Source organism: Eschrichtius robustus, chromosome 15 (assembly GCF_028021215.1).
Source record: "Eschrichtius robustus isolate mEscRob2 chromosome 15, mEscRob2.pri, whole genome shotgun sequence".
Taxonomy (NCBI): domain Eukaryota; kingdom Metazoa; phylum Chordata; class Mammalia; order Artiodactyla; family Eschrichtiidae; genus Eschrichtius; species Eschrichtius robustus.
This window is the reverse complement of record NC_090838.1, coordinates 54836633-55124990: the sequence shown is the minus strand read 5'-3', so window position 1 is coordinate 55124990 and position 288358 is coordinate 54836633. Positions and strand designations below refer to the sequence as shown.

General features: G+C 41.0%; 1 protein-coding gene across 3 annotated transcripts; it reads left to right on the top strand.

Moving 5' to 3' along the window:
• The first annotated feature begins 173814 nt into the window (after nucleotides 1–173814).
• Nucleotides 173815–269057, top strand: PELI1 (pellino E3 ubiquitin protein ligase 1). Of its 3 annotated transcripts, none has more exons than XM_068564828.1 (7): nucleotides 173815–173868; nucleotides 257036–257175; nucleotides 259844–259973; nucleotides 263321–263422; nucleotides 265659–265856; nucleotides 265947–266135; nucleotides 266713–269057. In XM_068564828.1, exons 2-7 carry the CDS (start codon nucleotides 257105–257107, stop codon nucleotides 267277–267279), a joined length of 1257 nt encoding a protein of 418 aa, XP_068420929.1. In that variant the 5' UTR covers nucleotides 173815–173868; nucleotides 257036–257104; the 3' UTR covers nucleotides 267280–269057. The 3 variants fall into 3 exon arrangements, with proteins under 3 accessions (XP_068420929.1, XP_068420930.1, XP_068420928.1); XM_068564827.1 differs by lacking the exon at nucleotides 173815–173868 and adding an exon at nucleotides 218633–218720; XM_068564829.1 differs by lacking the exons at nucleotides 173815–173868; nucleotides 257036–257175; nucleotides 259844–259973 and adding an exon at nucleotides 218414–218720.
• Nucleotides 269058–288358: the final 19301 nt, after the last annotated feature.

Genomic DNA, 288358 nt, shown 5'->3' with positions numbered 1-288358 from the left:
TCCATGGATGTATGGATAAAACAGCACCAATGCTTTCTCATTAAGACAAGCATTTCCTAATAAAATTCTTTGGGATAATAGTATTTTATCAAAATATTTAATAATTGTGTGATATATTTATGTTATTTTGATGAATTGTGTGTTACTACTAATTGTAATGATAACTCATTCTGGAAGAAAATCTTCATGCTGTAGACCAGCGCTGTCCAATAGAACTTTCTGTGATGATGGAAATGTTTTCTATTTGCTCCATCCAATACAATTTCCATCCGCCACGTGTGGCTATTGAATGCCTGAAATGTGGCTAGTGTGAATGAGGAACCGAATTTCAATTTTTATTTAATTAAAAAAATTTTAATAGTCACATGTGGCCAGTAGCTACAGTATTGGACAACACAGCTTTAGAGCTTTATGGCCACAGAAAAGGAAAAAAATTAAATTTGAATCTCTATACATTTTTAAGAGAACTATGACAAGGTGATTAATAAAATATTTAAATCATAAATTTATGTTATATTAGGGTAAAGTTCTATGGGGAAGAGAAATGGAAATACAAATTCAAGGAGATAAAGAAGTAATGTAAAATTTCTGACTGTTAAAGGAGTGAGCATTCATGATATTTTTAAAAGGATGATGGAGGGTATCAGTTATTTTAATGTTTAAATTCTATTTGGATACATTTAAATCAGTGACAATAGAAATTTTTAAATGTTTAAACTATTAAAATATTTCAAATTTACAATGGACTTTAATCTTTTGCAGTTATTTAAACTTAAGATGAAAAATTTTAGATACCAACATAAAAATATTTGAGGGGAGTGCATAGTGTCTCACGATTCTTTTGAGGGATAGGAAAGCAAAATGCTTGAAGACCCCTGAACTAGATGGTGTCCATTGTTCCTTTCAACTCTTTGGATTTTGTGGATGTGGTCTAAGAGGTCAGTCTAGGGAGTGGGCACTGTAAATAATATAGGAAAACAGCCCCAAAGGTAAAGCTTCCCTTACAAACAGGAGTCCTAACAAAAAAACAAAATCCAAACAAACAAGCCAAAATACAAACTCCCCTTGTCTCTCTCTTACGCGCACACATGTGCACGCACACACACACACACACACACACACACACACTCCCCCCAACAGACCCCACTTCCACACTGGGAATTCTGGTGCAGGCGGCTCATGAACCACACTTTTGAGAAACATGGTCTTGATTAGCAACGTGGGGTGGTCTGGCCAGTGAAAAATCTCCGGAGGTGGGGCAGCCTCAAAGAGGATCATTAAAGATCAAAAATTCCTTTTGAAGTTGTTTGAATTGCTGCAGCCTAAACCCCCTTGGCCTGAATAGAACCTCAACAGACACACACAAAGGCCTCCCATGGGTGGTTGGTTTGGTTTTGGTGGAAATTGAAGCAAGGGCCTGAGTTCCACATCTGGGTGCAGACCCAGGACAGTGCACGCAGGTCGCAAAGTGACTTGAACTGAAAGAATCCAGCAGAAGCAGAGACTAGGAAGCAGGGGTGATCCCAAGAACATAAGTCTACTCTCCCCCTCCCACCCAAGGCAATAGCCTTCTCATGGAAGTGGGCCTTAGGTTGGGGTTCACATGCTTTGCGTTTTGTGAGGCACGATGAGCCCAGCTTGGTTATCCTCATCCTCCCATGGCATCCCTGCAGTGTTGCACAACTCCAGGTGTCAGGAATGGTTCAGCCCATTCCCAGTGGCAGCAGGAGGGCAGGAGGCACAGAGGAGACTGAGCAGGCAGGGCCCTGAATGACCTCAAGTCACCGCAACCACCACCCACCCCTGGTGCTGAAGGGAATGGGAAAATATTCCCGTGACCCAGTGAGTGCTTCCCATGCAGGTGAGCGCTGACAGCAGGAGAGAGGGTGCTGGGTCATCCTGGCAAGTGAGTGGTGAGGAGAGTGTGGTCATGTTGTGGGACCTGGGATTCCAGATTGGCAGCTCTGACTCAGCCTCCAGTTGGCAAAAGTCAATTGGCCTCCCTTTCGCAAGGGCTTCCACTCTCAGCTGGGCCCTGCCCAGGTCAGGCAGGCGGGAGGCCTGGTGCTCAGCACTGGCCCTGGGACCAGCTCCCAGGAAGCAGCAAGGGACCCAGGCGGCCTTGGCACCATTTCAAAGGCTGGCTTCAGACACTTATCAGTGGGCTTTTGTATAAGGCCCAGGCTGAGGTTGCATAAGAATGTGCAAAATGCCAGGGAAGTCAGAACAGCTTTTTAAAAATAAGGCTCAGACCATAGGCAGGGTGCTTCCACACCACTTGGGCCTTAGTAAAGGAAAATGCAAACATTAGCCCAGAGGTGGAGAAAGAAACAAACACTACCCTGTAGGAAGATGGGGGGATGACTCAAAGAGACAGGGGATGCAGAGAAAGGCAGGGTCTGCACTTTTTTCTTTAACTGTTGTGCCATTTGTCATCTCTGAATGCCTCAGAGCCTGGTGTCACGTCACATGGTGAATGCCTAGGATAAGCTGAAAAGAGCTAAGAGTCAACAGCAGTGCTGATGGCCACTATGGAGAATTCTGGAGATTTTAAGCTATGGTGACAAGGACAGGGAGGCATGCATGCATTTAACAAACATTGAATCCTTGAAAAAAATCTAGAAAACACAATCATTCTCAACCTTTATTTTAATGCAACTCACATGACCTTTACCTGCATGAGTCACCCCATAGACACTGCCAGATTTTGACACAACTGTCAAATTTGTGTGCAATCCCTGGCTCTCTAGCCCGCATTCCATCTCTTCCTCTCCAGCTTAGGAGCTCAGGAAGAATGCATGTAAGATTATTGTCATTATAGGGTAAACTTGAATTGCTGTAATTCATTAAAACAGTAAATTCTTTGCAAAACTGAGAATGAAATGAAGTTGCATCTCTTTCATCAGTTCTTTTACTTTGGCTCCAGCTTCATCCCCTCTATTGTAAGGATGACCTTCTCTCTTTCCCCAGGTCATTTGTCCTGTGATAAGCCCAAGAAGTCCAGGTTCCCAGGATGATTACCTGGAACCCAATGGTCACTCCTGGTCTCTTGGGCCACTGGTGCCACCTCAGATGCATGCCTTCAGGCTGGGGGCTCCTCAGTCACTGCCAAACCCAGGGCTCTTGGGTGGGCACCAAAGCCAGCGGGGCCAGAGCCTGGACAACAGCTTGCATGGTTGCTGCCGTTGCTGCCAGTTTGAGCCCCAAAGCCTGTCCTGGTTGCTCACACTTCCTCTAACCCTGAGGCTGGGACTTCTCTTGTTGCTGATCCTGGAGTTTGTGGCACAGCCAGCAGCCCTGGTACAGGTCCCACTGGCAATTGTCCTTTGAGCCCAAGACAGGACAATCCCTGGCCCCTTGAACGCTATGCTCAGCTAAAGCTACTGCCCAACTGGAGCCACAGGGAGCCACTTCCCCTGGGCAGGCTGGGCCAGGACAGCATGTGGGGACAGGTTCCCATGTCTGCCTCTGGCTGACTGAGGACCACAGTTCCATTCTCCTCTGCATTCCTACAGCCCAAGCCCACAGCCAGTTCCTATCACTGAATGAGTTATGTGTCTTTCAAGGAGACAAACTCCTCTGGGTTTCCGTAGCAACAAAGTCCTTGGAATCCATCTCGTAACCAAGGGGTTGTGATTCAGTCTTTGAGAACTGCTGAACTTGGAGATGGGCCCTCAGCACAATGATCTGCTCATCCCCAAACAAAGCCAAGCTCTGAAGGCATCCTCCATCTTGTTCTCAGAGGACCATGTCTTGTTCTCAGAGGACCGTGTTGCAGTGGTATCATGCTGTGACATCAGCCATGAGTATTGGCCACAGATCGTGTTAGTCAGGGTTCCACTAGCTTCTGTAACAGTTAAACCCCGATTTCAGTGGTTTAACACATTAGAAGTCTACTTATCACTCACATAAGGGTCCAGTGCCAGATTCCCAGTCAGCAAGTGGCTTTTTGTCATGTGGCTATTTCCATCATGTGGCTCTTTCCATCCTAGGACCTGAAAGTCCTCTGCATCTAACTGGTGGATGTAGAGAAATCACATCCTCTTCTTTTTTTTTATTGTGATAAAATATACATTAAATTTACCGTTTTAACCATTTTTCAATGTACAGTTCAGTGGCATTAAGCACATTCACATTGTTCTACAACCATCATCACCATCCATCTCCAGAACTTTTTCATCTTCCCAAACTGAAACTCTATACCCATTAAACACTAACTCCCCATTCTCTGCTCTCCTCCAGCCCTGGGCAACTATCATTCTACTTTCCATCTCTATGAATTTGGCTACTCATGTAAGTGGACACATAGAATATTTGTACCTTTGTGACTGGATTATTTTATTTAGCATAATGTCTTCAAGTTTCACCCATGTTGTAGCACCTGTTAGAATTTCCTTCCTTTTTAAGGCTGTATAATATTCCATGATATGTGTAAACCACATTTTGTTTATCCATTCATCTGTTAATGGACACTTGGGTTGTTTTTACCTTTTGGCTCTTCACACCCTCTTCTTAGCCATCTTAACCTGCAAGTGACACCTTTCATTTGATCACATTCCTTAGGAGAACCTATTACATGGTCCCACCTACATACAAGGGAGGGCAGGAAATGTAGTCCCTGGCTCGGTAGCCACTTCCCAGAAGTAATTAAGCCTGTAGAAGGTGAGGCACAATTTGTTGGTGGACAACTAGCCTTCCTTCCCATCCCCTCACCTTTGTACTTCCTATAACAACTATTTAGCATGGCTCAGGAAAAATGTCTTTTTTTCCAGTTTCAGTTCCTAACAGGACGAAGGTTCTGAAGTCTAAATGCGCTTTCAGTAAATAACTGTAGTAACATTTGTGTAGTCTTTTGCATTTTTCCATGTCCTTTTCATATGGTGTCGTGGTTCTGATTCTGTCTCTATTTCTTTCTCACCGGCTGATGTTTATAGAGCCCGCAGTGCTACAGTAAATCCAATAAATAGTAATTATTAATCTTCACAGAAACACGAGGTATGATTATCTCCCCATCTGTACAGATGAAGATACTGAGGCTCAGAGAGATTACGTAACGTGTTCAAAGTCAGCCAGATCATAAATGGCAACTCCATCTCTCTGTACCTCCTGCTTAGGGAGCCATCCTCATGGATTTGAGAAATAACCTTGATTTCCTTCAAAGGACACTTTGAGCCCCCAAACCAAACTCTGCCCCCAGAATACCCTCCTTGCACTAGAACTGATGGACTCTCTCCTCCAGGACCCAAGCTGAGCCCCTCTGGAGAATGTGGTAAGAGAGGGAGGAGAGATCCTGTCACGCAGGAGCCTGTCCTGTGTTCCTGGTCCCGAGGAGCTTCCCAGGACCCTTGGAGCACAAAAAATATCTTCCGATGCTGCTGCTCTCACCACTTTCCAACAACATTCCTGGAGCGCCTCCTGTGTTCCAGGCCCCAGGGATGTTCGTAGGAATACGAAATGATCCCTCTCCTCCAAAGAGTGCATTGACCAACCACCATGAGACAGACACGGGAACGAATGCTCTCATATCATATGACACGCAATATAGACAGACAAAGTGCTGCTGCGGGAATTTGGATGAGGGAGGAATTAATTTTGCTTTGTTGTGGCAAGCTACAGCAAGAAGGTGACATCAGTGGTGGCTGTGGACAGCTGGGAGAGGATTGGGGAGAGCTATTTTAGATACGAGGGACAGTAAAGTCTCGATGGTGTCAAAGAGCATGGTGTGTTTGAGGATAAAGAGTAGGTACTCTGAGGGTAAAGCACGAGTTGAGACAGGGTGGGGGAAGAGACTTGGGGAGATTGGGTGGGTAAAGGGCCATGATTCTGCAGATGAGGCAAGGAGATTATTAACTGGGGGCTAATACCACCAGAGCCATCTTATACAACACTTCCTCTGGCTGGGATGAACAATGGGAAATGGAACTGGTCACCCATTTCATTCCAACCGCACTCATTCTCAGAGGGCAGGCTCAACCCAGCCATCCTGGGGTCATCCCAGACACCGCGTACCAGGGTCATTCCAAGCAAAGGCTAGCAAAGAGACCACCTGAGGACATCGGTAGTCCCATAATGACCCTTCTCCCTTAGTCTATAGGTGAAGGACTCGTGATAGACTTTCTCTCCCTAGTTGGCTTACAGGGCCAGACTAAGCTGAATCCTAAGTTGGTTATCTCGAAGCCAGGGTCTCTATCTGATACCTGCAAAGACAGGATTTAAGCCTGGGGGGGTGCCAGGACTACTGTGGCTTCTCTCCTGCCCCATGGACTGAGTGTGAAGAAGGAAGCAGAAGGAGACAGGAAAAAAGGTGGGGGAGGTGACAGGAGAATAGTGTCAGAACCCAGTTCACCATCCACGGCAGGCACTCACCAGCACCCCAGCACGTGAGGCCTGGCTTTCCCACCCCCCTTATGTCAGAATGGGACTCCCAGACACGTTTTTCTAAGTAATTTACAACTAGAGGTGGAAAGCAAAGGGATTCTGGGTTGACAGTGAACCTGTGGTGAGAAATCAAAATCTGAAGGCAGCACCTGCCCCGCCTAAGAAGCGGAAGCCCTTCTCGCATGGAGGCTGTGGGCCAGAGGTGCTTTACTGAGAACCCACTTGTGCCAACCCTGAGGGTACAGTGATGAAGGGGACATGCTTCCTGCCTCCAAGGACTTCACAGTCTGGTGGCAAAGGCAGACAGGTACACAGCTCCTAGCCTCCCAGGTGCCATGCATTGTGGAAACCTTGATGAATTCTAGTCTCTTCAAATGGAAAATCTAATCAAGATACGGGGTTATCTGGCTTCCCCTTCCACAAACTGGTCCTCAGTGGGATCCATGTCTAATGTTATGAAAGACACACTATATCATCCTTAACTACTCATAAATGACACTGTCAAACTGATACAAAAATCTATTCAGAAAAACAACTCAGATTATCTCATCAACACATGTCATTCTGTTGGCAAAGGCTCTAATTAATTATTTTATTTTCCTCTCCAATTTTGTTCTAGTCTTCAAATGACTTTATACAGCAAAGTTCTGGATTCCTTAATTCCCCTGAGCCCTGCCAGGTCTGGGGCTGTGGTAGTGTTCAATGGTGCGGCTGCTGAAACATTCCGAATTCAAGGCAGGCCCATGACTGGACTTCATAAGAAACCACGAGTCTAAGCTGCTGATACCTTAGCAGAGCAAGTTTTTTAAGATCCAGGATCTATTTTGAAGGAGTGGAATAGAGGAAGTTAAGAAATGACATTGATAAGGATAAAAGGATCTTTGGATGAAAGTTATAGGAAGGTGGGTTTGGGCTCAAAACAAGGAAGAGTTTATCATAGTTGGAGCCATCCAAGACTGGTGGAGGTAGTGGGCTTTCTGTTGTTGACAGAGGCCAAGCAGAGGTGTGATGACAGTCAGAGGTTCTTATACTGGGTGGGAGGTTGAATGAGATAAACTCTACAGCCCTTTGTGCTGAACTTAAGTCTTCTCCCCGCTTTCAGGTGATGGAATAAACCTGGCCTGGCAACATCACCTCTCCTGGGCTCCATTGTATCATTGCTGAGTTGGAAAGAGGGAGCAATTGTCAGATCCCCTGCTGGCCACTGTGGGTGAACCCCAGACCATTATCCCTGGACCTAGTCTTGGGATCTCTGCATCCTCAACTCCATCTGATGACTCTGAAGCTGCTTCAGTCCTCAACACTGGAGACCAGAAAGGCTGGTTTGTCTTGTTCTAATTATTATTTAGATGACTTTTTGGCTCATTCCTGAGCAAGGCTTAAATCAAGTCAGACCTGTTAATTGAATCAAGGTTATATAATCATATTTGGGCATTTAAATGCAAACCAATTATGTTGGAGCCCAAGCATCTTATATACAAGGAGGGAGTTCTATTACATGTTGGGAATGTATGACAATACACAAAGCCTAACCCCTAAAGTGGAGGGTGGAGTACTCCAGGGCACTCCTGTTTCGATGAAGTTGTTGTAATAGTTATTGCTCTGGGCACATTCTGGGAAGATACTGGAAACATCTCAAACAAGTATGACATTGACATTACCCCAGCTTGTCAAACCCATTACATTTGGAACATGTCTTTCTGTAGCATTTGTCTTGGCATATAAATGTGTTATCAAAAATTGTAGGAGGCATTACAAGGAGCCCTCTCTTGGCCTTTCGGGTCCTCAGCATTCCCTCCTCCTCTCCCTTGACAAACATATGCCATAGGGCCCAATTAGGCATTTCTGTTTTTCACTTGGGCCTCTTTCTAGTTTCCAGGCTGAGTCTGCAAGCCTCCAAATCTTGAAGTCCTCAAATATTAGCCTCCTCTGCAAAGAGAGAGGAAAACAAGGAGGAGTAGGTAAGGAAGTCATTGACAAGTTGAGGGGGGACTAGTAACATAAAGCAACACATCAGGAAGAAGGCACCAGACTCAAGACTGAAGTGTTTGTCCCTAAACGCTCTAAGACTCATCCAGGCATAACAGCCTTGGGGGGCCTCTAGCCCAGAGGCTCCCTGTATATTCTGTGCTCTGCGCTTGGCGGGTGAGATACCAGATGCCTGTTTTCTGTCCAGTGTTAAGAACTGAGCTGGCAGGCTTTGTCAGGCTCACTCAGCCTGAAAATCAATCAGATGCCATCACTGGAGATGAGGAAGAGGCATTTTCTGCTCTCACATTTTGTCTATGTCTCTGACATGAAAGCATCAGTTGCCTCTGAAGAGAAGCATTCTGGGGAGAGTTTCACCTTCACCACCATCCTGGTTAGGGAGCTCTTACAGCCTTGGAATTGCAAAAGTCAGGGAGGGGCCACTCACTAGAGGTGGGGACCTTGCTGCAGGTTTCGTTGTAAACACATGGTTGAAATGTATCACACGTGGGCAGGCATGCTAGTGTGTCCAAAATCAGCCTCTAGCCAGAGGACACTGACTTCAGCAAGACCAAATGAAACAGCAAGCTGATTTTTTCCAATAGGTTTCATCAGACCCACAGAGGACTAACCCTAAACCTGATTTTGGATTACCCTTTTCTTGCTAGGAATTATATTAAATGATTCTATCTGGAACTGAAGGTCTTGATAGACTGGTGTAGCTTCTCAGTCTTTTGAGAATCTGCTATCAAGGGCTCATACTTATCCCAGGTCAGCCCTTAACCCCCTCCCCTGCAGGGCACCTGTGACACAGGCAAGCGCATGATGTCTGGCAAGGCTGGCAGGACTGTTAACTTTAGGTGAGAATGTGGGTGTTACCACGTCAGAGTAGATCTGAGAAAATATTCCAAACCAACCTGGCCACACTGGGAGCTCAGTCCCTAAGAAAGAATCAAGATAAGGGCGACCATCTTACCTCTGAGAGGGCAGTGCAGGGTAAAGGCCACGCCTGCTAAGTGCAGAGCTCAGGGAAGACGGAGGCTCAGCTGGGCCCTGCTCAGTCACTTGATGGACTTCCATAAACGCTACGCTGGAGACTAGGGCGTGTGAAGTAGGAAAGAACACCATCTCTGCCCTGAGCTCTGAGATGGTGGCTGTAAGCCCCCAAGATGCCTACAGAGCTGAAAGGTGACCTACATGTTGCTTGGCTGAAGGATAATAGACTCAGGCCTAAACTTATTTGCCTCATTCACCCAGAGAGCTCTGACCAGGAGCTACTTTCAGATGACATAGATCCCCACAAGGCATTTGCCTCTTGCCTGTGACACTTCTAAGAGTGACTCTTGCCACATGACTGTAGTGACAAGTAGAGCTTTTCTCCAATGATGCCACTGAGAATTCCAAACTTCCCAAAAAGGAAGAGGCTATGACTGGGAATACAGACTTCCCAGTGTGTATCCTACTTCTTATACTCCCAGACCTGTGGGCATAAAAGGAAATCTTAGAAGGATGAGTATCCTGAAAATGAAAAGAAAAATACTTTTCAAGTTATGAAATCTAGCTGTTATCATTGCTAGTTTAAAATACATGGTGCCGCTTAAGTTTCTAACACAGGAGGTGGCCAGATTCAGAGTTCGAAGTACCTAAGTGGTTGTTTTGGAACAGGTGTTTTAAGGACACTTAGTGGAGAATATTGGGGCAATAGGTTGGTAGTCACTTTCCCAGCAGTGCTCTGAGGTCTTGGGTTTCATAAAAGATAATCATAATTTCTCCTTTTAAGGAAAATTGAGTCTAAATGTAGTTTTTCCTTCCTCTAACTCCTTATTTCCTAATCCTATCCATTCTTCAAGACCTAGCTCAAATGCCACCTCCTTTGATAAGCCTTCCATGATTAACTTTAGTTGGAATTTCCCTCTCCCTCGTCTAACTCCCATGGCACTTTATCTACACCTCTCTGATGGCCACTTTCCACTTTCTATAAAGTAAGTTACACACTTGTTTTATGTTAATACATTTCAAAAGATTGAAATCTTACAGAGTATATTCTTTGACCACAATGGAATTAAATTAAAAAGTAATAAAATAACTAAATAATTCTAAATATTTGGATATTAAATAACATACTTCTCAATAACCATGGATTAAAGAAGAAATTTTAAGAGAAATTAGAAAATATTCAGATTGAATGTTAATGAAAATTCACTATTACATTTCAAAATTTGTAGGGTGCAGGTAAAGCAGTGCTTAGAGAGGAATTAATAGCACTAACCTGATCATATTAGAAAAGAAGAAAGGTTTAAAATTAATTATCCAAATTATCACTTTAGAAAGAAACAAATAAGGAAATTAAACCCAAAGAAAGTAGAAAAAAATAATAAAGACAGAAAATCAATATATTAGAAAACAAATTATAGGGATTTTCAACAAACTTGAAAATTGGTTCTTTGAAAAGTTTCATAAAATTTATAAACACCTAGCAAGACTGATCAATTTTTTAAAAAAGAGAGAAAATGCAAATTACCAATGTATGGGATGGAAGAAAGGCTATCATTACCAATCCTACAGGCATTATAATGGTAATAGGGAAATACTATGAACAACGTTACGCCAATAAAGTTGATAACAGGTGAAATGAACAAATTCTTTGAAAAATACAACTTACCAAAATTGACACAGAAGAAACAGAAAATCTAAATAATCTATATTTTATAAAGAAATTGAATTTCACTATAAGAGGCTTGCCACAAAGAAAACCCTATGCCTAGATGATTTCACTTGCGAATTATTGATTAAGGAAAAAAATATAAATCTTGCATAAACTCTTTCAAAAAGGGAGAAAAAGGAAAAGTTTTCAAATTCATTTTATGACGTCAGCATAACCCTGATATCAAGACCTGACAAAGACATCTAAGGAAATGAAATGACAGACCAATATACCTGTGAACATAGACACAAAAATCCTTAACAAAATATAAGCAAATGGAATGCAGCAATACATAAAAATAATAATTCATTGTGGCCAAGTGGAATTTATCCCAGGAATATACATAAAATGCATAAAACCTCTCTTTAGTAAATTTTCTTTGAACTTTTAAATGTTATGGACATGTTTTATTATATTGGTTTCTAGCATCTGTTAAGAACCAATCTCAGGATTACATAAAACCTCTTTTACTATTTTTGTAATTTCCTGTGTCTATAATTATTTCAAAATAAAGAGTAAAAAACAAACTAATCAAAAACAACAACCAAGTTCAAGAACACCATGACAAATCTTTATTGCAAAATTATACTTGAATGAAGTATTACATTTCTTGTGGAAATCAGCTCTATTACAAATTTAGAAACCATTTAAATATGGGTTTGAAATATCTGCGTATTGAGCAATACTTATACATGTATGAAATAACATTATTTTCCCCAAACATGTTCTTTTTCTTTATTTCCCATATTTAATCCTAGTTTTAAGTGCCTTTTAATTTCAAAATTGTCCTATCTTTGTAAGATAAAATCTGAAACTTTAATATTTTATTTCTTGTTGAAAAATAATTTTCAAGCCATAACTCAGGGAGGGGTAAAGCTCTGAACGCAGGTCCAGCTTGCTGACTTCTGTAAAAGAGGCCACAGCACAGCATCCCCCCATATTCCCTTCTGAACTGGCCCCCTGCAGTGGCGAGAGTAGTTTGTTGGGTCATCACTGTGATCTGGTGTCAGTGGAATTGGGGGAGAGAGTGGGAAGATGGGAATGGGCCCTGTATTTGTGGCTAAGGTTAGTTGGACTTCATACTCCAGGCAAAAGAGAGTCACTAAGGCTTTTAACAGTAAGAAACACCATTAATCTCTGTTTAGGAAGGTACCACATTTCATCTAATCTAAGGTACGTGATTGTGTAATCTACCATTATTATGAGTACCTCTAAAAAAGAGGAAAGTGCAGCTCAGAGAGATTAAGTCACTTGCCCAAGGTCACACAGGTAGACGCTGGACTTTGAATTCAGGTAGTCCATCTCCTGAGCCAGCACTCTTTAATGCCACACTATTATTCACACTCACAAAAGGCAAAGGAGGCTGACAAAACTGTAGGGATGTCAAATAAGATTAGGTCATCCATGCCCGGCACAGGAACAATTTGTAAAGGGAACGGTGTGGTGGGCAGAAACCAGGTTGCAGCAGGTGGCGGAGAGACTGGGTTTGAGGAAGGAGAAACACCACGGTGGACCTCTTTCATGAGGTGCAGCAATTAAAAGGAGTTGGTGGTTGAATTTTTTATTTTTATTTTTATTTTTTTTAGAGTTGGGAAGGATTTGGGCAGCCTTACTGGTTGAGGAGAAGGAGCCAGGGCAAAGAGAAAATAACCAGGGCCGGGAAATCTGCAGAGGTAACAGGAATAGGATCAGGAGTGGAGGTGAAGCCTGGAAGAGACAGGGGACACGTCCTCTTAGGCTGAACACACGGACCCAGGGCTGTTTGGAGGTACCGGCACGTTTACGGGAGCAGGAGGTCGAGGGGCTCATACACTGTTTCCTTGGTGGAACAGGTGGTGAGACCATTAGCTGAGAGTGAGGGAAGTAGGGCCTTGATGATGAGGTGCTTTGGTATGGTGACTATGGAAAACAGGAAAGAAAGGGACAAGGAGCTAGACCCCACATTCCCCCAGGAATGTCCTCCAAGACTTTAGCCATATTATGCATTTCCAACTCATTCCACAAAGCAACCTCTGCTGCCAAATGCCTGACTCATCCTGAGAGGAACAGTCCACATCTCACCTGTGGGAGTAGCTTGCGGACATGCTTGGCTGGTGCCATGGCATTACTGGAAAGCAGATTTGGTTCCTTTCTTTAGGAGGAATGATTAGAAAAGAGTGTAGTTTCTAGATTCCTAGATTGAATCCTGGCTCCGATATGCCCCAGCTCTGTGACTTTGAGTAAGTGACTTAACCTCTCTGTGCTTCAACTCCTAATCTGTAAAACAGGGATAAAAATAGTGCCTATCTTATAGGAGTGTTGTGAAGATTAAGTGAAGTTATATATATGAAACATTTTAGAACTATGCCAAACACATAGTAAGTGCTCAAAAATGTAAGCTATTATAATGAGATCTTATTCTGATCTCTTATCCTAGTTGGCCTTGAAAGAGGCAGAGAAAGGTCTGGCTGAAGCTATAATGGACCAATAACTCATGGGAAGGCTCTAGAAGTCACTTATTTTTTCAACCAGCCAATGCAGATTTTTCTCTAGCTAGTGTCCTATCAATTATCTGCCAGATGCCAACGCAGGATGCCTGGCTTGCACTGACTGCTCTGGCCCCACCCCTCCTCTCTGCCATCTCCTCTCTAGTGTCCAAACATTTCTCCCTTTCTCAGGCAGAACAGTTTTCCAACCCTAATGGTCCCAGGAGAAGCTCAGAGTCTGCTCTTAAGTGCCATGTCGATGAATTTCTTCCCTCCAAATTCTTTTCTCCTTCATATCATTGTGATTAACTCTTTTATGTGTGTGTGTATTTTTTCTTTTGAATGAACTTTCAAAGAGTGAGATCACATCTTTATTCCTTTTTATTCCTATGGCCACTTTGCTTTCTTAAGATGGCTGTGCTCAGTCACAACATCCAAGGGATTTTCATACACAACAACTAGTTCTCATCAGTATGTAGACCAGGAAAAAAGACCACTCCTGAGGGCACCAGCCTGGCCACTCTTAGACCATTTCCCTGAAAGTGATGATGCTTCTCTAGACTCGAGGTGACTGTCCATCTCAAACGTGTCATCATCCACATTCATGCATTCCACAAGTGTCCACCCGGAGCGTGGAACTGTGCTGTGTGCTAGGCTGAGAGTTACAATGGTGTGCAACCAACATGGTGATCTCTGCTTTCTGGCAATGTGACCCATGCATCTTCCCCCTAAAGTAACCACTACTATGACATCTGTCACCATAGCTTAGTTTTGCCTGTTTTGGAACTTTGTATAATGGGATCATAGAGTATGTGTCATTTTGGGTCTAACATCTTCCACCCAGCATTACGACCATGGGCTGCACTGTATTGCTCCCTGTAGCAATGGCCTGTTCTTTTTTATTGCTGTCTAGTAATCCATCAACCAACTATACCATAATTGGTTTATGTACCCAAGCTTTTATTTGTTACTCCTTTACTGGATCGATGTGAACAGATGAGAAATAGCTTATGAGCATGGAGGCAGAGAGAAGCTTGAGGAAGTTCATTGTTAGGAATTCACAGAATTGAAGGGGATTTTTTGAACTCTCATGGGCCTTGAACTGGATTTTGGGGGAAACTTTAAGTCTCTAGGGAGAAGGGATGCTTCTGGGTTATACTGACTCTGTGGCAGGCCCTCTGCTAAGTGTTTGACCCTCTTTACTTCAGCTAATCCTCAATAACAACCCCTCTAGGCATTATTAGCTGCATTTTAAAGATGAGGAAGCTGAGGCTCTTTGAGTTAAACGACTTTCCCAACAACTGCAATAAGTATGTAGAAATATGGGGAAGCATAATTAGAAATTTTAAAAGTTGAATAAATTTGTAGTTAAGATTGATAATTATGGGCACAAAGACTGGAAGGGATAGATATATAAAAGATTCTTAAAGTTCCATTAAAAATTAGTGAAATCACAGAAGCTTAAAAATTTCTTTCATTATTATATTGATTTTTCAATGAAAAAAAGTGATTTGGAAAAGCACTTTGAATCCTTCTTTGCACCTCCCAAACCACCATGCTCAAACTTTGCGACTCAACTTAGCCTCCTTCACCTCACTCTACTTTTCTCTTTCCCAGCCTTCAGATCAGATAAGACTGCCTATCTAAGTTACCATATGACCCAGCAATCCCACTACTGGGCATATACCCAGAGAAAACCATAATTCAAAAAGACACATGCACCCCAATGTTCATTGCAGCACTATTTACAATAGCCAGGTCACGGAAGCAACCTAAATGCCCATCAACAGATGGATGGGTGAAGAAGATGTGGTACATATATACAATGGAATATTACTCAGCCATAAAAAGGAACGAAATTGGGTCATTTGTAGAGACGTGGATGGATCTAGAGACTGTCATACAGAGTGAAGTAAGTCAGAATGAGAAAAACAAATATCGTATATTAACACATGTATGTGGAATCTAGAAAAATGGTACAGATGAACCGGTTTGCAAGGCAGAAATAGAGACACAGATGTAGAGAGCAAACATATGGACACCAAGGGGGGGAAAGTGGGAGGGTGGTGGTGGTGGTGGGATGAATTGGGAGATTTGGATTGACATGTATATACTAATATGTATAAAAGAGAGAACTAATAAGAACCTGCTGTATAAAAAAAATAAATACGTTAAAAAAAAAAGACTGCCTATCTAGTTTCTCCTGTGACCTTACATTCTCTAAATATACGCACACCCTGTTTTGTGAGATGAGGCCTCTTTTTGGAGTGTCAGCTCTTTGCTTAGGAAGCCTTGCTCTGGTTTGATAATTTTCTGCTTTACACTCATAAAAACTACTGGGACATTTATGGTTCTACATAAATAAAAACATTAGCACCCTGTTGTGGAGATGGGCCCCTCCCCACCTCTAGCATGTGAGTCTGGCTTGTGCAGCCTGGTGCAGTGGTCTTCAGAAACCTCCAGCCTCACACAGAGACCGAATCGGCCCCTTGGCACATCACAGCTTCTGAGACACGGACAGGCACCTGTGCCACTGGCAAACCTCTGTTTTCTAGGTTGATTTGCCCACTTATTATTACAGATATTGACCCAGCTGTTCTAATGAAGACCTGACATAACAGAGGCTTAAACCAAGCAGAAGTTGATTTCTTTCTCCCCTAAGCAATCCAGGATGGATAGAAGGGCTCCATCTTGTTGGGGACCCAGGTTCCTTCTATTTTGTTGCTTTGTTAAACTCCAGTTATTGCCTTCACCTGCTTTCTCCAAGGTGGCCTGCCACCATACCTACATCTCAGCCAGAGAGATGGGGGAAAGGGGTAAGGAGGCCATGACCCTCCCTTTAACATCCTGACCAGGTACTGCACTCATCAACCCTTGCTTAGGAGGTAGAGCTGCACTGCAGGAACGTGGCCACAGAGAGTAGTGGTTAAGCACTTGGACTCCAGGGCCAGGCCACTTGGGTTTGAATCCTGGCTATACCACTTGATAGCTAGTTCACTGTGGACAAATTATCTATTCATTCAATGCCTCAGTTTCCTTATCTATAAAGTGAGGCTAGGGCTTCCGTGGTGGTGCAGTGGTTAAGAATCCTCCTGCCAATGCAGGGGACATGGGTTCGAGCCCTGGTCTGGGAAGATCCCACATGCCGCGGAGCAACTAAGCCCGTGTGCCACGGCTACTGAGCCTGCGCTCTAGAGCCCGCAAGCCACAACTACTGAGCCCACGTGCCACAACTACTGAAACCCGTGCACCTAGAGCCCGTGCTCTGCAACTGCAACAAGAGAAGACACCGCAACGAGAAGCCCGCGCACCACAATGAAGAGTAGCCCCTGTTTGCCTCAACTAGAGAAAGCCCGCACACAGCAACAAAGACCCAACGCAGCCAAAAAAAAAAAAAAAAGCAAGGATAATGATGATGATAATAATAGTACTTTCCCCTCAGCATTGTTGAAGCTTAAGTGGGCTATTATGTGAAAATGTGAAGCTTTACATTTATATGTAAGTTAAATTTATATAAATTATATATAAATTTGTATATTAAATGTGTTGCTTAAATGAGCTATTACGTGGAAAGTGCTAAGAATAGTGTCTGCCATACTATAGGAGCCTTATGTATGTATATACATATATACATGTATACATTAACTATATTATTATGAAGGCTTTTTTTTGGTGTAGCATGAAGTCGTGGTGGTTGTTGGTGGCGGTGATGATGGTCATAATGATGGTGGTGGTGTTGATGGTGGTTGTAGTAGCAGTGGTAGGAGATGAGGAACCAGGTCATGTAGGTCCTCATGTGCTATGGTAAAGAGTTTGGAATTTATTCTGAGTATAATGGGAAACTGTTGAAACCTTTTGAGCAAGACCGTGAGGTGAACTGATTTATAATTTCAAAAGATCCCTCCGGCTGCTGTGTGCTGAGCAGACAGAAGAGGAGCAAGAGTAGAAGCAGGGGGATTAGTCGGGAGGCCCCTGCAGTGGTGCGGGGTGGCTTACACCAGAATGCTCGTGAAGGAGAGGGTGACGACAGTCAGGTGTCACCCAGAATGGGTCAAGCTCACTGGGGTCATCACACAGCCTTTGCATGGCTGTTACCGAAGCCTGGAAAACCTTTGCCCCAGAACATCCTCTGGCTCACCTCCATCCCTTTATTCATGTCTTTGTTCAAATATCGCCCCTCCCAGAGGCCTTCCCTGACCATCCTAGCTAAAACAATAAATTGCCCTACCCTGATGTATTATTCTTTATAGCACTTATCTAAAGTCATGTGATTTATTTTTTCGCTCACTTGTTTGTCTCTTTCCCCCGCCCTATAACATAGATTCTGTAAGAGAAGGGACTTGCTTATCTCCCGCGGCGCCTGACATATGGTAGGTGCTCAACAGATGCTTGTTGAATGAATAAATAAGTGAAAATTCAAAGTGCTGGTGAGAAGGCTGGAAAGCATCACCTCCAGAGGCAGCTGCACTCGCAGGAAGAAGGAGCCATTGTATCAGCCACCCCTGCTGGGTGGGGGTAGAGAAGACATGTAGGTGGTTTCAATTTAGCTCCGAGGTCAGGCTTTATGACTTATTTATTTATTCGTATCCCACCTCATTCCACAAAGGATTAAACGTGGCTTATAGGAAATGCACAGTGCATTCGTGAAATATAAATGCAGACTAAAATTAGGATGAGGGAAAAGACCAATCAGAATAGATTCTCTGGATGATAGGGTCTTATACACCTGAGATATCTGGGTAGCAAATGTATCTCTGAGTTTTCTGGTGGCCAAAAGCAGAAGGCACGAAACTTCCTATGAAGCTAGGTAAGGACACAGAAATGAAAGTAGGACTGTGGCTGGTGGGAGATTGTCGGTGGTTCCCTGTGGATCTCATTAGAGGAGCTGGGTTGGTGGACCCGGTCTTATATTTCCTCTTGCTCCAATATTTTGGGGATGGAGAGGAAGAGAGGGCTGGGAGGGAGGAATCTCTTAATGTCTATTTAGGTCTTCTGCCCATTTTTTAAAAAAATAAATTTATTTATTTATTTTTGGCTGCATTGGGTCTTCGCTGCTGCGCGCGGGCTTTCTCTAGTTGCAGTGAACTGGGGCTACTCTTCGTTGTGGTGCGCAGGCTTCTCATTGCAGTGGCTTCTCTTGTTGCAGAGCACAGGCTGTAGGCGCACGGGCTTCAGTAGTTGTGGTGCGTGGGCTCTAGAGCGCAGGCTCAGTAGTTACGGCACACGGGCTTAGTTGCTCCGCGGCATGTGGGAATCTTCCCAGACCAGGGCTCGAACCCGTGCCCCCTGAATTGGCAGGTGGATTCTTAACCACTGTGCGACCAGGGAAGCCCTGCCCATTTTTTGATTGGATTTTTTTTTTTGCTATTGAGTTGTATGAGCTGTTTGTATATTTTGATAATTAAGTCCTTGTCGGTCACATGATTTGCAAATATTTTTCCCAGTCTGTAGGTTGTCTTTTTGTTTTGTTTATGGTTTCCTTTTCTGTGCAAAAGTTTATAAGTTGGATTAGGTCTCATTTGTTTATTTTTGCCTTTATTTCTGTTGCCCTGGTAGATTGACCCAAGAAAGCATTGGTACGATTTATGTCAGAGAATGTTTTGCCTATGTTCTCTTCTAGGAGTTTTATGACGTCATGCCTTATATTTACATCTTTAAGCCACTTTGAGTTTATTTTTGTGTATGGTATGAGGGTGTGTTCTAACTTCATTGATTTACACGTGGCTGTCCAACTTTCCCAGCACCACTTGCTGAAGAGGCTGTCTTTGGAGATGTATTCTCTTGAAAGAGATCACATTCCAGGAATGCGGTGATTTAGACTAATGAGTTTAAGATAAGACACAATCAGAAGATGTGTTTCTATGCTTTCACTATAAAGTTCCTATCAATAATTTAACATGACTAGAAAACAAATTACTGTTTACATTCATCTGCATACTCTGAATAAAACTTCCATTTGTGGTCATCATCAAGGAAGGACAGAACAGCCTTTGAGAGAGTGATTGGCAGCTGGTGGCATGATGAATGATGTAGCATCATGAGTAATGATATAACCAGTATTAAACAACAGTATTAAGGAGGTAAGAAACCTATACTGTTTAATTACAAAGGGTTCCAAAGCACCATGGAACTGTGAGAAATAATGGTGTTGCTACCCTTTTGGGTGCTTGAACTTTACAAAGAATCTTCAGATAAGCAGCTTTACTGATTGAACAATAAGCGCAAACAGAAGTACCTCCTTCCTACCCATTATTCTAAATCTTCATGGATAAAGGGCTATATCTAACATGGACCTGTGAATTTAGTAATACGTTTTTAAACCATATGGTTTTTATAGACAGAGACCCCGAGGGGTGGCCCTGGTATCTCCTCTTATCTGTGCCAAGCTTGCTGCCTTGGTTCAGGAAGCAGCTGCCCACAGCCAGGTCCCCAAGTCTCTCATGAAACCATTCTCCTCAATTCCTGCAAATGCTTCTCAGCACCAGAAAGCCCATTCTGGTGGTGATAGTCCCCAAAGCAAGGAGTACTCTTTGCCAAAGGTGAAAAGAAGTATCCACCTCTAGAGGCTAAAAAACCCCTGGCACCTTTAAGGTAATGGTCATTTTCCAGGCTCTTAGCCCCGCCACGAGCCCACCCTGCTTCCTTTCTTGTCATTCCAGTTTTAAAATCTTTAAGTCAGCCTCGCCACTCTGTGTATGATGAATGTGTTATTGACAACTTCTGAAGTCAAAAACATTTGTCTCAAAAACTAATCACCGTCTTGCAGGTATGTAACCTCAGGAAATCTACTTAACTGAAGCTTCACTTTCCTTTTATATAATATAAGGACACTTCTCTTTATTTTGGTCTGAGAATTAAATGTGTTAACATTGAACTACCTAGTACAGTGCCTGGCATAGAAGGCTAGGTGTGTGATTAACCTCAGTCCCCTTGTCTTCTCTTTAGCGACAGCCACTTAAATTGTTTCTCAGCAGGTGAAGCTTGCCTATTTGGATTGTGAAAAACACACTTTCCCAAAGGTGTTTTACATCCTCTGGGCTCCACTGGGTCACGTTCTAGAGCAAGTGCTGGGTTGCAGGATCAGGGCTGTAGTTGCAAGGGAGGAGGGAGAACAAACCCAGACTGACTGTTTTTGCTGAAGCCTCCTGAGACAGAAGCAGTTTGAAAAATCACTGCTAATTTAGAAGGTTCAAAGCCAAGCTCATGAAACTTTCCCATAACTGCTAATAAAAGTCTAATGAGGAGAAAACAATCATGTTTTGGGAGACAGATTTTTCTACAAATACAGCGGTTCTCCAGGTTCAATATTCTCTCTGTGACAGGACAGGATGGAGGGCAGAAGGATTAGAGCTACAGTAATAACAACTCTCATTAGTTCAGCACTTGAGGGCTTAACAGAGCGTTTCCACCACACTTGGTCCTACAACTGCGTGAATCAAACAGGCCATGTATTATCTTCATCCCCAAAGAAGACTTGAGCCCTGGTGTCAAAATGCTACTCTTTCTGTTCTACCCTCTCCCCAGCATAAAGTCCTTGCATTCATTGGTTAGGAGAAACTGTTCTTTTTTCACTTGTACAGCAAGCTCAAGAAGACAAAGTCACACTGTGGCGACAAGGCACACTGAGCCATCAGCCCGCTTCTTCACGGACCTGGCTTCTAACTGGGCTTGAGATATAAGTGTGCCTTCACTGCATCAGACAGACTGAAGCTGGTGAGGGCAGTGTACCTGGCAGGCACTTTCTACAATTTTGTTTGAGCTCTTCTCTGTGCTGGGCACTGCCCCCAGCTGCAGTGCTTAGTTCCAGCTCACAGCCTAGCAGGGGAAGACCCGACAAGGGGAAAGAAATATTACATAGGAGAGCAAAGGGGAATTGGAGCCAGGCTGGTCACGAACTCCACCTGCCATTTCTTAAGTCTGCAGCAGGATCAGGGGGATCTTTTCAGGTTCATCTTTGTTCACCTTCCCAGGAGAAAGTCTCATAAGAAATGATCTTGCTGGACACTGTGGGAGGAAAAGAAGAAAGACCAGGCCGAGTGGATGGGCAAACCAGTATTGACAGTTCTGTCCAGCGCGGCTGGGGCTACTGTTCATTGAGGATGGAGAATCTGAGAAAGCACGTGGGCATTACTTTCTCAATGACAGGGATAGACTGTTGGTCTCTGATTCTATTAGACCGACCTCAGACAGAAGGGGGAGAGATGAAAAGAGAAAGATGTTGTCTTTTGAGACTGCAAAGATGAGAACATTTCTAGGCAGAGCATGAGGGAAGCAAGGTTGCCAGGTCAGAAGCTAGATTATAGGGAGCCTTTGTATGAATTAGGAAAAGGTGTCCCTTCTAGGTACACAGCCCAGTGAGCAAAGAGGGGTTTTGTGCAAAGGAATAAAAAGGATGCAGTCTCATACCAGAGTACATGGCTTGGCAAATAAAGCTCTGGCTGAGTTTCAGCCTCCACTCATCCCTTCAGCAGGGCAAATTTGTGCAGTATGCCACCTACACAATAGTCCATAATGGCCCTAAGGGTCAACTGAGTTATTACTGAGAGAATCTGAAGTTACTGCTTTTCCTGAATGGAGGGAAATATATATCACTAGGAACTCTACCTTTCCTGCTGAAGATTTTCGCAGCCTACTCTGAGGCCTGAGTTTGGCTGTGGGAAGTATCAGTGGAAGTTCTGACGAAGGAGGAGGAATTGTACACTACCTTAGGACCTTCCCAGACTGAGAGGAGGAAGCACGTTCCTGGTTCATGATGGATAAACACCCATGAGTGGAGGCTAAACTCCAATGAAGACCACACCTAGCATCACCCAGGGAGGGAGAATTGCCAAAACTGCAGGAATGAGGAAGAAGGCAGGAGACAGCATCCCTTTGGGGCCAAGGGAGAGACTCCTCCCCAGAGGTGAAACAGCTGTTCCTCTCCTGCGCAAGGCTGTGGAGGGAGGCAACTGCATTCCGCAGGCAGCAGGTCACACTCTCTGAGCAGATGTGGAGTGAGAGTCGAGATGACTTGAGCAGGGGAGGGGCCCATCACTGTCAGCCAGGTCTCAAGGCCCTGCGGTGCTCCACTTTCTTTCTCCCACCCCACCACTTTTTCTGTGACCTGAGCTGGTGTTTATCTGGGTCAGGCTGCCAGATAGGGCTTACTCAAGCAGGAAAACGCAGGCGCCCCGAAGTCTGGCTTTACAACCGACCTCAAGGCCCGGTCACCTGCCTCGACCCAGCTGGCCTTGACTGAGGTCAATGCATGGTTGAGAGAATACAGGAGGGGTGTGCATGTGTGTGTGTGCGTATGTGTGTGTGTGTGTGCAGGGGGTGATGTGGAATCTCCATAGAGGGAGTCCTAATCACTGCGTGTCTTCTCATCAGAGTCTCTGTACCTGAAACTCAGGGAACATGGCTCCTCAGGTGAGGTAACCCCTGTGGGAATCACCACCTACTCTCACCTTAGTGTGCCATGGTTGGAAGGAGTAGGAGTTATTGAAGGAAGAAAAGGCTCATGTTCAGTGGCTGTCCCAGTTGTGGGCTGAGGGCTCTGCAGGTGGCCTAGAGGGGTCTGACCTTCAGTGAGCAGGCTGAAAGGTGGTGGCCCCAGGTCTAGCTCCACTGATGAATGGGAGACCCAAGAGGACCTCCTCCTCAGTGTTCATCTTGTTTCTCTCCCAAGAATATTCTCCCTCACCTTTTATCTATCCTTCAGGAGTCACCTCGTTTCCCCTCCTCTGTTCCCGATAACTCGAGCCCCTCACATGCGTGTGACGTGGGAATGAGCAGGGCAGGAGAGCAGAGTCCCATCTCTGAGAGGAAGCCCCACGGCCACCCCAGAAGTCGCTATGTGCAGTCGTAGACAGGCGCTCCTGTGGGAGGGGTGAAAGTCGGTCCATGTCCCTGCCCTGCTCTCCGCAAGCTCTCCCTCTTCCTTTAGGGGTTCTTTGACCCACAAATGTCCCTGGAGCCTCAGGCTTGGCGTGGTGTCCTGTCAGCTCAACTCAACTCGGCCTCCCCAGAGATGTTGCTGGAACTTCACAGCCACACTGTCTTAAGTCTGGCTCCTGGGAGCAGACCCTGAGATGAGGTTTGTGAACACGTGTTGATGTGTGTGTGCACGAGACATTTCTCGTGGGAGCAGGGAAGTAGGCAGGGCAGGGATATGGATATGACCTCAGATGAAGCCCAGCTCCAGCCGGGCCCCAGGAGCTCTGGAGTGGAAATCATCCCTCAGTGTGTGTACCACCTTTAGGGAAGGTTGCTGAGCGTTCATCCTACAGTCATCCACGGCTACAGGTGACCCTGGGGATGGGGTTTACGCATTCCCAGGGCTTCCTGCTCCTGAAGGAGAAAGTGGCTCCATTAGCCCAAGGGCAGGCCCTTAAGGAAGCCACAGGTGCAGGTTGTTGAAAGCAAAGCCCACACAGCCGGGAAGAGGGATCTGGGAGGACGGGGTGGAGCACTAGAGCATCATCAGGATACTCGGAGCCCCTGGGAATCAGCTGCAATGGGTGGGGCCTGGGAGCAGACGAGGGGCTCCCACACTGGTGGCTGGGATGGCCTGTCAGAGTGGAGAGACTGGGCGCAGCTTTTGAGATCACCACAGGCATCCTTTCAATATCAAGCTTTCAGTGGAACTAATGGATTTTCACGGCAGAGTTCAAGGCTTTCTTTTCCAGAATTATAATTCTCCTTCCCACTCTACTCTGTCCCCTTCCTCTTATCACCTGTTTTTTTCATTCTTCTGAATTCCCATGTCACGTACTGTTTGTACCACTCTTGGGGCTGCTCAGATTGCCTGGCATCCCTATAGGGGTAGCTCATAGTAGTGGTTCAGTCACAGCCTTTGGAGATGGACTTGGGCTTGGATTTGGACTTGGACTTGATGCTCGGCTTAGCCACTTACCTACTGTGTGACCTAGAGCAAGTTACTTAACTTCTCTGAGCTTTACTTTCCTCTGTAAACTCTCATAACAGCAGTACCTACTTCAGGTGTACTGTGAGGATGAAAACGGGTCATCCGTGTAACGTGCGAAGCACATATATCTGGTGTGGCCCATACTTCCTAAATGCCAGCTACCGTTTTGAAATGATAGTCGTTATTCTTGTGTGCAGATATGTGTTCCACGGTACACTGCAGTGTCCTTGAGGACAGGCGCCAGCTACAGTACCTTATGTACCTAAGTAGGTGCTCATACATGCGTGGGGTTTAAACACAGAACATTCTGGGCAAGGAGAGAATACAAGGGTTCGGGCCCCACAGTCAGTTTCATAACAAAGCCCCGGATTTCCATGTTCCTCGCGTGGGACCTACTTCCCCGAATTCAGGGCCCGGCATCTGCCAAGAAAAGTGCCCCCTGGCACCATGCTGCCTTTTTAGTACCCCAGCACCAGGGACGTGAGGAGGGAGGGCTGCTAGCCCTCGGGGAGGGAGTACAAGGCTGTGAGCCAAGAGGCCACGGAAGAGGCTGGCGTCCCCTCACCCCCTGCCCGCCCCAGGCAGTGAGGGGGGCCTCCGGCGTCGCGCTCTCCCCAGGACAGCGGCGGGCCCAGAGCAGAGAAGGAGCAGGCCTGGCGTTTCCAGCCCTGGCTGCCCCCCAACTTCTCTGAGTCGGGCGCTGCCTTCCTGGCCTCAGTCCTCCGCCGGCCACTGTTTCCACCGCGGAGGAGATGGGGCCAAGCGCCGGGACCGCCGCTCCGCGGTGGGAACAAGGCTTCGCTTCATCCACGGCCCCTGCCCGGGGAGGGGGAGGGGGAGCGGGCGCGCGTCCTGCTGAAAATAAACCCAGGCCGACCTGGAGAACCGGGTGATGGGGCGGGGCGCTGTGTGAGGAGTTCAGGGTGGGCAGGGATGGGGGTGTTGGTGGCAGGAGGTTCGTCCTGGAGGAGATTCCAGTCATTCTGAGTAAGTGTCACAGAGCCCGGGAACACTAGGGCTGTGAACACGGAAAGGCAGGCACATGAGACACGGCCGCCTGTCGTGTGACACGCACGCTCAGTGTGAGGAGGACTGCAGCGCTTGCTCGCTCTCACACACATTCACATCCTCTCACACACTCTCTCACACTCTCTCACATACATGTTTTCTCACACACACTCACACTCTGCCTCACACACCCACACTCACACACTCCCTCACATGCACTCTCACACGTACGCACTCTCACATACTCACACATACTCCCTCACACACCCATACACTCTCACTCGCACACTTTCATACCCTCTCTTACACACACTCCCATACACACTCACACTCTCTCATACATACAGTCACACACTCCCTCACACACCCACACACTCACATGCACTCTCATACGCACACTCACACTCTCATACACACATGCACTCACACACTTTCACACACATTCTCACACTTTCACACTCATACACACTCACAGTCACACACTCTCACACCCTCTCTCTCTCTCTCACTCACACACATCAGTGTTCAAGATAGAGGGTGACAGATGGCCACTAATATGCTCCTCTACCTTTCACGTTCTCAGAAAACGAAGTAACCCATAGTCTCTTTCTATGTCCACAGAGGCTGGTCTAACCCAGATAACCTACCTCATTCCTTACCTTGTGCCAGAATGACGTTAGAACTTACCCGCTCAAGGCCTTCTAGGAACAGCGGAAAGTTAAAACTGTGGGGAAGACAGTGGGAAGTCGATGGGCCAAAACTTTTGCAGTTTCATGGACAATTTAAAATATCTGAAGAAAATTAGAGGGCTCTCTCTTTAGAAAAATGTGCTTAAAACCTACAGCTGCAATACCCCATATACAATTTCAGGGAGTCATGGGCCCTGCTCCCCAAGACCCATCTATCAGCCCTGGGTTAAGACACCCCATTCTGAAGAATTCAGTCCCAAGGAATAGAGCTGCCTAAAACCAAACACGAACAATGCCAGCACCACCACCCACCACACCCAGAGTCCTGAGCTAGATGATGTCATCCTGAGACTCAGAGAATGACAGGTGACAATGTCAAACCAGTGACACATCCCAAAGAGAAACCATCCCTCATGGAACACTTGCTTCCACGGCATCTAGCAGCTTTCTCAGAACCACCCATTTGGTTGCAGACCTGCCAGCATTCAGGGAACCACATTCCTGGGCCAGTGGGAGAGCAGGCTTGGAGTGGCTGATGAAACGTTCTGGGCTGACAGTCCCCAGACGTAGCAAATAGGGAGCTAACCTACTGTGGTGAGTTTCCCGCCCTGTGGAGGAGGCAGCAGCAGAACAATTCTACACAGAGTGCCCTTCTTGGGAACCTGGGGACTGAGTCTGGAATGTATTGTGATGCAAAGTACACACCCAATGTGCAGCAGGTGGTGTGGGGTCTCTGAAGGTGAACTTGAATGCCAGGGCATGGGATCTGGGGGCAACCATCCACTTCACCTTGCTTGGGACATGCACCTATGCATTGAGCTAACATTTATTGAGCGCCATGGTATACTGGATATAGAGAAGCAGATGCAGTGACACAGCCCCAGTCTTCAAAGTACTCACAGTCTTTTGGGAAAGAGAAATCTACACTGAACATTACAGGAAGGTGCCATGTGATAGATGCAAGCCCAAGGCTCTCTGGAGCTGAAATCCTACTGCTAGAAATCATCTGTGGTGAAGAAAAACCTTGTGAAGCTGGTGCCCACGTGGCCCAGAGTTGAGCTCTCAACCTTGGCTGTGCATCTGAATCACCTGGGAAACTGAAAACCAGACCACACCCAGGCCATGTAAATCAGAGTCTCTGGGGAAGGTCTCCGCCCTTAGCACTTTTTAAAGCTCCCCCTGTGATTCCAGCATACCAGGGTGGAGAGCTATGGGCCAGAGCTTCACAGCCCCTCTTATGTGGTCTTGCTCCAGAGAAGCCCCCTTGTTGGAAGCTTCATGGTTGATGAGTTAGGACCTTAGGGGACAGCCACGGTGGGAGATGGACAAGTGAGTAAGATGACACACAAAAAAAGCTTTCAAATGTTGTTTTATGTTCGTGTAACTCAGGAACCTGCCCCCTACTAGCCTTTTCAGTGTCCTCAGGCCTTGAACCCAGAGAGATTATGGTTTCCCTAACTTACATCTAAGGCGCAGAACTAACTCTTCTGTGATTGAATGGCAATGAGAACATCTCTTTCCTTCAGGGAAACCCTCTCTCAAGTCCCACTGAAAGGGTATGGCCTGGCCCTGTGGTCCCAGCAAGGCAATCATCATAGTTTATAGAACATTTCCCAACATTCCAGGAAATATGTGGGAAGTGGACTTTTGTTGGTATTGGGGCATGGGGGTCATGATTCAAAATATCATGGAATTAGTAGGAAAAGGCCGAATAGTCCAATAGAAATAAACACAGGGAAAATGACACATAGCTGCCTATCAGGATACTGTACACATGGCGAGTGAGGATAGAACTCTAGGTCACACACCCAAACCACACTTCTCTCTCTCTCTCTCTCACACACACACACACACACACACACACAGATTTTAGCAGCAGGCATTATCACCCAGGATGAAGACAAGAATAAATTCCTTTAATTTTCAAATGCTCAGAAATGCAGATCAGCCCTTGTTTTGTATTGGTTGGCTGTGAGACATCCTTGAGACACTGACCAAGGAGAAGCCACAATGGCAGGTAGTTCTGTGAGCCAGTCTTGGACTGGAGAGGTCTCAGTTGGTAGAAATTTGGGAGTCAACAGCATAAAGAGGGAATTTCAGTCCCTGGGCACTGATGAGATGACCCAGGGAGAGCATAGGTAGAGGATGACAGAGGCTGAGACAAAACCCTCCAGTTGCCCCAACACATGAAGTTGGATGGAACAGGCTAAGCAGATGGAGGCAGGGAGGGAGGAAGGAAAGAAACCAGCAGATAGGTTGACCCGGAAGCCAAGCTAGGGTCCAGGAGGAGGGAATGGTCAAATCAAAAAAGATTAGGACAAAAACACAACCATTGCACTTGGGCAGTCATTGGGGACCCCGAGACGGGTCATTTCAGTGGTGCCATGAAGGCAGAGGCTTCGGCAGTGGGCAGAGAAGTATTCTAGAAATTTGGGTACGATGGGGAACAGGGAGGTGGGGCTGTAGCCAGGGGATATGAGAGAATGGGAATTTTTCATGTGTATTTTCTTTGCGAATGGGAATGATTCAGGAGAGAGAGAGGTATCAAAGCAGCAGAAAAAGAAGGACTTCACTCCTTGTGGAGTGAAGACCTTGGGAAGATGAAGGGGATCATCCCATAGGAGGGAGAAGCTGACATTTGGTAAGATGAGGGACATCTAACTGTTCACGTGCAAAGGAAGGAAGTTAAAGTTTATTCAACTTTGCTGTGAGGGAAAATATTTCTTGATTCTTTTCCCCCCAGGTGGTGTGTGTATATGAGGTGAACCTGGGAGAAATCTCCTGTAACAGCAAGTGGAATGTAAGGTAAGTGATTCAAACTCTCCTGCCCTGAGCTAATCAGAATTTCAAAAGGCATATTTGGATGCCCTGTATTATATCAGAATGGTATGGGTGAAGCATGAGCTGTTCACCACTATCTGGGTCGAACTTATTAAACTGTAGAACTCTGAGCTCTCTTTAATCCATAAGATGAAAACAAATATTTCCAGACAGCAGCAAGAGTACAAAGGAGCATTCCATCAGTGTGACCTCAAAATCATAGAGTTTTAGAAAAAGTACAGCAAGTGTCATAGTCCAACAGTCAGGAAAGCCAAAACAACACCCAGATACTCTGTTTTTGTCTAACTTTATGAGAGAATGCTCTACCCTTTACCCCACCCACTGACAGAAGGATAGCCAATAACCCTTGAGCATGCACGTGACGATTATTTATGAAAATGTGTTAAAGTGTTCCTGGGACATAGCACACGAGATATGTCCTGAGATATGGTATATCTCTGGAAATGGACTATTGGTGATGAAATCAGTCTTCCAGAGAAAAAGTTGTTTCTTTATGTTTCTTCTCAAAAATGGAGGAAGAGATATCCAGGGAGACAGAAAAAATATGCAGAGAAATACATTATTTGTGTCAATTCTTGAGTGCCCATAGTGAAGTAGATGCAAATAGGCATTGCACAAACGAAAGAAGGGAGAGGCTTGCATGGGTCTGAGGTAAATAGGGACAGTGCTTGGGATCTTGCTTCATCTGGTAATCTCCCTTCAGAACCCACCCTGCAGCTTCTCTTTCCTTCACGTGGATTTCCTTCAGCATTTAGGCATTTGATCCTTGTCATGATTTCACAGCCTGTCTTTCCAGAGACATTTCCTGTTCTCTGAACACTGGCTACCACTCGTTGCCCCTCCTCCTCAACAGAGGGTTCTTACTCTTAAATTTGCCTCCGCAGCAATCACCACTTTCTTGAACGCCTTAATTAACACTAGTTGAATTGAACCAAAAAACGTGTCTGCTCTAGGCTCGGTAATGCTGCCCGAGGGTGGAACCACAAACTCTGCTTGCTTTTTCTTTACCCTGTAGTCTCTGTGTCCTCCTAAATTTGAATTAGACCGAGGGCTCAGAGAGAGCGGAGGGGTTCACTCTACTCAGGACTTACTGTGGCACCTGGGAGTTCACACACCACCCAAGATTTCAACAAAGTTTCCAAGGCCTTGTGAAGGGTGGGAATGAGTGGAGAAGTCTGGGAGGGGCCCCTCAGCTGAAAGCCAGAAGGAATTGAAAGTTTGCCAGCAAGCCCTAGAGGGTGACTCAGTGGGCAACAACTTTATAGAGAAGAGTGGTGAGTAGGGATGTGGCCAAAAGAGGCGTGAGGAGAAGACGCCTTCCACACATTAGAAAGCTAACGTGGCTTGGTGGTTCAGTCAGCATTTCTCCCCAGTTGGTACTGAGATCTCTCCCAGCCCGGCTTCCGCTTACCCTCCAACTCTGGGTCCTGTGGGACCCTGGTTCTTAAGAGGGTTCCTCCCTCCTGCTCTCCCAGTGACCTCCTCAACCATAACCAAGAGAGCAGAGGAAATCAGTCACCTTGGAAGCAACTGATATCTTGAGGGTACATGGTGACCACAAAAACAAAGAGTTGTGTTTGTGGTTTGGAATGTCATTCCAATTGCCAGGATGTGTGTAATCCCGAGTATGCAGAAGCTTGCTTGCGGTTCAATGGGGACAGATTAGAAACTCCGTCATGTGTTTCTAGGAAACACTGATACCCTTTTCTTTGGGGATTATTATTATTATTAGACCAAGATGCCAACCATGCTGATGGCCTCAGACCTGTTCCCCGTTGGCTTGGCTCTGGGGTATCCAGTAGCACTGACACTAGATGCTGTGCCAGTCTGGAAGAGAGGCCTGGATGCCTGTGGGGTCCGGTGGCACCTGAAAAGACGCTGGCTCCATGTTGCCAGTGTCAACCACATACACAAAATGTGACAAATGTGACTCTGCTCAGCACTCTTCACCAGCTAGATCGTCTCGTCCAGAAGGAGCTGGGTGGGTCCCAGTCTAACTCATAAAACCTATTCGAATACTAATTTTAAAGAAGCCGCAATTGCCAGTAAATGACCAAAAGTTATTGCCTATTTGTATGTGAGGAGGAGGAGAGTGTGGAACAAGGGTGGGAGAAAGGCTTCTCAACGTTTACCTTTTTACTTCTTTTTGAATTTTGAACCATGTGAGCATATTATATTTTTTAAGGCAAAAGAATAAGAAAAACCTCATTATCTCAGAAAGTTTCTTCTAGCCAAGAACCTCCAAATGGTGTTTCTTAAAGTTGTTTGGTGTACAGAAGTACTAGTCATATGTTCTGTATCAAGGACGTGCTATGTGCCCTTGGACTCAAGGTGACCCCTCCCCAAAGGTCAGAGACTCCCACACATCAAGCAGTGAGGGTGGGATAATGTCGTCCCCAGTTCCCAATAATCTCGTGGTCTCTAGAAAGGTGTGAAACGGAACGAGATGACTTCCTGAATCCCCAATCCTAAAGGGCATCCCCAGAGAGCCAAAGGGTTTTTTGTAGACCAAGGGGAGTAGTAATCAGCAGGGTTACCCAGGTTTGACACAGACACACCCCGTTTCCAACTGGAGACCAGCGGATGTGGTTTATTTACCACCCAAGCCATGGGGGCCGTGATGGAGTCCAAAGCAGAAGGAAAGCTGTGTGCCCCCATTTGTACTTGTTAATTATTACTTTTTTCCAGAACATTAAAGTAGTTGAAAAAATATTGAAAGATTGAAAAGTAGGTACATTAAAACTCACATTATTTTAAGTTTGAATATTTGATTTATACCCCAACAGAATTTACTCTGATTTTAGTTCTGCTTAATTAATTTAAAATTATTTAAGATTGTCACTTAGTCAAGAGAAACTGTCAAACATGACAATTCTCTCAATTAAAAATGAGAGAAGCAGAGAAGTAGATTTGGAAAATATGACTGATGAGTTTGCTTCCACTAAAGCCAGGGACTTACATTTTTCCTTTTGCCTCAGGCTCCAATATATTATGGCTCCGTAATAGTCTTTGTTCATCTTGGAATTTTTGCATTAATTTTTATTTTTAAAAAATATGGCATTGGGCTTCCCTGGTGGTGCAGTGGTTGAGAATCTGCCTGCCAATGCAGGGGACACGGGTTCGAGCCCTGGTCTGGGAGGATCCCACATGCCGCGGAGCAACTAGGCCCGTGAGCCACAATTACTGAGCCTGCGCGTCTGGAGCCTGTGCTCCGCAACAAGAGAGGCCGCGACAGTAAGAGGCCCGCGCACCGCGATGAAGAGTGGCCCCCACTTGCCACAACTAGAGAAAGCCCGTGCACAGAAATGAAGACCCAACACAGCCAAAAATAAATTAATTAAAAAAAAACAAAAATATGGCATTAAAATATTATTTTTCTTGATGACTGAGTTTTTTGGTGTCCCCTTAAATTTTGCACTGGAGGTGAGAGCTTCACCCTAGTCCTGACCCAGTTAACCACAGTGGCCCAAAGGCGGCCCTATGGATTGCTTCCTAGATCGATGTTGTCAGACTTGTATCTTCATTCAAATCCTACACAACCATAAACCGTCCTCTCAGTGCCCATGACTGAGGAGCCACTTGCCCTCAGAGAACTTGTCTTTGCATTACATCCTCATGATTTAAAGCGCTAAGCCCTGGAACCATCTTCAGTTATTCTTATTTATCACGTGTAAAGCTATTCAGAGGCTTGCCTGCAGTTGTCCTTCAGCCTTTGGCTATATGGAGCATACAAATGTAATTCCCTTAATCTCTTGCAAGGCCTTTAATCATTCATGACACACTTAGCCTGATCTGGTGTGCTAATGGAACCGCATCCTGACTAGGTAGATAACAGGAATAAAGAATGACACCAACAATGCAAGAACAACTGACGCCCACCTGCTTCTGAGCCCCAAGCCCCTAACACCATCCCCATTCCTCCTCTTGATGCTGCCTTGGGAGAAGGGGCATTACAGTGACTCCTTTTCATTTTCCCAGCTGACACCTACCCCCCCCAACCCCCACCAGCCAGATGTTTTACAGCTGGAAAAGAGGGTGGGCAGTAAGTTTCCTTTCTAAAGAGCTGTGGTATGAATATATTTTCCACATGCTGAATCATGAGGCTGTCGGTGCCCTTGACCCCAGCACACGGTTCCAACTCTTTGGCTGACTTAGGGAGTGGGGTGGAGAAGTGACTTTGATCTAGTAATTTAAGTTACTCCTTGCCTCGGTTTTCCTGTAAGGAGAACACTTACTCCCTTCTGCAGGCAGGGGACGGACTCAGTTACCTCTCACAGTCTCTTCCAACCACAGGATTCTATCGGGCTATTATTAGAATCGTCTGGACAGAGCTGCAGTGTGACATGAGGCTTCTAGGGTGTGCAGAACAAAATGAAAATGTTTACAGGTGTTTGGGGGCACCAAACCGTCTCTGACTGTCTTTCTGATGTCATTCAAGTTTACTAGGGTTATTTCTCTGAGCATTTCTTTCTGCTAAATGTCTCTGTTTATTTTCCTCAGTCTGTTCATTTCTTTAGCCTTTCTCTCATGTTTTCCATCTCAACTAGGTTCCACTTACATAAAGGCAGGGAAGCCTCATTCCTGCTGGTACCCACCACCATGACCCACATCGAATCAGGCAGAGCTGGTTGGTTCTCAGCCTGCTCTTTGCTACCTCGATGGGCCATTAGGCAGATGACCTAACCAGTCTTTGGGCTCCAAATTCCTCTTTTATAAAATGGGATGACAGTATGTCACTCATGGAATATTGCACGGATTACAGCAGATCAAATACAGAACACAGTGATCAGCATAGAGTGAAGAGTAAAAAATATTAGCTGTTTAGTGAATAAGTGAGCCTTTGCATGATAAAAAATAGCTGCACAAGAAATACGTGTGTCCCTGGTGCATAAATTCAAATAATACGGAAGTATACAGAGTCAAAAATGAGACTCCTTTCATTGATTGCCCCTCCTCACTTCCCTCCCTTCCTCAGCATTAATAATAATTCTTCCTTTGTCTCCTTTTGGGAGGAAGGAGTTAATTATCTGATATGTAAATATAGTCTTACTGTAAAGATCCAAATGTTCAGAAGCAAACCACTTCCCAAAATCTGAAGAAGTTCCCCTTCATCATCTCTTTCACTCTTACCTCTGCCTCTGGAGGTAAGCACTCTTGACAGAGATTATCCCCATCTCTAGTCTGTTAATTTACATGTATAAAATATAGATACTATACATATGCATACACATATATACACATACACATTTATACACCTTTTTAAAAATACGTCTTTTAAAAAATATTTTACCAGGGATGGTAGGCCACTTCCAATTCCATCTAGAAAAGTGAAAACGTGCTGGTCACCCAAGAAAGCCCTGGATTAATGTCCCTGGTACTTTTCTGCAAGGGGGTGAGGGTGATTTTTTGCAAAGTACCAAGGAATCAGGAACACAGTTGTAAAGAAATCAAAACCTCTGAATACAAGCTTGGCCTTGCCCTTTGAGGTGGACCACTGCGAATGTCAGAGAGGGGGTATTTGGGACATTAAGGATAGAAGGAGACCTTGCTTCTCCTCAGGATCAAAGGTTTGCTGAGCAGAAAGATGAAGCATGCCACCAAGTCCAGGAAAACATATATTTTTCTAAGGGGAATGGTGAGTAAGATTTTATCTATAATCCATAAAAGAGAATGGGATGAATAAGTATACTAAAGATTTGTTATCAGCCCGTAGACCAGTGGTTCTCAACCCATGTACTGTGATGTCCATTCACAGGTTTGCTACCAAATTTTTATTCATACGTACAGTTTATTTTTGCTAAAACACAGGATGCATATTACTACAGTGCTATTTGGCAGATAAAACACTTTGTCAAGGAAATTTTCTAATGTCACGTCAAGTGGAGTACAATTCATTGCAAGTAAGAGGTACAAGGCATGATATAATAACAACCTAGAACCAAATGAAATTTGTAGATTTACTAAAACATGGGAGAACAACACAGGCTAGAACAACATAGTGGTTAAAGGTTCAGACTCTGGAGCCAGCTCCATGGGTTCAAATCCTGCCTCTTCCAGTTATGGGATCATGGGTGAATTTTCTTGTGTGTAAAGTAGGGGTAGTACTACCCAACCCATAGATTGTTAGGAAGATCATAGTATTTCTAACATGCTCAGAACTTTCCTGGCACATAAATATGAGCATTATCTACTAGATTATACTACCTGTTATTCACTATTCACTCAATAAATGCCTGGTATCTATTATGTGTCAGGCATTATGCTAAGCTCTGAGGATAAGTGGTAAGAAAAAAAAGAAACCACTTGCCCTCATGGACTGGGAGAGAAAACATTAATTAATTATTACACAAACAATATAAAATTGCAACTGTGATGAGTGGTGGTGCTTGGAGCCATGAGAGCTGGTAATAACCAACTGGGGGCAGGCCTTCTTGAGGAAGTGACATTAACATGCTATTTGATGCATTCACCAGGTAAAGTTTCACTAAGTAAAGATGGAAGGTCAAAGACCAAATATATATTTCTTATTATAAATCACAATGTCACAGGCAGGTAGAGGTTAGGGTCAGAGACATCCTTGAAAGGGCTGTAGATTCTGGGGGAAAAGGTGACAGACGGCCTGGATAAAGATTGTGGTGGAAACAAAATAAATGGGGCACACCATTTCCCTTCTTAGAAGAACCTCTGAAAGGAGAAGACCTAGGTACCCCACTGCCTCTATGGGCCACATCCATAGACACGCAACTAAGGCCAGGGTAAACCCATCAGCAATATCTTCTCAGCACCCATGGGTTCTGAGCAGGCATCAGAAGAAATGCAAAAGAGAAGCATGTGTTCTTTGGGTAATGTCTGTTTTCTCTCTTGGAGTGTTTCGCCAGGAGCAGGCGTACTCTTTACAGTACTGGAGGCAGCAGGTATGAGGGTGCAGGCAGGGCCACGCTGCACAGTCATGAGCGGCTGGGAGTTAAAAGCCTCTAAAATCAAGACTAGAGCCTGTACTCACATCTGATTCATTCAGTGTGCGTCTAGCTCCAGCTTAGCCTACACAGAGCCGGGTGTGGCAGCCAGGAGAGAGCGTTTAGGTTGGAGATAAACAGGGCTAGAATAAATAAGGAAATGGATGATGGGGGAGGAGGGCTGTGTATAGCAATTCCACCCCATCCTGTCACCAGATGAAGACCTGCTCTGAGAGAGGAAGGTGTGTAGGGGTTTGTTATGTAACTGTATGTAAACCAGTGAGCACAGAGTCTGTCGTTTAATCTATTTAACTTGATAGGTTCTACTTACCATTATCTTCTCCTATGCATAGAACTGAATCATTTCACTTCATTTAAGATCTTGGGCTTCGCTGTACACCTGAAACTATCACACCATTGTTAATCAACTATACTCCAATATAAAATAAAAATTAAAAAAAAAAAAAGGTCTTAGGTAAATGCTTGTGGTGTCAACTTTTTGAGGGGGAGACTTCTTACCTAGTGTCTGGTTCTTTCCTGGCTCCTGAGGCCCACATCAGTGCTAGGGTCTCCTTGCCTTAGAGAAAAGTCAGACAGAGGCCCCCAAACACCATCATTTTCTCCCACATGGTCTGGCCTGTACCTCGGAGTGATCATTTCGTTTCTCTCTCCTCTCACCAGGGTGCTCAGGGCAAGAGAACTGGGAGAACTCATCAGACAATAAACAGCCAGCCAAAGGGGGCATTGCTCACCTCTGAGGTGAGTACTGTTATTACCCCCATTTCACTAATGAAGAAACTGAGGCTTAAATAGGTTAAGTACCTGGTAAGTGAATAGAGTAGGAATCTGACATAAGCTGTCAGACTCCAGGGCTCATGTTGTCAACACTATTTATCCAGCTTTTCCAGGAAACCACCAAGGCCAGCTGTCCCCAGCTCTCCTTTTCCTGTTCCTAAGCAGCTGAGTGCATCTTAGTAGCTGGGGACTGCAGGGTATTAAACAGGAGATTGCACACATCTCATCGACTAGTGTGCCTGGACACACACAAGCTTTCCCCACCCCGGTTCTCAGCACCAGGGGTGCATTGTGGGTAACAGATCCCATCCTTCACCCATCTGCTTTGACTGAACTTGTGGCTGTTGGTGAGAGGTGGGTAAAAGAAGTATTCACTTACCCATTCATCCATCAATAGTGATAGAACACCTACCCTGTGCCAAGCTCAGTGCCAGAGGCTATGTGCCAGAGGAGATAAAGGCAGGAGTAAAACCCCTCTCTTCTAGGAGCTGACAGCCTGGTCAGGGGTAAGAGACAAGCAAATTTCATGGAAATTCTCATGGGGGTCACACCAGGTTGGGTGGGGACAGGACAGAGTAGGGTGGTCCAAGAAGGCTTCCTGAGGGCCTGAGATGAATGCTGAGAGGAAAGTGAGTAAATGAAGGACATTCCAAGTAGAGGGATCACTGTGATGAAATAAACAAGAAGAAATAGGAAGCTATGGAAAAGAAAAAAAAAAAAAAAGCAACAAGAAATGGCTAAACCAGTGGTTCTCAACTGAGGTGATTTTGTCCCCCAGGGGACATTTAGCAACATCTGGAAACTTTTTTCTTTTCTTTCTTTCTTTTTTTTGCTTATCACTCTGTGTGTGTGTGTGTGTGTGTGTGTGTGTGTGCGCGCACGCCTGCTACTGGCATCTAGTGGGCAGAGGCCAGGGATGGTGCTCAATATCTTACAACGTGCAGGACAGCCCTCCACAATAAAGAATGATATCTGGCCCAAGATGTCAATAGTGCTGAGGCTGAGAAATCCTGGACTAGATCAACAAACATAAAAACATACTATAGCACTTTGATAATTAATAACGTCATAGGGAATTCCCTGGGGGTCCAGTGGTTAGGGCTCTGTACTCTCACTGCCTAGGGCCCAGGTTCGATCCCTAGTCGGGGAACTAAGATCCCACAAGCCATGCAGAGTGGCCCGAAAAAAGGAAATCTGTAAAACAAAACAAAAAAACTTCAAAGCACATGAATAGACAGACCAATGAATATATATATTTTATGAAGACTATAAATACATTTAGTATATGATAAATGTGGCATTCCAAATCCAGTGACTCTTCAATAAATGGTGTTGAGATTCCTGGGTAGCCATCTAGAAAAAAATTAAGTTGAAGCCATACTTCACACCATATACCAGAATAAATTCCAAATGGATTCAGCATTTGAATGTTGACAAGAAAACCACACAAGTACCAAGAGAAAACGTGGGAGAATGCTTTTATAATCTTAGAGTGGGAAAATTATTCCTAATTATGACTCAAAAACCACAAGCTGTAAAATAACAAGCTGATAAATTCAGCTGATAAAAGTTAAAAAAATTTGAGCTTTTGCACACCAAACAAACAAGCAAACCTGTATAAGCAAAGTAACAAACAAGTGAAAATCTGCAAATATATACAACTCAGCAGACAGAGGGCTAACCTCCTTAAATCATGAAAATATAAACAAACCTCTAAAGAAAAGATTTATAAAAATATGAGCAAAGGGTATGAAAAGACAACACTCAGAAAAAGAAAACATACAAATGGCTGTGTGCTGAGATGCCTCTTTTTTTTTAACCTATTAGCTTGGCAAAAACCCAAGTTTGGCTGTGAGGACGACATTCCCATCCATTGCTGGTGAGCATGTCCACTAGTACAGCCCTAAAAGGGTAATTTAGCAATCCTCATCAAAATAAACGCATACACCTTCTGACCCAGCAACACTGCTTCTTAGAGCTGACCCTACAGGGAGAAATATTTGGATGCATATAAAGTGACATATGTACCTGATTATAAATTGCAGCAAAAGATTAGAAGCGATTTAAATGCTCATTAATTGAGAACTGGTTAACTAAGTTAGGGGTCAGCGAACTCTCATTAAACTGGCCCTCTGCCTGCTTTTGTAGGGCCTGCAGCTATGAATCGTTTTACATTTTTTAATGGTTGAAAAAAATCAAAAGAAGAATTCTATTTCATAACACATGAACATCATATAAAATTCTAACATCAGCATCTATAAGTACAGGTATATGGAATATAGCTGAGCCCCTTTGTCTACGCACCATCCAGGGCTTCCTTTACACTAGAGCAGAGAGGGGAGTGGTTTTCACAGAGACTGGATGGCCCACAAACCCTCAAATATTGACTCTCTGGTCCTGACTATCCTTGACTATCTGGTCCAAAAAAGTTTGCCAGATTAGAATATATCCAAGCAATTGATTACCACAGAGCTCTGAAAAACAATGAGAAAGCTCTTTATGAATTGCTATGGAAAGGTTTCTAGGATATTATTACTAAATTTTTAAAACACAGATGTAGAAAGTGTCAATTACATGTTATCATTTGAGTAAAAAAAGGGAGAGGAATATGCATAAAAATTATCTGGAAGGAAATACAAGAAATTAGTAAAGAGTGGTGCTTAGGGAAGTAGGATATTATATGTGTGTGTATTAGTATTACCTACTCAAAAAAGTAAATTAAAAATTATTTTTAAATATACACTGTGCCAGATGAGAACATGGATTTAGGCCACTGCAAGTGCTTGGGCCTGGCTGGAACAGAGCTTGTGAGTGGGGCTGGAGGTGAGGAGAAGGTTGGAGAAGTCTGTGGGGCCTGATAGGAAAGGGCTTGTAGCTTGGGCCAAGGAGTTTGCATTTCACATACCCAAGGACAAAGAAAAACAGGATCAATTTATGCTTTAAAAAACAAGATTCTGGAAAGCAGAAAAGGGTGGTTGGACAAGGCTTGGGCCGGTAGGGAGAGAAGGGGGTAGACTGGAGGTAGGGCATCAATGGCTGCTTCTGGGGGAGGACCTGGGAGGCTGGGGACCAGGGGTGCAAGGGAGGCTTACTTTTACTGTAAATGTTTTTGTCAGATTTATGCATGTGCATTCCTTTCCATGTGCATTTATTTCCTACAGAAATCATTTTGTTTATTTTTAAAAGAGAAGCCCTTCAGACCAGGTGTGATGAGGCCTGAACTGTGTCAGTGGTGGTGGGGGTGGAGGCGGGGGGAGCAGGGAGGAAGGGGAAAGTCAGGAGCAGAGTTGCCAGGACTGACTGGAAGTGGGGGTGATGGGCCTGGAACTGCACCCACACCTTCGAGGACCTGGGGAACAGAACCTTGTAGGGAGGAGGGCTGGAAGGTAGAAAGTTCACCTCCCCCAGGTGACTTCCCTCTGACTTCCTGGGGCCACAACACAGGCATCCCGAAGGTACAAAACATCACCCAGGCACTCTGGGCCTTTGTTTCCACTTTGACCCCAGCAGGATATTTATAGCCTGGACACGACCTGGCGGTAAGCCCCATGTTATGCAGATGATAAGGTCCAGCCCAGGCCACCAGGAATCCCAGCTGGTCCCTTCCTCCCATCTCCTTCCAGCCCTGCCAACCCCTTTCCTTCTCATTGCTCCAAAGGGGAGCCCTGCACAACCAAGCTAGGATATTCTCTAGGACTTCTGTGAGTCATTAATTTTCTTTTTATCTGTACATGCTATATATGCCCCAATGACAGTGCACCACAAGCTCTTTGGAGGCAAAGACTTAAAGGTCTTTTTGACCTCACAGAGGCACACCGTTTCTTTTCTGTATGGTAGGTACCCACGAATGTGCTGTTTGGCTGGTTGATGGGGACTCCCCAGTTGTCTTCTTAACAGCACTGCCAACATACCCGCCCTCCCAACACATTTGCCCTCCAACTCTGCAGAGCCCAACCTCCACCGAAGGAAACTCTCGCTCGTCCAAGAAGTCAAGGGTCTGCTCAGTGTTCACCCCCCTTCGCTGGTTCTCCACATTCAGCCCTCCTTTGCCCAGGTAGTACCACCCAAACAGAAACCCAGTAGCCAAAAGCTGTCTTTAAGCAAGTGTTCTGTTTGGCCTCTTGCACATGGAAGGGAACATAATAGTGAAAATGATAATAAGCAACAATGATCATCACTGTTTCAAAGAGACATCAGTGCCAGCAGTTCCAGTGAGACCCCGGGGTGTCAGTCACTTTATCTGCAAACAGAAAATGAAACTCACCTGCCTCTGTAGGTATAAAGAGTGCTTTTAATGCTTAGAAAGCTGGAAATTACTTTATAACTGCCATTTATTGCTGTTGTTCATAAGAGCGTTGCGATCACAGCAATCGGGATGCCAGTATGCTCTTGATACATATGAGGGTCAGTGCAATGAAATTAAGCGGGTACTAAATGTCAACCTCAGCTCAGATCCCTGGACAGAAAATAAACCCGTAACTCAGCTCCTGGGGGCAGTGAGGATGGATGGTCTCACCCTGAGAGGGGGCGGGGCCTGGAATGTAATGGCCTGGGGTCAGGGTCGGAAAGTCCCTCAGCTCCCTTCCCAGAGGGAAGGGCAGATGCTGGGCAGCTCACAAAGGAGCATCATGGATCTGCCTCTTTTTTTCCCCCACCTCCTCCTAAGGGAGAAAGTTCTTTTCCTTCCTGCCCCTCTGGGCAGAGCCGAAATTGAAAAGACCTTCTTGTTCCTAACAAGTTATATATAGCTCAGCAAATGACCGCTGGGTCTCCAGCCTCAGGGCTGGGAACTGCCTTTCGCAGCCACACCCGGACAGTTGTCCCAGTTAGCAGAAAAGCCAGGGGCGATCTTCTGGTGGCCCTTTATGCTGTGGCATAAACTGAAATAGCGCCCCACGTCTCTGGGAAGGAGAGGACCTCACTGCAGAAACAATTTTCCAGAAAGGGATGCGGTGTTAGCTGCCTGAATAACATGGGGTCCAGCGCCACCTAGTGTCTACTGTGGGGCTTGACGTGCGTCCCGCTCCTTTGATAGGGTGTTTTGGAAACTGACTAACCACCAGAGGGACTGAACTGAGGACACACGGTACCAGAGCACAGGGTTGTCCTCAAGCCCACGACGAGGGTCTATGATTTTGGTGGGAGAAGCTGAGAAGTTACAATTCTAATGCGTCATAGATGAGCGTGTGGGGTGAAGGAATGGGGGTGTCTTTCTCTTGGAAGGAAGCTGAGGTGACTCACAAGTAATATTTAGAGTCTTATTCCCAGAAGATTGGCTTGGGTTTGTCTGCTTGAATATTTTTGCTCACACTAAGGAAAAAAAATACTGGTGCTATTTTATGACTTTTATGCCTTTCAAACTAGGTTCTCAGTGTTCCCCCAGAGCCAGCATATGGGCTATTTACACAAGTCCTTGCAAGCTGTCTCATCACTGAACCCACTCCTACCCCTTGCTACTGTCTTTGTGGGACAAGCAGTCTCCTTTTATTATCCTCCCACTTCCTGGCTGCTTCAAACAATCTACTAATCAAAGCCACCGTTCACTCTTTGCTTTACATCGTTCATTTAAACCTCAGCACAGCCCAGAGAGTGGATGTTAGTATTCTCATTCTATATGTAAGAAAACTGATCCTTGGGGAGGTTAAGTGACTTACCCAGGATCTGTCAGCTAATAAGCAGAGGTGGGATTTGAACCCAGTTATTTAGCTTCAGATCTTTTGTTCATTTCACTAGAGTATTCCATCTGCACCATGAGGGGGTAGCCAGCTAGTGCAGAGGAAGCTGCCGCATCCAGGAGGTTCTGCAGGAGACAAACAGCCCTCCAGCTCACAGGACACTTCCTACTTTGGACCAGTCCCTGTGACCCCCAAGGCTTGGCTGGACTCTTGGTGTTAACACCCTCCTTCCTCACAGCATCAGTCCTGCTTCCTCCAACCCCAACACAAACTACACTCCTCCACACTTGGAACCAGCCCAGAGGAATAATGAGAGCAAAGAGCAGGGATCTGGCAGACGTTCAGAATGCCAGGAGAATCGTGGAGTTGTCTGACTCCCTGGGTCTTGGCCTCATCCAGTGGAAAACTGAGAAAATTCCCTGCTGGCAGTCCTCCCTTCCCCTCCTCCCCCACCCCCTTCACCACTCTCCACCAAATACACACACCTCCAGAGGAAGGTTAAGTCAGGCCGCTCTCTGGAGTCCTCTGAAACAAAATTGTTGCTTAAATATACAGATTCAGAAATAAAGCTTAAATGGGTAACACACTGTAGTAGGATACAAACGCCGACCTCCACAAATGGGGTAAATGTCCAGGCTGCCAGCAGCCCGTGAGAGGTGGTTTGGGGTATTGGAAGGAGCACAGGATTAAGAGAGCTAGACTTAAATCCTCAGTCTGTCAACCCCAGCTGAGTGACTTTGGGCAAGTTACTTAACCTCTCTGAGCCTCAGTTCCCTCATTTGTAGAATGAGGGCAATTTTTAAACTACCTACAAGGTAACAGATGAACAAGTGCTTTGTAAAGGCTGCAGGGTTGGGGGTAGCATATGAAGGAACGAACAGTGGGCATTAGCAGGATTTAGTTAAGAGATTTTTGTTCACTTTGCCCTTTCCTTACTGCCCCCTGACCCCGCCATCCAAAAAGAGAGAGGTCTCTTACAAAGTGTATCTTAACACACACACACACAAACACACACACACACACACACACACAGTCTCGCAGTCCCTGAGGGCTCATCACTTTTTTAGAGCTAACTGATCTTGGAAAACAGCTTTTCCAATAAAGACCCAGTGGCCAGGGACTGCTGGATACACTTTCTTTAGAGGAAGCAGGAAAAGCAGAAGCAGGAAGATCTACGGCAGCACATCCATTATTTGCAAGAGGAAGGCCCAGAAAGGCTATTTGCTTTGTTGCCGGCTAATAAAGATGGACGTTTGTGGCCAGCCCAGGAGCAGATGCGTCCACAGCAGCCCAGCAGAGCTAATGCATTCAAGGGGAGAGGAATAAAACCCTGAGGGGGAGCTGTTAGAGAGCCGGAGGTGGGCTGTGGCATCCTCTCTCCCCCCTGGTGAAGCCAGCTTGAAAACCTCTTGATTTCTTCACACGCTCCACTTCTAATTTAAGGCGTCTCCACCCAGTTTGGAAAACGCTGTGCCTCTGCACAGAGGGAGGAAAGAGCTTCCTAAGAGAGACTCAGGAAGAACAAAGACCTCATTAGAATCCGTCACTTATTCTGACTACGCATTCCCAAGAATGTCTATTGATGATCTCAGGTACAAATGAAGTGGTAATTAAGGATACGATGCAAATGATTTTCAGCTTAGTAACTCTCCTTGTAATTGAAATTTACTAAATTAAGTCTGAGATTTTTTTAAACTGGGTCTTTAAAAAAAATTCCCCCAGTTATGATACCCACTCTCCTCCCTGCCACCCACCCCTCTGTAATGTAATTACTTAAAAATAAGATCCACAGTGGGGTTGACAGTGCCCTGCCTATGGATATGTTAAAGTTGGCACTCGCTCTCTGAAATGCTGGTCTCCAATAAACAATCCCCAGGAAGCAAATGAGGAGGGGCCTTGCATCAAGCTGCTGTTGTATTATCACACATGGGACAAGGAAACTGGACATAGGGCTGGTGGCATTGGCAATGCTGGACACAGATTTCTCAGCTTCTCTCTCCTGGTCCTTTCCTCTGATCTGGAGCGAACTGAGGACGGCTCAGTGGAAGGAGTGAACGATTATTGCTCTATTGGGGTAGGAGAGGAATTGGAATCTTTCCGAGGTCCTGACAAGGGTGCTGACTCGGGAGAAGGAGGGTTTAGGGAAGATCAGAAAGCTGTCTCTGTTTTCTTAGAGGCCAGAGAGCCCAAGCTCAAACTGGAATACCCCTGGGACACCTCCAAATCCTGTCCTCTGCCACCTGGTGCGACCACCGCTCGCCTTAGCTGGTTTCTCCCGAGCGGAGGGCCATGCCCACCAAGCTCAGTCAGCCGGGTGGGAAGCAAGAGGAGCCTTGTGGCCTGAGACCGGGACCCCGGCGGTGCTCCAACCTCCCCCTCCTCACCCCTACTTTGGCCCTTGTCCAAACAGTAAAGAGGACTGAAAGTTGTCCGGAGGATGTCTGACCTTCCAGAAGAGCACATTAGCTGTTTCATGGAACTGAGATGAAAACACCTGTTTGCCTTTGAGATCAAGCTCCAGTTTCCTCAAGAGCAACCAGCAGAATTGATGTGGGAGAACAGGAGCGAGTCCCCTACAGCTGCCTCCTTCCTTCTCTTCCCCTCCCCTCGCCGCCCCACCCTCTGGGCACACAGCTTCCTGAAACACCTGGAGTTAATTGGCCCTCATGGTCCAAAGTCCAAGGCTGCAGTTCCATCTGAGAACTCAGTAAAACGCAGCTCTCTGGCAGAAAGCACAGGCTGAAGGAAAATGCTTCCTCCCACTGACCCTACCCCTTTATTTAAAAAAAATTTTTTAATGAGATATAATTGATATATACTAGTGTATTAGTTTTAAGTGTGCAACATAGTGATTCGATATGTGTATATATTGTGAAATGATCACTACGATAAATCTAGGTAACTTCCTTCACCTCACATAGTTACAATTTTTTTCTTGTGATGAGGACTTTTAAGATCTATTCTCTTAGCAACTTTCAAATATACAGCACAGCATTACTAACTATGGTCACCGCACCGTGCATGACATTCCCAGGACTTATTTATTTTATATCTGAAAATTTGTTCCTTGACCCCATTCCCACCCCTTTACATTGTGTGTGTATGTGTGTGCGCACGTGCCTCTGTTTTCTATCCATCAGTTCCCATCACTAGTGTTTGAAACTTTAGTAAATGTTTAGCCAGACAACTTCTGTTGGCAGAGACAAGCAGCAGAGTTGTTTCTGGAGAGCGTAATAGGTGTTTGTTCCGTTAGTAAATCAGATTTTAAAAAAAGACAGGCAATAGCAATCTCGTCTACAGATAAGCTCTCACTTAAAACACTGGCCTGAACTAACATGGGCGTGTTTTCTGTTGGGTCCCAGTGCCCAGTATGGGGCCTGGCACATGGAAGGTGCACAATAAATACTGGCTGGATGAATGAGTGAATAAATGACTCATGTTCACAAACTTTTAGTAGCTTCTCAATGGTACAGGGGAAATGCCCTAATTCTAGAATCTGGTATTTAGGATCCTGCAATCAGACGCCAGCCCACCTTGCCTGCCTGGCCCCCTCAGACACTCTCTGCATGCTGACCGCACTAGGCCAGACATCAGAATCACCTGGAGGGCTTGTTAAAACACACCCAGCAGGGGCGCACCCCTGGAGTTTTTGAATCAGCAGATCTGGGGTGGGGTGGAGGGTTTGCCTTACTAACGAGTTCCTGGATGCTGCTGGTGCTGCTTGTCAGGAACCACACTTTGCCCACACCTCTCCATTGCCACCAAGGGCACCCCTCCCCCCTGCATCCCTCCAGTTGGTCAAGGTCAAATGCTACCTTGTCACCAAAATTGAATAGGCGAGCAGAAACTGCTCCTTGACCCTTCCACACCTCCTAACGCTACAGACCCCTGCGCCCTCCAGGACACTTCTTATTTTATCTGTTCAGCTGTATCTCCCTGACCTTGCAGGTCTACAGCTCCTGCTTCCCTTGACCCACAGCTGCCCGATCTTCTGCTTCATTCTCCACGTTTTGGAATCCCACTCACCCTCTGATGCCAGCAGAAACCCCACTCTCGCGGCCTTTCCAACCTCTCAGTAGAGAGCGCCACCCCGTGGACTTGGAACCATATCTTCCGTGATACACTGACTTCTCCCAGTGCATCAATTTTCTCACCTCCCTCACTCTGATGGAGCTCCTTAAAGGCAGGAGGCAGGTCTCAAGCCTCTTCAACTCACCCCTTAAGGGCCTTGTGCAGTGTGGCCTTATAACCGGAGTGAACTAAAGACATGTTCCTTGCCTGCTCAGATTCCTTCAGCTCACTGAGACCTTAATAGGGAACTTAATAAAGTACCTGATACTGCACTCACACCGGGGATCCAAAGGTGACTAAAACACAGAAAGTGCCCTGGTATTAATATCTGTTTTCCAGTTTAAATGTCACTGCTCATTATGCCCGCTTTGCTTTCCTTCCAGCCCCTGGCCTGGGCTGCGACTGACCTACAGAGACCACTGGATGTCCTTCCTCATCTAAACAGGTGAGGGGTCCCCATCACTAAGACACAGTTCCAAGTTCTCGGCTTACTTGTTGTCTCTGAGACTCAGAAGGGAAGGGTGACTTTCGGTGGTGAGCCAAGTGATGTGACTCATCCAGGACAGGTGAGAGGCAGATGAAAGGAGACTTTCTGCAGCCTGCTGAAACATCAGTGACTAAGACCCAGGGAATGTACCAAGAACATTCTCAGTTCTCAGTTGTGGGCACCTGAAAGGGCGGTGCCTCACCCCATCCTCCTGTCGTTCGGGCTTACAGCTTCATGCCCTCACAGCCTCATGATCCTAAGAGTATGTTATAGAAACCCAACTTAAGCAAAAGGGGAACTTTTTGCTCACCTTTGTGTCTTAACTCAGGGAAGCTCATGGAATTGAATAAGGAACTATTGCATAGGAACCCGGATTTAGGGACCAAAACTGGTCCCAGGTATGCCAGGACCCTCTCTCTGTCCGCCCAGCTTTCATTTCTGCACATTTTTTGCATGTTGGCCTAACTCTCTCCTGCCACAGGTGGGAGAAAGGGTACCACGATCAGCCCAGTCTGGGTCCCACGCCTACCAAGGCCATGTGAAATGGGAGGGGGACTGTTCCCCAAAGGAGAGATGGGTGTCAGGCAGACCAACATCAGAGATCCACTACAAATAGTTATGTCTTATAACATTCCAGGCACTGAGTTAAGTGTTTTACATACATGATCTCATTTGATTCCCAAGCTGATTCTATGAGGCAGGTCCTATATAAGACATTTGCCTTTCTTTTTTCTTTTTTCTTTTTTTAATATTTATTTATTTGGTTGTGCTGGGTCTTAGTTGCGGCAGTCTGGCTCCTTAGTTGCGGCTCGCCCACTCCTTAGTTGTGGCATGCGAACTCTTAGTTGAGGCGTGCATGTGGGATCTAGTTCCCTGACCTGGGATCGAACCTGGGCCCCCTGCATTGGCAGTGTGGAGTCTTAACCACGCGCCACCAGGGAAGTCCCTGCCTTTCATACAAAAGAAAAGGCACGACACAAATTGTAGCTAGGTCCTTTCTGCCAGCTCCAGTGTTGGGCTTGGGACACTCGGTAAATATGGTCTGGAAATGAGAACACATTTTCTTTGGAAATAAACACATTGCTTAGGAAGAGGACCTGTAAACCAATGTTTTAACTCTGGTTGTCTCTATATCAGTAGCTAAGAGGCTAAGACCATAAATGTTGTTTATGTTTCCAGTTGTTAATTCTGGATAACTTAAATCTCTCTACTAAGCTACCAGCTCTCTGTGAATCTACATTGAAGGGATGTAAGTCTCATCATGGAAGATCAAAGGGGCTTCCTTCCCTGTCCCATCCAGTCAAGAATACACATCCTTTGGGATAACATTTAAAAGGACAGTCAGATTAGATCAGGATAAGGCATGGGATTCTCTCTCCAGCCAGAGGGTATCTGCCATCAGGAGAGGTTTTCATGGGTCCTGGGACCCCACTCAAAGAAGGCCCTCTCCTCTCTGCTTTATTTCTATAACCAGTTCTAACCTGTGCTTCCTTCAAGAAGAAATGGGCTTTGAGACTTGCTCACAGCTTTACCACTAAGAGAAAATGGATCATAACATACCCTGGTCACCGCCTGCTCGAGAGGTCCCGTGTTCCACCAGGGGTGTGGCTCTTTGGGTCCCAAGATTCTCCAGGGCTAAGAGCAACCTCTCCAGTGTTCGTACTAGACTGTGAACTTCATGCAGTTGTAGACTTGGCCTCTTATGTTCACCATCACATCCTGACTCCCAGCACAGTGGCTGGCACACAATAGGTGCCCAATAAATGTTTGTTGAATGAATGAATGATATTCCATTCTCAAGTGATGCCTCATGTAACTACTGAAATTAGTTGGTGACGATGAGCCAGGGTCACTGTGCTGGCCACTGTAGTTATAAGCAGAGGGGACCATCTTTTTTAGTTTCAAAATAGGGACCCAAGTTTGTCAAAGACACCCACCACCGGTCAGCCCTGAGGGTCCTACTACTTTGGTTTTCATCAATGCAAATGCCAACTCTTTTGGTAAATATTTTCATAAATTCTCTATAATATTCTGCCATGTATTTGTTCAATATAAACATACTGGTCACAAACTTCAAATCTGGGGCAAAGAACATTCAACTGAAGTCAGATGACCAGAGTTCACCAGTTCTATCTCCACGAGCAAGAGCTAATGTTTACTGAACACTTACTATGTGCCTGGTGCTTTTATGCATGATCTCATTTAATCTTCAAGGAAATACTATGTAAATGATGCTATAAACATCTTCATTTTACCTATGAGTGATGTGGGGATTCTAGGGCATGAATACATAGTTCAGTGCCACATAGCCACATGGTAACTAGGGCAATCGAGGCTATAATCCATCTGTCTGACTTCCATGCTGGTGTTCTCTGCAGCAATTCACGCTGTAGCCTTGCAAGTCATTTAACCTCCCGAGCCTCACTTTTGTCTTCCTTCTAATGGGTATAAAAATCATCTCACGGGATAAATATTATGTTGCTACATTGTGTAAACTGTAAAGCACCACTTACCTTTTAAGTTAACATCGTTATTGTTCCAAATTCAACACGAAGTGTTGGAAGCCAGCAGTACACTGATAAATGCTTTTTTTCCCCCCATAGTCATCTTGCCAATGCTTCATTCATCAACAAACTTTACCAAACACCTGCTTTGTGCCATTCACACAAAGATGAATGAGGGTGTCCTTGCCCTCAGGGGGCTCACAACCTTATGAGCATTTCCATTGCTTAATGAGGCTCAAGGTTGGATCTACACTCACCCCAAGAGTCACCATTGCCTGATAGCATCCTATTCCTCTGGAAGAAAGGCAAAGGTGAAGTTTGAGCCTAATGGTCAGACCCCTCCTACAAATGATGGTACAACAGATTGTTTAATCGGTTCAAATAGCTCCTTGCTTTCCTGGCCACATGACCTTCGGTAAATTACTTGACCTCTTTACAGCTCAGTTTCCTCGTCTTTTAAAGGGGGTGATAAGGACAATTTTTAGTAATATGTGTACAGAGTTTAGTTCAGTGCCTGGCATGTAGCAAATGTTAGCTGATGTACAGCCAAGGCAGTGGGAACAGCAATACTGGCTGCTGTGGGGACGAGTGTATGAGCATGTGAAAGGGGACACAGCGGCCATTGCCTAGAAGGAGGGCAGATCCTTAAGGAAGGGGGAGGGAGATGCACCCCCTCCTCAGTGAATTGGGAGGGGGCATTTGGAACAAAGCATCAGCACCATTAGACAGCCCTCACTTACACAAGGTAGCCAGAGAAAAAAGGGCCAAAGCACCAAGTAATAAAATCTGAACACATTTTCCACACTGAAAACTATTGTTTGTTTGCAGGTAGAGAGTATCAGGTATTTGTGTTATGCTTTCAAATTCATCATCTCATTAGATCCTCAAAACACCCCCCACCCACCAGGCACACATGAAGAAAATGATCACCCCCATTTTATAGATGGTGAAATTGAGATTCATGAGGTGAAGCCGTTTGTTTGAGGTCACACTGTTAGGAGTGATGGAATTGAACTAACACCCAGTGCTCAGTTCAGGGTTCAACACCATCTTCCCAAGCAAATCTTTGCGGAGAAAACTGAAAAAATGTGGACGCACATCTGAGTCACCTGGAGAAGCTTTAAAACTCCAGATTCCCAGGCCTTCCTGAGACCTACTAAATAAGAATCGATATGTTACAGGAGCTCAGGAAGCTCCCTCAGGGGAGCTGATGCAGTTGGGCTGGCGGCGTGGACTGGTGTCTGGAAGCCAGTCGCAGCAGCAATAATGCTGCGTTTGTGGCTGTAAGAGGGTTTGGAGGCACATACCCGCCCCAGGCAAGCCTCCGGCTGCTTTGGCCAGGACAACTGCAGTAGCCCACCAGCTGGGGTTACACCCATCAACAATGCTGCCACTTCTCTTGCCCTGCCCCGTCCACTTTCCAAATGCAACTAGCGTGAGCATGCCTCTATCCCCCACTGACCCACAGGCTCGCAAATCCTGCTTAAACCCTCCTGAGTTTTCCCAGACCCCTAGCCTGACTGACAAACACTGCCTGATTCCACTGCACTATCCACCACTCTCTGTTCCTCACAAGCCTTCTTTCAGTCCCTAGAAATGCAGAGATCCCCTCCTACCACAGGGCTTTTGCACTGCTGCCACCTGCAATGCCTAGGGCTCCCCATCCTACTGCCCCACCCCTTCCTCTAGTTAACGCCGCCTCCTTCTAATCTCAGCATTATTTCATCAGGGGAGTCTTCCTTAACCCCCATCTAGGGCAGAGTCCTCTGTTACATGTTCTCTTAGAACCAAGTTCCTTTCCTCAGCACTTCTTGTCACTGATTACAATTGTGCATGAAGAGTGTGGCTGTTTTATTTAGGTCTATCTCCCTTCACCACCGGCCGTGGAGAAGCGAGATCTTGGAGAAATCTGTCTCCTGTCTGCCCCGCTCATCAATGCCTTCTCATTGCTGGGGACTCAGTGAACACGTGTGGAACCGTGTTACATGATTTATATAATAGGACGGGCCAGGAGCCTGCTGCCTCCACCTCACCATCCCCAGGAGGTGGGACATTTGAAAGAGGCCTGTGTGATGAAGCCACTTTGACATTAGTGCCCCGTCAAAGTGCAAAGTCTCGAGGTTTTATTGCCAAGTAACACGCACAACAGACACTCCCGGCTTTGTGCTGCTCGTAACCACCAACCCTGACCCTGAGGGACTCCCACAGTCTTCTTGATCTCTGTTTGGGTTGAATTTTTATGAGGTGAATTATTTTTATAACCAGAAAAGGCCATAAAGAGAATTTTTTTTTCTCATTATCCTATCAAGCATTGTTTACTTTTTTTTTCACACACACACACTGTATTTTATTTTTACAAGAGATAAATAGACTGACACCAAACATTGTAAATGGATGACCACAACAAAAGCAACAATGATTGCAATTACCAAACATGAAACACACTCATACTATGTCATAATATTGACATTCAGTCCAGTAATCCTCCACTGTAACAGCTCCTTTACTTTGCAGTGAAAATTGATTTGTATATTCTTTGCCTCTGAGTCCTTGTGGGATTTTTTTTTTTTAATTCAAACAGAAAGTCACAAAAATTATAATCATCCTCATCAGTTCACTCAGTCCCATGTAATTAATTTTTTTTTATCTTGATCTTTTGTTAGCACTTTTATGAGTTCATCAGTTTTTCATTAGAGTTCTGAAAATGCTTATTCATTCAGTTCAGCAGTACAGTTACCAGAAACCTGTACTTGTCAGAGTCTTTTCTATGAATTCCTTGAAGATGAACCGCTTTTATAGGAACATATTTGCAAAAGCATCAGAGTACACCCAGAACTGTCTGTAAATGACAAAAGACTTAAAAATGACCACCGTTAAAGATTTGATGAAAGTTCATAATAGTGCAATTGACAAGGAAATTTAGTTATTTCTGAGATATACATTTTAAAGTAATAACTAGAATTATGACTTATAACATTATACCAGAACATATAAGATTTTTAGAAATTTCACGTAATGTCTGAAATATTTATATTAACATATTTCCATACAAATAACCCAATGAAAGTTTAGTATTAGTTGTTTTGTTTGTTTGTTTGTTTATACTGCAGGTTCTTATTAGTCATCAATTTTATACACATCAGTGTATACATGTCAATCCCAATTGCCCAATTCAGCACACCACCATCCCCACCCCACCACAGTTTTCCCCCCTTGGTGTCCATATGTCTGTTCTCTACATCTGTGTATCAACTTCTGCCCTGCAAACTGGCTCATCTGTACCATTTTTCTAGTTTCCACATACATGCGTTAATATACGATATTTGTTTTTCTCTTTTTGACTTACTTCACTCTGTATGACAGTCTCTAGATCCATCCACGTCTCAACAAATGACTCAATTTCGTTCCTTTTTATGGCTGAGTAATATTCCATTGTATATATGTACCACAACTTCTCATAAAGAGAATTTTTAAAGTCTGCCAGAACTGGGTAAGACTCTAGGGCTACATTAGTTTTGTCTCTAAAAATCATAAGTTGGGAGGAAGCGTAATGTATTTAATGTATGTCTTTAATAGAAAGTATTTTTTAAAGCCCTAGAAATTTCATTGATGTTTTTCTGGGCATTCTGAAGTAAGAAAAAGAGATAATGTTATGGTTCAAAGGTCCTCACTGTCCCCCACACAACAGTGTGTTGTTACCTTTGAGGGATGGAACAGAGAATTTGAGAGGCAGACCATTAAGATATAAGCGAACTCTCAGAAAAGGGGCAATTGCTGTCTGTCTGACTGATGGCACCTCCTGAGATGAGCAGAGCAAACACAGGAACCTGATTCTCTGTGCCAGGTGGTGCCAGCCCTTCCCCCTTTAAGCTCCCCCTTTCTTGGCCCTCACTTTCCTCCACTGCATCCTTCCCTATCCCCTGCCTCACCCCAAACCCTGCCCTGCAGAAAGGAAGGCCAGGGATGGAGTGAGATTATTTGATTTTGCACAGCATTTGTTACTTTTTAAAGCCTGAAGATTGAGTAGGTGTTTCTGTTTGGCTCTGTTAAAGGATAAAATGACTGCATTTGAATTTCACTCACCCGAGCTGGTTCCTCCCCTCTGCCTGCAATGACCCTGGATTCTGGCTCACTTCTGGCTTCTTACTGGTAAGAATCTCTTTGACTACTCGGTTAGTAGAAAGAAATATCAGGTAGCTGTTAAAGAATTCATGCTTTTAGTTGGGTCTGGAGGTCACAGCAGAAGGATGCTTTGGCAGGAGCAGAGCAGTTAATAATGGCAAGAAGGTCAGGGGACCCAGCCCCAGCTCATTCAGGCAATTCTCATCTCCTTTAGTGTCGGTGGCTCTTACCAAGTGACTTTTCTCCCTTTATCTCTGATGGGCCAGATCCTATGGTATCCCATCTGCTAACCTGTCATTGAGTTTTGAGCATTGGAATGGGAGTGGGTGATGGAAGGAAGAAATTTTAAGCACACCAGATTTTTGGAGAGTCAGAGGAAACAATTCTTCCTGGATTTAATGATCAGGTGGGCTGGGAGACTGGCAGGCAGATAAAAAGAAATGTGGTGGACTGGTGTACCCTTCTGGTTCTTCTCCGCAAAACCACTGTACAGAAATCTGTAAGCGTTTATGTGACCAGCCCTTATTCTGAATTGTATATGTCTACCACTTGATTATGATTCTGTTGGATGGGTTGATGGATGGATGGATGGATGGGTGAATAACAGCTTTACTCTCAGTATTCATCCACTGCAGCAGACACTGTCAGTGCCTTGCCCATATTATCTCTACACACCAAAGGCTGCTTATTTCGCATACCTGCCACTCTGTCTCTGAGAGCCTTTACCTGGCCAGGGGAGCACATTAGGCCTGGGAGCCAGAAGAGGAGAGTTAATGTTCTAGAAGTAGCCCTCAACCCATGGTGGATGGGAACTTGGTGGATAACGAGCCCAGCTTCCTTGCATCTCAGTTGGGGTGACCGAGGCATGTCTGCATTGTTGCATGGCAACCCAGTTGCCCTCAGTGGTAACTACTTAATTACATATCCTTTATAGCCTTTCTTTCCTTCCTTGTCTCCCTTCTCCATTGCCCTTCCAATGTTTCCTGGGATCACCTTCCAAATGAACTACTTGTCCTGCAATCCTTGTTTTGGAGCACGAGTCTGTGGAAACCCAAACTAAAACCTCCAACTTACTGATTGCTCTGACATATCACTGAACAGTCCCCAGGGGTCACCCTTAATCTTCTATCTGCTTCCTAAAAACAAGAATAATCTAGTTGGAAGAATAGTGACATTTAGCCTCGTTGGAATAGTATTAAACCCTGTCAAAGTGCAAATTCACTAGATTTTATTGCCAAGTAATGTGCACAGACAAACTTCCCCACCTTTGAGCTGTCAGTAACCCCCTCCCTGACCAGAGGGACTCCCACAGCCTACTTGATCTCTGGTCTGAATTTTCATGCACTGCATTATTTAGCCCACATCTAATTGGAATAGTATTAAACTCATTCTTAATTAATTCTCTCTGGAAACTCTCATCTTATTAAGTATTTAACAGAACTTCAGTTTCATTACTGAAGCTGATCAGAATCTGTTATTTAAGGACTGAAAGGAGGACGAATGTCAGACCCACAAGCCCATTTTCCTGGTCAACCTTCTCGGACGACATGGTTTTCCCATCTCTAAGGCAGGCATGTTTGTTAAAGGAACAGTCCTTTTAGCTTTTCTCTGATTATTAAGTTTCTAAATTCTCTACAGCTCCTCAGAAAACTTTTGATAGTTTCAAGCAACACTTTAAAGTGATGATTCTCTGCCCTAGGTGTGCATTGGAATCACCTGGGGAGCTTTTATTTCCAGGGACTCTTGGGACCCACTCCAGACCAGTCAAATGGCAGTGTCTGGGCAGCAGTAGTTTTAAAGTTCTCCAGGGGGTCCTAATGCGCAGCTAGGGCTGAGAACCACTGATTTAAGGGGCAGAGCTTCCGAGGCAATGAACACCAGCTGCCCAGGGAGCTGCAGCTCTGGGCAAAGCAGAAAGGGTTAAGAGTGTCATAGACGGCAGCCTCACGTGACAGCACACATCCTAATAATCCAGTCTCTGCAAGTGTGGCCCCTCCACGCTTCACTCCATCTTCCACTCACGCTTTGCTCCCTGCACTTGAGCCAAGAGGCCTCAGGAAGCCTCTCAACAAGCCGCCCATGCTCTAAGGAGAAAACATCCACTATGCAAGGCAGTAACCTTTTGTTCCCATCAGAGAGCAAAGAACTCTGCTCTCCAAGGAGATTTCAAATCAGGAATTTTATTTTCTTGTTTGAAAGTTTGTGCAGTTGAGCCTCATGCATTTTCATTTCTCATGCATTTTCATTTCCCTATCTTCCAATCTGGGTAATTTGTGCTCCTGGCTGAACCTTCGGGTATTTTCTCAGCCCTGGTGGATGTGGCTGCTTTTATCCCTGGGGCGTCATTCTAGAGAAGGAGTTCCTCATATTCCCAGAAACAAAGAAATCCAAAAAAGAAAAAAAAGAAAGAAAATGGAGCCTACAAGCTGTGACATCAGTCTACGACTGGCCTCTAGTAAGCCTGGCCCTTAATGAGCTTAGAGCCTTGGAGGACTTCTTTAAGCTTCATAATGCTCTCTCATAAAACGTTAAGAAACCACAGTGACCATTTGGGACTCCAAGCCAAATGGTAACACAATTTAATTAAGTAGGTCCATGAACTTTCCAAGATGTTTGTAGATTTTGGTGTGTACATGCATTTTTCTGAGGAGACAGTCTCGAATTCTCATACGGGTAATGTGACCCCACAAAGTTTAAGAATTAACGATTTCATGCTTCCTCCCTCTTTCCCAAGAGCCGAAACACAGATGTTTGACCTGAGGGACTAATTGCTGAAACTTTCAAACACCCTTGGCCTCCTCCCTCACCCCTTTACCATCCAGGGGCTCTGGAATGTCATAGCATGTAAATTCCTGGTCTAGAGAAAGGGGATATAAGGTCACAGAGCACCTAGAAGCAAAGTGTCAAGGGACAAAGTGACCTGGCTCTGAGGGTCCAGCAGTCCTTCAGCATAAAGACCTGGCATGGATTCTCAGGTGGCCCACGAGTTTCCCAGCAAATATTGTCCAAGACAAACGTACCTGCAGGCTGAGGGCCGAGTTAGTCAGAATAACCTCCCTCTCTTCTGCAAGTAAGTGTGGTTATTTTCTTTCCATGAATTCTTAAAAAGGCTTGAGAATGTGGTCATCTGTCACTGTCAGGCTTTCCCCTGCATCAAAGCGGACACTAATGAGCGGAGGGAGAGAGAGCTGGAGCCCTCACCCTGGCAGACACTTCACTCCCTCACCTTGGCCAAGTCTCATCTCCTCTGTTCTGGGGAAGTGATTAATGATGTCTCCCCATCAGGGAGGTGGCGCAGGACTTTGTAACTAAGTTCCACAGAGGGGATGGGAACCGTGAGTGTGGATGAGGGCATGGCGGGCGGGTAGGGGGTGCATAGGGAACCGACATCTCGTGACTGTCTACTTGTGCCAGGCCTGTGTTAGATCCAAGGATACTGCAGGGTGAACAGCTAGCTGCAGGGCATGCTCAAACGAGGGAGCAACCACAGCACAGAGCCGTACTGGACAAAGTCCCCAACCCCAAGGGACTTACGCTTGAAAGGGGCAGAGTAAATCTTTATACTGCTGGTGACAGTGACTGCCAATCGTGCCCCTTTCTCCTCTAGCAGCACTGTCCAGTAGGACCTTCTGTGATGATGAAAATGTTCTATATCCACCCTGTGCAAAGCCGTCACCATGAGCTACATGTGGCTGTTGGGCACTTGAAGTGTGGCTAGGCTGACTGAAGAACTGAATTTGAAATTTTATTTGATTCTTTTAGATTTGAATAGCCACATGGGGCTAGTGGCTACCAGTATTGAACAGTGAAGTTCTGGAGTAGCCCCCAGTTTTCAGCTGGGCACACGGTCACTTGAAATAAAGACTGTTTCACAGCCTCTCTTGCAGGCATGTGATAATGTTTTGGCCAATAGATGTGAGGGCACGTGGTGTAAGTGACTTCCACATTATGCCCTAGAAGAAAACGGCTTCCCCTGGCTTTCTACTCCTTCTTGCTGAGTGGAGTGGAAGGTAGCCATGTGCCATCTGGAACCAGGTGATGAAGACAACACCTTAGCGACAGCAGAGCAATCAGATAGAAGGAACCTGCATCCCTGAGGATGACTTCAGGTAGCAAAGTCCCAAGTCCAGCTCAGACGTATACGTGTGGAGAAGCTAAGATTCCATTCTTTTAGCCACTGTTATTGTGGGTCTCTGACATCGAGCTGCACCGATACCTATCCTAACCAAGATACTGTCCTCCTCTCTCTTACAGAGATTGTGGGGAACAAATGTCCTAGTTATAACTTTGATCATGCGATTGCAAAGCTTCTGTCAGATCTTCATGCAGCTTAAGGGCAGAACCCCGAAGTCAGAGACCTCTGCTTAGCAAAGCACCTTGGTGAGCTGGTAAATCTGCAAAGGTAGACGTGAGCTTAGTTGGGAGCAAGGGATGGAGAGCTAGATGCTATGCATGAGAAAGAAATTAAAATCCGGAGAAGACTGGCCCCTACAAAGGGAAGAAAGGCCTGGAGAGAGGAGAAGGATGGACCTGAGAAACAGCATCAAGATGGGCCCAAGGGATGGAACAGCCAGCAGGAAATTTCCCCAGGTGGCAGTAATTGATGGGCTTTCACATCAATGAGATCTGCTGTTCCTGTTGTCCCTATAACCTCTCCATTGCTCCAAACACTGTTATACACCACAGCTTCATGTTGTGCTTTGGAGAAAATGAAGGATTTAGGGCAGTGTCCAGCCTGGGACAAAACAGTGGGTAGAATGGAGCAGTTCTAGGAGGCAAGACACACAGTAGCTCAAGAATGCAGTGGAAGCAAGAAATCTGAAAAAAGAGGTGACTAGAAGATAAGTAAGCTCCTTGTAGGGAGGGGCACGCTGTCTTCCACCACATGTGGGATGGGGTCCTTGCCACTCTGCTTGATGCTGGAGAAAAGTGTCACCCCAGAAGTCTGTAATATCCAGGCAGCTGACACTGGTTTTGTGGTTCCCTGTGGCACTATCTTTCCTCCTGGCCAGCTCCCAAAGACCTGACAGCCAAGCAGAGAAGAGAAACAAATGTTTTCTTCATGCATGCTCTGCATTGGCCTGGATGAAAGGAGATCTCCTCCTCTTAAATCTAGAGCACACAGTCATTAGGAAGAGTGAGAAAATCTGTAATTGGTCAGAAGGCCAAGATGGAATGGTGAACCTGGTGTTTGGAGACATAGGGAGCAGGAGCTTGGGAATTCTGGATTTGAGAGGGGCCAGAGCCCTACGTCTCAACTGGCTCCTGAGGCAGAGCATGTAACACTTGCAGAAAAGTGTTTGCCGTTGTTACTGCTAATAGTAACACTTGTGTTCAACATCCAAATATACTCTGTTGACACTTGCTCAAGTGATGGAATTTTAGGAGCTGTACCTGGGGCAATAGAAAGGTGACAGGTTTCTATGGTAACCCTCCTGAATACGGTCCTATCATTATCTTTAGTCAGGTCAAGGCATAGACTGAAGGTTGGGATCCATTGGGAGAAAAACATTTGGGGATAATAATCATTGATGTTTATTGCCTTCTATGTGCCAATATTATTCTAAACACTGTATAGTCTATATATTCTTCACAACAAGTCCATGATGCATTTTAACAGATAAGGAAACTGAGGCTAAAGCAGATTAATAACTGGTGCAAAGTCACACAGCTAGTAAGTGGTCTGGCAGGGATCTGAACCCAGGCCAGCTGCCATCAGAGTCCACACACTTAGCCACTACCATTTTCTGCCTCTTTGCTCTGTGGGTGCTGTACTTGGGCCTTGGGTGCACACAACCCTTCAGAACCTTTCAGAGCCCTTCCACAAGCACAGAACCTAGAGCAGAGGACCATAACCTCAGATGGCAAATATCCTGTGAGGAAACCACATGGCTATTAATTAAGGTGCAGCTTAGAAGGTTCTGTTTTTGTTAGTTACATACATCTGTTTATCAGCTTAGTTACTAGTCACATCATAAAAACCATAAAAACAGTGTTTCCAAAGCATTTCTGTTATTTGACGTTTCAAGACGTTTGGATACCAGGCAAACAAGAATTTACTGTAATTCGAACAATAAAGGGTCATTTTTCAACCTCAACTTTAACTTTACTGAACATGTAGCTCCCTCATCTTGTTATTTGTTGCCTGCCAAAATAACGACACCCATTTTTATTAACTTTTCCATTTAGTGGGAAAATATTTCATTTAAATATACATGGATAGTAGTTCTATTGAATACAAACCTTAATGAAGCTCATTTTGAAGCATAGCAGAGTATCTGATTGAAGATTGTATACATGGTATATTTCTCTATGTCCTTTCTTAGGTTAATAAATACCTAGAGACCAGCTTAACTGTCAGCTTGACTCTTTTATTGCCTACCTATCCAAGTACCTAATGATTCTGGAAGAAGACAATTTCTTCTATTTTGAGATAGCATCTCTAACCCTAGAATTAGAATTTGAGGTTTATCTGATACTGACTTTGCATGGTCAAAAAATACTTTGGAGATGATGACATTAATTTTTAAAGAGGGAGGTCCAGGATGGTCATCCTGTTATATAAAATCTGTATTTTAAATTTGTAATGCATCTTCAGTTCTGTATTTTGGCGTATATTGAACCCATATAACTCCATTGGTAGAAAGCAAGGAGAAGGTTTTAAATTTTTCTGTTATATTAGCAGTTACATCAGATGTTGTAAAGGAGAAGATAGACTTGAGCAGCTTGTAAAAGTAATGCATTTGATTTTCATTTTGTCAGATTTGTAGAGTGATTTGAGGATTTAACCTCATCCTAAAAAGCTCTAAGTGAGAAGCATGTCAGGGCCTCAAAAGAGCTTCTCCCTGAAGGATTCAGAACTTGTACGGTATCATCAGCTAATGTCGGTGCCACTGGTGAAATCTGGTTTCTCAGAAAAACAGGATCCCAAGAAATGACATTTACAAACTGTGTGTCTAGCCAGTTTGGAGCAAGAATTCGCACATTCACACTGCAGTCCTCACTGCTGGCACAGACCAAATTGTGAACATTTTTAGCGTGAAGAGCTGGCACGTAGCTCTGACCCCTGTGGCTAGAGCCTGTGAAGAAACAGATAAGGGGTTGTACAGTTTGCTGCTAATAACCATGTTCTCTTGACACTGTGGATTTTTGCACAGAATTACCCAGAAGGCATACAAAATGCTCCTTACTTCAGTAAAACCCCCTATGAGTGAAAAATACATAGTGATCATTGGAGAGATTGGAGTTTCCTTTTTCTAAAGTTTTTGGAGCGGACTCCTAAGTTTCTTCCCACCCAGGGAAAAACTGCTACAGCACTTAGGGGGAAAAAAGTAAAATTTGTTTGTTTTCAGTGTGAGTCATGACAAACCTAGGGATTAGAAACTTAGGAAGAGGAAAACTTATCTGAGTGAGGATAGTAGCCAAAAAACTCAGAGCAGCGTTGGACAAAAGATCCTTTTCAGACGTGTGTGTCTGATGATGTTGGGATACCCTGCACCCAACTACCCACACTTTGTTGGGCTACACGATGCCTCAAAGGCTCACACCAGTCTCCTTTTAGGTGAAGGCACATCTCCACAAAGTCAAGTAAAATGTTATCTGGAAGAAGGGATGTGTCAATCCAACATTGCTGATTTTCAGACTCTCAGAGTCCCTAAGGGAGAGACTAAGGATGGGTAAGTTTGGAATGTGGTACTGAGTGGAGAAGGGAAAGGGGATCCAGTAATGGGTTCAGAGCATGAGATGGGCAGTGCCAGGCATGAAGGAGGACCTGGGTAGCCCAGGAAGCCTGGGTGCCTACGTTTTGGAAATAGGAGGTGAATAGAAGCAGATCATCCCTGGCTGCATCTCCACCGAGTCCTCATTGACTATGACACAGGTATACAGATACTTTAAAACCAGCTTTTCATAAGCTGTTGTTATGCAACACTTGTCCTCATCAGTCACAAAGCCTCAAACCTCGCTGCACCACACAGTGGTGTGACTCTTTACGTCATGTCTACGCAGTTCTGGTTTCAGTGTCTCTGCCGATCACAGGCATTCTGGATTGTTCACTTCCAAAGTGCTCTGAGCACAGGGGCAGCGGGGGTGCCTGAAATCAACAGAGGTTGAGACTCATTGCAACCATCAGCCCTGACCTGCTCACATGGATTTTCCTACCAGAGCTGCCCTTAATACCTAAATAAGCAGGTAACGTTTCCCCCTCCGGCCCCACTCCACCGCCTCCTGCCCTCTAATAGGGGCAGGAGGTGAGAGGAAAAATGTCAGTGAGTCTGAATTATCCTCAACCAGGACAAAAGCCCTGTAATAATCAGGAACCATTGGGGTTCCCCTAGATATTTGTTCAGCATCCTCCCTTCATGCTCTGCTTCGCAGATACATCACTCATCAGGCTCTGAGTCATGGAAAATTTACCAGCTATTTTACCAGTTGCATTACTTCACAGTGGGTGGAAGCTTCCAACTGGCCTGTAGCCCTCCGAGGCTAAAAAACAAGCCTATTTTCTACCATGTTGAGCCTTTAGGCTCTAGCAGTTAATATACCTGAGACCCAAAGGGCGTCCTTAAAATAGGGGAGCTCCAGATAGTAGCCCTGACCCGTAGACTGATCTGTTTCTTGCGTAAATTTTAAAAGTCCAAGTCTGTCTTTCCCCCTCTTTCTGGGAAGCTGACCTAAACAAGTAAGGATGTGCTATAAATGTCTTTCAAGACTTGACTTGTAGGTTCTAATTATAATTAAGGCGATAATAATATTACTTTGTATTTTCACTGTGCCTTTCTTCCAAAGTGCTCCAAGCGCTCTCAGCTGTGAGAGTCCGTTTGTGTCTACTTGCAGACTCTAATTACACCTTCTTTGGATTCTGGTTCCAAACTAATTTTCCTTCCCAGAGCCTGGGGCACAAGGTTTGTATCACCCGGGCTAACTGTCCTGGGTGTTTGACCTGCCCTCCACCTTGTTATCAAATGGAGAAGCTTTTCACCTGGTGGCTGAACCTGACCTTGCAGGGGGTAGGGTTCAGAAGCGCTGTGTGACTCCATACTGTCCCTTCCTGCCAGGATCTGGGAGCCTCTACACTGGCGCCCTCATTTCCCAGACTTCCCGGTGCCAGAGTGAGCTCGGCTTCCTGCCTCTGCCTCCACGGACAGGCCTCTCCTTTAAACAGGCTGGAATCCTAAGCCTGCCCTCAGTGGACTCTGCACCCTCCTTGTCCCAGCTCCAGGGCAGGGATGGGCTTGGGCCTGCTCATGTCCCTGCTACTTTGTGCCAGTGTGACTGGGGGCAAGTGTCACCCAGAAGCTTGGTTTTGTCTTCTGGGATCCCTTAAAACTTGCACTGTGGGTTCCCCCCTGGCCCTGGAAGGAAACTCAGGCAGGCCCTCTGACTTTTCTGGTCCCTCTGAGCTAACAGAAAAAGAGGCCTGTGGTCATTTAAGTCACAAAATAGAGTCTCAATCCAGAAATTAAAATGTCCAGTCCTATGTAATAATAAAAACTCTGAACCAGATTTAAAGTTGAGGCCTCTCCTGGCTTCTAGGTCAGGCCAACCATGGGAGGGAGGGCAGCTGTGTTTCACTTTCCTTCCCTACTTCTTCTCTTCCCTTAAACTGCTGACTGCATTTTCTGACCCCCACACTCCCAAACACAAACACACACACACACACACACACACACACACACACAGTTGGAGGAAAAGAGAGATCTGGAGAAGGGAGCAGGAAAGTTCTAGGAAAGGCCTTTTCAAGACTTGGCCAGTAGTACAGTTCAGTCTTCTTCAGAGACCTCCCCCCGTCAGCACCCCTGGGTTCTCTCACCTGTGGACCCCTGGACAACAAGATCTATATCCCAGCAGTTGCTTATACTCCCTGGAAATTCAGTGATGTCTCTGCTTCTCTCAGCTGAGGTCCCTTTACCCCACCCCTAGATGACTCGGGGGGCAACATCCAAGTCTCCATGCTGGTTTTCTCAGCATACATGGTCTGCTGCCTGCATTCTTTGACCCACACCCATTCACCCAGTCCTATCTCCTCAGTCTGCCATCAAGGCCGCTAGCCAGTCCATGTAGGTTTCCCAGGCTGGTCCAATCCACTGTGTCCCCCAAACTGAAGGTGACACACATTAAGTTCTCCATAAGCTCCTCTATTGTGAGGGGAGGCACGTGCATCTCTTCCACTTGTGTGCAAGGATGATGGAGGTCCTCAGCATACCATCAGCTTTCTCTAAAGTTCTCAGTGAAAATCTTGCCTCTTAACTCACTTTCTTAGGTCTACTTTTAAGTTGGATGTTGAGAGGACATTAAGAATAATCGAACTGGTTTTTTTTCTACACCTTTGTACCTAATTTTTGAACTTTGAACTTTGTATCTCATGTTGAATCGTGGTTTCTTTGGATGTAGCCCAAATCTGGTAGGAGAGGGATGCATGAGCAGAAATCCTACCTGGGCTCCCTTTGGGATTTTAACACCACATGGTCCCTAGAGCATTTCCAAGTTGGAGCTTTTATGAACCCATGGTGTTAAATCTCTGAGGAAAATGGAACTAGGGTTTCTGTATGTGTTTCCTTGTGAAAATCAGTATAGCTGGTCCTCCTTGGCCTCCACCAAAATGTACTTAGGCTTTCCAACAAGGGCAAGAGACCCATGGTATTTGAGTCCATTTTACAAATGTATCTTGTGAATGCCTGATACCCAGAAGGAGTTTATCCCATTCAGTCTCAATTCACTTCCCTAATTAAGATAGCTCTGGTATGTCTTGGAATACCTACCCCTTCTATTAGTATCCTCTAGGTGTCTAAAAGAACAATTTGGAGAAGCATCTAGACATTTTGAAAAATGATGGTCAAAGACAGTGCCCAGTATATTACTAATGTCCCTTCCTTATAAAGGTAACTATATGATAGAACACCTACTAAAATTCAGTACCAGAAAATATTTCTATCCATACTCTATTCTTACTCATACTTGTAAGCTTCCTTTTATTTGCCAGTGAGGAAATATATAACCTGATGTATTTCTCATTTTGCTTTGCCTACCAGGAAGCTCAGAACTAAATTGAATGTTCCATTGCAGTAACTAATTCATTCCAAGAAGGTGGTATGTCCATCTCATTCCATTTTCATTTGGTTTCCATCATTTCTTTCTCTCTTTAAATGTTTTGTTATATTTTTCTATATATTTTAACATTATAAACCACCTTCAGTCCTTTTCTTGAGGTCATCAGGATACAAATCCTAAATAAACATGAACAAAACTTATATTTGTTCATTCCTTCAAACATATTTATTGAGGGACTTCCCTGGTGGCGCAGTGGTTACGAATCTGCCTGCCAATGCAGGGGACATGGGTTTGAGCCTGGGTCCAGGAAGATCCCACATGCCGTGGAGCAACTAAGCCCGTGCGCCACAACTACTGAGCCTGTGCTCTAGGGCCCACGAGCCACAACTACTGAGCCCACGTGCCATAACTACTGAAGCCCGCATGCCTAGAGCCCGTACTCTACAACAAGAGAAGCCACTGCAAGGAGAATCCCGCGCACCTCAACGAAGAGTAGCCCCCGCTCTCCACAACTAGAGAAAGCCTGCGCGCAGCAACGAAGACCCAACGCAGCCAAAAAAAATAATCAAAATGTTATAAATATATATATATTGATTGATCACCTTCTACGTGCTCAGGATTTTGCAAGTCTTTCTCCAGAGGTGGAGAGGAGATGGCACCGCCAGCTGCCCTCCCTGCTCTTGGAACTTTAGCCAAACTGTAGAGAGAGAAACAGTGGAGAGCAAGCAGATCTTCCCTCCCCTCATAGAGCTCACAAGGCAGCAGGTTTGCATGCAGGGGGAGGGGCGCTAGAAACTCAGGGCCCGGGGTCAAGAACCTGAGAAGGAAAGTCAGGAGACGATGGAATCATGGATGGAGTTATGGAAGCCAAGGGAAGTGCATTTCCAAAGAAAAGATAACCCTGCTACAAAGAGACCAAGGAAGACAAGAGCTGTGCCCACTCAGGAACAAGGTCATTAGCTACTCTGTCCAGAGCAGTTTCACTGGAATATTGGATGGGCGATAAAGAAGTAGAGACAGCAAGTGTAGACAATTCCTTCAAGAAGTTTGGCTGTGGCAGAGAGAGATAGGGTGGTTGCTGGAGGAGGGTGTGATGGCTGTGCTCAGAGTGGACTCAGCCCCAACAGGGAAGACCACCTTGATACCTTCAATGATTATTTGAATTTCTGTTGAGTTCCAAGTCTTCTTGTGCTTAGGGTCAATACCAATTTCCCAGAAAACAGAGGGTACCAGGATGCCTGGGCTATCAGGTCAAGGAGACAAGGAAGGGTGCAGGCACTTGAACTGCTAGCTGGTTGGCTGTCTTCTCTTCTCTTAAATATCATGGTGGCTGTGGCTAGTGTCTTCCCTGAGTACCCAAGATCCCAGGAGCATCTAAGGACTCTATTCCCGACTCTGACGTCTGGCGCACTTGGCTGCCTGTCCACAGCTGGCCTCCATCCCAGCCTTCCAAAATCAGCACAATCAACTCCTCCACACAGCAGAGGGAGAGGGGTGCCAACAAGCCCCATGAGCACAGGAAATATTATTGCACTATTGCAGCCCTGGGTTCAAGTCCTACCTGGCTCTGTGCTGGTTGCTTTCTTTATTTACCCTGCACTAGCTTGATTCATCTTAAGGATGGCTCCATTGACCTAGGGAAGCAGTCTGCATTGTGGTTTTAATGTTGTGAGCCGAAGAAAAGAGGCAAGGCAGACAGAAGGCCCATGCAAAGCTTTTCCAAATTCACTCTCCAAATTGATGAAAGAAAGGCGGTGACTTTCTCCAAAATCACAGTGACTCCATATGTAATGACATGACATTTCACCTCCCCTTCCTATTCTATCATGCACTTAACTTGTACATCATATCAACATTCAATCAACTCCCATTTTATAATGAGATTTTTGCAATTACTTGCATTTCTTTCTTTTTCTTGGCTGCTAGGAGGATCATATTTTGGTTTTATTTTCAGATATAGCAACTTTCTTGACTTTTTCAGTTGGCATAATCCCTTGTCCACTTTCTTTGGCTCTCTTTTTACTTTGCTCATATTTTATTTATTTCCTGGATGTGACACTTTTGGAAGCTACTTTATATCTTTTTTGAAAATGAGGTAGAGAATAAATAAAAATCAATAAACGATAATGCATCCCTTTGTTTTGTGTATTCATTCTACTTTCAGCTTACACTCATTTGTGGTATAGGAGGGATCCTTAACCTGTTCTCAGCGATAAACTTGCTATTTCACTGAAGACTTCAGGCAGGTGTGTGTGTGTGTGTGTGCGCATGTGTCTAACAAGACACAGTATAGCATAACGGTTGAGAATGTGAGCTTTGAAGACAAACTGCCTGGGTTCAAATCCCAAATCTACCACTTACCAGCTGAGTGGCTTTAAGCGAGTTCCTTCACTCTGTGCCCCTCAATTTTAATTATGAGAGTAGTAATATTCACCTCAAAATGTGATTGTGAGGATGAAATGCTAATACATTAATATATGTAAAGTGCTTAGAACAGGTGCTCAGTTAATGTTAATGATTATTGTTAATGTGGGGCAGGTAGGGAGGTGATGCCAAAAATCTAGGTCTTTCCTCCTGGGACCTTAGCCAAAGTGTAGAGAAGAAGGAGAGGGCTGGGCAGTGGTAAATGGCTTAGAGATCACCCGACTCTGCTCAGCAGGCCTCAGTTTCCTTGCTCTGCACACTCTTCTCCTAATTTCCCTGTCTTATTGGTTGGACCAAAAAACTCCAGAGGGAGCTGTGTCTATTCCTCAGTTTAATCCATCTCTTGAGCTTTTAATTCCAATGGTTTCATTTTTTATTCTAAGACTTTCAATTTGGTTCTTTGCTATTATTTGTCAGTCACAGAGTCAGTGTTTATTGTTATAAAGTTATATGTGCTCATTGTTAAAAGAGGCAAATAGTCCTGTAAGGGGATCCTGTGTTCTCCTCCCCAGAGAAGTCACTTTCAGCTCTTTCAGCTGATTGTTTGGGGTTTACTCCTCCATCTCTAAGTAACACATTTGTGTTGTTGTTTCTCGTCTGCTTATTAGTTTGTTTTGGTGGGCGGCATCATGTTGCAATCCCACTGTAGAAAATAAGGGTTTAGTTCTCTTTCACCCTCATGCCCCACCAGCCACCCATCCTGCTCCATATTCCATCCTTCCAAGTTTTCTCCTTATTTAATTAGATTGATTCATTGTTTAGATTACTGTGGTTATGTAAACACCTTTGATTGCTGGGCTGTGTAATGTACTAAGAATGCTTTTCCTTTCCTGTAACAGTTTTTGATTTCCATGGAATCAGTAACTACTTCTCTCAATTGCATAGTTTTCTATGCATTTCTCTCTCATTTAATCCCAACCCTCTAACAGTTGTTTCAACCTCCTCTTAGCCTGTTGAAACGTATCAGGTATCCCATCAACCTTGTCTTCTTCTTATTAATTCAGAGAGGTTCTTCACATATTCAAAATACTCATCTTTTGCTACTTATGTTTCTTTCAAGTGTCTTCTCTCATTTTATATCTTGTTTTTCACTCTTTTCATGACGTGTTATGATAAATACATTTTTGTATATTCAAATTATGAATGTTTTCTAGTTTTACACATTTTGTGATTTATGGAAATTTTCCTTACTCAATGTTCATAAGAACATTCTCCATTTTAAATAAAATGTTTGCTTTGCCTTTTCAATCTACTTAGAATTGATTTCTATGTGTGGCATGATGTAGGAACTCTATTTCTCCATTTTTTTTTTCGGTATGTTAACCAATTGTCCTAGCCCCATTAAAAAATTGTTTTTCTTCTAGTGTTATTGAGATATAATTGTCATACAGCACTGTATAAGTTAAGGTGTACAGCATAATAATTTGACTTACATACATCATGAGATGATTACCACAGTAAGTTTAGTGAACATCTATCATTTCATATAAATACAAAATTAAGGAAATAGAAAAAATAAATTTTTCCTTATGATGAGAATTCTTAGGATTTACATATATAACATACATCTGTGTTAATTATATTTATCATGTTGTACATCACATCCCTAGTTCGTATTTATCTTATAACTGGAAGTTTGTGCCTTTTGATGCCTTCATCTAATTCCCCCTCCCTCCCACTCCCTGCCTCTGGTAACCACAAATCTGATCTCTTTCCCTATGAGCTTGTTTGTTTGTTTTAGAAGTATAATTGACCTACAACGCTGTGTTAGTTTCTGGTGTACAACATACTGATTCAATATTCCTATACATTTCGAAATGATCACCACAAGTCTAGTTACCATATGTCACCATACGAAGGTATTATATAACTATTGACTATATTCTCCACATTGTATATTTCATACCTGTGACTCATTTATTTTGCAACTGGAAGTTTGAATCTCTTAATCTTCCTCACTTATTTCTCTCCTTTCCCTACCTCTTTCTCTTTTGGCAACCAACTGTTTATTTTCTGTATCTATGACTCTGTTTATGTTTTGTTATGTCTGTTCATTTGTTTTATTTTTTAGATTCCACATATAAGTGAAATCATACAGCATTTGTCTTTCTCTGTCTAACTTATTTCACTTACATCATACCCTCTAGGTCCATCCATATTGTTGCAAATGGCAAAATTTCATTCTTTTCTCTGGATGAGTAATATTCCATTGTATATATACCACATCTTCTTTATCCATTCATCTGTTGATGGACACTTAGGCTGCTTCCATATCTTGGCTATTGTAAATAATGCAGCAATGAACATAGGGGTGCACATATCTTTTCTAATTAGTGTTTTTATTTTCTTTGGATAAACACCCAGGAGTGGAATTGCTGGATCATATGGTAGTTCTATTTTTAATTTTTTGAGGAATCTCCACACTGTTTTCCATAGTGGCTGCACCAAATTACACTCCCACCAACAGTGCACGAGGGTTCCCTTTTCTCCACATCCTCACCAACACTTGTTATTTGTTGTCTTTTTGATAATAACCATTCTGACAGGTGTTAGGTGATATCTCATTGTGGTTTTGATTTGCATTTCCCTTATGATTAGTGTTATTGAGCATCTTCTCATGTGCCTATTGGCCATCTGTGTGTCTTCTTTAGAAAAATGTCTATTCAGGTCCTCTGCCCATTTTTTAATTGGGTTGTTTAATTGATGTTGAGTTGTATGAGTTCTTAGTATATTTTGGATATTAACCCCTTGTTGGATGTATTGTTTGCAAATATTTTCTCCCATTCAGTAGCCTGTCTTTTCATTTTGTTGATAGTTTCCTTTGCTGTGCAAAGGCTTTTTAATTTGATGTAGTCCCATTTGTTTCTTTCTGCTTTTGTTTCCCTTGCCTGAGGAGAGAGATCCAAAAAAGTATTGCTAAGACCAATGTCAAAGAGCAAACTGTCTATGTTTTCTTCTAGAAGTTTTATGGTTTCAGGTCTTACATTTAAGTCTTTATCCATTTTGAATTTATTTGTCCCAGCTCCTTTTCTGATCATCCCATTCCTTTCTTTACTTATCTGTAATGCTTGCTATGTTATGAATCAACTTGTTCTCGTACAGTGAGTGTATTTCTAAGTTCTCTTCCATTGCATTGGAATGGTCTCTTTGCCTATCCCATCCCCATCAATTCTCCCCTCCCCCAAGTCTTCATTGCTAGAGTTTTACAGTCCATTCTTGCCATCTGGTAAGGCAAGTCCTCTCCCTCCTTCTTCTACTTCTCCCTCTTCAGGATTACCTCTCCTTTTTCTGGCCCTTTGCCCTTCCATATACATTTTATAAACAGCTGGCATTTTTCTGCAGAATATCCATGAAATATTCCCGTTAAATTTTTGATTGAAACTGCAGATAAACTTGGACAAATTGATTTTCATATTAGTGAATCTTCTTATCCTTGAACCCGATTTATTTTTCATCTTGACGCCTTTTAAACCTATCTTTTAATGAACTCATATTTTTACATCGAGGTCAAGACAAGTTTTTAACAGTAGTGTCACAGCTTGGGTTTCCACATTCTATAAATAATATGAGATTAGATGTCACCTTATACACAGTACAACTCCCATTCACCTCTGACTTTGAATTCTCTTTTTGCTTCTGCAACTTGGTGATTTTCCTTTTTTGACTTCATGCCTATTTATACATTAAAAACGCTTTGATTATATTTTATCCAGAAGTTCTTAAGTGTTTGGAGTGAGTCAAGGGCTTCCACTTGTGTGTTTATCATCTTTCGCTGAAGTCCTCCCTAACTCTCTGCCAGTTTCACAAATGAACCAGAGCTTTGGAAATTCTGTGACGAGATGTTATGACTTTCTAAGATTGGCCATGTCTGTCTGGGCTAATTCTCATCCTTCTCCTTTGGGGCTTCCTTACTTGTATGAATTGCCAACAAGGGCACATCTAATTCTTCAACATTCTGATGACTTTTAAGAAGCATTTAATTATAGTAGAAATAAACCTATTAAGAGCTGACTGTTAAGGTGGCGCATATTGTATTAGTCACTTCCTCATGGATGGAAAAATTCAGAAACATCTATGGTAATAGCCAATAGCAGAACTTTTCTGGACTGCAGATCACAGGTCTTCATTCTCTTCTTGAAGTAAACAAAAATGCTCATTAACCCCAGAGGCTATCAGACAAATACCCATTGTGCTGACCTTGCTTGACTCCTTTTAGAAACGATGCATACCATTAAAATAATTTGCAGAGCTGTGATCCCAGCCAGCAACTACAGTGTCAGTTTTCAGCAAGCTCTTGCTGAGTCAGATAACAGAAGATTTAACCACGTTGGTAAGAAAGTCAGATGTTTTAGTTACAAGCCACAGAGTTGTGTTGCTGGCTGCCTTCTGCAGAAAAATCACAGGCAAACATACTTCCTTTCTTGAGATGATCACACTCTACAGACCCATACTCTCTCCCCAGTACACAGTACAGTCAAGTGAAATATCTCATAGATGAGTTGGGAAAGTTCTCTAACAGAGAAGGGTAAGCAGAGGATATTTCACAGAGAATTTAAAGCACTGTGCTATCTTGAAGGGAACAGGAAACAAAGAATTAGAAGACAGATTTCTGTTTCTCAATGGACCCAAGTGAATTTCTGCTCTATGGGGCTAGATCTTCATTTGGTATCAGAATGAATGGGATTCTGAGAGTGTTCATAACTCTCAAAATAAAAATATGACAAAAGAGTCCTAAATTCCCGTGGTAAGATGATAAATCCTGTTCAAAAATAATAATAATAATGGAGTAAAAAGGTGAATTAAGAGGGAAATGGCCCCATTGGAGGGAGATTACCTGGTGTTTGGAGGAGTAGAAGTTGAAGCAGCCCTTCCTGGCCCCCTCCTCCCTTCCAGGAAAAGAAGATAGTCCCTGAGCCCAAGAAGGGAATGATGGTTTGGGCTCCAGGAGTCTTTGGGACGTTCAGGTTGATAGAGTCCCTGCTTCTTTGCAGTCACCCAGAGAGATGTGTCAGTCTCAGAGGAGAATAGCTAGGAGGTAAGCTGGAGGGTTGGGGAGGTGGGGGGACTGGGGTGCTAGGGGCTGGGGCTTCCAGCCCCTGCAAACACTGTGAACCTAAGCAAGGAGTGGGAGCAGCAGTGCAGCCCCCTCTGAGTGCTCGGACAGTGAACACATCAGCAAGTGACCAGCGTGGGCTAAAGGCCAGAGAGCCTCCTGGTTAGTTCTGCTCTGTGTGAGGGTCCTCAGACCTTCTCATGACCTGAGGAGAGTATGTTAACCCCAATAATGAATAAGATGTAGAAAGCAGAGGCTCAGGATAAGATGTAATTTGATTTAGAAAGTAATCGGGTAATTCTGTACCCAAGTGTGGTGTTTGAAAACACATACCTACCACCAAAAGCCACTTTTTTTTTCTTCGCACTTATATGCACGGCATGGAGCTAAATAGTCACATGCTTAATTCTTACAAAAATCATTTCAATGTACATATTACTATCAATTTAGACACAGCTTTGAGGGAGAGCAATGTCTGACACCCTACATCCTAGAGGGCAAAAATATTTAAACTGTTGAAAACAAGGCAGTGTGTGGATTTTGTTATGTAAGTAGCGTAACATATGTGACATAAATCACATATCTACCTGTTCTTTGTGCAAAAATTGCCAGCTTTCCATTAAGATAAAATATAAAAATGAAGAAAAACAGTGAGTACTCCCCTAGGAGAGGATGAACGAGATTCAGCAGGATCCTGGATTTTGGAATGACTAACCCACTCAAAACAATGAGCGTTTAGAGCCATGACCATGCACGGGCTGCCCCCCACCAAAATAAAACCCTCCAGTCATGGATTCTTCCCACTTTACAAATGAAGGAAATGAGTTGCAGAGAGGTTAAGCACCTGCTTAAGGTCACACCGCTGATAATGAAAGAGACAGGAATTGAACTCAAAATCATATGATTTCAAAGTCTATGAAATTTTAGAGTTGAAGTCAATCCTTCCCTTTCCCTACCTCCCCATGATGTTTTGATGACCTTCCTTAAGATCTGATCACTTTCTTTCAAGATTATTCATTCTCTGTCAGGAAAAAGAATTGCCTCTTGGCCCCCTGCAATGACATTCCAGGTTGGAAGCAAGAGAAACAGTTGCGGAAGCTGCACTGATATCCCTAGAGTTTTCATTCTTTCTTTCTGGAAGTAAGGTGCTGTTGGAAGCACACAGAACTACAATGTCTTCAGCTTACTGCTCCCAAAATGCAGTTTCAGAGCCACTTCCGTCCCCCCCTTCTCCAACCAGAGCCAGCCAGACGTCCTCCCGCCCACCTACCATGTGCTGGCCATGTGCAGTTAAGCTGCCTGTGCCTAGCACCTCGGCAGTGTGGCAACAGCTCGGGCCTGTCAGTAATCGGTTGCAGAAACCTCACTGTTCATCAGCACCGCTGCCTCTCGAGCTAGAAATAGCCCTGGTGTTTCCATGTATCATGAAGAGCAGAATAGGGGTGGATGTCGGTAATTTTTTTTTTTTTAAAAAGCTATTTGATACTAAACAGTTTTTCTTTTAGGCTGTGTACATGAGTTCTTTGCTGTGTTGATAGAGCCTCTGCACATTTGGGGAAGGGAAGCCTTATGCTGCCAGCCAGGACACAGACCTGGGCCAGCAGCCTCATAGCCCTGTTGTCGACCATCCCATCCCCCTTCATCTTCAGGGAAACGGGGTGACTCTTTTCCTCTTGCTGACGGTTTTGGTTTTAGACGTCCTGTTACAAATCTCCCTGCTCTTACTAGGAGACAGCCCTTATCACTCTGAGAACTGGGTGTGCTGGAGTGGGTATGAGGGGTGGGTGCGGGCAAACAATGGTTCTCAGAGAATGAGGCCCTCAGAGTGGGCAACACTCCACCTCTCTGCTTTCTCACTGAACGCTAAATGCGTTCTTTCCACACCCTCCTTCATTACTTTGTCAGTCTTCTTCAGAATGTGAGGATTCCTCACTGGGCTACCTCCTCCTTGGGGCCCCTTTGACATAGCCTCTTGCCAGAGTTCATTGTCAGCGAGAAGAGCTTGGCTAGATTTCAGCCCCTACTTCCCCCTTGTCTGGGTGCCTTGTGGAGGATGCGACCTGCACAGCCATACAAGGAATCTCTTGTCCTCTCTGCCCACCTCCTCCTGCCAGTCTAAAGATGGTCATTTCACACATCCACTTCTTCTTTCCACGGTCCATTTCCTCAGGGTCAGAGAATCAGCTGCATTCTATGAACCCCCCTCTCCCGAGCAGTTTTAATCTGAGAGCTACCAAGAAAGGAAGTGTCCCTAGACGCCAAGGATCCACATTACAAGAGAGGATTCTTGTTACCAGGTTGTTAGCTCAGGCACCTGTCACAGAGCTCGCAATTTTCAAACACTGTGGGACATCAGTCACCTAGCTTTCAAAATGTATTATTGCCTGATTCTCCTATAAAATCTCCTTTTCTGGAGTAGGATATAATAAGGGTTAAATAAAAACAGAAGAAAGACAATTCTAAGTCTTGAATAGACTGAAAGCCCTTTATTCATTCTTTGTTCACCAAATGTGTATCAAGTGCCCATTGTGTGCCAGGAACTCTGCCAGGTGCCAGGATACAAGAGTGAACCAAAAAAGACATGATTCCCGCCCTTATAAAACTGACATAGTCAGGGAGAGAGAGATTAAAGAATCCTACAAATGCATATAATTACAAGCTGTAAAAATTCTATGAATGAACAGTACTCACTGCCCTTGAGGACAGAGAGTATGTCTTATTTGTCTTGGTATTTCCAATGCTTTTTACTTAGTAGGTGCTAAATGAATAGTTGTAGAATCAATGGATGGCTGGATGACAACCGGAAAGAAAGAATGATTGTATAGCATAAGAATCATTGAAAAGTACATCATTAATCAGAGGTTGTGAGGACTGAGAGCCATTACTACTGGTCAATTTTCTCACCTTGGTTATTAAACTTTCACGGTAATCTGAGATGATCAAATCTCTCTGCAGGTCAGCTGTAAATTGGAGTGGTACACAGAGTCCCAGGCATGCATTATCTCCTCACCAGACCTTGTTTGTTACTCTCTGAAATTTTTTGACTAAATGTACATTTCTGGAAACAAAGTAATTTAAATAGTCCTTCAATAAGGACGGGCAGAATCTGCTGCAGGTGCTGTGTGATTTCTTTCAGCTTTAGTCTTCATAGCCTTCTTTAGGTTTTCCTCTGGGCTTATGTCATTGTGGTAATCTCTGAAGCTCTGATTTCTACTTGTTTTGGTTGAAGACTTTGGTTACAAGATACTGAAACACAAAGGAACTAAAATATTTGTAATTAAGGAAAGGGGAAATCTCCTAGGAGTGTCAGTTTAGAAAGTAGGCATAATGATTCTTTCTCTCTCTCTCTCTCTGAAACGATGATGCGTCTCATCTCTTCTTTGCTCTGTTTGTCTTCTCCATTCTCTTTGTAGGCTGCCTTTCTCTGCAAGGCTTTTGTTAGGATTACATTGAATCTATTGATCAAACTGGGAAGGACTGACATAGTGACAATACTGAGTCTTCCTATCCATGAACATAGAATATCTCTCCATTTATTTAGTTCTTCTTTGATTTCATTCATCAGAGTTTTGTGTATAGATCTTGTACATATTTTATGAGGTTTATACCTAAGTATATCTTTTCGGGGATGCTAATGTAAATGGTATTGTTTTTTATTTCAAATTCTACTTGTTCATTGATTTTATATAGGAAAACGATTGACTTTTGTATATTAACTTTGTATCCTGCAAACTTGCTATAATCACTGATTAGTTCCAGGAGTTTTTTAGTCCATTCTTTGGATTTTCTACATAGATGCTTCTGTCATCTGTGAACAAAGACAGTTTTATATCTTCCTTCCCAATCTGTATACCTTTTATTTCCTTTTCTTGAATATTACATTTGCAAGGATTTCAAGAATGATGTCAAAAAGCAGTGGCAAGAGGGGACATTCTTGCCTTGTACCTGATCTTAGTGGAAAGTGTCTATTTCTCACCATTAAGCATGATGTTAGCTGTAGGGTTTTTGTAAATAGTCTTTATCAAGTTGAGGAAGTTACAGCTTTTTCTAACACATCAATTTTTTTCTACCTTTAATTACTGTTATTTCTGTTAGCATCTTGCCTCCCTTGACTTGAGCTGTTCTCATTGGGTCTAGCACAAGGGCTGGTTCCTATCTATTCTTGGCACTCAAGGACCTGCCTACGTTCTTTGGGAGTATACCCCATAGGTAAGAAGCTCTGGAGTTCCCTGCTGAATCATGGAGTCCTTTGGGACAGTCCCTCTTCCTAGAACACTCTATTGGAAATGAGGGTCCAAAGGGAAGTTTGTTGTTGTTGTTGCTGCTGTTGTTGTTATCCAGGGGCTACAGGAGATGGGGCTGGCCTCCAGAAGCTAAGATGTAAGGAAACATTCCAACTGCTGAGGACGTGGGGGACAACTGAATGGGATAGAGGAGTGCCTCCCAGACATCCAACCCCTGTGGACAGCATATGAGTTAGAAGATGCACAGCTTGAATCTAAAATAAAGGACTGTTTTGAACATTCTTCTGGATGTCGAGCCTGTGCCTGGCCAACTGAAATAAACCATGGTACTCATCTCTTCCTGTTATAGTCAGTAGATTTGTCCTGTTTCCCTAGAAAAGAGGAGAAAGCCCAGGCAAAGGGGATAGGAAGAGGGAAGAGAAACATTCTATTTTGCTATGCACATAACCAGGGCATACAGCCTGCACAGCTGTACGGAGTGTGGCCCACCAGAGCCGGTTACCAAATGACTGCCACATCAGGGTTGGTGACTGCTGTGTGCTGAACCTTGGCCGGAGAGTGGGTGTCATATAGGTTATAGAATGTCTAACGCCACTTCACACCCTCCTCTCCCTCTGCCACAGCCACCCAGACCTTCTGTCCCCCAGTATGCCACGTTCCTTCCCACAACCCTGGACTTTGCACATGACACCCCTTCCTCCTCCATTCTCCTCTCCTCTTCACCTAGGTAATTCCCACTGCTCTCTTAGATTTTAACTTGAATATTGCTCCTCAGGCAAGGCTTCCCTCTGACAGACATCCATGGCACTGTGCCCTCTCCACCCCAGCACACAATACTGCAGCAATTTTACATTTGTCCGATCACTGTCTCCCACACCAGAATGTGAAGTTCCCCAAGGGCAGTGATTAGGTCTGTTTTGGTTCACAAGGCAGCTCCTGCCTAGCACAGTGCCTGGCACCTTGGAGGCCCCTGGTGAATATTTGCAGAGTCTACATACTTGACATAGAGGCTGGGAGGCTTAAGCAGGCAGCCGGTATTGGGGGATGGTGGGGAAGCTGATGCCAAGAGGGGAGTGTGCAGAGCCAAAATCCAAGTCAGGGTGTGGGCGACTGTGGGGCAGGGTCAGAACCCAGGGAGGAGAGGCCTATGTTTAGTAAAACATGGAGGAGCCCCAAGGCAGCTCTGGGGAGGCAAAGTACAAATACAGAGGGTCAAACTGACAGCGATCCAAGTGGGGAATAGCAGGCTAAGCAGGCAGGGGGGAGGGGTCAGCAAGCAGAGGCTGCTGCCCAGGGCAGGTTTCCGCATGCCTGGGTGGGCAGACCACATCTAATGGGCAAAGGTTAAAGAGCAGGTAGAATGTCATTAGAGACTGTCTAGAGCAGTTCCCAATCCTGGCTGCACATTTGAATCACTGGGGGTATTTTTTAATATAAAGACCCCAGGTCCATGTCCAGAAATTCTGACTTTTGTTTTTATCCTAAAGGGAAGGAGAAGCTATTGAAGAATTTAAAGGGGTGTGTGTGTGTGTGTGTGTGTGTGTGTGTGTGTTGATGTGTATTTGGATAACAGACTGGGGAGACCAGTTAGAAAGTTATTAGGCATGTGACTCAAGAATAGGTATTTTGCAAAAGCATCCCATATGTTTAAAATATGCAGTAGGGTTGGGAACCGCTGTTCTAAAACAATAGTCTTTTTTTTTTTTTTGGCTGCGTCGGGTCTTAGTTGAGGCACGCGGGATCTTCGTTGAGGCATGCGGGATCTTTCACCGCGGCGCGTGGTCTCTGTAGTTTGTGGCACGCGGGCTCAGTTGCCCTGTGGCATAGTGGGATATTTGTTCCCTGACCAGGGATCGAACCTGCCTCCCCTGCATTGGAAGGCGGATTCTTTACCACTGGACCACCAGGGAAGTCCCACAATAGTCTTTAATCTTGGCTGCGCATTGCATTCATCTGGGGAGGTTTTAAAACTGTTGATGCCTGGACCTCACTCCTAGAAATTCTGATTTCATTGGCTGAGTGTTGCCTGTGCATGGGGATTTTTCAAGACCCCTCCAGATGTTTCTAATATGCAGCCAGGGTTGAGAACCACTGCTTTAGAGACTTGCCTCTCAAGGTGTGGTCTGAAGACCAGAGTACAGATATCATCTGGGAACTTGCTAGAAATGCAGAATCTCATCCCAGACCTACTGACTCAGAATCTGCCTTTGAAGGAGGTTCTCTGGGGGATTCTTGTATATATTAAAGTTTGAGAAGCATTGGTCTAGAGAAGTGATTCTCAGAGTGTGTTCCTGAAAGCAGAAGCAGCAGCAGCACTTGAGAATTTGTTAAAAGTGCAAATTCATTGGTCACTGAATGAGAAACTCTGAGGGGTGGGGTTCAGGATTCTGTTTTAACAAGCCATCCAGGTGATTCTGGTGCATGCTAACATTTCAGAACTATAAATCTAGAGGGATAAAGCAATGTTTCAGACTGATAGTCCACTGGGGAATCTGGCCAGCTGAGTATTTTAGAGGCTTACAGGTTAACTCACTTCCCTAAACTCTGTGTGTAACTTTGGCTTCCAAATCCAAAAGACTGAGATGAATAACAGTTTGTCTTCTGTGAGACCCACCTTCCTCCCATCTTGGGACATTTCCGGTCAGAGCAGGGCTTGACATTTTTCTCACAGTCTCTCTGATCGCCCACTCAGGATCCCTGCCACAGGCTACACTGACTCCTGCCCCAAGACTGACTTGCTGATGAGTTTCATATGAAACAAGGAAAAGATGGGGCAGAGCAAGCAGGGAAGGGGAACAGCACAGCATGGAGACTCAAAGGCACAACCCAGGAACTAAGGAAGCAAACACTTGCCTGCTCCCAGGAAGTGGGTCCTCTCTGTGGCCCAGATGCATAAAGTGAGACCTGGGAAAGTGGGAGAGACCATTGCAGTTGACTTAAGGAAGGAGAGTTCTCCCTACAGGTGCATTTCTCTGGCTGCTCCCCTCTGTGTAACAATGTGCAGCCACAGGTGTGATTTGTCACAAAGTATCCAACTCTTTTCTTGTGACTTAGCCAGGCTTTGGGCAGACAGCAAGCTGTAGTAAGAGTGCAGATTTTGACAATGGAACAGGGGGCTAATGTCTCACACTAATGAGATCAAGGGTGGACTTTCCCTCTGTTCTCTGTTTTTGTGGATTTTCAAGCAATGTTCAGAAGGATCTGTAAATGTGCTTCAGGGACAGGATAGAGGGCTGAGTCTCCACTGGAGTGTTTAATTTGGTACAGGAAGAGGTTCTGTGTCCTCATCACCCTCCTCCCCTTGTAGGAAGTGGAGGCTTGGTGAGACAGAGTAAAGATATAGATACTTTGTTAGCATCAGAATGGGGTCATATTAATGAGGGTCATATATTTCTGTGATGGGATAATTGAGATATTATTTTGAGGTTTGTTCTTGCTATTTTTTTTTCCTCCCACATTCCAAGAAGGTAGCTGGGCCCTTTGAGTTTCCTTCTGCCAGAAGAATTTTCCAAAACTTGGAAATAGGCAAGAGAGAGTAGTACTAGGTGTTAAATGCAGTGCTTGACTTGACTTTCTGCTTCCTAAGGCAATTTTACAACTCTGTAGGGGTGAGGTTAACCTATAGATTTTTACTGGGTAGAGACACAAATAATTTCTGTCCAGCAGAACAGATAACCCCCAAAGTCATGGTTTATGGCCTTGTTGGACATTAACCAGTTTTGTATCTAACCCAGCAATCTAATAAGTTGTGTATAGATACGAGGTTCTCAAATGCTCTTTAGACTAGTTTTAACGTCTTACCAGTTCCCTCATAAATTGGAGTTGAATGTAATCTTTGACATGTGTTCATTTCATATTTACATGAGACTCATGCTTTTTAATCTTTTGAAAAGTTTTCACTCCTTCAAAAATGGTTTATATTACAGACAACCTCTTTTTCTGGCTTTTGTTTTTCAAAACCCTGAGCTGCTTCTGAGTTTATGCAAAGTGGGGAGGAAAAGAAGGCAGAAGTGGGGAGACAGAGTTGGGAGATTCCCCAAGGCTGGGAAGGTGATGGTCCCACAGACCCTAAAGTTTACGTTGACCTCGGGCCTACTCTCTCACAGAGTCCCAGAAAAGAAGCAGGATTTCCAGAGGGAAATGCTGAACAGGGCAACTAGGAGGCTAGAGCCTAAGCATGACGTTCCCAGCCTCCACAGAGATCCAAGTACAGAGCAACGGTTCTGATTAAAGTCACTGGATTGAAGGGGCCTTGAAAAGGGACCAACGTGAGCTAAAGATCTGAGGGTCTTTTGGGATCTTCACACCACCCTAGAGGTATTAAGATATCAATGACTGAGCTCAAATTTCCTGCCAGCCCAGTGGACCAGAGACTTAGAATCAGACAGAAATAAAGCAAATAAATGTGACATTTCTCAGGTCCCTGGATAATGGAATAAGATTCCTGCCTGCTCCATTAGCAGGAGAAAGATTTGTCCTACGACTTGAAAGTGTCTGAAAGACCCCGGAACCCTCCCACAAAGGGGAGAACAGAGCACCTGGTAAGGAGGTGTCCCTAGTCCCCTGGGGAACCTCATCAGCCACTTCAAATCCATCACAAATGCTTGAAAAATAGCTCTAACCTTCCTGGCGGGGGGGGGGGGGGCAGCAACTTGTCCACTGAAAGGTAGGCTCAGTCGAGTGTGCAGTCACAGTAATCACTCTAGGGTGATTTGAGAGAATGCTTGGGAGGGTCCCCTGAGCAAAAATACCAACCTCAGCCCCTAACCTTCCTCAGTCATATCTTTATTCCTTCAAATCTTCAGATTTTCAAACATCAGTACACGTATTTCTGGGAAACCATGAACCATATAAGTGTTTGTATTTGGTGTTTCCAGGTGGTTCAATGAAAATACCTGGATCAGAAACAGCTGGGGAACTTGATAAAAGTGTGTATTCCTGCACCCTGCCCCAGGCCTATCGAATCTGGTCCTCTGGGAATGAGAAAGGGGGCAGGTTGTCTGTACTTTTAACAGGTGTCCCAGGTGATTCTGATGTCCTCTCAATTCTGAAACCTTCTGGGGTGGAGTTAGGGGAAGGGCAACAACTTAACAATAACCATGTGGTGCAGGGGTCACTATCCTGGGGGTCAAACCACAAGGAATAGCCTCCACTGTCCATGTGACTCTCACCTGGTGTGAAGGGTCTGTGCATATGAGCTTATATGATTTCAGTGGAAGAGGAGGTCCTCACCCCATCAGGCCTCTCAAGCCTTGCTATTTAGAGTGTGGTCAGAGCAGTGTCGGTGTCAACATCACCCTGGAACTTGTTAGAAATGCTGACTCTCAGGCCCCACCCCAGCTCTATGGACTCAATTTGCATTTTAACACGATCCTCTGGTAATTCTCCTGCACATTAAAGTTTGAAAAGCACCGGCCTAAGGTGAGCGGGGACACTGAATGATTTTGTGTGTTGTAGCAGACGCCCTCTCCAGGCTCTGCCAGGAGCCCAGGTCTGCTGTTCTGTGTGGTTCTGGGACTCAGCCAGCCTGGGCCTCCCCCCGGGCAGCCAGGACCATGCCCGTCCCGGGCTTCGGACTCTACACCAGGAAGGTGAAGTCAGTATGGGGCTGCCGCCGCGTCTCCCTGGTTCCCCTTCCCAGGCAGCCTGGAGCTAGTGCCCATCTGCTCCTGCGGCTGCAGGGCCGCTCCCCCTGTAGTGGTCGAACTGCAAGGCAGTACGAGGAATGAGTGAAACTGCACCGCACCCCTTTGGCTGCAGCTGTGTAGGCAAGAGAAACAAAGGGGGCGCAGGGGTGGCATCTCTTAGCCCTTCCCCGCAGGCTCCCGCAGAGTTTGCTCCTTCTGAAACCGGTCCCGGCTGCTCAGCGCTCAGCCTCACCGTCCTTCCTCTTCAACGACGCCTGCCAGAAGACTCGTTACTCTGCTCCCAGTATGTGGCTGGCCAGGGGCCAGGGTCTGGCTGCTGACGGACTGACTAACCGCTTGGCCAGCAATGGCTTCCCCCTCCACGAGCAGCAGCTGGCGTCGCCTCGCCGCCCCGTGGGCGTGGCTGAGGCCGCTCCGGCATGGCCTTCAAAGGCTTCTTGGCTCCATTCTCTGTCACCACTTCCCGCCCTGCCCTCTCCCGTCCTCTTCTTTTTTTATTCATCTCTTAATTCCTTCTGTTTTTATTTCTCCCCAAACCCCCGCAATCCAATGTCCCCATCTACACATGGATATACTTCACTATCCCCAAAGCTACCCTCCTTTAACCCCACATAGCTTTCTAGCCACTGCCCTAGTTTTCTCTCCCCAAACGGTAAAGCTTCTCGGAACAGTAGTCTTCATGTATTATTTATCATTCCTCCTTTCCATTTGTTCCTTTACTCAGGGCAACTTGCCTTCTATCCTCATGGCTCCACCCAAACTGCTCTTACAAAGCACCCCATGCCCACCATGGTGTAAATCCAACCATCACTTCAGTCTTCGCAGCAGAATTTGATATAGTGACACACCCTCAGTCCTTGTCTCCCCTTGCATCCCAGACTCTGTTTTCTTCCTAGCTCCTTCTGGACTCCTTTTGTCAGCTTTCTCTTCTATTCGACACATAAATGTGTCAGTCTATCTGCACTCAGCTCTGGCCCCTCTTTTCTTTTCTCCCTGCCTTCTTTATTCTAAAATTTAGGGCCTAAATGGTTTCATTATAGAAAAATAAAGTCTTTTTTTTTTTTTCTAGAGCAGCTCAATGTGGGCTGAGATTCATCCCTGAAGAACAAGCAAACAAAAATCTCAATTTCTAACCGCGATAAGTACTTTGAAGGAAAAATTTAAAGAGAGAGAGCCTAGTAGAGCACCTAATTCATACTGATGTCTGCTGGGGGAGGGGGAGGGGAGGCCTTGCCAAGAAAGCAGCATTTAAGCTGACACCTGAAGGATGAATGGGAGTTAGGCAGGTGCAAAATAAAACAAAATAAAAAACAGCAAAGGCTAAAACTGATGACATCCACATTCCTACCTCCAACCCAGACTTCTCTGTGCTCTGTTTATACCTTCTGGACATTTCCATGGGGTTGTCTCTCAGGTATCTCCAACTTACTACATCCACAACAGAAATTTGGATTTCCTCACGTGTACTTGTTTTCTTTCAGACTTCCCCTCCTTCAGTAAATGGCTTCATTTTCCACTCGTTGCTTAAACAGAAACCTGGCAGTTCTTACCACTCACTTTCCCTCATTCCCCAGATACACCCCAATGACAAGACCTGTTACTTCTACACTAAAACATATTAATAATCCATGCCCTAGCTCCACTGCCACCAACCTGGTTTGAGCCACCATCTTCTGTCACCTGGATGACTGCAGTAGCCTCTCAAACTGCTCTCCTAACCTGCATGCAGGCCACGCCCCATCCATTCTCCATGCAACAGCCAATGTGACCTTTAAAAGTTGGGAAGTGCTTGAAATCCTTCAACAGCTTCCCATGTCACTTGCAATACATGCTCTATGCAGGCATGTGTGATCTGGCCCCTGGTCATCTTCCCAACCTCAGCTTGGGCTACCTTCCCCTCACTCACTGCACTGCACCATCATGGCCATCTTTCAGTTCCCCAAAGCCATTCCACTCTTATATCTTGTCACAATTTCAGTGACTAAGACATATTTTTTCTCTAAACCATTGAGTTCCCATTCTCCGGAATCATAGAAACTTATCTAAGGCAAGTTGGAGTTTCTCTGGCAGTGTCTAACTTCCTTGACGTTTAAGTTGTATCAGGTCACTGGGTTGGTGAAGGTCCATTGGTCTTGAGTCACCTGACCATGAGGGTGTCCACTGAGACATCCTTTTCTCTCCTAATTGTAGGCCATGGAAACCTGTTGGTCATCACTGAGATGCGTTCCTGGTCTCTTTGCCTCTTCACGAGTGGTCCGGGCTCTCCTATGACTTTCATGTCTCATTTGGGAGCCGGGACTCTGCCTGGTTGTGTAAGAACTGTTTGTCCAGACTCACTGCACAGCCATTCCTTAGCTAGGGTCTTGCTTCCTCTTGACCCACACCCCCACCTCCCACCAGATCTTCAGGACTAACAACATCTCTGGCCTCTTCATGTCCCTTCCAGTTCCCCTTCCAAGGCCTGGGGTAACTTTTCTAGTCCAGAGGAAACACTGCTCTTCTGAAACCCCACATCTCCCAAATATTTTGGCTCTGAATGGAGTCTGTACAGTCCCCTAAGGGCCATAGGGCTATTGGAAACCAAAGCAAGAAAGACTCATTTCTTTCTGTTACATCTGCTGTAAAGCAGTGAGTACCGAGCACCTTGGCTTGAGGGATGGGCAAAAGGGAGAAGTAATAGGAACATAAAACACCAGTAAAATTTCAGGAATATTATTCTGCCCCATTTCTTCAGTGTCCACCTCTGTCACTGTATTAGTTAGAAACAGCACCAGTAGTGAATGGATAGGTGGTAGGTGATAGATGGAATGATAGATGGAGAGAAAGGGAGAGACAGACAGAAAGAGAGACAGAGTTAGTTTCAGGAATTGGCTCACACAACTGTGCAGGCTAGCATGTCCAAAATCTGCATGGTAGACTGGAGACCCAGGGAAGAGGTGATGTTGCAGTCTTGAGTCCAAAGGCAGAATTTCTTCCTTCTTAGGGGGTATCAATCTTTTAAGGCCTTCAACTGATCAGATAGATGGGCAGGGAGAAGGAGGGATTGGCATTTGCTTTGCTGGTGGCCAAAGCACAGGCTTATTCTGCTTTGTAGGTGATCCTATATGACTCGCTCCATGGTGGTGTGGAGTTAATGGAAAATCAGGCAGACCCCTAGCCCACCTGATTATGACAGCTATCATAGCTGTGGAATTCCTGGACCAGTCAGTGGCCAAGTCCCAACCATGGTCCTGAACCTCCTAGATATCCAACTGCACAGGGATACAGCCTGCATCTTCTAGCTATGTTTTTTGTGCTATAGCTGTGTAAGTGTAACTCACATCCTCAGATACCTTCTAGGCAAAGAGGAGTATTATTTGTATAGCAGTCAGTATACAGTCAAGAGATTCAAGTAGGATCTGGGGGCCAGTACTTTAATAATCTCTGGAAGCAAAAATGGGAATTGAAGTAATTAATAAGAGCAAAGGCAATAGCTACTGGGATCCTTTTATAACCACATGACTCTCTTCAGTGTCCACTCTGCTTTGAGTGCTTTAACTTAAATCCTAAGGGGCAGCACTCATTCTGTTTATGTTACATATTATGTAACCAAATAACAAGAATCAGGCAATCCTGGTTTCAGATTTCACTCAGTCTCCCCTACCCGGCTCAACTGATAGTGAAATGTACAAACAAGACTAGTCTAACACCCTGATGTCTATAACACAAGCAAGTATGGTAGGAATGGAAAGATCATAAGTATTCTGTGAGTTCTTGAGGAAACAGCGGGTCTGATCAGATGATTATTAGCACTTTTACTCCTCCTCCAAGGAAGTGAGTTGAAACATTTTTTAAAGCGTGTTTTTTATTAATTTTACATTCCTAAATGTTCCAGACATTGGAAAGAATTGAACTAGACAGATTTTAAACATTCACAGGTTGATGCATCCATGTGGTTTCACCTTTGACCATTTAGGGGCAGCAGGTATATTTGTGTTCTGTCCAACTAAAAACTTAGTCATTTTTCCCCTTCTACTTTCTCCCTCCAAAATTCTGAAGACTAAATCTAGGTTCTATGAAATAGTGTAGCTCTAATATTGAGATTCAAATTTGTCAATTTTTATTTCCTGGGCATAGGTTAGATACTGAACTACTGAATGGTCCAGTTTTTAAGGTAAATGGTTTGGATGATCTAAAGAACATTTAAATCATCAATAGTACATTCCAAGTTACAAGAACAACAATAATAAATAACAAAAGACATAAAATAGCTGAAATCTATTGGCTAAGATAATTATAAAACTAGTCTAGAAAATAAAATATGACAAAACTATATAATTTCTATAAATGACATTTTTTTTTACTTGTTCAAATGATGAGGCAAATAGCTGATAAATTAATTAGATCTTTAATATAGAATGGGGATTTCAACTTGTTTTCCTAAGTTTGTAGCAAACAGATTAATTCCTCTTTGATGTCTTTATATTCACAATGGAGTATGTATGATAATACATCACATCACGTATATTCTGGGTCTGCTTTTAATAATGGGTATGATTAATTCTTTAAAACCATTCTTTTTGGAAGTTCTAGAGTTGGAAAGAATTGTTTTCTGACTGAAACCACTTAACAAGAGTTAATGAGGAGGCCCTGAACCAAGATGGCAGAGTAGAAGGACGTACTCTCACTCCCTCTCGCAAGAACACCAGAATCACAACTAACTGCTGAACAATCATCAACAGGAAGACACTGGAACTCACCAAAAAAGATACCCCACATCCAAGACAAAGGAGAAGCCACAATGAGATGGCAGGAGGGGCACAATCACAATATAATCAAATCCCATAACTGCTGGGTGGGTGACTCACAAACTGGAGAACACTTATACCACAGAAGTCCACCCACTGGAGTGAAGGTTCTGAGCCCCACGTCAGGCTTCCGAACCTGGGGGTCTGGCAACGGGAGGAGGAATTCCCAGAGAATCAGACTTTGAAGGCTAGCAGGATTTGATTGCAGGACTCTGACAGGACTGAGGGAAACAGAGACTCCACTCTTGGAGGGCACACACAAAGTAGTGTGCACATCGGGACCCAGGGAAAGGAGTAGTGACCCCATAGGAGACTGAACCAGACCTACCTGCCACTGTTGGAGGGTCTCCTGCAGAGGTGGGGGGTGGCTGTGTCTCACCGTGAGGACAAGGACAGTGGCGGCAGAAATTCTGGGAAGTACTCCTTGGCATGAGCCCTCCCAGAGTCCGCCATTAGCCCCACCAAAGAGCCCGGGTAAGCTCCAGTGTTGGGTTGCCTCAGGCCAAACAACCAACAGGGAGGGAATCCAGCCCCACCCATCACCAGTCAAGTGGATTAAACTTTTACTGAGCTCTGCCCACCAGAGTAACAGCCAGCTCTACCCAGCACCAGTCCCTCCCATCAGAAAACTTGCACAAGCCTCTTAGATAGCCTCATCCACCAGAGGGCAGACAGCAGAAGCAAGAAGAACTACAGTCCTGCAGCCTGTGGAACAAAAACCACATTCACAGAAAGATAGACAAGATGAAAAGGCAGAGGGCTATGTACCAGATGAAGGAACAAGATAAAACCCCAGAAAAGCAACTAAATGAAGTGGAGATAGGCAACCTTCCAGAAAAAGAATTCAGAATAATGATAGTGAAGATGATCCAGGACCTCGGAAAAAGAATGGAGGCAAAGATCGAGAAGATGCAAGAAATGTTTAACAAAGACCTAGAAGAATTAAAGAACAAACAAACAGAGATGAACAATACAATAACTGAAATGAAAAATACACTAGGAATCAATAGCAGAATAACAGAGGTGGAAGAACAGATAAGTGACCTGGAAGACAGAATGGTGGAATTCACTGCTGCAGAACAGACTAAAGAAAAAAGAATGAAAAGAAATGAAGACAGCCTAAGAGACCTCTGGGACAACATCAAACGCAACAACATTCGCATTATAGGGGTCCCAGAAGGAGAAGAGAGAGAGAAAGGACCCAAGAAAACATTTGAAGAGATTATACTCTAAAACTTCCCTAACATGGGAAAGGAAATAACCACCCAAGTCCAGGAAGCGCAGAGAGTCCCATACAGGATAAACCCAAAAAGAAACATGCCGAGACACATAGTAATCAAATTGGCAAAAATTAAAGACAAAGAAAAATTATTGAAAGCAGCAAGGGAAAAAGGACAAATAACATACAAGGGAACTCCCATAAGGTTAACAGCTGATTTGTCAGCAGAAACTCTACAAACCAGAAGGGAGTGGCATGATGTACTTAAAGTGATGAAAGGGAAGAACGTACAACCAAGATTACTCTAACCGGCAAGGATTTTATTCAGATTTGACAGAGAAATCAAAAGCTTTACAGACAAGCAAAAGCTAAGAGAATTCAGCACCACCAAACCAGCTCTACAACAAATGCTAAAGGAACTTCTCTAAGTGGGAAACACAAGAGAAGAAAAGGACCTACAAAAACAAACCCAAACAATTAAGAAAATGGTAATAGGAACATACATATTGATAATTACCTTAAACGTGAATGGATTAAATGCTCCAACCAAAAGACACAGGCTTGCTGAATGGATACAAAAACAAGACCCATATATATGCTGTCTACAAGAGACCCACTTCAGACCTAGGGACACATACAAACTGAAAGTGAGGAGATGGAGAAAAGTTATTCCATGCAAATGGAAGTCAAAAGAAAGCTGGAGTAGGAATACTCAGATAAAATAGACTTTAAAATAAAGAATGTTACAAGAGACAAGGAAGGACACTACATAATGATCAAGGCATCAGTCCAAGAAGAAGATATAACAATTATAAATATATATGCACCCAACATAGGAGCACCTCGATACATAAGACAACTGCTAACAGCTATAAAAGAGGAAATTGACAATAACACAATAATAGTGGGGGACTTTAACACCTCACTTGCACCAATCGACAGATCATCCAAACAGAAAATTAATAAGGAAACACAAGCTTTAAATGACACAATAGACCAGACAGATTTAATTGATATTTATAGGACATTCCATCCAAAAACAGAAGATTACACTTTCTTCTCAAGTGCGCACAGAACATTCTCCAGGATAGATCACATCTTGGGTCACAGATCAAGACTCAGTAAATTTAAGAAAATTGAAATCATATCAAGCATCTTTTCCGACCAAAATGTATGAGATTAGAAATGAATTACAGGGGGGAAAAAACGTAAAAAACACAAACACATGGAGGCTAAACAATACGGTACTAAATAACCAAGAGATCACTGAAGAAATCAAAGAGGAAATCAAAAAATACCTAGAAACAAATGACAATGAAAACACGACGATCCAAAACCTATGGGATGCAGCAAAAGCAGTTCTAAGAGGGAAGTTTATAGCTATACAAGCCTACCTCAAGAAACAAGAAAAATCTCAAATAAACAATCTAACCTTACACCTAAAGGAACCAGAGAAAGAGGAACAAACAGAACCCAAAGTTAGTAGAAGGAAAGAAATCATAAAGATCAGAGCAGAACTAAATGAAATAGAAACAAAGAAAACAATAGCAAAGATCAATAAAACTAAAAGCTGGTTCTTTGAGAAGATCAACAACATTGATAAACCTTTAGCCAGATTCATCAAGAAAGAGAGGGAGAGGACTCAAATCGATAAAATTAGAAATGAAAAAGGAGAAGTTACAACAGACACCACAGAAATACAAAGCATCCTAAGAGACTACTACAAGCAACTCTATGCTAATAAAATGGACAACCTGGAAGAAATGGACAAGTTCTTAGAAAGGTGTAACCTTCCAAGACTGAACCAGGAAGACACAGAAAATATGAACAGACCAATCACAAGTAATGAAATTGAAACTGTGGTTAAAAATCTTCCAACAGGGCTTCCCTGTTGGCGCAGTGGTTGGGAGTCTGCCTGTCGATGCAGGGGACACGGGTTCAAGCCCTGGTCTGGGAGGATCCCACATGCCGCAGAGCAACTAAGCCCGTGCTGCACCACAACTACTGAGCCTGTGTTCTAGAGCCCGCGAGCCACAACTACTGAGCCCACGTGCCACAACTACTGAAGCCCATGCTCCACAGCAAGAGAAGCCACCGCAATAAGAAGCCCGCACACCGCAACGAAGAGTAGCCCCCACTCGCCGGAACTAGAGAAAGCCTGTGAGAAGCAACAAAGACCCAACACAGCCAAAAATAAATAAATTAAATAAATAAATTAAAAAAAAAAATCTTCCAACAAACTGAAGTCCAGGACCAGAAGGCTGAACAGGTGAATTCTATCAAACATTTAGAGAAGAGCTAACACCCATCCTTCTCAAACTCTTCCAAAAAATTGCAGAGGAAAGAACACTCCCAAACTCATTCTACGAGGCCATCATCACCCTGATACCAAAACCAGACAAAGATACTACAAAAAAAGAAAATTACAGACCAATATCACTGATGAATATAGATGCAAAAATCCTCAACAAAATACTAGCAAACAAAATCCAACAACATATTAAAAGGATCATACACCATGATCAAGTGGGATTTATCTCAGGGGTTCAAGGATTCTTCAGTATACACAAATCAATCAAAGTGATACACCATATTAACAAACTGAAGAATAAAAACAATATGATCATCTCAATAGATGCAGAAAAAGCTTTTGACAAAATTCAACACCCATTTATGATAAAAACTCTCCAGAAAGTGGGCATAGAGGGAACCTACCTCAACATAATAAAGGCCATATACAACAAACCCACAGCAAACATCATTCTCAATGGTGAAGAACTGAAAGCATTTCCTCTAAGATCAGAAACAAGACAAGGATGTCCACTCTCACCACTATTATTCAGCATAGTTTTGGAAGTCCTAGCCACGGCAATCAGAGAAGAAAAAGAAATAAAAGGAATACAAATTGGAAAAGAAGAAGTAAAACTGTCACTGTTTGCAGATGACATGATACTATACATAGAGAATCCTAAAGATGCCACTGGAAAACTACTAGAGCTAATCAATGGATTTGGTAAAGTTGCAGGATACAAAATTAATGCACAGAAATCTCTTGCATTCCTATATACTAATGATGAGAAATCTGAAAGAGAAATTAAGGAAACACTCCCATTTACCACTGCAACAAAAAGAATAAAATACCTAGGAATAAACCTACCTAGGGAGACAAAAGACCTGTATGCAGAAAACTATAAGACACTGATGAAAGAAATTAAAGATGATGCCAACAGATGGAGAGATATACCATGTTCTTGGATTGGAAGAATCAATATTGTGAAAATGACTATACTACCCAAAGCAATCTACAGATTCAGTGCAATCCCTATCAAATTACCAATGGCATTTTGTACAGAACTAGAACAAAAAATCTTAAAATTTGTATGGAAGCACAGAAGATCCTGAATAGCCAAAGCAGTCTTGAGGGAAAAAAGCGGAGCTAGAGGAATCAGACTCCCTGACTTCAGACTATACTACAAAGCTACAGTAATGAAGACAGTATGGTACTGGCACAAAAACAGAAATATAGATCAATGGAACAAGATAGAAAGCCCAGAGATAAACCCACGCACCTATGGTCAACTAATCTATGACAAAGGAGGCAAGGATAGCCAATGGAGAAAAGACAGTCTCTTCAGTAAGTGGTGCTGGGAAAACTGGACAGCTACATGTAAAAGAATGAAATTAGAACACTCCCTAACACCATACACAAAAATAAACTCAAAATGGATTAGAGACCTAAATGTAAGACTGGACACTATAAAACTCTTAGAGGAAAACTTAGGCAGAACACTCTATATGAAATAAATCACAGCAAGATCTTTTTTGATCCACCTCCTAGAGTAATGGAAATAAAAACAAAAATAAACAAATGGGACCTAATGAGACTTCAAAGCTTTTGCACAGCAAAGGAAACCATAAACAAGACGAAAGGACAACCGTCAGAATGGGAGAAAATATTTGCAAAGGAATCAATGGACAAAGGAATAATCTCCAAAATATATAAACAGCTCATGCAGCTCAATATTAAAAAAACAAACAACCCAATCCAAACATGGGCGGAAGACCTAAATAGACATTTCTCCAAAGACATACAGATGGCCAAGAGGCACATGAAAAGCTGCTCAACATCACTAATTATTAGAGAAATGCAAATCAAAACTACAATGAGGTATCACCTCACTCCTGTTAGAATGGGCATCATCAGAAAATCTAGAAACAATAAATGCTGGAGAGGGTGTGGAGAAAAGGGAACCCTCTTGCACTATTAGTGGGAATGTAAATTGATACAGCCACTATGGAGAACAGTATGGAGGTTCCTTAAAAAACTAAAAATAGAATTACCATATGACCCATCAATCCCACTACTGGGCATATACCCAGAGAAAACCATAATTCAAAAAGACACATGCACCCCAATGTTCATTGCAGCACTATTTACAATAGCCAGGTCATGGAAGCAACCTAAATGCCCATCGACAGACGAATGGATAAAGAAGATGTGGTACGTATATGCAATGGAATATTACTCAGCCATAAAAAGGAACGAAATTGGGTCATTTGTTAAGACGTGGATGGATCTAGAGACTGTCATACAGAGTGAAGTAAGTCAGAAAGAGAAAAACAAATATCGTATATTAACACATATATGTGGAACGTAGAAAAATGGTACAGATGAACCGGTTTGCAGGGCAGAAATAGAGACACAGATGTAGAGAACGAACGTATGGACACCAAGGGGGGGAAAGTGGCGGGGGGGTGGGGTGGTGGTGTGATGAATTGGGCGATTGGGATTGACATATATACACTGATGTGTATAAAATTGATGACTAATAAGAACCTGCTGTATAAAAAAATAAATAAAATAAAATTCAAAAATTCAGAAATAATAAAATAAAATAAAATAAAATCTTTGTCTGCTAATTCCAAAAAAAAAAAAAAGTTAATGAGGAAAGTAAGTGTGCTATGGGGTGATATTTGTCATAACAGGTACCCATTGGTGGTGACACCTACAAGGGTTCCCATAATCTCTTAGGCAATAAAAGAAATGTAGAACTGAGTGATAATTTACTATATGAAAATATTTTGTTTTATTTGGGACATTGATGGCTTTCCCTACACTCCTGCATCAACATATGAAAAATTGAGGCAAAAGTATCTTTTTCATGCCAGCAAGTTCAGTTTTCTAAAAAATATCAGTTAAATTTCTAATTGTTAGAATAGTACCAGCCCCAATTAAAATGTAATACCCACAGTTTTCAGTTTTTATCCACTTAGGGAAACATGTAAACTGAAAACCAATTTCAAAGGGAAAAAGAACAATAAGAAAGTCCCATTCAAAATGGAGCCAAGTCATCTGGAATTGGGTTGGGTTCATTTTGGGTGGGTGGCTCTCCCAAATGCTTTCCTGCCATCTCCTTCGGCATTCCATAACTCCACTGGGGGCTGGAAAGTAAGTATGGATTCCACCCATAGGCTAAACACTGGAATAATCTGTACCACCAAGTTAGAAAAAGGAAACCCCTCAGTATTCATGCTGAGGAAACTACGTACGAGGTGAACTACTACTGCTGATCTACTAGCAAAGCAGTTGAAGTGTTATTTCCCAAGGCTATTTCTCTTAAATATATATATATTCATACATAGATATTTATATATATATATATATATATATATATATATATATATATATATGCCATCTACTCACTGTATCCTCACATAGCAGAAGGGGCAGGGGAGCTCTTTGGGGTCTCTTTTTATAAGCATATAATCCCACTCATGATGGCTCCACTCTCATGACCTAATCACCTCCCAAATGCCATCACCTCCAAATACCATCACATTGCAAATTTGGTTTCAACATGTGAATTTTGCAGGGACACAAACAGTTAGCCCATATATATGGCAGGCAGCACCTACTGCCCAAGGTGTGTTAATGTTTCTTCCTAACTAAGAAACTAAGGTCTGTAAGCTTACTAAGGTCAGCTTGTCATAATACATGTATCCTTCCTATTCATCAGTAGGTACTCAATTAATGCTTCTTTAAGGAGGAAAGGACATCTCACAGCCCAGCCTCACTGGTTCACAGAACCCTGAGAGAGCCACCCTTGGCTCTCAGGATGTCCCCAGAACTCAATTCTGGGGACACCCTAAGGCCAGTTTGTACTGAAGCCCAAGAGCTCACCTGGACTGCCCCTCGCTGACCCAGATGGAAATCCCAGTTCAGTGAGCCATGGCTGGCTTCCAGAGCTGGAGAATGAGGCAAACCACAAATCTCATGACTCAATGATCTTCCACGTCACGGATAGATCAGTGTTTCTGGCCCTGGCTTGGTAGGAGCCCAGGGGAGGATGCAGTTAATTCCCGTTAGTCACTCTGGGTCATAATTTCCTAAAAGATAGACCCAGCCTGAGGCTACAAGAAAACAGAGGCAGCTTTGGGCCCATCTCTGAGACACGTTTCACCTTATCTAATCCATTTTCCCTTTGGGTGAGCAGCTTCAGCTGGCAGGGAGCCTCATTTCCTTCCTCTCTGCTGGAACTCCTTGATTTTAGGCCTTTGTCTTAAGCTGTTGCAAAACTGATCTCTGACTGCGCAATATGACTGAGACTATTGAATCCCATTAAGCCCAGTGGTGGTAATAGATCAGATATCCATGTAAAGAGTTAATCCCTGACTTGTCACCACAACTTCCTTTAGACTATTATTAATATTGAAAAGAAGAATTCTTCTGTATACCATCCTGGTCTCCACTTATTTAGGACTTTTTAAATTGTTGTCACATAATGAGGTGACTTCAGTGTGAAGGCTTCTGGGACTGGTTTTTGTTGTTTATCTCTTTGTTCATGTTTGTTTCCCCTTTGGCACTTACCAGAAGAGCCAAGAACTAGAGAAAGAGGAAAACCCCAGTGAGTTCAATGATCCAAAAGGGAATAGGATTTAGTAGAACCAAAGGCTTATTGAAAGAGTTACAAAGGAAAGCACAACACTGAGATTGTGTGTGTGTGTGTGTGTGTGTGTGGTGTGTATCACAAGGGCAGAAGGAGAGAGGATGAGAGAGCAAAATGGCCTTGTGTGGGCAGGTGGAGGTGTGACGTGAAATACCTGTGACCAGACACACACCTGGCAGATTTGAAGCCTGAGAGTAACACACATGCTCCCTGTTACCCATCTCCTGGTATGTCCTCAATTAGCATCCAGCCTCCCACACTTCTTCCTGTGTCCTCTCCTAACCGAATTAGTAAAAGATTAAGTTCTCCTGAGTAAGTGGCAGAATCTCTTCAGGTGCAGTCTCTTTTGGCTAGGACCAAATATATAACATTACGGATAGCAGTAGGAATCCAGTAATTAATTTAAAAACAAGTCAACATTCGAAATACATGCAAAAGTCCCTAAAGCTGTAGGCCACATTCCAAATAGGGCTTAAATGGCTACAGGCAAGCTTTGGGTCCTGCTCCCTCCCAGTTTAGCAGAAGGATTTTCCTTAGCTAATAAGCATTAATTGAGCACCTATTGATGAATAGGAAGGACACATGGATTATGACAAGCTGACCTTAGTCAGTTTATAGACCTTTATTTACATGTTGCTATCGCTTCATCCTTGCTGCTAAAAACCTGGCCCAGGCTTATTACCTTTCATCTGGACCAGAACTGAAAGTAGTTTCCATCTCACAGGCCAATTCCAATTAATTGGTAGTGGCTACTAGAGCCCTATGTTGAAAAGGATTTTGTGTTTAGCAGGAAAGAGCGTGGTTGACCATTAATGGTGATCGCCATGGGCACAGGAGGGAAACTGCAGCATGCCCTCTGATCTACACCGTTGCATTAGCCTTCTAAGGGGTATGCTTACCTCTATTTTCTTTCAGGAAAAGGTTAACTTTTTTTTTTTTTTAATGTTTTGGGGTTTTTTTTAATTAATTAATTATTTTATTTATTTTTGGCTGTGTTGGGTCTCTGTTTCTGTGCGAGGGCTTTCTCTAGTTGCGGCAAGCGGGGGCCTCTCTTCATCGCGGTGTGCAGGCCTCTCACTATTGCGGCCTCTCTTGTTGCGGAGCACAGGCTCCAGACGCGCAGGCTCAGTAATTGTGGCTCACGGGCCTCGTTGCTCCGCGGCATGTGGGATCTTCCCAGACCAGGGCTCGAACCCGTGTCCCTTGCATTGGCAGGCAGACTCTCAACCACTGCACCACCAGGGAAGCCGAAGGTTAACTTTCTAAAAGATTATTTGACAACGTCTTATCAGAAAACTTCAACCCTACTCCACTTTAGCAACTCAGACCTGTTCTACCTGTCATCTATCGATCTCTCTATCATCTGTCTTTATCACATCTATTCAATATTTACCATCTCTTTCTATCTTTCTGTCTCCTCTCTCTTTCTCTCGTCACACCCGTCCCTTATTCTTTCAGCTCCATCACCCCTTTCTTCCAGTTCATCTGCTGCTCATCTCTACTCTTTTCTCCTAGCCCATCACTGACAACATGGCTGGACCCCAGGACACAACTCTTCTATCACTCTCTTGTGACCAGCCTCAGCCTCATTGCCCCCTTCCTTTTGCTGTGTCAGTCCCACAAACCCTTTTCTGTGGATCACCCCAACCATTTTCCTACTTCCTTCCTATGTGAGGGCCCCTGAGGGTAGCATAGGAATTCACAGTCTTGTGGTTTGGGTTTGACAATCCATGTCCTCTGACCTCAGCTGGGTTCTCAGCACTGCCACCCTTTCACAGGCCCTTGATCAGCATCCTTTCCTCCCCTGATTCTCCCAGCTGCCATCTTAAACCTTCACCACTACACCCCAACCATGGCCACCTTTCTCTCAGCAGATGACCAAGGCTTCTGTTTTAGGCAGTTTGGGCTGTTGTAACAAAATACCATAGACTTATGGGTGGCTTAAAAACAGACATTTATTTCTCATGGTTATGGAGGCTGACAATTCCAACATCAAGTTGCTTGCAGATTTGGTGTCTGGTGAGAGCCCTCTTCCTGGTTTGCAGATGGCTGCCTTCTTGCTGTTGTCTCATGTGGCAGGGTGAGAAAAGGCTCTGGTCTCTTCCTCTTCTAATAAGGACACTAATCCCATCATAGGGACTCTACCCTCATGACCTCATCTAAACCTAATTACCTCCCAAAGCCCCCACCTCCAAAATATCATCACATTAGGGATTAGGACTTCAACATATGAATTTGGGGGACATAAACCTTTAGTCCATAACAGCTTTTATTTCATTTTATTCCTTCAACACCCACGCTTGAAACTTCAGCCACTTCTGCAGTCACACTCACCTTCCAGCTTTTGCAAAGGAAAAGCTGGATTCTCTCCTGCCCAGAGCCTCCTCTGGAGCTCTGGATCCAATCTCTCCTGGGCCTTTGCTCTCTACTTTTTACTTCTTCTCCCCACTTCTGGTCCCTCCCTTGCAGCCTAGAAACATGATCAGGTCTCTCCCTTCTTAAAACTTCTCTTCCCAACCTGCCTGCCGCTGTCCCTCTCCCTCACAGCCAAGTTCCTGGAAAAGTCCATTCCTTCATGACCCCATCCACACACCTGTCTTACCTGTCCAGCTTATGGCAGACTCTGTCACTTTTATTGGCTTTCCAGATACCAGACCTTCCTCTTCTCCCTTGATTTTTCCTGCTCAAGCCCTACACTTTAAATGATGGGGTAACCTGGAGATTTGAAAGTTGGTCTGTTTTAGCACCAAAGGCTGATCCTGTAAGCCTCATGCCATGCTCTAGTCCTTTAGGAGCTCTCACCATATGAAGAGTGAGCATTGTCACACCAGAGGATAAAGAGGATGGAGAAGGTACCGCTGTTTCCAACAGAAGGAGAAGTAGGAAGAACATTCACATTCCACAAATTCCTAATCTGCACTGCTGCTTCTGTAGTGTCCTCTTTAACTCTGGCTAAAGAATGTGAAAAATGTGAATTTCCTGTTTGAATAAGATGCCTGTATTTAACTGCAAGTATTGTCACAAAAAGGGTACCTAAGTACCTGTTTACAGGGAGGGCAGCAGCCGGAACTCACCTGCCTGCCTGGTTCAGGGACCTGGAACGTCCAAGTGACCACCAGCGTTTTGCTCCAAAGAGGATCTGAAGGAAAAGGAAGACTTTTCTCCAAGTCCTGGACTTTGGGATTAGGACCCTCATGTAAAGGAGAAGAAGAAAGAAGAGAGTCCCTAAACTCTTTTATGAGATGGAGAACTTGCCCTGAGTGGGAGGGGTTGGGCTCAGGGTCCCAAAAAAAAGGTGAGAGAATCAACCCTGGCCCCTTTCCAACTGGTCTGGTTGGGACTGGTCTCTGGTTCATCAGACAGACATCTGATACTAGCAGGCCTATGCTTTCTGAGGCCCATAGGGAGGCCTGCCTCTCTATGGGGCCACAACCTCAGACCTGGGGCAGGAACAGCCCAAGCAGCTTCTCTGAGCTCTGGCAAATGTTGACATCCTGGGAAACCAGGTGGTGCTCGAAATCAAATACCTCTTTGTAACTCAGACCCTTGATTTCTTTCCCTGTGGCTGGTGAGGCCTAGGAAAAACGCTCTCCTTGGAAGTGAAGCCCAGAGATAAACAACTGAGAAGCTCACCAACCAGCTGGAGAAGTTCCACTTCCTCTGCAGAGAGTGGGTTTTGGAATAATAATGCTCTATTTCATAAGCTACATTCCAGTTTCAAGAGCCCAGTGACTGTAACCATTCATCTCCATAGACAATTAGTCTCTCAAAGTTCTTTTCAAACCCCGGAGGCTCTTGTATCTGCCCCACAGCCTCTCTGGATGAGGCTGTGCCATAGTGAGGTGGGTCCCAAGATGTGAAAATATAATCAGACCCAACATTCGAGAAACCAGAATGCTAATTTCCTAAAGTGCTTAGTCACTTTTAGCCACTGATTGCCTCCTCTGTGATTGGGCCCAGTGTGAATCTGAGTGAGTCATCTATTGGGATAAGCATATACAGGAGAGACCAGCAGGACTTTTTACCAGTCTCGGGTCTACTAGCTAATGAATTTGGCATCTGGGCAGTGTTCCTTGTACCTCATCATTTCATTCATTTATATATGTATATGGGAAGCGGGCTTTCACCAGACACCAAATGTGCTGGTGCCTTGATTATGGACTTTCCAGCCTCCAGAACAGTGAGAAATAAGTTTCTGTTGCTTATAAGCCACCCAGTCTATGGTATCCTGTTACAGTGGCCTGAACAGACCAAAACAGCACCTCTGCAAACTATCCACAAGTTCCAAAGAGCATGAAAGATATATATAGAGAAGATATATATAGACATATAAAGAAGATATATATATCTATATACAGAAGGAAATGCGTTAGGTTCAGAGAAAGAAGGAAAGTTTCTTGAGAAGGTGAGCTATGAACTGATTCTAAATACAAAGCAATGAATTGTTTTAGTTTTTTAAATAACTTTGGAATTTTTTAAAAAATATTTATTTATTTATTTAGGCTGCTCCAGGTCTTAGTTGCAACATGCAGACTTCTTAGTGGCAGCATGTGGACTCCTAGTCATGACGTGCATGTGGGATCTAGTTCCCCAACCAGGGATCGAACCCAGGCCCCCTTCATTGAGAGTGCAGAGTCTTACCCACTGGACCACCAGAGAAGTCCCAACTTCGGAATTTTTAATTATAAAACTGTTTATGTTAGGAAATACAGGTTAGAAAAAAAAAAGTTTAAACTCCCAGCTACCTCACCACCAAGAAGTAACTGTTGGGCATCACCCTGCAGCCCAGGTCCCATCTTTTTCCACCCTTCCCCTCCCTTTCTATCATTCTGATCTCCTTCACACCTACAAAGCATCCTCATTAGATTTCATTTCACAAAATGTTTTCAGTGCTAAAGCAAGTTTGAAAACTACTGCTAAACACCAGGGTCAGATAGGCCTCCCTGAATCCTGATTCCTTTGCATCAGTGTCCTTCTGGTCAGCCTCCAAAGGCAACCTCCTTAGCTTGGTCATTTGGGGCCTCTGCTTCTGGCCACCGTCTATCTTTGCACCCTGGGCGCAGCTCTTCTATTCAAATATTTGCATTCATTTGCAAACATTTTCATTCAAAACCTGAGTTTGTCTAGCTTTATTGGCCTATGAGTCACAGCAATAGCAGCTTCCTCCATTGCCCCACCTGAGCGCTGCGAGATCTCTGAGGCCACTCAGAGTCACACCCAGAAATTTCACCCCATGCATTGTTTGACATGTACTCACAACATGCCACAAACACATGGCCCCTGCCGTGTTCTTCCTTTCCCGTGCCAGCCACCCTTATGCCCCACGTTTATGCTTCTAGCCAAGGCCACCGCTCCTGTATGTACCCTCCGCAAATACTGTAATGTCTTTTCTCTCGAAGAGCCCAAGACTCAACCCTCAAGGTGCCAGCACTGTGTCCCCTGGAGTCCTTAAGGCACAGGTGGTAGGCCAGCTTCCACCCCCTGAACTCCAGGGGACATTAGTCACAGCTCTATGACTCAGATCCTTCCTGATAGCAGCTCCTTGGGCATCTGTGCTCTTTCAACAGGCTCAGACCAGAGTCCTTCCCAGTCTCCTGTCCCTGACCCCCCATAGGGCACCCTTGACAGTTTACTCATGCAAGTGCACATCCGAGAGCTGTGTGTCTGGCTGTACTTGGATGTACTCAGAGGTACTTGGATATATTCTAGTCTTGCTGGTAGAGTTTATATTCAAACCAGGAATCCCACTACATTCCCTTTAAGACCCTCAGACTTAGCACCAACCTTTATCAAATCTTCTCTGACTGTCTCAGGCTAAATAAACTTATAAGCCTCTGTAGCAATCATGGTTGTACAACTAATTTGGTAATTAATCATGTTTTTGCTTGTGACAACTCTTCTGTTCTTTCCTCAAATTGGTGTTAAAATGTTTATTGTACTAGAAAAAATATATTTTAAAGGAATATCTTTCTGATTCTGAGAATATTGAGCAAAGATATTCCCCTTCTCTATCAGTCCTTAAGAACATAGGCATAGCTTGAATAATTAAAAAGCATCAACATTTCATGTTTATGTCTTGCTCCATCATTGATGTAAGGACCATGGTTTTGACTGCTTTCCATTTGTAACCATGCCTGGTATTCAGTGGGCACTCATATACCAGGTGGTTCTTTCATTTTAGAGAGGTTTAAGGTTATTATTTGTACCTTAAGATAGCAGAGGATAAAAGACAAGACAAAGTAAAAGAGGACAGAAGAAGTTATACAAAACAAAAAATTCCAGAAAGAATAACCATGGAAGAAAGCTTACTTTAGCATTTTGGTGATAGGATAAAAGATTCCTGAGGTAATCTCCCTTCTTGTAGGTATTGCTTTAAATGCACATATTGAGTATCTCATTCACCCATCCCACAAATACATATTAAGCACCTACTGTGTATCAAACAGACAACACCCCTGCCCTCCAGAAACTTCCAGTCTAGTAGAGAGAGGCAGAGACTAAACCAGATCCTTTCAGACTGTGGTAAGTACAATGAAGGAAATAAATAGAATGGGGAGTAAGGATGCAGTTCCTTTAGATCAAATGGTCAAGGAAGCTTTTCTGAGGAGGTGATACTTAGGCTGAAACAGATGGTTGACAAAGCACCAACTACAGGCAGAGCCAGGAAAAGAATGTTCCCAGGGCTACTACATGCAGTCCCACAGGTTGTGCACTGCCCATGCACTCTGTTTACATGGACAACAGTGGCACCCCTGAGAGTTGTGCAGTGCAGCAGCTCAGAGTGTTTCAGGCACATGTAAGTCAGTTCACTTGCATAGTTAATTTCCTTTGCTCGAGTTGACTTGCACATCTACTGACATGCACTTAGTCCATCTGGACACAATGGCAATCAAATTAACTATGTGGTGGTTCAGACAAGTCAAGAAAATGACCCTCAGCAAATTGCAGGCTGGACTCGATTGATTGGCTTATGACTATATGTTCTCCACTTCTGGAGACATGGGAGATGAGCCTAGAAATTAACACAGTTTATGTGGGAAAAGCTTGAGGTCATTTTGGGAACCAATCCATTGTCTACTCCTACGGTCATAATGCCAGGAAAAGGAAAGATGAGTAATTGCTATCCAAGCCTAAAGCTGGTTTTCATGGTGAGAAATCCTCCCTCTTCAGGAATGATCAAATGTGAGGTTTGGAAAACAGCCTTTATAATTACAGACTATATGTTAAGTGCATGGCAAATTAATCATTTGACTCCATGGCATGGTGGTATCATAATGACAGGTTAATGGATTCCATGCTTAATTAAAAAAAAAAAAAAAAAAAAGGGACCATTAGACTTCTAGTAAAGTCAATACTGTAGCTCTTTGCTGGCCACAGATCCCCTGTTAAACTGGCCTCAAAAGCAAATGTATAGAGAAACTTTGAGGTTCTGAACTGGTTTAATGGGTTTCACAGAAGGGGTTCAAAGGTAGCTTTCTTGTCAATTTACAATTAGGCAATGGAGGCTTAAATAGAGCTCATATGCTGACCTCAGGTTGCTCTGGAAATGAGACATCTGGAAACTGACCCCCCTGTTCCCTGAATCTCTCAGCTGATTCTACTTCCTCTCTGAACTGTGCTCAGCAGTGTTTGAATCTGTCCAAGTCAGTTCTGAAGAGGAAGTTCCAGTCTCTCCTCCCCCACACGTCTGCGTGTAGAACCTGACAGGAGTTCAGGGGGCGGGGAGCTGGCAGGATCAGAGGGCAGGATGGGGCAGAGGTAGTGCTCCTGGGCAGGCACTGAGAATAGAGTCATGCACAAACAGGGGAAGAAAAAATTCAGGCCAGCTTTGGCAGGGGGATTATTCAAGGGCTTCCAATTGTGGAGAGCAGGATGGAGGTGTCCATCCACCAGTGCCAGGTGGAGCAGGGTTGTTCTGGAATATCTGATTCAAAATGGGTGGAAAGATGGGTCAGGATTCAAGACCTAAACATTGAGGGTTGAAGGACTGTAGGCTCCACATAGCTACCTAGGGCACGCTTGCAATCTTTACTGTACATAGGAGTCTCCTGGAACCTGGCTAAAAATGCAGATTCTGATTCAGTAAGTCTGGGGCTCTGCAGTTCTAACGAGTTCTCGGGTGATGCCAATGCTGCTGGTTTATGCATCACACTTGGAATACAGGGGCTACAGCACAGGGCAGGGTCCCTCCTCCTTTTCTCCTAAACATCATGGGCCCGAGAGGAACCGGGAAGCCTGGAGATTGGGCAATAGCACCACTCTTGCCCAACAAAACTGCTGACAGGATGCAGCAGCCCAGAGGCTGGGAGCAGTCCGAGCCCTCTCATTAATTCCAGGGCAGGGGCTGAGCAACTGGCTGCTGGCTGAGGCTCAGAGCAGAAAGAGCCTGATCAATGGCCGTAAGAAAATTATCAAACTGGAAACAAAGATGGGTTATATTTTGTGAATCAGAGGGAAAGGCTTAAAAATCTCTGTCCCTTTTTTTGTTTTTTTTTTAATATACACTTTTTAATATTTATTTATTTATTTATTTTATTTATGGCTGTGTTGGGTCTTCGTTTCTGTGCGAGGGCTTTCTCTAGTTGTGGCAAGCGGGGGCCACTCTTCATCGCGGTGCGCGGGCCTCTCACTATCGCAGCCTCTCTTGTTGCGGAGCACAGGCTCCAGACGCGCAGGCTCAGTAATTGTGGCTCACGGGCCCAGCTGCTCTGCAGCATGTGGGATCTTCCCGGACCAGGGCTCGGACCCGTGTCCCCTGCATTGGCAGGCAGATTCTCAACCACTGTGCCACCAGGGAAGCCCTCTGTCCCTTTTTAACACCTCAAATAAAAGATCCTCATCACTCCTACCCACTGTGGTCAGTGCTCTGACTGAGGTCCCTCTGCAGAGTGGAAGTCGTCAAAGTACATTGAACAAATGCTTACCCAGGCAGAGGGTGGGGTTTATGAGCTGTTGCTCTCTCGTACTAACCTTCTAGGAAAATGAAAAGGGAAGATTTCCTCTAGGGCCATTTTCCTGGGCTCTAAATTAGGTGCTTAATGTATGAACTTGGCTAGATGATAGCACCCTGTTGTTCAATTAAACACTAGTTTAGGTAGGTTGTTGTGAAGGTATTTTGTAGATGCTGTTGACATCTACAATCAGCTGATGTTAAGTAAAGGTCTTGACAGTCTGGGTGCCTCATCCAATCACTTGAAAGGCCTTAAGAGCAAAAGAGGTTTCTCTGAGGTAGAAATTCCACCTGTTAAGTGCAGCTTCAGCTCCTGCCAGAGAGTTTCCAGCCTGCCGCTCCACCCTACAGACCACAGACTTGCCATTCCCCACAATCATGGAAGCTATTTGCTTTAAATAAATCTTGTTCCGTATACATTTGATCCTCATTATTCACAGATTCTCTATTGGTGAATTTGCCTACTTGCTAAAATTTATTATAACACCAAATTAACACTCATGGTGCTTCCACAGTTATTCCTGGACACGTGTAGAGTGGTGAAAGATTTGTCACCTAATGCAGCTGTTTTTCCAGCTGAGGTCGAACAAGGTGACTCTCCAACTTCTTGTTCAGCTCTCAGACTGTAAACAAGTGTCCTTTACGTGGTCTATGTAGTGCCATGATTTTCATATTTTTGTGCTTTTTGTTGGCAATTTTGCTGTTTACAATGGCTCCTAAGCATCTTGCTAAAGTGCCGTCTAGTGTTCTTAATGCCAGAAGGCTGTGATTTGCCTTGTGAGGAAATATGCTTCATTCAGGCATCAGTTATAGTGCTATTGGCTGTGAGTTCAATGTTAATGAATCAACAGTGTATATTAAGTAAGGTGTCTTTAAACAGAAATACAGATAAAACAAAGTTATATTTTGATCGGTTGAGGAGAATGTGACCAGAGGCTCACAGGAACCTAACCCTGTATTTCCCCTAGGAACAGTGGCTCAGTATTTCCTAATTCAGTGTTTGTGGGGACTTTATGGGACATAACTACCATGAATAACGAGAATTGACTCTGTGTGTGAGTGGGGAGGGCAGCATGCACGCGCGCGTCCGCACTACTGGTTCTGTTTCTCTGGAGGCACCCGAACTGATGCAGGTGCAGTACCACCCTTTCCTCCACAGCTGGCTGTGCACTGCACAGATGATGAGGGCCTTTTGTCCTTTCTGCATTCAGATCTCTGACAATATTCTGCAGAAGGAGGAAACCAGTTCACTATAAACCATCTAGTGAATGTTAACAGTCCCCTTTTAAAAGCAGTTTTTCCCTTACTGGGTCATACTTAGGGACACACACAAGCCCTATAATTTGGATGTTATTCCATCTCCCTGATAAAGAAAGAAGTAGGCTAGATTAGGTAATAACTAGAATGCATTTCAGCATTTTTAATGTAATTTGGATGATAAGCCCCAAATTACTTTTCCAATATAAACCAATCAAGTCGATTCCAGTTTGAGTGACTTTACCAAAAATAAACTTCTTTATGAATGTATAAAAAGATAATTAGACTGTCTCCAAGGCATTGGGCCTATTCCCAACAATGAAGAGAAGCCAGCATGTCTCAGAGTGACATGCAGGCACCAATTTAACAACCCACTGCCCTTCCTCTCCCCACCCCAGTGGTCAGCTGTAGTCTTCTCAGAGGCTGTGGTTATGAGTCTCACTTGTCTGGTCCACAGCTGCAGGCTCCATTGCTAATTCTAAATTTGTCATCTTCCATGTTGCACTGTCTGACACAGGAGGAACTGACAAAGAGGAGTCATGTCTTCGTCAAATCCCACCCCGCTCCTGGAATACCACCCAAGCTCACGCCCTCCATGGCATGGGTCAGCTGTGCCAGCTCTGTGGATATCGTGCACTTTCCCCCACGTGCCCACTGACACCTGAATGAGGCTTGAAAAGGCTTATAAATAATTCTCTTTTTCCTTCAAGAACACGTCACAGCTAAGACTAAGCACCATGCATCAGCTTCCACTGATCCTGAAAGAAAATACTGTTTGAAAAAAGCTTCTTCCGTGCACAGCTTCAAGAAAATCAGAACACCATTCACTTCTCAGACCATCCATAAGGTAATTCAAGTGTCAAAAAGTGTTCAACGCAAACAGAGGAAGGGGAGAGGGAGCATAATATAGTCTGAAAATTTTTTTCTGAATTCAAAAGTGTTTCCCTTTTAACGTTTAGCAATTTTCATGACATGTGAATAGTATTCTATGCTGTTAAATGGTAGAATGGGAGCTGCCTTGTCCTGTGACTATTAAATTGATACACTAAGTAAGAATGATATACTAAATACAATTAAAATGAGTATCACCCTTCCACCAAATAAAAAATTGTAGAAATATATGTAGTAAACAAACTGATTGAGTCAAATTATTTCGACCAGAAAAAAAATGTCTAAATGGCTAAACAGGACTAACTCTTATTTAAAAAAACAAAGTCTGCTGGCCCCTGAATCAAGTTCCTCGCACTAAGGTATTATAGTTTTAATATGTTACTTCTCCAGGAGAAGAGATCCATTACTTGGATTTTAATAGAAGGTAACTTTTTTTTTTAATTATTTTTATTTATTTATGGCTGTGTTGGGTCTTCGTTTCTGTGCCAGGGCTTTCTCTAGTTGCGGCAAGTGGGGGCCACTCTTCATCGCGGTGCGCGGGCCTCTCTCACTATCGCGGCCTCTCTTGTTGCGGAGCACAGGCTCCAGACGCGCAGGTTCAGTGATTGTGGCTCACGGGCCTAGTTGCTCCACGCATGTGGGATCTTCCCAGACCAGGGTTTGAACCCGTGTCCCATGCATTGGCAGGCAGATTCTCAACCACTGCGCCACCAGGGAAGCCCCCTAGGAGGTAACTTCTTAATTTAAAGAAAGTAATGGCTAATAGCAGGATTTTAGTCATCGGCAGTGGGATACTCAGGAGATACTTTGGGGTAGGGGCATTTCTTAAGTTCAGTTACTATCTATTCCACCTGCCCATCAACCCAGTTGTGGGACCACCTACTGAGGATTTTGATAAAGGGTTACAATTGTTTGGAGAAAGACTTGAAAGCAAGGTCAGTCTGAAAGCAGTTTGGGACTGCTGCAGCTGGCATTCTGGAGAGGAAAACACACAACCCAAGAGATTATCATTTGTCTCCGCCTGACTCAAATGTTTATTCTTACCACTTAAAACCTAACAAAAACATTTTGAGGTCCATTTAAAGAAAGTCAGATTCCTGACTTTGGTTGTCCCCTAATCTTTTGCCTTTTTACTTTTCACAGATATCTAACTTCACAAAAATAAATCCTTTTTATGGCACACTGAAGATTTTCTCTCTGAAATTCCCATGAGCAGTGTTATTTATCTATAAAGAAGTCTCCTCCAAGAAAGCAGCAACAGCAAGCTCATGGTGCAGCCTTTCTTCCAGAACAGAGGGGCTCGATTCTCACTGGCATTATTAGGCAGACTTCATGAGACTTTGAAGTGGCCGCTGTACCAAATGGAAACAGAGCATCTGGTTTCCCATCTCAAGGTGATGCACGGGAGTGATGGTCACTCCTAACATTCGTTTGTTCAGGATATTACATCCCAAAATGTTCTCCTAAACATTCTCTTGTTTGATCCTCAGGACAATCCTTTGACATGATAATTGTCATCCCCTTTTTACAGGTAAGGAAACGAAGGATGTGAAGGGTTAAATGACTCACTTTAGATCAAACAGCTGTTGAAGGTGGATTTAGAAGAAAAAGTCAGGTCTTCAGAGTCCTCTCAGGGTAGGGGTTTATTCTCTGAGCTCATGCTGGAAGAAACCTGGGGCCTCACCAAGAGCAGTGAGACTAGTGCAGTCATTTGTGGAAGTCTTGAAGGTCAAGGTTTTGTCACTCTTCTGGTACAAGAGTGGTAAGTGGCAGCCTAAAGAGGTATAGGCTTCATTCAAATGTGCCTATGAGCTACCCAAGGTGAGCACCAGGATGTCATCCCACATGGCTTCTGGACCCTCCTGGGATGGTGCTCACATAGCACTAGCATTTTAGCAGGGCTTCGTGCAAACTAGAAAATGGCAGGCCAATTATACAAAGGTGTTCCTTCCCTCAGCTGACTCAGCCCTGGGCCGGGGCTCAGCTCAGCAAGCCAAGTGGGCTAGATCCAGCCCCTGCTCGAGTCCTTCACCCAGAAAAGGCATCATTGTCCAGGCACAGCTGGTACAACCATCCTGGGCCCACCCAGTTCAGAGAGCTCCCTTCACCAAGAGGGGATGTTTCTCAAAAGAAAGATAACCTTATTGAGAAGAACTGAATCCATACGGGACCATAAACACTGCACAGTTTACCAAGAAGGTGCGAGTTACAGTCTAAACTTAGTGTGGTTTGGGTAGTGATGACAGTCTTTCTGAGCTGGAGAACTAGAGCTCGTCACAGCCCAGCTCATCTCCCTTACTTGGTCCTCCCTCTTAGCTAAGCCCCTCTCTGTATCCCACTCAAGCCCATTTCTCCCATTAATTTAAGTGCTGCCTCACTGAATGGAAACTTCCTTGAACTGGAGGGAACACACAACTAGCAGAAGGGTGTAATTATTCGTTGTGAGTGGATGGGTGGCCACCCCCTTCAGCATGTCTCTGTCACTCCAAGACAGGCAACCCTGCTGGGCTAGGACATCTCCTCCAAGACTACACATTTCCAAGACACCAGCTGCCATCAGAACATCCTGGGTCTCTTCCCGTTCCTCCTCTAAATGTTCCCGGGAGCCCATATCATCCTCTAGGCCACTGGGCAAAGTCCAGCTGAGCTCATTAATCATATACAGTCACCTTTCCTTGCTCAGAGATCAAAGGCAGCAAGAGCTCACAATCCTCTATTGAATTGTGTTTTCATAGGATTTGAAGGAAGGAAGAATGGATCCAAGAGCAAAAAGGCAGCTCCAGGGCTTCCCTGGTGGCGCAGTGGTTGAGAATCTGCCTGCCGATGCAGGGGACATGGGTTCGAGCCCTGGTCTGGGAAGATCCCACATGCCGCGGAGCAACTGGGCCCGTGAGCCACAATTACTGAGCCTGCGCGTCTGGAGCCTGTGCTCCGCAACAAGAGAGGCCACGATGGTGAGAGGCCTGCGCACCGCGATGAAGAGTGGCCCCCGCTTGCCACAGCTAGAGAAAGCCCTTGCACAGAAACGAAGACCCAACACAGCCATAAATTAATTAATTAATTAATTTTAAAAAAGAAAAAAATAAAAAGAAAAAGGCAGCTCCACCTAACCCTGGAAAGGACCAGTAAGCAACTCAGGGTGCAGCTACTAAGAAAGTAGGAGGAGAGTGAGCTGGGAGCTACTCTTCTTCATGTAGAAATGAATCCTCAGACTAAAAGTTTCAATTTACACTGAACACATTCAATTTTTTAAAATTAATTTTTATTGGAGTATAGTTGCTTTGCAATGCTGTGCTAGTTTCTTGCTGTACAGCAAAGTAAATCAATCATATATATACATATATACACTCTTTTTTCAATTTCCTTTCCATTTAGGTCACCACAGAGCATTGAATAGAGTTCACTGTGCTATACAGTAGGTTCTCATTACTTATCTGTTTTATACATAGTTGTGTATATATGTCGGTCCCAATTTCCCAGTTCATCCCACCCCCCCTTCCCCACCTTGGTAACCACACGTTTGTTCTTTACATCTGTGACTGTATTTCTGTTTTGCAAATAAGTTCATCTCTACCATTTTTCTAGATTCCACATATAAACGATATTATACGACATTTGTTTTCCTCTTTCTGGCTTACTTCACTCTGTATGACAGTCTCTAGGTCCATCCACGTCTCTGCAAATGGCACAGTTCCATTCCTTTTATGGCTGAGTAATATTCCATTGTGTATAAATATGTGCCACATGAACACATTACATTTAAAGGTGCCTTGCCTTGCACTTATACAGTGTGCCAAAAGGGTGCTGAAATCATTTCCAGTCTTGTTCTGATAACTACTACCACCATGGTCCACATAAAAATGGTTGAGCAAGTGAGTATGTTTCAACAACTTGCCATCACCTTTTCTTTTTTTTTTTTTCCCCACCACCACCAACCCCCCCCCCACTTTCCCCCCTTGGTGTCCATACATTTGCTCTCTACACCTGTGTCTCTATTTCTGCCTTGCAAACCAGTTCATCTGTACCATTTTTCTAGATTCCACATATATGCCTTAATATATGATATTTGTTTTTCTCTTTCTGAGTCACTTCACTCTGTATGTTAGTCTCTAGGTCCATCCACATCTCTACAAATGACCCAATTTCGTTCCTTTTTACAGCTGAGTAATATTCCATTGTATATACGTACCACATCTTCTTTATCCATTTGTCTGTCGATGGGCATTTAGGTTGCTTCCATGACCTGGCTACTATAAATAGTGCTGCAATGAACACTGGGGTGGATGTGTCTGTTTGAATTACGGTTTTCTCTGGGTATATGCCCAGTAGTGGGATTGATGGGTCATATGGTAATTCTATTTTTAGTTTTTTAAGGAACCTCCATACTGTTCTCCATAGTGGCTGTAACAATTTACATCCCCACTAATAGTGCAAGAGGGTTCCCTTTTCTCCACACCCTCTCCAGCATTTGTTGTTTGTAGATTCTCTGATGATGCCCATTCTAACTGGTGTGAGGTGATACCTCATTGTAGTTTTGGTTTGCATTTCTCTAATAATTAGTGATGTTGAGCAGCTTTTCATGTGCCTCTTGGCCATCTGTATGTCTTCTTTGGAGAGATGTCTATTTAGGTCTTCTGCCCAGTTTTTGATTGGGTTGTTTGTTTTTTTAATATTGAGCTGCATGAGCTGTTTATATATTTTAGAAATTAATCCTTTGTCCGTTGATTCCTTTGCAAATATTTTCTCCCATTCTGAGGGTTGTCTTTTCGTCTTGTTTATAGTTTCCTTTGCTGTGCAAAAGCTTTGAAGTTTCATTAGGTCCCATTTGTTTATTTTTGTTTTTATTTCCATTACTCTAGGAGGTGGGTCAAAAAAGATCTTACTGTGATTTATGTCAAAGAGTGTTCTTCCTATGTTTTCCTCTAAGAGTTTTATAGTGTCTGGTCTTACATTTCGGTCTCTAATCCATTTTGAGTTTATTTGTGTGTATGGTGTTAGGGAGTGTTCTAATTTCATTCTTTTACATGTAGCTGTCCAGTTTTCCTAGCACCACTTATTGAAGAGACTGTCTTTTCTCCATTGTATATCCTTGCCTACTTTGTCATAGATTAGTTGACCATAAGTGCGTGGGTTTATATCTGGGCTTTCTATCCTGTTCCATTGATCTATATTTCTGTTTTTGTGCCAGTACCATATTGTCTTGATTACTGTAGCTTTGTAGTATAGTCTGAAGTCAGGGAGTCTGATTCCTCCAGCTCTGTTTTTTACCCTCCAGATTGCTTTGGCTATTCAGGGTCTTTTGTGTTTCCTCACAAATTTTAAGATTTTTTGTTCTAGTTCTGTAAAAAATGCCACTGGTAGTTTGATAGGGATTGCATTGAATCTGTAGATTGCTTTGGGTAGTATAGTCATTTTCACAATATTGATTCTTCCAATCCAAGAACATGGTATATCTCTCCATCTGTTGGTATCATCTTTAATTTCTTTCAACACTGTCTTATAGTTTTCTGCATACAGGTCTTTTGTCTCCCTAGGTAGGTTTATACCTAGGTATTTTATTCTTTTTGTTGCAATGGTAAATGGGAGTGTTTCCTTAATTTCTCTTTCTGGTCTTTCGTTATTAGTGTATAGGAATGAAAGAGTTTTCTGTGCATTAATTTTGTATCCTGAAACTTTACCAAATTCAATGATTAGCTCTAATAGTTTTCTGGTGGCATCTTTAGGATTCTCTATGTCTAGTATCATGTCATCTGCAAATAGTGACAGTTTTACTTCTTCTTTTCCAATTTGTATTCCTTTTATTTCTGTTTCTTCTCTGATTGCCATGGCTAGGACTTTCAAAACTATGTTGAATAATAGTGGCAAGAGTGGACATCCTTGTCTTGTTCCTGATCTTAGAGGAAACGGTTTCAGTTTTTCACCATTGAGAATGATGTTTGCTGTGCGTTTGTCATATATGGCCTTTATTATGTTAAGGTAGGTTCCTCTATGCCCACTTTCTGGAGAGTTTTTATCATAAATGGGTGTTGAATTTTGTCAAAAGCTTTTTCTGCATCTATTGAGATGATCATATTGTTTTTATTCTTCAGTTTGTTAATATGGTGTATCACTTTGATTGATTTGCGTATATTGAAGAATCCTTGCATCCCTGGGATAAATCCCACTTGATCATGGTGTATGATCCTTTTAATATGTTGTTGGACTCTGTTTGCTAGTATTTTGTTGAGGATTTTTGCATCTATCTTCATCAGTGATATTAGTCTGTAATTTTCTTTTTTTGTAGTATCTTTGTCTGGTTTTGGTATCAGGGTGATGATGGCCTCATAGAATGAGTTTGGGAGTGTACCTTCCTCTGCAATTTTTTGGAAGAGTTTGAGAAGGATGGGTGTTAGCTCTTCTCTAAATGTTTGATAGAATTCACCTGTTCAGCCATCAGGTCCTGGACTTTAGTTTGTTGGAAGATTTTTAATCACAGTTTCAATTTCATTACTTGTGATTGGTCTGTTCATATTTTCTGTGTCTTCCTGGTTCAGTCTTGGAAGGTTATACCTTTCTAAGAATTTGTCCATTTCTTCCAGGTTGTCGATTTTATTGGCATAGAGTTGCTTGTAGTAGTCTCTTAGGATGCTTTGTATTTCTGTTGTGTCCATTGTAACTTCTCCTTTTTCATTTCTAATTTTATCGATTTGAGTCCTCTCCCTCTCTTTCTTGATGAATCTGGCTAAAGGTTTATCAATGTTGTTGATCTTCTCAAAGAACCAGCTTTTAGTTTTATTGATCTTTGCTATTGTTTTCTTTGTTTCTATTTCATTTAGTTCTGCTCTGATCTTTATGATTTCTTTCCTTCTACTAACTTTGGGTTCTGTTTGTTCCTCTTTCTCTGGTTCCTTTAGGTGTAAGGTTAGATTGTTTATTTGAGATTTTTCTTGTTTCTTGAGGTAGGCTTGTATAGCTATAAACTTCCCTCTTAGAACTGCTTTTGCTGCATCCCATAGGTTTTGGATCGTCGTGTTTTCATTGTCATTTGTTTCTAGGTATTTTTTGATTTCCTCTTTGATTTCTTCAGTGATCTCTTGGTTATTTAGTACCATATTGTTTAGCCTCCATGTGTTTGTGTTTTTTACGTTTTTTTCCCCCTGTAATTCATTTCTAATCTCATAGCATTTTGGTCGGAAAAGAGGCTTGATATGATTTCAATTTTCTTAAATTTACCGAGTCTTGATCTGTGACCCAAGATGTGATCTATCCTGGAGAATGTTCTGTGTGCACTTAAGAAGAAAGTGTAATCTTCTGTTTTTGGATGGAATGTCCTGTAAATATCAGTTAACTCTATCTGGTCTATTGTGTCATTTAAAGCAGTGTTTCCTTATTAATTTTCTGCCTGGATGATGTGTCCATTGGTGTAAGTGAGGTGTTAAAGTCCCCCACTATTATTGTGTTACTGTAGATTTCCTCTTCTATGGGTGTTAGCAGTTGCCTTATGTATTGAAGTGCTCCTGTGTTGGGTGCATATATATTTATAATTGTTATATCTTCTTGGATTGATCCCTTGATCATTATGTAGTGTCCTTCCTTGTACTTGTAACATTCTTTATTTCAAAGTCTATTTTATCTGATATGAGTATTGCTACTCCAGCTTTCTTTTCATTTCCATTTGCATGGAATATCTTTTTCCATCCCCTCACTTTCAGTCTGTATGTGTCCCTAGGTCTGAAGTGGGTCTCTGGTAGACAGCATATATATAGGTCTTGTTTTTGTACCCATTCAGAGAGCCTGTGTCTTTTGGTTGGAGCATTTAATCCATTCACGTTTAAGGTAATTATCGATATGTATGTTCCTATTACCATCTTCTTAATTGTTTTGGGTTTGTTTTTGTAGGTCCTTTTCTTCTCTTGTGTTTCCCACTTAGAGAAGTTCCTTTAGCATTTGTTGTAGAGCTGGTTTGGTGGTGCTGAATTCTCTTAGCTTTTGCTTGTCTGTAAAGCTTTTGATTTCTCTGTCAAATCTGAGTGAGATCCTTGCTGGGTAGAGTAATCTTGGTTGTAGGTTCTTCCTTTTCATTTCTTTAACTATATCGTGCCACTCTCTTCTGGTTTGTAGAGTTTCTGCTGAGAAATCAGCTGTTAACCTTATGGGAGTTCTCTTGTATGTTATTTGTCATTTTTGCCTTGTTGCTTTTAATAATATTTCTTTGTCTTTAATTTTTGTCACTTTGATTACTATGTGTCTCAGCATGTTTCTCCTTGGGTTTATCCTGCCTGGGACTCTCTGCGCTTCCTGGACTTGGGTGGCTATTTCCTTTCCCATGTTAGGGAAATTTTTTACTATAATCTCTTCAAATATTTTCTCGGGTCCTTTCTCTCTCTCTTCTTCTTCTGGGACCCCTATAATGCGAATGTTGGTGGGTTTAATGTTGTCCCAGAGGTCTCTTGACTGTCTTCATTTTTTTTCATTCTTTTTTCTTTATTCTGTTCCGTGGCAGTGAATTCCACCATTCTGTCTTCCAGATCACTTATCCATTCTTCTGCTTCCATTATTCTGCTATTGATTCCTTCTAGTGTATTTTTCATTTCAGTTATTGTATTGTTAATCTCTATTTGTTTGTTCTTTAATTCTTCTAGGTGTTTGTTCCTTAATTCTTCTAGGTCTTTGTTAAACTTTTCTTGCATCTTCTCAATCTTTGCCTCCATTCTTTTTCTGAGGTCCGGGATCGTCTTCACTATCATTATTCTCAATTCTTTTTCTGGAAGGTTGCCTACCTCCACTTCATTTAGTTGTTTTTCTGGGGTTTTATCTTGTTCCTTCATCTGGTACATAGTCTCTGCCTTTTCATTTTGTCTATCTTTCTGTGAATCCTATCACCTTTTCTACACCCCTCCCTTTAAAGCTCTATTTTCTTCCATAATTCAGATTTGGGTTTTCATTATTTTGTTATAAGGTTTGGGGTGTAGTTATCTTTTTTTATGACATAATATTATATGGTGCAGATAGTGGCCCTGGATCCCTTACCATCAACTTTTGACAAGTAATGAGGTATCTAGAGAACCTTGGCATTTTACTGTGCTTTCAGGAGTATATCCTACTCCAGGTTAGATTGCCTTTGTCGTATTTACCTGCATCCGTTCAGCCAAGATTATGTAGGTAAAATATAACCAAAGTATGTTTTCTGATGACATAAGAGTTTGTGAAAACAATTTATAAGAGGGTTATGGTTTTTTAAAATGATTTTACCAAAAACAGCCTTTTGATATTATGTATAAACAGAGTAGAGTCACCAATGGGAGAGTAAACTCTACTCCCCTTTCTGTGATGACAGCAGCTGCCATAATAATTGTGCTAATACTATCCGATAGACAAGCCAGTAGTGTTCAACTAATCCAGCTGCGTACTATGAATTGAAGACTATGTTAGAAAACAACCATTACTAGAAAATCACTGACTGGCATAGGGTCAAAATGCAGAACAGAGAATTTTGTCAAGGTTGCTGCTTTGTAACCAACCAAAGATAAACTAGAATTTATTGACGTGCTATTGCACATCACAAAATCCTAGGTAGGAAAAATAGATAAATATGTGGTTCTGGAAAATATTAACAGAGAGTGTCTTAGTTAAGACTGCTATAACAAAGTATATAGACTAGGATGCTTATAAACAGTAGAAATTTATTTCTCACATTTCTGAAGCCTGGAAGTCTGACATCAGGATGCTGGCATGGTCAGGTCCTGGTGAGGGTCCTCTTCTGGATTGCAGACTGTCATCTTTTCCTTGTAACCTCACGTGGTGGTGAGCAGAGAGAGGAGGCAAGCTCTCTCATGACTGTTACAAAGGCACTAATCCCATTCCTGAGGGCTCCATCCATATGACCTCATCTAATCCTAATTACTCCCCAAAGGCCCCACCTTCTAATACTATCACATTGTGGGGGTAGGATTTCAACATATGAATTATGGGGGACATAAACATTCGGTCCATACGTGGAGGGCATCCAGGAATATTAAAATACAGCAAGCAAGGTTTGATCGCTTCACCCCTAGCACACTACTGGACAAAGAATAGGTGCTCAGAGAATGGCTGTTAAGGTAAATCAAGTTATGCTTTTCTGTAAATGGTGTGGTTATATATCTACAAATTGAGTAATTTGTGTGATCTAGAGGCAGATCATATTTCACTGTCAATTTCCTTCAAAATGTGTTAATAAGTATTCTTAGCCAATAGGCCATTTCCAGAAGAATGGATTTATATCACCAAAAAGCCACCAATGGTGCAAAATTACCGAAATTTTACTATCACCAAGAAAGAGGGTTTTAATTTCCCACAATGGAAATACTAAGAAAAAAAACCTCTTTCAAGGCATTTTTGGTATGGTGAGAATTTCAAGAAATTGTCAAATAGGGTAAAGGTGGGAGGAGTCCTACCTAAGACTCACTTCCTGTAATTCATACAGTTCCCAGACTTTTCTCTCCTGCAGACACCTGCAGGGCAGCTGCTTGCATTCGAGGCCTGCCGGCTTCCATGAAATGCTCCTGGCTATGCTCTGTGGCTGGGTGTCCCACTCTGACAGGTCAGTGTACAAAAGCTGTGAGCAAACAATGGGGCCTCCGCTTTTGCTTTCAAGCTGTCTGGGGGAAAATGCTGACGTGTCTTGCTACCCCTTCCTGTCTCTGTCTTCCTGTTAATCTGTGTGTGCTTTTATAACCTCCTCACTTATGACTCATTCCACTTCATCCCAAAAGAATAATGGGAAGGAATAACGAATTCAGACAACCTGTTAGTACCAGTTCAGGTGAACCCTTCTTAAGTAAGGCAGCCCAGAGTCAAAATTCTGGATTTAAAAGGACGAGGGGCAAATTATGGGGTGATTATTTACACTAAAAACAGTTTTGGAACACAGAAGAATAAAGCTGTGATAGAGTCTTAGAAATCATTCATTGCACTCACCCTCTGATTTCGTAGATGAGAAAATCGAGCCCACAGAAGGAAAATGACCAGGCCGATGACCTTCTCATTCCTAACTCATACTTTCCAGAAAGGAAAGTTTTGTCACAGGAATTTTCATTTTTTAGAGCAAGCAAAGTATGATTTCATTTGAAAATATTTATCTTATACACACATTCCTGGGAAAATACCTATGTATAGTGAAGGACCATGGCTCATAAAAAAGAGTGTGAATTTGTGTGGTACCACATTTATATATGTGGTTCTAAACCCTAGAATAATGGACCCTATTCCACATCTAGAGCAGTTTTCATACTTTCTATTAACAACTTATGTTTGGATATTATGAACAGAACCACCCAAATAGGCAATTAATGAACATTTTTGGGTTATATATTGACATAAATATATTTTTAAACCTTGAGAGGAGACAAACTATTAACAAAGTCAAGGTCACCTCATTTGTTCTTTTTTTTTTTTAATTTATTGTTTGCTGCGTTGGGTCTTCGTTGCTGCGCACGGGCTTTCTCAAGTTGCGGTGAGCGGGGGCTACTCTTCGTTGTGGTGCACGGGCTTCTTGTTGCAGTGGCTTCTCTTGTTGCAGAGCACAGGCTCTAGGCATGCGGGCTTCAATAGATGTCGCACGTGGGCTCAGTAGTTGTGGCTTGGGGGCTCTAGAGCGCAGGCTCAGTAGTTGTGGCGCACGGACTTAGTTGCTCCGCTTCAGGTGGGACCTTCCCGGACCAGGGCTCGAACCCGTGTCCCCTGCATTGGCAGGCGGATTCTTAACCACTGTGCCACCAGGGAAGCCCCACCTCATTTGTTCTTGATAAACTTGATGGGCATCCTCTCAGCTGCCTTCTTAACACTTTCTAGCATCATCTCTACAACTTGCCTGTGATTTTTCAGGTAGCAGCTGTGTGAGCAACTAGTCACGTGCATGTCCACAGGCTTGCGTGCGCGCACACACACACACGATGCTTCTAGGAACAAAAGCTGGCACAGAACATTAACTCAATTCAATAGAAAAGAAAATGCTTTTCTTTCTTTCTTTTTTAAACCTTGGTGCAGGCACCCTTCTTAGGGGCACGCTGTCAGTCTGGGCTTTTGTCCTGCCTGGCTCTTGATTTTTTAATGCATGCTGAAAGTGCCACTCCTACAAACGCACTCCATGGAGGCCATTTTGGCTTGCTGCCACCTGCCCTCACTGGATTAAGAAGCGCGGATCCATTGCTATTATGGAGCCTGAAGCAGAGCCAAGAAGAAATCTCAAAGGGCCCTCTCCCCAGACATATGCGAGTAGAATAAAAATGAGACACAATTGATGGCACGAAGCCTTCAGCACTCTTGGGGCAAAGTGGGGGGCTGTGTTGTAGGCTAGGAGGATGTTCTGGTTCTTGGGAGAGAAATGAAATTAAAACATGTTATTCTTTACATATGAAGTTCCCTCAGACCTCTTATCAACAGGGTGGGCCTTATTCTGTTGTTTACCATCAGAGAGGGACTTGGAATTCCTTATAGCAAACATACACATTCCAGGCTGTCAGGGCTGAGTTGAGAAGTGTCTCCATGACTTTCTAGTTTACCCAGGGTCCACATCCTGCTAATCAGGTAACAGAAGGGGCAATCAAATACACTCATTTATACTAAAGTGTTAGAGACTTGATGTGTTACTTCTCCCAGAGGTACCTACACTCCAGAGGTAGCTGCTTTCCAGAGGCCCGTGGAGAGCAAACAATATTTAACCTAAAGGAATATACAGAACTAATGGTAGAAGTTCAGGCACCAGCACTTTTAAATTGCCCTACCCAGGAAACCATCTATTAATATAAGGGTGGATCTAAATATATGTCTGATGCGGTGACAGGAAAAAAAGGGAGTGTCATACATAGCAAACCTAGAAGGGTAAGTCGTGACTTCTGCTATTTTTTTCTTCCTCCTTCCCTTACCAATCATTCTAGCCCTCATAATGGTTCCTGCAACTTCATGCGTCCAATGCCTTTGCCCCATGACTAAAACAGTTCTGAAGACTCAGCAAAGCATGTCACATGTTTTATTAGTAAAAATAAATTCAGTGGTGAGTTCAGTGCACAATGAAATTAGGCATCAAAAACAATGGCCCAGAATAGAATAAAATAGCAAAAGGTTCAGGGGAAAATGTCAGGCCACACAAAAGCTATATGAATAACACGCAAAGCTGCAGGAATCACTAACGTTTTTATGAGAAAGAAGGATACTTAAGCTATGATGCTTGATTGTTTTTTCCTTTTATTATGAGAGTAAAAAGAGAAAAAAAAAATCCATTTGGTTGTATCAGGGTCAGAGAATTTACCAGATATTTGCTGACCAACAGCCACTCAGGGTCTGTCATTCCTTCAGTTCCCTGCATCCTCACCTTTTACTGTGCTTTGGCTCCAGCAAGACACAATCAGAGCGATTCTACTTCAGTGCAGTGCCGGGGCGGGAGGAGTGGTCCACCCCAGAGGCCCATCCAGGGGTTCATGGCCTGGAGAAGACTTAAAAAACAATAATAAAACCAGCTAAAAAGCCAGTCTGCTTTCTATTATCACCATGGCAAGCAATTCTAAACAATGTCAGTAATAAACTGCTCTCTCCTCACCAAAAAAAAATCTTTTGTTGGTCTAGTCTCCAAACAATTGCTGCAATTGCACTTGAGTTTTAACAACATAAATGTAAGCTTCAGTTTAGCACATTTTTTATTGCTTTTCCTTTAGTAAACATATTCTACATGGAAGTTGATTCAGAGAATTAACTCTGTGCATTTATTTTGAGAGTAAGTACATAAGAAAGCTTGCTTTGGGCACAAGTGTCCATCCAGCCTGTCTGGTCCTTCAAATTCCTGCGTTCAAACAATTGATTCCAAATAAATAACGATAGCACAGTGATTGTAAAGACAAACAGAACTTGAGTTACTTCAATTCTGTCATTCTATTTGACCACTTGGAGTTTTTATTGTGTTTAAAGTTTCTGGGATTTATTGTGAAATGGGATTTTTATGCATTTCTCCTAAATGTAGCCTTATGTTGAAGACTTCCTATTTATTTAAACTGTTGTTTCATGTGAAAGAAACCTTCCAAAATTAAAATTAATGAAAAGTATTCTTTGATCAAAGGTGGATCGACACATCATGAATATGGGAAGAAAAACAAGTTTGACAAAGTCACTGACAGATTTGCAGAAGTTAATTGCAAAAACAGACACTGTAACATTATTATTCATTACTGTAAAAGACCAACAGGTAGGTCTAACTTTTCATCTCTGTCTTCAAAAATACATTAATGAAATTGAAAATATTACTTCATAACTCTTCCTTTTTTAGATTGTGACATTTATTTTATTTTTTTAATTGATATGGCACAAAGTTTCGTAAAGTAAAATTTCTTTAATGACTATTATTATTGGTTTCATTGTGTGATTATTACTAAAAATAATTTTGTCATGTAGGAAGGAGGTGTTAGAAATTATCAGCTCTGGGTGTCACATATTAGCCCTAGCACCCTAATCTGTTATGTATTCTGTTTGAGGGCTCCCTGACTCTCTCCCTCCCACACAGCCTCATTCCCATCTCCGCCCCCACTCCCCCACCCATCACTCCAAACAGGACCTGTTAGTCAAATGTTGGAAAAAGGTAGATCAGATGTATTTAAAATAATTCATCCTTCCTCCCAGGTTCTTCCAGCTTTCTCCCACTTTTTCTTATAGAGAGGAAGTTAGGTTACAAAATCAGAAAGGTTAAAACTCATTCCTCTACCCTCTTTTCCCATTTGTTGAGAGCAAAGACGAGCAGAAGACTGACCCTTCAGGACCTGCCTACCCACCTGAGTGAAGCTGGTGAGGGGATGGGAGCCAGGAGGATTCAGCTATAGCACAAGCCCTGCTTGGACTCTCGGACCCCTGTGTCAAGCCATGTCCAGCCAGGAGCACTCAGTGGCTTTCCTCTCTGGAGGTGAGTCTGATGACCCAAGTCTTAGCACCCTCCTGAGACCACGAGAATACTTGGTCCTGAGATGCAGCATTAATCAGCACTGCCTTGAGCCCACATCCCTCCTGCCCTCCACACTCAGGCCCCCAGCATCACTTTTATTCCCACAGAAAGAACGGAGTTTATATTTCAATCCACACACATCTCCCCAACCCCACCCCAACTCTGGTCAGCCTGATGTCCCTAACTCTGAATAATCAACTCAAAGCAGGAAGGAAAATATTTCCCACCAAAATTTAGCACAGGATTATCATCACTCTTCGGTTCTCAAAAGGTTCCTAAGTCATCCAACAGTGATTCATTATGTCATTAAGTGTCACATTTCCTTCATGTTGGAGACGGGGGAAAATTATGATACTTATTTTTCATTTTTACTTGCAAAATGTAATGAATTCCACTGATGACCTATTTCTAAAATCCACCAATCAAAGGAAATTGTAAAGTTCACCATAGTAACAGCTCAGTGTCAGTCACCCAAGCGAGAACCACACCGCTTAGGAGGCCCCCGCCAATCGCGGGGCAGAGTATTGTTACCATCTCATAGCAACCAAGAGATCTGCATGGCAACATCAGTTGCTATATAAAAGAAAAATTAGAAACAATATTCTGCTAGGGAGAAATAAAGGTATCAACTGTTAAGTCATACTTGAGTCACGTTTGTGAAGACCCATCCTAAAATATCCACCTAAATATAGCTCAGATAATACCTGTCAGATCCAAGAGTCCATGTGCTAGGAGCCCTTCACCCACCACCACCTGCAACCACCTGAGAATGGAAGAGAGGCAACTCTCCATAGAATAGACGGCCTCTGAATAGGAAGGGAGAGAATCTTTGAATACTAGGAACTGTAAGGCATATTGGTAGGGTAGATTACCCATGAATTATCACATTTAATCCCGTGAGGGAGGCAGGGCAGATATTATCATTATCACTCAATTCTCCATCTCCCCCAGACCCCAAATCTGTTCCTCCCCCAGCTTTCCCATCTCCATTAATGGCAACACAATTCTTCCAATTGTTCATACCAAAACCCTCAGAGGTCTCAACTATTTTCTTTCTCTCATGCTCAATCCAATCCATCAGCAAACTCTGTTTGTTCTGCTTTCAAGATACGTCCAGAATCCAGCCACCTCCACAGCTACACCTTGGTCCAAACCACCATCCTCTCTCGCTTGAGGCAATAGCCTCCTAACCTGTGTCCCTGCTTCACACCCCTGCCCACCTACAGTCTATTCTCAGCACAGCAGCCAGAGTGACCCTTCCAAAACATAAGTCCTTGGCTCATGACCCTCCAAGGACTTCCCATCCTCTCTCACAGTGAAAATCCAAGTCCTTACCGTGACCCACAAGACTGCACACAGCTTAGCTCCCTCTTGTTTCCCTCTGCACTATTGTCTGCTTTCCTCACCAGCTTCAGTCACACTGGTCTCCCCACTGTTCTTCCAGCACAAGAGGCTCCCTCCTACCTCAGGGCCTTTGCACTAGCTACCTCTCTGCATGGAACATTCTCCCCCCAGATACCCTCAAGTCTCACTCCCTCACTTCCTTCAAATGTTCACTCATAAGTCACCTTCTCAGTGAGCCTTTGTCTGACCTATTTTAAAACTGGACTCTGTACCCACACCCTTTACCCACATCCTCTAACCCCCTTCTCTGGCACACTGGGTACCTAGAAAAATGCCTGGCACTTACTAAGTACTCAATAAATATCTGATTATGAAAAATGGAAGCACTGTTTTACAGATAAAGTAACTGGGCTCGAGAAGCTAAATGATTTACTCAGAGGCTCACAGCCAGAACATATTAGAGGCCAGACTTGAAGCTAGATTTGCCAATGACTCCCCAAACTGTGTTCTGCCCACTCTACCACATTTTGGTTTCCTTTTCCAGATCTACCATCTCTTCTAATAGGTGTCATGAATGCGTTAATTCCCCGGGAAGGGAGGAAGGATTTCTGGGCTGAGGGTATGGCCAAAGCAGGAGTGTAGGGTGGAGGCGAGCTGGCCCAGAGCCTGAGTGATGCCCAAGGGACACTTGAAGGTGAGTCAGGAAGTGTGGCTGAGGCCATGTCAACTGCCAATGACACCCCACTGGTGGTGACCTCCCCCGCTTCAGGCCCCCTTCTTGGAGGTAGACCATTCAGCATTCTTATCCCTTTATTCACTCAGGTCAAAACCAAGGACTTAAATGGAATTTTTAGTCTGTAAAATGTTTCATCAATTCCTGCTAGTTTGTTCTCAAAGAGTCTCAGAGTTCTATTAAGTGTACATTGCATGACTGGTTGAAAAAAATTTTTTAAGTTATTTATTTATTTATTTATGGCTGTGTTGGGTCTTCGTTTCTGTGCGGGGGCTTTCTCTAGCTGCGGCGAGCGGGGACCACTCCTCATCGCGGTGCGCGGGCCTCTCACCACCGCGGCCTCTCCCGTTGCGGAGCACGGGCCCCAGACGCGCAGGCTCAGCAATTGTGGCTCACGGGCCCAGTCGCTCCGCGGCATGCGGGATCCTCCCAGACCAGGGCTCGAACCCGTGTCCCCTGCATTGGCAGGCAGACTCCCAACCACTGCGCCACCAGGGAAGCCCCCGAAAAAAATTTTTAAATCCAGTTACCAAATATGTTTTTTGGTCTATACAATAATTTTGGGTTTTGTTTTGTTTTTTAAACAGAAACCACCTAGTGTTATGGGATTATATGGAATGTCTTTTGATTAAAACTATGCTAAAATGCACCCAACATAGGAGCACCTCAATACATAAGGCAAAAACTAACAGCCATAAAAGGGGAAATCGACAGTAACACAATCATAGTAGGGGACTTTAACACTCCACTTTCACCAATGGACAGATCATCCAAAATGAAAATAAATAAGGAAACACAAGCTTTAAATGACACATTAAACAAGATGGACTTAATTGATATTTATAGGACATTCCATCCAAAAACAACAGAATACACTTTCTTCTCAAGTGCTCATGGAACATTCTCCAGGATAGATCGTATCTTGGGTCACAAATCAAGCCTTGGTAAATTTAAGAAAATTGAAATCGTATCAAGTATCTTTTCCGACCACAACCCTATGAGACTAGATATCAATTACAGGAAAAAAACTGTAAAAGATACAAACACATGGAGGCTAAACAATACACTACTAAATAACCAAGGGATCACTGAAGAAATCAAAGAGGAAATCAAAAAATACGTAGAAACAAATGACAATGAAAACATGATGAACCAAAACCTATGGGATGTGGCAAAAGCAGTTCTAAGAGGGAAGTTTATAGCACTACAATCCTACCTCAAGAAACAAGAAACATCTCAAATAAACAATCTAACCTTACACCTAAAGCAACTAGAGAAAGAAGAACAAAAAAAACCCCAAAGTTAGCAGAAGGAAAGAAATCATAAAAATCAGATCAGAAATAAATGAAAAAGAAATGAAGGAAACAATAGCAAAGATCAATAAAACTAAAAGCTGGTTCTTTGAGAAGATAAACAAAATTGATAAACCATTAGCCAGACTCATCAAGAACAAAAGCTAAAGACTCAAATCAACAGAATTGGAAATGAAAAAGGAGATGTAACAAGTGACACTGCAGAAATACAAAGGATCATGAGAGATTACTACAAGTAACTATATGCCAATAAAATGGACAACCTGGAAGAAATGGACAAATTCTTAGAAAAGCACAATCTTCTGAGACTGAACCAGGAAGAAATAGAAAATATGAACAGACCAATCAAAAGCACTGAAATTGAAACTGTGATTAAAAATCTTCCAACAAACAAAAGCCCAGGACCAGATGGCTTCACAGGCAAATTCTATCAAACATTTAGAGAAGAGCTAACACCTATCCTTCTCAAACTCTTCCAAAATATAGCAGAGGGAGGAACACTCCCAAACTCATTCTACGAGGCCACCATCACCCTGATACCAAAACCAGACAAACATGTCAAAAAAAAGAAAACTACAGGCCCATATCACTGATGAACATAGATGCAAAAATCCTCAACAAAATACTAGCAAACAGAATCCAACAGCACATTAAAAGGATCGTACACCATGATCAAGAGGGGTTTATCCCAGGAATACAAGGATTCTTCAATATACACAAATCAATCAATGTGATACACCATATTAACAAATTGAAGGATAAAAACCATATGATAATCTCAATAGATGCAGAAAAAGCTTTTGACAAAATTCAACACCAATTTATGATAAAAACCCTCCAGAAAGTAGGCATAGAGGGAACTTACCTCAACATAATAAAGACCATATATGACAAACCCACAGCCAACATCGTTCTCAATGGTGAAAAACTGAAAACATTTCAACTAATATCAGGAACAAGACAAGGTTGTCCACTCTCACCACTATTTTTCAACATAGTTTTGGAATTTTTACCCATGGCAATCAGAGAAGAAAAAGAAATAAAAGGAATCCACATGGGAAAAGAAGAAGTAAAGCTGTCACTGTTTACAGATGACATGATACTATACATAGAGAATCCTAGATGCTACCAGAAAACTACTAGAGCTAATCAATGAATTTGGTAAAGTAGATGCACAGAAATCTCTTGCATTCCTATACACTACTGATGAAAAATCTGAAAGAGAAATTAAGGAAACACTCCCATTTACCTTTGCAACAAAAGGAATAAAATACCTAGGAATAAACCTACCTAAGGAGACAAAAGACCTGCATGCAGAAAACTATAAGATACTGATGAAAGAAATTAAAGATGATACAAACAGATAGAGAGATATACCATGTTCTTGGATTGGAAGAATCAACATTGTGAAAATGACTCTACTACCTAAAGCAATCTACAGATTCAATGTAATCCCTATCAAACTACCAATGGCATTTTTCACAGAACTAGAACAAAAAACGTCACACAATTTGTATGGAAGCACAAAAGACCCTGAATAGCCAAAGCAATCTTGAGGAAGAAAAACAGAGCTGGAGGAATCAGACTCCCTGACTTCAGACTATACTACAAAACTACAGTAATCAAGACAGTATGGTACTGGCACAAAAACAGAAATATAGATCAATGGAACAGGAACAGGATAGAAAGCCCAGAGATAAACCCACGCACATGTGGTCACCTTATCTTTGATAAAGGAGGCAAAAATATACAATGGAGAAAAGACAGCCTCTTCAATAAGTGGTGCTGGGAAAACTGGACAGCTACATGTAAAAGAATGAAATTAGAACACTCCCTAACACCATATACAAAAATAAACTCAAAATGGATTAAAGAACTAAATGTAAGGCCAGACACCATAAAACTCTTAGAGGAAAGCATAGGCAGAACACTCTTTGACATAAATCACAGCAAGATCCTTTTTGACCCACCTCCTAGAGAAATAGAAATAAAAACAAAAATAAACAAATGGCAGCTAATGAAACTTCAAAACTTTTGCACAGCAAAGGAAACCATAAACAAGATGAAAAGACAACCCTCAGAATGAGAGAAAATATTTGCAAACAAAGCAACTGACAAAGGATTAATCTCCAAAATATACAAGCAGCTCATGCAGCTCAATATCCAAAAAACAGACAATCCAATCCAAGAAAGGGCAGAAGACCTAAATAGACATTTCTCCAAAGAAGATATACAGATCTCCAACAAACACATGAAAGGATGCTCAACATCATTAATCATTACAGAAATGCAAATCAAAACTACAATGAGGTATCAGCTCACACTGGTCAGAATGGCCATCATCAAAAAATCTACAAACAATAAATGCTGGAGAGGGTGTGGAGAAAAGGCAACCCTCTTGCACTGTTGGTGGGAATGTAAATTGATACAGCCACTATGGAGAACAGTATGGAGGTTCCTTAAAAAACTAAAAATAGAACTACCATAGACCCAGCAATCCCACTACTGGGCATATACCCTGAGAGGACCATAATTCAAAAAGAGTCATGTACCACAATGTCCATTGAAGCAATATTTACAATAGCAAGGACATGGAAGCAACCTAAGTGTCCATCATCAGATGAATGGATAAAGAAGATGTGGCACATATATACAATGGAATATTACTCAGCCATAATAAGGAACGAAACTGAGTTATTTGTAGTGAGGTGGATGGACCTAAAGTCTGTCATACAGAGTGAAGTAAGTCAGAAAGAGAAAAACAAATACCATATACTAACACATATATATGGAATGTAAAAAAAATTTTTTAATGGTTCTGAAGAACATAGGGGCAGGATAGGAATAAAGACACAGATGTAGAGAATGGACTTGAGTACACGGGGAGGGGGAAGGGTAAGCTGGGACAAAGTGAGAGAGTGGCATTGACATATATACACTCCCAAATGTAAAATAGATAGCTAGTGGGAAGCGGCCACAAAGCACAGGGAGATCAGCTCTGTGCTTTGTGACCACCTAGGGGTTGGGATAGGGAGGGTGGGAGGGAGACGCAAGAGGGAGGGGATATGGGGATATATGTATACGTATAGCTGATTCACTTTATTATACAGCAGAAACTAACACAACATTGTAAAGCAATTATACTCCAATAAAGATGTTTTTTAAAAAAACTATGCTAAAAACTGGTAGTGGTATGCCCACATTTTTTACCCTGATTCTGAAAGTGGATGATAAAGGGGTGGAGGATGAGATAAGTGGGGAGAGGGGAGAGACCACCCCACCCACACGCAGGGCATGGAGAGGAATAAACCTGAAGCAAGAACATTTGCCTCCATGACTTATGTTGGTGATTAGATAATGCTGGTATAGACACAAACACCATCAACAATCTTGTTGGGTACCTATGGAAGAAAAAAAAGTAGTCATGATTCTTCCACCAAGAAACTTGAAACATGAGACAAAATCAAGAATAATAGTAGCTACCCCTTTTTGAGCATTGACGTTGTGGCAGGCATTTTGTGAAGTACCTTCATACAGTTTTACCTTTAAACTTGTCAGCAGCCCTGGATGGAAGGAGTTATCTCCCTGTTTTGCAAAGTCAGCTCAGAGGAAAGGAAATGACTTGTCCAAGGTCATGCAACTAGAACGTGACAGAGTTGACCCACTTGCCTCCAGAGTCCTTGTTCTTAACTGTTACATCGCATCTCCTCTCTTCAATAAGATGAATTCACGTGGTATTTATAAACATGGAAGAAATATAAAATTTGGAGGTGACATAAGGAAACATTTTTTAAAAGCCTCAGCAAAATTACTGATTCATTTAAACCATCCAAGTAGGCAGAGTTTGGTAGGTATGTGGAGGCCCTGAAAGAGCCATGCCCACAATCCTGCTTCTCGTCTCAGTGGCGACGCCATCATTGCCTCCATTTAATGCCACAAAGTTAGCTCAATACTGATAGACAAGGAAATGCCAATGCCTTGCTCACAAAGGTTCAGGTTGCCAAAAGTTGTAGAACACAGGTTGTTCTGTAATCGATTCCCTGTTGATATAAAACTCACAAGTAAGGTGTTTCATTACACTGAGAACTCAGGATGGTTAGCTTTCTCCACATAGTGGGGGAACCAAGGGTGGGCACCAAAAGCAAATGGAATTTTGGGGGATGGAATGTTCCACTGAAACTGGTGGGGAGGAAGGAGTGGACTTGTGTTAAAGTGACCACTACTTCTGCATCACATTCTTTCTAGTATTTTTCCTCAAAAGCAAATCTAAACCTCAACAGACAAAAATAAAAGACCTGTTATGGATTCCTAATTTTTTAAAAAATCTAGCCTAACTTTACACTTGAATGTGAAGTCAACATGCTGTAGAATCTGGCTTTTTGACATAATCCGAGGCAGTTTCTACCCAGACTAAACTTTCTGGCTATTTAGCCTGAGAAGCAGACGTTCCTCTGTTCAAAGGTAGTTGTAGATGCATTACCTAATATCAGGATCACCTTTTAGCTCACTTCTATATTTTTCAAATAGCAACAGCTCTTACCTTTATGGTAAAGCTGTCCTTGACCACCTGGACCTGAATGTCCTTAGCATTTGTTGTTTGGACCAAGCATTAGTCACTCACGTATTTGCAAATGTTGTAGAAGGCAGTGTGACCTAGTGGAAGGGGACTCCCAGCAGTGGGAAGGAACTGGCCCTTGCCACGTGGAGACAGGTTGAGTGCCTCCAGTCTCATGAGGCTAGATTTGAGACTCATGGGCTCTAAGCACAACCTAACATAGCAGCAATCATTGAGATGTTCACCAGGTTAAAAAGAGACAACAGGTCCAAAATGGAGTCACTTGTGCTAAGACCCACATCAGCAAACCAAGACTTAATACCCAACCTAATTGCAGCCTCAACCCCTCCCAGGAATGTAATCTTAAACCAGTCAATCTGGAATTTCCAGGTCAGTACTAGTGAGGTAATCCCCATGATAGACTCCTTCTGTCCCCCAAAGAAAGATGAGGTCTTTCCTTGTCCCTGCCCACTTCTATAAAACTCTCTTATTTTGTACGGCTCCTCAGAGTACCTTTCTATTTGCTTGATGGGATGCTGCCTGATTCATAACTTGTTGAATAAAGCCAGTTAGATCTTCAAATTTACTCCACTGAATTTTGTTTTTAACACCCTGTACTAAAATTTCAATCAAGTCCTACCCCAAATTGCAGCCTGGTTTCAGCTGTGCTATGGGGAATTAAGGAAAAGGTCTGTGTCAGGCTTGGGATGGAGTAAGAGGAAAACAGTAACCTCTCTCCCAGTGCTATAGATGGAGTCTGGTTGGGGCAGGATGGCTCAGCCACGTGGCTAGAGAAGAAACTATTAGTTGTATTCCTAAACACACATGATCCCTCACATTCAGGACCTCTAAGAAATACCTGGGGCTATTTGTTGAGGGTTAGCTTCCCATAGAGCCAGGCAGAGGCTCAAAGCCATCATAAAGTGGGCATCAAATGTGACTCAATTTTGTGGTCCCAGACTGCTAAGGTCTATACGTATAGGTCACGTGAGTGTTTCTGTTCTGGTTTACTTTAATTGCTTAAATACATTAATTCATTCATTCATGTTTGTGGAGCACCTACTCTGGGCCAGGCACTGTTCTAGGCACTGGGGATAAAAGAGTAAGGAAAAAAAAAAAGACAAATCTGACTTCATGAAAAAGTCCCTGCCCACACGGGGGAAAAATACATTGCAAGGTACATTGTGTGCCTTCTAAATCCTAATCAGGAATAGAGAGGATTATCGATATTTTAATTTTTAAAGCTATGATTTAATTTAAATATGGTTTTGCTATACTATAAGGAAACCTGATTCAGTCCTTTAAAATTAGGAGGATTTAGTAGATGTGGCACATCAGGAATCTTTGGGAGCACATCTTCACCCTAGAATAACTTTCTGAAAAGAGAAAGGGCCCTCTTAAGATTCTTAGCTCTTCTGTATCCCTACCTCAGTGGTAACCATTGAGATTTCCTCTTGGCTCATGGCCAAAATCTAAATACTATCTTGGCCACTCACATCTGAAAAAAACAGAACAATAAAGTCCTTAGAAACAGACAGTCTTTAGATATTTCTTTTGAAAAGAGCACTAGAATAGAGCTTCTAAATCTTCTAATTGCCATTGCTGACGCAGTCTGTTGTAAAAATACAATAGTGAATAGGCAAGGACTGGAAAGTTCTAAATTGTCAAACATCGTTGAGATACTACAAATCATCTGTTTTAAAAAAATATCGCTGTCAGAGCCCGTGATCCTGATTACCGAGACATCTGTGACTGAATAATGCTGGTTATGGAAATTGTTGAAAAGTTATAAATAAATGTTAAGTAATACAGTACAGCTAATTCCCCAGGTGTTGTTTCTCTTCTCAAGTAAGGATCTACATGAACCAAGTGACAGCATACAGCTTTCCTGTGGGTGTAAGTCTCTAGAGATATTGTTCACTCACATTTGCTTATGTACTTTTACTTTATCAGTCTCAATAACATTATTATTTCTTGCTTTGTTATTTCTTCTCTCTAATCCACATCAGTAGCCTGTTCTTATAAATAATTCAGCAACCGTCTGGGCATTTGTTTGCAATATTATCTTATACTATGTTATGTAGGAGGAGGGAGGCTGGTAATGCTTAAATATGGGGAAGTAACGTTTCTTTCAATATTTCGTATTTGCAAAGTGGTTCTGTCACATCCTTTGCCTGTGAACTTGCACTGAACTTTCTCTTCCACAAAGTCTGGTTTCATGGACTCAAGCCTGCTGCAAAATTTGATATAACTGACACTTGATAAGAGGGTCCAGTCTAGTCAAATATGCCTGCAAAATGATCTACCATATTTTTAATTCCTGGTGAACTTTCATCTATTTATATATTCAAAGAGGCTTCGAAGGAAGAAAGTCGGATCATCTGTACACACTATGGGGCAAGCAGAACCTTTTCTTCCCCCAGAAAAATAATGGTGATCAAATGCTGTCTTTGCTCGATCTTTGTCTTTGAACAATCTTTCTGGCTTACTTCCCACAATACATCCTGCATATACTTGGAGGTATCGGGAAGTTCACCATAATTGCAAGGGACATCCAATCTAAATAGAGTTAAGGAAGACAAACTTTGAAAACAGAAAGAAGTCCATTTTGAAGGAGCGATACTTACACTTCTCTTGACTGCCAATGACTAAGAATATACCTTTTCTAAATTATGAAAATCTACTGGAATCCAGGTCAAGTGTTGACACAGAGCCCTTTGCACATGCTGTTCCCTCTGCTTGGAATGCTGCTTCCTTCCCATCCACTCTACCCCAACTTCCAATCTAATCTCAATGCACCCTTAGGATCTTAGCTTCCCTGACATCTCAGCAGAGGCTGAGTGCCCCCACCTATGCTCGCATGGTACTCTCTATCTCCACTTTGTAGCACTGTCTCCCTTTTTCTTTAGTGGTCGGTTGACGTCTGCTTCCCCCAATAGGAATAAAAAAGCTGTAGGAGAGCAGAACTGTATCAGTCTTATTTATCACTGGCTAGCCATTTCAAGGTAGTTGTTCAATAAGTATTTGAATGGATAAATCAATGCATGTGAGTGAAAATAACAGTATCATTTGTATGTTTGTTTACTACTTGTCAGGCTTTCTGCTGAGTATTTCACATGTGAGAATGAATGAGTGAAAGACCTTCAAAAACGAGCACTAAGAATATTAACATCATCTGAATGAATAGTAGATCTCCTCTTAAACAAGTTATGCCTGAAGTTTTTTTGTTTATATAAAATTTAGGGGAGGGCTTCCCTGGTGGCGGAGTGGTTGAGAATCTGCCTGCCAATGCAGGGGACACGGGTTCGAGCCCTGGTCTGGGAAGATCCCACATGCCACGGAGCAACTGGGCCCGTGAGCCACAATTACTGAGCCTGCGCGTCTGGAGCCTGTGCTCCGCAACAAGAGAGGCCGCGATGGTGAGAGGCCCGCGCACCGCGATGAAGAGTGGTCCCCACTTGCCGCAACTAGAGAAAGCCCTCGCACAGAAAACGAAGACTCAACACAGTCATAAATAAATAAATAAATAAATAAAAGACCGTGAATTTCTTAAAAAATAAATAAATAAATAAATTTAGGGGAAAGTTTCAAAGTCAGTATTACATGATTTACCTAACTTACAAACCAAGGAGAAACTCAAGTTTTATGGGTAAACTGATAAGAGCAAAGCTTGGGAAATACCATCCAGGATAATGTACATTTTACTCAGATTTTCAAAGAGGTATGTGGACCCCAAAAGGGTTAAAAACGAATGCTGTGTATACTATTTTGTGAACTGAATTTTTCACTCAGTACATCTTGATCATCTTATTACATCATCAAACTTTCCTCTGCAACATCTTTTCATGTGCCATTGTTTATTTAACTCTTCCTCTAAGATAGGGCAACCTAAATGTTAGGTTACCTACAATTTTTTGCTATTATCAACTCGTAGCTAAATCTTTGCATATGTCCTTAATTATTTGCTTGGAGTAAATTTAATATTTTGAAGGGATCAAATTATAGGGGCCAATATTTCCAATTGTATTTGAGAAGAACATGGATTCACACATATTTTACCCAGGCCTGAGATCATACCCTTCCTTTAATTCACAGAGCACAAACCTAACAACTTCAAAACATTTAACAGCATTAACAACACTTAGCATTTTAATTTACATTCATTGAGTTGCTTTATTATTTCTTCATCTTGCCTCAATCAAAGCAGCAAAATGTTAGCAATGTTTAATTAAAAGAAATTCTAAAGGAGCCATCTGGGAATGGCAGGACCTTGGCCTATGGTACATTCCTGACAGTGAATATTTAAAATACTTGTCATGATATTTCTTCTAATTCTGGAGAGTTTTTAAATGTATGCAATTGATAATCTTACAAAGCAATCATGAACCCCTCCACTGTGTTTCCAAGAAAAATCTCTAGTTTTCTAGACCACTAAGAATTTTAAAAGGTCAAAACTGAATATTTTTGATTTCTTACCTCCTAAAAGGCAAACCAGGCTATTTGATGGCATGTGTGGTCCAAAGAGAAAAGAGCTTCTAAAATTAGTATGAAGCCCATCCTACTGTGACATAATAATGAATAGAATCACTGATTTCATAACTAATAGGACTCGGGGTCTATGGGAAAGTCAGCTTGGCTGACATTCCTAGAGGAGTGAAAGTTCCTCCAAAGTTAATGGTAGAAACAAAAGATGAGGAGCCACGATGTTCCCACCTAGAGGAAACCTTATTGTACAGGATGCATTTCAGCAGTGGCCGTTCTTGAAGGGCAATGCATCTCAGATATTGAAATGCTATGGGACGCAGTAAAAAACAGTACAGCTAATGAACTTCACTGAACAACTTCATCTGTGATAGCTATTTGTGACGTCAGGCATTCTGGTATGTCAGTCATTACCTTGAAAAGCTTTTTTAAAAAAGTGATCCCAATCTCAGAAAACACAAATAGATCCCCAATCTGTAAAACCCTCACTGCTCTCTTTAATCTTTCAAACCTACATGTTGTCAGATAAATTTAATGGGTAAGACAAAGCTCTTAAGATGTATTTGGATCCCTTACAATTGAGATCTGATAATTAAGGGACTGGGAAGAAAAGGCCCAACAGACAAGAAATTGTTTCAAACGTTTTATCCCGTTTTCGTGTTTCTAATAAAATTTGGTTTCCAGAGATGATACCAGAAGAAGTAGAGGAGTGGCTTTAACAGTATTCCTGTGGGTTTGGGGTTTTTTGTTTGCTCATTTTTGTTGTTGTTGCTTTGAGTTCGGGGTGTTTTGTTTTGTTTTGCTTTGCTTTGCAAGTTCAGGTATTTAACTGTTGTTATTCTTCCAAAATGGTAGTTCTTCTCCCTTTAGTCCACTGCTTCAAGTCACTGTACACCACGTTTTGAACAACACCTAGCACAAGCCAAAAGCTTTATGAAATGGACACTGCTCACACTTGATGAAATGGAGCATTAAGACCCACTAGGGAGCTAATGATCCTCCACCAATGCTTTTCAGCAGTTTTCCTCTTGGTCCCCAGGGCTGCTCATTCTTCTTAGGATATACTCTTTACATATCTTTGACTATGGTACAGATTCTTTGAAGACCTTCCCCTGGTATCCCTAAGACAACTAAGTTTCTGAGACATTTGCTACATTAATTAATGCCACTCAAACTGTAGAGATTAAATCATCCCAGGCTTCCAGCCAAATGGAGACTCTTCCCTCTGCTAGGTCACCACAAAAAGGAACAGAAGCAAATGTACACACATGTAAAAATACCCATCAATTCCAGAACTGCTCACAACACAGTCCCAGAAGGCTATCTTGTTACTAAAAGATCCCAAATGAAAATATAAGAAAACAGGTTCCCCACCCAAAATAGGGTAAAGTTTCAACCTTTGGAGAGCCGGCTCCAGACAGGGTAAACACGATACTGTATGTGTTCAGAGCATGCTGTTATCTCATGGGCTGGCACAGGGACCAAGGAAGATCTGGCTTGGGAATCACAGGAATGCTGTATCTCAGGCTCATGGCTGCACTTGGCAGAGAGCCCAAACACACGAAAGTTCTATTGTCACGATCGTGATCTCACTGTGGGAAGACTCCGTGTTAGGTCAGGTGCCACATTTGAAATAAAAAATAAAAAGTATGCGTCTCTGAGCTAACAGTGTAGACCTGTGTGGACCATGCCATGCTCCAACCCAGAGAATCAAGACCAGTTTAGTAGAGCAGGAAGAGGTCATTTTCCAAACTGGTTGAATTCTAACAGAATTTCCTAAAGGACAGGAAGGAACTATGCTATATTTCCCTGCAAACAAAGTAGAGTGAGCAAGGATGAAGAAGCACTCAAGAGTGAGTCTTAGCACACAGACAAATTAAAGAAACTTGTAGGTGGAGATAAAGGCATCTTAGAGGTGGCATGGAGTCTCAAAGGGGTGCAGATGAAGGAAATGTTTAGAATAGTGCATCCACAGGCCAGGCACATCGTGCCTCCACCTGCTCTGCAACTCAATAAATGTTTATTGAATTGAATTAATATGATCCTTAGCTCTACAATGTAATCCAGGGCCTAATTAGCTAGTCCATGCAAGCCTTCAGGAAAGATCATTCTTAATATGCCTCCATTTTATATTTGGAGAACCAGAGACATGAAATGGTTAAGTGACATCCTCAGGTCACCCTATGAGTTGGAGGCAGAGCCAAGACGAGAACCAGATGCACAAACATCCACCGGCCACCACTGAGCTGGTCAGCCACTGATGAGGCCACTTGCTGAGGAGGCAGGAATCCAAGATAAATGGAATTTGAGGTCTACACTCAGAGATTTTTCAGTTCCCTCAACAGATGAAGAAACTTGAATTAACTCATCAGACTCTCCCGGGGGCTGGCTCAGGAAATTGGAACTTCCAAGGTCAAGTGATAAGCTATGGAGGAAAAGCTCTAAGATGGCACAAGGAAGACTAACTGAGGAGTGGCAAGGTCCCACAGAAAGGGTACTAGCTCTGCAGGCTCTGAATCCAACTCTACCACTCACCAGCTGTGACCTGAAGCAATTTACTAACTTCTCCAAGACTCAGTTTCCTCATCTGTACAAGGAAAATTATAATGGCCATCTTGTAGAGTTGATGTGGATACTGAAGATGTTATATAAACCTCTAACATGAAGACTAGTCCATAATAGGCACTCAGAGACAAACCAACAAACAAAATGCTAGTTACAGCCATGATTCCACAAAGAACAGCAGAGCTACATACATTTAGAGGACGTGTGAATGTTTCCACCGACTTGATGAAAGGAAATGTAAAATCATTAATAAACACATGGACAAGACATTCAACCTGCAGATCACAAGGATAATTTTTTCAATGTGGGAGAAATGCTGTCCAGCAGCTTATGAGCAGATGTCACCCTGGAGTGGTGCCCTTGACACAGGGCAGGATGCCTTTCACTGTCTCTTCTCCTCCCTCTCACTCTCTGTTATGGCTTTTAATATATGATGTTCATCAAATACACCACATACTGCATGGTGGTGTATCCATATACCATACAGACTGCATTTTTACTACAGACTCCCAAGATTGAGGGCAGATGTAATAGGCACTTAAATTTGCCCAAAGACTTAAGAAAGGGTTAAATTACTTAATGCTTCATCTAATGGTAGGATTTGTGACAAAATTGGCTACTGAAAATGCATTTGGGGGTTCTCACCTTCCAAACCCAAACTGCATTAAACCAGCATGTTGAGCTGCATTTGGAATTTTATTTGACAATATAATGGTTGATATTATCTATACCTCCGTATGAAACAGAAACCACCCCCTTTCCACATGCAACTGATTTCAAAGGGAGTTACACTTCTGAGGGAGAGATACTCCAGAAATCTGGGCCCAGGAGCCTCTGAAACTGCAGATGTTAAATAGTATCTGTGTTGAAAGAACCTCAGTGGTCTGCTGATAGCCTTGAAATATTCACTGGTTACACCTCTCTTGACCCATGAAGGTAGTCCAGGTGCCATTTAAAGATCTGCAGTAATAGGGTGACCACTTAGGATAATTTAAGAATTATCTGCAATGAGCAATCACATGAAGAAAAACAAAGCAAAACAGAGGATAGTGAAAACAATCGACTCCTACAGCAAGTTTAAAATCTTTGCAACCTTCTCACTCCTTTAGGTTGATCTAAGCCAGAAGACTTCAGGTTGAGGAAAGCCAGGAATATAAAAGCCAGGGTAGGCTTTTAAATTAAATTTACCAATTTATGGTTTCCTTTAACACGATCAAAGCTAAACTTTCCAAGGGAAGTTTTCTCAGTAATAAAGGCAAGCCATTCCACCTTCAAAGACTTTTTCATGTCTATTCAACAGCTTTGATTGCACAGTACCCTGTTTTCTTCAGAAATTAAATTTCACGTTTGTAAGTTTTGATTAACAAACTAGTGCTAGTTTCCCAGATTCATGCTCAACCCTGAACAGCCTAGGGGGACACTGTGAAGTTAGGGAAGTTTGTAAGGGCTCTGCCTTCTCTGCCTTCCCCTAAATGTTGGGGTTTCACTCAGCTCCATCTTCCCATCTTCCACCCTCTTCTTATCTTACTTTTCAGATATCCAAATACCTACTGGACATCTCTGCCTGGATATCCTATTCTCAAATTCATCATGCACATTAGGGAGCTCTTCTTCTCTACCACATGTACTCCTATTCCTCCTTTTCATTTTCTTTTACTGGTGCCAAGATTCATCCAGTCACTCAGGCCGGAAACCTGAGCACAACATAAGAGCACAGAGGAGACTCCAAAGATAATAGCACTTTACTGCAGGGTAGGAAATCAGGGAGGTATTCCAAGGGGCATAATGTTATTAGAGACACAACAAAATGAGAAAGAGCATAGCATGGGTATGATTTGTCAGGATAGAATGGGATCTGCTGAGATCACAAACTCCATAATCTCAAAGGCTTTTCTTCTCATTAAAAAAAAAAATCCAATTCCAGTTGGTCCACGTTCCTGCAACAGAAACTCGGGATCCAGTCTGCTTCCATCTTGCAAACCACTGTCTTAGATTCCTGCACTTCCTGAATTATAGACAAGAGAGAATGACCACGAAGAACTCAGATCCCCTCTTACCTTCCTTGAACCAGAAGTGCCATATCCCTTCTGCTCACTTTTCTGTTGTCAAGAATTTGCTCATTGTCCTAACCTAACTGGGAAATATCTTCTTAGCTGCCCAGGAAAATGAAATGAAGTAGTGAACACAGCACTGTTTCCAAAACCACATGTTTAGGAAACCATAGGAAGACTGGAATGCCTGGAAATCAATGGGGGGTGGTGGGGGTAATATGTCTTGTGGGGAAAGGGTGGGTGGACAATGTCAGAAGAGATAGGAAGGTAGGTAAAGTCAAAGCCAACATAACTAGAAGGACTGGGTGGGGTTCAGAGCCTGAGTGCTGTGCTGTGGATAATGGGATTTTAAAGATGGGAATAGTGCAAAGACAGGGAGACGCGGTCGATGGAGAATCCTAGAGCTAAAACTTCTCAACCTGAGACACCCCAAGGAAAGTGCCAGCTCCTGCTCCTAGGGCCTGCCTGAGGTTCCTGTTGCTTTAAGAGTCAGTGGAGTGCAGAGTAGGGTCTGGGACTCAGCCTAAAATCAAACAAACGAAAAATCGAGTTGTGGTACTGTGATCATTATCGCTGTGTGATCCTTCCTCAAGCGGATTGGTTCCCACACTTCCCCACTGGCACCCCCCTTCTCAGCTGCATCCCACCTCCCACTGCAGGCTGACCTCTCTGTTCCTCCCTGTTCCGTCTGGGTTCAGCCTGACTTTCTTCTTGCCTTGGGTGGATGTGGTTTCTTGCCTCCTTTGCTTCTCATGGAACTCCACCTCCAGCAACATGTACTCTAGCTGACTTCCACTGTTTTACACTCAGCTGTCTTCTGCCAGTCCTGTCCAGTCAAAAGACAAAAGAACAACAACAATAACTAACATTTACTGAGTGTTTAATACATGCCTGGCATTGTACAAGCATTTTATATTTATGATCATATATAGTAGATAATATATGCAACCACCGTACATTAATATATAAGTATATATTATACCTGATTAATATTAGATTATTTTATATTGCAGTATCATATTTTATGTGTGTATATATAAATAAATCCAAAAATAAAATTTCATCCTCAGACTGCCATGATGTAGGTGGTATTATTACCTCCTGTTATGATACAGTTGAAGAAACTGAAGCAAAAGCAGTTAACTTGCCACATTCATACAGATTGTAAGTGGTCAAACTGGAATTTTAATTCAGGATGTCTGTTTTTTAACCACTACTGCTATACTACTACTAAATAAAGATGATGGAGAGGAGGGGAGACAGACAAGATGGCCTGATGATCTTAAAAACAAAAACAAGACAAAACTGCTGTGAGGAACAGTTGTGACTAGCCCTGAGGAGGCATTAGAAAGAGTCTCCATGGAGAGAATTGCAAAGGAGGAGGTGCCACCAAAGGATAAAAGCCTCCAATTATTCACACAAGGGGTATTTGTTTTCTTAAAAAGGGACAAACTCCTGGAGAGGATAATGCCTGAATTTTTGTCAATGGAATTTCACAGGCCCTGGCAGGTGGGTGGCAGGGAGATTTGAGCCCCTCCAATGACAGCTCCTAGGCCCTGCCTCAGAGAAGTCCATTCGTCTTGGCAAAGCCCCTCCCACGCACGCACAATGTGCGGTCTCGAGCCGGCGTGAGGCTGGACGTCTTGTCAGCCCCCCAAACAAAATGAGAACTGTTGCCCGGGCACGCAGCTGGCGCGCCCATTCGGCAGATCCCAGCTGCCTGGAGTCGAGCACGCTGCGGGGCCACGCCCCTAGATGAATATTCATGACCGCCTGTGCTCAGAGACCCGGATTTCAAAGCCTCTGAAGGGATTAGAAGGAGCGTAGGGGCTTCCAGATAAGGAGTCAGAAGGAAGGAGGGAGCTGGGCTTAGTCAGGGCTTGCCTTTGAGGACTACAAAGAGGAGAGAGCACATGGAAACTGAAGTCCACGGTTGCTAATCTAGGCGAGGTAAGATTTATAAAGGGAGCTCGCTGCTCCTTGTAGTTTATCGTCTTTCAATGTCCCTCCACACCAACAATGTGCAATTACTAGTGTTTCACAGACAAGCTCTCTTTGTAGCACTGGGAAGCATGGAAACAACCGAGAGTAAGCTTTGTATTAAGTGCTTGCTTCCTAACTCTTATCCAGGAAACAGCTCTGTGTTAACACCGGACCCCTCACACAGGGTCCTGGCACGTGTGTTAATTTGCACGGTCTACTGATCTTTTGACGGTTATATGGGTGTCAGGCTATGTCATAGGCTAGAAACTTTAAACTTTCAAAATACATGTACTCTTAGATCTAGTTGGGACATAATCAGGGAATTAACCACACCTGTTACGGAACCCAGGTTCGGCTGCTCACTGCTCTTAATATAAGCCACTAATTCAAGAGGCAAGTGTCAATAGAAAGGAAAGGTGCTTTAATCAGAAAAGTTGGCAATCTGGGGAGATGGTGGCATGGTGTCCAGAGACCAACTCCGAAGATTCTGCTCAGCCATGACAGTTTTTAAAGGGAAAAACGGGGGTGGTGGTGAAGAATCTCAATGAATCGTCGAGGCAGGAAGTTCCGTTCATTAAACGCAGCATCTTTCTCCCTTTAATGCAGACTGGCTGACTCTCCAGATGTTATCTTGCCTGAGTGATCTGCCCGCAGGATTGTTTTAGGGGCACTGTTGGGATAGAAAGCTCGTCATTTTTTAAAAACTGCTTAATTCTTCATTCGTACTTCTTTTTAATCTGGGCAAATCAACAGGTTAGGCAAGGCATGGTGTGCATTCAGGAGAGCATGGTCAGGAGTTAGGTTAAATTGCCTAGTGATCTTATTCCTATAATTAGGTTCTTTTAAGGTTAGAGGGGTACAGAAATGGGCAAGCAGGAAAGGGGCAAAAGAGCTGCTTTCAGTTCCCTACTGTCAAACATCATTTCATTTCTGTGGGATTAGGGCCAAAGATCCATCTTCTGTAACTTCTTCGTGCTGACATAGGGCGCCGTATTCTCAGAGTGGAATATGTCAACATGGGTCTGTAACATCTCTTTGCTGACAATTTTAGTTGCCTGCTTACATAGACGGGCAGAGCAAGCTGCAATTATTTTGATGCCCATAAAGATATAGATTATTATGAGCAATAATGTTAATCCCATTCTCTTAAGGCCAGCTCTTGGAATTGTGCTAGCCATAGGTTCAGTACTGCTTAAGTTGGAGCAGCTTATGTCATGGCTTCAGTCTGGTCATCATGCAGTTATCAGTAGTTTTTTTTTTCTTTTTTTGTCCTCTTGTGGCAGTTACAGTATCTGTAAAACGACTCAGGAATGTGCGTCAGACACTGCGTCTGTGACTCTATTGTCTTAATCATCAACTGCTCTGTTTTGTACTTGGGGAGGGCCCTGCAGGGTTCTGCTGGGTTCCTTATCTATTAATACTCATATTTGGCTCTGTTATTTTTACTGACGGAGAAATTTCCCAGCACAGATCATCTGAAAGAGTAGATAGTACCCAAAAGCATTTCATTGACTTGTAGTACAAGTTGGGCTTTCGGGAAAGTGCACTCACTGTCTTTTGTTATTGTTGGGGCCATAAGAGTTCACTTTAGAGTTCACTTAACAGAAATTGCTGGAAACTTTGTTGAGTGCATCTATTCCATTAATCCCTCCATTAAGAGAGAGGCTCTGCTTTTTACCTACAAAGTGGAAATGGAAGAAATAACTTTATGGAGAAGAAATTAAAAAAAGACAAGGGAATACGGTGTGAAAGTACTTAGCTACTTTAAAGGAGGGCAACCCCCCACCCCCTACCCCACTTCCATTCCAGAGAACTGGACACATATGCAGATGTAAGGGTAGAATTACTGTGAGCAGCTGTGAGATCTTATGGGAAGTAGGACAGGGACCAGACCAAGGACACAGACAAATGTGCCAGTAATCATGGATTCTGGAAATTATAGACTGATAAACTTGCCATTAATCCCCAGCAAAGTTCCAGACTGGATAGTTAAGCAGGCATCTCATGAGCACTTTAAAACAGATGACCATTAGGAACCAACAAGAGTTCACCAGGAACTGGTCAGGAAAAGTTTATTTCCTTTTTATTTATGTATTTAAATGAAGTGCTTGACTGGTACATCAGAATGCCAAAAATAAAGAACAACTTGACAAAAGGACAGCCTATTTATCTCCTCCCACCTTTTTTTTTTTTTTCTGTGATGGATTCAGGTTTCAAAATTATCAAATTGAGCATTTGGCAGCCAAAAGAGAATAGATTCTAGAGCTAGAAAGAACTGAGTTTGAGTCCAGGCTCTGCAGCTTACTAGATCTGTAACACTGGGCATCTCTGAGTCTCAGTTTTCACAACTGCTAAATTGGAATGAATATCTACTTCATAGATATGAAAGAAAACACAAATAGAGCATGCAACACAGGTACTCAAGAAAGGGCAGTTATTATTAAGATACAATTTAAAAGGTAAAAATTCAAATATGAGCTCAGGAAAGAGAAGAACTGAATGAAGTAATTTATATAAAAATAATTTTTTTTATATTTACTGTAAGCTCAGTGTGAAATAACCAAGGAACATGTTTCAGGTGCAAACTAAAGCTTATTAATATAAGTAAGTGTAAGTCAATAAGAAAGAGTCCCAATTAATTCCAGTTGGTCAGATCCTACATAAAATTCTTTGTCCCTTTCTGATTAGCAAACTTGGAAGGTAGCAAGGAAAAATTAAACAACATCCAGGATGGTGGAGACCCAGAAACCGCAATATCTGAAAAATAACGGAAAGAAATGGTGTTTATCTAGGAGAAGAGATCCCATAATAGCTATCTTCTCATATTTGAAGAGCTATGATGGGGAATAGGGTATTAATTTGGTCTGTACAGGTCCAAATAGTAGAATTGGGACAAATGATTGGAAGTTGCAATGATAGATTCTGGACTCAACATGTAAGCTGTTCAACAATGCAGTAAGCATTCTTGAAAAATAGCAAGCTCACAATCACTGAAAATATTCCTGTAGTAGACAGAAGCCAGCACTCAAAGATAGTGTAGAAGAGATTATTACACTGGAAAACAGAGTGGCCTAGTCTTAGATTAGAGTTAGTAATATACCACATATATGCCACCACCCCAAACCGTGGCAGGCATGACTAATCAATGAAAGTTGTTTTTCCCCACTGAGCTAAACTCAGCCTGGCAATCCTTTTATCTAGGTGTTTATCTAGGAGAAGTTTATGGTGTTTATCTAGGAGAAGAGATCCCATAATAGCTATGGTGTTTATCTAGGAGAAGAGATCCCATAATAGCTATCTTCTCATATTTGAAGAGCTATGATGGGGAATAGGGTATTAATTTGGTCTGTACAGGTCCAAATAGTAGAATTGGGACAAATGATTGGAAGTTGCAATGATAGATTCTGGACTCAACATGTAAGCTGTTCAACAATGCAGTAAGCATTCTTGAAAAATAGCAAGCTCACAATCACTGAAAATATTCCTGTAGTAGACAGAAGCCAGCACTCAAAGATAGTGTAGAAGAGATTATTACACTGGAAAACAGAGTGGCCTAGTCTTAGATTAGAGTTAGTAATATACCACATATATGCCACCACCCCAAACCGTGGCAGGCATGACTAATCAATGAAAGTTGTTTTTCCCCACTGAGCTAAACTCAGCCTGGCAATCCTTTTCAATGCAGTGCTTCAAAACCACCACCACCATTTCATCAGAGTTGACAGCCCACCTAACCCAGATGAATCCTTATGGTCTCTAAAATCCGATAACTTAGAAATTTCCCCTACAGTATAACTATAAAATATGTCTGTAAATTAACTGGAAGGGGAGCCACAGTTAAGTGCAAAAATATTTCCGGATATCTGTGTATGTGTGTGCGTTGATGTCTGTATGTGTACCTTTGTGTGTGGGATATATGTGGGATAGTACATAGATGCTTTAGTCCTACCCTAAAACAGAAATCACATGAGGGAAATAACTCATTATGCACAAGAGCCCTTTAATAGTGAATCCCAGTTGGGACATGCCAATAGTTAATGACACTGCTTTATGAATACCCACCCATTTCTTCTGTACAAAATTCAAAACGTTTCTTACCCTTTCCCACCCCTTAAAAAATTTCAAATTCACTTTGTATGTTGTAACTTTTGGGACATCAAGGGCAAGTTGATATTTAAAAAAAAAGAGAATTTGGAGGGTTGGCAGAGTTAGGGCTGGAGTACCTAGTAAACCCTTAAGAAAAGGGAGAGTTATATTATTAAGCAGAAGTAACCAAAGAGAGGTCAATAAGAGACTAAATTACAGTGTCCAAAGATATAGCAAACATAGAGTCCAGGCTAATGAATGGGCAGCAGGAACCTCCTAGAAAGGGCAACAGTTGAAGCCAGGCGGGTGGTAGCCCAAATTTTGGCTCCCAAGCTGGAAATCAAGAGGAACAAAGAACCCAGCCTAACTCCCAAGGAGAGGAACAAAGATGCAAAGACAATCATTTGGTGAAAAGATAATCTTTTCAATAAATCGTGCTGCAATAATTGGTTGTATGCAAAAAATAAAATCCCTCAATCCATACCTCTGACCATATTTCAAAAATTAACTCAAAATAAATCATAGACCTAAATATAAAACTTAAAACTATAAACCTCCTTGACAGTTTTCTCTTTCAAAAAGATTAAGCTATTTAAATTTTAAAAGTGAGTCTGTTTAAAATATATATATAAGTAAATAAGAGTATATATAAGTAAATAAGAATACATACAAGTGGGATGCAAATATGCAAAAATGATGAAGGTGGCATCCACCACTGCCCTTTGTCACACCTCCTCCAAGGGCTGGGGAGGGTAGCCTAGCCCCATCCAGGCAGGGTGGTGTTTAGTGCAGAATTCTACTCTCAGGAGGAAAGTTGGCGTGCAAACTAGGAAACTCTACTGGAACCCTGTCATGTGGGTGTGGGAAATTTTGTTGGATGAGAGTGAGAGGAAGCTGCTGTCTGCAGCCTAGAACTTCCCAGCTCCCAGGATCTCGAGTCTAGGAGACAGGAACACGAATCCTAAGATGCCACTAGTCAGTGCTCCTGTGGCTACTTTTCAGCAGCCTGGCCTGACAAAGTGGGCTCAGCTGGGCAGGCCAGAACCTGAGAAGTAAAGCTATCAATACCTGCAGCTAAGTGAGGTGAGGAAGGCAGGAACTGAGGAAGGTGTGTGCTGCTCATCTCACATCTTAAATTCCTGGACATTAGATTATGACACCAGTTACAACATCTTCCTTTATCAGGATCAAACTCCAGTATGTCAAGAATTATAAAACAGGTATGTGACAAATATTGTAAGGGACCTCCCTACTTCACCAATTGATTTTCTAAGAAAGTGACAAAATATTCCTTCTTTACCCATACAATTCTTATAAAGGCAACACGTTGTAAAGCTTAAAAGCATTAGCTGTGGTGTCAAGTTGCCTGGGTTTGAATCCCAGCTCTGTCTCCAATTAGATGTGTAAGCTTGGCCTGGTTTCTTAAACTCTCCAAACCTTAGTTTCTTCTGCAAAATGTGGATAATAAAAAAAAACCCTCCCAGAGATAGATGATGGTGCTTCTGAAGGTGTTTGTTTTATGGTGCATTTAACACAGAGTAAGCACTCAGAGTTACAGAGCTGGGAGGGGACTTAAAGATCATCGAAAACCTCTTACCTGCTGCACTCATAGAGCAAGGCCCAGAGACACTGGTGACCTACCCAACATCCCATAGCTCAGTTAGGGTGCAGACCTGCTTTTCAAAAATTGAAGTACTGTCATTTTTCATTTCAGTTTCCTTTCCTCCCTTGGTGGTTAGGATCATTTTCCTGGTACCTCCTCTTCTTATGCCAGGCTTAGAACAACTTGCACCATATTTTACTCTGATTTTCCATGCCTTCACTGTGACCCTGCATTCTTTTAGCACTCCTACATTGTGAAAACTGAGCACCATCTGTCATTTGATCAGTGCACAACAGTCCCTTAAGAACTTAGTAAATGCTTTTTCTATGAAGCATCCTTTCCTTTTAAGCATAATACAATGTTATAATTTAACTTTCAAGACCCACTCAGGAGAGAAGGGATGATAAAACAGGTCCATACATAAACATTCTCCCCCTGGGCAGCGTGACTGTAAATATACCAGGATGTGCCCTTCTTGAGCTAACAACAAATTACCTAATGATCTTCCACTTCCAGGCTTTTAAGAGCCCTTCTCTCAGAAAGAAAAGATGGTGTGTTGGTTTCTACATCATCTCTTCATATAATGGGCATAAGCTGTTATTCCATAAAGATCATCTAGTCACACAAACGAATCCAGTTGGAAATCTCCTTTTCCTTCGATTTTCTCCATGTCTATAGGGTAGAGTCATAAACTACAGCAGGTTTTACTAATAACAGCTCACCAGAAGGACACGCTATTTGGAAATTAGGTCACATCTTAGGGCTTTCTGCCAGACTCACACACAGGAATAGTAACATCATTGCCAGAAGTATCTTTGAACACAAAGCACAACGACAGATAATGTTGTTCTCCTGGGCGATGCTGAACGGCTAGATTCCTTACAGGGTCTCTTGGAGTAGAAGTTTCCGGACAAAAATAAAGGGGTTGAGGGGAATGCTTTCAATGTCTGCCTTTCCAAAATAGTCTACTCCTCTGTCCATTTTCTTATTATATTTATATTCCCTGTGCCAAAAATGCCTGGCACGGAGTAGGGGATTAAAACGTGTGGAATAGAGGAATGAGCCATCTATTTTCTTTCTCTTCCTCTGTTATCCCATCACCATATTGCTTCAGAGAAACAAATAAGGTCAGGCTTTCCCAGTGAAGAGCTCAGACTCTCCCTCTGGGTCTGTTCCTGGTGTTTGTGGGACATTTGGTCAGGGTGACATGTCATCACGTGGCCTTTGAGTGCTCAGCACGCTGTCCTTGTCACACCACATGTCCTTCCTACCTTGGAGAGGGATGAGTTTAAAATCGCACTCCAGGTAACCCTGGGAGCACGCTAGAACTGTAGAATCTCAGGTCTCACCCCAGAATCAGAATCTGAGCTTTAATGGGGTCCCCAGGAGACTCATGCGCACATTCAACTTTGAAAAGCACGAGTATAAAGCCTGCTTGAATGATGGATCCTCCAAATACTAACTGCCTGCTGGTCTCTTGAGATGTATAGCCTCAGAGTACATTTTGAGTAGACAGTTATTTTCAGAACAGAAAGAAAGACCAGGAGCCCACCAGACTGCTGGTGCTTGCAAATTGACAGCAGTCGTTGGACACATGGCAATGGCAAGGGACGGAGCATCTGCCTCAGGGGACCAAGGCTCACAGTGGGCCCAGGCAAGCAAGCGCTATTCACTTCTGTACATCTCAGCCAGACTTTCAAACTATCCAGGGCCCCTTGCCATTTTTCGTCTGTGTGTTTCATAAAAACTGTTGCCAAAGCATTTCAAAACTTAAAATTACAACTGAGTGCCTAGTTGTCTATTAAAAGAATAAAGCTCCTTGGGGGACACAAATTTCCATTCCAGAAGAAATCAATAGAAAATTTTAATCTGTCAGTGATAAATCATTGTATGTATTGATTTACATGGCTTTTAGGGCTCTTAGCAGCAACAGGGGAAAGGCTAATCTTTCTGGAATGTGTGCGCACTTGGAGCATAGCCCTAGGGAGCAGGGAGCTTGCCCATTAGTCAGGAGTGTGTTATAAACAAATTATAGGCAAAAATTCCTTTAACATGATAGAATTCTCCGTTTCAGCTACTCTTTAGCATTTATAAGGCAGACAATACCAGGGATGGAACAAATGTTTAACAACCATCTGCTTTGCATGCACAGTTGGACAGAGCAATTCACATGCAGCGTGGTGCTTTAGTCTTTCTTTTAAAATACTGCCAGCAGCATTGTTCATGAAACCCTCTCCTTCAGTGCAAACTTGAAAAAAAAAAAACCAAAAAACGTGCCATACCACTATTCTACTGGTTCTGTTTTAAGAGACTGATACACAACTGCTAAATAATGGGAGAAAATACTGGAAACATCTATGATATACATTCCTTTGTAGATTGAATTTCACCTCCATATATTCATGGAGTTCCCACTACCCACGTGCTTCCCCCCACCCATCTCCACTGGTTAAAAGCCTACTTATTCCTCATAGAGTTCCTCTGTGTACCCTTCTCAGAGCTTACAAATTAGAGTTCTCTTTGCTTCCTTTGTATTCCCATAGCAAGTTATGTGATCTTCTAGTACACCATGGAACTCTTTCTACCTTACATTAGAGTTATTTGACATCCTTTATCCATACTGCTACATCGTATGCTTCTTTAGAGCATCTTATTAGATCTTACTAATCTTTGGGGCTTTCCATCTAGCACAAGCGTTGACCCATTGTATGTAGTCCTTAAGTAGATTTTGATTTGAACAAATGAGCGTTTATTGAGTTCTCATTATCCAGTGTCTCATAGACCAGTGTGACCACAGAGCAATCAATATGGAAAAGCAAATATTAGGGGAAAAGCAATGAGACTCCACCAGGTCTTAATTCTCTTTGTCAACCAGTCAACAAATATTTAACTAGCACCTATTGCGTACTTGGAAAGAGGAAATTATAAAACAAGGAGGAGGATGTTAACAATCAGGTTATGAAGACAAAATTTTCAGGGCAAGTAAAAGGCAAAACTATGAAGCAGGCAGTTTTATCCATCATCTTTTCTACACCATCTGTCCCCCTCCCTATGATTTCCTACTGTCTTCAATTTCTCATCTCGTTTGCTATGTCCCTGTACGTGCATCTAGTGTAATTCTTATCACTCCATATTATCTTTAAGTCAGGAAAGTAAGTTTGAGCCTGGGCCGTAGTTGGGGTTCAAGTATGTCTATTTCCCACCAATGACCCAAGGACCAGGCCTGAGTTCTTAGAGAAAGGAGCTGAGAGAGAATTTGAAAAAGGCTGTGATCACCAAGGACTTAGAAAGAGAAAGGGCATTAGGACCCAGAAAACAAAACGTAACACCCAGTGAGGGGCAGGGCATTCTTCCCATTTCTGTGTGGAAGACAGCTGGGTAGCAGTGAAATGTGGAATGAAGGACTAACTCTGTTTTGGCTTCGTTCATTCATTTTATGTTCATGTATGTCTTGAGCTGCTAGTAACCGTCTGGCACTGTTCTGGGCCCAAACAATACAATACTGAAGAAAATGGACAAAGCCCCTGCCTTCTTGGAGCTCACTGCTGCTGTGATGACCAGGAAGAACCATCTGCAGAAATTTATGTTCTTTTAAAATGTGCCCCCAGAAAGGAGGGCAACTGGCTGCGATTGAGAAGAAAATATGTCTCAGCCATTCTCCTGGCCCATTTTCCTCCTGTCTTTTAGCTCTGCATTTGCTTACTGGGTTAAACTTGCCTCTTCCTTTTTGAAGCAGGTCAGTCTGGAAAACAATAAGAATTCTCTACTCTCAACTGTTTTACAGACACTGGCTGCCAGTCAGGCTACCTACTACAGAGATGTACCCCCTGTTAAATTGTTTTCTAGAATTTTTTTGAAAACAATGTTAAAAGCTTTAAACTAGTATAACATAGTATCATTTTCCTTCACCATTAAAGAAAAGTTTTGAAAGTCAAAAACAAAAACAAAAAAACCTAGGCACCTGGCATCTTTGAGGCTTGAAAGCAGCAGAGATCAACAGGGGAGACCTGAAATGGAAACACATAAGTGGTTAGTGTGGGAACCCATGTCAAAAGCCTGGCAGGAGGCTGTGTTCCCACATATGTAAGTGGGGCAAAGCTTGTGAAATTCGGGTTGTTTGTCTTGGAGGACCATATTTGTACTCATGGAGTGGTGAAGCCTGGACAAATTTGGGTTACATAGTAACTTATTTATTTATTTTCTCCCCTTTTAAACTATGAACACACTGATAATAGGGACTTTATCGCACGAGCACCTAGAAGAGTTAAAGGTGCATATTCGGCATAGCTTGGTGCGTAATAATTAGAAAGGAAAGGGAAAAAGAAAATACTCTATGATTGCAAATATTTAAGATGGATCTATTTTTTTGCAAATGGCAGGAATTCATTCAAAGCCAGACCTGATGACAGTGTGATAGATCTCCATCAACATCAGATATTAAAATAAAGTGGGGAGATTGGAGGAATTCCAAAGATGCTTTGAGAAATGGCGGCATTGCTGGAATATAACTTGTAGTTGCAACTGCATTTAACAAACTACATTGGATGTCTGAGCAGTGGTTATGTGTGCTGAAATCTTTTTGATAGTTTATAGTCACACCCCCTGTGTCAAGTGCTGAACTGTGTGTTATTGATCATAAGGCCTGCAGGAATTCAAAAAAGAGCTCATTATCAGGGAACGTTTTCATCTGCCAGTTTTTAAAGGAATCAGTATTACAATCTTGTCACTGGCATACTGAACTTAAGAAAGGAAGAATCAAAAAGAAGAAATAATATAAAACTGATCAGCATCTTACCCAAAAAAAAAAAAAAAAAAAAGGAGTAAAATCATTAAAGGAATACCCAAAATGAAAATCTAAAAAGAACGGTGAAGATACTTTTGTTTATAAATAACAGAAATAAACTCTGGCTGGTTTAAGTAACAAAGAGGACTTCATAGAGAGATAATAGCAAAGTAATATTTAGCAAATTCACCCCAAGATGACCGTTGTACATGTTCGTGGTTGGTTGGTGTTTATGCTGTACACTTTGTTAAGTATTTTGGCCATCTGCTCTGGACACTGGAGATTCTCATAGACTCCAAGGGCCAGATGCAGCTGGCCCTCAGAAATGAACTAGAACCTGTGTATCATATATGGTAGTTTAGGCAACAAGTAACAGCAAACTGACTCAAACTGGCTTATACCAGGGGTTGGCAAATGACAGCCTGCAGGTTGGTCACCAAGTGTTTTACTGGAACACATTCAGAGCCATTCATATATGTATTTCCTAAGGCTCATTTAGAGCTACAATGGCAGAGTAGATTCATCGGGACAAAGACTTTATAGGCTGCAAATCTTAAACTTTTTACTATCTGGCCCTTTAAGAAAAACTTTGATGACCCCTGACTTCTATAATAGGTCATTTATTATCTAAATATATTTGATTCAGTCCAGGATGGGCTCAAAAATGCCATCAGGGACTTCCCTGGTGGTCCAGTGGTAAAGAATCCACCTTCCAATGCAGGGGAGGCGGGTTTGATCCCTGGTTGGGGAACTAAGATCCCACATGCCACAGGGCAACTAAGCCCGTGCGCCACAACTACTGAGCTCCGGCGCCTCAACTAGAGTACGAGTGCCGCAAACTACAGAGCCCGTGCACCCTGGAGCCCGCGTGCCACAGCTAGAGAGAGAAAACCTGCACACCACAACTAGAGAGAAGCCCACGTGCCACAACGAAGAGCCCACGCTGCAACGAAAGATCCCGTGTGCCAGCAACTAAGACCAGACGCAGCCCCAAATAATAAATAAATAAATAAATAAATAACTTTAAAAATGCTATCAAAGGCTCACACTTTTTAGAATTCTTCTTGCTGCCATTTTTGTGTTGCCCTCATCCCAGGATGGTCACCTTCATAGAGGCAAGAGAGCTGACAATGGCAATCAGGACTATGTGCTTCCTTGTTCATCTCCAGCAGGAAAAAGAGTAAATTGCCCCCCTAGACATGGAATATAAATTTTCAATCAGATTGGGCCAATATAAGAGGCATGCCCATCACTGGATCAATAGAGTTGCCAGGGGATTGTCAGGCACATATTTTTTTCAGCGAATCTATAACCCCTTCTAAGGATGGGGGAGAGGGGGGTTCAGAACATCAGCATTGCTTGGAAAGGAGAAAGTGGAAAGTGGATGTTAAGTAAGCAAGTAGCAGTGCCGAGACAACCAGGCCTGAGAGGACTTTGGGGAACCTAGGAATCTTCTCTGCCTCCATCCCTAGATCTCTGCTTCTCTCTCTCTCTCTTTTTTAAAATAATTAATTAATTAATTTTTAAATTTTTTGGCTGCGTTGGGTGTTCGTTGCTGCGCGCGGGCTTTCTCTAGTTGTGGCAAGCGGGGGCTACTCTTTGTTGTGGTGCGCAGGCTTCTCATTGCAGTGGCTTCTGTTGTTGTGGAGCATGGGCTCTAGGCGTGCAGGCTCAGTAGTTGAGGCACGTGGGCTCAGTAGTTGTGGCTTGCGGGCTCTAAAGCACAGGCTCAGTAGTTGTGGCGCACAGGCTTGGTTGCTCCGAGGCATGTGGGATCTTCCTGGACCAGGGCTCGAACCCATGTCCCCTGCACTGGCAGGTGGATTCTTAACCACTGAGCCACCAGGGAAGTCCCTCTGCTTCTCTCTTTGACTCTGATTCATTGTTCTTTCTCATTGTAGCCTGTTTTCTTCTACTTCTCCCAACACCTGGTGGAAAACAAAGCTGCCAATAGCTCATGTATTTACTATTACAGTCTTATAATCCAAAGAGACTAATCTCTTTTTCTCCTTTTTATTTTCAAGTTCCTGGGGAAAGCTTTAGATTGGCCCAGGCTGGGTCAGGGGCTCACCCTTCAGTCAAAGGTGAGGTCATGTTCTAGAGCTTGGAAACTCTCACTATAACTAAGTAGATGGTGGTAGAGAGAGGGTCAGTTCTGGAAAATGGTGTCAGGCAGATGAGCCAATAGGTGTCTGCTACAGTATGTTTATTTCTTCATGTCAGATTAAACAGTCCAGTATTTTCCATTATAGGTGATTGTGTACATGAGGATTAGTTTTCATTTTGAAAAACGTAGACCCAAAAGAGCAGTCATTTAAACAGGATAGTGTATCTTTCTTTCATATAAAGCTGCAAAGGTAGGCAAGCTGGTATGACATTTCTGCCCACTCATCTGCTGTGTTGCCCTTGTCTTCATGAGCCAAGATGTCAGTGAGAGCTCCTGCTAGCGTGTCCACAATTGTAGCAGCAGGATGGAGGACGGGACAAAGAAGGGGCAAGAGGTACATACCAACTGTCACTTAAGGAAAGTTCAGAAGTTGCCATATAAAACTTCCACCCAGTCCTTTGCAAAGGAAACTGGGAAATAGCCTTTTTTTCCCTCTGAACAGCTACATGCCCAGCTAAAAAATCAGAGGTTCTATTACTGTGGAAGAAAGGAGAGCACATATTAAAGGACAAATAGCGTAGTGATCATAGTCTCTGTATAGTGATTATTCATTTTTAGAATACACAGGCTTTTAAGCTAAAAGGGTTTGTTTTCAACTCAGAAAGAAAAAAAAATAGTCCTCATTAAGAAGCATAAAGGAGAGTTTAATAATACAACTCATGTCTTGGATACCCATAATTGAAATTTAAATGCATTAAAATAACAGAAAAATATACAAAACACAGCCATTGTTTGCTTGTGCATGTATGACCTTTGACTAAAGGCAAAGCTGTGTCCTAGTGAAGAACTATCTCCCAGACTATGACAACCAGTTCATGTCACTTTAGACAAAATCTATGGAATTCTGTAACTGTTGTTACAGATTAGCATTCCTTAAATTCAGACTCAAACTTAGAAATATGAAATGCTGAAAAGCTATTATTTCAGCCCAGGAAGCTTCTCCCACTGGCTAAGCTATCAAGATGGAAATATCCAAAACGACCAGTTGTATTTCCTCAACTGAAAAATGGGTTCCCAGTTCTACTTGCTGTGATGATAGCTTGAGAAGGCTTCATCAGAAGATTTGTAACTTGCCTTTCAAATTATGATTGATGGATCTACCCTTTTCATAGCCAGTTTCCATGGAAAGGAGATTTCAAATCATATTTTCCATGCTGCCATGGTCTGTCCTTAATGGTGACTCTACAAGCCTGACTCAGTCCATTTAGATTTAGAAAAAAAATGAACAAAGCCTACGTCTCTTGCCTGTGAATGAATGGGGAATAGAAAAAGGGATTTTTTTAGTACCTGAAAAGTTCCGGCAAAACCAAGCTTCACTGCAGAGGGTGTACCAGCATTCAGGGCAACACCCTTCCTGCAGTCAGGGAGTACAAGAGCATGTACTCAAGTATTATTTGGTGACAAGACTAGAACATTATTCTGAGCAATAAAGTGTTATTCAAATTCTACCAAAGTACACAGATGCTGTAACATGGTAATTATTCTAAGAAAGAATGTTTAATTTAGAAATTACCTAACCTTTTTGGTTTATATTTTTGATGACATTTGTAATCTAAATTAGCAACAAACCTGCGTCTCTCAGGCTTTTACATCAAACACCAAACCTGATGCGCAATTTTATGTTAGGATCAGCAACCCATTTATTAGGGTTCAGTCTGTCTCAGAGATTTAAGGCCAGTCTAGGCCCAGGTAATCTGCAGATGAAGGGTGGAGAAGCAAAGGAATTAGAGCCCTTATCTTCAAGCAAAGCAGAAGAGTGACCATGTCACCATTGGACTGGCATCCCCCCGTGCTGCTTCTAGACCTCTGGGCAAAAGAGGAAGTCACAGAATGGCTGATGTTTGCCAAGTGTTGAGACTTTGGCCTCTCCCTGTGAACCAACAAAATACCCATAGTGTAGCACAGGGCCTGGTACAGACAGATGCTTGAAAAATTATTGCTGAAAGAATGAATTAATAAGTGGGTTTGCAGAGGATCTAAAACTTAAGTACAACCAACATCAGACTGATTAGTTTATTGGCTCACAAATGATCATAATGCTTAGACGGAATTACAGGTAGTTATTTTAATTGTCCAAACTTCCTATAATGTTATCATATTCCTATAACTATAGTATATTCCTCTAATGCTTTTAATTTTAAAAAACCAGTAATTTCAAGCCCTAGTGTTAAAAATTGAGTGATGAATTTTGATCTGTCCAAACAAAGTTACTTTAAGTAATAGGACTGCCATTATAAATAACAGACAATTGCTTTTTTTAAATATAAATCAATTATTTAATCATAGTAACAGATTCTATCATATGCATAACACAGTTATAGCAAATCCACTTAAAGCTTCCCTGGAGTGGGGAAAAGGGCATGGGTGAAAACTAGAGAATAAAATAGCATATATTATTTTGGGCCTTCCATTGAGAAAGACTGTGAGATGAATGACCCTATTTTAACCTCTGTACCCACCATGTTGTCATTTACTAAGTACCCATCATGTCGTGGTTAGGCTTACCAGGAAACACTCAAGAGCAACCTCAGAAATTTTGACATTAGTACATGTAATCTACCTCATACTACTGAGAAAAGTACTTCTTGAAATGTCTCAAAAAGGGAAGTATTAATATAAACATGTAACAGCTATGGTGGCCATCAGACCTCGACCAGTGGTGTCATTGCTTTTACCCACAAACCAACTTGCTGTCAGAATCCTTCCCACTTTCATCTGAGAAAACAGGTCACATGAATTTTAAGGCCCCTCATAGTACCATGAACACTATGAGGCCTGTCCAGATGGGAACTATGAATATTATCGTTCAAAGACAATATAGAATAAATATTGAAGAGCTGTTTTGACCATGAGCCCTGATAAATTCTATCCTTCAGCTAAATGCCTTTCTGATGTCTTCCCAGCAGTAACACCCAGGTTATTTGAGTATTTAAAAGGAGGCTTACCAAAAAAGAAGGGATAGAAGGACAAGATATTTTATCAAGTTCTTCAAAAGCAACAGTTGAAGTGAACAAACTGTTGTGGGTGCTTTTAATTTGTGACTTTGTGAAGTTATATGCTCATTTCTGTCATTAAGAAGTAAGAGATAAAAATCCCTTTTAAAATCACTGAACCCACACAGATAGGGTCTTTACAGACTTTTCTCATACCTGTCATTTCTGTCTCTGAAGATTTGAATTTTCATTCATTTAAAAATATTTACTGATTTCCTACCAGGCGGCTAACACTGATCTGGTGCTTAGAATACATCAGTGAACAAAATAAACAGATCCCTGTCCTAATGGAGACTACATTATAGGTGGGAAGCAGAAAATAAACCATAAATACAGTAAGTGATTTCAATAGACATTAGAAGGGATAAATGTTATGGAAAATGGAAATAGTAAACCAGGGTAAGATGATCAAGAGTGCTGGGTGTGAAGAGGGGAGGAAAGTTCAGTTGAAATAGGTGGCGGGGTTGCCCCATTGAGAAGGTGAAAACCTAGGGAACATGTGAAGAAGGTGAGGGGGTGGGCCATGTGGCTATCTGGGTAAAGCTTTCAAGGCCAAAGGTCTGAGGTGTTTGAGGAACAACAAGGAGACCAGCATGGCTGGAGGGGAATGAGTGAAGGTGAAGTTAGCAGCAGTCGAGGCCAGAAAGGTGATGGGGAAGCAGGTCATCTGGGTTGCATAAGCCTTTGAGGGGACTTGTATTACTCTGAGTGAAACAGGACAACATTGTGAGGTTTCTGAGCAGAAGAGTAGCGTGATCTGACTTTATTTTTGAAGTATCTCTCTGACTGAATTCTTGAGACTAGCCTATAGTAGAAGCGAGGGGCAAGGGTTAGAAGCAGGGCGACTTGTTAAGAAGTGATGGCAATTATCCAAGAGAGAGATGACAGTGGCTCAGACCAGGCTAGGAGAGGTGGAGGTGGTGAAAAGTGGTTGGATTCCATATATACTTTGAAGGAGGAGCCAGCAAGACTTGGATGTGAGAAAAAAGACAAAAGAAGAGTCAGGGATGACTGTAAGGTTTTTGTTCGGAACTAATTAAGGATAGAGTCGCCATCCACTGGGGAGGTGTAGACTGTGGATGGGGCAGGCTTTGAAAGGAAGAATGGGAGTTTGAGTCTGGACTTGTTAAGTCTGAGATGTCAAGTTGGCAGTTGCATAAACGTCTGGAGTTCAGAAGAGGAGTCTGGGCTGGAGATACACTTTTGGCAGCATGTAGATGATATTTAAGGCCATGAAACTGGGTGAGATCACCAAGGGAGGGAGTAAGGAAGAGAAGAGGCCTAAGAAGAAGACCCTGCAGCTCTCCAGGGTTATAAGGTCAGGGAGGAGAGGAGGGACCAGCAAAGGAGACTGAGAAGGAATGCCCAGTGAGGAGGAGGAAACCCAAGAGAGGGTGTGTCCTGGAAGCAAAGTGAACTGTTCCAGAGTAGAGGGAGAAACCAGCTATGTCAAATGCTACTGACACACACCTACGATGAGGCCTGAGAACTGACAGATGGACGTAGAAAAGTACAGTCATTGGCATCTCTGAAAAGAGCAGTTTCAATGAAGCATTCATGGGAGACACATGTTTGGAGCAAGTTTTAAGAGGTGATAAGAAGAAAGACATTAGAGGCAGCAAATATAGATAACTGGTTAAAAAACTTTTGCTTAAAAGAGTACAAAGAAATGGAACTATGGCCCTCATTTTTCTTAACTGTTTATTCATGTATTAACATGAAAAATTAATAATTTCCAAATTAATGCCCTATTTTCTTTCAAGCAGGCAAACATGTCCTAAACATGGTTATTTACTATGGAGTTATTTAACGAACTATTAATATTACTCTCGGTATAAGGTCATTTCAGAGATTATAAAATAATTTCCACTATAAAAGACCCTTGATGCGTAAGATCCAGCAATCCCACTCCTAGGCATATGTCTGGAAAAGATGAAAACTCTAATTCGAAAAGATACATGCACTCCAATGTTCAGAGTGACACTATTTACAATAGCCAAGATATGGAAGCAACTTAAATGTCCATCGACAGATGAATGGATAAAGAAGATGTGATATATATATATACAATAGAATACTACTCAGCCATGAAAAAAAAGAATGAAATAATTCTATTTGCAGCAACATGGATGGACCTAGAGATTATCATATTAGGTGAAGTAAGTCAGACAGAGAAAGACAAATATCATATGATATCACTTATATGTGGAATCTAAAAATAATGATACAAATGAACTAATTTACAAAACAGACTAACAGACATAGAAATAAACTTACGTTGACCAAACGGAAAAGCGGGGGAGGGATATATTAGGAGTTTGGGATTAACAGATACACACTACTATATGTAAAATAAACAACAAGGACCTACTGTATAGTATGGAGAACTATATTCAATATTTTGTAATAACCTGTAATGGAAAAGAATCTGAAAAAGAATGTAAGTAGGTAGGTAGATAGATAGATATGGATATACATAAAACAAAATGAGGAGACAGAGGAATATGTTCCAAACGAAAGAACAAAATAAAACCCTAGAAGAAAAACCCTAATGAAATGAAGATAAGTAATTTACCTGATAAAGCCTTCAAAGAAACAATCATAAAGATGCTCACTGAGTTCAGGAGAAGAATGGAGGAACTTAGGGAGAACTTCAACAAAGACTTAGAAAATACAAGAAACAACAAATCAGAGCTGAAGAGTACAATAACTGAAATAAAAAATATGCTAGAGGGAATCAACAGCAGATTAGATAATACAGAAGAACAAACAAGTGATCTGGAAGATAGAATAATGGAAATCACCCAACCAGAACAGCAAAAAGAAAAAAGAATGTTTTAAATTGAGGAGCATTTAAGGAACCTCTGGGACAACCTTAAGCATAGTAACATTTGCATTATAGGGATCCCAGAAGGACAAGAAAGAGAGAATGGGATAGAAGACTTACTTGAAGAAATCATGGCTGAAAACTTCCCTAAACTGGGGAAGGAAACAGACATCCAAGTACAGGAAGTACAGAGAGCTCCAAACAAGATGAACTGAAAGAGATGCACACCAAGACATTAAAATGAAAATGGAAAAGGTAAAGATAAGAGAGTCTTAAAGGCAGCAAGAAAAAAAGCAACTAATCACATACAAGGGAAACCCCATAAGACTGTCAGCTGACTTTTCAGCAGAAACTTTACAGGCCAGAAGGGAGAGGCAGGATATATTTAAAGTGCTAAAAGGAAAAAACTTACAACCTAGAATACTCTATTTGGCAAGGTTATGATTCAGAATTGAAGGAGAGATAGAGTTTCCCAGATAAGTAAAAACTAAAGGGGTTCATCACGCCTAGACAGCCTTACAAGAAATGTTAAAGGGTCTTCTTTAAGCAGAAAAGACCACAACTAGAAATAAGAAAATATATGAAAGAAAATCTCACTCATAAAGGCAAATAAATAGTAAAGGCAGTGGATCAGCCACTAAAAAGCTAGTGTGACAGTTAAAAGACAAAAGTAGTACAATCAACTATAGCTACATAGGTAGTTAAGGGACACACAAAATAAAAAGATGTAAAATATGACATCAAAAACATAAAACATGGAAACAGGAATAAAAACGTAGTGCTTTTAGAATGCCTTCAAATTTGAGTGACTATCAGCTTAAAATAGACAGCTATAGATACGGGTTGATATGTATGAACCTCATGGTAATCACAAACAAAAAACCTACAATGGATACACACACACAAAAAGAAGGGAATCCAAACATAATAATAAAGGAATCCATCAAACTGTAAGTGAAGAAATCAATATCAAAAAACAACATGACTAAAAATTAGGCAGAAGATCTGAATAGACATTTTTCCAAATAAGACAAACAGATGGCCAGCAAGAACATGAAAAAGTGCTCAACATCACTGATCATCAGGGAAATGCAAATCAAAACCACAGCGAGATACCACCTCACACCTGTCAGGATGGCTGTTATCAAAAAGACAGGAAGCAGTAAGTGTTGGTGAGGTTGTGGTAAAACGGGAGCCCTCGTGCATTTTTGGTGAAAATGTAAACTGGTGCAGCCACTATGCAAAATAGTATGGAGGTTCCTCAAAAACCTAAAAATAGAACTACATAACATCCAGCAATTTCACTTCTGGGTATTTACCTGAAGAAAATGAATTCAAAAAGAACTCATGCCCTTATGTTCACTGAAGCACTGTTTACAATAGCCAAGATATGGAAGCAATGTACGTGTCCATCAATAGATGGATAGATAAAAAAAGATGTGAGATATATATATATACACATATGAAATCTAAAAAACAAAACAAACAAGAAAATTAAAACAGAAACAGACTTATAGATACAGAGAACAAACTGGTGGTTGCCAGAGGGGAGGAGAGTGGGGGAACAGACAAAATAGGTGAAGGGGATTAAGAGGTACAAACTTATCTATATAATAAGTCACAAGGATGTAATGTACACATAGGGAATATAAATAATACTGTAACAACTTTGCATGGTGACAGGTGGTAACTGGACTTATTTTGGTGATCATTTCATAATATATAAAAATATTGAATTATGTTGTACACCTGAAACGAATATAATATCTCAATATAAATAAATAAAAAATAAACACATAAATAAGGTTTACTCCCCTCTCCCACAACAAAGCCATAACTAGTAATCAGACAGACCAGTATTTGAGTCCCAGTCTCTCAGATTACTTACTAGGCGGCTTTGGGTCAATCATTAACCTGCCGGGGCCTTGGTTTCCTCACTGGTAAAATAAATGAGAATCATTTTGTCTACCTTCATGGGTGAGGATCAAGTCAGTTAAGGCAGGTAAATCACTTGGCAACTAGTAAACTCTCAACAGTTGGTAGCTATCAGAGTTCACTATTTGGATGAAGAGGATATGGTCAGGAGCCCTCCTAGGCAGACCCTGGAGAGGAGATGCTGCAGCAAAGTGTGCAGTGGGAAAGGAGTGTCCAAGCCGACCCTTGGGAATTCCTAGGATCTGCCATATCAGTCCTGGTACTGCCCCCAAAACCCTCACCTGCACTCATAACTCCTCTGATGGAACTGAAAGTATATGGAGAACTTCGCAAATGTCAACTGTGGCTAATAATCTATCCCACTGAGAAACTCATACAAGAAAACACACACATACCCGTGCACACAGAGACAGTAATCTAGCTTCAGAACAATCAAGAATGTTATTTTCCCTGGGCCAGAGCAGGGTCAGAGATATTCTAGGACCTGTCCTCAGGGGAATTATTTCTAAGAACCTTGATAAAATGTACAAAGCTAGGGCAGAAAATAGCAAGGTGAAAAGCAGTGGTTAGGTAAAGGGTTCTCTAAGAGAAACAACTAAATAATTGGTTCAGTTGGAGCTTCTTTTATATATTGATTCCTACTCCCAGGCCAGCAGCATCACTTTCCAGGTGACGTGAAGATGGTGAATATGCAGCAAAAGGGCCTGGCAGGTGTACAGAGCTAAGCTAACAACTGTCAATACTGCCCGTAAAATATTTTCACTCCTGGTTCTGGGGGGCTGCTTCTACACAGGATCCTTTCTACTACTCTGCTGGTAATAGCACCTCAAAGATCTATGAAACAAAGCTCAAATTGACAAATTTATAGCTGAATGAATGTAGGCTTTGGGATTCCACAGAATTGGAGCTCTCCTAATACCAGCCAGGAAAATGTGGCTAAATTACCTAACGTCTCAGAGCCTTGGTTTGCTCATCTGTTAAATGGGCCTTAATAAAGCCTACTTCTCTGGGTTGTTGCCAGGATCAAATGAGAAATGTATGCAAAACTCCCAGCACCATGCATGACACACAGAAAGCACTCAAGAAGTGGTAGAGTATTACCATTAAGTAAAAGGAGTAATGATTCTTTAATGCTTTCTTTTAACATAAGAGTTTCCATCCATCCCCAATAAAGGAAAGCTATTCTAATAAACCAGTCATTCATGTGATTTTTGATTTCACTGTCCAACCCAAGTTCCTGTGGAATGTTTAGTGTAATCCAGTTGAACCCTCAGCAAGGTCCCTGGGCCTGATCTTCAAATCCAGTATCACTATGGCAAAGAACCGGAAGAGGGGAGAAGAGTAACATTGTATCAAACATGCCCTCTTTCCTTTTTCCTAAAGCCTGTTTGTCCCCTTCTCCCGATAGCTCTTCAGTTCCCAGAGAGCAGAGACTCCTGGGAAACAGGAAGTAGCAAAGGCCTGTGAGAAAATCCCCAGAGGAAGATCAGCAATAAATCTCTCCCAGCAACAGGTTGGTCAGAAGAGGGAAATTCCCCACCAGCCCTCAAAAACAACCCCTCAAGAAAGCTTAGAGGAGGTTAATTTGGGAAATCCCCTCAGAGGCAACAGAACAGAAACGGAAATCTGCTTCTTAAGAGACGTCTGAAAGGAGTAAGCCAATTAGTGGCTGCCCGGGGAGCGCTGTGTGTTAAGCCGCGCTGCTGCTGCTACCCCGCTTCCACCTTTTCATCCTGATCCTGAGCGCAACCCTAAAGGGACGCAGTTGTCAGAGCCACTTGATACCCACTCTTCCCAGAGTCCCGTCCGTCCCGTTAGGCCCCCCTGTAAACTCTCTCCATACGCATGGTAGAATATCCAGACACCGTTGTCATTCTGAGTTTCTTTTAGAGCCAGGAAGCAACAAACCCTTGGGTTTTACTGAGTTCTAATTTGAATGTGACCTTGGGGTCACGTTTCTTAGCTGCTGCTAAGCTCTAGGGCCGGGGAGGAATCCTTCCCACAAAGAAGAAAAACAGAATCACAGAAACCTTGTCCCTTTGAAGGGCTTAGAATGGAATGTCCGCTGATGAGTGGGAGCAGAGAAAGTATATAAACACTGTCGGAAAGGGGCCTGGGGGCGGCGAGGGGGCGGGGGACGGGGACTGTCGGCTTATGGCTCACTGATCTCTACGCGCACTTGAGGCTCACGTCAACCAGCTCACCAGGAAGCATGCCCCTTCCCGCAGGACTTCCACTGGGTGTGTGTTTTTTGTTTTAATTTTTATTTTATACTGGAGTATAGCTGTTAATCAACTATACGCCATTGGGTGTTGTTTTTTTTTTTGATCTGTGATTTTTTTTTAATTTATTATTTATTTTTGGTTGCATTGGGTCTTTGTTGCTGTGCTCTAGTTGCGGCGAGCGGGGTCTACTCTTTGTTGCAGTGCGCGGGCTTCTCATTGCGGTGGCTTCTCTTGTTGCAGAGAACGGGCTCTAGGTGCGTGGGCTTCAGTAGTTGTGGCTCGCGGGCTCTAGGGCGCAGGCTCAGTAGTTGTGGCGCACGGGCTTAGTTGCTCCGCGGCATGTGGGATCTTCCCGGACCAGGGCTCAAACCCGTGTCCCCTGCATTGTCAGGCGGATTCTTAACCACTGTGCCACCAGGGAAGCCCCTTGATCTGTGATTTTAAATGACTGTTTCAGGAAGATGACAAAAATGAGATTTTAGTAGAAGAGAGAGGAAAGTAGACTTCATGACAGCTAAAACTTTCTTTACTGTATACTTACTCAAAATAGATATCAAATTTTGGAAAAGAGAAGTTTTTAAAGGAGTGAGTACTCTGTGTTTAAAATCCTATAAAATATTATGCTCTGCTAGAGTATGTGCCCTTTTATGTAGTCAGGACACACCATTGTATGATTCACAATTACAGGTTCCACTTTAAAATACTTTTTGACTCCCAGAAAACTACCCTGCCAAAAATCACTTTCCTGGTACTTTCAAACAAACATGGTTCTTATTCACTTCAATTCATGTGGCTTTGTTGAGATTCTTTTTCCAGAAATTGTAAAGATTCTTAGCCACCTACTTCTCTCCATGCTTGGAATAAGCCAGAAAACTCCTTTTTGGGTTTGCATGTTTTTTTGTTTTTTTTTTTAATTTTTATTTATTTATTTATGGCTGTGTTGGGTCTTCGTTTCTGTGCGAGGGCTTTCTCTAGCTGCGGCAAGCGGGGGCCACTCTTCATCACGGTGCGCGGGCCTCTCGCTATTGCGGCCTCTCTTGTTGCGGAGCACAGGCTCCAGACGCGCAGGCTCAGCAATTGTGGCTCACGGGCCCAGTTGCTCCGCGGCATGTGGGATCCTCCCAGACCAGGGCTCGAACCCGCGTCGCCCGCATTGGCAGGCAGACTCTCAACCACTGCGCCACCAGGGAAGCCCCTGGGTTTGCATGTTTTGAAGCAATTAGCCTAGTCTTTAAATTCATTCTGTACACACAAATAATAATTACAGTAGTTATATTTAAATGATTATCCTACACTTGCAAATTCTAGATAGTCAGTCAACATACCCTCAAGAGGTATTATTCCATTTTTTTCATTTGGGAGCCTAGGAGGTATTTAATTCTCACTTCCTAGCAAGGCCAAAGAATATTTCTGATTTCAGGGTAAACTTTTCATCTGTTCTCAGTGCTACTGTAGTTACGAATGTGAAATCAATTAAATGATGCATGTCAGCAAAAAACAGCTATTTAATGCAGGCACAGATGAAACAGATTCCAACATGGGTCTGAGAGTAATAAATAAACTAATAAAAAAGGAAACCAGGGAGCAACTTTGATGGAAGTAAGCTGTTTGCCTTTGCCCTGGAAAGTTTATAGTGTTTTAAACAATTGTAAACATGTCAGTATACATGGATACTGTTTCCATAGCAGCATAGCCACAGTTAAGAGTTTCTCCAAACATACCCAAAAGGAAACTAAAAATAGCTTGTCTTCAATATCAAAATACGTACATATACATATTCAGACAACAGTACACAATGTGTAATTAGAAGTTCTGCAGACACCAACCTTTCACAAAAGCACATCGCAGGTGACTTTAAAAACTAATGAGTTCAGTACGTATAAGAATGGGATAGAGACCAAAGAGTCCAAGAGAGGGAAAGACGCCACCTTGAACTCTGAGATCAGAGGCTCGTGACCCCAAATGCCTCCAACCGTTGCTTTTTCTGCTCCACCTGACACTTCCCTGGCCCCCAAGGGCCCCTGTGTCCTATTTACCTTTGGCTCCTATAAAACTGGGGTTGAGTGTATGATACATATTATTATCTCCATTTATTGCAGTATTCTCTCATCTTCTTAAGTTTTCTAGCCAATATATTTCATCCTCTCAATAGAGATTGAACAGTAGTTGCATTTTAAAGAATAATGTAAGACCAAATGCCACACTTTCCCAATGAACTTACTTCAACTGACATACAGAGACAGGAATAGTGATTCCAAAATGAAGACACTGTGTCAGTATACTCTTTGCAGCTTTGCTGTTTGTACTTCTTATTTACAGTATATCCAAGAATTACAAGTCTTTTAAAAACATTATCTAGTGGGAAATATTATTGCTAGGGTATATGCAATTTGTCATCTAAGCTGGGACACTTTTGAGAGTGAAAGAGAGTATTGTTTATAATTACATTGGGGAAACAGGCGTAAACCAAGACTGCCTCAGGCAGGCCCAGACAAATGGTCACACAATATTACACCCAAGAGTATAAGCATCTTGAGGGCAGGGATGAGGTTTATTTATTTTTGTACTTCAGCACCTATTGCAGTGCTTTATACCTAGAAAGAACTCAATAAATGCTTGTTAAGTGAATGACTTTCATCATTGGATTATATTCTGTAAAACTTTAAAAAAATTTTTTGTACATAATACTAAGCTGGGCATATTTCTTTGTTTTAGTCCACAGTCTATGTGTTAGGGTTAAATAAAATCCAACATAGCTCTGCAGGTGAATCTTTCTTCTCCATCATCCAATCTTCTCCTTGAAAGTAAAGAGGATAAAACTGGAAAAGTAAAATATACCTATGAGTCATAAAAAATAATTCTATCAGTGTGGGATGATTTATGAAAGCACTGAAGGAGGTTTAGAGTATGGATTCAGATAAGAAGCAATTTCATACTCTACAATGGTTATTATCCTGGTTTCATTTTCTCTGCCAGGAACGTTGGCCACTAGGGAGAAATACAGAACAAGTATCAAATGAGTACACTCCAACTAGGAAGGATGCTGTTTGTCTTTCATGATGAGGAGTTGGGAAGAGTACTAGCCATTGGTGAATTCCCAGGAGTAATGGTAAGAGCCTCTTCACCTTCTGCCAGGATCTCCCAGGATCACAGGGAATGTCTTACACAAGTCACTTTCCATTTGATGGACCCCCAGTTCTTGGTTTATAAGCCGCATGAAAGGATTGCTGTGGAAAATAATCATAATATTCAAGAGAAGCACTTAGCAGTCTTCCTATGAAAAGCACTGTAAGTCTCCCTACCCCTCCATGGAGAGGCAGCAGAGTTTGGGAAGTGATAGTGCCTATCTTCGGGACCTCAGGATCTCAGACTCTGCAGTCTTACTGTTTGTGTTTGCAAGCCAGATTATCCTATGGGATGTTGCCTAAACTTTTTGGGCTCCGGTTTCTTCATCTTTCAAAGAAGGAAAATAATAATTGTACCTTCTTAAAGGGTTGTTTGTGAGGGTTAAACAATATTCATGTAAAACACCTAGAACATAAATGTCAGCTATTGTTTCTATCCAGCTCTATGTTTCTTTGGCCATATGGCAAGAGTTCTACTGGAAAAAAAATTTAATTAAAGGCACAAATTATGCTTTTATGTTTCTAATCCAAAGAAACCCAAATGTGTGTACCTAATGCCAGAAGGAATCTTCGAGGCCTAGGCCACTTATAGACTCGATCCACATCCTATTCTCATCTCTCTCCCCAGAATTTGCTTGTTAACTTAACACCAAGGGGACTTTGTATTTTATTATTATTATTAATTAAATTCCATCAAACCCAAGCTAGTTTGTGTGCTGGACCATGACCAACCACTCCATTTCAGGGAAAGCTGAAAGCCTGCACCTAAAGAATGATATTTCTTCTTTAGTATCTAATTTAGAAGCTAGAAAAACTGCAGAGAAGTGAGCTTCTTTACAGAATTATGTAAGGCTTTATATTTAATGAATTTCTGGTGCCGGAGAGGAGGGGGGTGAGAAATGGGCTCTTTATATTAATCAAACCATGTTGTTATCTATGGAGAGTATGCCAGTTGGTTAAATAGAGCCAAATTCTGTTCTGTCAGATAATTATGGAATTTGACATTCATAGAGGTTCTTTTTTAATTCTGGGAATAAGAAATCTACAAACTCATTAAATTATGAAATGTTTCAACCCTATTATCCTAATACAATTACCCCATGGACTATACTGCCACAGGAAGTCTTTGGGACAGCTTCTGATGTTTAGAAAGACTCAACAATAGGAATTCGATTCATATAAAAACCACCACAGTGTGGTTTAAGAAATGAAATGAACATAAATCCATCTGATTTATAGTTACAGTTAATGATTCTAAGGAAAGATACTGGTACTCACACTCAGCACAGAGTCTTTTATCCAACAAATCTATACTGGTATTCAAAGTGCAGAAGGGCAGGGAATTCCCTGGCAGTGCAGTGGTTAGGTCTCTGCGCTTTCACTGCCGGGGCCGGGTTTGATCCCTGGTCAGGGATCTGAGATCCCGCAAGCTGAGCGGCACAGCCAAAAAAAAAATTCTAAGTGAAGAAGGGCAGAGGAAACAGAATCCAAACCTGCTTAAAAATATTTGGGGGCAGGAGAATTGGCCACAATATCTGTCTGTTTCTTTTGAGTAGTAATAGCAACAATTCATCTATCTAGCAGTGTTACCATGTATTGCTTCCTTAGCCACATTAAGGGAAATCTAATTATTTCACACAAAATAGGAGTTCCTAATGAAAATTTTATTTTTCAATGCATTTAATAAACTATGAAGGTCTAAATAGCACCTAGATTTTCTTAGAGTCTTTAGAAACCCTGACTTCTTCATATCCTACCTGAAATGTTCACATGCTAATGGATGGAACCAGCATAGTGGAGTGGAAGTTGCCAGGGCTGGGAGTTGGAGAAATAGAACTCCCGTCACAGTTCTGTGACTTGTTAGCTATGAACTTGGGCAAGTCATTTGGCAGTGAAATATTGTTGGAGAACAGGAAATTAACATAATCTCAAAATGTTACCCCACAGAGTATTTCTTAATACTCTTTAGGAAGAAGGGTGCCTGTACAATGGAGAAATCTGTCAGACACCAGCTTAACCTAGTGATCAAACTTAACATCTCCAATAATGGGCAAACTGACATTATGTGACCCCATTCCAAGCCCGTAGCAGACATCATTAATGGTTCTCAGCACGGTTTCCCATGAAGCCAGGGCACAGACTCAGAATCTCTCTCAAGACCATTGGCATCATCCTGCAGAAGGTGTTCGAGAACCTAAGCAGGGTGCTGATGCTGTCCTGCAAGTAATGGACATAGCATGAAGTGCTACTACCTCTGTAGTATTGGGGACCTCCAGGACGTCTCCCGGGTGGCTCTGAGAGCCTTAGTAGATGGAGGATTAAAGATCCTGGGGCCTTGCAAACGGCACCGTCGAGATGTCAGACAGCTCTACCATCTGGGGAGAAAATTGTGTGTATGTTTGTTTAATCCAAAAGAAAAAAAGAAAGGCCTGTTATCAGTTGGTCAGGGCTGCCAAGTGAGATACAACTTATTTGCTATCAGATTATTTATGGTAACTGAGGTATCACATTTGAAGCCACTTCGTTGATTAGGGTCACACTTTCATATCCTACAGAAAGAAAATTTGCTGTGGGGAAAGTGGGCTCTGCCCCCACTCAGGCTTCAAAATTGTTCTCCAAAATTAAAGTGTATTCATCTGAATACTCCCAATGGTGGCAAGTAGACATCTTTAGAGGCTGAATTTGTGCTTAAATGTCACCTTTCCCATCTAACAAACTGTTTTCTTCATGTTATTTCTCTAGCTCAGCCCCTTATCTGTTTCCTTTATACCACTTATCCCAACTGGCAAGTATTTTTAAAATTTGTTTGTTAGCATGTTGCTGTGGGGATGGATTTGGTCTGTCTTTCCTATTATAACGTCAGCTCCAACAGAGCAGGGACTATTTCTGTCTTGTGCATTGCTGAATCCTCAACTTTTAACATATAGCCTGGCACACTGGACACTGAATGGATATTTATTGATTAAATGAATCAGTGGGTAAATGAATAGATTTGTTTTTTAAAAAAATATCCCAAGTTATTTAGAGTTAAGTCTATGGGGAAGCAAAACAAATAATCAACCTTCCATGTCATGGCTAAAAATTGATGTGACATGCTAAGTATTTAGTCCTAAGTGGTTCACAAACCCTAACCCTGGCTCTAAAGGCAACACTAAAACAAAAAATTCCAAAATGCTTTGAAGAGTGCTTTGCTAGGATAAGTATGTGTCTTCCAATATGACTCTTAGAAGGATAAAAAGTAATTTGAATGTATAAGTTGTGTCATTTTTTTTTAACATCTTTATTGGAGTGTAATTGCTTTACAATGGTGTGTTAGTTTCTGCTTTATAACAAAGTGAATCAGCTGTACATATATCCCCATATCCCCTCCCTCTTCAGCCTCCCTCCCACCCTCCCTTTCCCACCCCTCTAGGTGGTCACAAAGCACCGACCGAGCTGATCTGCCTCTGCTATGCGGCTGCTTCCCACTAGCTAGTTGTGTCATTTTTTAAAACAAGTTTTATTCATTGCCTCGGAGTCCTACATACCTTGAATATCTTACATAACACATGGAGAGGAATGTTCTCTCTATAACCCTTGCTTTAGAGAACTCTCTGGTTGTCAGCTGAAGCTCATGAACAAAGTGTTCTTTCAGTGCTGAGCAAGACCACAGCTGAATAGCAGATCAGATTAACCAACGCCACCGTAGCTGTAATGACATCCTTAGAAACTTGAGAGTCCTCCCTGAAAGAACAAAGATCAATATTTAGTTTCTTATATGCCTTGTGGGCATTCCATCACTTTTATGGCCTCCTGTTCTGCCAGTTCCCTCATCTCGAACTTGACTTTGCTCTTCTGGGAAAATAGACTAGAAATAATAGTAATACAAATGTGAAAGCACTTTCAACAAAATATAAAGTTTGAATCACAATACTTGTGTCTTGTTAACACCAAGATTTGACTTCTTTAAAAAATAAATCTTTTCCTGCTGTATTTTCAAACCGATGTATTTTTTGGTATGAACCACATAGACTTTACTCTTTACTAACTACGTTTCAGGTGAAAGGAAGAAGCAAAGGTTACATACTTATTTTATATTCCTTTAATACACTGAAGCCTGCAATACTAAGCAATGCACAGTCTAACTCTTGGTGTCAACTATTCCCAGATATAGATTTTACACACTGTTGCCAAGGCTTCAACTCACACGATACGCCAACCTCCCAATTTTCACACATTTATTTTAATTTTTTAATAAAACAAAGAAGAAATTAAGACTAGTTTTGGAATAATAAGACTAGTTTTGCCCACCAAAATATTTTGGAATTGGAGCTGATGGTGTAATTTGGGAGTGTTGCTGGTGGGGGTGATGTGATATAATACCCTGCGCAGTGAGGAGCTAAGCCCAGTCCTACTCACCATCCACCTTTTCTGATTACAATACATCCATTAACATGGCCAAGAGGCTACCAAGGTAAGAAATGGCAAAAGACAAAGTAAGAATGGATGTTATCTGCCAAACAGAATATGTTAATGAATGACCAATATGACTTGAGCGAGACCACAGCCAGAGGATGGTGTGAGAGAGCAAACCAGATTTTTAAAAGAGTGGGGTAGCACATAGTACTGAGTAGGACAAACTTCCCATCCCGTGTTCCTATGATGGATGCAGTGAAGAGCGTGGAGAATGGCAGATTTAATGGTTGCGAGCTACTGCCTCTGCAACTTAGACATCACTAAGGACCTTTATTCTCTAGTTTATGAATAATCGTTTTTATGTCTTTACTTTTTTTCCATAAACTTATTGTTTGTGGACATAAAGTCCATGGTCATAATAATGAGATAAACACACACACACACACACACACACACACACACACACACATACACAAAATACCTGACAGATTTTTTTTCAACCTACTGGAGCATGATTTCATGTTTTTCTTACGACAAAATTCACTTTTATTTTTTTAAATTACTGCTTCTCAGGAGCCTAACCATCATGCTGAGCAAGAAAGATAAGAGTGCCCTGCTGGAGGTGCCTGGGGATTAGCTAGTTGGAGCCTCTGGGCATTTGTATCACTTTGGCTCCATCACAAGCTTTCCTTTCTTCCCCTTCCCACATCCCATCCCACACACCCACCCAACATGCCTATCTCCAAGGGCCCTGGAGCTCCTAAATGACCCTACCCCTTTCTTCCAGTGCTTCCAAAAGAGTCCAGCCATGTAAAGGGTACAGCCTCATACAAAAACGAGAAGTGGAAATGTTTCTTTGTTTCTACTCTGTCTGCATCCTCCTGGTATCCCTCTCCTGTGGCATTCCATCAGGGAGGAGGGGGCAGGCAGAGGCAGGTGGTTCTGGGGTTGCAGGAACATAGGAATCTTTGTGGGATCATCTCTTTCTTTGGGCCTCAATCCACCTCCCAGCAACAGTTCCATTACAGAAGGAGGATGATGAATTTTGGGTGATCTCGTAACCATTTCAGCCACACAAAATTTCAAACTCCCTAGACCCACTGAAACAAATTGGAATGGCCTCAAAATATTCAGGATCTCATGGCTTGGTTTTATTTTTGTTGTTGTTGTTGATATAGATTCTACTGATTCAAATAACAAGGCATCAGCTACTCAGAAGATTGCTGTGTTCCTTGTCTGATAGTCTACCCCATCTATCATGTTCCAAAGACCAAGTATGTAATTTTATTTCTTGATAGTTCAGAAGAAAAACATTAGTAATGATTTTCACAGGTTGCCTATTAATTTTCCCTTTCCACCTTGGGGTTATGCAACCACTAACACAGTTGTGTTTGCCTCCAAACCCCTGAATTTGCACATGCAGTCATTTAGTTGCTTAACTACTCAAGTGGATAGAACAACAATTAGTCATTTACAAGCACAGATTTGTGAGTAGGAAGAGGGGCCTCACTGAAATTAGGGATGCAAATATATAGATTAAAATTGAAAATTGGCCTCAATGATCACAAATAGCTAGGTAGAAGTATGTAGTTGCTTCTGCAGTCAACTAATAACCTCTTTAGCACCGAATCCCCTAACTGACTGCCACCAACTCCCTAGCACAGGCCTCTACTTCAGCCGTCTCTAACCTTCTGATAGTGGCCCAGATGCACGGGATATGGCCAGGAGCCCATTTGCAGCCTTAGCCCAGGGCTCCCAGAGAGTCATAGTCTGTCTTGCACCTTAGTGGTTTGTATACAGTTCTTCTCTCCCCTTCTAGATAATAGATTCCTTGAAAGCAGGATCCATGTCATGCTTTTCTTTCTATTTCCCATAACACTTCCCTGACACATAATCATTGCTTAATGTTTACTTGTTGATTTGAATTAGGTCAAGTCACAGATGAATCTGGCCCCAAACCTGCAACTGAGGCCACGTTCAGATGGTGCTTTCACTAATTAAGCTGCTGGACGCCCACGCTGGATTTGCTAGGTCGGGTGCCTCCAGACTACTAATCCCCTCTCTGTATACCCTCCACTTCTGTCTTCCTTTTCACCAAAGATGCTGATGTCATTGGATCTTGCTTCTACAGCGTCACATACTAGAAGAGGAACTCGAGAAGGAAAGGGAAATCTTTGTCCAGACCTCTCCCTTAACTTCCTTGTTTCCTTTCTTGGTTTCCATGTTGGTCGTGTGGCAACCGTAGGAAAATGTTTTGGAGCTCACTGTGAGGTTCCTGAAATGTGGGGAAGTTCTTATAAACCTATAGGCCTTCTCTATAGTCTCTCCTTAACCTCATATTCAGAAGCCAAAAAGGTCACTTTGTTTCCTTCAGTTCTTCAGAAAACTGGAGCCTAAACCCAGACAGACCTATAAGATTTCTCTACTGTGAGACTTTACAGATCCCAGTAGTATCTGGGAGAAAAACAGAATCTTGAACTTACAGCAAAGGAAGAGGAAGGAACAGCCAGGGCACCCATCTGGATCTCACATCTCAGTACAGAATAAGCAGGCTCAAGTAGGGTACCTCTAATGTCTTCTCCAGGACAGGAAGTAGGAGTCACTAATATGGCACACAGTGGCCATCATAATGGAGCCACCATCACCAGTTGGCAGAGATGGGGTTTTCAACCCAAGCTTCTGTGTACTAGAACAATCACATTTAGCTTCAGTTTCACATTACCCACTAATGTTTCTAATTCCCTCTAGTTATTTCTGTCTTTTCATTTAAAACATCAAGAGTCATGCATTAGAGGGGTTGTGAGGAAGTAAGACTCCTTCACATCAGCTCCCAGCAGGGGCCACCCAGAGGGAGCAGCTAGAGGCCAGGGATCCCACTGGTTACTTACAGTGGTGAAAGGAAGGGCCCTAGGAGGAGATAAAGGCTTAGGGGTAAGGTGGGGGGAGGGGAGGGTGTTATGGGGACCATTAAGTAGCTGGCAGGAGGCCAGTTCCCTTTGTGGTTGTCAAAGTGTGGTCCCAAGAACAGCAGCACCAGCATCACTGGGAACTTGTTAGAAAGGCAAATTCTCAGGTCCTACTCCAGACCCAGTGAATCAGAAACTCTGGGGGTGGGGCCCAGCCATCTGTTTTAACAAGCCCTTGAGGTGAGTCTGAAACTAGTCAAGTTTGAGAGCTCCTAGATGTAGAAAAACTTATGGTTACCAAGGGGGAAAGACAGGGGGAGGGATAAATTGGGAGACTGGGACTGACTCATACACACTACTATATATAAAATAGATAACTAATAAGAACCTACTGTATAACACAGGGAACTTGACTCAGTACTCTGTAATGACCTATATGGGAAAAGAATCTAAAAAAGAGTGGATATATGTGTAACTGATTTACTTTGCTGTACAGCAGAAACTGACACAACATTGTAAATCAGCTATACTCCAAGAAAAATTAGTTTTAAAAAAAGTTTGAGAGCCACTGAACTAGAGGCAGGTGACCCAAGGGAGTGAGAAGCCACCCTTTGGGTGATACAAGAAAGTAGAAAGTGGAGGCTCAGTAAATGAAAATTTTCCACGCTCTAGTTTTTAGTCATCTTTAAAATTTTTCTTTTAGATCTTAGTAATATAAACATTGCTCATTTTCACAGGGGAGGAAAACAACTCTGCAGTCGAATTTGCCAAGCACAAAGTGAAGGGAAGTCTGCACCAAGCTGGCTAATAAAGGCCATGTAAGTAATCAAGGCAGGCAAGTCAAGGGCAGTAAATCTCAGACTTGTCTTGGCTGGTTCTGCTATCTTCACTGACCACCTAAACCGAGCAATCAGCAATAACTTTTTTATTTTTTGCTGTGTAGACATTGATGAAATGTTCATAAAGTATTCCTAATTTATACCAGAAAGATTAAGTTATTTACTCAAGGCCATATGTAGGGAAACTAAGTTACCTACCTATTCAGGATTACACTGTCACAAATGGGCAAGATCCAGACTTAAGGTTCTGACACTAAACTTGAAAGTATCAAGTTCAACTTTTCTTTCTCTTTTAATTCTTTCCTTCCTAATGAATTATGGCAATTTAACTTATAACTTTAATTTTTTCTGCTTATGGAGCTTTCACAATATTTGTCCTGAAAACACATTACCTTTTTATTAATAAGAAGAAAACTAAGGTTGAACGCAAACAATTTGGTAACAACCCACTTCAGTTAACCCATTTTGCTCCTTAGGCCACTGCCAATTGTATGAACTTGCAAAACCCTAGATTAAAACTGAGTTTCCCTATGATGCTTTCCTCAGAGTTAATTTCCGTCAGGGACCTATTAATCATAGACTAATTATAGAAGCCACTATACAATAATGACTTTCCAATAACTCCACTACTAGGTTACACTAGTGTAACTCCAGTGAAAATACACCAAGAATTTTCTCCTGACCAGAACTAGCCAAGTCTCTATGAAAATTTGTTTGCTGTAATTTTTTAAAAAATTTAATTGAATTATAGTTGATTTACAATATTATATTAGTTTCAGGTGTACAACATAGTGGTTCGACATTTTTATAAATTATACTCCACATAAAGTTATTGTAAAATATTTGCTGTATTCCCTGTGCTGTACATTATATCCTTAATCTTATTTATTTTATACCTAGTAGCTTGTACCTCTTAATCCCCATCACCTATCTTGCCCATCCCTCTCCCCACTGTTTGCTGTGATTTATGTTTTGTATATAATAATTATGCCTCCATGTTATTCTTGTTTTACATCTAAAATGACCTTGTATCAAGTGTTTTGACTCCCTTGGTAAGGTAGGTAGTAAAGATTAACCTAAAAGGTTGTTGATTCCCCCTCACCTCAGGATTTAAATAATAAAATTAAAAAAAATTTTTTTTACATTTTTGTCCCACTTCTCCTACTGGGCCAGCTAGCATAGCACATTTACAATAATTTCTCCCCTGTGTTTGTCAAAAGCACATTCTGGTCTAGATCAGAATTTCAAGTCCTATGAATTCTTGACCATGTAGTTATCTGGAAGCTCATAGCTTCTTTCTTCTTCTCGTGGGCTTTTTTATCAGATTCCACTGTAAATTGGTACAGAGGTCTGCCTTAAGCCAGCACACTCTCTCCCAAAGCCTAGATACAGGCTGACCCAAGACCTAATGAAAATGTATTCCTGCAGAAGAAAGGAACTGCTCTCGAGATGTGCACTCTTTTCAGGCTTTGCAACCAAATGTTTTGCGAAGTTCTTTAATTGCCTTTTTTTGAACAAGTGAGAGAGTGAGCCACTAAGTCTCCTATTATATTACCAAGTGAGGACAGATGTAAGGAAAGCCTTTTTTTTTTCATTCTTTTTGTTAGTTGTAACACTAAATTAGCCAAATAATTCACACCTAGTGGCAGGTGTAATCCTTCTTAAGAACATTTCTTAAGGATCTCCAACCTTTCCCAGCACAGGGTTAGGTGAGTTTACTCAAACTGTGAAGTGATACCGAGTGGAAACTCTGTGTTTCAAAATAACCCTGTCTTGGTACAAACTGTAGATAAACTAATCAAACCAAATCATAAAAGCAAGCCTGAGCTACAGATAATAAGAGCTAATGTTTACTGAGCATTTTGAGGGGGGGCAGGGTGCAGGTGCTAACCAAAATGTTTTCCATGTATTCATTTGGACTTCTTAACAACCTGATGACATTTTACAAATGAGGACAATGAGACCCAGGAAAGTTAACTTGCCCAAGGTCACACTGCTGGTGAGTGGCCAGGCCAGTTAACAAGACCTCTAACACATGGCTTGCAAAGATCTCCCCTCCCTCTTTTATTCCACTGCCTCCCACTCGCCCTCTATCCCACTCCTCACTCCTTGCATTCTATTCTGTGGGGTTAGCCTGGAACTCTGGTTGCCTTCAAACTCCTTTGTTTCCCCAAACCCTATTTTCCCCATAGCCACATCCCTGCCCCTGGCTGGAGTCATGCAGAAAGCCTGAACATCTGACACTCATTGGTCACGCCTCCTCCCTTTGGGGACTAATTTCACGCTGAGCTTAGTAATGTGTGCAAGAGCATTATCTCCTTCTACAAGCAGCAGCCCCTAGGGTAGAAGTGTATTCTCTGCCCATGGCTAAACTGGGGGAGAGCAAAACTTAGGGAAACTGAGGCACCCTAACATACAGGAGCAACTTAATTCCTCAAGTGGTTACATTAAAGATGAGACAAGGACAAGATGAATATATTTAGACTTGTGTTTCAAGCTGGTGGTTCTTCTATCATGCTGCCCACCCTCTTAAGCCTTTCTCCCCGTGAGGACCTCTTAGTGGCGAGTTGCCCAACCCACACACAAGCCAAAGCAGACTGGCAGAACCCTACCAGGGCACCAAGCACCATTTCTAATAAAGACAGGTGGCTACTGCTCCTTTGTCTTTCCCCTTATCTGAGTGGATCGGAAGTCCAGGTACCCCATAGGATACAGGGTGTCTGACCTTGACGACCCTGCAGTATTAATTTATTATCATTAACTTCCAAAGGCTGCAGGATAAAAAAGAAAGAGCCTGTCCACGAATAGCAAACATACTATCCTCCTCTGCTCCCCACCCCACCAAATACTTGTGTCAAAAGCAACTGGAGGCAGCAATTGTTCTGTTCAACATTTGTCCAGCTGAGACCATCTTGGGGTCTGCTTTATCTCTGCCAGCTTCCAAATCCATGGGGAGTTTTAGGGTGCAACAATACTAGGGCAGGTTTATCTTTGCCACATATGACTTGAACCATATCGAGGTTGTTATCCCAAACTTATTTGAGGAGTATTTACTATAACATCTGGGAATTTTAGAGCTCACTTAGGGAAAGCTTTAACTGTAGGAATAAGCACAAAGCCAGGCTCCTGGTATAGCTGAACTGTGGCACAAATAATTTTCCTTTATTCCCAAGTCCACACAGATCTATGGCACCTGCCAAGTGCCAGGCCCTGAGCATGCAGAGGTGAGTGCCACAGACAAAAGTTCCCGTCCTCATGAGACTTTACAACGGCTTTTCCTGGGAGATTCTTGGACATCAACTATTTACTTTCAAAAGATTCAGTGGGAATTATTTTAATTTAAGAAGTACTCATGACAGCCGGTTTGGGGGCAACTTTTCCAAACATGCTGTAACAAAATTGGCAGTTTTAGCTAAATCACACCCTGTTCCTCAGACATTTGACTCAGATTTTTCTTTACTACAGTAAATCTGTGTTCAGAACGTGGGGAGTTGTAGGGACCGGCAACTCCAGCTCTATCTTAAAGATGAATTTTCAAGCTGGACTACATTTCCTAGAAGAACAAACGCTTTAAATATTTTTATTCAAAGAGGACAGTGTTGACAACCTCTAATAGTCAACCTGAATATTTCAATGGAAGCCTTTCTAGGCTTTTGTACTGGGATAACCAATGGAACTAATAGACTTAGGAAATGCCAGAACTTCTAATAAGGAGAAGGAGAAAAAGAAAATATATACTCTTAGAGGTTTTCGTAAGACTTAATCAGGCACTGGACACTGCCTCAGATTCTGAGTGACTTAATATATTAGGTGTTTTATGACTCATGCTTCATGTTATCCAACAAATATCTATTCCATGTTCATTATATATCATGCACTAAACACTTTACTAGCTTTTTCACTTAAAATCTTCCAAATTTTGTAAATTTTATACATTTTTGATGCTGCTGTTTCTGTTGGTGTCTTACGGAAGTTGTGCCTTCAGGTATATTTTTCTGCAACATCACTAGAATTAGTGTTACAAAAAGTCTCTGTATATTATACATCCCTTAAATAAATACATTAATTTTCTATACAATCACTATTCTTATAAGTGTTTAAAATAAAAGTGAATGTGAGGCTTCCCTGGTGGCGCAGTGGTTGAGAATCTGCCTGTCAATGCAGGGGACACGGGTTCAAACCCTGGTCTGGGAAGATCCCACATGCCGCGGAGCAACTGGGCTCGTGAGCCACAATTACTGAGCCTGCGCGTCTGGAGCCTGTGCTCCGCAACAAGAGAGGCCGCGATAGTGAGAGGCCCGCGCACCGCGATGAAGAGTGGCCCCTGCTTGCCACAACTAGAGAAAGCCCTCGCACAGAAACGAAAACCCAACACAGCCATTAATTAATTAATTAATTAATTAATTAAAAAAAAAAAAGAATCCGCCTGCCAATGCAGGGGACATGGGTTAAAAAAAAAAAAAAAAAGTGAATGTGGTCTTCAAATGTTCATTCTTCCATTATTAACCCTCCCACTTTCAAAAATTCCTAATTATTCAAAGCTGCTTATTTCTCAGGTTCTGTTACAGCAGCAATAAGTGGTTGAAAGAAAAGATATTTTCCTTAAAGTTTTAAGAAAGGCCCTTTTCTATACAAAGTTTCAAAGAAATTTTAATGAAAGAAAGTCAGGCAGCACAATAATTACACAGAATTCCTCTTTAGCGTCAGAGAGACCCAGGTTTAAATCTCCAAACCCCAGCTCTACCTCTTATTAGTTATGTGACCTTGAGCAAGTTACTTAAGTTTCTAGACCTTGGTTTTCTCATCAACAAAATGGAAATATTAACTCTCCTCAAAGTTACTGTGAAGATTAATTAGAATAATACATGTATCCTGCTTAATCCAGGACCAGCATATAGTAAACTCTTAAGTGGTTGCTAATATTATTACCAGTGCATAAGGGCACCAACTATATGACAGGCAGTGCTGGAGATTTTATATATGCTATCCCAGTTAACCCTTCACAATCATGTGAAGCAAGAAAAAGATCCTTCCACTTTTATAGATTAGGAAGGTAAGGGTCGGAGAGGTTAAGTAACTTGCTGAAGGCAGGGCTCTGCGGCCAAGTCTGCCCAACTCCAAAGTCCATTTTCTTTCCCTGTGGAAGAAAATTGTCCTTCCCAAATTTCTTTGGTTATTTCATGCAAAATATGGATCACTGTTTTCAAGTTTGTATTATATTAATGCACAGCTACAAGAAACCACTTCTATCTACGTTATCGTAAATAACGAATACATCTTTCACCATATTTAAGTCCTTTATCACCCAATTCAAGATAAACATATTTTCTCTAAAGATTGTATTGGCGTTTGGAAGAAACTCAAGGTCTCTACTTACGATTTATAAACAGAAGGAGCAAATCTGAGGTGAAGAAATGTCTGTTTCTTTGATTCCCAGTGCTGGATGTGTATCAATTTTGATCCGAATTTGGACTTTAGTCATTGTAGTCCATCTTTGTACATTTCTTCTTTCATTCAATAAGCACTTATTGAATGCTGGATGAATTAGTCCTAAGTCCTGCCTTCAAGGAACTGAGGGTTCAATAGGAAAGATAGGATGTACAGAAAGACCTATAATACCAGACAAGACGTGATTGGTGCTAGAAGAAATGTAGAAATAAAATGCTAGGGAGTCTCAAGGATCACAGTTTCTTCCTGCTGGGAAGAGAAGAATCAAAGCCGGCTTTAGGGAAAAAGTGGCCTCCTCTATTAACTGCTCCATCGAAGTGCAAACTATTCATGAATTTGCTTCAAAATAATACAAGTGGTAGGGGTGTAGGGGTGTAGATGGAAGAAGACTGGCCATGAGTTGGTCACGTGGAAGCTGAGTGATGGGAATACATGGAACTTCATCACACTAGTGTGCCTCACTTTCGGATATGTTTGAAATTTTACATTATAAAAAGTTAAAGTTTTCCACAAGATTATTTGCTTAGGTTATAACCTACATGCAAAAGGCTACAACATGTATTATATAATGGTTTGGGCCTGGAGGAGTGTGATTGGACAGAAAGGCATTAGTGACCACTAGTGAAATGGGCTGAATTCTCCTCCCCAAACCACTACTCCTCCCATCCTCCCCTCTGCACACAGAAGCCCTCTCAACAAGAATTCTTTCCTGTGAAAAACTGCAGGTTAGAAAGACTGGGTGTAGGGTAATAACAACCTAGGGATCCCCTAGTAGCAATGCCTACCTCTGGGGAGGGAGTGAGCATGTATTCTGATGAAAAGACAGTCGTCGTGGGTTTTATAGAAACTTGAACTCAGCACAATCTAGTTCAGAGGCTTCAGGGTATCTGCGGACTTGAATTACGGAGCAGTGGCCCATCACTTGTGGAGATCTTACCTGTTGGTTCAGGGAGGAATACGTGTTAATATTTGTAGGTGAGAGAAAAGCATTCAACACTGCATTGACCCAAGAGTTCCTAGTGGCTCTATCCAACACGCCCCCAGGAATGGTCCATAGGTGTGTTAATGTAGTGATTTCTGTTAATTAAGCACGGTGTAATTTTGCTGTAGGCATGGCTGTAGCCTAAGTCATATGCTCTCAGGCATACCAAGAAAAGGGGTGGGGGGGTGTGGAAATAGAGCTCAGCCATCTGGCAGCGTTCCACAAAACTAGACAGATTCATGAAATACTGCACCGTGGGAAGTGCTAGATGCACTTTTTACACTCTTTTGAGGATGACAGAGTGTACTTCTCTTAGATATTCTGCCTGGATATTTTTTATCAAGATCAGAATGTTTTGAAAAGGCATTGCCACCCTGACTCTGAACCCCAAATTAAAATTACAGCAGGTAAAATTAGAGACTGTCACATGCTACTTTAATTCTGTGCTGCTGTGCTTTAGTGGCTTCTCATTTAAGAGTACATAATTATTTTCAAATTATCATATATCATTTCATGCTTAAATTAGATTACCAGCTAGAAGTTCCAGGGAGATTGGAATTCTACATGCAAACTAGATTCTGATGACTATTTGTGCTCCTTTGGATAGTTTGGTTTCCTGAACCTTCAGATCATCTATTTCACAGATGACCATCCTAGGGTACTGGGAAATATTTAGATGGAAGAGATCAGTGCTGTTTCATATGGCATGTTTACAGGAGACGCAGTTTGTCTATATCAGAAACTTAGCTAGTATTCAGTAGGAGTAGAGGTTTCCAAGAACATCAAAATATTTCTTTAAGGAAATGTAATTTACCTAACGTCTTACTTCTTAGTTATACCCAGGTGTGCGTGTGTGTGTGTGTGTGTGTGTGTTTTCTACACCTTATTTCAATAAAAGAGAAAGAAGCACTTAAGAGGGTCTGTACCTTTATATACTGTGAGACAGAATGACTTGGAAACTCCCTGGATATCCTATGATCAACTGCTCTACTTTCAGTTTTGACAGCTTTAATGCTTCTAAGCCACCAAGCTCCTGATATTCTTCTTCTTCTTTCTAAAGAGAAACAGTGATTTTGTTTACATGTGTAGTCAGTCTGATAATTATCTAAATTTGTTTCTACCAACCCTGCTTGATCTCTGTAGTGTCAACTGATAAAATCTATCCCTTTCAAAGGGCCAAACATCTTTCAGATCCCAGGTCAGAGGTCACTCCCTTGTGGGAAATCAGAAGACTTTAAAGAGGTTGAAAAGCCTGGATTTCCTCACAGAAATCAGCCACATGGGATAATCTTACAACCCTCACATTCTCCTAATTCCCACCAGCTGTGTGATTATTTGATTGGTTTTCATCTATTCCATGAGACAATATAAGCTCTGTGAGGGTGGGGCCCTGGTCAGTTTTGCTCATCCCATCCTCAGTGCCTGAAACAAAGAAGGTGCTCAAAAAATATTTGTTGAATTAATGAATGTAAAAATATATAAAATGTGTGCATGAATAGATGAGTGAACTAAAGAAATTACTCAAAGAGGCTTTATTAATAACACTTTGGGGGCTTCCCTGGTGGTGCAGTGGTTAAGAATCCGCCTGCCAATGCAGGGGACACGGGTTTGAGCCCTGGTCCGGGAAGATCCCACATGCCGCGGAGCAACTAAGCCCGTGCACCACAACTAGTGAGCCTGTGCTCTAGAGCCCGCGAGCCACAACTACTGAAGCCCAGGCGCCACAACTACTGAAGCCCGCGCACCTAGAGCCCATGCTCCGCAACAAGAGAAGCCACCGCAATGAGAAGCCCGCACACCCCAATGAAGAGTAGACTCTGCTCGCCGCAACTAGAGAAAAGCCTGAGCACAGCAACAAAGACCCAAAGCAGCCAAAAATAAATAAATAATAAAAAATAAATAAATTTTTTAAAAAAGCACTTTGGAACTGTACTATCCAACACAGTAGCCACTAGACACATGTGGCTAGTTAAATTTAATGTTAATTAATTAAAATTAATAAAATTTAAAATCCAGTTCCTCAGTTGCCTTAGCCACATTTCCAATGCTTAATAGTTACATATGGCTAATGGCTACCATATTTAACAGTGCCGATTGTAGAGCATTTCTATCATTGTAGAAAGTTCTATTGGACACCACAGTTCAAGTAATCCTAAAATTCTAGCCAAGGAGAATATTATTTTTCCAGGCTCAATCAACTCATTATTATTGCTGCTATTGTTAATATTAACTGTGTGACTTAAACCCCTTTCCTATAAAACTATTCTCCACTCAATCATTAAACTGAATATTTCACCTCTGTTTCTTCCAAAACATCAACAAATCATTTGGCTGCTTTGATCAGTAAGGGTCCAAGGACTTATTGTTCTGTATACTTGCTAAGCACCCAAAAGAGTCCTTGAAATTGAGAAAATCCACTGTTCTAAAAGTGCATTTATTACACAGGCCAGGCTTCTATGCACTATGCTGAGAATAAAAATGGGAAAGATATAATGTGTTCTAGGAGTCATCATTAGTGTATGAGGAATTTGGATTTGTATTAATTTAATTAATTATGTTAAATGCATAATGGCACACATTCTGAAATTGTAATTATGTGTTAAACTGGTATAGTGTTCCAAATAAGTAATACTCGATATGTTTACTGAGATCCTTTCATTTCGACAATCAAGCAGTTTTTAAAAACCTAAGACTCTAGTTACCACCATCTTATTCTATACAGTAAAAGCAAATATTTTGCTTTTGAGAGCAGAGATTAGAAAGTTGCCAGGGGTTAGGAGAGCAAAACTATAACATTTATACTTAATTAAAAGTAATAATTTGACTCAAATGCCCATTTAAGCAAAAGCATCTTTAGTTATGTAAGTGTTAGAGAGAGGATAAGAGAATGGTAAAGATGATATGGTGCTCAGATTCAGGTACACAAACCTGAAGGACGCCAGGAGAAATTTGCAAATGCAAACCTCTAGGAGGCTTTGTCTCTTGTAATAAAAAGCAAGGTTCTGTGTCTCTTTTTAGCAAGCTAGACTCTATCTAATCCGATTTTTTCCATATCTCTAAAAACAACAAAAGATTCTATCCAATAAATACTATGGTTACTTTAACTGCACCCACATGTTTTAAGTTACATATCACAAACTTTTGTCAATCTGTATCATAAAATACCAAAACCAGCTTTTGAACTGAATACATTTTACAGAGCCATCACTTTCATGTCCCAGGTTTCGTGACCATTAATAAAAGTAATGAATACCAGCACTGTTTCTGACAGGTAACCACCTCAATGCCAAACATGCTTGTCAACATAGCTGAAACATTATCATTTATCATATTTTAGTATCTTCAAGTTTTCATGTCACAGGTGTTCCAAACCATAAGAAATCAAATATTTCCCTAATAGCACACTTTAAAACTTCAAGCCCTACAAAGTAAAAAGTACACTATTAACCCTTTTTCAAGTGCATTTGCAGGGATTGCACCTGTGTCTACTTATGAACATTCTTAGATTTTCTGCTTTACTCTTTCAGTACTTAGCCCTCATATCTCAGGGTTTTTCTTTTACAGAATGCATGTCACATTTGGCAAAGGTGAAATTGTATGATTTCTCCACTTGGCTTTTGAGCAATTCAGATCTTAGTTCTTAAAAGGTAAACCTAGGGGTTGTCAGAATGCCACACAGCAAGTTTATCCATAAAGGACTTTAAGGAGTTTGTTGGGTGGTGAGGGACCAAATGAGTAGAAAGTAGAATTGGGAAGGTCCATGCGCCTCATCTCCGCTGACTTCTGTGTGGAAATCCAAGACCAGACAATCCCTTTGAAATTTGTGCTCCTAGAGACCATTACCTTGCAAGTTTTGGAAGCTCAAACGCCTTGTAGTTCAAGGCATGTAACATCGATGAGTGAAGTAAGGCTGGATGACAGAAAATAGAGAGAGATGAGTGGGAACTGTGATAAGCCCCATCTGAAAACATTTAAATTTTTGAAAAAAATGAGTACAATCAGTGGAGTTGCAAATTTGGAGTTTCTGCTTTAGGGGACAGCTTGAGCTTGGGGCAGGTCGGGGAGAGAGTTACTGGCTGGAGTAACGACAAACTTTGCATTCCAGTAAAAGTCACAAGGCCATGCTTTAAAAAGGGCCAGGGAGCCCATTTGGAGCAAGTTTTTCAAGTTTTAGGTTGCAAAATTATATCTAATTATGAACTTTAACCTTTAACTAACTTTAACCTTTCTTCAACTTTTCTCCAACTGCCTCCCCAAATACCTCAACACACGTTGGCTTGATCAAGGCTGCTTTGCGCAACATTGCCACGTACCGAGTTCTTTCTGACCACTGGCTTTGTAGTCCAAACCATGGAGAGCAGATATATAATTCATCCAAATTTTGTGTGAAACAATAACAACAGAAAAGAAGTTCTAAGATCCTTTGTTAGTTTTGAAGGTGCTGTATTTCTGAAGATGATCTTCCTGGAGGTGGTACTCCCACCCTTAATGAAAACAGAGTGTTTAAAATGGGCTTACTCCACTCTCAACTGGTACTGTGTCTAAATTGTGTGTAATTTGGGGCAAGTAAATAATCTCTCTACTTCAGTGGCCTCATGGTTTGCTGTGAATGATGATGATAGCTAGCTCGTAGGGTTGTTATTAGCACCATAGGTGTTGATGCATACAAAGGTCACCTAGTAAGTACTCAATAAATATCTGCTTTGTTGTTACACTTCCCATATCATTTACTAATTTTCCTGAACATTGATGATGCAATGTCAATGACATTGAGAAATTTGGTCATAATGCTTAGGTATAAGTGTGCAGCATAAGAGGAAGTGGATTGAAAACAAAGAAGAAATGATAGTTAACATTTAGTGGGAGCTTACAATGTGTCAGACAGTGTGATAAGTGCTTTCTTTACATGTTTTAAGTCTCATTTACTTTTCACATCTCCTTGAGTTATGAACTCCTAATAACTGCATTTTCAAAATTACTTACGTGGTGGTTTGTACTAAAAACCCTGGTTAAACTAGACCTAAGTTCCCCAGAATCCTCTTCCCTGTATGGTTCTGAGTTTGATTTGGCCAAAAGTGGAATTTGCATGAGATTTGGAAGGCAGAATAAAGCAGCAGCCATTACTCTCTGAAGGTCATCATGGTTAGATGCAGCAATGGACAGACATGAAGGTACCAGTAGGTTCCAGCTGTCCGCTCTCCTCCACTCCACATCCTGCTCTTTGGGGGGACCTCTGGCCCTCCTGATCAGACTCAACATCACCAGATTCTTGAATGCAAACCTTTCGAGGCAACAGCTCCCATAGATTTCTCCACCAGCTCTCTACTCAGAGACCCATTCGGACAGTTGGACACACCTGCCTTCTCAGATGAACTGGTGGGTGACCCCTCTGATCTTTCAACTCCCCTTTCAGACCTCTGCTTCCCCAGTGCCTCCCACACTAGTGGTTCTGCTTCCCTAATTGAACCTTGACTGATACAAGGTAGTGGCGACATGGCAAGATGAAGCAGCTTACCCAGGGTCACTCAGTGCACGGTGGAGCCAGAATTGGAAGCCTTGATCTGCTTCCAGAGCCCATGGTCTTAATAACCACTGGGCAGCATTGCCTTGAAGAGGGAGACAAGGAAGGAGATTGGGAAGAAAGAAAAGAGGCAAGGCTTGAAGGTTATAAATAAGGAGAGAGGAAACGATGAGAACTAGATGGGGAGAAGGGGAGAAAAGTGAAGAGTAATCAAAGAAAAAGGGGACGGGATAGCGGTTTTTTTGGTTTGTGTTTGTTTGTTTGTTTTGGCCACGCTGTACCAGGCTGTTTGCGGAATCTTAGCTCCCCAACCAGGGATCAAACCCAGGCCCCCCCCCCCAGTGAAAGTGCCGAGTCCTAACCATTGGACCGCCAGGGAATTCCCAATACTTCCTTTTTAGCTTAAAGGGGGAATTTTAAGCATTGCTAATATATGCCAGAGTACTGCTGAGTTCCAGTGTTGAATTGTTGAGGAAGCAAATGCCCTTTCGGTTTTACCCTTCTATTAGAAACTGAATCTAAAGTTTCATAAGAGGTTTGTGTTTATTTTTCAACAGAGAACCTGATAATTTCTTAAATTCTTCACTCTCTTGTTTTAGCCTTTGTTAATCAATTTTTTAGAACCTTGCATAAATCAGTGGTAAATATCGACTTGTAAGCCAGCAACATTTATTACAGATTTTGTCCATGAGTTGAGAAATCAAATATTTTATGCAACAGAACGATGACTAATAATTTAATTTCAGATCATCATTTTCAACTGGGGTAATTAACAATTTAGCTATGTGATATTCAACATGAGGGAAGCGGCAAACTTTGCACATAATTCCAAAATAGAGGTGTGAAATATCATTTTCCCATGTGACTACTTGGTTTACCCTAGATGTTTACTATGAATAATATTACAGTTGCCAGGGAGACATAGAAATTAGTTAAAAATCTTATTGGATTTTCTCTTCCACTTTGAAGCAGCTGAGACTCTGAGTACAGAAAGTGCTCTTCAAATGTCCTGATGTTCATGCAGGCGAGAGGACATTGTACCTGAGTCTAAGGACAAATCATCTCATCTCCATCATCATCCCGCATGACTGCCCATGCACTGCTCTTGACTTGCATTTTAAGCATTGGTCAGTATGTTTTTGGCAAGACTGAGCCAGGATTACAGGTTTTATGAGAGGACAGGGACAGAAGAAGTTCTCTGGCCCCAAACCATCTGTCTCTCCTTTAGGCCTGGTCCTCCCTCTAAGCTCCATGATGCCGCAGTCCCTAGTCAAGGGGCCAGGCTGCAAAGGGATAAGGGGACACCAAACTTGCTGTGACAACCCATTGCTCTCTTCCTGTCCCAAGATGAGGTTGAGAAGGGCAGGCTCAACTCAACGTACCGTTTAAAATGCAGTTATTTTAAAAGACTACCTCTCTTCTGGATTTCTTTCACTAGATTTTGGTGAGTTCTGCCTCTTAAGAGGTTACCATAGGCCTCAGAATGGTATCAGAAGGCAAATTTTTGATTTATTATTATTTATAATTTATTATTATGTATTATTTATTTATTATTTATTATTATTTATTTATTATTATTTATATATGATTATAAATAATATGGTTGCTAATTATCTTATAATTAATTATCATTATATTATAATAAATAATTGTTCATTATTTACTATCATTGTGGAAAGAAGGGGAAATATCAGTCCCTGGGAGTTTCTGGAGCGAGGCCTGGAAAAGCTCCTTTAGCCCATCAAGCCCAACCCCTTAAGCCCAACCCCTCAGCAGCCAGCAGCACAGGTAACTGGGCACATGGAGCCCTAACCTTCAGCCTTTGTCCTGTACCTCTCTGTATGCCCCCTCTCGTATTCTCGTATTCCTACCAGTTCTCAGCCCTCCCAGAGTCTGGCCTCCTGGGTTATTTTCTTATCTGCAGCCCCAGGCAGGACTCTGCTTACCACCTCCCTGGTGCTGACCTTTGCCTCTCCCTCTGTTCACAATTCCTGGTGAGACCCTGGGCTGCCACTCCTCAGCACAGACCCTCCCAGATAGCAACTTCCCAGTTCATCCAACACAAAAGAGGACCTGAGCATAAAGGCAGAGAGCCGAGAGACATGGTGTTCCCTAAGTAAGCCTCAATTCTGGGGGCAGCTATTTACAGCTTACTCTCCAGTCCCTGCGTTATGATTCTGGGTGACAATATGGCCATTGTCGTGTCAACATTATGTTTGCACTAAGAGTTCCTCCAGATGACTGTGGGCTTTTATCTGAACTCTGAAATGCATGGCAGGACAGCTGGAACCAATGGACAGGAAATGTGACAGAAGATGCAAAACAGAGAGACAGACATTCAAAGATCAAGTGTATTTGCCTTGCCTGGGTTTATCAGCGGGTAAGGCGCTCCTATACCATGGAGGCAGCACCCAATAAAGACCCAGGTCCACTACATCATTCATGGCCTTCACTTGGGACCTTTTATACTTGATTCAACTTGTACTCTGCTTCCACACTTGGTCTCGAGCAACTGAAATTCTGAGCTTTTGACTCATCGCCTCAATGGTCTGAGTTGTATCCCTTGGGTTAGGGTTAGATACTGATCCTCTATTACAGGCTTTGATTTGCCTTCTCAGGAACACTTCAAACATGCTTTGTGGAGCACAGGTGCCATGCAGCCCAGCACCAGCAATAATCCCTACAATCCCTACACCCACTCCTATATGGGACTCCAGCCCTCAGCATAGCCCAGTTTGCTCCAATCCCCAAGAAAGGGATTAGAACAATTGTAGATTGAGTGTAGTGAGGGAGAGGGGGAAGGATTTACTAACATTTTTGAGCACTTTTTATAAGCCAAGTGTTTTTCTGGACGTTTTGTTCATAGTAGCACCTTTAATTTTCATGATCCATTAGAATGTAAATTCCTTGAGGTCAGAGACCTTGGCTGTTGTTATCTCCAGTGCCCAGAACAGTGCCAGATGCATAGAAAATGCTCAGAAAATATTGGTTGAGCACACCTATCACCAAGATCTTGATTTCTAAATGCCATTCCCCAATCAAAGGAACCAGGGCTCTTTGGAGAGACGGCTGATTCTAGGGCTGGGGCAGAGAAAATAGAAGACGAGCCCAAAGCATGTGTAGTCCCAGAAAGAAAGTAGTGCTCAAAAAAACAAAAGGATGTAGGTGTGTCAGAGGGGCATGGGAACCAACCTGAAAAGGCTCCCCATGGCCAAAGCTAGAACAATTTGAATAGCAAGATAAATAACATAGCATTAGATATTACCTAAAATATAAAATATACACAAGTCCATATGAATGAATAAATGAATAAGAAACAACTCTTTCTTACCCAAGAACTCCAAATATTACATGTACCGCCCTCCAAGAGGTCGAGCTTAATTCCCTGCTCCACATTCCCACCTTGAGGACTGGCTCCAACCTGTACCCAGCCCTGTTTTCAGGGTTGATCACTCTAGCTAGACATTTACAGCTTGTAATGATCTTTTCCCAGTAGGTGACCCAAGTTAAGACAATTTTAATAACTATTTGCCTGTTTAATATAATCAGGTCAAATCCTGCCCTTAATATACACAATTTATATTAAGTTGTTTGAGTATTTTATACAGTTATCCAAGGGCTGAGAAAATATTTTCTTTTGTGTCATATGATTTCAATAATAACTTATATTTATTAAAGGCCTATGAGTAAGCGTATATGTTCGTTACTATAATCCCGTAAATATTATTATCACTCATTTTTACAAATGAGGAAACTGAGTCAGTGAGGTTAAATGACTTGCCCACACAACTAGCAAACGATAAAGCCAAAATTTAAACTTACTCTGATTTCTACACCTATATTTTTCCCACTGTGCCGTACTGCCTCACCAAAAATCTAAAAGTCCTATAGATACAGTATTCCGTATGCAAAGCACTATGAAAGCAGGTAGAGCTAAAATTATGCCTATCAATTTTGTTTCAGTTTCTAGAAGTGTGCCGTGCTTATTGTTTCTTGCCTGATGATTTACTTTCTCTACTTGCCTGACAGAGAAGGTAACAGATGCAGAGTGTGAGAGCAGAAGGAAAACAAAATGTGTCCTGATGCCAAAGTCAAAATTAACTGTAATAAGAGAGAAAAGTTGAAGAAGGCAATATTCTTTGTGATAGAGTTTAGTTTAGATCACCCATCCTTCTAAAACATTTTGCAAATCATAGAAGATATTGGGACTCTACCTTGGTTTGGGTTTTTTTTTTTTTTTAATTGTTTCTTAAACGGAAATGGTTGCAGATTTTTAAAGAATAGGTTGTTTAGTGTTTCTCGCTTATTTGCTCACATGCCTTTATTTCCCTGTTGGGTTCAGTGATCCGTGGAGATCACCATGTCTTATTTATCACTTTATCCCAGTGCCTGCCAAAAAGTAGGGACCCCAAAAATAATGATTGAGTGAAGGAACACATGAAGGAAGGAACAACAAGTGAATTGTTATCTAATCAACAATGGTACAAAGGAGATGGGGTATCCACGGCTGAAGTCTTTTCTCTCCCAACCAAAGAGTTCATTCCAGTCCTCTATCAATCCTCTTGATAAGGCAGGAACCTCTTTCCTCAAGTTTACAGGGTGCTTAAAAGGCAGATTCAAATTCAGCTCACACCCACTGAGAACCTGCTATGTGTCAGGATCTTTCATGTACAATAATATTCCGTAAAACATCTAATAACTCTGTAGCTATTTTTATCCCCATTGTTCAGATGAGGATTCTTAGGCTCAAAGAAGTGAAATGCTTTGCCCGGGGTCACACGGCTAATAAGGGGGAGGGTTGGAAGCTGAATCTGCTCTCAATGAAAGATCAGCACACACTCCACTCCCTCACTGCAGCTTCCCCACAGTGTACCAACATGATGTCTACCATTTACCATATTTCTGTAGAATTTATGGCACACCTTTTTTACAACTTAACATTCCTGAAATAGGGATGCATTTTACAAATGATAGCTTCTTCAGCTACTTGAGATGTGGTTATGGTTTCTCAAAAAATATTAAATCCACCATCCCTATCCTGTGTCATTGCCTCTGACCAAGAGCTGGTGTTGGAGCCTCTATTCTGTTTGTAGTGTCAAAAGGAAGCTAAAAGAACCTAACTGCAATAATTTAAAGAACAGTAGGAAGGCATCTCTGATCAAAAGACTTTTCTGCATTGTTTTTATTTTCTCACTTAACTACCAGACATTCTTAATTTATAGTAGTTTAATTGGCTTATTTCCTTTTAATTCCAACTGAGATCACCTCAGAGGCAATGAGGATTTTGATTGGGAATGGACTGAGGGCAGTTAGGGAGTTGAAGCCATTTGAGGGGGTAGTAGAGTATTTGGGGAAAGATAAGAAGGTGCCTCAGGGGAAAGTTAAACAGTAGGGGCTGGCTTAAGGAGTGGAGTTTAAAATGGAATAAACATTTTAAGAAGGTAAAATACAGTCCAAACAAAGACGACCATACATTAAAAAGAATATTTGTAAGAGACTGTGGCAGGAGGGTGATGTTAAGAGCAGAGGGAAGCTCTTATTTCACATTTATGAATAAGTTAACCAAATGCTCATGGTGAAGTGAAATGGTCCTTAACTTATATTCTGACACTAAAACCATTTTAAAATCACTGATTATTACACTACCCTAAAACAACTATCACCTTTTGTGTCTATTATCAACCAAAAAAAATTCTCAAAATTAAATATCTAGTTCTTGATCAATGAGTATCTAGGAGGCCAGAAATCTTGTGCATTTGACCCAGGGTCATTGGATCCACTTTTCCTGTCTCATCTAGGAAGTCTCATCAGCTTAACAAAAATTCTGTCCTGACCCAGAAGTCACAGGTCAATTTCCAGGTCAAGGCCAAGGCACTTGTGCAACCAGTTCTATGCCCAGTGGGCACAGCAGTGGAGTAATAGTCTCTCTCTCACTGACCTGAAAGGTCTGTATCCCAGTTTACTGGGCAAGCCAACATGATGCCTACTATATCTGCAGCACCATCTAACAGCACTCTAACCTACAGTTCCTGATGAGGGGATGGTAGGGAGTGTGAAGGTCAGGGGAGATCCCAAGCCTTTCCTTAAACATGGGTGGCCATGTTTTGTATCTCATGACCTAATCCCATGGTTTTTGCTAATTGGACCAGGGAAGGGCATCTGACTCAAGGAAAGCCAATTTGTAGACTACGCAGCAGCCTACAAAGTAATCTGGTACCAGAGCTCTTTCTGATGGTTGTCCAAATTGGACCGAGTTATATCTCTTTGAAAGACGAATGATACAGAGATGCAGAGACACAATGATGCAAAGAAAGACAACTGGCAATTGGAAGTGGGAGAAGGAGACAGACACAGAAAGGAGCAGATTCAAAGAGAGAAGCTAAGTTACTTTCGTGGAGGAACAGTAAAGATTGACAAAGACCCTGAATACCCTTCCAGTTCTGTTTTCTGAGACAGCTGGCCACGGTTCCTATTTTTCCTGAGATGTTTTGTTTATTCATATTTATCCTGAGTTTTCTTGAGCTCCAGTGCATTGGTCAGAACTGGCTAAGTTTTGTGGTGGTAGCAAGGAACACGAACATCTCAGTAGTTTAACACAACAGATTATTTCACTCTTCACAGAATCTGTTCCAGATCTAGGAGACTGTCTAGGGCCTATGTCCTTCAACATTCCAGACTTCTAGCTGAAAACTCAACACTGGCTTTTAAATTCTTCTCCTACATGTGATCTATTACTTCTACTAACAGCCATTGGCCAGAGCTTATCACATTGTCCACTCAACTGCAAGGAAGCTGAGAAATGGGATTTTCTAAGTACTGAGAAGAAAACTGGAAATATGGGTGAATCAGGTACTTAATATATGGAATACCTTGCTACCATATGTTTAACCTTTTCTTGGTGCCTTATTTTAATCATTTTAGCCCTTCATACGCTTCACTGAATCCCATCAGGTAGTGTTACATTCATGTCATTTATTCACTTTGATTCACTCTCAGACACACCCAGCCACACCTCATGCCACTAGCAAATTTGATGCCTCATGATAAATAGCAAAACTTATAGCAAGCAGGGACTTGCACTGTTGAGTAGATGCTTTCAGCAGCCCTTTTTTTTTCCTTCTAAAATAAGAATAGTAGCAGAGGATGATGGATTTTTGCCATGTGGTAAGGGGGAGGGAGAAGGTAATGAGAGCTAATGAGATCATCTCAGTAGGACCAAGCTACTGTAATTTATTTCTTTGCAAATTATTATAAAAAGAGCAAGTTAAATCTAAAAAGAAAAAAAGAGTTAAAATTTACTGAGTATCTACTATGTGCCATTGCTTCACACAGACATTATCTCATTTATTTATCACCAAGCAATATCTATGGGCTAGATATTACTATTTTCCAGCTGATAAAACCGAGACATGAAGAGGTTATATGACTTTCCCAAAGTCACACAGCTATGATGACTGAGTATTCATTCCAGGTTAATAAATCCAGATCTCCAAATTCATGCTTTAACAATTTCATGAAGCAGAAGCAGCAGCAAGCCTAAAATACATTCTGGGAGAGACATTCCAGATTTTCTGGGGCTATTCCTAGAAGAAATAAGATTCAGGAAGGATTGAACTGATTTTAGGAAAGCCCCCAAGGCTTTTGAAGATGGTGATCTCATGCATTCATTTATGCATTCACTTATTCAAAAAGATTTAATGAGTGAGGATAAAAAGGAAGTGAAGATGAAAAGACAAGATTGAAAATCCCTGTTCTCAAGCTGCTCACTATATTTAGGCATAGCCCCACGAGTAAACAGACAATGATGATATCGTGGCATAAGAGCTATGATAGGAATAAGCAAGTGGTGTTGAGAGTCCTAACCTAATGTTACCATTCAGTTCCCTGTGAAACAGACTCTCAGATGGAGATTTATGTGCGGAAGGCTTGTTCTCATGATCAACACCTGTAGGAAGAAGTGAAAGAAGGTGAACTGGGCAGAAGAATAAGTTGGGCTGTGATGCAGTTGCAACGAAGTCCTCTGCCTTTCCAAGAGAGAACTATGGTGCTAGGATGGCCTGCAGCATTATCCCAGTTGGGGCCATGGGACCAGCCTTTATACTTCTGTATACCTCTGTGACTAGTCATTGAGTATGGGCTGCCCTTAGGAAGGAAGGCATGACCTTAAGTAAGTGGCTCTTCAACCCAGGGTAATCTCCAAAATGAAATTTAGCAGAGGTCTAAACTGCTACCAACACTCTGAGCAGTTAGAAGGATGAGTGTTTTAGTCCTGAGGAGGTAGAGGAATCCAAGCATCACACCATCGCATCCACTTCAGCCACCTCCTGGAAGGGTTTCCTGGAGAAGGTGACCCTGGAGCTGAGTCCTAAAGGACAAGCAGGAGTTATCCAGGGGAAGGGCACGTACAAAGACATGACAGCCTGAGGAGAGTGCATTCAGGGTGGTTTGTCACGCCTGTAGGAAGGAGTAACGCCTAAGGGAAAGCAGTAAGTGCTGAGGTTTAGATGCAGAGCATGACGCTCTATGCTAAGGAGTTTGGACTTCTTCCTGAAGGCAATGGGAAGACATTCAAAATTTTTATTCAGAGTGATATAATCAGATTTGCTTTGTAGAAAGATCATTCTGGCAACAGGTGGAGAATATATTAGATGAGGATGAAACTGAGGAAGGGAAGCAGACTCATTAGGACGCTGTGGCAGTGATCCAGAGAGAAGAATAATACTTGAATTGACAAGTAGCAGTAGCAGCGAGAATGGATATTCCACTGATTTTCAGTGGGCAAAACTGAGAAAACTTTGACATCAATTAAATGTTATGGGTAGGGAAAATTAAAAAGTCAAGAATGACTCAGAGGGGACTTCCCTGGTGGCGCAGTGGTTAAGAATCCGCCTGCCAATGCAGGGGACACAGGTTCGAGCCCTGGTCTGGGAAGATCCCACATGCCGCGGAGCAACTAAGCCCCTGCGCCACAACTATTGAGCCTGTGCTCTAGAGCCCACGAGCCACAACTACTGAGCCCATGTGCCACAACTACTGAGCCCGCACGCCTAGAGCCCATGCTCCACAACAAGAGCAGCCACCCCAATGAGAAGCCTGCGCACCTCAACGAAGAGTAGACCCCGCTCGCCGCAACTAGAGAAAGCCCGCACACAGCAACAAAGACCCAACACAGCCTAATTAATTAATTAATTAAAACAAAAGAAAAGAATGACTCAGAGGATGGTTCCATCCATTTGTTTATATAAATCTGGAGGGAAATATGCTAAGTTCAGTTTTGAACATGTTGTCCATAGTACGTTCATGTGGAGGTCTCCAGCTACAGGTGTTTGCCCTCCTTGGGAGCTCAGGAGAGAAATCTAGGTTGGAGATAGAGTCGGAATCCACAGGTGGATGGTAGTAGAAGCCATGGGAATGGGCAAGATCACCCAAGGAGAATGCTCTAGAATGTACATAGACACAAAAGAAAAACAGTATTTAAAGTGGAGGGGAACCCACAAAGAAATGCTAGAAATGTATCAGGAGAGAGGGATGTCTTGAAGGTGAAAAGAGAGGAGAGTATTAAGAAGTGTCAAGTGCAGTTGATGCCACTGAAAAATAAAGATGATTTTCCAGAGGAGTAGATAGGGGATCACTGGTGACCTCGGCAAGGAACATTTCAGTGACCTGGAGAAGACAGGGTCAGAAAATAGAGAATAAAGGAAACAGGGCTGAACCTTGAAGACATTATGCCAAGTGAATATCAGCCACCAAAGGACAAATACTGTATAATTCCCCTTAAATGAGGTACCCAGAGCTGTCAGCCTCAGAGACAGCAAGTGCAATGGTGGTTGCCAGGGGCTCTTGGGGTGCGGGGGAGGAGGAATAGAAAGTTATTGTTTAGTGGATATAGAGTTTTAGTTTGAGAAGATGGAAAAGTTCTGGAAGCAGATAGCAGTAGTGGTGGCATAATAATGTGAATGTACTTAATGCCACGGAGCTGTACGCTTGGAAATGGTTAAAATGGCAAGTTTTATGTTATGCATATTTTACTAAAAGGGAAAAAGAGAGATAATAAAGGAGTGAATGAGAGATGAGAAAATGGAGGGACTGAATATAGCCCTCTCTCAGGAAGCCTGAATGGGAAGAGAAAGAGAGAGAGATGGTGAGAGCTAAAAGGAGAGTGTAGGGTCACGGGAGGGCGGGGGGCGGGTGCATTTTTAGGAGAGAGCCAGTAGAGAGGCTCTCTGGAGATATCAAAGGAACAGCAAAGAGAAGCAGTGCTGTGAGCTGAGCGAGACAGAATGATGGTGAAATAGGGGCCTTGCGAGCTGCTGCTGACTCTCATTCTGGTGAACACTAAGGAAGGTTGAACGACATAACTAGAGAATGAATTTTGACCCTACAGGATGGCAAAAGGTCTTGCTCTGCCCAGAAAATTTAGTGAACCACTGATGCTCTCTTTAAGTTTAAAAAATCAACATCTAGTCTATTGTGACTGTCTATTTTTTGTAATTTATTTTTTATTGAAGTATAGTTGAATTACAGTGCTGTATTAATTACTGCTGTACAGCAAAGTTACTCAGTTATATATATGTATATGTGTATGTATATATATATATATACACATACACATTCTTTTTTATATTCTTTTCCATTATGGTTTATCACAGGATAGTGAATATAGTTCCCTGTGCTATACAGTAGGACCTTGTTGTGTATCCATTCTATGTACACCAGTTTGCGTCTGCTAATCCCAAACTCTCAACCGAACCCTCTCCCACTCCCCTCCCCCTTGGCAACCACCAGTCTATTTTCTATGTCCCTGATTCTGTTTCTGTTTCATAGATAGGTCCATTTGTGTCATATTTTAGATTCCGCATATAAGTGATATCATATGATATTTGTCTTTCTCTTTCTGACTTACTTCACGTAGAATGATAATCTCTAGTTTCATCCATGTTGCTGCTCATTGTGACTGTCTTAAGCAGCTAATAGAGGCCACATGTCACTTCCAGATTAAATTGGTCAATCACATAAAGTAGTGCGTCATATATGATGAATAGACACAATGATAATATTGTGATATGTTAAGTTTGTATTTTTCAATTACATGTTGGATAATGTTTTATTCAAGAAAGGGCAAAACATTTATAAATTTTGAAGCTCACTAAAATTTCAGGGAAGAGTATTGTCTAAATTTCAAGAGTGTAGTCTAAAAGTTGCACTCTTAAACATTTCCCTATTTAATTAAATTTGAATTTACTATATGTTATTTTTATAGTATATTATTTAAAATACCTACAAGAAAAATATATTGAAGTCATGGGTTCCCTTGAGTCATAGGGGGAAAAATAGTTAAGTAAAAGAGCAAATTATTTTCTCCAGAGTGAAAAAGAGAGGGCTTCTGTTTAGAAGCACCACATTTAATTCACATATTTTGAGTCGGTGTAAGTGGTCTCTGCAAATTATTATCACACACATCAGAAATAATGCTCAGACATTGCACTGTATTTGTTTCTGTCTAAACATAAGAAGTTTATGAATTACAAAGATAGGAATCTTTAATATATCTATTCATGAATATACACATACGCTCACAAGTGCTTGTGGAAGATTTGGCTGTTGGCCATGATTATGTGAATTCACATCATTTCTTAGTTATATAAAGACACAGCACCAGGAAATCAAATATAAACAGAAATGCTCTCTCATTTCCAGTCCCCTGACTTGAATTGAGTCTTGAGCTTTCTGTGGCAGTTTTTAGATCCAATCTATATGAATATGTAGATGGTTTAAGAGCTTCCTTCTTTTGTACGTGTGTATGATCTTGTCATTAAAAAATACCTTCAGGGTCATACTGTGAGTCAGTAATAATGACACTAATATATAAGTTTCTGTGTCTATTACATATATATGTATAATTTTTAGGGGACATCTATATGCATTATCTCAAAAAAGAATTAAATTTAAATCTTTATTTGAGATGTAAGAAGTATCTCATAACTGTCACACAAGCTATATAATACAAGTATGACACAAAGACAAGTATGTCTTATGAGCCACCAATATCACACCACCTGTGTGTGCATGGGCATTAGGAAATTGAGGACATGCCACATTAAAAATGAAAGATGACATTGACCCCTGAGGTCTAGAACATGTGAACCAATTAAAAGTTGTAAGGAGAAAAAGGAAAGGAAATTAAAAGATTAGTCTTTTCTGAGAAGATGTCAAGCAGGTGGAGAGAAGTTTCCCTTTCAACATTTTCCTTAATAAGCAAGAAGTAGGTATGTCCTGTCTTTATACTTGTGCTAAAATGCTTCCTTTCCTTTAAACGGGAAAAAAACAGGACATAATGTTCTTTTAATGAGTCTACTAGCTGAGCCTCTTCTAGGTGTGCAGAGTACCATTCTAGGCCAATTACTCAGTTGTTGCTTTGATAAGGTCTATCATTACTGATTCAATATTTAAGTGATTCCTTAGAAAATATAATTATAGTAAATGTTTTTAAAAGGAGAAATACATTCTCTTACATGGTTGAAATGCTGTCCTAATAATAGATGATGGACTCTTTTTAACTTACAGATTAATCAGTGTATATGCACTATATGAAGACCAAGGCTGGAAGAAAGAACTATCAGAGTATCTTTGGCATAAGAAATTTCATAAGTAAATCTCTCTGTGTTGTTATAAACTTGGATCATATTTCATAAAATTTCTGAAGTCCATCAGAAGAAAGACCTACTCAAAATCAGTTACTTTTTATTAATTAAATGTTCTAAGTTTCTAAATGAGTGTGGGACCTACCTTTACAAACTCTCTGATGTTCCTAAATATCATTAGAAATCAAAGTAAAAGTAAGATTTTCCTAAAAATATCAATATTAAACTATTACCCTCTCTGGTGTCCAAACATTTTGAAACAAAAATCAATGTGTATGGCTTAACATGGTTTCAAAACGTAATATTAACATTGGAACTGTCTTGGAAATTTTAGAAAAAGTAATAGTAGCTACACATCTTCCACTGTGTGAAAGCTCAGGAAGAAAATGTTTTGCTTTCTCTTGTACTTTAAACTACATCCATTTCTTTGATTTCTTTTGAAAACCCCCCACAATTAGCAAAAGGGCTTGAACAGAACTTAACCTTTATTTATGATTATGTTTTTGTCATTGACATAAAGCGCCACTTTTGAGTGCACAAATATATAGGTCTAAATTAAGTAATTATCTCCCACACATAGTTTTCTTGCAACACAGTAAAATGTTAAAGCTATTCAGTAACAAATAGTATTTTTGTCTGTTTGAATTGTCTATGATCATTAACCAACTGAAAAATTCTTAGGAGCTATTTTTAAATTATTAAACTTTTTCATTAAAAATACACCAAACACCTAAGCAGGACATGGGACTTTAAAAGAGCATTCAGGTCGATACAACTAATGTGCAATAGATGAAAACATGATTTTCTTGAATTTCTAGGACTACTTTCCATAATTTTTTTTTTCAAATGCTCCCTTGAGTAGGCTGGAGAATAACGTCTTCTAACTAATGATATGAGTTATCTGAAAGCTGTTAGTTAAGCCAGGGGTCCCCAATCCTGGGGCCGCGGACCGGTACCACTCCACGGCCTGTTACAAACCGGGCAGCACAGCAGGAGGAGAGTGATGGGCGAGCGAGCGAAGCTTCATCTGCAGCTCCCCATCGCTCCCCATCGCTCGCGTTACCACCTGAAACCCCCCTCATCCATGGAAAAATTGTCTTCCATGAAACCGGTCCCTGGGACCAAAAAGGCTGGGACCGCTGAGTTAAGCAATAGTTGGCTAATTTTTTTAAAAGACAGAGACAAATATATTACTCCCAAATTACGTTGACTGTAGTTTTTAGCTTTTTGGCCTTTTTATAGCTCAGAGGGTACATTGTGGATCATGATTATCATTATGAGACAATCATCAATAAAGCACTGTACATGGGAAAGTGTGGGAAACATAGATAAACATTGAATTTAAGACATGCCATGTATATTGTTCTTTAAACCCTTTGTTTACTTGGCACTGAATACCTGAATTTTAAGTTCAGAAGTCTTTGAAAAATACCTGGTGTCCTTTTTTGCTCACGAAAGTATGGTATGGGGGGAAATTCAATTATTTTACCTTCCTAATAGCTTGAATTCCTGATAAATTATAATCTCTCATAACTTGTAGAAACACTTTTTAGATGCTGCCTGATTCAGTATTAACACATAATCCAACCTGGTATTAAAGTGTTGGGACTATTTTTGTTGGGCCCTGTGACACAAAATTGTGTTAGCCTTTATTTAATATGTCTATTTGTACTATTTCCCAATATAGAAAATTTTATCTGGTTTTATTAGAAAAGAAATATTCTAAAAATTTTCCAGTTACTCGAAGCTCATTTCTTTAAATCCACAAATTAGTTTTATTTTCACCATGTCTATTTTTAGACTTTTAAAAATATGCTATACATTTTCTTAGAGAGTAATCAACATAATGTAACTGGTTGTTGATTATTCAGGTCTCGATTTTACACATTCATTATTGTACCATTTTTACATTTAACCATTTTATGCATTACCCAAGGCCCTCACAGGCTGATGTAGTGTGTTCCGGGCTGTTTCCTTTCATACAGTGGTCTAGGCTGAAACGCTGTCTATGAGCCTGTGTTTGAGTAGTGACGTGTAGGAGAAAGAAATTAAGCTTCCAACCACAGATCCACTGTTGACTAGTTATGCAGTTTGGGGAAATTTACTTAACTCTTTACAGCTTCAGTTTCTTCATCTGCAAAGTGCTTATGCTAACTTGCAGAATGGTTGCAAAGAGAGAGTTAAATAATAACTGTAAAGGGTCTGGTACTTGCCAGCCCTCAACCTCCTTCCTTGTTCTGCTGTGTGTCAGTTCTTACTCCTGCCAGCTCTCTTCTCTTACATTTCCTTGTCCCTTGTAGACTGTGACAGCAGGAACTTCCTCAGACCTGTTCATCACTGTATCTCTGCCACGAATACCTGACAGTGTGGTCTCTGGTAAAATACCTGTGTTTGAATCCTGACCGTATCCACTTCTACTGTGTGCTCTTGGGCAAATTTATCAACCTCTCTCCACCTCAGTTTCCTTGTCTGTGAAATGAGGGGACTCATAGTACATACCTCATAGGATCGAATTAGCTATTTCTGTAACTATCCCTCCCACGTAGTAAACACACCATAAATATAAGGGTCTGTAATGACTGGAGAAAAAAAACAATTTATTGTTTCTAATCTTCTGTGGCCCCAGAAATGAAATAATCAAGTTTATTTAAGTGAGCTTAAGTATTAGACCAATTTCCACTAATAGAGTTTGTGAGCTTTAGTATAGCTTTTTTCTTTTTTTAAATAAATTTATTTATTTTTGGCTGCATTGGGTCTTCATTGCTGAGCGCAGGCTTTCTCTAGTTGCGGCGAGCGGGGGCTACTCTTCATTGCGGTGGGTGGGCTTCTCATTGAGGTGGCTTCTCTTGTTGCGGAGCACAGGCTCTAGGCACGCGGGCTTCAGTAGTTGTGGCGCACGGGCTTAGTTTCTCCATGGCATGTGGGATCTTCCCAGACCAGGGCTTGAACCCATGTCCCCTGCATTGGCAGGTGGATTCTTAACCACTGTGCCACCAGGGAAGCCCTAGGATAGCTTTTTAAACCTTTTCTTTTCTTTTCCTTTCTTTCTTTTTCTAGCAGCTCAGAAGTTTTATTCTTACCTCTGGGTTAGTGGGTCCTGTTTTGATTGCTGGATAAATGATCTCAAGATAATTGGAATTTTTACCATATAGAACTGTGAGATAACTGATCTGTTTTTCTTACTATGTTATTTTAATCCATTTTCTCTGTTTTATTTATAGAGATAGATTTGAAGTTTCTTATAAGCTAACCAGTTTGCCTGTGTTGTCACATATAAATGTTTGCCTTTTATTCACATAAAGGCCAACCTTTGACACGGCCAACTGTGTCAATAGCCAAGGCCACAATTCAGCATGTCATCAGTAAAAATTCACAGCAGTTGTATTTCTAAATTTTAACACCAAACTCGTCTCATAATTGAATAGAACTGTCAGATATTTACATTATGTGTTCCATTTCTTTGTGTTTAAGTATCACCTATGTGTCTTCAGTTCTTAGCTCCATCTAATCCTCTAGTTGAATAATCCGTTGGAATTTGGAAATGGAGAGTAAAAAATGAGAGTAGATGGCTATTGTTGAGGAGTGAATAGTAACATTGTTTAGGAGAGCAAAATAATCGCTTAAGTGGTATACACTCATGGTTCAATTAAATCTAGAAATTGAATAAACAAAAGTTTCAAGTGAACCTCAAGTTACGAAAGGGATTATTTATTATTTTGTATCAATCTCACTATACCTATAAAACAAGGTTTTTACTGTGTTCCTTCTTATGTTTATCAATCAAGACATAATTCGACTCTTGATCGTAATATCAGTGTCAATATCAGTAGAATTCTAATGGCAATTTCTTCCCTCTGTGTTAAGAGTTACACATAAGCTCTAAACAGGCACAAGTTATCATCAATGTGATAATTCTCTTCTGTTCCCTGGACATGTTTGGTTACCCATGAGATCGAGGGACCACTTGAACCACACACTTGTTAGGTTTGGTTGCCCAGGATCTAGGTGCAGCAGGCTAGAGACTGGAAATTCAAAAACTTTCCCACGGAGCAGATGAGAGCTTGAGGGACAGGGTATTCCTGGCAGGATCAGAACATCCCAGAAGGCATTTGGCATTTGCTCAGTGATTGCAACATAGCAGATATTTTTCCAAGGGGGAAGGTGAGAGGCAACAGTGACTGCCAGTGAAGACCATTCCCAAATCTCAGATCTGACTCCAAATTAGTGACAGGGTCACTAATCAGGCCCTTTGTGACTCTCACAGCTTTACATGAGGATCTGTCTTCAGAGTGATTTGACCTATTCTGATTTTCTTATTACATATCACCTAGTTGTCAGCAACCCCTAGCCCAGTCTAACCCTCCAGTGTATTATCTGTTGGAATTTGGAATTGATGAGGGTAATAGCTATGGTTGAGGAGTGGATAGCAACAAATTGCTTTGGATAGCAAAATAATCTCATAAGTGTTATCATAGGGTTCTAACTGAACAATGAAATTTAGAAATGGAGTAAACAAAAGTTCAAACTGAACCTGCAATTACAAAAGGGCTTATTTTCTTATTTTATATCAGTTCTACTACTTTATGTGTACAGACAAGGTTTTTACTGAATTTTTTTTACTGAATTTATTCTTCTCAATCAGTAAAACTACTTCTGAGTGACAGAGCTTTCTTGAATTCTAGTCTTCTGGGAGGTAAGAATTACTTTTCACAATTTTCCTAAATATTGTGAAATCTGGCCAGTCAGAAACTAAAATGTAGGTGTCTATCATAGTAATGATAATCTTATTAGCCAAGTTGCTTTCTTTAAAAGTATATACTACTGGTAGACTTTTTCAGCACCATTTTCCCCTCTATATCAAGGGAGCATTTTTTTCATTTCCCAGATATAGTCTCTGAAATTCTTAAATCCAGGGAGAAACCAGTGAGTGCAAGCAAGATGTCCAATAAACAAAGGGAGACCCAGGCTAACAAACCATGACTTAGGACAGGCTATCGTGAGAGTGTGTAAGAGAGGGAATTATAGGAGAGTTTTACGGGAATCCTGGTTGAGGTTGGGAAGGAAACTGGAGCCTCTGATGTAAGGATACAAGTGTTGTGGTCAAGGGTAGCAAGATAGCACTAGAAGTGTCTCTGGGACTTGACTCGAAGAAATGCCTTAGTCTGGATATCTGACCTGGAGAGAAATTTTAAGGATGAGACCAAAGCAAAAGTCTAGTGGTGTATTTTCTTGGGAGTGTTGTCACCTCCCCCCAAAATTGTACTAGTGCGTAGAGGTGGGAAAGGGTAATTGTTATGGTAATGTTTGGAGAATATGCTGTATCCCCTGTAGTATCCCTGGTAATGTTCTTCACTCCAGCATTGGCTTAGTATGTGAAGTAGAAAACAAAACATATGACTACAATTTATAGAGGTCTTGGAAGGAATAAAATCTATCTCAACATGTAAATCACAGGCATACAGTTTTATTTATTGTACTAATATAATGCCACTAAGTTAATCAATCAGATTTATAACAAATTGTTCTCTAAGGTTCATGCCCACGTTGAGACAATTTCCTTTACCCATATGTATTCTGCAATCACTTGGTCTATTCTTACTAAAGTTTCCCATACATATACCCTCAAGTCCAAGTCAGAATTGTTTTCCTTTTCATCGGCGAGGCAAAGTCTTTTCTGTTTGTGCCCCACCTCTACTTCTAGTAGTAGATCTAGTAGTGATTCTTCTAGTCACCAGACATCCTCATTAGGTAGTATGTCTCTCATTTCCGCTTCATTGAAATATCTTAGAACTGGATTTTTTGCCTTAATTAAGTACTCAATTCTCAGTCTTCTCTTTCTTTCAAGTCATACATTTAGCTAGTTTTTTAGACACTTTTATATTTATCTTTCTAGACCTCATGCCATTTCTACCTCTACATATGATATTTTTTTGTCACCTAGATAGGATTCTTTTTTAGTAAAAATGTCATCATATCTAAAACCCGATTTACTTACATCTTCTCCTATCACAGTGAGTCATGATAACCCTTAAATCTACACATATTTGGGGGTGGGACACCAAATCAAGCACAAGACTCATGGGAATATAGTACCTTCAAGTTTGCTGAAAATAGGAAATTTATTCTTCTTTTTATCTGCCCCAATTCTGGGGATCCGGAAGAGATGAGAACCCTGTTTTATATATACAGTTGATCCTTATTATTCGTGGAGTACATATTTGTGAATTTGCTTACTCACTAAAATTTACTTGTAACCCCCAATTCAATACTCATAGTGATTTGCAGATCATTCATGAACGTATGAAGAACAGACAAAATTTGAGTCACCTGGTGCTCACATTACTACCTGAGACTGAGAAACGCAATGCTCTGCCTTCTTGTTTCAGCTCTCACACTGTCAACAAGTGTCCTTTTTGTGGTCCGTTTAGTGACAAATTTTTCATATGTTTGTGCTTTTCGTTGGTGATTTCAATGTCTAAAACAGCGCACAAATGTAGTGCTGAGGTGCTGTCTAGTGTTCCTAAGTGCAAGAAGACTGTGATGTTGCCTTTGGAGAAAATATGTGTTAGTACAATCTTCATTTGGCCTGAGTTGTAGTGCTGTTGACTGTGAGTTCAATGTTAATGAATCAACAATACATATTAAATAATGTGTCTTTAAACAGAAGTACACATAAAACATGGTTATGTACTGATCAGTTGACTAAAATGTTGGGACCGGACACTCGCAGGAACTTAACCTTGTATTTCCTCTAAAAGCAATCATTCAGTATTTGCTAGTTCAGTATTCACAGTGACTTTATCAAACATAACTACTACCAGTAATGAGATTCAGTCGTGCATGTGTGTGTGTGTGTGTGTGTGTGTGTGTTTTTCCATGTAGTAAAATTACTGCAACTGGCTAATACCTCACTAAACAGCATATTATAGTGGATAAGCCCCTGAAAAGTTCTGTAAGTTAAATCTAGCGACGTTATATATACATTTATCTTTTGATCCAACAATTGTATTTCTAGAAATCTATCCCAGAGTTACAGTGGCAAATAAAAGAACATCAATCACTACGAATCTTCTAATGGAAGTGCACAGCACCCCTTTGATAGTCTTGACAAAATTGAACCTGAATCTGATTATGCCTCTAGATCTAACTACTAATTTGCAGAAAATGCAAAGGACAGAGGAATATGTGAAATATATGTGGATGCAATCAGCAGAATCCAGATGAGAGATTCTACTGGACAAATTACCTGGATTCTTCAACAACTAACAACCTCCATACACACATGCATGCACGCATGCACACACACACACACAACTTGGAGCTTAAAAGAGACTTAATAATCACTGGTAGTTTTATATAAGAATGTTCTTAGCAGCTTTATTCTCATTAGCCAAAACCTTGCATTAACCAAATGTCATCAACAGGAGAAAAGATAAACATATGTAATAGTGATAGCAATTATAAGAAACAGATTGATCCAACAACAAGGATGAATTTCACAGGCATTACACAGAGAAGAAGCTGAACATAAAATAGTATAAAGTTCTAGAACAGGCACTAATCTAAGGCTTAAAACAATCAAAATTGTGGTTGCCAGTGAGGAGGTAAGAGGCGCAGGGGAACCATCTAGGGAGAGGGAAATGTCCCGTGTGATGACAGAGGTTTGGGTTACATTCATATATCCATTTGTCAAAATTGTACAACTAGGATTTGTATATTTAAATACATGCACATTTTACCTCAAAAGACTGTAAAAAAATAATTGAATGGAAATTGGAGAGTAGGTGGATGTATAGATGATACAAGAATGACAGACTGTTGATCATTGTTGAAGCTGGGTGTTGAGTACGTATATTACACTGCTTACTTTGTATATGTTTGGAAATTTCCGTAACACAAAGGTTTTTTGTTTGTTTGTCTTTTTAATAGAGAGAAACTTAAGAGATATAACAACCAATTCTTTTTTGGATCTCAGTTCATAAAAACTGTCTGGATATTTGAGGATATTAAGGAAATATTCAAGAGAGGGTATTTTTGTGTGTGATAATTGCATTATAGTTATGTTCTTAAAATAAAGATACCCACTTTTTAAGAGACACATATGGAAATACAGATGAAATTATATGGCATCTGGGATTTGTTTTGAAATAAACCCGTGGGTGTGGTAGAGGTAGAGATAAAACAAGATTGACCAGGAGTTGAAAGTTGTTGAAGCTGGATGATGGGTACATGGGGTTCATTAGACTATTCTCTGTCATTCTGTATATTTGAAATTTTCTGTAATAAAAAGATTTCCAAGTACTACATTTTAAAAAAAGTACTCCCATAAATTGAAAACCTCCAGGCTGGCTAAGTCTAGTCAAATGGATGGAACTGTATCTCTACTAATGTGCAATGCTGATTCTATCTGAGAAGAGACAGGGTAGATTGGGGACAGGAGCCTGGGCTGGTAACACTAGAAGGGGGCGTATGGTGACTCAGGTTGGGAGGCTGGGAGCTTTGCATGGTAACACAGTGGGGTGGGGTTGTGAAGAAACTGAGCTCTGAGAAGTAACTGTGGAGGCAGGACAAGCAGGAGGAGACACAGATGATTAAAGCAGGATGTGAAACTGCATGGGGGAATTATGTGAGAAAATATTAAAGCAGTACCAGTTCAAGAGAGGTAGTTGTGAAGAATCAATCCTCAGAGAGGCAGAACTCAAATAGGAAATTTCTATTGGCAAAGTCCAGGATTCCTGTACTTAAGTCTACAAAGAGATTAAAACAAACAAACAAACAAACAGAAACCAAAAAAACTGAAGAGTTTAGGGAGTAACTTGCTACTTTACTTATTAAAGTAACTCAGAGGACTAGAGGAAACAAACAAGGAAGATTGGGTTATGGGGCACCTACCTAGCTGGGAGGATGAAATAGGGAGAATTAAAGTGAGTATTGTGAGCTTATAGTCCTATAACTTACCAAATTTAAATATGATTCTTCACCCAAAACCCTCTCCCCATCCTACCCTGGCTTCCCAGTATTCCCTAACCATGCAACAAGAGTTTCTATACTACCACCTGAGACTGTAATGCTTAACAGTCAACGTGTTTCTTTTTTACTTGAATACTAATGAAGTAGTATTTTAGAAAGTTGGATGTGTTCTTAAAAGTAATGGTATATGGCTAAGTATTTGAAATCGTTTTCAAAAAGAATGAAAAATAGGTTCCTCTATCATGGCAGACTGAGCTAATTGGAGCCACCTTTTCTGATACAAATATATAGACATGCTGGGTAAATATAACAACAGAAACAAAAATGAAGCTTGAGAGAAAGAAAGAGAAATCCCTGCTGCCAGAAAAAAAAATGTTGTGTCGGGGGAGGGGACTCAAAGTCAGAGACCTGAATCTAGGCCTGAGGGGCTGGGGGCCAGGGTTTCAATGCCCACATGGGGACAGGAGATGTGCCCTCCCACCTGCAGTGCAAAGGTTAGAACTGGGACTCCTGCTAATGCCAGGACTTCTAAATAGCTGCACAATCAGTGAAAAGGAGCTAGAAAAGTTTTGTCTACCAGACTAGACAAGTTGCAAGCAGTTTGTTTTCTATTCTGAGCTCTGAGTAGAGAAAAAAAATTCTCCTTGGAGAAATCTAAACCCAAAGCTCCATAACTGGTGACTATAGGGTCTGGATTTATACTACCTTTGTGATAAGAGACTCTCAAGTTGAGAAACTTTCATAAAAACTAGTCCAGGTAGTAAAAATATTATATACATATATATGTATACAATATACACATATATACATATATATATGATAAAGGACTTATAACTAGAATATATAAAGAACTTCTATTAATAATAAAAAGAAATTGTAATAGGAAAATGGGCAAGATTTTAACAAATTCTTCAAAGAAAGGATTCCCAAATGGCCAATATTCTTATAAAAAGTTTCTCAACTTCATTAACTATCAGGGAAATGGAAATAAAAAACACAGTGGGATTCTACATACTCACTAGAATAGCTAAAATGAAAGTGACAGGAAATAGAGGTTGGTGAGAATGTAGACACATAAATATAAATAAGCATTTATTGTAAAAAAAAAATAAAATAACAATGACAACTGACTTTTAGGGAGTTAAGAACAAGGTAGTACTAAAAACAATAATATGGAAGGTGGGGCAGACAGAGTATGATCAGAATTTTTCTGAATTCCTTGTATTGTTTGGGAGCTGCTTTAAAATGTTGATTAAATAAGTATACCCATTAAAAATCTAAGGGTAACCATTGGAATGATGGATATGGAATGTATAACCACCTAACCAGTCAATGCAATTGGCATTTTGAGTAAGACATTTCTCCTTTGTGCAGTAATCCTGGCCCTGCCTATGAAATGCCAATAGCAGTGCTCAGTCATTGTGAAAAACAAAAAATGACCACACACATTTCTAAATGCCCCCTAAGAGGTCGGTGACACCACTAACTGGGAACCATGTTATGAGAAGGATAAAATGGGGGGAAATAAGGAAAACGTGAGCAGATCAATGGAAGCTAGGAAAGGGGTGGTGGAGGAAAAACAGGGAAGAATCAATTAAGGACATTGTCACACCCATTGGTTTTGTTTTGTTTTTGTTGTTTTTTTTTTTAACATCTTTATTGGAGTATAATTGCTTTACAATGGTGTGTTAGTTTCTGCTTTATAACAGAGTGAATCAGTTATACATATACATATGTTCCCATATCTCTTCCCTCTTGCGTCTCCCTCCCTCCCACCCTCCCTATCCCACCCCCCCATCCCACCCCTCTAGGTGGTCACAAACCACCTAGCTGATCTCCCTGTGCTATGCGGCTGCTTCCCACTAGATATCTATTTTACGTTTGGTAGTGTATACATGTCCATGCCACTCTCTCACTTTGTCACAGCTTACCCTTCCCCCTCCCCATATCCTCAAGTCCATTCTCTAGTAGGTCTGTGTCTTTATTCCTGTCTTACCCCTAGGTTCTTCATGACCTTTTTTTTTTTTCTTAGATTCCATACATATGTGTTAGCATTCGGTATTTGTTTTTCTCTTTCTGACTTACTTCACTCTGTATGACAGACTCTAGGTCCATCCACCTCACCACAAATAACTCAATTTCGTTTCTTTTTATGGCTGAGTAATATTCCATTGTATATATGTGCCACATCTTCTTTATCCATTCATCTGTTGATGGACACTTAGGTTGCTTCCATGTCCTGGCTATCGTAAATAGAGCTGCAATGAACATTTTGGTACATGACTCTTTTTGAATTATGGTTTTCTCAGGGTATATGCCCAGTAGTGGCATTGCTGGGTCGTATGGTAATTCTATTTTTAGTTTTTTAAGGAACCTCCATACTGTTCTCCATAGTGGCTGTATCAATTTACATTCCCACCAACAGTTCAAGAGTGTTCCCTTTTCTCCACACCCTCTCCAGCATTCATTGGTTTTGTTTTGTAAACTCTTAGATTTAGAAAATATCTTAATTTGTTTTAAAGAACACTCATTTACCATCTGTATTTTTGCAAGAGTATTTTGTTTTGCAAAAAGATTCCCATTTCCTCTGTCACAGTCAGAGGTACTGTCCTTTTCTATGAAACCTTATCTGAAAAAGATATCTACAACCTTATAGACATATTTTCCACAGTAATGTATCTATTAAAGTCAATAAATTAATAATGGAATATCTCAAAAATTTAGAATCATATATTAATGATAATGCTTAACTGGTCTGAATATATAAAGCATTGGTTTTTCAACTGTAAGTAATTTGTTGGTTAGACCCAGATCTAATCTTTTATTATTTTTTTCTTTTATCAGGTTTTTAATCTTGAATAAGAAAATTAAAATTTTTGATAAAATATTTTAAAATTTCTTATATCCTTTCACTGTAAATATTGAAATACTCCAAAAGATACTGCTTTGGAAAAAGACACTAGGGACTTAGCTGCCAAATGCAATGGATTTTTTCAAACCTCATCTTACCCAACCTCCCCCATTCTAAAACACTTTCCTCCTTTGGAGTCCATGATAATGCATAATGGGTTCTTCCTACTTCTCTGCTATTCCTTCTGTTTCCTTCATGAATTTCTCTTTCTTCCTCTTGCCAGCCCTTAATGTTGGTATTCCTCAAGATTTTTTCCCTGGTTCTCAAGGATCAAGCTCTGAGCTCAGACAACCTGGATTTGAATTCTAGATTCACAATTTTGTATAGTTGAGTAACCTCAGGCCTATAAGCCCTGGTTTCTTCAACTGTTAAAGTTTTGTATTAGTTAGGGTTCTTCAGAGAAACAGAACCGATAGTATATATACACACACACACACACACACACACACACACACACACACACATACACACACAAAGAGATTTGGCTTACACAATTAATGGAAGTTGACAAGTCCTAAGATGTGCAGTCAGCAAGCTGGAGACCCAGGAGAGCTTATGGTGTAGTTCCAGTCTGAAAGCTGACAGGTTCAAGACCCAGGAAGAGCCAATGTTTCAGTTTGAGTTCAAAGGCAGGGAAAATTCAATGTCCATGCTCAAGGCAGTCAGGCAGGAGGAAAAGCCTCCTTATTTGCAGAAGGGTCAGCCTTTTTGTTCTATACAAATTGGCCTTCAACTGATTGGATGGGGCCCACACATTAGGGAGGGCAATCTTCTTTACTCAGTCTACCAATTAAAATGTTAATCTCATGCAAAAACACCCTCACAGACACACCCAGAATAATGTTTAACCAAATATCTGGACATTCCGTTAGCCCAGTGAAGTTGACACATAAAATTAACCATTGCAAGTACTTATCTCATAGGGTGGTAGCAAAGATTAAATGAAATATTATACAGCAGTTGCTTGGCACAAATAAGATCTTAATAATGCAATAAATGTTAAATACTGTCATCATCATTACTCTACACACTCTTCCTGGGTGATCTTATCCACATTCTTGGATTCAGTGATGGGATGAGTCCTAAATATTTATCTGATGTTTGCTGGTTATCATAGAATTCACTTCAAGCTTAACTGTCCAAAATGAAATTCATTATATCCTTCTCTACAAAGTTGCTTCTCCTCTAGTGTTCACTATACTAATGAATAACTCCAATATGTAATGCCCAGTTACACAATCAGAAACCTCCACATTATCCTTCCCTCCTTTTCCTCTTACCTCCCACATCCAATCAGCAATCAAGTCCTGTTCAGTCTACCTCTTAAATGTCTTTGGTATCTGTTCTCTTCTTTTCATGCTCCACAGCTATTTAGTTTGTCCATCATTTCTCACCTGAATTATTGCATAGTCTCTTAACCGATCACCATGCTCAAAGATAAATATGATTTATGTCACTCCTCTGTTTAAAATCTTTCAACAGTTCCTCATTGCCAAACTTCTTGGCATGGCATGGCATGGCATACAATGACTTTCATTATCTGATCCTAGAAAATTCCCCCAACCTCAACATTCAGGGTGCCCATGTCACACCCTATGATCTGGCCATATTGAACGGCTTGTAGTTCTCTAAATAGGCCCTGCTATTTCATTTTTCCATGTCTTTTCTTAAAGTGCTAGTTATACTGAAATGTCCTTGCTTACCTGATGAACACCTTCTCATTTTTCAGGACTCAGCTCAACCACCAACTCCTCTTAGAAGTGTTTTCTGACTGCATTCTCATGAAAAATTGATTATTACCCTGTCTACATTCTCACTATTCCCTAAACATCATTGTAGAAAAGTGCCTATAAAATTTTATTGCACTTATCTATTCACTTGATTATAAGCTTTTTCAGGGTTGGGAACATGGCTAATTAATCTTTGTGTCCGTAGCCTGGCACCATAGTAGATGCTCAATAAGTATTTGGTGAAAGAATGAATGCATGAAATTTGAGGTACAAAAATACAAGTAATTATTCCATGAGTAAATAAATCGATAGGGATGGAAACACAATCTAAATTTTCTCTTCATGAGTTTTCCACTTCTCTCATTATTCAGTATTTGTTAAAGTTCCAAAATAACTGCTGGCACTCATGTTGGTTGGACTAATACTGAGAATATATAGGCTGCATTCTTTGGTGTTCAAGCATACTCCTTTAAAACATTAAAATCTTAACTAGCTTGTCTTTGACATTTTCCAAATATATCTAAAATGTCAGAGCCAGCATTTGGGGCCTACAAATCTTTTGAGTGAAAGCCCAGGCCTTCAAATTGTGTGCCATTCACAGGTTTAAAATAGGAACATGTTCCATGTTGGCTATGAGCTATTTGGAGACTTTGAGGACATTAGGAGAGAATAATTTTATTTGGGGGAGGAATGTTGGAAGGTAGGAGTTTTGAGAGAGAACCTATTTATTATCTGAATATTGAAATGAACACACACACATGCACACACACATGCACGAGCACACACACACATACTTTATTACTCTCAAATCCAAGAATCTCAGCAAGAGTCCGATATGCAGTCCAAAATGCAGTCTAGGGTCTTTCTGATCCCAAAGGGAAGTCTGCCTGAATTTTTAGCAACAAAAAATAACTTTTGGCATACATGAATTAACAGTATATAATCATTTGTACGTATAAAATAAGAGAAATTTGTACTAAACGTAAAAAGATATGTTCACTTGCAGGAAATGAAAATTTTCCAATAAAAGGAGAAAAACAAGTTTGCAACAGTTTTTTCAAGTCATAAGAAAAGTTTGGTGTGTCCAATTTCCTCTGCATCATGTACTAGTAAATTAGATTTATCGCATGATGTTTTAGAGAAAGGTACCAATATTGTGATTTTTCCTTATGTTCATATCCTAAATACCATTTTTATTTGCTTGGGGGAGAGTAGAAACATAGATTTAGTTGATTTTTACATAGTTATACGGTAGAGGAAATGCTGAAATTTACTGAGCAACTTCCCAAGATGAAAAACTTTTTAGAATTTAAGGGATAGAAATAATCCAACTTGTTAGTCCCTTAGGATTCACTTTCTGACTGAAATGGCTAGATATCTGAATATACCAAATTTGAAATTGCAGATAGACAACAAAAGATTAGCTACTTTGGTCAACGAAATGAAGGTATTAAACTAGATATGTGGACTGAGTAGATGGTAATCAGAGGTGCACTCACTTTCCATGACTGAGCTGTCCTCTGTTCAAAGGACTGCAGATTTTGAAGCACTATACAGAACTGTGTGGTGGATGCAATTTCAAAAAGAGATTCACAGATTTTGGTATATAAGTGAATGCCACCTTGATTTTCTACACCTAACTTTGGAGCACAAACCCCACCATATGTCTAAGGTACATCTATCTTATTATTGTGGATCTGTTTTAAAGTAACATATATTGACTGAGCATTTACTATATTCCAAGGACTACGCTAAGCAATTTACATGTATCTTCTCCTTCAAGAAAAACTGATTGAATTAATAGTAATTGATGTTCATACAAAAGATGAACTATCCTTGGAATTATAGTGACAATTATGAACTCCAGAACATGTGTTGAAGTTATTGGCCATGTGGCCAAATTCTGGGCAATGTGCGGGTCTGCCTGATTCTGGGAAATACACTTGATGAAACTACTTTTAGGCTTGTGACTATTCTGATTAGGTTCAGCTGTACATAGCACAGACTACAAAATAAATATGCCTTTAAACAAGACAGAAGTTTATTTCTCTTTCACTTAAAAGAAGTCAGGAGGTGAAAAGTCCAGAGCTGTATGTCAGTTCCATGGTCATTAGGGACACAGATTTCGTCTATATTTCTGTTTTTATTAGCTATACCTGTTATTATCTATACCTGTTTATTATTAGCTATACCTGATTGTTTTATTTTTGAGGGCTGTTTTAAGGTTTAGAATATGCATTTTTAATTTATCACAATTTACCTTCAAATAATAGTATAATGTAAATTCTAACAATATAATTCCATTTCCTGCTTCCATCCTTTGAGTTCAAATAGTTATTGTGGTCAAGCATTTTACTTCTACTTATATGTTATAATTTTTGCTTTAAATAGTCAATTATCTTTTTAAATTTTTTTAAATGAGGGGAAAGTCTTTTATATTAACTCATGTAGTTATCATTTCTGGCACTTTTCATTCTTTAGCATAAATCCAAGTTTCCATGTGGTTTTGGTTTTTTATGCCAAAGAAATTGCTTTAACATTTCTTGTAATGCAGTTCTGCTGGCAACATTCTCTCAGCTTTTGTTTTCTTTAGCCTTCATTTTTGAAAGATATCTTCTCTAAATATAGGATTCTATGTGACAGACTTTTTTTTCTTTCAGCACTTTAAAAATGCCCTTTCATTGTCTTCTGACTTGCATAGTTTCTAATTAGAAGTTTACTGAATTTTTGTCTTTGTTTCCTTATACATAACCTACCTTTTTTTCCACCAGCTGCTTTTAATCTTTTCTTATCACTAGTTTTCAACAATTTAATGATGTCTTTTGCAGTGGTTTTTGTGAGCATGTGGGAATGTGTGTGTTTATCCTGCTGAGGGCTTACTGAGCTTCTTGAGTCTCTGGATTTATAATTTTCATCAAATTTGAAAATACTTTCAGCCATATTACTAATAATTTTTCTATCACCCCTCTCACCCTCCTCTCATCTGGAACTCCAGTTACACATATATTAGAATATTTGGTATTATCCCACAGATCACCAAGGCTCTCTGGTTTTTTCTTTTTCTTTTTTTTTGGTTTTTGTTCTTCGTGTGCTTTATTTTGGCTAGATTCTACTATGTCTTCAAGTTTACTCATCTTTTCTTATGAGTGCCTAATCTGCTTCTGAGTGTTAATCTGATCCAGTGAAAATTTTATTTAAGAAGTTGCAATTTTAATCTCTAGAAATTCCATTTTTATGTCTTTAATTTCTCTCTTTCAGCATATAGAACATATTTATAATAATTGTTTTAATATTTTGACTGCTAATTCTACCATCTCTGTCATTTTTGGCTTTGTTTATTGACTTTTTTTCCTGAAAATGTAATAGATTACATTTTCCTACTTTGTAATATGTCCTAGTTCTCTTGCTAGTTCCAACGCATCTTCATGCTCTTCCTGCCTACTCTTTAAGTGCTGATGTTCCCAGCACTTAAGACGTAGGCAGGAAGAGCATGAAGATACCTTGATGCTATTATTGGCTCCTCCTTTTCTGCTGTGCATTCTCTCCCTGGCTGATCTCATCTGCTCCCAAAATTTCAGTTACCATCTATATGATGGTATACTCCGATTATATCTTCTGCTGTCCAGATTTCTCTTCAGAGCACTAGATTCATATATATAACTGCCCACTCCACTTCTCCACCTAGATTCAGAGCCATCTCAAACTCAGCATATCCAAAATGAACTCGTCAAATTCTCAAAATGAACTCGTCAAATTCTCAAAATGAACTCCTCAAAATCTGCTCAATGTCTTGTATTCCCTAACTCAGTGAATGGCATCACTAGCTCATAATCATATAAGCCAAACATCTGTGAGTCATCATCTTTCTCCTTCCTTGTAGTAGGTATTGTGGTTCTCTCCTTCTCAGCCTCCATTCTTCTTTTTCTAGGTAATCACCTCAGTTTTCATTGGGATATCCACACCTTCTCATCACAGCTTTGGACCTAGAGGCAGGGCATATGTCTTTATCCTAATATAACTAGCCTCATGCCATCCCCTGGCCACCATGAATCAATTCTTGAGGCTTCTGGGAAAGTTTTCTCTCCTTTCTAAAAGAGTTTTCATAAATACTCGCTCTTCTTCTCTTCTTGGACCTAGATGATGAAACTCACAGCCATAAGAATTGTTGGCAACTGTAAAGCCAATACTAAGGAAAGAAAAGCAGTGAAACAAGAAAGAAACGTGTCCTTAATGACATCACTGAGCTGTTGAATCATTCAGCCCTGTAGCCCATCTTTTCACTGGACTTTCTATCTAGACAGGTCAATATTGGTTTATTGGTTAAGCCAGTTAGAGTTGAGATTTTTGCTGCTTGCAACCCAAAGCATCATAATTGATAACTTTCCTTCACCCTTCACCCCCAGACACAGGCAATTTACTCACTAGGTTCTAGTAATTCTATTCCTTGAATAGTGTCTGATTTCCCTCAGTTCTGTCTCCTGCCACTGCCAGTGCCAGTTCAGGCTCTCATCTTTTTTAAGTGCATAAAATGCATTTCTAAAATGTATACCTTACCAAAATTTCATCTGCGTCCAATCCTGGCATGGCTTTCCCTTGCTTCTAGAAAAGACTCTACATTCTTTGCATATTGTACAAGATTCTTCATGATCTGTCTCCTTTACCTTCTCGTGTCTCCTTTTGCCACTCCCTTCAATCCCATCCTACCACAGGCAATGCTGAACTCTTTGCTGAACCAAACTACTCTTTGATCTCACGCCTCTAGCACTTTACTCTCGCTGCCCTAACCGTAACCCTAACCTATGCTCCCAATGCTCTCACTCACTTGTCCCTTCTCCTTCCTCCACCAAAGCACACAAACACACTAATTCCTAGTCATCCTCAAGTTTAAATGTTCTTTGAAGCATTTCCTGACCCTGCCTGAGTCTGGGGTAACTGTGTGTCAAGGCACCTAGTGTACTTTCCTACTAAAGTATTTATCACACTGAGTTTGTTTATTTACCTGGCTCCTCCTCTGCACAGTAAGCACTTTGAAAACAATAAATCCTTCTTTTACATTCCTGTATTTCTATTTCTGGGAACTAATAAAGTGCCTGAGACATAGTATACTCAATAAATGTTTTTTGAATGAATAATTATGTGGTCTGCAAACATAAGGATACTTGATCTCGAAACTCTCTATCTGAAAACCTTAACTTTTCCTGTGTTTCTGATTTCTAAGCATTAATCTTTTTCTTCCAGAACATGGGGCTCTAGGTAGGCAGAGAAGGAAAACAAGAGAGCTTGGGACAGGTTGCCTATAGTCCTCTGGAGATCCAGTAACATGTCCTGCCTTTCACCACTCTCCTCCACCACCTATTCACACCTGGGTGCCCTGTGTGGGTGTCGACTTAGCTGAGGAGCCCAACAGCATACTCAGACCTTGGTTCAGATTTCTCTTATTGCCAAATGAAAGTTGGCCAATGTATACACCGTAAACAATGTTCAAATTTCCACTTATCTTTTGAACTTATACTTTATGAAATTAGTATTTCTTAAAAATTGTAGGCCTTAAAATTTTAGAAATCTGGATTATTTTGCACTGATCAAGTAAGATACAGCGATCTTAATCCCGAGCTTTACCTTTACTGGCCTTAAAGTTAGATGTGACTAATTGAGCGAAGAGATGAACTACCAGAATCTGACAGTGGCAACGTTCCTAACCGTTTTATAACCTAATTAACTGTTAAGTTATTGGAAGCAACTACCTTTCTACAAGTCTTAGGTTAAAAAAAACAAAAACAAGCAAAGAAAACCTTGAATTTAAGGCAGAGAGGATTCGCCTGAGGGAAGGGAGGGAAATGGTTATTCGTGATTCCGAATTTATGGGATAAAATTAAGCAGCAGGGAAGACCGAGATATGGTGAGGAAGTCAGATTTCACTGGGCACTTATGAGTGGTGAGGGTAGGAGTTGGAGGTGGAGTGAAGTAAGAAGGACTAGCAAAGAGCGGGATCCCTAACAGCACCATAATACAAGGAGGGCCTTGTTCAGCCAGGAGCAGCGCTGAACACGTTCCCTTCCTTAGTGTGTCGGTGAGCATAGTAACAGTGGGGCCGAGCCTCTCCCCTCGAGCATGCGCAGTGCAGAGCGAGCCCGGAAACGTCCTCACCAAGGTACACCTTTTTTCTTCAGAGAACTACAACTCCCAAGAGACCACTCGGCGCCGCGGCACCGCCTCCCGCTGTGGCCCTGCCCCCGTCCCCTCCCTCCGGCCCCGCCCTCCAGCTAGTCCCCTCCCCTCCCTCCGAGAGTGTGTCAGTGACCCAGAGGCGGTGTGAGGCGGAGGAACCGTCGGGGGGTGCCGCCGCCGCCGCCTCCAGCAGCAGCAGAAGCCGCGCCGCGCGTTCGGATTTGCCTCGAGCCCTCCGGGAGCGCATCACAAAGCGGACCCCACGGCTTTCCCTCCGCCCGCGGCTTCTCCAGCGCTCGGCTCTGCGGCCAACTTTCTCTCGCCGGGCTCGGCCGGCAGGCGAGGAAGGCTGCGGTGGAACGCCGGGCTGTCTGCTCGTGCTCCTCGCGCACGCACCCTTCACCCCCCTCGCTCCGGGTCTCGGGGCCGTGCTGGGATTCCGGCCACCAGCAATTGTCCGGTGAGTGTGGCCGCGGCGTGCCGTGGGAGGGGTCGCGGCGGGGCCACCGAGGGATGCGGGCCAGGCAGGCGCGCAACTTCCTCGGCGGCTTCCCCCGGCGGCCGGCCGGCTCTCCCCGCCCGCCTGCGCGCCCCCGCGCCGGAGGCGGCCGGGAGAGGAGTTTGCGGCGTCTGCATCCCGCGCTCTCGCAGGAGGAAGCGCCTTTGTCAGGAGCTGGCGGGCGCCCCCTCCCCCTCCGCCTGAGTGCGGGCGCTCGGCGGCCAAGTCCGAGCCCCGCGCCCTACGCCCGGCGCCGGGCCGCCAGCTGCTGGAGGGGAGCTACGCGGGGGCGGGGAGCAAGATGGAAAAAAGAGAAACAAAGGGGGTTGTGGGCTTTTGTTTCTGCGAATCTGATAACTTCTTCCTTCCTTACATAATACAGACTTCCAAGTTAGTCATTCTTTTTATTGTTAACGATTATTGCCATCATCTTTGCGTGTCCTTCGCGTTTTCTTTCATCTCTGGATCTCAGAGCACTTAAAAACACTAATTAATTACGCCTCCGGGGCCCCTACGAAACACGTTAATAAGCCTGTAAGTGGGTAAACTGAGGTCCAGAAGAGCTCTCTAATTGATGGATACGCTTGCTGTTCCACCGCACCTGGTGTCTGAGGACCTGAAAGCATCTGTGAGTAAGAACTCGTTCTTCAGTGCCCCGTGGAAAAGTTAAAGATGCTCATTTTACTTACAGGCTAACTAAAGTCTAAAAGAAGTCGGGGTGATTGTTAGGTAGTTAAAACAATAACTCTTCTTACATAGTGTTTGAATCTTAAAACCTCAAAAGAGTCTTGAAAAATGCTCCGAGTGGGGAAAATACTGTACATCACAAACTCACCTCACCCATCTACTTTTATTTTTGTACATGCAGGTCTCTTACAAGGCGGGAGAGCAGTGATGGGGGATGGGGGTTGGGGGAGGGAGGGCAGAGATTTTTTTAATGTAGGCAGATTTTAGTCACTACGTGCAAGGAAATGTCTTGGTTTTAATAGCACCAACAACCTTCCCATCGTTTAGTCATCAGATAATTGAGTGAGCACTTCATCCATAAGGCGCTCGTTGTGCTAAGAACTGACGCTTTAAGTGTACGAAACGGTCATCTGTTTGTTTTGGTTCAAAGACTGTGTACTTCTCTTACTCTGCAAAATGTTATTTTGTTTTCTTAGCAGCTGATCTTTTGTTTTTGAAATGGCTTTGTCTTTTTCTACATTGAATATGTGTTACTTTTATAGCTGAGCAGAATCGTAAGAATGTTGTTGTTGTTGTTGTTTAGTTTGCATAGTAGTGTGAATTTAAATTTTTGAATTGTGGAGAAGGTTCAGTTTCTCCAGTTCTTCGGTTTCAGTTTATGACGTTTTCTTTGTAGCTAACAGAGAAAATGTTTTCTCGGTGTGATCAGATTTATATCTTTCAAAACATTGTCCTTCTTGTACAAATACAGCATATGAATTCCATATGTTTTTTATTCACATCAAAAACCTCTTCTGGAGGAAAATACATAATTCTGAGGACAAGTTTGTTTATTTTGGTAGTTGAACCAAACTGGAAGGTAACTAAAAATTTAAATCAAGCATCATTTCTACTAGTTATTTCCTGAGATGAATAATGATCAGAACTGTAGTAACAGTACTTTCTCTTACCCTAAATTCTCTTGAATTTAATTTTGTATTTTATAGTTGCCCCCAGATTTTAGATTCTGGTGGTCCCATCAGAAAAGAAAAAGACATTTGTTATTTTAATATTTTTTCCCCCAATCCTCTAACCTGTCCCTTTTCTGTAGTATGTTGAAAGAGATCTTGAGTTTAAAAAATTGAAAAATAAGTTGTTAGGAACATACAGTTAAGTGTATGGAAAATTGTATGTAGTGAAGTGGTTATAATACGCATCTAATAAATTTAAGACTTTTAAAGAGAAAACTGCCACCTAGGTTTTTATTAATATTATAGAAGTGCTGTAATGTAATAATAGTAGTATTTATTGACTTGAAAAAAAAGTGATCTGGGAATTGTGCCTTAGTGGCGGATTTGGGGGAGGGGGGGCGGAAATCTGTGCTCTCCTTAAAATTTTCATTTAGGTGACCTTACAGTTGGTTATGTTGAACTTTTTCTGTAGCGTTTACAAACCAGATTTGCCAGAGGCATTTGTACTTTAAGGTAGTTACTAACGCAATGTCTGCTCAGTCACTGGAGTCCAAAGACAGAAGTTAGTGTTGACTGTCAAAGGCTGGCATTGCAGGTTTCCTAGTTTCTTTGGGACCCCTTAAAGGAAATGAGTGAAAAGTACAGAGCAGGGAACTGAGTCTAGTACTGCTGAGCTACTGAGCCAAGTTTCAAGGGGAAGCCTGAGTGTGTTTGGCTTTGTCTTTGTTTCAGCTTCCTTTCAGGTTGTCAAAATGCCACTTGTATGTGAAGAGTTCTGTCAATTCAGAATATGCCTTATTGTGGTTGTCCAGTAGGTCAGATGATAAGGACTATAGTAGTCCTGCTCTGTGAACAATTGTTTTCAGACAGAAGCTTCTGTAACTGATAGAGATTTTAAGCTGGAGGAGGTAGAATTGAAAACTATCCTAACATTCTTGCATACATACATCTTACCATGGCGTATCAATATAGACCTATTCTCATATTTGTTAAATCAGAAAGGCTTATATGGATTATTTCATCTGTTTTAACTGTATATATGAAAACATAATGACAAACACATGATGGCACTGAGAGATGGTTCTAGGAGTTTCTTTGGAAAAATCATCTGATTTCATAAAGTTACATTTGTGTCTTTTAATTGAGGAGAATAAAACAAATTTAAAAGCCAGTAGAAAGAAGAAAATCAGTAGAATGAAGGAAACCTGGTGAAGATGTTTTTATAGAGTACAATATTACAGATTCCTGACAACATTGTATAAGGGACAAAATTCTAGCTAAAGTCTGTGAACAGTGAATTCCACTTAGCATTTTCTGTTTATAGATCTCTAGCCATCTTTTCATGATTCTCTCTAAATATATCACACAGGAAAAGTAAATGGAAAGCATTTTTTCAAGGGATTTGGGTTGTTGGAGTTTTTTTTTACACATGTGGTAGTGGAGATTTATTGTTTTTCTTTAAGTTTGACCTCTGCCAGAGAACATTTTCCCCAGACTAATGTGTGGGAACCTCAAAACAAGAAAAATTGGACACTGAAAGAACTAGATATAATTTCAAGTTGTACCACTAGCTTTTTTTATGTTCTCTTGAAAGATCCCTTCTAATAATTGTTCCTTCCAAAGGCTCAAAATAATTGCACTTAGTAGGTCCTACGTAGTTTTTGTCTTTGCTGAATGAATTTACAAGTAATAAAGAGAAAGCACAAGATTTCCTGAGTCAGAGAATTTCTGCTTTTTTTCTTTTTAAATAGAAGTAACTGATGAACATGTGATTGGAGCCCTTCAATTAGCATAGCTTCCTTCAGAAATAAAGAGGAAAAGAGCTTCATCAGGTGATTTAAGAGAACTGAATTGCAGATGAGTCTAAGAACACCTGATTATTTTTTCAGAATGTTGTACATGATGTTTTAGGTTTTTTGCCACAATAAACTCCGTTTCAGAGAAGTAGAGTTCTACATGTTACTCCTTTTGTCACGCCTGTAATGCTTTTTTACACCTCAAAATACCATTTACAGAAAAATAGAATATGTTGCTGGTGCCTGTGGGAAAATTCTGATGTTTGTCATCCCTCAGTTAATCGTGACCATTCATGTAGTTAAAAGTTTTTAATTGAGTACACATGTAATTTACTTCCTTTTCAAAGAATTTATTGCTGATTTTTATTTTATAAATGAACCTCTTGGGATGTTGCTAGTTCTAAAAATATGTAGTACCCCCCAGTTTCCCACCATGTTCTGCAGTTTCTTTTTCTATTAATTTTTTGGCTGCAATTTGCTTTTTCCCCTAAATTGTCTAAAATGAGCTAAGAAATGTTTAAACATACTTGGCAAGAAATACAGTCAGTAATTTATTATGCTAAGCTTCAGCTGAATTTCCAAATACAAGGTATGTTGAATCTGTTTTAGAGATAGAAGTATACTTACTTTGAAGGGGGCTAAAGCAGGGATATAGCCAGTAGATTTCATCTTGGGTACCAAATCTGATTGCCTGGTGGTGATTGCCTGGAGTGTTATGTTTAGAAAATTGGGAGTCCCGGTTCAGACTCAGCAGGAGCGAGTGCTGTGATCAGCAATTTCTGCAGTTGGGTGGGCGGTGGGCTTTTGGCATGAATGCCAAATACTCATTTTGTACTTATTGGATGCCTTTTATGTGTCAGACACTGGTCTAGATGCTGATATCACACAGACTAAAATCTCTGCCTTATGGTATTTACATTCTAATAACAAGACACAGACAATAAAAAGGTAAAATATTTTGTGTTTTAATGACAAATGACCTGGTTTCTTTAAAAAATAAATAATAAGAAATGGGGGGGCGGATATAAGATTAAAAGCAACTAAAGGGGCATATCCACCAAATGTATTATGTGGACCTTAGATCCTGCTTTGAGCAAACTAACTGTAAAAGGACATTGATGAAAAATTTGGGAAATTTGGACATTGATGGGTATTTAATAAAAAGGAATTGTCAATTTTTTAGGGTGTAGTAATGTTTTATGGTTTTAAAACAAGAGTCCTTACCTTTTGGAGGTATATTTATGAATTAAAATATATCTGGATTTTTTTTACTTTAAAATAATTTGCAGGGGAGAGGAGCATAGATGAAACAATATTGGCCATATATCGAAAAATTTTTGAAACTAGATAATGGATACATGAGATTTCTTATATTCTCTCTTCTTTTGTGTATGTTTGAAAATTTCCATAATTAACAGTTTTACACACACAAATAAAGCAGAAAGGGGGAAGAGGGAATATGTGGGATGTTAGTATGGGATGGGAGTGAGAAGGTGATAGTTATTTGAGTAAAGACCTGAAGGAGGTGAGGGAGTAAGCCTTGCAGGTAATCTTGGGGCAGGACATTCCAGGTGGAGGGAACAGTGAGTACAGTGACCCTGAGATTGGAGCTTGATTGGAATGCAAGAAATTACAAGAAAACCAGTGTGTCTGGGTTAGAGTGAGAGAGAATAGCAGGGGATAGTCAGAAATATAAAGGAAGGGTAGAGGAGACCAGATGGTATAGGACTTGGTTGTCCATCCTTCCTTTAAAGTAAGGATATTTATTTTATACACTTATCTAAAATAAGTCTAGTTTAGTCCCCCTGGAAGCTCTACACTTATTTCAACAATACTAGCATTACTCAAATTTTTTTGGTTCTTTTTTTTTTTTTTTATTGCCTTCTAAGCCAGTTTAAGAGCCACACATGAACAGAGCTCATTACTTTCTATTTCCGCCTTGTTTTTAAGGAAAAGGGGGGTATTAGCCACATGATACCTTATTTATCAGATATGACTCAGAAAGGATTTTGACAGAAAGAAAATAGGAAATAACTTCAGGCTGTTTGTAAATGTCAGATCTACTCTGAGAAGGCCATTACTGTTTCTGAAAATCAGATCCACCCATAGACTAAAGAGGAATTTTAATAATGTTCTGGACAATTGTAGCATCATTTAAAGTAAGGATATAACCTGTGAGAGTGACTAATATGGAAGAGACTATACTCATTTGGATATTTAAGTTCTGTCTCATACATTAAAACACATAACATATACATACAAGACAATGCATATTTCTAAAGTATTCAAAACAGTCATTGCTGATAAGTTTCATTTGTGTCATGCATCCAAGACTGAAGAGATGGCATTCATCGTTGTAATGAAATTGTATAACTTTCTTGTTGCAATGGCATACACTTGGGAATTGAAAGACTAGCACACGTTTAGTGTTAGGAATCTGGCTTTCAAGTCTTCTTGTATTCATGCTTCAAATCTCAGATTAGTAATTTTTTCAAGAACATGCTGATTTCCCATAAAGAACTCTTTTTAAATCTTTTTTTTTTTATAATAAATTTATTTATTTTATTTTTGGCTGCGTTAGGTCTCCGTTGCTGCGCGCGGGCTTTCTCTGGTTGCGGTGAGTGGGGGCTACTCTTCGTTGCGGTGCGTGGGCTTCTTACTGTGGTGGCTTCTCGTTGCAGAGCACGGGCTCTAGGCTCGCAGGCTTCAGTAGTTGCAGCACGCAGGCTCAGTAGTCGTGGCCCGCAGGCTCATTAGTTGTGGCGCACGGGCTTAGTTGCTCCGCGGCATGTGGGATCTTCCCGGACCAGGGCTCGAACCTGTGTCCCCTGCATTGGCAGGCAGGTTCTTAACCACTGCGCCACCAGGAAAGTCCCTCTTTTTAAATCTTTATTAAAATTATCGAAAAATCAGTCCTCATCCTCCAAATGTTTGGAAGCCCCACCCCCAGAAAAAGCCCTCCATAAATATGGGTTTTTAAAATCTACTTAAAGGGCAATATACATGTAGAGATTACTAGTTTTGAATATTTTTATACTAGTTCATTTTTTTTTATAAGAATAAGTTTTCCAACCTGAGAAACTAAAAATATTTCAGTGATTTTTACTCTACTGATAACACTGAATAAAGAAGACATCCTTTTTCTAGTTAATTATGCGTAACGGGAAGGCACAATATTTTCTTTAACCAATAATGTGTAGAATATAATGGGATTAAGTAGAATTTGTGAAATGTTATTATATAATAGATTGCAAAAAGTGACCACTAAGCATGTAAGTATATAACTGTATAAGGAATACTTTAACAAAGCTTCCTATTTTTCAGAAAATTGTTAGGAATCTAGTTCTTTAATTCACTCAAGAGTTTTTGTCCCTTTGGTGGATAGATAGATAGGTAGATAGCCAAACCCTTTCTTCATATACTGCACATACTATTAGGATTGAGCTGCTAGGCTGGATTATTTAATGCGTTTTAAACACTAACCTATGAGCATGGAACACAGAGCCCATGTTTAATATCTGGGCTTTCCACTAACTCTGAAAGTCTTTTAAAAGCTATCTTTGGTTCATCTGTAAAATAAAAGTGGTGGTAGTTTTTCAGAAAGGACTTTGAAATTCTAAGGCGGTGACTGTACTTATGTGTGGCTCGTTTTAGAAATAGCTTTCAGTCTTTTGATTTGGTGGTAGGATTATGAATCTGTTTTTCATTTCCATTTTTGTGGAATAAATAACTTCTGAGGGAGGAGGAAGAGAAAGAGAGAGAGGGGAGGGAGCAAGAGAAGGAAGGAAAGAAAAAAATTGGTTCTCACAAAATAGTAAACATGACCATGGATAGATAATTCTTGTAACTTGAATCTATTTAAGTGTCCGTGACCTAATGAGCTAAGACTCAAACTTATAAATGAAGTAGAGAATAGTAATGATAATACACCTTCTATTTTAAGAAAAAAAGTTGCTTTGCAAAAGGCACATGTTATATTTCATGTTGACTTAAACATTATGACCATGATAAAGCCTGTACTTCATCTTGGAATTGATGATGATGATTAACAGTAGTTAAGAATTATATGGAAATTCAGTCTATTACTTAAGCTCTATAGATGGTTGCAGCATCAGGTTCTAGGTTATTCCTTTCACCTTGTGCATTGCAAATACTCATATTCCACATCCCTGCCTCTCTCACTTCATCTCTCTCTCATGCTCATCTCTCCATCACTCTCACTGGCTCTGTTTATCTTCCTTCGCCAGCTTTAGTAGTGCCCATTGCTCTTATACAGTGTTTTCTACATTTGTCTGCCATTTTTTATATTAATAAAGAGGGCTTGGAATGAATTAAGGACCTAAAAGAAGTGACATGTAGATGGCAAGTATAACACTTTCCCTATTTGTGTCTTATGTGCTTAGCTTCTTTTTATCTTGTGCTGTTTTTGGTGTGTATTCTGGTTGAGGGATGGTATATTGCATTAGCTGGCACTAACTGACCTATAGGATGGAATACTTTTTGAACTCAGTAATGTAGGAAATAGTAATAAACTCATTGATTTGAAAGCCTTATAAGTTAATCCTGCATCTAGCCAGAATCTATACTTAAACTAGCCTAGTGGAATTTCAAAAGCTGTTTTCAGCTCTTGGTGTATGTTGTTGTCTTTTCTGAAAATGTCAAACAATCAGGGACTTCATCATCACTGTAATAATAGTTAATCATAAATGGCCTTGGGGAAAAACTGTGTCTAGACTCATGTTGAGCTGCTTTTTGACAGTCGAGAGGAAAGTAGAAAAAGATCAGTAATATGGTGAAGTCATTTATAACTTCTTCCTTCCATAGAATGAAATATGAGGTGAGTGGCCCTGATTTTTTGCTAGTTGTAGTGTTCAACAACATGTCAGTTGGCTTAATCTTCAGAAGGCACAATTAAATTTAATTTTATTTTGTAACAATAAACGAAAACAATTGGAGGTGTGTGGTTCTTCAAAACCTTAGTGTTGTATTCCTGGTTCTTGGCAGATACTATCCACAGTACTTCATGTTTCTGGGGATTTATGCCAGATTTAATGAACTGCATGTACTGGAAACACTCAAAGCTGATTTTCTTTAATTTTAGACTGCAGTTAACATAATGGATTTTTCTTCGAATTGTCTCTCACTACCATACTTTAAAACTTACCAAAGGACCAAAACATCCAAATTACAAAGTTAAGTTTATCATTCATGAGAAAATGTGTGAAATGTGTCTCTTTTATAAAGTTCTGGCTGCTTCTAATTAGGAACCACAGCCCTATAGACAGACTTCATGTATCTGAAAGCTTTTCAAATTTACTTATTGCTTTACTGTAATTTTCATTTAAAATGGGATGACTCAGTCTCTGAATTAGTCCTATCAGTTCACTGAAGGAGTTATGAATTTTGAGGTGGACTACCTTTTTTAAATTTCATCACCAACAGCACTTCCTCAACAAAAAGTAAATCCCATTTTGCTGAAGCTTCTTGATTATATCTCTTGTAGAAATGGCACGCCAGTTTATCTGCGTATAGTTGAGCTCTTAAAAGACCAGTCTTTTAAGGCTTCCGCCAGAATTTGCCTCTTGAAGCTGTGTTTAAAATGGCTTCCAAATAGGATTTGGTAGTTTTCCAAACTGAATAGGCTGTTAATGATTCAGTATGCCCCGTCATTCTCCTCCTACTTCTTAAATTGAAAGCTCCTTCATAGCATCTAGGTGCCCTGAGTCATCATGGCTAAATTCTAAAGAAGAATTTGTCAAATGGAAAAACTTGCCATGAAGTAAAAATTGTCAGAAAACAATCTGAGTCAGAGATAATTCATTGATCACAGTGATACAACTTAGAGGTTGTGGGCTTCATTTAAATCTTTGAATGTACTTACATGTAAGTCTTTATCATAGGACTTGTAAATTCTGAGGACTTATTTATCCCCAGTTAAATTTTAATTGGTTTGATTTTTATTATCTATTACACAAAAATGATTTATTATTATTATTTTTAAATAAGTATATCAGAAAGGAGAAGCAGTATGATTCAGGATAAGAAAGTCTCTTGATTCAGAAGTCAAGAGACATAGAGTTCCAGTCCGTTTATTTAGGATGTATCCACTACCTCACATATTTCACTTAACCTCGCTGAGCCTTAGTTTCCTTTCTTTACAAGGAAGGTCAGCAACTCTATGAGAGCCCTCTTTGGAACCAATCCATGGCAGATAAAGCTAATAACTGACTTCACAGTGGCTTTAGACTCCTTTTTGGTACAGCACTGTCAGCAGCTATATGGCTGGCATTCTAGATGAAATCTGTCCTTTCGACCTTATAAGATCTCTTCCAACTCTGTGAATCCATGACTTTAAACGATTTGCCTATAGGAAGTCTCTCTCTCCAAGTCTTTACTGTCTTTTCACATGAGCGTTCAGGGTTGAAACTTACTATGTGAATTTAAAAATTCTTTGTGGTCAGGGATAGCATGTTTATGTTTCACATAGTACTGTAGACTGAATGTTTATGTCTCCCCAAAATTCATATGTTGAAACCTCAACCCCAATATGATGGTATTTGGAGGTAGGGCCTTTGGGAAGTAATTAGGTCATGAGGGCAGAGCCAGCACACAGCAAAAAGACGATCTGTGAATCTGGAAGTGGGCCCTCACCTGACACCAAATCTGCCAGTGCCTTGGTCTTGCACTTCTCCATCTCCAGAACTGTAAGAAATAAATCTCTATTGTTGATAAGCCATCTAGTCTATGGTATTCTGTTATAGCAGCCCGAATGGACTAAGGTATGTTGTGATATTAAGAACAGATGATTGGAGAAAATTCATGGGGACACTGAAAATTCCAAGTGAAGTGGAAACAAGTAAAAATGGTCAGTGATAACTCATTTCAACTCCTAAGTGTTTCTGTGGCAAAACCCTCAGGTTAGTGAAGTTCAAAGTGATGTTGTGTCTGTTTGGAGGGCACGTAATGAAGCAGAACGAATACTAAACTGAGAGACAAGAAGCCTGAGTTCTGGGTCTGCGAACTTTTTAAGCTAGTTAGTGTCTTCATCTGTGTAATGATAACAGACCAGTGCTTCTCAGACATTAATATAGTGTACGAATTATCTGGGGGTCATATTAAGATGCATATTCTGACTTAGTAAGTCTGGATGGGCCTTGAGATTTTGCATTTTTAACAATCTCCCAGGTGTGCTACTACTGTATGCCGTGGACCACACTTTGCTTTTAAAAAAGTACTGTGATGGTATGAGGCTCTTTCTGGCTGGGTCTTTAAATCTTAACTCTACTTCTTTCTCTCCAACTGTTTCACATCGGTTCATTAAGCTTGTTCTTTTGGAAGCCTCTTGTTTTCCTAGACTCATCCCTTATTTTCTCAGTCTGGCAGCTTCTTCAGTTTTGCTGTCTTTCTTTTTCCAGAACCAACTTCATAGGTGGTCATTCAAGTTAGAGGTACAGTAGTATAATAGAAAGAGGCTTTGAGTTGAAGAAAACTGGATTCAGATCCCTCCCCCACTGGTTAGCAGCCTTGGACAGTTGACTCAGTTTACCTCTCAAAGCTTCGAATACCTTCCAAGTAGGGCTGTTGAAAAGAATAGAAATAATATATAAAGCCCTCAGCACTGTGTCAAGCATAAAGTAGGTGCTCAAAAATCAGAAGCTATTTTTATTCTTCTTATTGGCATCCTGATTTGGTTTTGTAGAGGAGAAAAAAGCCGTGGAGATCACTTATTATCTCCATGTTGCTAAATCCAGTGACACTTTTCCAGTATTTATCTTACCCTGACCTCTCAGCAACATTTGACATTGTTGCTACTTCCTACTTTTTGAAACATTCTTCTTCACTTCCAGGACACCATATACCTTACACCAACACCTTAATGCTGTTGCTTTTTAATCTCTTTCAGAAGCTGCTGCTGTTCTTGCAGAATCCTAAATTTTTGAATTCCACAAGGCTTGGTCTTTTTTTTTTTTTAATTTATTTTTTGGCTGCGTTGGGTCTTCGTTGCTGTGTGCGGGCTTTCTCTAGTTGTGGCGAGCAGGGGCTACTCTTCATTGCGGTGTGTGGGCTTCTCATTGTGGTGGCTTCTCTTGTTGCGGAGCATGGGCTCTAGGCGCACGGACTTCAGTAGTTGCAGCACGCGGGCTCAGTAGTTGTGGCTCGTGGGCTCTAGAGTGCAAGCTCAGAAGTTGTGACGCACGGGTTTAGTTGCTTCACGGCATGTGGGATCGTCCCAGACCAGGGCTCGAACCCGTGTCCCCTGCATTGGCAGGCGGATTCTTAACCACTGCGCCACCAGGGAAGTCCAAGGGTTAGTCTTAGGTTCTCTTCTCTTATTCTGTACTCTTCCTAGGTAATTTCTTTTGTAGAACATTTCCAGGTTTATATTTCCGTCCCAAGCTCCAGATTTGTACATATAATTGTTTCCCATGGATGTCTCAAAGGTAACTCAGATTCTCAGGTTCAAAGTCAAACTAATGGGAATCTCAAGAGTTATTATTTATCTCCTAAGAACATTAATAACTCCTGAGAAGGAGTTAAAGAATTAATATGTAAAAGTCTTTGAAAAATGCCTGGCACTTATGATAAGCACTGCATACATGTTAAGATTATTACTTATTATTATCTCAGGTTTACAGGAGAGGAAACTGAACCTCAGTACAGTTGGTCCAAGTCTCACACCTATTAAATGACAGTGACAAGAGTCAACATAGACAGTCTGACTCCAGAACTCCCTTAACCACTCTATTTTACTACATCTCAACTAATAAGAATTTATCTCATCCTTTTGCACACGGACTCCAAATTAATGGTCTCGTCGTGATCCTAAGAGTATTGTAATTCATTCCAGCAAACACATCTGGTGTTTAAAATGTAGAAGATCTAAAATACGCAGGTAAAATTTCACTTCAGTAAGATATGAGAAGCACAATGATACACATCTTAATTCCATTTTATTCCATGTGTATTTTTTGGTTTTTTCCCTTTCTTGTTAGCAGTTAAGTCACAAAAATCCCTAGAAAATGGAAGTACTAATTCTGTATTACTCTGAAGTGACTTGAGTTGTTGTCATTTACTTACTCTGTTAAATCCTCTTTAGCTAAAATTTTCAGAATGACTTGGGGGCTCGATAGCATGTTGTATCCACATGATATGCTTAAAATCAATAATTTTTATGATTTTGATTAACTATTACCTCTTTTGAAATTATGTAGTGATTTGTCTGTTTTCAGGAGTCTAAGACATTTCAATTTCCCAAGGAATCTGTCTTTGAATTTTAATTTTATCGACTGATTTTCAAATAAGAACTTTGATTTTAGCATTATATCTTTGTATTAGAGTCTAGATGTAGTTGAATCTGCTGAATTTTATAAGCTTTAGTCTCTGACTCTCATTTAACTGTTTAGTAAAAAGCACATCTGGATATTATTTACAGTTTCTAAAGAGGATTTACTTCCCCCCTACCCACAATTACTTATTCCTTTTTTCCATTGTTGATTTTTTATTCTTATTCCTTTGCGGCAAAAAAAATTTTTTTTTTATTTTGTATTAAGACAGTATAAAGGCAGAAGATATAAAGTCTTTCATAGTCTTTGAACTTAGCAGGGGGTGGGGGGTTCTTGAGAAGGAGAGTGGATTTTGAAAAACCAGAATCATCTATGGGGAAGAGTCTGTTTTTACCTTGTTTGTGGAACTGAATTCTATGACCTAGTGTATTTATTATTGGAAAACACTTAAAATAGTTGTTATATCAGCTTAGACTGTATTTTGACAGAAAACTCCATTCAAACTGGCTTAAGTAGGGGTGAGCCCGGGGGGGGGGGGGGGGGGAAGGAGATTTATAACGGTTTGTGTAAACTGGTCCAGGATAGGTGTGGCATCAAGAATGGCTCCACCCAAGGCTCAAATAATGTCATCAAGACTCAATTTCTGTATGTTTCTTGGCACTGCTTCCTCAGTGTTAGCTTTGTTCTCCAGCCCTACATAAGCAAAAGATAACTTCAGTCCCTTCAGCCCCTAAATCCTTAGAGTCACGCGTATCTGGAAAGATTAACCATCTTTTTCCTAGAAGTCCCAGCAAAAGTCTCACTGCATCTCATGGGCTCATAGTAGCCCACTTCCCTTGTAGCCAAGGGAATGTGAAGTTTGGATTGTCTGGGACAGAGCCATGTACCCAGCTATCGAATTTGAGGGTGTAGTCAACTACACCAAGACACACATAAACTATATGTATTTACAGTAAGGGAATGAAGATATCATTATACCACCAGAAGAGTGAATGTTTTTTGGGCAGTGGAAAATAGATGTATTTTATAGTATCTTTTCCATATTAAGAGTTAGCACTCAAAGACCAATTTGATTTTTTTTAATTTAGTATTTAGCGCTAATTTGGAATTTGTATAATTTCACTTCCAAATTACTGTTTAAAGCAATATGTAAATGGGAATTGCTAGACTTTTCACCTCTGAAGAGCTTTGGGAATGTATCAAAATTTAAAATTTGGTGCTATGTTAACAAATACCATACTACTAATTTTCCTATTATCTATGGCAATCCAGTTTGTTGATAGCTAGTTCTTGTGATATAGGGCAGTGTCTTTATGGATTAACATCTTTTGCTAGTTTGACACTTCTTTAATGCCTTAAGCAGACTGGGCTCTTGGACCAAGAACTTCATAAAGAACCATAAAATCGAATATTCTCTCCTGGACACTCAGGGCCTTGGTGAGAGGAGGTGGAGTAAGGGGCGATAAGGGACACTAGTAAAGACATTACATATTGATTTCTATGACTGATTTTAGTCTGAAAATGAAAACTTGGTTCTTACTGAAAAAATAAGATACCCATTGTAGGGTTTTTCTTGCTTTTCAACATCAAAAATATGAAATGAAGTGGCAAATGATATTTACATTTCAGTCTCTAATATAATCATTTAGCTATCTCCTTCTAGTTTTTATGTTACATTAATATGTATATGAATGAGTACATCCATCCCCATAAGGCTTTAACATTCTATAATCTCTAGGAAATTTTAGTTTTTTTCTTTTAAATTTCTTGATACCCCAGAAATATTTATGCTTTATCCACCAAAATTAAAATGAAGACTCCAAAGGATCTAATGTAAATGTATAATTAACATCATCTTTTTCTTTATTATTAAGTGCTGCAAAATGAGCAAAACACTCTCTTCGGGGAGTTTTCAGCTTTCATAGGAGATAGCACAAGGTCATACATAACTGTAATGCAAAGCTGGATATAAGGATAAGAGTTCAGGGGATGAGGAAAAATTTCCTGATTGGAAAAGGAATATCAAATGGGTCTTGAAACATTAACAGAATTTTTTACAGGTAAATAGGGATAACATTAAAAGTTACTGTTTACTGAGCATTTATTGTATATTCAGTTTCATTTTTGTCAAAAACGTGTGTTATATATGACATAGAGAGGGACAGCCATGGCACTTTATACTTGGGAAGAAGTTGGAAAGAATTTGAATTACAATGGATTTAAAAGACACATGCTTTAAAACTTAAAAGTTGAAGTAATGGAGCTTATTGGGGCACATCAACTGGGGAGCTTTCTATTTCAGCCACCACAGTAACTCTTCCTAGTATAAATACTAGTTGAGAAGCATTTCTAACAAAAATTACATTGTTTCTCTGTAGGTAATCAATGATTTGAATAAAAACTTAACAGTACATACATTGCCTTAGGGGGTGCTAAATTAATGTTCTAACATTAGAGTCATTATTAAAGAAATCCCTGTAACGGTATTTGGATCAGCAGTATTACCAATTGCAGACTGTATTCTACATCTTCTAGAATCAGCAATGTATTTATTTATGTGGTTTTTATATAGGTGTTAGTGCATTTTACAAATATAGGATGGTTCATTTAAAGTGGATTTTCCACAATACATTGTGACATTAAATGAGTGATCTTAGAAAATTTATAAATAGTCTGAATATTTACTGAAGAACATTTTTATAATAAAAAAGGGAGTAATATATTTCATGAGTTATTAAGAATTTAAGTCTTTTTAAGTCTTAAAAAGAGCAATTAGACAAAGCCTATTCGAATGATTATAATTGCAGTTTATTGAATTATATGAAAAAGAGCCCAAATTAGTTTAAACAAATAAGATCTGAATCTGTGGTATTGTGTGCCTAGTATTTTTTTCATTGAATGTCAGGGGTATATTAAAGTGCCTACATTTATGTTTCTCTACAAAAGATTGTTCTGACAGTAAGTGGAAGTCATTTTCACCATTTATTGCTGTCTAAAAATTTCCCTTGACTTCACATTTTGTTCTGAATGTCTTGGTTTCTTTCCTCCACCTACACAATATTGAAGGCAAGTGAAGCAAGAGTTGCAATATGAATTTGAGAACCCTGGCTTTTCTTTTTCCAAAACAAAATACACCTTTATTATAAGGTTGCTTTTTATTGCTACCAAAAAAAGGGCTTTTTGGCAAGTGTTCAATAAATGTGTGAATAACCTAATTGATTTAGTGGAATGAATAGGAAGCTTTGCTATTTGTCTTTGTAGATACTTGGCTCAGTAAACACAGTGATAGACCAAATGCTATATGGTCAAAGGTAAAAACAAAACCAAAAAACTCCAAAGGCCCTCCAAACTTACAGATCCAAATAGCAATTTCTTGTCTATGTCAGGGCCTTCAAATAGGAAGAGCAATATGTTAATTAAATCTTATTTCTATTATGAAAAATAATCATGTTAACGCACATAAAACTCAGTGCTTTGACAAATGTTAATATGTGAAAATATTCATAGAGGAATTCAATCATTCAGTCCTCTTTAAGCATTGTAAATTGTATGAAATTCAAAGATATGTGTGGAAATTTAAACATACTATATAGTCTGCAATAAAACTCCAGTAAAGGCAGGAAGCATAATTAGGACAAACAATTAAAGATAACAGTAGAAGCAAATTAAGAATTTTTTAATAACTCATTACAGATGTCATATTAGTTCAACTCAGTCTGTAACTCTGGTTAAAAATGAAAAATTTGGGGGGGTGGGATGGGGAGGGTGGGAGGGAGGGAGATGCAGGAGGGAGGAGATATGGGAACGTGTGTATATGTGTAGCTGATTCACTTTGTTATAAAGCAGAAACTAACACACCATTGTGAAGCAATTATACTTCAATAAAAATGTTTAAAAAAAAAATGAAAAATTTTAGGAAAATTTTGAGGGCGTGTAAAAAAATATATATATATTCTGTAGTGGGAGAGGAAAAAAGAAAGAAATGGTGGTGGCAATTAAAATGTATACGGTACTTTTAAAAAGTACATTTACAAATCTGATCGCTTAGTTTTAAAAGCATAGACCTGTATAGTGTATAACTTTATTTGCTTATAAGACCATTATATGGTTAAAATAGGAAACCTCAGAAGAATTCTAGGAGGAAAAGGTGTTTTCCCTAATTTTAATGACTCCTTTAAGATAAGAATATTTTTCATTTAATCTTTGTATCTATAACTCCTGGCACAGTACCTGATCCATAGTAGGCCCTTCATAAATGTTTACAGAACTAACCTTAACTTTAGAAATTTCAGGATAGACAGTGTTATTTTTCTGGCCTTTAAAACCGTACTCTCCCCCAACCCCCCAGCACACACACACACCTTTGTATGTCAGTTTTGATACAAATAGGTTTTCAGTTTTGAATGTGAAGAAAACTGATGATTTTCATCTACCCAATCTTAGCTTGAACTGAAATTACTTGAAAGGGAACTCGATTTAACAGCATTCCTTTTTTTCAGGTATCTGGTGTACAGAATATAGATTCTAAACCATAGGGATGGGAAGAATCTGGTTTTATCTGAGGTGACTGATGGGAAAAAAGTCAATAAACTAAGGTGGAGAACCAGTTTGAAAAAAGGATCTCTTCCTGTCTAGTGGTCATTCCTAACAAATGTAATTAGAGGGAAGCTAAATTCTGACTTTCAAATGTTAACTGAGGCAACAACCTAGATTTTCCAGGTTAGTTCCAATTTCAGGTACAAAATTACTTTGACAACAAGGAGAAGAACTATGGTTAGCAAAATTGCAGTTGTTGCAGTCAAGGTCTGGTTGGAAATAGAGTTTGAGAAAAAAACAGTTAAAGCAGCATTAAATGAATACACTTTTAACACGACGAAGTTCCAAAAGGCATCCACTTGCGATTCATCAGTGTTAAAAACCTGACTCACTTAACATTGTTTAAGAAACATTGCTGTGATGCTCATAATCTACTAAAGCATAGTCTCCAAACAAACTTATACAGAATCGTACTCTGAAAAGTTTTCAAACCAACTCTTAATGGCTTGAAATTGGATGAGTTTTGTGCTTTTGTTCTCCCATGTTTTATTGTTATTGTTTAATAAATATCAGCAAAAGGGTTATGTAACAACCTGGGCTTTTGCAAGTTAATATGCTTTAAGAGAATGTTTTTTCTGGTCTTGGTAGCCTATCCACTATTGAAAAAATATAGTGTAAAGAGATTTTATCTATTGTCAAGATATAAAGAGGAATCAATAATTGTTGTCGTACTTTTTCTTTATGCTGAACTGACTTTTTTAAACTGAGGTTTTAGATTTTATTGTACAAATATTAAAAATCATAACAGATGAGTGATTTCTTTAGTTTCCTTCCAATCTACCCCAGCCAGCTTCTCATTCTTATAGGTAAACTCATCCTTGGTCAGGTTTGTCCTGGTTCTCAGTACCTAAAAATATGAAAACCATATCCAACATCAAACAGATTCCTTTTGATCAATTTGGCCTGGCTAGTTTTAAAAAGTTTAATAAGCATCTTTCAGCTTTATATACAGCTTTGTACTTTATTTACATACTTGCCTTCCAGAAACATGTGTGCAACTGATCTCACTTAAGGAGAGAGCCACATTACTAATCTGTTCTTGATCCATCAACCTGAGAAAAAGGAAAGGTACAAATCCTCCCTGTGTGGCTTTCCCTCTGGGAGAAATTGACAATTAACGTACACAAATGCTGAGGGAGCCCACACCAACCTTCTGTATTCATCAGTATAGATTTTCATAAATAAACGTAAAAAATTTTGAGGAGAATCAGTAACTAGAAAAGGAGCCATGCTGCTTGTGTCCTTGTGGGCTTTCTATGGCTTACATCATCCATTTCATCTTAATGAATTGGCATATATTTCCCTCTTCAGATTAACTTCTCTTATATCAGTTTAATCTGTTTGGAAAGATAACTCTTTCTTCGAGATGACTTCCCAAGAATCCCCAAAATGAATTTTATGTGTTTACTACAGCCTATATTTTGGGTCAGGCTATCCCAGCATTCTACCCAAATTTGGCAAAAACCCATTTTACCATAATGTAGTAATAAGCAGACTAAAAAATTTAATTTGATGTAATATGTTCTTTTTATCCTAGACATTGTGGCCAGACATCTTTTGGCCCTGGCTTGATTGATTGGTTGACTTTTGCTGTGTGGAATGGTAGACAGGATGTGTGTTTAAACTCAGATGTCAGCTTTTGCCACTTAGTTTCTAAATGACCTTGAGCAAATTATTTTGCCTGATTTCCTTATCTGTCGTAAGACAGTTGTAAAGATTGAGTTTAACAAATGTAAAGTTCTTACCAGCTACATAGTAGGTAATACAAGTTTGTTTTCTTCCTTTTCTGAAAGCTTTATTTAAAGACTTTGGACTAACTCCAGAGTAAAGTTCAATCTCTACCCAGACTCTTAAGGCCCACTATATCAGGCACTTCTTTACCTTTCAGCTCTATCTCATTCAGTTATTAAACATTTATCAATGCTTGCTGATACAGTCACTGAGCTTACAGAAGGTTACATGGTCCCTGATTTCCAGGCTTACTGTTTATTGGTCTCCTAACCAAACCCTTCACTCCTGGGAACCTACCCTTTCCTGAGCACACAATACATTTTTTCCACTTGCCTTTTTTAACCTTGATGCATGTTGTTTCTCCCACCTGAAATGCCTTTTCCCCACTTATCAGAATCTAGACTGTCTCCCAAGGCCCAACTCAAATACCGATCATTCTATGAAGCTTTCCCTGGGTCCTCTCCACCAAAGTGGTAACACTTTTCTTTGAAGTCTTACCTTATCTGTTGTCTTTTGTTTTAATGTGGTACCTGTCCTTTACTGATTTGGGTTGGACTGACTGATTTACACCTTTTTTTTCATAACTGTAAGTAAATGAGAGGTAGTATAGGGAATCATACCTTTTGCATTAGTTTGCATACTCCTATTGCTTCTGGCATTGTAGTGAATGCTCAATAATATGTTGGATTAGTAATTGCATTATTAGACTCTAGATGTGACTCTAGATGTAAAAGTAAGGAGACCACAGGCCGCAGTTTGAAAATTACTCAAACATCTAAGTTGATTAAAGTGCGAGGAAGCCCATAATTGCTGTTGTTAGTAGAAGAAATCATTAATAAGCATTTAATGGAATCTAGAATGTTGAGAGAAGGGTGGCTGTTCATAATCCTGTTGTGGAGAGATACCATCATCAGTTAATTTTCTAACTGTTTTCAGCTATTCAGCCAAATAAGACTATAAGCTGTTTAATACTTTAAATATTTCTATAATACTTCCCTTTATAATAAACTGGTAAACGTTAAGTGTTTTCCTGAGTTGTGTGAGCCATTCTAGTAAATTATGGAGCATGAAGAGGTAGTCATGGGAACCCCCAATTTATAGCAGAATTAAGGGTTGCCTGGGATTTGCAGCTGGCATCTGAAATGGGGCCCTTCTGTAGGACTGAGTCCTTTAACTTGTGGGATCTGAGCTTACTCCAGGTGGATAGTGTCAGAATTGAATTGATTTCTTGGGCACCCAGTTGGTGTCAGAGAATTGATGAGTTGGTTGGTGTTAGAGGAAACACCAGTCACTCACACTCGCTGAAGGTGATGTAAGATGTCAGCAAAACCAAACCAAAAAAAAAGCCAAAAAACCTGTGTCTGCAGTTAAAGGTAGATTGAAACAGAATGTGAAATTAGAAATTCCAAGCCTAATTGTGAATTTTGAGATTTCTGGTACAAAAAGCAGTTGGTTTGGGAAAGTCTTCAGCTCTGTTTGTGAAAACTTGTATATCTTGTAGAACGTTCAAATGATTGTTTCCCTCAGTTTCTATGGTTCAGGAAGTAGCAAGTTCAAGGTCAGTATTTGAATTCCAGGTGCATGCTAGCATCCAGTGATCTTGAGTTTATGGCGGGTTTTTTTGTTTGTTTTTTTTTAATGTGGTAATGCTTTCTTTCTCTCTTTGTTATTATAATTATAATAGCTTCATTGAGATGTAATTTATATACCATACAGTTTAACCAATGTAAAATGTATACTTCAGTGGTTTTTAGTATAGTCATGGAGTTGTGCAACCATCATCACAATCAATTTTGGAACATTTTCATCACCTGAAAAAGAAACCCCATAGCATTTAGCCATCACCCCTTCCCAACCCCCCCCATCCCAGCCCTAGGCAACCACTAATCATACTTTCTGTCTCTGGATTTGCCTACTCTGGACATTTCAAATAAATGGAATTGTAATATGTAATCCTTTGTGGTTGCCTTCTTTCACTTAGCATAATGTTTTCAAAGTTCATCCATGCTGTAGCATGCATTAGTATATTATTCCTTTTTATTGCCAAATAACGTTCAGTTGTATGGATGTGCCACGTTTTATTTATCCATTCATCAGTTGATGGACATTTGGGTTGTTTCCACTTTTTGGCTATTAAGAATAATACTACTATGAACATTCGTGCACAAGTCTTTGGACATATGTTTTCATTTCTCTTGAATATATACCTAGGAGTGGAATTCCTGGGTCATATGATAACCGTGTGTTTAATCTCTTGAGGAATTGCCAGACTGTTTTCCAAAGTGACTGCACTTTTTACTTTCCTACCAGCAGTGATTTTGATTTTGATTTTGATTTTGAATTTTCCACATCCTCGACAATATTTCTTTTATGGATGATAGCCGTCCTAGTGGGTGTGAAATGGTATCTCATTATGGTTTTGATTTACCTTTCCCTAATGGCTATTGATGTTGAGCATTTTTTTTTTCCTGTAGTCATTGGTCATTTGTATGTCTTTGGAGAAATCTTTTTCAGATTCCCTTACCAAATTTTAGTTGGATTATTTATATTTTTATTATTTAATTACAAGAGTTCTTCATATATCTGTACCTGGATATAGATATGTATACCATTCTGTGGGTTATCTAATGCAGTGCTTTTGATATCTAGATTTCTTTGGTTTGTTTAGGGAGACTTCCAGGTTAGCAAAGCCGACAAAGAGGGAGTGTGACCAGTTCTGGGAGGCATGACCCATCTGGTGAGCAAAAAGAAACAAATCTCCATGGTATGCACATCATCAAACTTTTATTTGTCTAATTTTCAGCTCTTTCTTTGTGGTATAAAGTAACAACACACAGCAAAAAATAGAGCTAAAGGTAAATACTTGGCCATCTCATGTGATTATACTATGGTACAAGGTATGAGTTACTTGTTAGCTGACTGCTCTGTTCTTAAGTGTTTGTGGTATTGCCTCCAAAACTAATGAAACAACCTGACAGAAGTCAAAAGATCTATTAGCTGGCTCCACTACTTAGTCCTATGACTTAATCAAATACCTTACCCTCTCTGGTTGTAGATTTTCCTCATCTATAAAATGAGGGAATTGAAAATTGAGTAAGCTGATAGGATATTCATTAGGGTTCTTTCCAGCTTTAATATGTGGTTATATGATACAGTAATACCAGTGACGTTTTTCTTCTTCCTGCCCCTAAACAAGGAAGACATGCCTTGTTGAAAAATCTTAGGCCCCAAATACCTTTTCCTCAAAAGGATGAGAGTTAGATGCATTTGGCAAGTATAAAACCGGGCATATGTAGATATTCAGTAAACGCTTATTGTGGAATAGCCAAGGCCATCTATGTGAATTTGCCTTATGGGTTAGAGGAACATGACATAGCTGTTACCGGTGAGGTGGAACTAAAGGATGAAATAATGTATAAGCCTGCTGTGGGTGTGGCTAGAGGTAAAGGGACTAGGAGGAATGAGTCCTTGATTGCATCCTCAGAAGTATTCGGAGATCATTAGGGGAGAAGCAAGATCTCAGAGAGGTCAGTTGTGTCCAAAGGTAAAATCAAAACCTAAACTACAACACATAAGAAAAACAGGACGTGAGAAAAGAAACATCTGAAAAAGGCATAGAAATTGTGAGGTAAGTACACTTTGTTTTGTTTAGTTTTCTTCTGGATTGATTTTTTAAAGTTTTCAGGGTACTGAAAGTTTTTTCTTGGTCTCTGAGCCCAACTGAGATAAGTGCCAGAAGTTCAGATATTGTAGGTGAAGACAAGGAAGTTTGACACCTGTATGCCAAGGCAGATATGGAAGAAGAGTGGGGGAAAGGTCATTGAGATTAAGGTCCATCTGCCAGAGTTTGGTAACTTTGATTCCTACCAGCCAACAAAGCTACTTAATGTTTTATTTTTGTATTTGACTGGCTTCCATGATGTTATTTAATCAGACATCGTTGTAAATAAATCGCATGTGAAAAGAAAAAAGAAAAAGAAAAACAGGTAACTAGTCAATTCAAATTGGGAAAGAAAAACTTAAAAATTTAATTCTAGCCCTTTTCCCTTATGAATATGGGTCTTTGTCCCATTTAAAAATTGCTCATCATACTCACTTAGTAAATAGGGAGGTTTTGTCCTTAATGTCTTCTTAGAGCTCTTTAAGAAAAATATATGCCTTCAGGAGATTATTTGATATAAACACAGAGCTTGAAATATGTTAGGAATTTTTATACTCTCAATGCTCTATTTTTAATCATTAAGGTAAGTCATTATGATAGTATATGAGCTATTGATATATTGACTGCCTTAGGAGCTGAGCAGGAAATACACTCCCAAAATTAAGAGGTCAATATATTGGTCTAAAGAATGGCAGGTCCTCAGGTTTTGTTGTGGAATCAAGTTTAAGGCATAGTCAATAACAACTACATTCTGTTTAGTATTAAGTATTGGACCTGTCATGTCCGGCTTCTTGAGCAGTTTCATCAGCCTAGAAGCACATGACAGGGCAGGATCACCAAATAGCAAAATGTTAGAATATGCCCAGATCATTTTTACAAATAGGTTTCCTGAACTGAACATGTATCTACGTTGGACAAAAGCAGACTACCTGAGCAGATTTACTTTACAGTAACCTAAGTGGGCCTGCTGCCAGCAGAATGAGCAAAAGAAACAGTATGCAGATTTACACAAGAATAGCTTCAGGGGATGTGACACAGTTACGGAATGCTGGGTAGCAACAGAAGTAGACTTGTAGCTATAAGCTAGAAGAGGGTTCATTTTGTGACAAGATATTATTAGACCTAGGGCTACCAAAAGTATCTTTGTGTAAGAGCATACGCCCCCTAGACTCAAGCTGAACAACACTTTAGTGGGTGAAGAGTATAGATGGTTTGCATATGCAGCTTATTGAACAGGTATGGAGCAGAATTTGCTCTTGTGACTTAATTTAGCATGCTTAAAAAAATCTTAAATGTAATTAAGCACAAAACAGGTTCACCTTTGGCTGTGTAGAGGAATATACAAGTTACATGTATAACCCTTCACCATAAGGAAACACATTTCTTAAGAAAAGGTACAGGGGAATTTGGAGAAGCAGGCAGTAACTCCTCAAATGAAGCTTATGAGTAGGATGATCTAAAAGCAGCTGAAGTCAGTAAGTCAGGTGCCTTCAGTAGCTATTTGGTGAAACTTGTACAATCCCAACTCCCTCTGGGTACTGCTATCACTTCTCCATGTTTATGAACACCCAGTGAATCTATTTTAAAGTATAAAGCTGGAAATAGACAAGCATGATCAATTAAAAATATGATTGAATGTTCACCTGTTCTTATGCCTGGGATCATGTGGTTTTTTATAACAAGGCCAAAAAAATCTGCTTCATTTGATAGTTCTAAAAGGGTACTCTTTCTTTACATATGAGTGGTATTGATTCTTCTGTTTTTTTTAAATGGAGTGTTTCTTTCTTAACAGATTGAGTATTATACTAAATCTGTTAAAATAGGCTATTATTCTTATCATGAAAACGTAATTCAGTATCTTATTTATATTTCCGACATTTTTAGAGAGCATTTATGTAGTTCAGTCAGCCTTTTAAGAAATAGAATACTCCCTTTTGAGGTACCTTATTCCATAACTTGAAATTCAGCCAGTGTTAAAAATTGTTCCGTGCTTTCCTCTTACTTCCGTTTCTTCCCTTTTGGGACACAGACTTCCTTAGGGAGGAGGGAGGAGAAGTGAATTCTGAATTCAGCCAATAGAATCTAGAATTACATAGTGTTTACCTATTTTGCATAACACAGGCCCACCCACACATATTATGAAGGTGCTTAAGTGAAAACACTGAGCAGACTGCTATGCTGTGTGTGATTCCAAGGGTAATTGGAAGATGCTTTAGTACTATCTGGATTTTATCCTCTGGTGAGAAGGTTGTTTATCTAACTTGTGATAATAGCGATGGAATAAAGAGGTAGGTGTTCTGTGGCTTAATTTTAAGTGTCACATTGTCAGTGCTTCGGGTTAAAGGTAGGGTTGTTAAAGGAATGATTTGAATTGTCAGATGGTTTATATTTAATTTTTTCACATTTTTTTCACATTCAGCTTTAGAAGTATGTTATGTATAAATTATATTTCCTTCCCTCTTAGAAAAAGGGTTGAATAAATCTCAGGCTCCAAGGATTTTGTGTTTTTAGGGAGGTTTATACTATTAATCTTAACCTCTTATTAGTCTTAAAGAAAGCGTAAGACCAATAACTACAGGGCTTTATTGCCTTTTGACTGTTGGTCAGCAGAAAACTGAAAACTCTTCATTTGCAGTATTTTTCCAATCCAAGCCACAGTATTTAGTTTTTAACATGCTTTGGAACTCAGTGTTGTCCATTGTTTTCTTTTGAATTATTAAATTTGAGAATTACGTTGCTCTCTGAAGGAAATTGTTTGGTAGCCAGAATGATGGTGCTGTCATTGTACTTTGGTTAGCTGTTTACAGCTTATTCAGAATCTAGTTTTTTGACCATAAATCTCCTGAGGTCCTCTCAAAGAGATCTAGGCCTTTGAGATAACTACAGTTTACTATTTAAACATTTTTATAAGTTAGGGAAAATTTATAAAGAATTTTTGTAAATATTGAGTCTTGCTTTATAAGAATTTTAGGTAATGTCTCTACCTGAATGTTTTGTTGTTCTTCTCTGATGTGGTAGGAAGAGATTTAATAATTTTATATCTGATGATTGACTGGGGGGGGGGGGGGCGGCGAGTAAGGCTCTTTCTGCTAAAAGATGAACAGTTGTAAGTTCCCAGCAGTGTTCTTTTCTGAAGCATTTTATTTTCATTAAAAGAAAAGGTATAACTAAGATTTTTTAAATTGAAAATTCATGAAAAAAACTGAATGTTTGCTAGAATAGTGACATGCTGCCCAGTAATGTGTGTTCATTTTTTATCAAATTTTCTAATCTATTCGTGAGGGGGAAGTATTCACTCTCTTGTGTATGTATACAAGAAGTCAGCGACGAGAAGAATTGCAAATTAGGAGGAAAAATTGATCATAATAAGGTACCTAATCGGGGTATTTGTAATGTGATACTATAACAGTAATCAGAGTAGAAAGAGGAAATTTGTAGAAATATCCAAGCTATATGTATGTATTATTTTCCTAATAAAGAGTTAAATAGGAATACCATACTGAGTGATTTAAAATATTCACTCTGCTAAAAAATAGATGTTCTTAGCTTCCCACACACAATGTCTCTAAATTACTGCTATAAAAATTTATGGGGAAAACATGATTTGGTCAGAGAAAGATCAGCTGCTGTTACTTTTGAGAACTTTTCATGAACCAAAGAAAAATTAAAACTCATAACATGAAACTCTTGTTCATTAGTGAGATTATAATAGTTGTCATCTTTTAACAATGACTTCTCTCTATGGATAGCTGATTTTACTGTTAGAAAAAATATTGGAGATTCATTTGTAATTTGAATTTTCAACTACATTTCTCTTTTCCTACTCCTTTTTGATAGAGCTTATGGAATTGTGAAACTATAAAAGAGTTAAAGTTAACTTCCCTGTAAGAGCAAGAAATACATGTACTAAATCTTATCTGATTTAGATGTAGTTTTTTCCACTATTGAGAATCAATCATTTGTATAGCATTCAACCTTGAAACTAATTGCAGTGATCTTTGAGGCTTTTGAATATATTTCAGGGTGTGTTATATATATTATGAGCAGTAGAAGATTAGAACTTTCTACATGGTGTCAAAGTTACCTACAAAGAACTGATTATAAACATTTGTTTAGATACTGAGAAATTAAGATGCATCTCTGAGGAAATAATTAAATATTAAGTGATGAGGCAGCGTCACCATAAATTAACAGTTATTATCAAGACCAACTTTGTATGCCTAACTAGATACATTTAACAAATACTTGATTTTTTTTTTTTTGATTTTTTTTTTTTTTTTTTTAACATGGCATTAGAACCTTGAAAATCACTGGTTTAACTTTCACAGTTTGAATAATTTTAAGAGACTCAAAATTCTATGACTTGGATATTGTGTGAGCGAATCAAGCAGATGACCCAACATACAAATCTCCGTGCAGCTTTGTTGTTCGCATTCAGTTCTGGTGACAAATCCTATGAGGTGTGGAAAAACATTACCCCCATTTTTAAAATTTATTTATTTATTTTTGCTGTGTTGGGTCTTCGTTTCTGTGCAAGGGCTTTCTCCAGTTGCAGCAAGCGGGGGCCACTCCTCATCGCGGTGCACGGGCCTCCCACTATCGCGGCCTCCCCCGCTGCAGAGCACAGGCTCCAGACGCACAGGCTCAGCAGTTGTGGCTCACGGGCCTAGTTGCTCCGCGGCACGTGGGATCCTCCCAGACCAGGGCTCGAACCCGTGTCCCCCGCACCGGCAGGCAGACTCCCAACCACTGCGCCACCAGGGACGCCCCTACCCCCATTTTTTAGGTGGAAGATTATGTGTTATAGGACTGGTTTGTAGGTTTGAGAATTCGTGAAGGACCATGGATATAGCCCTCATGACTGTCAAGGGCCAGAGTTCTCAGGGTTGGCCCTAGGCAGTCATAGCTTAGTCCTTCACAAGTCTCTTCTAGTTTGAAGAAAACAGTATCATAATGAAATAATTAGTGAATAATTCAGGAAAGTATTTGACTTTTTATTTCTTTAAAATAAAATTTTCAAAATTTTATTTGAAATGAAATCTGTCAAAATTACCCAGGGCTGATGCTTCCCAGCTCTTCTTTCTTTCAGCTCCCCTTTCTATTCCCTTTTATACACTCTTTAAGACCAGGATTAATGTGTGTAGGTGGCTAGAACTCAAATTCAAATACTGTTAGAGGTTTCAGTGTAGAGCATTAATTCAGAAGCTATGCTATAATTCCATATACAAAGTGTTTTCTAATGATGCCACCTAGAGCATTCAATAGTAAATTGCCCTTATGTCGTAACTTTTTGAAAAAGAAAAACCTGTGAAGCATGATTCTGCCAAATTCAGATCAGTATGCATCACTTTTGTTCAGGTATCACTCAGTCCAGTGAGTGTCCACAGTTTTGTAGTAACAACTTTATTCACCAAAGAGGCTGTGGATGGGACAGTTACACATCAGAGAGAGGACATGAGACCAGACACTGTGACTTGACAGGGCCAGCATAAATGGAAATCTTGAACCTTTAGGTTGTGAGAGGGCTGAAAGGAAGCAGACTTTGAATCATGAATTCATTTTTTTAATTAAATTTTTTGTTTTTAAATTTTTATTAAATTTGGAGGGCTATTTTGTTTTCAATTTTTATTGTCTTTTTTTAAAATTTTTATTTTGAAATAATGTTAGCCTTACAGAAAAATTGGAAAAATAATGCAGTGAGTTTACATAATACCCTTTACTCAGCTTCCTCTAATGTTGACAATCTATATAACCAGGGTATATTTATCAAAACCAGGAAATTAACATTGGTACAATATTGTTCACTAAACTATAGGGCGTATTCAAATGCCAGTTTTCCACTAATGTCCTTTTTCTGTTCCAGGATCCAATTCCTGATCCCATATCCCATGTAGTTGTTGCATCTCCTTAATCTCCAATCTGGGAGTTTCTTAGTCTTCCCTTGTTTTTCATGACTGTGGCACTTTGAGTACTGATAGTTATTTTGTAGACTGTCTGTCAATTTGCGTTCGTCTCATGTGTTCTCCTGATTAGATCTAGGTTATACATTTTTTGGCAACATAACCACCGAAGTGATGTGGCTTTAGTACATCATAATCAGGGAATACATGCTATCAAAATGTTTTATTACAGATAACGTTAACCTTGATCAGTTAGTTAAGATGGTGTCTCCCAGGTTTCTCCCACTGTGAAGTTACTGTTTTCTCCTTTATAATTAATAAGCATATTGGGGGAGGTACTTTGAGGCTATTGTTATTGCCTTTTTAAAATGCGTGTAATTTGGTCAGCGTTTTAATAAAAATAAGGACTAGAGAAAACCCAGATTATTCTAGAGTAATCTAACTGTCCAAAAATAATCATTGCACAATACTATTTGTGGAACATGGACTCCATATTCCATTTTTAATTTCATAGGTTGGTATAGATTTCAAGTGGTTGAGAAAAATCCATTTTATTCATTTTTTTCAAATTTAAATTTTATCCAAGGGACTTTTAAACTCAGCTTTAAAATTGAATTACTAAGAAAATTTAAATAGTCAATATTATAGAAGTTTATCCCATATTAGGACTATACCATTTATGTAAACTCTCACTCTTTAATACATTATAGTAGGAAAAGAGTTGGGGGCTTTTCTTGTTTGTTGTTTAGTTTCCCAATGTAGTTCTTTCCTCCCCACCCCCCATGAACTTTTCATTTTATTTTTTATTTTTTATTTTTTTTAACATCTTTATTGGAATATAATTGCTTTACAGTGGTGTGTTAGTTTCTGCTTTAAAACAAAGTGAATCAGTTATACATATACATATGTTCCCATATCTCTTCCCTCTTGCATCTCCCTCCCTCCCACCCTCCCTATCCCACCCCTCTAGGTGGTCACAAAGCACCGAGCTGATCTCCCTGTGCTATGCGGCTGCTTCCCATTAGCTATCTATTTTACATTTGGTAGTGTATATATGTCCATGACACTCTCTCACCCTGTCACATCTCACCCCTCCCCCTCCCCCTCCCCATATCCTCAAGTCCATTCTTTAGTAGGTCTGTGTCTTTATTCCCATCTTGCCACTAGGTTCTTCATGTCCTTTTTTTTTTTTTTTCCTTAGATTCCATATATATGTGTTAGCATACTGTATTTGTTTTTCTCTTTCTGACTTACTTCACTCTGTATGACAGACTCTAACTCCATCCACCTCATTACAAATACCTCCATTTCATTTCTTTTTATGGCTGAGTAATATTCCATTGTATATATGTGCCACATCTTCTTTAATTTTATTTATTTGGTTGCACTGTGTCTTAGTTGCAACAGGTGGGCTCCTTAGTTGCAGCTCGCCGGCTCCTTAGTTGTGGCATGCGAACTCTTAGTTGCGGCATGCCTGTAGGATCTAGTTCCCTGACCAGGGATCGAACCCAGTCCCTCTGCATTTGGAGCGTGGAGTCTTAACCACTGCTCTTTTTTTTTTTTTTTTTTTTACTTTTCATTTTAAACTCAGTTGTTTCCGCAGTTCCAGAGTACTAGCTAGAGTCTGAGTTGTAACCTTGGTTTTCTTATCTATTAAACAAGGAATATAATAGTTCCTACCTCATAAGGTTGTTCTGGCATTAAATCAGTTGATACATGTAAAATATTTAGAACAGTGCTTGGCACGGAGACAGAACCCAGGAAGTGTTGGACACTATGAAAAAAGGGTAGCACAAGCATGAGTTGCCTGCCAGTGTTGGATGCTGACTTTAGAAAAACTATAGAATTTCCAACGAGTATACTTTTATCAGATGTTTTATGTTCCAAGTAGCTATCTAATCCCACTGAATTTGCTGCATTCTGCAGAATTTTCTTTGCGACTTTAGTGGTTAAATCTAGGGGAATTTCTAGTCTTGCTTTCTGAGAAGTATATTATCATTTTAGGAACTTTGGTAGTCTAAAAGAGTTGAATACAGGCCAAGCATGGGCAGAGACAGTAAAAATGTTTGAGTCCTTAGTTGTGTCTTTTAAAATACATTTTCTAGATGTGGGGAATTAAATGATCATTTTGGAGTAGGGTGGCAAGGTTGTATTTAAACCCCCTTCCCCCAGTCAGGAATACTGCCCTGCACTTTTCTCTTGGCTGTCACTTTTCTGGGGGTGCATGAAGGCTTCTGTCCCTAGGCTATCTGGACTCTCTTCTAATACATGTTTTTTTCTTCCTGGTGGTGCCAGGAATTTATCTTAGTGTAATACCCTGCTTTTCCCCTTGGGTTCCTTTTTCCCCTCCTCATTTTTAAAATAAGCGTGCGAAGTCCACTATTTACTGATGTTTTTATTGTTGGTCACTACCAGGAAGCAGGGTTGACAAATACAATGAGCACTGAGGAAGTGACAAAGTTTCAAATCTCAAAAAGCCCTAGTCATAATTGCATAGTTGTGACTAGTGTATGCTGGAGTATAACTTGTCTAGAGTTTATTATACTTTTTAATCTCTCTCCTAAATGGCCCCATAATAGGGTCTCTTACTCTTATTTAGGAGTCAGCCCCACCCAACCTTGTTTGGGGTGTGATTAGTGGTATCAAAAAACCTGGACTACTTAACTTGTAGGAGTGTCAGTCTTCCCATTTATCAAATGGGGATAAATGATTATACTTGGTATAGTTGTGATAGAAATTAAATGAGTTAATGTATGTTTAATTAATACATGGGTTTCAGCCAGCTCTGCCAAATATTACCTGTGTGGCCTTGAACCAGTCATTGGCCCTTCTGACTGACAACTTCTGTTCCCTATCTGGAAAATGGAGTTAATAAGACTTTCCTGCCTAATTCACATGGCTATTGTGAAGGTCAAATAAAATAATCTTATGAGAAAGCACTTTGCTAATTAACATTCTGTGCAAGTACAGAATAGACCTTAATCTAAGTTTGATTCAGATTGATACGCCTTTTGATTTAAAAGCATTCCCCTATGCTTTCCAAAGCCTACTTCTAGTTTTTCTAGGTATGGGTCCCCTAGGTCAAGAAGATATTTCCTTATCTGGCCTCCACAGATTAGCCTTTCTCTAAATGTCAGGCTACCCAGCACTGGCCTTAGAGCTACTTCTTTGGCCAGTCCCTTCAACCACTTGAGAGAGGTTGCTACAATACTAAAATATTTTAAATGCACAGAAATATTAATAATTAATCGCCATCAAGGTAAGATGATAGTTCTCCCATTCTCACTCCCAGCCACTCTTATCAAGTCTAATAAAATACTGAAACTGCAGCTTCAAAGCCATTGCCTTCACTATCACAAGGCTTAGTAATAACCTTTTAAGACATCAGTATGATTATGGTAGTAAGCAAATGTTTGTTAAATACCTTGATATGTGCCAAGCATTATACCAAAAGTATGGGAAATTCCTCTCTGAAAAAAATTGTTATCCCGTTTGTTCTCAGTGGCTCTGAGGGTGAAGAAGGATGGGGAGGAAGATAGGGGATGGAGTGTGGGAAGGTGAGACATTTTTGATATTACAACCAGGGGTGCTGCTGAACTTCTTAAAATGGACAGGCCAGCCCCCTGCCCCCATGTCAAAATGTCAGTAGTGCCAAGGCTGAGAAACCCTAGTTTAGAGGAACAAATACTATCTGTGGGAAAGATGTTCGTTGCTTTCCCATCAGGATGAAAATACGTTATCCCTGTAGCTGATAGAATATCAGCATGTCATTTGGCCACCTTAAAGGGGGAGGCTGGGAGTTTGTCCAGGGGGTGCCCTGTATCCTGAGAAGCGGAACATGGCCTTAACTTCCTTCAGTGCTATATTCAGAAGCCAGAAGACACCGACAGAAAGTAAAGTAGTAACCTCATACTCCTACAGCTGACACCATTATTTGTCCTATTCCTCCTCTCCTTTTATGGAAAAATGCTGCTTATTAATCCTGCTGATTGTGAAAGAAGGAAGGTGATTAATTTTTCACTCTTATCAAGCAGCTGCTATAAGTTTACCTCCCTCCAATCATCAGCTAAATTGGTTTCATAAAATGGCTCTACCACAAATATAAGAAAACAGTTCCTTCTGTTTGAGTCATCCTTTTGAAATCAACCACAGGAGAACTCTAGTGTAGATGGAAATCTGTTTCATCAGAGATAATATATGCAATCCACATTATATTTTTCACCATAAAGAAGCTTTGTAACATTTTCATGTTTTAAAACATTTTCCTTTTTTTCCCAGCACCTCTTATGCCTACTCACTTGCCCGCCAAAATAGGAGTGTTCAAAAGATTATGTAAACATCTTCCGAAGATCTGTTTTGTCCCTTGCTTAGTGTTTCTTTTGGTTCTTTTTATTTTTCAGGACAGGAATCTTGTACTTGTGTTTAGTATGTAGTAAGCAAGCAAAAAGGCTGTGTGCAATGTACAAAAAAAAAAGAAAAGAAAAGTGTTATGTTGAGGGAGCAATTTGGACAAAGATTGGTTTCCCAGTTTTCCTTCTTAAGGTAAAACTGACGATTACGTATTATAGAGTCTTTCCTTTGCAAAGACTTGATAAGAAAACAATTGTATTTCACTGGCCTTTAAAGAACAAATGATTAGAATGTTGTATCAGTCAAATTAATGAGACTATTTCTAAGAAATATATTTTTTATGGCTAATTATTCATGTTGTCCTTGCCCACACAAAAAACAACACTATTCCAGAATATATTTCTTTTAAAAATTTGTTTAACTTGGGAAGGTCCCTGCTGATGAGAACAGCATGCTTAGTTTTCAAGGATCAAGCAAAGCTTCAAAGTAATAGATATTATGGGAAACAGCCTTATTAATATCTTAGCAAGGTTTTCTTTATCATTTTTTTCGAGTCTCATGTAGAATTAATGGTGCTATTTCATATTCTTTGTGCTAGATCACCTTGGGATAGGACTGAATATATGGGGTCAGACCAACTAACTTAATTGAATACCAACAGTTGGGGCCTGTGATTGAGGCATTAGAATATAAATACTTTATGTACATACCCATTTCATGTTCTCAGGAGCATGACTTAAGGAATTGATTTTGAAGAATTCTGTATATTATTCAGATTTCAAAACACAGAGATTATATGAAGAGAGTGAATGCAAGAGCACTATCTAGCTGCTGGGCTTTAGGATTATACATAACCAGTACTACTAAAGTATTTTATTACAGATTTTAGATTATTAGATACAGAAATAGAAGCCAAGTTTATGTTCCTGTGATTGAAATTTTGATATCACTGATAAAATACCCCAATTCAGACCTTCTAAGGGACCTAACCAGAGTAAGAATAATTGGGAATATGTTGTTTTTCTTGGCTCATTTGGCCAGCGGTTCTAGAAAGTATAGAATGGTGAGTATATGCCAGCCCTACTCTATTAATTCCTTGTCAAAGCTAAAATTTGTTCCTTTTGCTATAGAGGCAATAGGACTAAATCTATAGTGCCATGTGCACATTACTTGTAAATTCTTATGTTAGGACCAGATGGTCTCATATATTTCCACCTCCAAAATTATCTTCATTTTACTTTAGTCCCTTCATCTTTAGAGTTGAGGAAACAGATTACTTTGTTCAAAGAGAGAGCTAGAACTGGAACATAGGCTAATACTTGCTAGCCATGCTTTAAACTAATATCAGCCAAATATGGACATCCATGTATCATTTTCAGATTTTTGCCATATATGTGTACTTACTAGTCCTATTAATACTATTGAAATTGACTTCTTTAAGTTCTTTTTAAGGAAATGTTTTGCTACTATAAATGAAAACCCCCCACTTCCTAAAAATAGAAAGTAATTCTAAAAAGGAATCTGAATCAAGACAAAGCAGTGTTATTAAAACTTAATTTAAATTTTCAATTTAATTAATTCTTGTTATTAAAATTTTAATTCTTGCTGTTCTCGGTCAGAAGTGTGTCAAAGCAGTGTTTTCATGTTTGATGGCAGTACCTTAATTGTCTAAGAAGACCACATTTAAAACCTCTAGTTAAGCTTCTGCTTAGCTTTTTAAAATGGAATGCTTCTTTAGGGGAGAAAAGATATGGATACATGTTCATATATTAAAATATGATACAGTGTAGATTAGATGGTCTTGTTATATGGAACTAAATTGTTTTTTAGTTAATTTTTCTTAAAACTTTTACATTTTTACATTGAAGGATTTAGTTAGCTTCACATCAGTTTCTTTTTCTGAATGGGGTATTTGATCAGTATAGTTTATTTTACTTAAGTGAACATTTCTGCACAAACCTAATGTCTCATAATTATGGTGCTATACCTATATATCGATTTCTGTAAACTTCGAACAATTTAATATATTAAAATCTGCTCATCAAAAGCAAATTCATCCGGGGAGATGAGAAGATTTTATAGCATATTTGAAGGAAATGTTTTTCTTAAAACAGTTCTTTACGAATGTTTTCATTTCTTTAATTTTGTAAGCAATTTTAAAATTTACCAACAAAAAAGTTAGTGTGTTTGTCTGGATTGCTGGTCTAAATGTGTATGTCAGTTACAAGGGAATAAAAGGGCATCAAAAAAGCTAAGCCTTGTTTTTTCACTTGTTCTTATTCATTGGGCTACAAATATTCTGTGTTGCCTTCTCTCCAGAAGTGTTGCTGTACAAGCATATTTTACTGTAATGTAGAAAAAGGCAAGTAGGCATTTTTCATTCATGAGTTGCCTATGAAACCAATTAGTGGAAGGATAAAACCAAGAGACTTTCATGGGTTAGCTAGAAAAGTTTTCTTGTGAAACCTTCATAACAGGGCTATCAGGAAGACCAGGGGGAGAATAGATATAGGAAGTACCTGGTCCCATTAAACTTCTGATAAAATAGACATCGTAGTATTGTGGGGATTATTTATTGTAGTGTTTTTTCTAGCTTATCAGAAGTGCTAGTCTTTTGTTTTTCATACATGTGTCAAATTTACATTTTTAATTAAACTTTTTATTTTGAGATAATTGTAGATTCACATGCAGTTGTTAAGAAATAATAGAGAGAGAGAGATCCTTTGTACCCTTTACACAGTTCCCTCCAATGGTAATAGTTGCAAAACTATATAGTACACTATCACAGTCAGAATATTGACAGTGATAAGGATACAGAACATTTCCATCACCACTGTGGTTCTTTCCTGCTGCCTTTTTGTAGCCACGCCCACTTCCCTCCTACTCCCACCCCCTCCTTAACCTGTGGCAACCACTTACCTGTTTTCTGTTTCCATAATTTTGTCATTTCAAGAATGTTATATAAATGGAATCATATGTAACCTTTTGAGCTTAGATTTTTATACTCAGCATAATTCTCTAGAGAGTTGTCCATGTTGTTTCATGTACCAATAGTATGTTCCTTTTTCTTGCTGAGTACTATTCCATAGTATGGGTGTACCACAGTTTAATCATCCACTCAGTAAAGAACATCTGGGTTGATTCCAATTTTTGGCTATTACAAACAAAGCTGTTATAAACATTTATGTACAAGTTTTGTGTGAACATAAGTCTTGATTTCTTTGCGAGAAATGCCCAGGAGTACAATATATGTATTACCTTAAATAATTGCCTTAAATATTTCCTTTACATACATTTGGAACTACATAAGACAGTGTTAAAATTTTTGCTTTGACCTTCAGACCTAATGCAGAAAATTCAAGAAAAGGAAAGCTTATTTACCTATATTTTTACTACCATGTTCTTTCTTCTTTTCTGATGTTCCAAGTTTTTTTTCTTATCTTCTGTCTAGAGAATTCCCTCTAGCCATTCTGTTAGAGTAGATCTGCTGGTGACAAATTCTCTTAATTTCCCCTCATCTGAGAACGTCTTGATTTCCCCTCCATTTTTGTCGGGTGTAGGAATCTGGTTGATAGTTATTTTCTTTCAGCACTTGAAAAGGGCCACTTTCTTCTGGCTTCTATAGTTTCTGATGAAAAATTGTCATTCTAATTGTTTTTTCCCCATAGGTAAGGTGTAGTTTTTCTCTGACTGCTTTTAAGAAAATTTCTTTTTTAGTTTTCAAAAGTTTAATTATGATGTGTCTTGGCATAGATTTCTTTAGTTTTATCCTGTGTGGGGTTTGTTCAGCTTCCTGAATCTGTGGTTTTGTTTCTCTTTTCAAATTTGGTGAGTTTCAGTCATTATTTCTTTGAGTACTTTTTCAGCTCCACTCTTTCTCCTTTCATTCTGGACTCTGGTGATACAAATATTAGATCTTTTGCTGTAGCCCCACAGGTCCATGAGGCTCTGTTTTTTTTGTTGTTGTTTTTTGTTTTCCAGTCTATTTCTCTCTCTGTTGGTCACACTGGGTACTTTCTGTCTTCCAGTTCACTGATCCTTTACTACATTCCTTCCATTCTGGGTTGAGCCCATCCAGTGAGCTTTATATATCTTCTGTTTCTTTGCAGAGACTTTATATCTTTTTGTTTGTTTGTTTGTCTATCCCAAACTTGTTTGTAATTGACTACTGAAGCATTTTTATCATGACTGGTTTAAAATCTTTGTTAGATAATTCTCACGTCTATGTCATCTAAGTTTTGGCATCTGTTGATTATCTTTTTGCATTGTTTTAATTCTGTCTAGTTCTTGATATAACAAGTGGGTTTTTTTTGAAACCTGGACATTTTTGTATTAAGTTCTGACACTGGATATTATCCAGACCTTCTGTTTTCACTGGCTTTTCCTCACATTGCTGTCAGGGGAAGAGGGGGAGCCTCTTTGTTACTGCCAGGTGGACATGGAAGTCCAGGTTCCCTCCTCAGCCTCCATTGACACCTGAGGGAAGGAGATCCTGCCTAGTCCAGGATGGAAGTCCAGCTCTAGACCACTCCCCGTGGTCTCCACTGACACCACTAGGGCAGAGGAGGGGGCATGTTACTAGCCAACAGGGTGGAAGTGCTGGCTTTCTACTTGACCTGCTCTGACACTACCTGTGGCAGGGGCAGGGCCAGGGGAGGTCAGGCCGCCTCATTATGGCCTCATGAGGTAGAAGTCTGGGCTCCCCACTCAGGCCTTGCTGGTGAGGGTGGTGGTAGGGTCACACTGTTTTCTGTGGTGTTGGCTGCAGTAGAGCAGTTATTGTCAAAAGTTTTCTGTCTTGCTAAGGCTGCCATTTTCTTGTTCCTTTGATTAGAGAGGCCAGACATTTGTCAGGTGTTTGTTTGTTTGTTTTTCTGTCTGCCAGTTGGCATTTCCAGGTTGCTAGATTCTTCAGCTCCAAGTGTGGGATTATATTAGGCAAAAAGAAAACCCAAAGAACTCACCACTGAGTCGTTCCTTGGACCCGGAGGCCCCTAACTATTCTGCCTTCTCTCTACTTTTCGGAGTCTTCTTATGTATTATATATAATGTCCAGGGTTTTTAGTTATAATTACCAGAAATAGTAGGGAAAATAATGTCTACTTCATCTTCCTGGAACCAGAAGTTGCTAAATTTACATTTTTAATGTATTTAAACGGTTATATCAAATATATAACCATTATTGGGGAAAATGTCACATACTTTATATATTATGTGATACTTTGCATAATATTGTGCTCACAAGGACTGCTAGAAAAGAACATCTTTATTTAAACTGAAATTCATTGTTCAAATTATTAATGAAAACTTTTCCCCTCTAGGAAATAATGCAAAAGGTGTCCCAAGGCTCCTGATCAGTGAACAGAGATTTGAGAAAAACAGCCAAGCTCATGTTTTCTCCTGATCAAGAAAATCATCCATCCAAAGCACCAGTAAAATATGGTGAACTCATTGTCTTAGGGTAAGGTTTCTCCATCTGATGAGCATATAATTGAATGATATATGGTAACTTGAACATCTAGGTTAAAAGTACCTTTTTTAGAGTTTATATCCTACCGATTTCCAAAGAGTATTTAAAGCTATAGAATAGTATTACCAAATCAAGAAACTCTTTTAATTCTCATTTTTATTATCATCTTTTATAAGTACTCAAATGCTACATAAACTCTGCCTCACCCTCACCCCTAGAAAGGACAAACCTTAAAGATGAAGTAAAAGAGGTATTTGTCTAAATTCACATAGCCAGTCCATTTGTCTTTCCTGTCCCTTCTTTTAGAAAATTTGCCTCAGCTACTTTACCAAAAATCCCCTCTCTGCTTAGGTCATTTCGTGTAGGTTAGTATTTATTTATTCCTTTCCCCTCTGAGGCAGCCAGGACCTTGCTACTTGTTTACTTCAAAAGTAATCTCATCCATTCAACTGACACAGATACAATCTGTGATTGAGGAATAGATGATTCTATTATTTCAGTTTATTCAATCTAAACTTGCCACAGCTGTCAAAATGGAGACACAATGTTAGTCTGTTTACTAGAGATCTCAGAAACTAGAAATTGTGAAATTTACTTTCCCCCTACTGTTTCTCTGCTGCCTAAAAAGCAGCTCTAGACATTACAACATGTTTTAGAATCAGTTTGGTGCAAATTCTTCTTTAAGTGAGAATGTGTCCATTGTTTCAGATAAGAAAGTAAGAAAAACTGGGGAGATAATATGGCATTACTAAGCTTGACTGGAAGCCAGGAATCCTGGATTCCAGTGCTTATTCCAACACTGCTAGCTGTATGGCCTTAGGCAAGTCAGTTAACCATTCTGGGCCTTAGTTTCCTCTTCTGTAAAATGACAGGTAGACAAGATCATCTAAGGCCCTTTGAGATAAAAAAGCAGGTTTTTTCTCAAAAACAATTTAAAAGATTGTAAACAATATAGTAACTACAATATTACAATTTCAAATCACATAGATTTTGATGTATTAATGACAAACAGCTTTTAACCACCAAAAACTATTCAGAGTTAAATTCTTCAGGAAATTTGAGTCATTTGAAGACTTAGAATTTAAAATTTAGTATATGGTTTAAACTGGGTCTTTTAGCCCAGCAGTTTCTCAGTTAATCTTATCAGTAGTAGTTGTCTCTGTACCTGGCACTTGGTATCTTAAAATGCAAATAATGCTTCTTCTCAACCCTCTAGAAGGAGAAGTCAAGCTACATAAGGTTGTCAGTTTCATGCTGTTGCTTTTTAAAAAAGAGCTCTGAGCTGCAGGAACACAGTATGGAAATAGAGAGCATATGTCCAGAAGAGGAACAAGGCAAGCTCTGGGTGGACAGTAGTGAGGGGCAGTGAGGAGCCCACAGTGGGTGGGCTGGGGCCAGCACAGCCTAGAACAGCAGACTTCATGCATTAGCTGCCAGACGCCACTCTGAACTTCCAGCAGGGGTTTTCTCCAGTAGAGTCAGAGTGTGTTACATTTTATAAAGGTTCAGTGTAATTTCTGTATCTGACAGTCTTTGAGTAAACTCCCTTCCCTTCCTTGTCAGACACTAACGTAGGCCATTTTACAAGTACATTCTCCTCCACCCTCAAAACTGTCCCCGTTCCTTGCCTCATTTTCCCCCAGATTAACCAACTGTAAATAAGAAACCATCAAACCAAAGATTTTTGTTGGGCGGTAAGAAGATAGTACATGAAGAGAGGTGATTATTAAGCTACCGTTCATGCCGCAACGGTGCAGTAAAGAATGAAAAAAGAATGACAAACACCTGGATTCCAATTCTAGCTTTGCCAGTGTCACTTGTGTGACCTTCAGGAAATAACTTAATTCCTCTGAGCCTCTGAGGAGCTTAATTCCTCTGAGGGATAACTTAATTCCTAACCTGTAACAGTGGCTAGTGGCGCCAGTCTCGCAGTTTTTATGAGAATGGATTAAGTGAGGTGATGTGTGGAATAGAACCCACTAGTGCCTAGTACATAGTAAACACCCAAATGTTTTGAACTTTTTTCCTATTAGTTCAGTCCTTGCTTCCTTGGCTTAGCTTTAGGGCATATATATGCTATCATGGAGAAATGGTCATAAGGTCTGAACAACAAAAGTATGTTTAACTACCACTTAGTTACCCTCAGGCGGGTTTTGCTGACATCATGTGAATGTGAGTGTGTATACAAGTAGCTGAGACTTCAATCTAAAAATTCCTTATTTCAGAAGTTCAGCTATTAATAAAGTGTTTGGTTCATAGTTAAAGGAGATTATATTGTACTTTTAAAGGTTGTATTAGCACATGCAAACTCACCTTTTTAAAAAAAAGAATGAGTCATATGAAGTCAGATATGCCATTAATCAGCTCTTGATTATCTTGAATAAAAGAGGGAAGGAAAATATAGATAATTCACAGCTGTGTGTAATCCAAAAGGTGCTTCTCTGTGACTTCGAATGTCACCAGAAAGAATCTCATTTTGTTTCACACTCAGGCAGCTGGTCTGAGGATCAGCAATTGCTAGAAGTTAATTCCAGACACGTATAATCTGCTAATACATAATGAATTGGGGATTGATCCTCTAAGACGAAGTGTAAAACATTTGTTTTAGAATTGTGTGGTTCTTACATGAGATCCCCTAAACTTTTTTCTCCTCCATCAGGTATAATGGGTCTCTCCCAAACGGCGATAGAGGAAGGAGGAAAAGTAGGTTTGCTTTGTTTAAAAGACCTAAGGCAAATGGGGTGAAGCCCAGCACTGTGCATATTGCTTGTACTCCTCAGGCTGCAAAGGTAAAAAAAAAAAAAAAACCAAAAAATAAAAACTAAATAAATTAACTTGGAGAAATTGAAAGACTTGTACTTGCTGTTTATATTCTCTAGCATTCCCTTCACATTCTGTACCAGAAGTTTCCTTTTGTTTGGGTGGGAGAAGACACTTTGGAGATAGGATATCTGAAGAACTGCCATCTGGAAGAGCATAGGACTTTTTTTTTTTTTTATGACAAACTGGCATCGGTGGGTGGAAATTAGAAGGGAATAAATCCTTTTTCTTATTAAAAAGGTGGGGTGGGGTGGGGCCAGGGCTTTATGTAGTATTTGGAATTGTGAAACTCCCCTGAGAAGTAGGGCGTCCTGCTATTACCAGAGAGACCCCGCCTGGGCTGGGCAGGGAATGTGGTTCATAATATTTGTATTCAGGTACTAGAAGCATGTTTGGATGGGGTGATTTTTTTAACTAAAGATCCTATGGATGCTCTTGTTTTTATTTATTTTTTGTTTTATGATCGTCATGGCTTTAGCACACTGCCTTGAACACAGTAGACCTCAATAATTATTTAAATTGAATCAAAGCTATGAAAGCAAATACCCAATTGTGTCTATAATATAACTTCTCAATCTCCTGGACTATTTAATGCTTCTCACCCCCTTTTTATTTCCCAACCAAGATCTCAAGAAGCTGGGCCACCATTTCAGGACCCTTGGGCTTTTCCTAGACAATAAGGGGGAATTTCAGATCTTTACATTTCCTGTGAATTCCTCTACTTCCAATTTTATAACAGACTGAATTTGATACTGTGGTGAGTGAATAAAAATTACAAAGAGTTCTTTGACTTCTGGAAGTATCTATATCTTTAGCTAAGCAGCCCCAGAATGTACGTTAATATTACACCATCTGAGGTATATTTTTGTAGGTTTAATAAAAGAGAGAGAAATTGGCATACAGTGCCTTGCTCTAGGTCACAGCTCTGGTCCCTGAAGTCAGTTGGATTTTTGGCTTTGTTTTATATCCAGTGTGGTGTCTAAACAAGAGTTCTCATGCCTTGAGTAGTCTTCCTCTTTTACTGTTCGAGAACCAGTGAATGTAGAAAAGGGACAGTTTCTTTTAGGTGTTTCTTTCTGCTCCTTTGCAGAGAAGGGATGTACTGATAAATAATAAGCAGGTGGTGGAGTGGAAGGCTTATTGATCCAATCTGAGGAGCTTCTTTCCAGTATTTCCCCACAGAAGTGCTCTTGACATTTTGGGTGTGCCAATTCTTCTTTATGCAGGACTGTCCTACATGTTGTAGGATATTTAATATTCTTGGTCCTCAGCCACTAAATGCCACTTAAGCCCTCAAATCATTGTGACAGCCAAAACTTGCACCTGCGTATTTCCAAATGCCCCTTACACAGCTAATATTACCTCTGGTTGAGACCCACTATCAGAAATCTTTCTGATCCTTACTTCTGTAATTTCCTATTCTGTACTTTTCTTCATATTTTTACTGTCATGCTCCTAATGTTTTCATTGTTGGCTCCTTTTCATCTTTACTAGGCAACAAGAATCTTAGGGGTCAAAAATTGACATTTTCCTCTTTCAATTTTGGAAGGATGTGGTAATGAGGTCATGAAGAAAACTAATTGTTTAGTCTGGCAGTCATCTGGGATGAGTGGTTAAACCCTGCCTTCCAGTCCAGTGAGAACTTGACATAGTTCTTATTCTCAATCTAAGAGTAGGTCTAATAGTTTAAAAAACAAACAAACAACAGAAAAAAACCAGGGCCTAACAATCTCAAAGTACACAAAACCTGTGTTTTTAAATCCCTTTAGCCATTAAGAATTAACTTCCAAAATACTGAGCAATTCTTTCATTGAAAAATCAGCTGCTTAATGCTGAGTTAAAATAATTATAGGTTTTTAAACCTTTAAAACCATTTTGTAATGTTTATGAACACATAAATGTGTAGTAAAACATGTTAAGCATGTGCATGGGAGTGACCTACACTGCACTCTTGAGATTCAGTACCTCCACAGAGAGAGGGGAGTAGGGAAGGACATGTAAGCAGCCTTCATTATATCTGCAGTTTAATTTCTTTTAAAAAATCAGAAGCAAAAAATGGCATTAGTAAGAATGATAAAGCTGGGTAGTTAGTACCCAGGTGTTTATTTATTCTCTTTGTATATTTGAAAATTTCATGATCTTAATTATCTTAAAACTGTGGTTTTAAGGCTTTATCTATTACAGATTAGCTACAAATTGAAACCAAGTAAAATTTTATAATGCCAAAGTTCTAATTAAGAAAGTTTTTTCATTTAGCCTCTTTGCTGCCTATAATCATTCTTCTATGTCTTTCTGTTTTCCTTCTATGCAACCTGTTTCCACTTCCTTTGTGCAGGTTTTTCCCTCTCTGCTATTATCGTCAACTCATATACATAGAAAACGCCTGAAAACAAAACTAAAAAGTTCTTTTTAGCAATGTTTTTAGTTTGGCATAAGTCAGAAGTACAGTCATAAGCATTGTATCCATTTCCTTTGGTATGCTTAATCATTCTATGAATTTTTCTGTATCTAGCCCAGCATATGGCAAATATTTGTCATCTATAGAGTCACAGAATGGCTAGGAAAACCAGTTATCTCTGCTTATTTGTTAACTTTAAACCTCTTTGAGTTACTTTAAAAATAAGATTCCTCTTATCTTGCAAGATTTTGTATTTTCTCCTTATCAGAGCACTACTGAGTACTGCTTTCAGTTTCTACCTGGGATTTGGTTTCGATTACCTTATAATTTAAAATACTTATAATGGAGACTCAGATTGTATAATGTTTTTATACAGTGAACTTATGTTCTTACTCTATAATTGCTTCAGTGTACAGACATACCTCAGATATATTTTGGGTTCAGTTCTAGACCACCACAATAAAGCAAATCACAACAAATTTTTTTGGTTTCCCAGTGCATATAAAAGTTATGTTTACACTATGCTGTATTCTACTAAGTGTGCAATAATAGCATTATGTCTAAAAAAATAATGTATATACGTTAATTTAAAAATACTTTATTGCTAAAAAATGCTAACCGTCATCTGACAGTGCAGAGTTGGCACAAACCTTCAGTTTGTAAAAAAAAAAAAAAAACGCAATATCTGTGAAGCATAATAAAATGAGGTCTGCCTGGATTCTTCCGCATCCCACTTAACCTAAGAAGCCACTGTCACAGCCGAGGTTACGGGAGAGTTATTAATCTCTACCCTAAATTTCAGGGAGAAGATATGTTACACACATAATAAATAGATGACCTTTTTTTTTTTTAATGAAAAGATTATCTATTTTGATTGACCTACCTGCTAATTTTTGCTATTGATCTTTCCTTCCTTAGGCAATAAGCAACAAGGACCAGCATAGCATATCATACACCTTGTCTCGGGCCCAGACAGTGGTGGTTGAATATACTCATGACAGCAACACTGATATGTTTCAGGTATTGTAACATCTACATTTTTTTTTTTAAGTTAAAAACCTGTTGTAAGTGACTTTTGCTGTGGTCTGATTAAGATTTGTCATATTTTAGTGCATTTCATTAAAATATATATTGATTTCTAAACCCCATATATAGAAGTCCATGTAGCATGGTTAAAAGATGGGCTCTGAAATCAGAATTCCTGGTAAACATTACTTAGTTACTCTCTGCCTCCGTTTCCTCCTATAAAGTGCAGATAATAGAACTTCCCTCAGGTGACTATTAGGAGGCTTAAATGTGTTAATACCTATAAAGTCCTCAGAACTGTGCCGGGTACCTGGTAAACACTTAGCTATTAATATTAGTAGCTATAATAATTATTAGCTATTATTATCTAAAAAAAGGAACCAAGAGATATTTTGTACACATTTATGATTTTTTTTTTTTGCTATTACTTGTCACCTTCCTCTCTAGGCAACTGAAACTACAGGCAGTTTCTAACTGTTCACATCATATATGTGGAGTCAAACTTGCTTCTCAGCACATATTTGGTCAAAGCTATTGGCGATAACAGTTTTTATTTCTCTCATTCTTTGTACCAATCCAGTGCTGATGGTTTTATAAATTGATAGATGATGGAAAAGCTAAACCCAAAGACGTAAGCAAAATTCATGATATCTTCTCCCTTAATATTGGGTTTTGTAAGGCCTTGCGCTTTTTTGAAACAGGTGGGACATAAAGTACCTAATAATGTTGTTCTTATACCTGTAGTCCCAATGACTTTTCAGTTTTTCTTTATTTTACAAGAATTAAATGAAGATGAATAAGGCCTGGAGGTGTCTTTGCTGTAGTCAGTAACAAAGTATTTCTTAAAGTCACTCTCCCCCACATCCTTTTAATGGAATGCTGAATTTTTTAGAACAGTAGAAATATTTTTAGTTCCAAAGGTCTGAGACCGTTTTCTTTGGATATCATATTCTTAAAAATAAAGGGACATCCAATGTTACATTTTTTAACCAACAAATTTCCCCCTAACACTATCCAAACTAAATAAAGACTTTGTACTTGGTGGCAGGATAAAAACACTGAAGAATTTTATCTAAAAGTGTGCTGATATAAGGAATTCTTAAAGCTCAACTATGCAAAGAATGACTTAAGAGTCGTCATCTTTGTAAAGGGTCAATATTTTTTCTTAGTAACGGTATTCTTTAATTTTTTATGATACTACTTTATAACAAAGACATTAATGAACTGATTTCTAAATGTTTACTTTAAAACTGTGACATTTGTCACTTTTGTCATCTCTTCCACTGATTTCCTTTTTTCTTTTCAACATTCATCTTCCAAAATGAAATTAATTTATACTTGCTAGACCTTTGAAGATGTTTAATTCACTGACACCTCACCCAGCAGAACTTCGTTCTAAGAACCTTGTCTCTCTGAAATATGGCCAAGAACGAGGAAGAAAACAAAAAGGACACCTAGGCATATAAGATAAATGCCACAAAGTCCATGCACTTTTCCCTGCTCCCTGGAGAATCCCTTAGGCCATCACTAGGAACCTTTTGAAATACTGTTCTTTGAAGTTTGGTTATTTTGATTTCTCAACCCATGGCAGAATTAGAGTAACTAGTTAGAGGAGGCGTGTGCTGCTAGAGGCAAATATGCCCAACAGCAATAAATGGTAGCTGACAACCTGACAGAAGAGACACAAGAATCCTGTGAATTATACATAAGACCTCAAAGCACGGCTTCGTAAACCTTTAACATAAGGATCAGCGTTCCTTTATACCTTTATAGCACCTGAAGACATCAGTGCAGTTCAGCTTAATATAAATGGTATTCATAGTGTAATGTCCTGGAGTCATCATAAAAGATTTACTTTTATGTTCATTATACTCTGTTAAGGAAACTAGAGTAATACATGGTAGACATATTTCTGTCCAAAGGGGTTAAAATTAAAATCTGCAGCCACCTAGAAATCTCAGCCATCCTAAACTCTTCATTCCCTGAGGGTTTCATATATTCTGGGTTGTAAGTTCCTACTAAATTTTATTGCTCTAAGTGATTACTACATCAGAGGAAATGTGACAGATTGGTTTTCAAGGGTATAGATGCCCCAGAGTTAAGTATGATAAGTTTGAGCATTAGAAATTTCAGAGGCTTAATGATTTCACCTTACTGTTTGTGCCTTTCTTGAGTGGATTTTCCATTGTGTTCCTTTGAATAGGTTTATAGATATTTGTTTTTCCCTTAGATTGGTCGGTCGACTGAAAGTCCCATTGACTTTGTAGTAACTGACACAGTTCCTGGAAGTCAAAGTAATTCTGATACACAGTCAGTGCAAAGCACCATATCAAGATTTGCCTGTAGAATCATATGTGAACGGAATCCCCCCTTTACAGCACGGATTTATGCTGCAGGATTTGACTCATCAAAAAACATCTTTCTTGGGGTAAAAAGCTTTTTTCCTAAATGTTGCATTTTATAACCACTTCTATTTCCCAATTACAAATAAACAGAAGCTCACTATTTTTCCTACTAGGAGAAGGCTGCCAAATGGAAGACATCAGATGGACAGATGGATGGCTTGACCACCAATGGCGTTCTTGTTATGCATCCACGCAATGGGTTCACAGAAGACTCCAAGCCTGGAATATGGAGAGAAATATCAGTGTGTGGAAATGTATTCAGCCTGCGTGAAACCAGATCAGCTCAGCAGCGAGGGAAAATGGTAAGTACTGAGATGTAGCTTCTTATTTAACAGCAGTAAACGCAGAGGGTGAGTTGGACTGAGTGCATTACATATTCCCAAAAACTATTAAATCTTTTGCTGACACAGAGTACCAAGTATGGCTATCAAGTGCTGACTACCAAATACTATACCAGGAGGATAATATCTTAATGTTTCAATTAGAACACTCTAAAACTTTATTCTTCTTTTATATTATGTTAATATATTTTAAAACCTAAGCTTTCCCAATTTAAATAGCACTCTGTGTATTTTCTACTTGTATCTGTATATCTTTGACCAACATATTTACCAAATTGGAAATATTAAACTTACTGATCAGCCAGATGTTTTAATCATAAATTGTCTTTACTATAAAGCTGAAAAGAGGTAAGTTACTGCTCAATATTTTATCCTTGATTTTCAAACCCATCTTTTTCATGACTGCCATTCGAGTTTCTTAAATAAACAACCAGAGGAAATCTTGATTCTTGAGTAAGGAGCACGTAAGACCGAAACTCTTAGGTAAAAATCCAAAACTCAGTGGTGAATGTGTTTTTTTGATTCTTGTTTCCTCTAGGTGGAAATTGAAACCAATCAGTTACAAGATGGCTCATTAATTGACCTCTGTGGTGCAACATTGCTGTGGCGTACTGCAGAAGGACTTTCCCACACTCCTACCGTGAAGCATTTAGAAGCTTTAAGACAGGAAATCAATGCAGCACGACCTCAGTGCCCTGTAGGGTTCAACACACTAGCATTTCCTAGTATGAAGAGGAAAGATGTTGTTGATGAAAAGCAACCATGGGTGTATCTGAACTGCGGCCATGTGCATGGCTATCATAACTGGGGAAACAAAGAAGAACGTGATGGAAAAGATCGTGAATGTCCTATGTGTAGGTCTGTTGGTCCCTATGTCCCTCTGTGGCTTGGATGTGAAGCTGGATTTTATGTGGACGCCGGCCCTCCAACCCATGCGTTTAGCCCGTGTGGGCATGTGTGTTCAGAAAAGACAACTGCCTACTGGTCCCAGATCCCGCTTCCACATGGTACTCATACTTTTCATGCAGCCTGTCCCTTTTGTGCACATCAGTTGGCTGGTGAACAAGGCTACATCAGACTTATTTTCCAAGGACCTCTAGACTAACAGACCGTTGTCCTCCAGGACTACATTATACATTTATAAGCTAAGTGATTTGGGTTTTCCAACCTGTTGTCCACATCACAGTTTTTCTGCTCTGGTCATTTGCATTAAGATGAGTAATTTTTTTAAACATTTATAATAAATAGTAGCAATTTCTGAGCAAAAATCTGGGAAACTCAAGCAAAGGAATTTCCAAAAGTACCAGACTTCTGAATTCTGAGTTTTGAAAATATATTTTGAGGAGAAAAAGACATAGTCTAATTTGATGCCTTCATTTTAGTGTTTTGAATCACCCATCCTCAGTGTTGAAAAATTGTTTTGTATAACTGAGGATACTGTTGGTTCAAACTATGTTAGTTTACAGTTTGTTGCAAACATTGTAAAATACAGCAACATGTATATTCACTTTTTTTCTATTTATCTTTATTATAGAAAATATCTTAGAATGTTCTTGGTAGAGCAGCATGGTAACGATGGTCTCACACTCTTGGTGTGAATGGTAGTTTAGCAAGCATAGCTCAAGGATTTGCAAAGTTAGGAAGAAGGACAAGAGAGCCTCTCTCCCCACCCCCATCTAAATATGAAATTTGGTAAATTAGAATACTTTGTAAAAACAAATTCATATTAATTACCATTATGTAAGAGGTGTTTGTTTTTAACCACATTGAAGATAATCAGGAAAGATTTTATTTCCTCAGTGTTTCTCCCATGTGTAGTACTATAACAAAAACTTAATGCTAAGAAACATTTCACATGCTCCTTTGAATATGCAATTTAATCTAGATTATCTATTTTTCTCCCATGATAACTAATCTGTTTTTAGTATCAGCAACATTTGGCAAGTTTATTTTTTAGATATAAACTGTGGTTCATCTGTTCACTGTTTCTAGAAAAAAAAATCATTCCCATGAGAAAAAGCATAAATAACAAGAAAGGAGAGTGACTTGATTTGCTTTTAGAACAAGAAATGCTTAATTAACTATCCTGTATTTGGACTTATTCAGGTAAGAAATTTAGAGAGATATAAAGGGTTGAATGACAACAGTGCTCTTTTTTTTTAATCTAACAGACCAGCCTTAACTGTGGGCTTGAATCCTAAAAGGACAGTTGCCACAGTGTGACTCAAGGAAATGCTTGGTTGGCAAATGAGCACCAGTGACAGCCAAATGGAGGGACATACTTGCATGGTCAGTTTATTCTCTAATTCCAGTAAGTTCTTTGCTTTCAGAAGCAAGAAAACATTTCTTCTCCCCTCCCCCCACCCCCCCTTTTTTTTTTAACACACCACAAGGAAAGTATAGACAGTTGCACTACATCAAACCCTTTGTGACACTTGTAGAAATCAGTACACTTTTAGATTAGACAGAATCATTTTTTTAATCTTTTGTTTTCTTTTAGTTCGAAAAATTGTATTATACTTAATTGACTCTAGCAAAATTTTGTATGTGGTAGCACAGCTTTAATTTATCCTATTACAGTGCTGTTCTGAATTTTCTTTTGGTTTTTAAAAAACAAAACCTGTTGCTTAGAAGCCATGAACTATTTTACTTTACTTCAACTTGTCAAAATTTCCTTGTTTTAAAAAATCATTTGGGTTCACTCAGGAAATGCATGTCAGGAAACTTTGTATTATAAGTTGACTAGTTGTGATGTATCAGTAACTGCTGTTACTCCTTTTTCAAAGAAATATAATTGATTTTGAAGTTTTCTAGATTGTCACATGCTTTGTGACTAATGCAAGGAAATCAAGTCCTGTGTTGTATTTGTTCTAGTCATTTCTATTCAGGCTATATATTGTAGCTGATTTTTATTTGCAATTAATTTATTCAAACTGAGTAAATACTTTTCAAAATAGATATTTGAATTTGCCTTTGTGAGTTCATTTTTGCATAACTGAGAATGGGAAACCAGAAGTGAAAACTTGTGGACAAATCTAGTCCACACTTCAAAAATATTCACTTGAAATAGATGAGGAGTTTGCATTTAATGTAACACTTTAAATCTCTGGTTCTCTTGGGAAAGCATCTCTTACTTATCAATAGAGGAACTTCTTTAGTGGTTGAATAATTGAGGCCTTTTTCTAAGTTAAGCCCTGCTGGAGAGATGGCTTGTAGCAGGTTGCGTACTAGACCGTTTAATAGTGCCTCAGTGATCATAAAAGGTTCATGTTCTTCCCGAGGTGCCTGAATTTCCTCCTACCAACTAAGAAAAATCTGGTTCACTTTCTATCAAATTTAAGTTTTGAAAACTCAGGTAATTTAAATCTTTAGTCATACTTTTTCTGTTCAAGCATTTTAATTATTAATTCTTTCATTTTGCCAATGCCTAACGGAATACTTTTACTTATTCAGTTGTATTAAGGGAATGTCAGTATTCTGGCCAAAGAGAAGAAGTTGTATTTAGGTCTCCTAAATGCACTCTCAAGAAAGACAATCTTTATGGCTCAATTCTTTTATCAAAGTGATCTTAATATCTAAATGTTCCTTACATTGTACAGTGAATTAAATTTCCCTTCATCTAAAATGTTAGGGTCATGAAGCAAGACAGGGTAGATATCTAGAAAGAGGAGTCTTTCATCATGTTATCTTCTCGAAGCTGTGATTGCTTACTTTCATGATATAAAAATCTTCTAGTACGTGTGAAACAGGATAGGAATAAATAATCATGTAAATATATAATTACATCTAACATGAGTACTCCCACTCCACTCTTCCTTCAGAAGAGTGCCCCAAGAACCATGTGTGATGCATGACCTTCTGACACATAGACTGAGTGAGGGCACCAGTGAAAGTCCATCCATTATTTCTTTAACTTTATAAAAAAAATATAATTCCAACATGTTGGCCCCTCATCCCAGGTGATCATCTTATGCTACCCCACTTTAGAGACCACTGGCTGAAAGATCTGTGATCCATTCTTTGGTTTTTGTGTTCTAAGCATTAACCATGTAGCAAATCAGATCACCAAAATACTACATAACTGAACTGTATTACTCTATCTCCCACTCCCGCTTTCAGAATTACTCCTATATAAGTATACTCTAAGGCCATGCCCTCAGAATTTTACCCACACATTCTTACAGCGGATATTTGAATATCCACTGTGCAACAAGCCCTGTTCTAACACTGGGTGATGTAGCAGGAAAAAACAAAACAAAACAAAACCCTGCCTTCATGGGGTTTACATTCTAGTGGGGAAGATGGAAATGAACATGAAAATTAAAAGACATAGTATGGTAGTGAGCAGTGCTGAGGGACAAATAAAGCAGAAAAGGGAGATACAGAACGTCGATACAGAGCGTCATGTGTGATGTGTGTGGGTGTGCGGAGTGTTTGCAGTATTAAACAGAGCAACAGAAAGCCCCGCTGGGAAGGTGGTATTTGAGTAAAGATCTGAAGGGAGTGGCTACTTAGGAGAAGAGCATTTAGGCAGAGGGAACACCAATTGCAAGGGTCCTGACGCTTGGAACATTTCTGTAACAGCCAAGAGGCCAGTGTGGCCATGTGGTGTGAAGGGAGAGGAGGAGCAGGTCAGGTCAAAGAGGTAAAGAGACAGAGAAGAAGTGGGGCATGGGGGTGGAACTAGATCTCAGAGAGCCTCCTGAGATTTTTGACTTATTGTGAATGAGTGGGGGGCCATAGGAGGATTTTGAACAAGGGAATGACGTGCTCAGACTTCGATTTTAATAAGATCCAAATAGACTGAAGTGGAGCAGGGAGACCAGTTAGGAGACTGTTGCAGTAATCCTGGGGGAAAATGATGGCGACTTAGGTCAAAGCGTGGGGGCAGTGGAGCTGGTTTGAAAAGTAACCAGAATCTGGGTAGGCTTTGAAAGCAGAGTTGATGATATTTGTGGCAGATCAGATACGGAGTGTGAAAGAACGAAGAGGAGTCAAGGACGACTTGGTTATTAGCCTGAATAACTAACTAGAAGGATCGAACTGTCATTTAGTGAAGTAGAGAACAGTTTGTGGGGGAGGGTGTACTGACTGTGGAACTTAGCCTTGGACATTAGATTGAGACTCCTCTTAGACGAGGTATTTACCGAAAACTGTCTCTGCTTCTTTCTTTTCTTTGACTACTGTCAAAGTTCTTAATTATTATCATCAGTGTTCCCCATGTATCCTATGCTGGCTTAGAAACAAAAAAGTATTCCTCCTGATTAAGGGCCAGCTTCCTTTCATTGAAATAGAGAGTCAGGATACTTCTCATGTTTCTCCCTTTGCTTTGGCTGCCCTCTGAGGAAATGAAGTTCTGTTTTCAACTACAGTAACTTCCTTTAGCCAACTTGTTCTGATACAGTTTTTCTCCCATCTCGCTCATATACACCTTTGTCCTTAGCTCTTGCTTGCTTTTAAAAAAAATTCTCAGTTTTATTGAAGCTTAATATTTTGTTGCTTCAAATCCTTTCTGGCAGTGGCAGAGCACAGTTGTGTGTGTTTTAATTTTAATATTTAAATGTTAACGGAAAACAACTCTTGAACCTATTTTATAAGTCCAGATTTTAATATCCAGCTTCCCTTAAGGAAATATGCCTGTCTTTGATAATATTGTCAGCAGAAAATGCAGTAAAGAAGATCAAAAGAGTTCTTCTAGTAATCATTGTAAAATATCATGTCCAAACATTCTGTTACATGATATGATGGGAATGCTGGTTTGTTTAGACTGACATTAGATTGTAAACCCAGCTATGTATGCTAAACTACAGCACAAAAATTCCTCACAGCTAACATTTGAGTGTTTGCTATGTGCCAAGCACTGTTCTAAATGCATCATTCTAAGTATATTACTGATTTTATTTAAAACTCAAAACAACCCTTTGAGAGAGGAACTATTATCTCCATTTTATTTATTTTTTTAAATTTTTATTGGAGTATAGTTGATTTACAATGCTGTGTTAGTTTCTGCTGTACAGCAAAGTGAATCAGGTAAATATATATATATATGTATATATATATATGTGTGCGTGTATATATATATATATATATATATATATATGTATCTCCACTCTTTTTTTAGCTTCTTTCCCCATATAGGTCATTACAGAGTATTGAGTAGAGTTCCCTGTGCTCTACAGTAGGTACTTATTAGTTATCTGTTTTGTATATAGTAGTGTGTATACGTCAATCCCAATATCCCAGTTTGTCCCTCTCCCACCTTACCCCCGGTAAGCATAAGTTTGTTTTCTATATCTGTATGTCTCCATTTACAATAGGAACCAGACACAGCAGTGTCTAGTAACTTGCCCAAGGTTCACATGGCTCATCACTAGAGGAGTCAAAATTTGAACCTCGGAAGTCTTGCTCCATACCTGTGTACGCAGGTGCTACATTTTACTGTCCGCCCCCCTCCACTGGAATTTGAAGTCTTTTTTTAAATCAATTTTAAACAATTTTTCAAAAATGATTTAAGGTGGCTTATAAAAATTATAATGAATGTTAAACATCAATAGTAAAAATTTTTGGAAGAAGTAAAAGAATTTGGTATTATAACAAAGTAAGAATCAGCATTGGCATGAGTACACAAGTAGATTTAATGAAGGCCTGTAAACTTGCTAAAGGTGAGTCACAAATAGATTTAGTGCAAAGGTGTTTAGTAGGTTATTCAGTAAGGGGAACGTGATCAGTTACAAGATCCAGGGCAGCTGCCTGGAAGGTAGCAACAAATCCACTGCTACAGAAACTTGTACTCATTTCTGGTCCTGCAAGCAGAGAAATTCACATTCAGGAAGCAGTGCCATTCCTTCATATAAGTAGATTCATGCAGTATTTGTCTTCCTGTGACTCGCTTATTTCATTTAGCATAATGTCCTGAAGGTTCGTCCATGTTGTTGCGTATTGCAGAATTTCCTTCTTTTTTAAGGCTGAATAGTATTCCAGACTATATGTGTATGTGTGTGTGTAAATGTGTGTGTGTTTATTTATTTACTTTATATCCATTTATCTGTCAGACATATAGGTTGTTCCACTTCTTGACTCTTGTGAATAGTGCTGCAGTGAACAGGGAGTGCCAACATCTCTTCAAGATTCTGATTTCAATTCTTTTGGTTAAATACCCAGAAATGGGATCGCTGGATCATATGGTAGTTTTGCTTTCCATAGAGGCTGCACCATTTTACATTCCCACCAACAGTGGGCAAAAGTTCCAGTTTCTCCAGCTCCTCGCCAATACTTTGTCATCTTTTGTTTTTGATAATAGCAACCTGACAGGTGTGAAGGGATATCTTTTTGCGGTTTTGATTTGCATTTCCCTGATGATTAGTGGCATTGAGCATTTTTTCCTATACTTGTTGGCCATCTGTATGTCGTCTTTAGAGAAATGGCTATTCAAGTGCTTAGTCCATTTTTTAATCAGGTTATTAGTTTATTTTACTATTGAGTTGTAAGAGTTTCTTATATACATGGTTTGCAAATATTTTCTCCTATTCCATAGGTTGCTTTTTCATTCTTTTGTTTCCTTTGCTGTGTAGAAGCTTCTTAGTGTGTCCCACTTGTGTATTTTTGTTTTTGTTGCCTGTGCTTTTGGTGTCATATCTGCTGCTTCCCCATTTTAATGATGGAACACATTGAAAGAATTCTTCCCCAGGTTGATAAAGGGCTGTCGTGGTGCCTGGCACATGTAGATGCTCAAAAACTATTTGTTATATAATTATAGAAAACTGTTAGAACTCTGAACTGTTAAGCTATCCAAACAGTCTGAGTAGAAGCATTAACAAAAACAGTCAAAAGAATGAAGGTTACAGAAGCTGTTTATTTAATCAGAAAATGTGTTTTCATTGGTCGAAAAGACAAAAATGGAAAAGGTGGAGGTATGGCAAAAGTGACAATTGCTAGAAGGTTGACAGGGCAACAAGGAGAAAACCCATGGGTGGTGTCAGAAGAGAACAAAAAGGATTATCCTGGAGAAGAGAGAAGAAATATCAATTATAGCCCAAAAGTATGTCATCCAGAAATTCAAGTTTTTGAGCCTCTTATTGGTTGGGGAAGACACAGAAGACAGCCAAGATTGAAAGGGAAAGTTAAGATCTACCCACCTTAGAATTTCCTAAAGTTTTACTATATCATATTACTGTATAACTATTAATAAAAATATAGAATATAAACTAGAAGGGATCTTGGCAATTAAGCTACAGGTGAGAAACCAAGGCCTTGTTAGGTAGTAGCTACCGATTGATAAATCCAGTACTAGAACCTCGGTCCCCTGTGTCCCCTAACACTCTTGATTATCATGAACTTGAGTCACCAAGATTCAGTTCAATGGCCATGTTTTGTTTGTTGAAGCAGAGATAAGTACATGCACTTTAATCGTTTTTATTTTTAAATTCAAAGTGTCAGCAGAGTTAAAACATCAACTCTCATTGTCATATAAACAATGGCTCCCAAACGTAGGGGATGGTCTGTTTCAGAATTCTTTTCATTAAAAGGTTATCTAGTTTGGAAATGAAAGATAAGAGTAAAAGAAAATCAAGAGTTGTTCAGTAGTGTCACTTACAGCCATTTGGCCTCTACGTGAATCATTCAGCCAACAAGAGCGCTCACTCACTGACAGGGCACTTATTTTACTTTTCTATTTATTGTGAAGTTAGCACAGTTGTTTTGCATACCGCACCTCTGCAGGACTGCAACACATTCAGATACCCTTCACTTTCAGTAGGCGTCTTTTTCAGTTGACCTTTGGAAAATAAGTTATTTGAAGTGGTGATTGTAATGTCTCATTAAAATGTTAAAATTACTGTATTGTCAAGCAACTCAGAATTTTTCTTGGTCCACAATGTAATTGAATAATAATAGCAACCTAAACCCTAAGTACCCATAAAGTTGTCTAAATCTTGAATCTTGAGGGGCAGATCTTTAGGTGGAGAGAGAGGAGTTAAATTGGGCTAGGTGTACAGACACAAGAAAAGGAACTTCCACAAGAAAGGCTGTCAGAGACCTGTAGGTGGTAGGAGCTCCCAAAGAAGGGATGGGCTCTGGTGACAGCTGAGAGGGGTAATGGGAGGAATTCCCCACTGTGGGTCTTGGTAACATGTTAGGATCCCTAAGGCAGTTACTTCCAAAGTTGAGTTTGCACAGGGATTGGGGGCGGGAAGTTAGAGAACTTGTGGCCCCCAACAGAGAAAGCATAGTAATTATCCTAATGTCCAGGTGTGGAAATTATGGGTAGGAATCATTACATCCAGAGACAGGCAGTTTCTTGGATTCCCCCTTCACCACCACTGCCTCTCTCTCAAGCAATTTCTCTCTCTTTTCCCTCTCTCCTTCCCCTCCCTCCCCACACCCCAAACACCTGCTCCCAATTTTGGAATAAGTATAGCTCCTCATGATGACTTTTTGAAAGAAACAGTGTTCACTTGAGTGTGTAAATTCTGACAAGTTTGTTAGTGTAATTTCTATATTAGTCACACTGAATGAATGCAAATGTTAGTTGTATTTTTGATTGATTTTTTTCAGAGCACTCAACGGTGGCAAGAAGCACTGAGTCAGGTGTACTATGCACAGTTGGTATTTAGTTGTAGAGGTAACATAATATAACTATGACGTGATACTTGTGAGGTGATGAAATGAAAGTCAAAGATACTACTCTTGGGATGTGGCCTTTCGCAGAGAAGCGCTAAAAGAACGTTTACTGCTTTGGTACGTGTTACAGGATTTTTAAAGTTTGAAAGTTAACAATCAAGAGTTTGTTTGAAGATGCTTTTATGGTTTCATTATTGCTACTGACTTCAAATATGGCCATATTTATTTACCGAAGTGTTTTAATTCCTTTTTAAATACAAAAGAGCCATTGAAAATATCTGGGTGGAATTTCACAAAAACAAGGAATTCTTCAGACAAGGCACGAGTCCAAGCCTTAATCCAGTCTGGCCTCGGATACCAGTCCTCAGATGTTCCATTATCAGCGTCGGTAACAAAGGGCAGTTATTCATTGTAAATAAACTAGAGCCTAAGTGAGTGAGGAGAGTGAGAAAATATTAAGCTATACAGTCCCTTTGGAGAGGATCTAATTATACTAAAGCCAGCATTTCCTGTAATTTTGTAACATACTTTTATGTTTAACTCCTTGGCTCTATCTGTGGTCATGAATCTCATTACCTGATATCTATCTGTGGTCATGAATCTTGTTACCTGATATCCTATGGGAAGAGAAAATCCAACCCTTTGACATCAGTTAATTAATACTCGTTCTACCTCATCTTAGTTCCTAAGGACTTTGGTGCTGGTCCTATGTGTGGAACTAGACTTGTAAGAGCAGATGGTCCCAGACTAATAAATTTATGGTCTCTTCACTTGGGGAGCTCAGTAGCTTCTTTGATATACAACAAAGTCAGAAAGAATTTTAAATGAATTATAAAGCTATCTTCAGTCTAAGGATCTTCTTAATCATTTAGTGGCTAAAGGAAAGGATATTCCAAATTATTCATAGCCAAAACATCCCTGAAAGGGTATAGTTTGGGGGACAGTTCAGAGCAGTGACCCAACATGTCAAATTCCCTAACAACAAATTCCAAGGAACTTGTCTCTATGAGCCTGTGTTGGAATTTAATTATATGTTGACCTGTGACACCAGTTTGAACATCTTTTTGATCTGCGAATATGCTTGGTTGTAATGGGAATTCAAATAGAAAGTCGATCTTAACCTTTTGATGCTTTCCTTCATTATGAATTACACCTGCTTACCAGTGACATATTCTACAAAATGGGAGAGACGTGAGTGAAAGAATTGATATAACATGCAGTAGTTTAAATTTTTAGCCTGAGAATATTACATTAATTTAACTTTTGTCATGTTCATTGCTCGTTATGGCTGACACTTTGAGCTACCAACTAACCTTCTGGGTTCCCAAATACCCCTGGTCTGATTTGTAAGTACACTTATAACCATAAGACCCAGCATTCACTAGAGAAGATTTACACACAACAGGAAGCTCACATCTCATTGAGTTGAGAACATTTCCAGAAAATCTGTTTTGTGGCTTTCTTTTTTTTTAAGTTTCTCTTTTATGTGGAAAGGTGATAGAAGTCTTTATTTATTTGGAGAACTTGGTATAAGTAAACAAAATGGAATCTTATGCAGTGACAACTTCGTCTTCCTGATTGGCAAGAACGCACTGACTTTAAGACCCTCTTTCATTTGCTTCCATTTGCTTCCGTTTTCATGGTTCATTTCCAGCCAACACAGCATTTCTGAAATGCCAGCATTTGCTTTGTGTTTTCTGGCATTGTATCTAAGCAAACTAAACTTAGATGGGTGCCAACAAGGTAATGCCATGCTTTTGTGAAATTCCAGAAGATCAGTTCTTTAAATGAAATTGGAGATAGTGGAGTTGGTTTGCTGTTTGATCCAAAATTTGATCTCCTTTCTGGACCAATTGTTTTCTCATGGAGAAAAACTATTCTATGACCAGCAAACAGGTACCAGGGGCTAATATATACTGGAATGAATGGGTAAGAAAGAGTAAGTAGTGCAATGCATCATGATCAATGTGATTAGAAAAGTAGCTCAGAGCAAAATTCTTTTTGGTATCTTAAATGAGTGATGTGATTTGGACCTGTATGGCTGGGACAGAAACTATTTATCTGATTTCATTCTGCTGCTTTTTTTTTTTTTTTAATTTATTTTTGGCTGTGTTGGGTCTTCGTTTCTATGCGAGGGCTTTCTCTAGTTGCGGCGAGCGGGGGCCACTCTTCATCGCGGTGCGCGGGCCTCTCACTGTCACGGCCTCTCTTGTCGCGGAGCACAAGCTCCAGAGGCTCAGGCTCAGTAGCTGTGGCTCACGGGCCTAGTTGCTCCGCAGCATGTGGGATCCTCCCAGACCAGGGCTCGAACCTGTGTCCCCTGCATTGGCAGGCAGATTCTCAACCACTGCGCCACCAGGGAAGCCCTCATTCTGCTTCTTAAAAGCTACAGGGCCTTTGGCAGTAGAGTACAGGCTGCCCTCTTGAAGGGAAGTCTGTGCAAGAGAATAAAATACTTGTAGGAGACTAAGTTCGATCCTTCATAAAACTTGAAGAGAGTGTGAAAAATAAGAGGATGTCTTGTATAGAGTCAGCCTTCAGTTAAATATTCATTGAATATTTGAGCAGAACTGGACCCTTCATCCTTCATGAAGGATGAAGAGTTATTTTTAATTTTCTAGCAACCTTGAGATCACAAGATAGGAGAGAAGAACTTCATTCTTGAGTGGAGAGGAAAGTAATGAGAATCTTTGCCGACAGTTGTGATATACCTTTCTCTCCTTGTTCTGTGGGAGTCATGGGGAAACCTCAAAGAAGAAAGCCTGTTGACAAATTGGAAAGCAAGAGCTGATTTTAATTGGTCTTTTTCTCCACATGAACATCACAATTTACAGTGCTCTATTAAATTCAGTGGGTTTTTGTTTTTCAACATTAAATAAGATGTCTAGAGAGGGATTCTTTCATTTCCCCCACCCTGAGAGCAGTTGTTTCATTGAATACCTTCTAATTACCTGACTAGTCAGACGTGTTTATCCACTGGGAAGGGAAGCATGTATTGAATACCTACTTTGGGTTCATTTAGTCAACAAAAATATATTGAGCATCTAGTAAGTGAGAGGCACTGAATAAAGAATAAAACAGACATGGTCCCTACCCTCACAATGCTGAAAATCTAGTCAAAGGGAACGAGTAAGTAAGCAATTACAATATGTGTAAGTGCTATGACAGAAATAAAGATCGTTTAAGGGCACATAGGAGGGGCACTGAACCAGACTTGGGAGGTCAGAGAAGCCTGACTTGAAGGAAGAGGACAGGGGAAGGTGGCAGTGGAGGCAGTGGGAAGAGGATTCCTAGCGAGGGATGAGCTTGTGCAGAGGCTCAGCACCAGTAGAGAGCAGTGCATATTTGAGTAACTGAAACTGAATGTGGCTAAGTGGAAAGTACAAAAAAGGGGAGGAAAAGATACAGGAGGGAGACACATCAGACAGGGCTTTTGTAAGAAAAGACAAGGTGTCCTTGAGCTCTATCCTGATAGCCATAGGGAGACGGGGAATGACGAGATCAGATCTGCACTTTTGAAAGATCACTCTCTCTGACTGCTGTGGAGAACAGGTATGCAAGACTGGATGCAGAGAGACAGAAAGTTGCAGAATAGCCCAAGTGAGAGATGATTGGGAACTGCATACAGGAAGTAGTGGTGGGAATGGAGAGAGGCAGATGGATCTTAAACATTTAATGTATTTAAAAGTAGACTTGGCAGGACTTTATGACTGACCAGATGAAAGAGGAGCCATGACTCTGGCTTGGGCAACTTGATATAGATGGTAGTTCATTCCCTGTATGGTATAACAGAAGAGCAGGTTTATAGGGAAGGGAGGAGGATGAATGTAGTTTGAGATCACTATAAACTATCCATGATGCTGTTCTGTTGGCAGTTGAATGTATGATTCTGAAACCCAAAATAAGATCCACCTTGGAGATACGGATTTGGAGAGTATCAGCCTGAGGTCCTATGAGTAAGACCTCCCAGGAAGCTGTGACCCAACCAGATGGAACATTAACATTAAGGGGTAGGGTGGAAGAAGAGAAACCCATAGCAAAGACTGAGAAAGAGATGTCAGAGGGAAAAAGACAGAAAACCAGAAGAGATCGATGACGTGGAAGTCAAGAGAAGAGAACCCATTAAGGAGGGCTGGTCTACAGTGTCAAATTACTGAGGAGCAAAGTAAGTCAAGGGTTGAGCAATATTCTTTGGATTTAGCTACAAGGAAGGTGTCTGTGACCTTGACAACTGCATTTTCAAGGAGTGAGAAAAGTAGAAGCCAAGCTTCAGAGGTTTGAGGATGATGAAGTGGAGACCTGGAAAAGTCAAATAGTTTGATTATGGAGGGGAGGAGATGGAGAGGGAGAAGCAAAGGAGAGAAGGGAGGGAAGGGAGTAAATAGGGAATAGAGGAGAGGCAGGAAGGAGAGAGGAGGAGAAGGGAGAAAACTGGACAGAGATGCAAGGTTGAAGGAAAGGTTTTTGTGTGTTTGCAGATTAGAGCTACTTAAGGATGTTTAAAGGCTGAAAGGAAGGAGCCTTTGGAGGAGGGGAGGAAGATAATGGATAGAGCATAGGATGGAGGAGATTGGATCCATAGCACATGGGAAGAATTAGCCTGAGACAAGCTAATTTCATTGTAACTGGAGGAAAGGGAAAAAAAACAACGGTGTGGATATAAGCAATGTTGGAGGTGGGCAACTGAGGGGGGAAGTTCTTATCTAATGGTTTCTTGTATCTTCCCTCTGAAATAAGCAGAGAGGGAAATAGGAGAAGAAAGAATGAAAATTTGAGGAGCATGAAGGAGGTTTGAAGTGGCTACGGGAGAGAATTGGAGACACTGCTGGGCAGCACTGAGGACCCAGGTGATGGTGGAGAATATACCAGATATTGGCAGTGATCTGCTTAGTCATGTGATTTGACTGACCATCAGCATTTGAACCCCCAGTGTTGATGTGGGGAGGCAGTTAGATTGGTCCAATATTGTTACATAGTTATGTTTGGTTGCAAGTGACAGAAAAAAAAAACAAAACATGAAAGAAGTCGATTGCCCTCTTACATAAAAATCCAGGCAGACTAATGAGGCTAGAATAGAGCACCAGTGTGTCAGGAATCAAAATTCTTTTGAGTGCCTTACTTTGCCATCAGGGTTTGGCTTCCATGTCATGGTCTAACATGGTTACTCCAGCTCCATCCATTTTGTTTGCATTTTGGTCAGCAGGAAGAAGGCAGGACCAGCAGAAGGGCATATGCCACTTCTACCTAAATCCATTGACCATAGCTTGGTCCTTTGACATATCTAGCTGCAAGGAGGCTGAAAATTTTAGTCTTTATTATGGATGGCCATGTGACCAGTTACATTTTAAATTTAAAAATTTGAGCCCAGACCTTGGGAGATACTAAGAATCACTGCCACAAGAGGGTTTACCTGGGTAGGTACAACAGAATGGGGCTAGGAAGTAAATGATATTGTCAAGAGGGATTTAAGTAGACAGAAGGGAGCCAATAAAGGTGAGGAAGGAGCTGAGTGATCTGGTCATTTTTGTTCAGGTATCTCTTCACCCTAGTGTGGCTTATGTATTGTCACACTTCAGAGGAAAGTAAACCCTCAACTTCAGGGTGATGTGCCCTGATTGTCTCAGCCAGTATGTCTTGGTGGGGCACTATTGGCATTTGAGGCAGGCCAATTCTTCATTGTACAGGACTGTCCTGTACATTGCAAGACATTCGAAGCTCCTAGCTCCCACCCAGTAAATGCCAGTGATACCCCCAGTCATAACAACATGTTTCAATAATCTTAAGGAGGTGTTACTGCTCACAGTTGAGAACCATTGGTCTAAATTAATCATGGTAATCCCCTCTCCCTTGCCACGGTGATTGGCTCAAGGGTGGACAATTCAGACCTTAGTGAAGTAGCACATGGCTGTCTCCTAGTCACCATGATCGGTTCATGCTATTCCAACTAATGGAAGGTTAAGATTTTTGTTTGATGCTTATAGACTCACTCCCTCTCAGTCCCTCTGGACATAATGAGGAAGTATGTGGGCCCAATTGCTGCTGACATCCAGCCTATAAACACTAGGGGAGTCAGTCCCAGAATAAAGCAATGCTGAGGGTTGGTGGAGTGGAGAGACAGAAAGAAACAGAGACCATAGTAATTCTGAACTGCAGCCAACCCAAGGCCCTTGCCACTGCTGAATTTTCAGCCCCTTGAGTCAATAAATGCCCTTAATGTTCAAACCAGTTAGACTTGAGCTGCCTGGTACTTGCAAATGAAAATACATTTAATGAAGGAAGGAAGTAGAGGAAGATTGGGTCAAGGGAGTAAAAGTATAGGGAAGGATGTAAATGAGAGTAAAGGATGTGATAGATGAATGGAGGGGCTTAGGCCTTGGGTAGAAACCAAGGAAAACAGGGAGAAGAGGTACGCTGAGTTTGGCTGGATGTAAGATTTTATCAAAATTAATCTCTCTTCTCTTGGACTGGGGATTGAGGGTAATCAGAACAGTTCTAGCATTGTGCTAGGTTGACCCAATGAGGCTTATATTAACTCTAATGTGTAGAAGAAGAAACTCAAGACTCACCCGAGGACCTAAAGCTAGTAGCCAGCAGAGGCAAGTCCTAGTGAGTTTGACCCCAGTACTCAAGTCCTTTCCGCTAATTCCCCACTGCTACTTGATGCCAAAGAGGTGGAAACAACCAGATCTACCCCTCATTAATCCTTTCCACACCTCAATCCAGGACGACAGGTAAGACTGACTGGGTCAATAGGACTGTTTTCCCCTGGATAATGGACGGTCTACCCACAGGATGTACTGTGTTTGGGGTACAAAGCACAGATGGGTCATGGGCAAGCTGGAGTGGCAAGAGAGCTTACAAAACCAACACCAGCACAAATGAAAGGAATAAACCCAGGGTGCGCCAAGAAGGAGAAATGGCTCAGAGGTTCCTGGTGAGATGAAAAGTATTGAATGTTAATTGTCAAGCGTCGAATATGAGATTCTGTGCATCTGCATTTTTTTTCATTTCAGAAACTTTTATTTTTTTCCCATTTTACTTTATTTTTTGAATAGTTAATGCTTACACATGGTACAAATACAAAAGTTACAAAAGGTATACTGTGAAAAATAAGTCTTTCTCTCTCCTCTGTCCTCGAGCTGCCGTCCCTGGGGACGCAACCAGTGTTGACAGAATCAAGCCCTGCCCTCTCCCTCGCCCCTCCCCCACTCCATCATAGGCTGAGGTACATAAGCTGAGTTCTCTTCATTCAGTAAAGATACAGACCTTCCTAATGTAGCAGCCTTGAAATGGACACACTAAATAAATCAGATTTACAAAAATATATATGGTAACTTTATTGTCTATAACAACTTCTTGCTAAAAAGCCCCCATTGCTGATGTAGGTGGAAAACACTTGATCTTGCAAATAAAAGATATCTCCTTTAGGTTTAAACCAGTCTCCCTCGGAAAATCACTCAGTCTTTCGGGGTTTCTCCCTTATCGCAGGGTTCTTCTCTCCCTGTTCCCTCTCCAAAAATATTGCCCAGGTGAAAGGCACGCTACAGGGGAGGTGCAGGGGAAGTCTGCCAACCGCCAGGACTTCCTGACCGTGAGGCCATGGTGAGGAAATTGTTTTCTCTGGCCTTTGGGCTACACTGATACCAGCCACTGACAGCCACGGTCCCCACCACGGCCCTCAGTGGTAAAGGCCGCACACCTTGTACCTTCTTGGCCCAAGGCCAGGCCTCCTGCAGCCCGTTCATCCTGTCAGCCTTCGTCATTCTCCCACGGGCTCTGCTGCAGACCACGCACAGGCCCGGGAACTGGGAGCATTTCTCAAGGCCCCTCATTGCCCAACCCTAGCATTTCCACTTGTCTGTAGTTGGCCTAGTTCCAAAGGGAAAAGCAGGGTACACACCCCTCCTGCCGTTAGGGCCCCTGCACCCCTCATCTGGGGCAACCCTGTGCTCACACCCTCTGACTCTCACAACTTCCTGCCTGCTGCTTCAACGTTTATCTTCCTTTCCAGCCATGGGAAAATGGCTCTGACATCACATCCTGTGTTCTTCCTGGCACTGTCTGTGACCTGCTCAGGGGCAGCCCTCCAAGCTCTGCCTCATCCGTGTATACAAATACATTTTTTTTCTTTCAACAAAGTCTGGCTTTTACGAATCAAAGGCAGTTCATTTCAAACTATTGTCTTGCTATGAATTTTTTTTCAATCCCATTTTGAAACTCAAAGTATATGATGACTTACCCATTCTTGGCTGGGTTTTTTCCTCCCCGTGACTCAAAGCATGTCATTGACTCATTGGGTGGAGGATCCATGGAGACAGGGTTTACCGGGAAGGCAAACACGCTGGTTGAATATCTCACAATGTTATCTCCATGACATCAGCATAAGGTTTCCAGTGCTGCGGGGAAGCCAGTGTCAGTGTGGTAAATGTTACTAAGTTTTCAGTTGTGACTTGGGTAAACCCCCCTGATGCAAAAACTTCATGGTCCTCAAAGTGAACATAAAACTGATTCTACCGTTATCCACCCAATTAGGCAGTGCAAGCCTGAGTCATTCTGGATTCCTCTCTTTTCTTCACACTCCATATATAACCCATCTGCTATTCAGAACCACCAAAGGGAATGGGAGACTTTTTCTAATTGTCACAAAAGCGCTGTGTGGGCCAGCCGTGGCCTTGCTACTGAAACCCTCAGCCTGGCTGCCAGCATCTGTCATTGGACTTCTGCCATTGTCTCCTCCGTGGTCTCCCGCTTCTATGTCCGACCTCCTACAGTCTATTCTCCACAAAGCGGCCAGACTTTTCTTTTTAAAATATAAATTAGATCCTATCACTTCCCAGCTTCCCTGCTTTAAATCCTCCAATAGCTTCCTATCACTCTGACCTGACTCCGCCTCCCTCTTCAGCCTCATCTTCCCAGCCTTCCATCTTACTCTACTAGAGCCACACTGACCACCTTTCTGCTCTCAAATACACCAGGCTCATTTTGACCCCAGGTCCTTTGCACTTACTGTTTCTTTGCTAGCAGAGCTCTTCCCTAGATTGTCACACTACTGCCTCCTTCTCAGCCTTCAGATCTCAACTCAGATGTCACCATGCAGCCACATTCCACCCCAGGTACCGTCGACCATATTACCCTATTTTGTCTTCTTCATAGCCCTTAGTTCCTGAAATTATATTATTTGTTTGTTTAAATGTTTGTTACCTATCTCCCCCTCACTTGGAGTGCAACCACCTTGGACAGGGACTTGGTTTGCCTTCTTCAGCACTGTATTTTTGCATTAAACAGTGCCTGGCACATAATAAACAGTAAATACGTGTGGACCAAAACCAACTAAGTTCATTCAGAGGGGAAAAGGAGAAAGACAATATTTTTAAACTTGACAAGCACTCATGGATACCTTTTTATTAGTTTACAATTTAGAAGAAATCATTTCTACTAGTTTCTTTGTAAGGGAATCATAAGATTAATGTGGCTTTCTAGGGAGAAACTTGGCTGCAAGACAGAACTAGCATCTACATTTATGCCACAGAAAAGCAGCTTTTTCAAATAATCAAGTCAGATCAAGGTCTAAATTGTTAGCCTAATTTGCCAGGTACAAAATTTGAATGATTGCATGTGTGTTGCTGTGTGCTTAACCTGCTACAGATCACCTGCAATTTTAAGGTTCCCTGATTGCTAAAAGTTGTTTACTTGATTTCTTTCATTTAAGTGTAGCTGAAGCGGCAGGGCTGATCAGAGGCAAGACGTAAAAAGAGAGGCAACGTTAGTGATTTTTCAGGCACACTATAAAACAATTACCCTCAATCTTTAGGTATTTCTTGTACTTTCAAAACTAAACGCTAAGCTCTCCTTGACTTGGGCTAAATTTTTTTTGAATAACTGATACCCTGGAAAGTCCTGAACAGTTGCACAAACACTGAATCAGGGACTTTAAAACTCAGCCCTGTGTGACATGTTTAAGATGTAGGAAAATTGGGCCTCATCTTGCTCAGAATAGATGAGGTCAAACATACTTCCCCATTCCTGGTGTCTCAGAGTCTGAAATTTCTGTCATTAGAGCTTCATTTTTTATCCTGGAGTTCTCTTTTAAAATGCATATTTTCCTGGAAATATATTAGACTAATTCATGAAGATATTGAAACTAATTAGGTCCATTTTTCCTTTCGGTGGGAGAGATTACCAGCAAGAGAGCCCTGAACAAGAAGGAAAGAGATGAATTGGGAGAGACTAGAAGCCCCAGCTCTGGCTTTTCTGAACCTAGACTTGGCCCAGTACAGTACAGTAGTTGTTGAAGTACTTTGGATAATAACATTGTGGGGCAAATGATTTTAAGAGTGAGTATTGTGATGTGTTACTTAATCTAAGAAAATGGATTTTTTAAACTTCAAGTGTTGCTATGCAATACGAATTTTGATGAATTTTTTCCAGATAGGGTCCCAACAGGAAACAGATGGTACACTTAAATTAGGATAAGTTGAGAAGAGCTTCTTTTCAAAGAGACTATTTGTAAGGAGGTTGTTGGGGGTGTAATGAAAACCCAAGGGACAGTCTGGGAACTAGGGGTTAAAAGAAACAGAGTGGTTGACACCCTGGGACCCTAAGGGAGTGATTATCAGCATCTGGAAAGGGAGTGTTATTTGGAGCAGACCACAGTAAGAGGAGCAGTGACCTTGACCCAAGCCAACCAAAGGCCGTCTCACTAGGAAAAAGCCAAGGGATGAATACCTTGACCTTCTCTGGTCTTCTGCAAGGGCTCCCCATTGGCCAAAGCCAACTGGCAGCCAAAGAGAAAGAGAACACATTCATACAGGGTCAGCCTCCTGGGCAGAGAGAAGGGTAGAAAACGGTGGAGAGTGGATCTCAGGAACATTGTAATAATATTTCCATTCACTTGACAAGAAGGCTTGAGGAAGAGCCATCCAATATCCCTCCCCCTTCCCACTGCAAGCTTTCAGAGTGAAGATGTCTTGGGCTTGCGGAGAGGAAAAGGTGTGTTCTTAACATCAGCTTTGGAGCTTTGATTAGTATCTTACACTTATCTAATTTCTGTATCAAGACTGTTTATAACTGAAGTTGAAAGTCTGTGATGCCAGAGTGGCCAGAAAATTTAAGGGCCTGCCACAATTTTCAGCCTAGAGCAGAGAAAGATGACCTCTCTTCCCCCTCACCATCTGACTTTATATATATGTAATGGAACAGTGGGGGCAAAAATAAATATATAAGGTTGCTTTTCGATTAGGTCAGAGAATTGTGCTTATTCAACATACCACTTATGTAATCTTTACTAACTTTCTCACATTACAAGTAATGAAACTAAATTCCAGAGAGCTTGATTCACATGCCCTGTTTTAGGAAGCCATTTCACACCCAAATCTAAACTAGAAGTATGAATTGAGACATCTATATGATATGCAGCTATAGGCTTACACAAGCAATTAGCACTGGGGCAAATTTCAAACAAGGCCAAAGACATTGACTAGCTATCTTTGCTCTGTCCCTTGGCTGCACACATTACCTTTAGGTAGCTCAGTATATGGTGAGTGGGGAAGTCTCACTGGACAACCTAGGCTTCCGTGGTACAATGATTTGTACATCTGCTCTGCTCTACATCAAAGGTTTAGACCTTTTTTTTTTTTTTTTTTTTCCACACACACACACTGTATTTTATTTTTACAAGAGATAAATAGACTGACACCAAGCATTGTACATGGATGACCACAACAAAAGCAACAATGATTGCAATTACCAAACATGAAACACACTCATACTATGTCATAATATTGACATTCAGTCCAGTAATCCTCCACTGTAACAGCTCCTTTACTTTGCAGTGAAAATTGATTTGTATATTCTTTGCCTCTGAGTCCTTGTGGGATTTTTTTAGGTTTAGACCTTTGATTTGTGATTTAGAAACTCAATTTCATCTGTTCACCCAAGAATAATCAGGTCCTGATGAACTGATACATTTACCAGCCTCACAACAGATTTTCTGGTAAATCAAAATGTCCATTGAATTACCCTGAGAAATGTTACTATCAAAAAGACAAGATTGGTGTCAGCTGGTCAACAGTCTATGGCTGAATTGTTTAGAGAAAGAATACAGACAAATCAGACATTCACATTCATTCTCAAGAAAATAACTCCAAGTATAAATCTCACTGACAGTGGGCCAAAGACATAAACATCACATGTAAGTGACAACACATAACATTAATAAATTGCTTTACTGATGATATGCCCTGCATTTTTGCAAATTCCTAGATGTTTCTGATGTGTGTGTACCACAGTGTGGTGAGTTGGCATTGTAAAGCTTTGACTAGCCAGAACTTAATTAGAACCTTAAATTTAAAAGAATTTATTTTGATGCATGTTCCAGTTACCAGTTTATTTCTTCTCAGCTCAAATCCACCCTTTACTACCCTGCTTTGTGATGCTGGAGTTGGACCCTGTAAATATTTCTCCTTTGCAGCTGGCATGATGCCTTGTCAGTAAAGAGCACTGGAGGACCACTGCAGGAGGAAAGTGCTTCTCTTCTTTGTTCTGATGTGGTTTTCCTTCTCCTGCAG

Excerpts from the sequence above, each read along its gene's own strand:
- PELI1 (XM_068564828.1), top strand. The coding sequence starts at position 257,105 with ATGTTTTCTCCTGATCAAGAAAATCATCCATCCAAAGCACCAGTAAAA. Across the intron at positions 257,176-259,843 it reads GGTGAACTCATTGTCTTAGG|GTATAATGGGTCTCTCCCAA; the intron begins GTAAGGTTTCTC and ends CTCCTCCATCAG. Across the intron at positions 265,857-265,946 it reads CAAAAAACATCTTTCTTGGG|GAGAAGGCTGCCAAATGGAA; the intron begins GTAAAAAGCTTT and ends TTTTCCTACTAG.